The sequence below is a fragment of the Aristolochia californica genome, unplaced genomic scaffold (assembly GCF_029961685.1).
Source record: "Aristolochia californica isolate CCGP_79_NKW_82.1479 unplaced genomic scaffold, dmAriCali1.0.hap1 SCAF_8, whole genome shotgun sequence".
NCBI classification, from domain to species: Eukaryota; Viridiplantae; Streptophyta; class Magnoliopsida; order Piperales; family Aristolochiaceae; genus Aristolochia; species Aristolochia californica.
In genome coordinates, this window is record NW_027182279.1 from 3,249,653 (window position 1) to 3,508,242 (window position 258,590).

At 38.0% G+C, this 258,590-nt stretch overlaps 24 protein-coding genes, 2 long non-coding RNA genes and 1 pseudogene across 44 annotated transcripts in view; 15 read left to right on the forward strand and 12 right to left on the reverse strand.

The window, feature by feature from the left end:
* LOC137938857 (endoplasmic reticulum oxidoreductin-1-like) overlaps nt 1-2,430 on the forward strand; it is a 3,555-nt gene extending 1,125 nt beyond the window's left edge. Inside the window, exons 1-5 of one of the 2 annotated variants that reach the window (XM_068783929.1) lie at nt 1-461; nt 575-706; nt 1,288-1,555; nt 1,668-1,778; nt 1,969-2,430. The exon at nt 1-461 is cut by the window's left edge and continues 1,125 nt beyond it. In XM_068783929.1, coding sequence (XP_068640030.1) covers nt 303-461; nt 575-706; nt 1,288-1,555; nt 1,668-1,778; nt 1,969-2,015 — 717 coding nt within the window. In that variant the 5' untranslated portion in view covers nt 1-302 and the 3' untranslated portion in view covers nt 2,016-2,430. The remainder of the gene's footprint in view (nt 462-574; nt 707-1,287; nt 1,556-1,667; nt 1,779-1,968) is intronic. The other variant, XM_068783930.1, reaches the window with a different exon arrangement.
* A 13,687-nt stretch (nt 2,431-16,117) lies between these two features.
* On the forward strand, nt 16,118-23,356 carry LOC137938625 (protein IQ-DOMAIN 32-like). 2 transcript variants are annotated; one of them, XM_068783593.1, is made up of 6 exons: nt 16,118-16,458; nt 18,735-19,088; nt 19,175-19,348; nt 20,533-20,616; nt 20,715-22,434; nt 22,997-23,356. In XM_068783593.1, exons 1-6 carry the CDS (start codon nt 16,375-16,377, stop codon nt 23,014-23,016), a joined length of 2,436 nt encoding a protein of 811 aa, XP_068639694.1. In that variant the 5' UTR covers nt 16,118-16,374; the 3' UTR covers nt 23,017-23,356. The 2 variants fall into 2 exon arrangements, with proteins under 2 accessions (XP_068639694.1, XP_068639695.1); XM_068783594.1 differs by having other exon boundaries at nt 20,715-22,413.
* Nucleotides 23,357-30,364: 7,008 nt separating this feature from the next.
* On the forward strand, nt 30,365-36,250 carry LOC137938647 (uncharacterized). The gene is made up of 6 exons (XM_068783619.1): nt 30,365-30,490; nt 30,581-30,661; nt 30,755-30,842; nt 32,847-32,935; nt 33,519-33,630; nt 34,832-36,250. The coding sequence occupies exons 1-6, from the start codon at nt 30,452-30,454 to the stop codon at nt 35,029-35,031; spliced, it is 609 nt and encodes a 202-aa protein (XP_068639720.1). The 5' UTR covers nt 30,365-30,451; the 3' UTR covers nt 35,032-36,250.
* A 1,096-nt stretch (nt 36,251-37,346) lies between these two features.
* On the reverse strand, nt 37,347-39,948 carry LOC137938646 (GDP-mannose 4,6 dehydratase 1-like). Of its 2 annotated transcripts, none has more exons than XM_068783617.1 (3): nt 39,776-39,948; nt 39,514-39,701; nt 37,347-39,224 (listed from the first exon to the last, which is right to left on the reverse strand). In XM_068783617.1, the coding sequence occupies exon 3, from the start codon at nt 39,204-39,206 to the stop codon at nt 38,043-38,045; it is 1,164 nt and encodes a 387-aa protein (XP_068639718.1). In that variant the 5' UTR covers nt 39,207-39,224; nt 39,514-39,701; nt 39,776-39,948; the 3' UTR covers nt 37,347-38,042. The 2 variants fall into 2 exon arrangements, with proteins under 2 accessions (XP_068639718.1, XP_068639719.1); XM_068783618.1 differs by having other exon boundaries at nt 37,347-39,262.
* Nucleotides 39,949-40,500: 552 nt separating this feature from the next.
* Nucleotides 40,501-52,474, forward strand: LOC137938899 (zinc finger CCCH domain-containing protein 6-like). 3 transcript variants are annotated; one of them, XM_068783996.1, is made up of 5 exons: nt 40,501-40,594; nt 40,706-40,767; nt 49,851-50,042; nt 50,215-50,339; nt 50,798-52,474. In XM_068783996.1, exons 2-5 carry the CDS (start codon nt 40,708-40,710, stop codon nt 51,852-51,854), a joined length of 1,434 nt encoding a protein of 477 aa, XP_068640097.1. In that variant the 5' UTR covers nt 40,501-40,594; nt 40,706-40,707; the 3' UTR covers nt 51,855-52,474. The 3 variants fall into 3 exon arrangements, with proteins under 3 accessions (XP_068640097.1, XP_068640096.1, XP_068640098.1); XM_068783995.1 differs by having other exon boundaries at nt 40,501-40,767; XM_068783997.1 differs by lacking the exons at nt 40,501-40,594; nt 40,706-40,767 and adding an exon at nt 41,117-41,268.
* Nucleotides 52,475-52,938: 464 nt separating this feature from the next.
* On the reverse strand, nt 52,939-56,909 carry LOC137938808 (peptidyl-prolyl cis-trans isomerase Pin1-like). The gene is made up of 2 exons (XM_068783848.1): nt 56,508-56,909; nt 52,939-53,278 (listed from the first exon to the last, which is right to left on the reverse strand). Exons 1-2 carry the CDS (start codon nt 56,737-56,739, stop codon nt 53,154-53,156), a joined length of 357 nt encoding a protein of 118 aa, XP_068639949.1. The 5' UTR covers nt 56,740-56,909; the 3' UTR covers nt 52,939-53,153.
* Nucleotides 56,910-60,307: 3,398 nt separating this feature from the next.
* On the forward strand, nt 60,308-62,996 carry LOC137939522 (uncharacterized). Its single transcript, XR_011109949.1, has 3 exons — nt 60,308-60,493; nt 60,583-60,648; nt 62,655-62,996. It is a non-coding gene; the product is annotated as an uncharacterized lncRNA (long non-coding RNA).
* Nucleotides 62,997-63,069: 73 nt separating this feature from the next.
* Nucleotides 63,070-67,001, reverse strand: LOC137939263 (peptide methionine sulfoxide reductase A5). The gene is made up of 4 exons (XM_068784497.1): nt 66,664-67,001; nt 64,839-64,951; nt 64,591-64,735; nt 63,070-63,496 (listed from the first exon to the last, which is right to left on the reverse strand). The coding sequence occupies exons 1-4, from the start codon at nt 66,946-66,948 to the stop codon at nt 63,299-63,301; spliced, it is 741 nt and encodes a 246-aa protein (XP_068640598.1). The 5' UTR covers nt 66,949-67,001; the 3' UTR covers nt 63,070-63,298.
* Nucleotides 67,002-67,271: 270 nt separating this feature from the next.
* LOC137939262 (probable methyltransferase At1g29790) lies at nt 67,272-68,948 on the forward strand. Its single transcript, XM_068784495.1, has one exon. It carries the CDS (start codon nt 67,365-67,367, stop codon nt 68,601-68,603), a length of 1,239 nt encoding a protein of 412 aa, XP_068640596.1. The 5' UTR covers nt 67,272-67,364; the 3' UTR covers nt 68,604-68,948.
* A 2,839-nt stretch (nt 68,949-71,787) lies between these two features.
* On the reverse strand, nt 71,788-80,305 carry LOC137939437 (auxin response factor 5-like). Its single transcript, XM_068784703.1, has 14 exons — nt 79,934-80,305; nt 79,701-79,810; nt 79,263-79,361; nt 79,124-79,180; nt 78,717-78,869; nt 77,283-77,367; nt 76,460-76,550; nt 76,080-76,244; nt 75,857-75,979; nt 74,828-74,903; nt 74,609-74,744; nt 72,776-74,139; nt 72,499-72,689; nt 71,788-72,311 (listed from the first exon to the last, which is right to left on the reverse strand). Exons 1-14 carry the CDS (start codon nt 80,031-80,033, stop codon nt 72,185-72,187), a joined length of 2,877 nt encoding a protein of 958 aa, XP_068640804.1. The 5' UTR covers nt 80,034-80,305; the 3' UTR covers nt 71,788-72,184.
* Nucleotides 80,306-83,140: 2,835 nt separating this feature from the next.
* Nucleotides 83,141-83,509, forward strand: LOC137939439 (agamous-like MADS-box protein AGL29). Its single transcript, XM_068784707.1, has one exon. It carries the CDS (start codon nt 83,141-83,143, stop codon nt 83,507-83,509), a length of 369 nt encoding a protein of 122 aa, XP_068640808.1.
* Nucleotides 83,510-83,946: 437 nt separating this feature from the next.
* On the reverse strand, nt 83,947-86,807 carry LOC137939440 (probable ribosome-binding factor A, chloroplastic; annotated as a pseudogene).
* LOC137938901 (uncharacterized) lies at nt 86,730-90,848 on the forward strand. Of its 2 annotated transcripts, none has more exons than XM_068783999.1 (3): nt 86,730-86,851; nt 88,673-89,545; nt 90,487-90,848. In XM_068783999.1, the coding sequence occupies exons 2-3, from the start codon at nt 88,680-88,682 to the stop codon at nt 90,659-90,661; spliced, it is 1,041 nt and encodes a 346-aa protein (XP_068640100.1). In that variant the 5' UTR covers nt 86,730-86,851; nt 88,673-88,679; the 3' UTR covers nt 90,662-90,848. The 2 variants fall into 2 exon arrangements, with proteins under 2 accessions (XP_068640100.1, XP_068640101.1); XM_068784000.1 differs by having other exon boundaries at nt 86,741-86,815.
* Nucleotides 90,849-92,119: 1,271 nt separating this feature from the next.
* On the reverse strand, nt 92,120-93,786 carry LOC137938604 (cytokinin riboside 5'-monophosphate phosphoribohydrolase LOG3-like). 2 transcript variants are annotated; one of them, XM_068783564.1, is made up of 7 exons: nt 93,586-93,786; nt 93,113-93,210; nt 92,974-93,004; nt 92,763-92,862; nt 92,614-92,684; nt 92,374-92,517; nt 92,121-92,299 (listed from the first exon to the last, which is right to left on the reverse strand). In XM_068783564.1, exons 1-7 carry the CDS (start codon nt 93,706-93,708, stop codon nt 92,249-92,251), a joined length of 618 nt encoding a protein of 205 aa, XP_068639665.1. In that variant the 5' UTR covers nt 93,709-93,786; the 3' UTR covers nt 92,121-92,248. The 2 variants fall into 2 exon arrangements, with proteins under 2 accessions (XP_068639664.1, XP_068639665.1); XM_068783563.1 differs by having other exon boundaries at nt 92,120-92,299; nt 92,614-92,862.
* A 2,493-nt stretch (nt 93,787-96,279) lies between these two features.
* Nucleotides 96,280-102,207, reverse strand: LOC137938909 (uncharacterized). 5 transcript variants are annotated; one of them, XM_068784016.1, is made up of 9 exons: nt 102,100-102,207; nt 101,487-101,616; nt 101,307-101,395; nt 99,223-99,247; nt 98,998-99,093; nt 98,825-98,920; nt 98,545-98,648; nt 98,319-98,455; nt 96,280-96,637 (listed from the first exon to the last, which is right to left on the reverse strand). In XM_068784016.1, the coding sequence occupies exons 5-9, from the start codon at nt 99,055-99,057 to the stop codon at nt 96,555-96,557; spliced, it is 480 nt and encodes a 159-aa protein (XP_068640117.1). In that variant the 5' UTR covers nt 99,058-99,093; nt 99,223-99,247; nt 101,307-101,395; nt 101,487-101,616; nt 102,100-102,207; the 3' UTR covers nt 96,280-96,554. The 5 variants fall into 5 exon arrangements, with proteins under 5 accessions (XP_068640117.1, XP_068640116.1, XP_068640119.1 ...); XM_068784015.1 differs by having other exon boundaries at nt 98,998-99,101; nt 99,222-99,247; XM_068784018.1 differs by lacking the exons at nt 101,307-101,395; nt 101,487-101,616.
* Nucleotides 102,208-104,750: 2,543 nt separating this feature from the next.
* On the forward strand, nt 104,751-137,320 carry LOC137939237 (pentatricopeptide repeat-containing protein MRL1, chloroplastic). 2 transcript variants are annotated; one of them, XM_068784468.1, is made up of 18 exons: nt 104,751-105,100; nt 119,616-120,454; nt 120,619-120,682; nt 120,755-120,899; nt 121,006-121,121; nt 121,291-121,419; nt 121,543-121,716; nt 121,801-121,965; nt 123,531-123,671; nt 123,791-123,890; nt 124,040-124,148; nt 124,241-124,332; nt 124,446-124,536; nt 125,663-125,894; nt 126,016-126,108; nt 127,922-127,970; nt 133,752-133,845; nt 136,829-137,320. In XM_068784468.1, exons 1-18 carry the CDS (start codon nt 104,765-104,767, stop codon nt 137,061-137,063), a joined length of 3,204 nt encoding a protein of 1,067 aa, XP_068640569.1. In that variant the 5' UTR covers nt 104,751-104,764; the 3' UTR covers nt 137,064-137,320. The 2 variants fall into 2 exon arrangements, with proteins under 2 accessions (XP_068640569.1, XP_068640570.1); XM_068784469.1 differs by having other exon boundaries at nt 104,831-105,100; nt 119,623-120,454.
* A 2,341-nt stretch (nt 137,321-139,661) lies between these two features.
* On the forward strand, nt 139,662-140,805 carry LOC137938792 (histone H3.3). Its single transcript, XM_068783830.1, has 5 exons — nt 139,662-139,737; nt 139,840-139,949; nt 140,048-140,124; nt 140,216-140,306; nt 140,401-140,805. Exons 2-5 carry the CDS (start codon nt 139,878-139,880, stop codon nt 140,569-140,571), a joined length of 411 nt encoding a protein of 136 aa, XP_068639931.1. The 5' UTR covers nt 139,662-139,737; nt 139,840-139,877; the 3' UTR covers nt 140,572-140,805.
* Nucleotides 140,806-152,596: 11,791 nt separating this feature from the next.
* On the reverse strand, nt 152,597-153,088 carry LOC137939441 (subtilisin inhibitor-like). The gene is made up of 2 exons (XM_068784708.1): nt 152,977-153,088; nt 152,597-152,826 (listed from the first exon to the last, which is right to left on the reverse strand). Exons 1-2 carry the CDS (start codon nt 153,086-153,088, stop codon nt 152,597-152,599), a joined length of 342 nt encoding a protein of 113 aa, XP_068640809.1.
* Nucleotides 153,089-154,345: 1,257 nt separating this feature from the next.
* LOC137939578 (uncharacterized) lies at nt 154,346-155,032 on the reverse strand. Its single transcript, XR_011109964.1, has 2 exons — nt 154,905-155,032; nt 154,346-154,824 (listed from the first exon to the last, which is right to left on the reverse strand). It is a non-coding gene; the product is annotated as an uncharacterized lncRNA (long non-coding RNA).
* An 18,719-nt stretch (nt 155,033-173,751) lies between these two features.
* On the forward strand, nt 173,752-182,459 carry LOC137939477 (uncharacterized). 2 transcript variants are annotated; one of them, XM_068784747.1, is made up of 5 exons: nt 173,752-173,839; nt 179,031-179,152; nt 179,261-179,409; nt 181,922-182,030; nt 182,116-182,459. In XM_068784747.1, the coding sequence occupies exons 2-5, from the start codon at nt 179,034-179,036 to the stop codon at nt 182,237-182,239; spliced, it is 501 nt and encodes a 166-aa protein (XP_068640848.1). In that variant the 5' UTR covers nt 173,752-173,839; nt 179,031-179,033; the 3' UTR covers nt 182,240-182,459. The 2 variants fall into 2 exon arrangements, with proteins under 2 accessions (XP_068640848.1, XP_068640849.1); XM_068784748.1 differs by having other exon boundaries at nt 179,312-179,409.
* LOC137939478 (large ribosomal subunit protein uL6m-like) lies at nt 173,753-181,915 on the forward strand. Of its 4 annotated transcripts, none has more exons than XM_068784750.1 (2): nt 173,753-173,839; nt 181,176-181,788. In XM_068784750.1, exon 2 carries the CDS (start codon nt 181,215-181,217, stop codon nt 181,521-181,523), a length of 309 nt encoding a protein of 102 aa, XP_068640851.1. In that variant the 5' UTR covers nt 173,753-173,839; nt 181,176-181,214; the 3' UTR covers nt 181,524-181,788. The 4 variants fall into 4 exon arrangements, with proteins under 4 accessions (XP_068640851.1, XP_068640850.1, XP_068640853.1 ...); XM_068784749.1 differs by having other exon boundaries at nt 173,755-173,839; nt 181,172-181,786; XM_068784752.1 differs by lacking the exon at nt 173,753-173,839 and adding an exon at nt 179,064-179,376 and having other exon boundaries at nt 181,176-181,915.
* A 9,101-nt stretch (nt 182,460-191,560) lies between the features above and the next one.
* LOC137938708 (ATP sulfurylase 2-like) lies at nt 191,561-196,157 on the forward strand. Its single transcript, XM_068783716.1, has 5 exons — nt 191,561-192,196; nt 193,061-193,466; nt 193,673-193,933; nt 195,263-195,349; nt 195,598-196,157. The coding sequence occupies exons 1-5, from the start codon at nt 191,646-191,648 to the stop codon at nt 195,733-195,735; spliced, it is 1,443 nt and encodes a 480-aa protein (XP_068639817.1). The 5' UTR covers nt 191,561-191,645; the 3' UTR covers nt 195,736-196,157.
* A 771-nt stretch (nt 196,158-196,928) lies between these two features.
* Nucleotides 196,929-197,577, reverse strand: LOC137938162 (auxin-induced protein 15A-like). Its single transcript, XM_068783150.1, has one exon. The coding sequence runs from the start codon at nt 197,574-197,576 to the stop codon at nt 197,268-197,270; it is 309 nt and encodes a 102-aa protein (XP_068639251.1). The 5' UTR covers nt 197,577; the 3' UTR covers nt 196,929-197,267.
* Nucleotides 197,578-199,606: 2,029 nt separating this feature from the next.
* On the reverse strand, nt 199,607-207,934 carry LOC137939021 (pre-rRNA-processing protein ESF2). Of its 3 annotated transcripts, none has more exons than XM_068784181.1 (9): nt 207,783-207,934; nt 207,410-207,449; nt 207,020-207,290; nt 206,794-206,857; nt 206,518-206,585; nt 206,255-206,344; nt 206,042-206,172; nt 200,391-200,543; nt 199,607-199,946 (listed from the first exon to the last, which is right to left on the reverse strand). In XM_068784181.1, exons 3-9 carry the CDS (start codon nt 207,285-207,287, stop codon nt 199,926-199,928), a joined length of 795 nt encoding a protein of 264 aa, XP_068640282.1. In that variant the 5' UTR covers nt 207,288-207,290; nt 207,410-207,449; nt 207,783-207,934; the 3' UTR covers nt 199,607-199,925. The 3 variants fall into 3 exon arrangements, with proteins under 3 accessions (XP_068640282.1, XP_068640284.1, XP_068640283.1); XM_068784183.1 differs by lacking the exon at nt 207,783-207,934 and adding an exon at nt 207,582-207,765; XM_068784182.1 differs by lacking the exon at nt 207,783-207,934 and adding an exon at nt 207,570-207,765.
* A 16,261-nt stretch (nt 207,935-224,195) lies between these two features.
* Nucleotides 224,196-225,419, reverse strand: LOC137939442 (uncharacterized mitochondrial protein AtMg00810-like). Its single transcript, XM_068784709.1, has one exon. It carries the CDS (start codon nt 225,417-225,419, stop codon nt 224,196-224,198), a length of 1,224 nt encoding a protein of 407 aa, XP_068640810.1.
* Nucleotides 225,420-228,950: 3,531 nt separating this feature from the next.
* LOC137939443 (auxin-induced protein 15A-like) lies at nt 228,951-229,289 on the forward strand. The gene has a single exon (XM_068784710.1). The coding sequence runs from the start codon at nt 228,951-228,953 to the stop codon at nt 229,287-229,289; it is 339 nt and encodes a 112-aa protein (XP_068640811.1).
* Nucleotides 229,290-246,967: 17,678 nt separating this feature from the next.
* On the forward strand, nt 246,968-247,610 carry LOC137938150 (auxin-induced protein 15A-like). Its single transcript, XM_068783140.1, has one exon. The coding sequence runs from the start codon at nt 247,008-247,010 to the stop codon at nt 247,308-247,310; it is 303 nt and encodes a 100-aa protein (XP_068639241.1). The 5' UTR covers nt 246,968-247,007; the 3' UTR covers nt 247,311-247,610.
* Nucleotides 247,611-258,590: the final 10,980 nt, after the last annotated feature.

Below are 258,590 nucleotides of genomic sequence, written 5' to 3' on the forward strand. Positions count from 1 at the left end.
TCCATAATTTTCCTGGAATGGTTTGCCGTTTATCCGGTCAACAGACAGCTCCTTAAATTTTCCACCCTCTATCTGAACTATGAAACCGCCATTTCCCTGCAAAGAAGAAAAATCGTCACCTTTGTCGCATCGCTAATTCTCTCCTCCACTTCGAATTTTGTTGTGCGTCGGTCGATAGGATTGTTCTGTTGAGTTCTTTGGCGACCTTAAATTTACAGTTGATCCAAATCCACTAGGTAATACCTATTGGTTCTGTTGTAATCGGTGGATTTAGGGAGTTGTATCAATGTCGGTAACAAAAAATGACGAATCAGGTGAAGCAGAAACCACCGAGGACTAGATGGGGTTGGGCCACGATCGGAGCTCTTATGGTCGTTTGTCTGGCCACCGCCGTTGCCACATCCACAAACACACCTAAGTTCTTGCTCTTTGGCCGAACCAGCAAGCCCTGCGATTGTACCGTAACTCTCGGCCTTTTTTTTGTATTGAGTTGACCGAATTTGTGTGTTTCGAGAATTGAAATCTGCAGCAGATGTTTTCCAATATTGTGAAATTTCTTCCTCAATTTTTGCAGTTCTCGAAAAAGTATACTGAGATTGTTGTAGATTGTCGTTGTGAGTATAAGACTGTCGACAGTCTTGACAAGGAAGTGTTGCACCCTATACTGCAAGAACTGGTTACAACCACCTTTTTTCGGTATTTTAAGGTATGCTACTTGGTTTTCTAATGTGTAACAGCGTCACTTTCTTTGTTCTTTTTGTGCTTAAGAGGAATGTGAAATGATCTATTTTTCATCTATTTGGCCAAAGTTTTTAGGCGGGCTTGCAGCGTAAAAGTTCAGCTTTTGTTCTTTCTATTAGCTACTTAGAATTGTTCTTGTTCACCGTTGGGGTTCTGAAATGTTTTTCAGTTTAACATTGTATCTAAGCTAATTTTTGGTGAATGTGATGGTAAACTTGCTCAGCTGCTACGACACCATGCAAATAATCACCGGGGGACATTTCTATACTACACCATATAACCTAGCGATCTTGAACAACCATCTTGCGTCAAATGAGACCCTTATGGCACAAAACTTCCATCAATATGATCAACATAGTCGTTGATGTTCCTGTGTATTGCCATATTATCCTCTTATTGTATCCAAACTAGTCTAACGGAACACTTTGATGTGGCTATTTTTTCCTGCATATTTTATTGTTTACACTGGTTTGTGGAATGTGGACGTCCTGTTGGCCAGATTCAAGTTAATGATCCTATTGCACTCGGTTTTCTTGAGTTTGCAAGAATTCTGGACAGGTCAAGTTATGGTGTGACTGCAAATTCTGGCCTGATGATGGAATGTGCAATTTACGTGACTGCAGTGTTTGTGAATGCCCAGAAAGTGAATTTCCTGAGCCATTTAAAAAACCCTTCCATGGGCTTCCTGTAGATGATTTGATGTGTCAGGAGGGGAAGCCACAGGCTGCTGTTGATCGAACTATCGATACTAAAGTTTTCAAAGGTTGGGTTGAGATTGACAATCCTTGGACACATGAAGATGAAACAGATAATGGTACGTCTCTATGGTTTTGTCTATGGTTTGTTGTCATGGTCTTTTGCAGAATGGACAATTTGGCAAATACTCTTATTTTTTTATTTTTTAATTTCCTTTTTATTTTTTGCAGCTGACTTAACATATGTAAATCTGCTACTAAACCCTGAACGTTACACTGGCTATTCAGGCCCATCAGCTAGAAGGATATGGAAAGCTATTTACTCTGAAAAATGTCCAAAAGGTGAGGCCCCATACTTGTTTATTTTCCTGGAAAAAATGCCTTGCTGGTTATATATGTAGAAGAATGCCTGTTTGAACTTATATATGAAAAGTGTACCTGTCAGTTGTGTCATATGTTTATTGGTATGGCATGTCGTCTTTTTGCTTTAAAAAAAACGACTATTTTTGAGGAATTAGATGTATTGTTGCAGTGGGTTTGGAGCTTCTCGGGAACACTAGTTCATTGGAGGTGTATTGAAGGTTTAAATGGCGGATTCCAGCTAACTAGTTGCTGCCCTTAGATACTTTGAGGGCTCAGACAGTAAATGGGGCAAATTATAGTGAACTGGTCTCATTCAGTTCTTATGTTCGTTAAGGGCAAATGGAAGACACGTACATTAGAGATGATCCACCTACTTCCATCTCTAAAGACTGGGTGGCAGAAGACAACAAAGTTATGGCTTGGTTAGTTAACAATATGGAACCAAGGTTCAGTGATCATATTTTGAGCTTTGAAATAGCTAAAGAGATGTGGAATACTTTTGTCTTCAATTCTATCCCAGGAGAGTAGTTTATATCGTATATATGAGCTTTATGCCCATTATTTAAATTTGAAGAGGGGTGGTCGGTCAGTGATTGATTACTTTACTGAAATGAGCGGTTTACTTCAGGCAATAAACACTTTTGACCGCTTTACTAGGAATGCAGTGATTGATTACTTTACTGAAATGAGGGGTTTACTTCAGGCAATAAACACTTTTGATCCCTTTACTAGGAATGCTGAAGACATTCACAAGGAGAAAAATTAGATTTAAGTTGTTCAATTCCTTGATGGTTTGGGTTTAGAGTATGATACAATAAGAGCTCAACTACTAGCTTGGCCTATGACATGACTACACTGGAACATGCATTTAACCAAGTCATATGTAAAAAAGGTGTATTGACAAGCAAGAATGAGAAAAATGCACAATCTTCTGGTGCTAGGACTCTCAACCTTCAGTCATCTTATAATAAGGTTGAGAACCAAGGTTGTGGGGGTTATGGTGAAGGACGTGGATGATATTCCTCTACTTGTGGCCGTGGCTATAGTGACCGTGGGGACAGGAAATGCATCCACTGTTGAAGGACCAATCATTTTTCCTATAAATATTGGGAGAAATTTGGGAAGCCAGCTTGGACTAGCTCTACTGCGATTGGTCCCAAATCATCCCCTTATCCAAGTCCCCAAGAAGAAATTCAGCAACTATATTATAAGCTTAAAGATTACAAAAATGCCCTTAGGACTTCTTATGAAAAATGTAAGAGAACTAAAGCAAACTAATTCAAGGTAATGCATTATACTTTTAGTAAAAGGAAAGAAAGAAAATGTGGTCTTATATAATGGAAGGTGTTTATTATTAGAATGTATTTTAATTTATTCATTATTTTATATTTTGTATTTAACTGTTTTACCCTTTTCCCCCTTTTTATTGTATAAAGCATCATTGTAACTCGTAACAATGTTTAATTAAAATATTTTACGATTTCACCTTTCTTTGTCTTCTCCATTGCGCCAGCCCAACGAGCAGAGCAACGACTCTTTCAATCTGAAATTCTAACATGGTATCAGAGCGGCGACCTATTTCCAGCGATTGGTTTCAGCTATCGTCTATTTTGCCCATTTCGGCGGAACACTTTTGGCAACGACTGATTCCGCTCCCTATTTCGGCTGATCTTCCGACAAAGAGGTTAGATTTCATCTTCCTCCCAAATATTTCCTTTTTCGACAGAGTTAGGCTTCTGTTTCTCGGCGAGATAGCGCCGTTGCCGTGGCTTCTGTTTTCTCGACGAGATAGCGCCTTTGCCGTGAAGGTTGGATTTTTGGACTTGGTTGCTGGATTTATTGTCTTGATTCTGTGGTTGGTCGAGAATTGGTGGTCTCTCTGGATTTTGGTAGTGGTGCTCTGGCGCTGTTGCCGTGAGGGCTGATTTATCCTCTGGATTTGTTTGCCTTTGGATTTGGCCGTGAAGGTTCTGGACATTTGGTGTTGGCCGAGAGTTGTGGTGGGCCAAAAGTTTCATTTCTTTGGAGAATCTTCTTGGGGGCTCCATGAAGACTTATTCATCGACGGGCATTTCCGATTCTGGTCTTCGTACCAGTTCAACTCGTTCAAATTTTGACGAACAATCGAACCCCTACTATCTTCACCATTCGGGTAGCCCCGAGCAAGTTCTTGTCTCGCAGCTACTTACCGGTGAAAATTACACCAGTTGGAGCCGTGCAATGTCCCTCGCCTTATCCGTGAAGAACAAAGTGGGATTTATCGATGGTTCCATACCTGAACCTCAGAGTGCTGATCCCAAACTTTATTTAACTGCCACTAACGGTGACCTGCTTCCTGATATAACCCACTATTGGCGGCTTGTTGGAAAACTTCTTTACCTCACTTTATCTCGCCCCGACATTACTTTTGCCGTTCACAAGCTCACTCAATTTGTGGCCCAACCCTGCCTTCCTCATCTCTAGGCAGTACATCACCTGCTTCGTTATCTCAAGACCAGTCCTGGTCAAGGTTTGTTGTTTTCTTCTACTTCTTCCTTACAGGTACGCGCTTACTCTGTTGCTGATTGGGGATCATGTCTTGATTCTCGTCGATCTACTACAGGTTTTTGCATCTTTATTGGTAATTCTTTGGTCTCCTGGAAGGCCAAAAAGCAGACCACCGACTCTCGCTCCTCTGCCGAGGTTGAATATCGAGTTCTTTCTTATACTGCCAGTGAAATTATTTGGTTGCAGCAACTTCTTCAAGATTTTCAAGTCAAAGTTACATCTCCTGCATTGCTCTATTGCGACAATCAAGCTGCGATACATATTGCTTCAAACCCCACATTTCATGAGCGTACAAAACATATTGAGATCGATTGTCATTTTGTTCGTGAACGGGTTACTTCGGGCGTCCTCAAGTTACTTCCCATTCGTTCTCAGTACCAGTTAGCCGACATGTTCACTAAACCTCTTCCTTCGTCTTCTCGATTGTGCCAGCCTGACGAGCAGAGTAACGGCTCTTTCTAATCCGAAATTCTAACATTTATTAATATTCAATTCGTCTACTTTGAGATCTCAAGATGTTTATTAACCTTCTGTATGTCTGATTTGCAATCTGTTTGCTTTCTATACGTTAGATAGACAATTTCTTCTGAAGTAATTACTGCAGATTTTTTTCTCGCTGATGATTTTTTTTCTAGCAGTTCATAGAATAAAGATGTAGGTACCCAAGAAGTCTTGGCCACCCGCTTGCTTTATCTGAGTGCATCTTACATGAAAGTGCGATCTAACAAATGTTTGGTTCTTTCCATAGCGTTGGCTCTTCAATCAACAATGGTGATGTAGCTAATGAGTTGTGGATTGTGAAGGAGCCTATCCTCAAATCTACAATTGGGAAGAGAGGTTTATACTCCACTTACACCCCTCATATGTGAGATTTTTGAACCACATATGATAATGAAAAGGATGACAGAGAGGCTTAAAAGAATAGGAAAACCCAGGATCTAGAGAAATACTTTGTAGATTAAGCAATATTTTGTAAATGATGTTAGATATAAGATACTTCAAATAAGATTAAATTTAATCCAAATAGCAGATTCCTTCAGGTTTGCAGATCCAACCTGTCCTGAACAGCTTCCTGCAGTCATGGAACTGAAGAAAGGGATCTTTCATGACAGAAGTGATGCCATCAGTTCTTTCTTCAACGCCCCCAGAGACCCCATCCGTGATCAAAATACACGAAGTTGTTGTCACATTTAATACCAGAAGATAATCTCTCCCTAGCATTTTTTCGCACCCACACGCCCCCATGCACCATTAAATACCTTCAACCACAATCGCGATTGCTACCCGTTTGTTTTATTTCCCCAAATAATATTTCGATGCTGACTCCCATGCTCTTGCCTTTTCAGTCTGAATCAGAGTGTGGCTCCTTGAATAGCCATGTTTGCAACATGAATATTGAAGCCAATCCACAATGACTGTTTTAATTAAGATGTTTGCAAGTTGACTCTTCGAAGGGAGGTAATGCATACTAATAACTCCAATTCTGAGTTTTTCCTTAATAAAGTAACAACTGATGTTAATGTGTTTGTTTCTCTCATGAAACACTAGTATTTAATGAATAGATACTAGTCATAACATTTTACTAATTACATGTGTTATAGCTTTGTATTCTACTTCAACACTTGATTTTACCACCACACTCTGTTTCTTGTTTCACCAAGTCACTAGATTATGCAAAAAACCAAAAACGGGTCTTCTATCATCAAGAAAGTATACTCGCAAAACTAACAAATAATACTAGTGTTGATACATACCTTTTTGTTGAACGGCTTCTCCAATCACATAAAAAGTAAATAAATTGAATAATACCTTAAATAAGCCCATGGGGTAATGTTCATTATCTTCAAAAGACATTCATCTCCTACAGTACATTGGATACTATCGATCCCTCCAAGATACAACAAACCTAAGTTCTTTTCTATGCTGAGTCTCTTGTTCTGCCTAAGTTCAGTTTGTGGCACTATTTCGATATCTTTGTCATGCTATGTAAAAGTTTATCCTACTTCTAACTTCCTCATTTCTTTCATAAGAAATATACTTTCAAAAAATATAACATAATCGGATTCTTTAATAGTATCTATGAAAATTTTAGGCAAATTTAAATGTACTACTAATAATATCTAGGCATTACTCTTTTCTGCATATCCTATGAAAGTTGCATCATATGTTTTAGGATTTAACTTTGCATCTTACTAAAGTGAATTTTAACTTTAGCAAGACAATCCTAGACTTTAAAATATTTAAGACTAAATCTACTACCCTACCATAATTTATATGGTGTTTTCTAATTATCCTTGTATAGTATACAATTAAGTATTTTACATGATGAAAAAAAAGCTTCTCCCCCAAATTATTGAGAAGACTAGAACCATTTTTTCTTTCAGCAACTCCATAAGACTGAGGAGAATATAACCCTTCCCTACAAATGACCCACCTTAATCATTACAACCTTATTTAACTCAAACACTAATTAAGAATATTTTTCTATACGATTAGCACATTACTACACATTGTGGTGAGTAAGAGTATTCCTTGATGTAAACTTCAACTCTACCTGTCTTTCACTGATTACTTGAGTAACACTGGAATTGCCCATTATCTCAGTTCTCCTTTTGACCTCCAGGTAGGAAGAAAAATAAGAAATATCAAAATAAATTTTTACAATTACTCCTATGTAAATCCACCAATCAGTTGGATTAAATGCCAAATTTATCTCTAAATTAGTTGTAACTAAACTATCATTGGTTCTAACTGAGCTAGTCCCGATTTTCATGTTCGCCCGAGGAGTCATATTATCACCTTGCCTTTTGTTATTACCTTTTCTGTATCTACATTGTATAACAAAGTGACCCAATTTTCTACGGACATAATAAGCCCTTTTCTTCTATTCCTCATGAATTTTTGTTTAGGCTTACCAAAGTGTTTTTTGGGCTTCTTCAATTTGGATTGAAGCAACACTTTAAATAATATAACAAGAGAAGTCTCTCCTATGATTCAAGTCTGACCATGACAATGGACATTTTTATATGAGAGCAAATACTTGAATTCTTTCATCTATTGGAATACTTTTGGTAATGATCAGAGCAACAATATCTGAATCTCATGTACTTGATCGATTACCAATTTTTCATCTACCATCATGTAGGTGAAATACTCTCTTATAAAAAAAACTTCTATTCTGACTCAGGTTCTTGCTCATATTTTGTCTCAAACTTTTTTCATAATTCGGTTGTTATTTCAATATCAAAGCATATGTCATATAAATTGTTGTCAAGAGTACTAAGGATCAATCTACGACATAAATAATAATCCTTTTCATATTTAGCACATGATCTCCCTGGTTCATTGTATTCAGAGTTACTTATGGGAGGTTCATTTACAATCACATAAATCAATTCTAAAGTTGTTAACCAGTATTCCATTCCCTTTTGTCATCTAGCAAAATTCATTCCATCTAAGCATTTGGGCTTTAGTGTTTTGTTTAGTGAGTTCTTGAATTTTTCTATTCTAATATTCCAAAAGCCGATTCTCTTACAAATTTGTTGGAAAAACATACTCACAAAACTTTAAAAAAAACACTGTAAATAATACCTGTACCCATAAGTACCTTTTAGCCAAACTGCTTCTCCAATCACATAAAAGTAAATAAATTAAGAAATACCTTAAATAGGCCCAAGGTCTGTACTCACTGTCTTCAAAAAAAGTTTTGCCTCATACAATGCACTGAATACTGGCGCTCTCCCTTTCTAATATTCAATAGACCTTATGCCCTCTTAGACATACACAATATAAAGATGGGCCCACAAACTCAATAGAACTTTCTTTTTATTGCTCAAACCATATGAAACGAAAGATTTTTCCTCCTTTTCTCTCAAGAACACTTTTTCCTTTCTTTTAGAACACTTTCAAAGCATATATTTTCTTTTCTATCTCTTTCTCACATTCTATAGCTCTATTTATAGAGCTTTTTTTTACCCCATAAAGGAAAACCCCCCCTTGATCTCTGGATTGATCTAATAGTCTAAACCTGTAATCGTTCGATCTAACTGTCTAGATCTGTAATTGCTCGATCAGACGGTCTGATATGACCAATCAAACCTATAACTGCATGATCTGACAATTTAAACCTCTAATCATTGTTTCTAACGATTTAGATCAATAATGTTTGATCTAACTATTCAAATTTGTTGCTATAGACGGTTCATATCTATAGTCACATAACCCGACAGTTCAAAAATGTAATCGTCCATCCAATAATTAGGATCTATACAATTTTTATCCAAAGATTGATTCTCATCCGTCTTACGGTTGGATCTTTTCTAGGAATAAACGTAGTAAAAAACGTAACTAGAGTAGCACAACACTTCGACGAGAGTTTGTAAGTGAAAATAAAATTAGAAATAGGATGGGAAGTGGAAACCTTGTGTTGTACACAAGGTTCTTTACAAATTGTTACAAGTTGAAATTGGATGAGTATTTTAATGGGGTCCAAAGACAATAAGAGTAGAATCACTGACCTTAGAATCAACAGATGAGTTAGATGATTGGTTAGCCAATGGAGAGGGAGGATCCAACAATAGTTAATCTAGAGTATGTGGGAATGATGGGTCCAATGGCTCAACTGTTCAGAGCATACCTACATAAGACTCAAATCGTAGAGGAGTAGATACTATGGAATAGAAAGCATGATCCTCAAAGCAAGTAACATCAGAGAAAACAAAAGTTTTATATAGAAAAGGATGATGATACACTTACCTTTATTTTCCCTCTAAAATAACCTAAAAATATGAACCGAAAGGATTTTGAATCAAGTTTATTTCTTTTCTAAAAAAGATCATGAATAGAATAAATGTATCCAAACACTTGAGCTAGTAGTGGGGAAGGATGACAATTTGAAAAAAAAAAATGAGATGGGTGACTTTGTTGACTAGAGCAGTAGTGGTCATGTGGTTAATAAAATAGTAAATAGAATAAGTAGCATATGGTTAGTAGAACTGAGGAACACTCATGAATAAAAGTAAAGTTCGAGCAACTTCCAGTAAATGTCTGTTTTTCTTCTCGGTAACACTCTTGGAGTTTGATGAACTAAATGTTTCTGGGTGTAAAAAGATTAGAATTGAGAAGAAATATATTCTTTTGCATTATCAAAACAAAAAAAAACTTAATATTTTAAATTGAACCTCAACCATAGTATAAAAAATTTAAATATAAAAAAAAGCTTCATATATATTTTTCATTAAAAATAGCTAAGTTACTTAAGTATAATCATCCAACAAATATAACAAAGTATTTGGATTGAGTAATATAAAAAACTTGTACCGTGTCTCATACATCTAAATGCACTAGAGGAAAAAGGATTGGAATTGACTTTCTCAAAACGAGAGGGAAAACCACTCCTATAATGTTTGCTCAACTCACAAAATTCACATTTAAACATTGTAAGACAGTTAATGGGGGTTGTCCTAACCATTTGTGCCAATATAGAGCTTGTTGTGATGTAGTCAGTACTGAAATTATAACATTATCCAAGAAATAGAAACCCCCCTCTTTCATGGTTGCCACCAATCATCTTAAAAAATGTAATAAGATGGATAAAAAGTTATAAAACAATTGAGCTCTTTTATAATTCGACAATCAAACATAAGACTAAAAGAAAACTGTGGAACAAATAAAATATTAGATATAGGTAATGATGGAGAAAGTGAACAACAACCTATTTGTTGAACCTTAGTTTGATAACTATTAGCAATTGAAACTTCATTTTAATAGGACAAAGAAATAAAGAAGATATATTACAAACTTTCCCACTAAGGTGTTCAAAGGCACTTGAGTCACTAGAACATGAAAAAGAAAATGACAACCTATAGTAGTAATAGTGGTAGGAGTAACCAAGAGATGTAACCAACACTCTTAAGCTTTTGAAAATTTTCATAGTCTTCATATGTAAAAGTTTTGGAGCTTGTTTATAGATAAGATTTAGCTTTCTTGAATCTTGGAACTCAACTACCTAATTCATGTGAGTTAATTTTTCATACAACTTCTAGCATTCGTCTACTAGATGTTTGTTTAATCCATAATAAGTACAAATTCGAGTGGTGGATTGGTCTTTAGGTGAACCTCTAAAGCATGACCTCCGCCTCTACCTTTGCCTCAATAAACGCCTCTACTGTGACCCCTTACTCAAATATTTTATCCTCTACTTTGAGTAATCATGGCTGATGTCTCAAATACTTTTGTCTTCAACTTGAGTAGTTTAGATAGAATCCAGAGCATGGTTGTACAAATATTACCAAACAAAAGTTTTGTGGATGAACTCAGAATCTGTCTTTGCTATATCAAGAAGATATGGATGTAAGTTATCAAGACAAATAGGTCCAACTAATTTTTCTCTTCGTCTTTCCTATATTGTAATGTATGTGGAATATGTCTAGGCTAACTTCAATTTTTGTATGAACTATAAAAATGAGAAAAGAATTCATTAAGATTGTCTCCATGTTTTGTATCGTATATAGGTTGAAAAGCATCATAGAACCTTTGATGATTCTCAAAATTGAAGTAAAACTTAGCATATGTATCACGTATAATTTTGGTACTTTTCAAGTGTATAACATTGTTAGCCAGCCACAAATTCTTTCATACAGATAATTAGGCAATTCATTACAAATGTATCTTTTTTCAGCTATTTCTTGCACCTGATATCTTTCTTATTAGTGGAGGGAGGGGGCTTTGCCAAATGATTAACGAAGTCTTGAAGAATAATAAACCTCTTGATTGATTGAGACCAAGAAGTGTAATTGGAGACACTTTTCAATAGAATTATGGTTATTTTCAAAATTTCAAGTTTTCAAATATCATGGGAAGTAGAGAAACTTTGAAACTTATTTGGGGTTGACATCATAGATCTCAAATAGCAAATAGTCAATTAAAATACGAAAACATTGATTTGTGTGTGCATAATGATAGTAAATAGAGATAGGTTTCTAAGAAGAAACTGAAATTACTTATACGTTCAAAAATAAGAAGGAAATCGACGAGACATCTGAAGGAAGGTGGAAACCAATCTTAACAATTTGAGTATCACATCAGTTTCTACACTCAACAATTTGATTTTCCCATGCAAAATAATTTCAAAAATAACACCTCCAAAATCAACACTAGGAAATAAGGAGAACAACTGAAGCTTCAAGTGTTATATGTATATCCAATTGGAAGCTTGATTTTTTTTCACAACACTTCTCCCCTTCTTTCTAGTTGTATAAGATAAGTTTTGAGATTTAATATTATGTATAGATCTTTAGACAAAAAGTCCAAATTAAACATCCAAATAGAAATGGCAAGGGTGTGGGTTATATGAGATTTCTCCATTCACCCCATGGACAAAGAGGAGGATAAAGTTAACATTAAAACTCAACCTGACCTAAGGTATATACAAAAATATAATTTATTTTACCATTATGCTCCTTTATTTTACTTTAGATAACAATATAAAAAGTCGACAATGAAATAATTAAATTATAGTGACTGCTTATAAGAGAAAGTGTTTGAGAGTGGTATAAGAATAGGTAGAGATGGAGTGAATCGGGTTGGTGGCTAGGAATAAAGTTAGAAATCCCAATAGGTTTTTCATGCAAATAAATTAATGGGGCAAATTTGTGAAGTGATTAGTTTTTTGTTGTTTTCAAGACTCTATCGTCTCTGAACATTAAGGCCATGTGTGATGAAGGAAAGGAGGAAGAAGGAGAGAAGAAAGAAGAAGAAAATAAGAGAAGAAGGAAGAGGAGAGGACAACTAGAGAAGAAAGGAGAGGGAGCAAATAGAAAAGGAGGGGAGAGATGGGGGCTATGATGAATGACCTAACCCTCCCCCTTAAGCTTTATCTATAGTGGTCAAGAATATATCAATTACAAGTATACCCTTCACCCTAACAGGTGTGAATAAGAGGAAAAAATCAAAGGGTTATTAAAATAATACTATTTAAGTTTGACCATATCTTTCAACACTTTTCTCCTAACCTAACTCGTTGCCATTCCTACATTAAAAAATTTATAAACTAACTAAATTCGAATAACCCTAGTTCTTGAAGGAGTTCCAGATTTCCATTGCATCTTATAGAACACTTTAAGAACTTTACATGGAAAGCTGCAGAAAAGGTTTTGTTTCAATTTCTTAACTCTCACCTCCCTTGCTTACCTAAGAAGGTTGGTCCCAAGTGTTTGTACGTTTATATCAACGGTTGGGGTCGGGCTCCTTTCTTTCCTCTTCTCCACCAAAGAGGCAAAGACCCACCATCATAATGTCTTTTGTGGGTCTCACCAACAGGTCTCATGGCCTTGTGTCAGATGAGCAACTTATTCCCCGTTGTGAGACGATTGAACTACTTCTTATCATTATAAGGAAGTTTTAATTAATAATCCATTTAGACTCACCTGAAGTGCTACATAAAACCCTTCAATGGGGTGGCTTATCTTGATCTTATTTTTTCTCCACTATCATAACTAATAACTATTCCAAGCAATTATGCATAAATGCTCTTCAAAAGCTTTACAACATTTGGAGGAGGTCATAAATAAAAAAAAATCAACTAACATTGCATTGAATGGTAGATCATCTTTCTTGTCAAAGCTACCAAGCTGCATGTTAAAGTACAGAATCATTGTTTAATAATGTTAGTTTCTTAGACAACTAACATGATATATGGATGCACCCCAATTACACTCCATTGATGTAGCTAACAATTGTAACAACAATAATTAGAGTATGTTTATGCTAATACGAAATCATAGAAAAGAGTACAAAAAAAAATGTTTAGTCATAATCTTCTAGTGTTAATGTCAATTTCACGGTAAGAGAAATTTTTTGCACTAATTCCTTTTATATCATGATACATTAGAAAGAATAGAAAAATGAATTTTCTATCACTCTAATAACAAAAATAAAAATAAAAATAAAAAAATGAATTGATCCTAATTGGTGTGAATAAGAGTAAAAAATCTAAGGGTTATTATAATAATACCATTTAAGTTTGACCATATCTTCCAACACTTTTCTAACCTAATCCTAACCTAACTCGTTGCCATTCTTATATTCAAAAATTTATAAACTAACTAAATTTGAATAACCCTAGTTCCTGAAGAAGTTCTAGATTTCCATTGCAGCTTGAAGAACACTTTAAGAACTTTACATGGAAAACTACGAAAAAGGTTCTATTTCAAGTTCTTAATTCTCACCTCCCTTGCTTACCCATGAAGGTTGGTTTTGAGTGTTTGTACGTTTATATCAACGGTTGGGACATGGCTCCTGTCTTTCTTCTTCTCCACCAAAGAGGCAAAGTCTCACCATCATAATGTCTTTTGTGGGTCTCACCAACAGGTCTCATGGCCTTTGTGTCAGATGAGCCTTTTATTCCTTGATTGAACTACTTCTTGTCATTATAAGGAAGTTTTAATTAATAATCCATTTAGACCCACCTGAAGTGCTACATAAAACCCTTCAATGGGGTGGCTTATCTTGATCTTATTTTTTCTCCACTATCATAACTAATAACTATTCCAAGCAATTAAGCATAAATGCTCCTCAAAAGCTTTACAACATTTGGAGGTCATAAATAAAAAATAAAATCAGCTAACATTGCATTGAATGGTAGATCATCTTTCTTGTCAAAGCTACCAAAGTGCAAGTTAAAGTACACAAATCATTGTTTAATTGTGTTAGTTTCTTAGACAACTAACATGGTATATCATGGCATCCCAATTACACCCCACTGATGATATAGCTAACAATTGTAACAACAATAATTAGGGTCTGTTTTATGCTGATATGAAACCATAGGAAAAAATGCAAAAAAATAAAAATGAGTTAATGTCAATTTTAAGGTAAGACAAATTTTTTGATCTCATGATACATTAAAAATGATAGAAAATTGAGTTTTCCATCTTTCCAATAATAAATAACAAAAAAATAAATGAACCGACACGACAGATAAAAATGATTGAATATAATTTTTCTAAAAAAAAGAAAATAAATAAATTTTTTATTACTTTAATTTTTTAAAAATAACATGTACAATAATTTTTTATTGTTCTATAAATTCATGCTAGGCTTTGATGATAACAATGAGTGTGAAGTAAATCTTCATTACACCTTAAAAGATTGAAATGATAATGCATACAAAGTTTAGAGGAATAAAGCCAGTTTAATGTTTTGGGGAACATAGTCCCTTAGTCCCCATCTTTGTCAAACACAGGTGGAAAAGGAGACCCAACCCCACTTTAAAAAAACTTTTTTCTCTTGGTTTTTCTTCTTTCTCATTGCCCTCCAAATCATCACCCCAGACATCCCATGTGGACTGGGCCCACATCTGAAAATTGAAAAATACTACCCGACACGTCATCATCATGTCTGATGATCCAATAGAACGTCTAACACGCAATTGTTCTGCATGGTCTGCCAGGAGCCCCGTGGGCCCCTCTCCTTTAGTGGGTTTCATGAGCCATGGGCCTCTTTTCCAAGTCGGGACTTTTCTAATTACGGGAAATTGAAATAAAATAAATAAATGAATTAGTCTTAAGTCTCTTAGGACACGAAATTTAATTTATTTATTGGGCCGAATTAATACGAATTTAAGCGGGCTTGTACGAGACTCTTGAAAATTTGCATGGACCTGGCCCACCTGTTTCAATTGGTATCTCTTTACGTGGGGCCCGTGATGTTTCTCTCCAAAATGGATTCAAGTGGACCCACCACTTCATTAAGTAGCTTCGCCCACGTGCTGCCCCTTTATTACAATATCAATAATGCTAATTGTAAATATTTTCCAGTAATAGCTCACATGCGTTAGGTTATACGCACGTGGAAACACGTGGCGGGTACTTACTTACGTGGAATGTCATATGGTTTGGTGAACTGCCGGATAATGATTTTTTATTATTTTTCTTGTTTTATTCGGCGGAAAAAATTAAGAAATTTAAAAAAATAAAAAATAGGTTGGGCCGTTGGAACGTTATTGTTTTCCCGTAATTGTTTTTTTCACATTAATTTGATTTGATTTAATTAATTATTATTTTTTAACAGGCTGCCCATTTCTTCTAACAGCACATGAAAGGCCCATTTCGTCTCCTCCCTGTGGGCCCCTCCTTTCATCTCTTTCTCATTGTATCGTATCGCGAGTGAGATAATAAAAAATATCGTCGATTCAATGTTCCTAGTTCCAACGTCACAGAGTCCAACTTTGCTTTTAAAGATAGCCGCTTTTTATTATTTGTCTTGGTTGGGCCCACTAAAGTAGGTCCACAAAAGTAACCGTTGCGATCAGTCAGTGGAAGACTAGATCCGCTTGCGGGGAAGATCTAGGGAGTAGGGCCCACGTGTCTCGGGAAAGGGTGGGGGAGACCTAAATGGCAAAGATAAGTCGCTGGCGAGAAGCCTGCTGCCTCTTGTTCGGACCACTTTAGTGTGTTCTTCGGACATCACTCTCAACAAGATTCACGTGCTGTGGTTGAAACTGTCAGACGCATCTCACGGCATCATTTATTATTTTCTCACTTTTTTAAGTTTTTTTATTTTCCTATACTTAATTGTTTCAAAAAATAAAAAATGCCTGCGCCGAGTTATTTAAATAACAAAAACCGTGAGCATCTAAGTGAGACGCATCTCCCTATATTGGCTGGCTAAGTAGATAATATCGCGACACTCGAGCGTGTCGAGTGTCTCGCGAGTAACGGCCAGATAAAGGGATTTGATTCTCTTAGAAAACGAAGAGCAGATCTGACAACCTTTTTCTGCCTCTTTTTCTCCACAAAAGGTGGCTATTCTATTGTATCGTTTCCATCGTATCGAGTATCGATACTCACAGAGGCTCTCGAGATGAAAATGGTCGGATAATGGCGGACGCCAAGCGGCTATTCAGTTAGATTTCAGTGTGGTTTAAGGTCCGCCTCCTGGTTAGTGGTAGCTGCAGTATATCTCACTCTCAGCGGCAATTTTTCGGTGGATTTTTTTTTTTTCTTTTTACTGCGGGGAAGGAGAAGAAATGGTGCGATCGTCGAATGCCTGCTTCAAAATCATCGCCTGCGGTGGCGATTCTGCGGACAAGGATGAACTTGAACGGACAGAGGTAGCTTGTTGTGAGTTGAATAGCAATTTCTGTATCAGATGTTAGTTTGTTTTCTCTCTCTCTCCGGTTACTCTTTCTCATTGATAATTAGCGGCGGAAACCTGTGATTCATATGTTTTACTGCGGTTCTGTTTAGTTTCTAGTCGTGGCGGAGAGTTCTCCTGTTTGTTTGTTTTTGTTATTATTTTCTTAATACTTGTTTGCTCGAATTCGATGATTTGACTGAATTTTTTGTGATAGTTTTTATCTGATCCAGTGCTTGTGTTTTGCTTGATTAGCTGGTACGTAGATGCGAGTCTCATTAAATGGAAGTGCCAATATATAAACGTGATCTAGGCGAAGCATTACGAAGAGGAGCATCTTTCTGCTTAATTTTAAACTGTATGATATTTATGTTAGATACTATCAAGAATACTAGTTTCTTGGAACGAACTCAAGTTATACTCTGTGGTGTAAAAAAAGTAGCTGCTAGCATTTGTGGCGAAATTAGGGAAATAGTTTGATGGTTTCCTGTCATTTTGTCCCTGCAGTGCCTAATGAAGGTTGGTACGTACAACAATTCCCTTCTGGAGCTATTGGATCAAGGGATTTCCAAATTATGGAGGAATGACTACTTTTCAAATATCATCTGGATAAACTGACTTTTCTAAATAAATATGATTACTTCCTAACCGGAAGATGCCTAAAATATCTTGACTTCCGTAGGAAAAATACAAAAAATTGTTGAAGCATTGATAATACAGTTGTTTAAAAAAATACAACTGAAAAACACATTGGAACTTAAAGTATCTTATATTACATAGAAAAATAATTTTTTTACAATTGTTCAGAAAAATACAATTAAAAAATAAAAACTAAAATATTTTATTTTCATAGAAAAAATATTATTTTGTAAATAATTGACAATACGATTGTCTAGTAAAATAGAATACAAAAGAACATTGAAAATTAAAATTTTTTTGAGGCTTTTTTTTTTCTAGTGGGTAAATTGCATTGATAATTCCTCTTCGATGAACTATGTATGTTGTGAGGCAATGTGTGTGTTTGATTGTTTGTATCATATCATTGGGAGATTCAATCCACTGTGCAGTAAGAAGTGTGGACATCAGTTGGTCCAAAAAATGAAGACCGTTATAAAAGAAATAATGACCTTGTTTCTGCATTTGAGTTAGGAATGAAGTACATGTCTTTTGGTCTTCTAAATTTTCAGATTACAATGATAATATCAAAATGAGATTTCATTTCCTTTGTTGAATGCTTGTCTATCGTAGTTAGAAAAATTGGTATAGGCCTTCTTTATGACTGTTGCCAGTGGTTTGCCAGATTCAATTTACTTAAAACTTGCATTTTCAAGAAATAGATGAAATGATCTAATAGTAATGTTTGACCAATCCAGTTTAACCTAGAACTGGCCTATAAGATTCTTAAAAAGAAAAAAAGGAAAGTGGGTTAGTAACTTTACGAAATTTTTGGTGTACATTTGCGTTTTTATTAATTATTCTATTTTTAAAAGTATAAATGAATTTCATGTTATAGGTAATAAACTTCTTACACACTCAGGAGAGTAGTTTTGTGGGAAGGAATTTCCAGGGTTGTCAATGAGTGACTTAAACTTACTGTGCTACAGGGAAGGTTATGGATAAACAAAGGAACTCTTATGGACCGAGTGATAGCAGTTAGTATAGAACTATGAGTGTGAGGAGATCGTTGATGTAGTCAATAATCTATTTATGTGAGCAGTGCCTTTCATATCTTCAAGTATCTTGGTACTAACCAATATGGCTTGTCTCTGCTAGTCAGTAACTAATAGTGGAGCACATTTATGAGGAGATATTCATGAAATTCAGCTAGTGGCTATTATGAGAATGATGATCAACATAATGTATCTTGGAGAGCTGTTCTTAGTGTAAATATTGCTATGAAATAATCATTTATAGCCTATGTGCACGTACAAGCTATCATTGAAGGATGATTAATGAAGAATCTTGAGTAAACTTGGTTTCAGCTTCTATGGATCTATGTGAAACTTTAACAGTAATGATGTTCTATTTGTGGATCAACCACACATATATTGATGTTTCCTTATGCTTTTGAGAAGTTAAATCAAGCCATTAGCAACCAACTAAAATATGAAGGAAAAAAACCAAAATATCATATTTATACTTTTGGTTTAAGTTATAACTTTCACAACCAGAAATTGTATTCTTTTGATTTTACTTTCCATTCATTCTCCCTGGCTAATTAAGTATCAAGCATTTTCATCCACCGTTGTTCAGAGCAAAGGTTCAACAGACAAACGAGGCTGGAGTTTCAGGAAAAGGTCGGCCGGACATCGAGTATTAAGTAACACTGTAATTTCTGAGCTGCCATCAGCTGGCAACAAGGAGAGCCCTGAAGCTGCCACTGCTGACTTCCATGTGCAGTCCAATCCCACTATTCCTGAGAAAAACGCAGTACCGCAGTGGAAAGATGAGGCCCCACCATTTTCATCACAGGCACCGGATCCAAACACATCTGATTGTCTACTTTTGGTTGAGAAAGCCAACAAGATTGAGAATTCCATCAGCATTTATAGCAACATACCAGAGTCCGTTGTTGTTGTAATCCAAACAGCTATCAGGAGCTATCTGGTATTTTCTTCCACCTTTTTAATATTCTTTGATAGAGTTTCCGGGTAAATTTTGACTGAGCTTTTTCTCTTTTCTTATATTGGAAGGCTCAAAGAACTGTATACAAGTTGAAGAATGTGGTTAAACTACAAGCAGCCATACGTGGGCATTTAGTTCGGAAGCATGCTGTGGTGACTCTTCGCTGTGTTCAAGCAATTGTGAAAATGCAAGCTCTTGTACGGGCCCGGCGTGCTCATCAATCTCTTGAAACTAAGCCAGTGGTTAGTAACAAGATCGTGAACTTCCCAGTCCTGAATATGTGTGCTATATGTTTGTTGAAGTGTTACAGAAGTGTCACAGTTCCAATACTAGTATTAATATAGCTTATTTACTCCAGTTATAAGAGTATAACAATTTCTTTCCTGCTTGCATTAAAGAAAAGGCTGAAGTAAATCTGCTTCATGTTAATAGCGAAATTCAAAATATTACTGCCACAAAGTAGAGTATCATAAGGAGAATTCAACATTGCTAGTGTTTCTTCCAAAGCTTAGAAAATTGTGCATGGTAGCAAAAAGGAAATCTAGCCTTGATATACAGTGAAACTGGAGTAGCTCATCCCAGCCTGGTTGATTTTAATTGCATGATCAGAATGTCAGAGTTCAATGGAAAAAACAGTTGACATATTCCTTGTAGAAGACTCTAATGAGGTACTTGATATGAAAAGAAAGTTTATAAAGCAGGTTAGGCACCTTAGGCTATTTTATAAAAATAAGATTCTTCTCAAATCAAGCAAATAAACTTGTAGACTACATATGTGTCACACCAATATCATTTCTTGGCTGAAGATTCACCTTTTGATCTGAATGTGATAATTGTTTTAAAGTGTTATCATAGCACCTGCCTTCCACCAATAAACTTCTTCTTCTTCTTCTTTTCTTTTCCATTAGGTCAAAGTAGATGCAAAGTGTGACACTCTTTGCCAATCTTCAACCTGATCATTCTTTGACGGATGGTAAAGTACAACTTAGGGGACACAGTTTAAATCCAATCTATAAATCCTTGAGGAAAAGGATGAGCGTGTATAGATGGATGTTAGCCTTTTTTATTTTTATTTTGAAAAGTATGCCCAGTTTGGTTTTAATTGTATCCTTTATAATCCTGTATGCTGCTTTGTGTTGGTCCATATAAATTTGGAAAATATCATCTCACTGCTTTGTTCTGATCAGTCTATTGTAAGGTTGTAGGAGTAACTCAAATCCACTGTCAGTCAAGTCATTGTCCATTCAATGTGACCCACCCTCTAATTTGATTTCAGAGAATTTATACATACTTTGTTGAAATAAATTTTAAATTTTGACATGTTGAACCATCTTCTTTGGGACTTATTAATGTAACAAAGGCCTTTAATATTTTCTGGACAATGTACTCCGATTTCAGCAATTGCATCCTTTTCTCTATTTTTCAGGATAAGGAAAATTCTGGCAAAGAAGCACACAGAGCATATCATTCTTCGACTGAGAAATTGATCACAAACGGATTTGCACGTCAGGTATGTTCAGTCGCATCTTGGCCTCCATATTTGGGTTTATGAGGTTTGTCTTTTTCTATAATGGAAACTGATTTTATGTTCCTATTTGGACTGATAAGCTTTTGGAGACAAAACCCAAGACAAAACTGATGCACATCAAATGTGATCCTTCAAAACCCAATTCAGCCTGGCAGTGGTTGGAAAGGTGGATGGCTGCATATTCAGGAAACATCTCTCAGACAGAAAAAACACCCTTCAATCCAGAGAAACTCAAAGAAGGGGAAAATATAGAACCATCTATTTCAGGAGAAAGTGAAGTTCTCCCAGAGTTAGCAGATGTAAAACCTGACAATACAGACACAGAAAAAGCAGTCGAGATTGTAGAGGAACCAAGAGCTAATAGCGCAGATGAATTCAATTTCCAACCCCATCCAACACTTCCATTAGCAAGCTTTGCTACTTCGGCGGAAGACGGTGCTCAGGACCCACTGCGTGATGATGCAGTTCTTATATCAACACAAGATTTTGCTACAAATGACGGAAAGGTTCTTGCAGAGGCCACTGAGTCTTTTTCAAATCAACCTAATATGACTCCACAATTATCTCTTAGATCTGGTATTGATAAGCCAGAGATGGATAAGGAGAGACCAAAACCGGAAGAGGACCGGGAGAAGTCGAAACGTACAATCAAAAGGGCAGCCACTGAACAACTTGAGACTGAAGGAAAGAAATTTGTATCTGGAACAAGAAAGGCAATCAATCCCGCGTTTGCTGCTGTACAATCTAAATTTGAAGAGTTGAGTGCAAATACCTCTTCGACAAGGCCAATCAGTTCTTATCATGATGCAGGAGTGGAACCACGACTAGATTCTCCTCCATCCCAAGCGGAATCTGTCACTTCCGTGGAAAAAGCCAAAGAGTTTAGCTTCACAGAAGTTTCTGTCTTGAATGATTCTAGAGGCCAGACTGCAGCATCTGAATGTGGGACAGAGCTTTCTGTCACTTCCACACTTGATTCACCAGATAGGTCAGAGGTTGAAAGTGCAGTGCCGGTGCCTGAAATAATGGATTCAGATAAAGTCAGCTCGGGTCCAAATGCATCGTATGATCTGAAGCTTGATGTTTTGAATCATGACACTGAGGCTAAGAAACCTTCTCCCATGACTGAAGCCCTTACTTCATCCTATGGAGTTCTACCAAGGAAGATGGATGAAGCTAATGGAGGCTCAGCTGATTTAGTTCCACATGTGGAATCCTCAGTTGAAGAGCAGCAGTCTTTGGAGCCAACTGCATCAGACTTGCAGATTCAATTTGAAAGTATAAGAGATCAGCCAGTGGACAAATCATCACCAGATGGATCTCCACGGAGTCATATAACTGTTCCTGACTCTCAGCAAGGTACTCCTTCGAGTCAGGTATCAGCAAATACTAGAAGAAGCAAATTAGACAATAGCAAAGAAAAAAGGAAGGCTCAGTTACTTGGAACGAGGTCCCCATCAAATATTAATCATGATTCAGGTGCAAGAAGTAGCACAGACAATATGCAAAAGGATTTAAAGAATGGCAAGAGGCGTAATTCACTTGACCACGAAGCTAGGGTTAGTAGTAGTAACAATTCACTTCCCAGCTACATGCAAGCAACACAATCTGCCAAGGCCAAGATTAATAGTCACAATTCTCCCAAGTCGAGTCCAGATGTGCATGACAAGGATACGTACATCAAGAAAAGACATTCCTTACCGGGCTCTAATGAAAAGGAGGGATCACCTCGAATGCAGAGATCTGTGTCACAGGCGCAACAAAATGCCAAGGGAAATGGTACACATTCTCCTCATACTGGTAAATTCTGAAGCTTTATTACCTTGTGCTGTGATATGCTCCAAAATTTAAATGCAATAGGATATTAGTAGAACACATCCTCTGTTTCATCAACCCTATTGGTGGGGAGCCATGTCTCATGGAGATCATATTCCCCAGAGGCCAGTTGCACTGAGATAACTGATATCTTATGCCCTTGAATATCCCAGTATCTTGGGCATCTTTAAATCTAATATATCTTGCCCAAGATTTGAGATATATTTGCTAGATGTGGCAATTCAAATCTTTGCTGGCACTTGCACTAGATGTCGAGTAATCAGTAATCCTCGCAAAAAAAAAAAAATGACTCTGATCTCTAGTCTAAGTTCGTTGAATCATTCATCGTAGCTGCTCATTGCTGTCTTCTACCAATGGCTCAAACATTTCAAGCTTCCAATTGAGCATTAGAGCGATAAACAAATTTTCAAGTAAAGGATCGCCAATTTTATTGAAGTTGAGTGTTTCAAAGACAATAGTGTTGAAGTAGAGATTTTGCTGACCACAAGTCTAATGAGATTACCATCTATTGTTGTGCTTGTTTCAGAGAGAAAATGGCAAAGATGAGTGCATTCAGTTGACGTGCTCACACTCTCAGGGGACATGTTCAACTCCATCTGATGACTGCAGGTAGATGCCAGGTATGCTGATTATCACTGTATGCAGTTTCAAAGGAAGGCAATGAGGGGAGAGATGTTTTATTAATGTAAATTAATATTATGTGAGCATTTCTCTCCGTGAATGTCTGTGTTGTGCGTTTTTTTCTTTTGTTTTTGTCTGTGTGATATTCTATTGTTCTTTATGCGAGCGATGTGTGATGTCTTATGCAATTCTTTGAGATTCCATGAGGCGATGGGAAGAGATGTTGAATAGTGGTTACAATAAACTGGAACTTGTTTACTGCGCATTTGTCTTTCCATTGTCATTTTTAGCATTATGTTACGATTCAGCTATTAACCTATATAACCGATAACGATATCATCCAAAAAAAGGAAGTGACTTCTATAGAACTTATTGAACAAGTTTTGTAACCATAGAGGTAAATTTATCAAACCAAGTTCGTGGAGACTGTCTAACTCATATATTATTTTATTCAATCGATATACTTTCTCCCCTTTTAACCACATAACCAGGTGGTTGGTATACGCAGACGTTTTCAGTGAGTATACCATTCATGAAAGTATTCTTGACATGTAACTGATGTTACTCCCATTGAAAATTGATAGACTGATTTCATCTTGGCAACAGGAGAAAAGGTTTAATCATAATCAACATTGTGAGAATGAATATAACCTTTAGTAACCAATCAAACCTTGTATCTAGCAACAAAACTATTTGGATTATTGATTGCCTTTTTTAAGATGCTAAGTGGAATTGTGGTACATATCCTAAATCTCTTCAACCATGACAGATTTCCACCTTAGATCAGTAAAAGCCTCCTCATAGTAGGTAGGAATGGTGGAAGAAGACATTGCCGACAAAAAAGAGACAAATCAGAGACAAACAATGAGTAAAAACATAATGAGAGATAGGGGTGTGAAGTGGATGAAGGTCTAACAATAATGGAGTATGACTCTTTGAAAAGAGAAATGGGCCTTGCATTGTAAGGTGCTCCATAAACTACTGGAGATGAAGGAGGAGAACAAACATTGGGATAATCCGAAGACTCTACAAGTGACTGATTAACGGGTGTAGAGAGAGGGTCTTTAGAAGGTAGGTCCACGATCTGAAATCATAATCCACCGGAATAAGTGGCTTCAACATCCATGTAGATGATGAGATACTAGGAGGAGAGCTACCAGAAAAATAAGGTTGATGTTCAAAAAAGAAAACATCAACTGAAATAAACGGTTTCTTCCATGACAAAGAATAACACACATAACCTTTTTTATCTTTGGAATACCCAAGAACATGCGCTTAACAGTCTGGGGAAGGAATTCAGCTTGGGGAGGCCCCAAGTGACGAACAAAAGATGTGCACCCAAATACTTTAGGTGCCAATGGGAAAACAACTGAATCAAGAAATAGTTTGGAGAAGGGGGGTGGCACCTGTGAACACACTGGAGGGCATAAAGTTAATCACAAAACAAGCAGTGAGGACTACATAAGGCCAATAAAATTGGGGAACATTCATAGACAACATAATAGTTCAACCAACTTCTACAAGGTGGTGATGCTTTCTTTCGAATACGCCATTCTTTGAGGTGTATAAACATAAGACAATAGATGAATGATCCATTTTTCCTTGCAAAAAAAATGGAAGGTAGAGGAAAAATATTCTTTCGCATTAGAATGAAAGATTTTGACCTTGGTTTTAAAGTGATTTTCCACCATAGCACAAAAGGAGGTGAAAATAGGAAATACCTCAAACTTGTCCTTCATCAAATATAACCATGTAACTCTAGAGTAATCATCCCCACATGTAAAAAAAATACTTAAATTGAAATATATTTGAGACATTAACAGGTCCCCACACATTTGAATGAACTAAAGTAAAAGGACTAGAAGCAATATTGTTTTACTTGGGTTAAAAACCAATATATGGTGTTTCCTAAGCTCACAAAATTCACATGACAATTGTGAAACCGAAGGAAGAGAATGAACTACACTTTTTAAATTTGCTAATGAGGGATTGCCAAGCCTTTTATGCCATTTGGAAGCCTCTTCTTTAGTAATTGTTGCTATTGTTGTCAATGATGCAGGATCCATATAGTAAAAGTCCCCTCTCTCATGGTCACCACTAATTACTTATTTTGTCTAGATATCCTGAAACACACAATGGTATGTAAAACAGGTAATATTTTTTTTGTCTTTTGGTCAATTGACTCATCAACATAAGACTCAATAAAAATTAAGGGACAAAAAAGATAATAGAAAGTGAAAATAATGGTGAAATGGTGGAAGTACTGGTACCCTGAATCCTAGTTTGTAATCCATCTGCAATGGAGACAATGCGATCTAAGATGCTTGATCTCACAAAGGACAAATTTTTAATTTTACGTGTGAGGTACTCAAAGGCTCTGGAATCAATTATCCAAAGTGAATTGCTAGAGCATGAGAGAAAGGAATACATACCAGTAGTAACAATTGTGGTGGTTGTGTTGCTTATAATGGAGTCAATCTTCCTTTAGAGGACTCTGAGGGTGCTTCACTGTTAGTAGATGTAGTAGAAGTTGATGCTTGATTAACCTTGAAGTAAAGTGGTTTGTCATATGGTTTCCAATAATTTTCTACTACATGGTTGTTGAGTCCATAAAAGGTACACTTCCTTTGTTGAACACCACTATTAGAGGTAGAAGTATTCCCATGTCTACCTCTTCTTTTGTCTTGTGTCTTTCCACTTCTTCCTTTACCTCTACCAGAACCATTGTTCGTTCTTCCTTGGGAAAACATAGTTGAGTTTTCCACTTTTTCTGGTTAACTGTTGAACTCCTTAACTAGAATTTGTAGCATGGTTGCATGTTGCATATACATCATTAAAATAAGATTTTATAGCAGAGTTAAGTACCTATGACTTGGCAACATTCAAGTAGGGTGGTAGATTAGCAAGACATACAGTTGAGACCAAGTCTTCCCTCTTCTTTTCTTGTGTGACAACAATAAGTGCATATAGTTGTATAACTTTCCACTCTTGTAGCAACCCTCTAAATGTGGCAAAGTACTTGTGAAGATTGCCTTTACAGTTTGTGTTGCATATCTCCTTAAAAATATCATAAAATCTTTTTTAGGCTGTCAGGGGGTAGAATATAGTTCAAAACATGTCTCCCAGCTGCTTTGGTTGTCTCTAGGTGCACCACATTGTTTGCCACATGTTCATCTATACTATTAATTGACCAGTTAATAACCAATGCGTCTTCTCTCAACTACTTATGGTAAGAGGATTGATCTACATGCATAGGTGGTTGAGTTATATGCTCAACAAGGTATCTAGTAATGAGAAAATGTTTCACACATTGGGACCAAAATAAGTAGTTACTCAAACATTTAAGTGGAATTGTAGTAATCCTCAAGGGGGATCGCCTTTGTTGAAATCAATATATGTAGAGGAAGAGGAAGTATTTGACAATTCAGACATTATGACTTACAAAAGAACTTTTTTTTCTAGAAAACCAGTACCTTTAGGTTAACTTAGGAGGAAAGTGGATACAACTTTATTTAAACTAACAAATAGTTGAAGCTATGGAATGCAAAACTATGTAATGTCAAATGGTTAAATTCAGGAAGTAACAAGCAATGAAATCAATCAATAGATCACACAAACATGACCCCTTTTTCGACCTGTTTTTGCTTTTTGAGATTCTAAATCAGAATTTTAATCACTCAATAACCAATGATGATTAAAAAAGGAAAATGAACTTGATGTTGGTAAGAAAAAAAATAAAAAACAAACTAGAACTGGTGATTGTTTTTCGAAACTGTTCTTCAAATCGTAACTTAGGGTTTTAACAACTTAATTGAGCAACCACTCCTTCAACAAACCATAACTTAAGGTTCAAGAGGGCTTTTAGAATTTCTAAGGAGGAATTTTTGGCATAAAAATTAAATCAAACAAACAAGGAATGAAGGAAACTCATGTGCATGACAAAAAAAATGGTGATTTTGGCTATGCAATATGAAGAAAAAGTAAATTTGGAGGGGGATAATTACAAAAAACTTTGTGCCTATCAAAAAATTGAATTTAATCCCTCATAATGTGAAACATAAGGTAAAACTTATCTGATTAAGGAGAGAACTTGTTGAATTGACTTCAGCCTTTTGCTCCTCTTCAAAACTAGTTGAACCCTTTGTTGCTTGAAGGCTGAATTGAATGTCATTTATACTAAGTTTTCATAACTTGATCAACTTTACTTTAAACCTTAGAATTCCAACTCTGATACCATATTGAATTCTAGGGTTTAATCCATGGATAACTTAGTTTGAGAATAAGAAGAAGAAAAGAAGAAGAAAAGATGATGAAAAGAAGAGAAGATGAGAAGGAGAAGGCAAGAGCACGAGTTAAGGAGAGAAACTTTAGGGGTTAAGAGAGAGCACTTGAATGAGTTCCTCCCCCTCTCTTTCTTTTTTATATAGGTGGGGTATGGATGCCCTAATACATAAGAATAAAAAAAAAACACTTAAAACTAACTACTAATAATAGCTTATGCCACTCACTGTCATAATTACATATAATACCACTCAAACTACTTCAACATTTTGTTACCATCAAAAGTTAGAAGGGAGTCAAACTATGGTCAATACTCAATCCATCAAAATTTCCAATTACAATGTAAACTTGTAGCAATCTCCTTTCCACTTTTATCTTGTCTTTCAAACTTCAACCACACATCCAATTTCAATTTTTTCCCTTGTTGATTAAGCTTTTATCTCTATATGTGAATCCTTTTGTTCTTCACCTATACTAGGATTAAGAGTAGGATTACTAGTAAAAATAGGATTATTGCCACTACAAAGAGTAAGACCATTTAAAGGGGTCGAAGCATCACTAGGAACACAATTACTTAACCCTTCATCCATCCTACTAATTTTGATAATTTAATAAAACCTATAACTACATAATTATATAACTATAAGACCATAATCAGAAAACAACTTATTTAACTGCATATAAATCACAATCCTATGGCTCTCCAATAATAAAGACAATAGCTAGATATAAGAATTAAATTTTTGAATGGCAACTAACATGTTAAGATATTATTACATCACAAAAGAAACAACATGTGACGGATTATCATTGAACCCAAAGCTCCACATCGTAAGCAAACCACATATAATGACCCATTGCACTCCAGTAGTAAAAAAATGTAAATTAATATTTAAAATCATTAAAAAATTTAAAAAAAGAACATATATTTGGGATCACAACAGGGTCAACAATCTTTGAATGTTTTAGGAGCAAACTCTTCAACTCTACTAGAGGCACCTTACAAGAAAATAAACAAGAAGCAATCATAAAAATAAAATTAGTAAACAATTCATTCCCACTCTAATGTGTTTAATGTGATTCTTCATGTAAAATGGCTATATAGTAGACATAACCTTGCTTTGTTTTTCCATCTAATCTTTAACTCTTTTACGAAAATTAAAAATCATATTAAGTAATTGAGTTGATGCACAAAAACCTTTCCAAAAATCTTTCCAAAAATGGTCTTTAAATTGTATACTTCCAAAAAAGTCTAATAGCAAACCTAACCAAAACAACACAAGAAAGAAAAAATTCTCCCAAATATGACGGATAAAATCGAATCTATGTTTTGTTGCAACAATTATGTAAGCCACCGTGTTTGTATCATACATTCAAGTCTTATTCTTTCTTCATTTATTTTAAAAGGGGAAGTAAACACAAATCAATTCAACAAAAGTTATTTTACCTGACGATCAACACGAGAGCCATCAGGGACTTCCAGTCTTTGTTGCCAGTTCCTCAATCTTTCTTCCTAAAAGATAATGAAGAGTACAAAACGTAAATCATTAATTTGTTACCTCACGTTTATTTCATCAAATTTCACTAATTAAAAAAATTTAGAAAATTTTTTTGACAGCAAAATAAAGAGATAACCAAAGATACTTTCTACGTAGAATTGAAGATCTAACTTTGCCTATAAAAGGCTCAAAGATCTAAAAATCAGTTATCATGCCGAATCTGATTGATTGGAATTATAGTGAGGTTTCAACAATGACAAGATTGGAACTACAACAAGATGGATCTTGTTTGATGGTTGTAGAGACGTTGGGGCTATTTGAGGAGATTTTAAGACGTTAGGTTTAGGTAGAGAGAAAAGGAAGGGAGAAAGAAGTTAGGGTTTACCATGAAGTTGACAACAAGGTGGAGTCAATGGCAAGGCAGGGAGGCTGTAAGGTGGAATCGCCAGCAAGATGAAGAGACGACAAGGCAGAGCTAGTGACAAGGTGGAGTAGTATTAAAGAGAGATTATCATAGCTAGGGTTAGGCAAAGAGAATTGAAAAGGGGTGAAATGGGGTCAGATTGGGGTGGATTTTGGGGGGTATTTCATTACTTTCTTATGATATTTTAGATTTGGATATTTACCGGATCTAAAGATATTAATTCTAATATTATATCCAAAGCCTCCTATTTGAGATCCAGATATCCAATAAGCATCTAAAAGATCTAATTTTTTTATTTTATCCAATTTTTTGGTTTTGAAATTAAATCGAATCCAAACAAAAATCTAGATTCATTTACACCCCTAGTATCAACATTGTGTCCTAGAGTTTCATGCTTAAAATATTGTTATGGTGAAAATTGATGCAAGTATGTTAAATGACCATATATAGGTAGTGAGTGCAAGACCATGCACTGACTTGATGTCACATTATTAATACAATTGTGTGTATATAGCACATAGGATGGGGTAACCACTTAATTGGACTTCTTGCCCATGATCATGATCACCTTCTTATCTATTTTCCTTTGATCTTAAAAATTGGAGTAACTTTTATATGAGATACAATAATCTTTTGAATGAAAATGATTACATAAATACTTCATTTGATGCCTCTAACCACTTTAGAGAGATCATATTTCTAAGGAGTTGGGGAGGGTTTTATTCAAAAAGAATCTTATTACAAGGGCAAAATCGTAACTTTGAGAGAAGTCAAGGAAGTCAAAAAATTATTGATTGCAATCAAAATTATGGACATTTTGATTATAATATATGGTTTTATAAATAACTAAATTTAAATTATTTTATTTTTTATAATATATTTTATTTAAAACTCTATGGAAATTGGGCCATGTATTGTGGGATCAAACTCAATTGTTGAGGGATGTCTCAGAGTCATATAAGTTGATGGGTCATTGGGCTTTATATCAGCACATACCAAAGCCCATTGTGGAGTCTATAGATTCGTTTTCTCTTTATCAGCGCATCGAATTCCATACATCAAACGGAGCTTGTGAATGTGCAGTTGGGTTAGAAGTGGGGAAGACCACAAGAAATACTGAAATTCGAGTTACACCATCGAACAAAGCCCGCCAATAATGGGTTCTTCGGAATCTACCCTATCTAGTCACAGACAGGTAGAGAATAATCATCTTAGTTGTCGATCTTCCTTCATGATTTGTAGCGTATTTGATATGTCAAATGTATTCGTCTCTTTGTGTTAACAGCCCGTTGATGAAATCACTACTGTCTCTCGGAGATGTGACAACGTTGATCCCATCCTGGAACGACTCAAATCCCTTAAAATTGTACGTTTTATCTTTTCCTCGTTTTTTAGGTTGAATTTTGTGGAGTTTCTTAGTTTAAGTATCAAATGAGCGTATTTTCCCTGTTAATGACAGGCACCTCCGATTCTCAAATCTCCCCCACCTGATGAGAGTAGTTTGACTGATATCCTTGTTAGGAAACCCTCAACAACTTCGGTTCCAGGTCCGACGTTTTAAATTTTGGTTGTCCTTCATTGGAAGTCAATTATTCTTGTTTAATTGGGAATATTTTAGAATTTGAAAAGGTTGCCTTTGTAAATTTCAGGAAATGATTTTTTTCCTGTTGTTTGGTTTAGTTATGGGAGAATGACGCTGGTAATGAAATTCCAAAGTAATGTCAAATAGGAAAAGTAAAGGAAAAAGCCGAACGTGTAGGCCAACCCTTTTGAGTTTAACAATTTGTATAATTGTAGACGTGAATTAGTGGGTCTGCTTGGTGATAATAAATTTACCATTTAGAACTAGTGCTTGTCTCAAACACAGCACTGGATGACAAGAGATCATGCAACTGATGTCAACATAATTGTCATAAGCTATGGTGATGTTTGTCACCCCAGATGTAATCCTAAGTTCATTGTTTTTTTTTTTTTTTACTTTTGTTTTGTTCTTTCTTCCGAATGGCCATGAGATTTAGTCCAACTGTAACAAGCATATCTAAGATAATACAAACTCAAAAGAAGGAAAAATATAGAGAGGCTAGCAAAAAGAAACAAGATAACAACCTAGTTAAGCTGCCCCTTCCCCTCCACATCCAGATTTTGTTGGTGACACCAATTTTTAGCTAAGATTCTGCTAAAGAATTAGCCACCTGCAACCAATGACTCCAAGAGACTGGTACACAATCAGATAGTTCAACATTGCTTACTTATCATTTATCAACATGTAACATGCCATTTCTCAACATGATTATTCTTTATGTTTTACGCATCTCTGAGGTTAAGGTGCAGTCGAAGTTGTTTGAAAGACTAGAAAATGGCTTATGTATTAATGGAAGTAAGAAATGATAGAACAAAACACGGTAGAGAGATCTATGTTAGTTGGGATGAAACTATGATGATGATGATGATGCTATTGATTTGGGTTTATTTGTTAAAAGGAATATGGGATAGTTACTAGTAGATTTGTTTTCTTTTGGAAACTGTGAACTTTATTCTTGTCGAAGAAGTAATATTTTTTACTCAAGGTAATGTGCCAGCATAAGTTTGGGAGCTATTTCCTCTCGTGTTTCCATTTTTTTCTTCTAATCCTCTATTTTCACACATCCACTTCCCTGGAGTGCTTTCCACCTAAATTAGATGTGGAGGCATCAAATATTTTACTCATCGATATGAATGAAATGTTTCTTTCATTTTATTGTGGCACTCTAGCTCTAAGAAAAACTCATTCTAATCCATAGTATAATCTGCTTAAGTAAATATTTAAACCATTTGCGAATCGAAATGTAAGTAGGTTCTACGTGTGGCTACGTCAAGAAGTTGTTTGAGAGCAAATGGATAGTGCTTGACTATAATGAATTCAACCCTTCTCTTGGGAAGGCCATGCATGTAAATCTAAGGTGTTAGTAATATGCTTATTGTGTACATTTTATTCTGATATGTCATGCCTCCATTTTTTAGGAATCATTCTTGATACAGGAAAATCATAATATGGCAGCTTCTTCTAGAGAAGATATATTAATCGAGATAGTCGGTTCTCAACGAGAATTTAAATTTTTTGTCAGTTTTGGCATGCCGGTTTAATTTTCCTCTGATTGAAACTACTAGAATCATTTTTGCACTTCTACTCTCTTATCAAATACCAGTCTATGTCCTTGCAAGTTTTTTTTTTTCTTTGTGTGAGAAAATCAGCTCAGGGGTATTTTGCTTATTTTACATGATCGGATAATTTATATTATGGCACTATCTTGTTCAGCATGTTTGATTTATTCTATGTACAAATTTTTTATTCATAGGCTGAGTAGAATGGGAGTTATAAAGAAATAAGTGTTTTCTATGTAAGAGGGGTATTTTTGTCTTTTCTGTAGTTTAGACTTAAAACCTAATAAATAGCATTGGGAGTCGTGCACAACCCCCAATGCAGCTCATTCAGACTTTTGCCTCCTTATTTTCTCGTCTTCCTCTCTTTCTCTCTCTAGGTTTTCACACTTTTTATACTTTGATTCTTGTAGGTAATTTGAATCCAAACGTTTTGTTGGAGCTGTTCTCTTTGTATCGTGATTGGCAAGAAGAGAAGGCTGTGACTATTAGCAAAAAGCAGGTAACAAAACCATTGATTCACTTGTCCATTTTCATGAGCTCTAGTGGGGAGATTAATGAAGTTGAGTCACTTTCGTCATGAATGATACTGTTTTCGTGTCTTCACAGTGTGCCTAATGCCAGTAAATTTCTGGCTTCATGGGTTAGGTTATTCATTCCATAGATAACAAGGAATATCCTTGTAGAATGAGGAGGGAATTAAAGGATTATTCAGACTTAACCTCTAGAATCATGTGAATACTGGCTCCCATAGCTGGTGCTTGATGGACTCCTTTGAGAGGATTGTGGTTGTTGCCAAGTCCATCTTTCCTAGTTTTAAGATCAGTTATCGTGTGAACTCTACTGAGCTTACAAAAGCCAAAAATATACTGATTATTGAACTGAAACAACTACTTAGCTTAGAAAAGTACTTTCTTTTTTGCTGATTATTAAATATTCTGAAAATGCTTCATTGAGTGTTTCATAGTCTATACATTATTTTCTTTCTTGAAAAAGAAAAATAGTTTGTACATGGTTTGGGATTCTTGGTAAATGAAGTTTGAAGCTGAAATTATGGTAATCTAGCCTATCATTGGATGATGTAGGAAGAGATAGAGAGCAAAATTGAGGTGGCAGATGCATTGGCTGTGAAGCTTCTTCAGCGTTTTAATTATTCAGTGTCAGCAATGAGGACAACTGCACATCACCTATCAGCAGGTAATTAAGCACCAATTTCTCTTTTTTCATATAACTTCCATTTCTTACTAGGATGATTCTGATTAGTGGTCAGAGTAGTGATTCCTAAGAAGTGAAACACTTGATTATTATGCTTTACACGCTGAACAAAGTTGGTCAAAGAAATAGTTTCTTTTTCTTTTTCCCTCAATCGGTGGTCAAGAAAAAACTATCTACCCTTGTTCGACTGAGTAAGATTTCTTTTCTGGCAGCTTATCTGGCATACCATGTCACCCATTTTTTAGCATCATTTTCCCTTTCCTGTTTCTTTTTTGTCTTTGCAGACGGTAAGAAGAAAGGATTACTTAAAAAGGGCCAAGACAGGCAAATGGCGCTCCTTGGCTGCTTTATAGTTTCTGTTTTGTAGTTTCCTTGGCTTTCATTGTGCTTGTATTTCATACCTTTCCTCAATTTTTTCCTCACAAGGCACCTGTGATTCCCTGATCTTCTGTCCTTTTTCTTTCCCATGCTATTTTCTTTTGCCCTTCATCTCTCCTGTTTCTCTCCACCTTCCACCCTAGACCTCTCTTGTTTCTCCTCTCTCCCTTCTTTCTCTTGCTCTTCATCTCTATGTCTCTTCTCTCACCTTTCATCTTCATTATAGCCATGAATGATCATCTTAGAGTTACTAATCTTAATTTTGTATCCTAATTTAACGTTTCCTTTTATTTCCCTCTACTTATTTTCTTTTTCTTGCCTTATATCCTCTCATGTGACATTGTTTTCTGGAGTATATTTCATTTTCAGTGATGGCTAAAGGTCATGGAAACGAAAAAAGCCAGAGATAAAAGTACAAAAGCTAACACTTAACTTTGATAAGAAACCAAGGATTAAATAGAAATGAAGAAGTGAGTGAAGGGTCATTGATGGTTCTAGGGTTCAAATCTTACTGTGGGAAAATGCATGGAATATGTGTATAATCAACATTCAAAAAGAAAAAAGAGGAGAGAAGAAGGAAAAAAAACAGTGACATAACTGCAGCATAATTCTTGGCTGTTGGCATGTCACAGGTAAAGCTTTTTACAATGTCTGCACAAGTGTAGTTAGCAGTTCTCATCGTTCATTTCCTAGGTTCATTAATCCTTAATCAGTCATTCTTTGAAATTTCTGTTATGATGATATTAGTGAGGAGGTATAGAGACCCACCCCCAATCTTATTTTCTGACATTGTAATACTTTGCAGTTGAGCCATTGCAATTGGAAGTGGGTAAGCTGAAAGGAAGACTGACTGAGGTGATAAGTAACTGTGATGCATTATGCAAAAGGATTTCCACCGAGGGACCGCAAGCACTTCGTTCGTCTGTAAAGCCATTTGCTCTGAGTGACATGGAGCTCCCTGAGCAGGGTTCTTTGCAAAAGATGGCGAAAAATCAATCTGCATGAAGAGGACAGAAATTCTCGATGATCAATATTCATTGGTTTTTGAGGGCGGACTCTTCCCTCCTCTCCCCATAAGAAGGTGCAGATTTTAGTGAAGTGTATCAATTCAGCTTCTGTGTCAAATTCTCGATGAAGACATCCTGATCAGTTCTGTGTGCGTAGGGGGCATATAGCCACGGGGGATTTCTTATTGTGAGGAATTGGGTTGAGTTGAAGTCTCTCAGGTTTTTGGGTATCCTGGTGTCTCTATGTGATCAATTTTCAGAAGAAAAAATATATATTCTTCCTGGCAAGTCACAAATCCTCAGTATGTATTAGATTTTTACTATTTTTAATATTTTTAACTTGAATTATACTAATCCTCCTATGGATCGGAAATTCGACTTTTCCTCGCTATCCGAGTCTGAGGATGAGGAGATTTCGAGGTTGTGAAGTTGGGGCAAGATCTTGCACTCCGCCGGATCGGAGAAGTTCGGTTTCGACTGGAATTGCAGTTTAGCCTTCGACCCGCAGTTTCCGAAGCTTCCACTGCCTCCTTACCGGGATTCGGATCCCAGATTCCTCCTCAATAATCTTGTTTTCATCGAGCAGAAAGTCCGAGATCTTCAAGGAGCTGTGAGATCCATGAGTCCGGAGAGTACTTGCATCACTCGGCAGCAAATGGTGGCGTCGGAGATCACTTCAATTTTTGTCCCCTTCACAGACTGACAAACTGTCGCCCAGACCTCTTTGGTCCGGAGATACAGTAATTATAGATGGCGTCACAGTCGGAGCAAGTTCTCTTTTGAAGAGGAAATACGGGAACTGAAACCAGGAAGACGAAAGACGTGGAGGATACTGGCAAAACCGAGAAACATTGGGGGAAATTTTATCAAGTTCTGGAGCTGGAGGAGGAAATTCTTGCTCCACATACCCATTTCTGTACGCTATGCGGAAAGGGGTTTAAGCGGGACGCAAATCTCCAGTGTTCGCAAGAAGAAATCCCATATTCTTCATTCTGATTTTCCTTCTTAACGCTTGAAACGTGTTCAGCTCTCTGTTATCAACCATGGCACTGGACAAACGAGTTGGTCATTATGCAACAAGCACAGATATTATTGTAGCAAATTTGGATGTTCTTGGAAGCTGTGGGAACTGTGTTTTTAACAGGCATCTTATATGATTCTCTGTTATTTCTTCTAGTAACACATCTGTAAGCAATTTTTCTAACTGGTAGAACATAATCCGTTGATCTGGTAGAATCAAAGAAAATTCTGTTTCTGCAAATTCTACAAATGTCATGTCCTGTACGAGAGCACACAGCAGGAGTTTTCCAAGCCACCTGATGGGGTTTTGCTATGCAAGTTTTCACCACATCTAAATTTTTCTGGAATGGTCGTTTGTCCTTGTTCTGGAGATCTTGGTTCTCCTTCAACACATTCAACTTCCTTTGCTCTGGCAGTTTGAGAGGCTCCCTGATATATTTGCTACTAAGCATTTGAGGATAATCAATTTGACATCATGAACAGAAGTAGTGTTTTCTAGGTTCTAGCATTCACCTCAGATAGAGTATTTAGAGATGAGTACCTCAAAAGTTCAGCGGGGATATTCATTCCTGATTAGATTTAAGACACCTCTTCCTTGAATCAGCTGGATTTAAGACATACACTGTACCAATTTGAGCCGATTTGAGATTAGAAGTCTTCTACTGATGACAGTAGCACTGAAATTATTTTGAAGCTGACAACTACAACTATTGGAATTTCAACTTGAGAGGACAACAGTGTCAAAGAGGTGTAAACGAGAACTACTACACTGGTAAGTTTTCTTCAGCTCTAATCTGCATTTGCCACCAGATATGTCAAAGGAGAATATTGCTCCAGTGAGGTAACAACTGTGAAATAATATCATATCAAATGAAGTATACATGTAGCAATCCTAAGACCATGTTTCAATCATGAAGCATAATGGGATCACACATCTGGCTTGATAGCCACATAAGGGAGTTCTCAATATTCGGTCTTTAGTTCAAGTCTTGCGGGGGGGTTGCATTTGTGTCTTTATTTTGGCACCAGCATTCACAGAAAATGAAATTTCTTAGAAAAAAAGAACTGAAAATAAGGGGCAAGTAATTTCAAGACACTAACACACCAGAGTTCCAATTATTTTCCTGTAAAGGAATGTGTCAGTAAGTAATAACACATCTTCTTAAGGCCTTTTCCCTGAGTTCTTGTGTATCTTCAACTGAAATAAAATCAGTATACTAAACATGTAAAATTGACCAAAATGATGAGAACTTCTTGTTCCAAATGCATAAAGACCTCTGTATAGCTAATATGTTTACCCCAAAATATATATCTCACCAATAATCTAATAAAATGATAGTTAAAATACAACACTAGCTTCAAACCTGGCATCTGCACCAACCAGATGTACAGGCAGAGTTCACTGCGGGATGCAAAGGAGAATAATAGAATATGTTGAAATTTAGAAATCATTTATCCAAGTCCTTTTACCAGTTTGGAAGGTTTTGGTCTTAATGCAGTAGAATTACAATGGATCTGCTGATAAACTCTGGAAGGCTTAGTTTGCCAAATAACTCACATCTCCTCAGTGCAAAATGCCAAAACGATGGGGGAGAAGGAAGACAAAAAGGCTCACAACTATCTGTGACTACAGAAGAGTCTCAAATCAAATAAAATCTAATTTGTTCAAAATGATATGAAAAGACTTCTGACTGGCTTTAAAGAAATGAGATCAAACTCAGAATGAACAAGACAATTTTCCAGTCGACCAAAACAAAAAGCAAGACAATTTTTCCTGCTGCAACTAGGAGGAATGATCTACATTAATTCACTAACTAGAATTGAACATGAATCTTTCAAATCACAAGAACACTGAACCCAACCGAAAATATTGAGCGAAGAGAACAAAAAGATAGAAAGAAAGGAAAATGCAATACCAAAGGATAGATATTAAGACCTATAAAAAGAACATTTTGGACGAATTATCTATTACTTTCTCTACTAAACATCTTATGGCTGCTGCTGTGCATCTATGTACCCTGCATCAACAAGCACCTTCTCCCTCTTTGCCCGCTCAATATCCTGATCCACCATCATCTTTACCAGCTCCTCGAAACCCACCTTTGGCTTCCACTTCAGAACCTTCCTGGCCTTGGTTGAATCCCCTTTCAAATTATCCACTTCAGCTGGCCTAAAATACCTCTTATCAATCACAACGTGGTCCCGCCAATTCAAGCCCACGTTCCCAAATGCCACCTCCAGAAACTCCTGCACGGTATGAGACTCCTCTGTCGCCACCACATAGTCGTCTGGCTTCTCCTGCTGCAACATCAGCCACATGGCCTCCACATAATCTCCGGCAAACCCCCAATCCCTCGACGCATTCAAATTCCCGAGGAACAGCTTACTCTGTAGCCCCACTTTAATTCGCCCCACAGCGCGAGTAATCTTCCGGGTGACGAAATTTTCCCCTCTCCTCGGGCTCTCGTGGTTGAACAGAATGCCATTGCATGCGAAGAGATTGTATGCCTCCCGATAATTGACAGTGTACCAGTGGGCTGCGCACTTGGCTGCTGCGTAGGGCGAACGCGGGTGGAAGGGCGTGGTCTCCGACTGCGGGGGAGGGGTGGCGCCGAACATCTCAGAGGATCCAGCCTGGTAGTAGCGAATGTGGGATCGGCCAGTGGCGGCGATGTGTGAGCGGACGGCCTCGAGGAGGCGGAGGGCACCGGTTGCGACGACATCGGCAGTGAAATCGGGGATCTCGAAGGAAACCGCGACGTGAGATTGAGCGGCAAGGTTGTAGACCTCGTCAGGGAGGATTGAATCGATCCAGCGGCGGAGGGAAGAGGCGTCTGTGAGGTCGGCATAGTGGAGCTTCATGAGCGCCTTGAGGGCATTGTGAGGATCAACATAGATGTGGTCAAGTCGCTGCGTGTTAAAGTTGGAGGACCGCCGGATCAGGCCGTGCACCTCGTAGCCCTTGCCGATAAGGAACTCTGTCAAGTAGGAACCGTCCTGGCCGGTGATGCCGGTGATGAGGGCAATCTTCCTCTTGGGAGTCAGGGAGGTCGGGACTGCAGCTATCGCGGTTGTAGGAGATCCATTTGCCGGGGCCGACCCAGATCTGGAATTCTCCTCATCTGCGTGAAGGTTATTCTCCGACGAGGCCATTCTTTCTCCTCAATCAACCTAAGAGGAAATAAAGCCTCAGATCTAACAGATGACTACTGTAGAAAAAAAAAAAAAGGCAGAGAGAAGGGAGTCAAACAGAATGCGCGTCTAAGACTGGTTTGCAACTGCCATCAATTGCGCACGAAATGTGATCGAAGCGAAACTACTTATAATTGATTTGAATTTTCTCCATCCCTTCTTTTCTTTTCCTCTCTTCTTTGTTTTATTGAATGATGTATGCCTCTGCAAATAAGTAATTTCCTTTTTCAAAAAGAAAATTGACAATGACTCTCAAGGTTCATCTCACCTCCCCCAAAATGATTCTGGTTGCTCGATCTCGCACGCCGCGTCGATTTTTCTGCAAGCAGATGAGTGCTCAACAGCCTCAGGCCCTCAACTAATACCTCCCGAGCACCGACGGCGATCTGAACAAAACTTCAAATATTTTGCCTGCTTTACCCAGAAGCTCCACAGGCGTTTACTGTGCAAACGAGCCTGTAAGGCATTTCGTCAGTCACTTTATACACCTCTTGATGAAATAATTTTCAATTAACAAAGAAATGCCTTACCATCAGATGATTCCACCTAGATGATTGAATAGAATAATTGAAAGATCTCGTCTACGTAACGCAGCATTGTTGGTTGCCGCAGTCGGTTCCTGTCGGTGGAGATCCATTACTTCATGTGTTCATGTGTTCATGTCTGCTGCAGAAAAGGTTAATTGGATGAGAGGTTTCTTTCGTATATTTGTTCCCGAATAATCAAAAGCTGGAACTTCCACGAAGGTAGTCAGTTTTCAGGTTAAATTCGCGTCGGTGAGTCGATTAGAATATATTTTATAAATTATTTATTAATTATTTATTTTAAACTTTAATATATATATACACGATCGATTCGATACGAAAAATCATTTAACTGGGTGCAAAAGAGAAGTCGGTTTTTAAAATAAATATTAATTAACATATATTTAAAATAAAATAATTATTTATTTATTTTTATAAAAATCTAGTAATAATTTCACCACACTTAATTAGATTGAATCATTATGGAAATTGATTTCCAGCCTTGCAGACTGGATTCCACAGTTAACCCACCCAGATGCGCCCCAGCTTCCAACCGGGGCCAGAAGGTCACATATTAGGAAAGTATGGGAGGCCACAGGTGTAGCCGATAAAATTGGGCCCATAGGGGTCCGTCCAGAACTTTTGGTCCAAAGGGGCGTCTGGAACTTCTTGGGTATTAATTTTTTAAGTACCCGAAAAATCAGAAAAATTAAAAGAATGAAAAACGGAGAACAAGAGAAACTCGAGCCGCAAGGAGGACTGCTCAAACCCTAGGGTTTTCAGTTTCTCGCTGGGTTTCTCTTCTCCTTTCACTATCTAACCCTGGTAATCTGTCATTTGAATCTATTCGGGTTTTTAAGCAAGAACGATCGTTGATATTTTTGAGCGTTTTCTGTTTGTTCCCCATTTTGGGACGATCGGACCACACAACTCTAGAGATGGCGAGATCGCAGAAGTCGAAAAGGGTTTCTTGGCCACCAGATGTAAACTTATGTCAGGTAGAATAATATCTTTAGTTTGTTATGAAGTGCCTGGTATTTTTCATATTTTACTTTTCTAATTTGTGCATTCTCGTCTCTCAGTCAAAGAATTTCTACCGTTTTGAATCTATTATATCGGTGCAAGAAGCGGCAATGGTTTTTTGTTGATTGCATTTTACTTTTCTTTTTCTTTTCGCTATTCTTCTGTTCTCGTTTACTGTATTTTCTTCTTTTTTTGTTTCCATCGATGTCGTTTTTTTAATAGAAAAATCGTTGTTCATTGATAACTAAGTTAATTTCTTGAAATATACGTTGTCCTGCACTTTCGCGAAGCTCACTAATATGTTATTGTTCTTCAAAATCCGTTCACTGGGTTTTAGTTTTTGTGTGCATGATATCTAAAGATGTATATCTATACAAAAGAAGTTGAAAACATCATGATTTTGGATTAAGAGGCGCGAATGCTAAATTGACTTCATCTGGCGGGACGCAGATTAACTCAGTTGTTCATCAGCTCAGGTGATATCTCGTCAGTTCCAATTTGGAAACATGTTTCTATTTAAAAATCATATTGTAAAAGATTGAGATGAAAGAGCTGTGACTGAAGATCCGAAACTATAATTGCAAGAATTTGAACAGTTTCCCGGAGGACTATGTAAAGGATAAACCTGGAAGGACACCATTTAAACACAATGGAGTCACGTGAAATTAATTGGTGCAAGAATTATGCTCAAACCATTATTCCTGTGATCTGAACTGTGAAAAATTAAAATAAAACGCTGTTCTATAGTCTTTATATAAAAAAGCTGTCTATATTTAATTAAAAATTTCTGTTGGTAATAATTCAAAATTGATTTGAAGACACCACGAAGGGATAGAAATTTGCCTTTAAAATTATATGTACCAAAAAATGTATAACAGAAAAAGGAAATGCGTAATCTGGATGTGGCTATTGTCTGCTCAAGTTAACAAATTACCTGACTGCTGAATAAATTACTTATTAGGAAATATGTTTGCACAAATTAGTACCATGGCAGTAAGTTTCTTCAAAGTTTATTCAGTAATATAGTTTCTGGCATTATATGATACTATGACTCAAGTTCATTTATACCTTAAATGAACCATCTACAATCAACAACAAAGACCAACATGAGCTAGCTGTATGGAAGCTGTTCCCATTTCTTGGAGGACACCCAATACAGCCAAACAATGTACTTAAAATTATTGGAAATAGGCCACAAAGATAAAAGAAAGAAAAAAGAGTTAATCAAACTTTAACATTCAAAACAAATACTGTGTTGCATACATTTGCAGGATCAGATGGAATACAAGCTTTATGATTAGCTCTTTTCCATTATCTAAAGTTTTTTTTGTTTGTTCATGAATTGTGCAAGATTACATTGTTTCCCATGTCTGAAAATTTCTATCTGTTCAGGTTGAGACAAGAATAGCAAGAGATTCTCTTCCCCCATAATAAAGACAAATGTAAACATTCGCATTGAGTATAATAACACTAGACATATTTTGGGACAATAGTCGTTATAAATTCGTTATTGGGGTGAATTTTTATCTTTAATTAATGTCAGATTGACCATGTAAATTATTTTTTAATAATGTGGCACAGAAAGGCAAATTTAGAAGCTGTTTTTTGGGGCTAGTAATGAGTGTAAATGGTACTGGAGCTGCCCTTAAAAGGGTAAATGAGATAAACAAAAAACAGGGATTGTAGTTTTCAATTAATGCAAAAAAGAGAGGCACAAAAATGAGTGTGCTAAGTGTATAATTAGTCTGGTAACTACTTCAGAAACAGGAAAATAAGATAAAACTGGAAACATGGTTCTAAGCTGGGGAGATAGAGGACATAGGTTGGCAATGGTGTCTTCTCTTTTCAGGCATTGAGGAAAGGGGGAAGCAGACAGAATACTAGTGATGTTTATTGAAATCTGTCAGTTGATATTTTGTGGCTAGACATGTTGTTGCCTTGGTTTGTATATTTTCTGTCTTTGTAGAGCTATTAACACAATAGCTTGAGAAAATGAAGCCTTTTGGTTGAGGAGGGACAATGAAGAAACAATGTCTTTTTTATGTTTATCTTGCTTCAAGAAGTTCACTGTATCTCTACGAATGCTTTCTAAACTTGTTGATAGATAGAAATCGGTTGAAGGCTCCTCAATTGCCCTGATATCAAGTATTGAATATCTTTAACTAAGGTTGTTACTTTTGAGAGCCATTGCTAGACGAAGTTGTGGCTGTATTTCATTTTATTTCAGTAAAAAAGTTTTGAGAGAAGGAATAGTAGACCGTTCTTTGTTATTCGTTCATATTTTTATTTTTTAAACCATATTTTTTGAGTGTCACTTATAAAATGAGGGCTGTTCATTGTTTGCCTTCACTGTGGTCATGAAGGGGCTTCTTTACTCGAATTGGAGCTCTGTTGTCAGATAAAATGTAGGATAGAAGTGCGCCCTTCTCTGTGGATAGAAGTATTATAAAATCAGCCTTGTACCTCTATACACGTGTTTAAATTTGCAGTCAGAAGTTTGATCCACCTCATTTCAAGCTGCATAACCACTCATATTTATTTTGTCTAGAATTTTTTATTTTCATCATCCTGCATTATACCCTAGCTTACAATTCACTAACATAGAGTAAGCAAACATTGTCATAAAGAAAAAAGGCATCCATCAATTAAAATAAAGAATGCCTTTTCAAAGAAAAAAAGCACCCCCATAACAGTTGATAATACGTCCTTAGAATTGGAAGTAGCACACATATACTAAGATGCCTAGGACTCTTTGAGGATGTAAGAAACTGGTGTGGATTGAAAAGAGATCCATCTAGATGAAGCTTTGCAAGTTGGTGCTAACCAGTAAGAAATTTAGAAGAAAATTTTAAGAAAATGGATTTTTTTAATTTTCAAATATTTTGGAGTTGTCTAAGGTTATCTCATCACTGTCTCCATATCTTAATTTGATGTTAATGCGTATGAGGGGAAAAAGCATTGTGCTTCTTTAGTTATTGTCTCCATGTCCAGCTGTGTGTGCCATTCCAAGGGAAAAGAAAATGATGAGTTTCTCACATGTGTGAGGCTAGGAAAATATGCATCTTTCTCTTCTGTGCAGAGTCTTTAAGATTTGTTGTATGAGCAATATAATCTGGCTCTTGCCTTAAGTGTGTAGTAGTTATAAAATCCCAATGTTTGTTTTCTTGAATGTTTATGCCTTCCTTTTTATTAGATTTAGTTGCATTCTTGCATCTGTCTTGTCATTTACAGTAAGAACTAGACATAAACTTTAGACAAAAATTTAGAAAACAATGTTCTGGGGAAGTTCAAGTTGGAAAGTGCTGCTCCTCAAGTTTTTCTTAAGTTTGGGTGTAGCAGATAATGAAACCATGGAGTGGAATCCCATTTTGCGGAAGGATCTTGACCACAGTTAAGAGCTTGTTCTCCTTGCAACCAGGGGGAGCAGCTGCAATGATATCATCAGAAGACCAGCCTAAGCAAACTTGATTTTGGCCCAAAAAAAATGTTGAATTTTTAGTTCATCATCATGATTGCTTTTCTTTTAAAAAGATCATCATGTTAGTTTTATCCCAAAAGAAGGGGTTATTAAAATGAATGATTTTCAGCCATTTCACTTTACTCTTTGTTTCTTTGCTGACTAGTTCCATTAATGTTACTCAGCCTTCCTCTGTTGGTTGTTGGATCACTTGTCAATAACTGCAAGACCCTCCTCTTTGGTGCATTATTGAGCTTTCGTTTCACGTATCCTGTACTAGAGCCACTGAATAGGGTGGGAACAAAGAGTAATCAGGCTTGAACAAGGAGGAAGAAATAGTGGGGCTGGATTGTTTCAGATACTCGTGCAAGCAAGCAGACACGAAACAGAAAAAAAGCAAGGGTTCAGCTAGCTGCCCCTTCCCACTTCTTCTTTCATCCAAATCAAGAGTTACTCTTAGTTTAGTTAATTGCCTTCTACATAGTGTCCTACTTAGCTTAGATACTTAGATTGCTATCAAAGCTTCCTTTTCCCATAAGCAACTAGGAGGGCCAACGTCCACCCTTATTCTCCTTACCCTTAAGCTTATTTTGTTAATAATAATATTACCTTTGACCCCCTTATTACACCCAAATACCCATGACAACTACTGAAGTTAAACAATGAGTCCTATCATTCCACCTAGCCTTGAAGAATCTTATCCTCAAGGTCTGGCTTTGAATGGCTGCTTGCATCAGTCCTTGTTGTCTGAATCAGCCTCTTCTTCATCACCAATATGGAGCTAAATTTTGTTTCAGCAATGACTGGTGATGAATTTATCATTGGAGCGAAAACATAGCTCTAGTGAGTGGTGGGACTCCATCTTTGCTATTGTCAACTGCTTGAAGGAGTGATTGCCAGTGTCAACACTTGCCCCTTTGGCTGTGACAGTCGAATTTGGTTGTGGCTGAGGAGAGAACCCGGTTGCTGGCCTTAAGATTGGCTATGTGCACCTTGGTTTTTTTGCTCTTGCATTCTTGCATGCTTGATGGCCTTTGTGAGTTTGTTGGTGAAACATCCAAACTTCATCTCAAGTCTCCAATTTCAAGCTATTGATAAAAGTGCCTTACTAAAGTCTTCTCAATCCAATGAATCTGATTCTTTAATTGTTACAGTTGGCCTGTTGAGTCTGGACTAATCCTGCTTGGTGCAATTTGGTGAGAGCTGCATTGAAGTCCTGATATATGGTGGGTCCAAAATGAACACACAGAGCCTAAACAAACGTGTCCCAAGTCATGGAAGCCTCAAGGATAGAGTAACACTGGAACCCCAAGATTTAGGGTTTAGGTTGTAGTAAATCAGTTCTTTCTTTCTTATTTGTCAAGTTTTCAAATCTTTGTCTCTCCTGGCTTGGTTCACATTAATCAATTTGTAGGTTAACATGGATGGCTCTTGGAGCTGATAGTTCTCTAGTCATCTTTGATTTTCTCTGTTTTCCTGTTTTTCAACTCCAGACAATATGCAGTTTGTGGTGCAGAATTTTCTGAATTGAAGTCAACCTGTGTATTTTTATTTTTTTAACTATGTGATGGTGGCTGGTGTGTTTAAATATGATTTACAGCAAGATTTGCATCTCCATGGGCTATGACATCCTTTGGTTCTTGCATGTATGGACCGGATGTAGTTGCCTGTGTATCTAGTTGTTTTCTCTGTTGTTGTCTAAAACGATACTTGTACCATGTGTCCTTACCCATTTTTCACATTCTTCCACTCCATGTGTTTCTTTCTCATCATTTGCTTCCGCTTTTGCAACATGTTAGAAGCCCAAAAACCTAGCAATGAAAGCAACGGGGACAGCCAGTCAATAAAGAACGAGGCACACAACTCACAGCATCAAGCCACATTTTTTGCTCATAATGATCCTTTTGGCATGTATCCAAGTAGGGAGCTGCCTTGTAAAGCCTGAGGACCATAGTTCTTGAGGTTGATAGCTGAAAAGACTGCAAGTGCATGTTTTACAACTTCATTCCATTTTGCTTCAAGTGAGAGCCTTGCCACTGAGGATAAGAGATCTCTATTGCTCTTATTGGAGTGCAAAACAACACACAAGCTATAAGCTGTAAACTCCATATAGCACCCCTTGAATCCCTTCCTTTCCATTGCGATTCGTACAGGCAAATCAGCAGCTTCCAATGCTAATTGTGCATGAGTTTCATAGACCTTTAGCTCATTGCATATTGCTGAACAGTCAGGCCTTGACGAATTGATTTTAATTGGTCCCACTTGTAATGGTAGTTCTTGTTGGAAATTGGAATTATGATTTTAATTTGTCAGACCTGAAGAAGTTTTGGAAAAAAGTTTTGGTCATAGTTCAAAGTTCCAACAAGAACTACCTTTGCGTGTATAGCTAGTTAAAGTCAATTCGTCATGATCTAACTTTTCAGTATCTTCTGGGCATTGGGATTCTCCATGGATGGATCTGAAGGTATCGTGATCTGAGAGAGAGGTATCATGTCTGTTCCATTAAACACTACTTAAGGTGCATAGCAATTACACTATTTAGAATTGTGTAGCTGTTGAATGGTGCATGTTGAACTAGCCATTCAGGCCTCTAGATATCAAGGCTTTGTGCGTGGAACAATTCAGAGTAAATTTGACAAAGTATAGGTTGCGCACAGTTTGATGTAATTTGGAGCTTTGGCATTCAACCTTATCCTAGAGAGTAGTTCCAGAACATAATAGAAAGTAAATTTTCCATAATTTTATCTGAGGAATTCATTGAATAGACAGGTTTAAGTGGAGCTTTATTTGGAAATTCTTTGTGTCTCAGTTTATCTGTCTATTGAGTTCTAAATAGTGGAATTAAGCGTTAAACTTCTACTTTCTTCTGTGGTGTTGTCACATTTTTCATCTGAACAAAGTATCTCTATGTATAGCTATGTTTATGTTTCAAACATAGTTCTTAAAAAACTTGAAACTGAAACTGAGTAAGAATCGATCGCTTCTCCAATACAAGAGTGTCAGTCTAGAAATTGATGGAATTGCTGAGAAGCTGTGACAATTGATAATCTATTGATCCCTTTATTTGCATGCCAAATGTTCTTTCCAGTATTCTTTTGATTGGAGTTCAGTACCATAGGAAAGTGTATTACACTGTACGTCCATAGGTATGATGCACTAGAAAGCATTTAAGAATAGCAAAAAAATGTAATGCTGATTGGCTGAAGTTGCTGTATGAGAAGATGTTTGGTAGAATGAGGTGATCGTTTTTGTAGTGTGGCTCAGTAATTAGCTCACCGTTCTGATATTTGGATGAGCAACTCCTGGAATATTCTTGATGATATGAGGTTCTATGGTTCTCTTGGTTCTCACGTTGATCTAGCTGAAAAATAAATACTAGCAGCTTTAAGGAGATTTAATAAGCCCAGATGAACTTGAGATCTGAGTGCCCTTGGTTGGTTGAGTTACCATTTGGAGGTCTTCATGTTTTCTGATTAATGGCTTACAACTCATAATAAATACATGGATAAAGCTGAGAATACCCATTTATGGAAAACACGGTTTATTTTGGATAACAAGTTGGATTCTAGGGGGTAATGGACATCTTTTGGGGTCACATTTTAGGCAATTGCTGCTACTTATTCTACCCAGTTATAGTGTATAGCAGTATTTAACATCATTGAGCAAATCCTTCATTATCCTGTACAGATGTTTTTTATCAAATGTTCCAGCTTTTTATGGCTATTTCTTATTTCCTTTTTTTTTTTTTTTTTTTTTAGTACATGTTGCTATTTCTAGTGGTATGGCTATAGCTAATGGGCAATATTGACAACCTCCCCCCCACCCCACCCAAGTTTCTTTTTTCTCTCTTTGTTTTCTTCCCTTTTCCTTTCTCATGCATTTAGATCCCTATTAGAATTCTGTACTTATTTAAATAACAGTATTTACATATGTTTTGACTGATATGATACTTCTTGCTTTTGTTTGAGAGGTTTTCTGAAATTTGTAATGAAGAATAAATATTGCTGAAAGCTGGGAAAATTGCAATCAAATTAAGCATGATGGATAACTAGCCCTTTTTGAGGGGGCTAATCCCTGGTAGTTTTTCTTTGCGAGGAATGAAAAACGTCCTTTTTTGGTTTCCTTATTATTTATTATGCTTCCATTGAAAATACAAATTATAAATGACTAAAATACCTTTGCTACTAAGTAAACTGATTTGACCTAGTTATCCTTCCTTGGAGTGGTTCCTATCACTATTTCTGTAATTTAGCCTTTTGTATTCCTTTCTTGTTATTATTGCCTCGGTGGAAGATTTTACATACTGGGAGTTACCTATAAAGATAAAAAATAGCTACTTGCACTTAGCCATAAATAAACTGCTTTTAACTAAAGTGCACCTTTTTAAGGGGATGTTTTCTAATGTTTCATTTTTCTTAAGATATTTTTAAAGATTCCATTCCATAAAGGTTGTTTCCCAGAATCATGTAATAATCTCTTTAGATTCCTGCTTTTATTTTTCTTCATTCATGAATACCACAGTTGATAGGGGAAAATTAGGACCTGCCAGAGCAAATCCATTTTTGCTATTTCAATGTGTCTAGTGAGTGAGATTGTTTATGTTTAATATTTCAATTAGCGAGTTTTGGGAATCAGATAATCACCTTATATATTTTAATGCTCTCGATGCCTTGACTGGCTTGTGGCATGACACCTATATAGCCAACTCCTCCATTGCTAATTTTTTTCCAGCCCTATGAAACCAGGCCCATAAACCCCTCTGTTACTGTGCAGGCTGCCATTAACATTGTCAATTGGCAACGGTTGGGATCTAACCTTTCATCTGGGCCTGATGGATGATGGAGCCACTGGTGCTTGTAATCTACTGTTGGTGCACCTGATAAGTGCAGGACTCTTTCCCGTGACCAGTTTTTGTTGGTCGGCTCTTTACATTTGCTAATGGGCTGCTTGAACTTTGGCCCAGTATTGAAGAAACTGCAGATTACCTTGTCATTCATTGCTCCTTAGTGTTTGTGCTGCCATCTTGAGAAAATTTTGAATTCTATCTTATATGTTAACTTCCCTTCTTGACCTGGTTCAGCAATCTGATTAGTGACAGATGCATGCCGATTTCTTTTGTAGACCCCCTTGTCCCTCTTAAGGATGGTACAATCAGGCATTGATGGTTGTTCTGGAGGGAATTTAGGCCCTGCTAGATGGTTGTTCTGGAGGTCTTCCAGCAAAACATTAGAGATTCCCTTCTTCTTGCCATTACAGAGCCTTGCATTTGTGCTTATGTGTTTGTTGTTTTTTCTCTGATATTTTTGTTCTTCTTTCTGTATTTTTCTTGAGGGACCTTATCTCAAACTCTGTTTTTAATCCAATGCATCTTCTCATTGTCAGAAAACAGGAAAGAAACAATGAGAAGAAAAAATCTAGCGCTAGATATGCATTTGGCTGAATACTGAACAAGTTTTCCTTGCTTCTTTTCGGCCCTTTTTGGCCCTTTTTGATTAACTGGATTGATTTGTTTAGTGTTACTAGAACAATCATTCACAAAATTCTGTCAGATTGCTACTGCTGAAACATTACAGCTAAAAGCATACTTTGTTTCTTTTGCAGGTTAGACTTTTTTTGTCAGAGGATGCACCTTCACAATCAGGATCAGGATCTCAAGATCACCTCCAGGCAAAGGCATCATGGATGTTGCATTCCATGGGAGCAGGAACTGAAGAACATAGCCCTCCTGGTTTTGAAGCTCCACAACAGTCCACCCCCAGGATCCCCACAATCAAGTGGAGCTTTCCTCCTAAAGTAAGTTTTTTGTTTATATTTCTTCTTTCTACTAAATTATGAGAAGCTGTAAGCTTTGTGCTTCAGAATATTGAAGTTTTCCTGTGAGAAAGTCATGTTTTAATTGGCATATCTGCCTTAAATTCCTCTGCTCTGCTCAGTTATTTATTCTTTTTTTTTTTTTAATTTATAGCTGCTACTGAATTCTGCTTGGCAAGTAGTTGCTGGAGAGGAAAGTAAAGAAGTTGAGGCACAAAACCAGCGGGAAATGAGAGTTCTGGAAGCAGTTTATCCACGGCCATCTGCTATTCCTCCAAAGTATGCGGAAAATTAGTTTATCTTGTCCTATCTTTATCTGTTGAACCCATTGGAATTGTCATAGACGATGGAGTACATTGATCATCTCATGGATGTACATGTCTCTATTTTGAAATGCTCTCATATATCTCACAGATAAGCAAGTGGCATGTAGTTTCAAATGGACTGCAGTCTGTTCTGTCATTTCTCATTCAACTTCTACATGTGCTGCACATCATAATGTGTCATAAGTGAGCAAGTGACATGGTCATTTAAATAGATAAGTTAGAGCGTTTCCTTTTGTTCCACATCCAACTTCATATTAATTCTCATTGCTGCACTTTAATTGTTGTTTGTCATCTTTTTGACTGTATTATATCATTCTTTTAAGTTATTTTTCTCTGCTATTCTGAATTGAACATCTGAGGCATAGGGTAATTGATCTATGAGTATTCTAAATTTCTTTCTTCTTCATGCAGCCCTTCTGTTTCACCAGATGCTCTCAGTTATCAACTTGATGAAGTTCACACGCCACTTGTTCCGATAACTCCTGTTGAAGATGAAGAGTTAGTGGACCAATCAGATCTGAGCCCATCTATCGGCCTGTTTGAAACCTCAGAATTGCAAAGCTTTTCCAAGAGTTTCCCTGACATGAGTAACTTGCATCCATCAAGGGACTCAAGGAGTGGTATGCCTGAAAAGTCTCATGACACCATTCGGCCGTTGACCTGTAGTCCACTCGATACTGAGAAATCCATTGTTGAAATTTCCTCTGCAGCTGAGCCAGATGTCGTAGCAGCTGCCACTGCAGCCTTCACAGCCATAATGAGAACCAATGAGGCAGGAAGCTTAATTGACCGTGACTTGCTCATCAAAATTCTTAGTAACCCACAACTTATAGATCATTTGGTTAAAGATTATGGAACCCCTGCCACATGTACACAAATGACTACAAACCCCGTCTCAAACCCAGTGACTGCTTCAGTTACCATGCCAGTGCCATCACAGATTGTTCATAGCAACCTGCTAGAATCCAGTGCAGCCTCCACACCTTTGCCAAGCAGTACATTTACTCAACCGGCAGTGTCGGGTCATTTTCACTCCTTGACAAGTACAGTTGCACCTGCTTTACCTATGGACCCTCAATCTGCTGTAACCCCCCTTACTTCAACAAGCACCTTGTCCACAACCCCAGTTGTGAAGGACATAAATTATTATAAGAGCCTGATTCAGCAGCATGGGGAAGAGAGACCAGAAGCGCAGAATCCGACCCTCCCTCAGCGTGGCAAACGACAAAGTTACCATAACCTAGGCTTGAATATGGAAACAATTCAACAACAGAATCCCAAAGCAAGAGATTCAAGAGGTAAAATACAGAAGCCATGCATATATTTTAATACCTCCAAGGGTTGTAGGCATGGAGTAAATTGTGCATACCAACATGACTCGTCTTTTCAGCAGCGTGTGGGTAGTATTCCAGAGGTGCAAAGTGAAAAAAGAATGAAATTGGAGGGAGAGATTGCTGGAAGGAGTTAAGAGAAAAAAGAAAAAAGAAAAAAAGAGCTCTGGAGATTGGTTGGGATGGTTATCGAGGGGTGCAGTGGCTGTCATGGTGTTTCTATGGCAGCAGTTTTTTGAGGCCCTATATCTTCATTTATTTGGTCATCCCATCGCATGATTTTGTTCTGGAAACGTTCCCCAGGAGGAACCTCTGAGAAGTTTAAAAGATGAAAAATAACTTCTTGGATTATAGTCTAATATCTTATCCAAATGGTAAAAAGAGTTAAATTTTACCTGGTAGATTTTCTGATAGCTTGAAATGGTTGGTTCACTCTTGTTTTACAAATTAACTCTCATCCCGTCTATACTCAAGTTGAATGAATCAAAAGCTTGGGGTAATGACGAGCGTCAATGGCTCTGTAAAAGATTTGGTGGGTGAGTGTGTTTGGATGTATCATCTCTGGTTTAAAAGATCCTGAAATGAGTTATTTTATGATACTGAATGTTAAGAGGAAGGAAGCTATTATCCCTTTGATCTTTAGGAGTAAGAGAGGTCCCTCCTCCCCCTCTCTTTAGTAATTTCCCCCAATTAACGTTCAAATAGAAAACTTTTCATTCTTAATGACAATGAAGTGGATTTACAAATTCAGATATGTGTGGAGTCCAACACTATGGAAATGTAGTATTAAATGTTTCAAATTCCTCCATTGTCATGGCAAATGAATCACTTCTATGGCATCTATGTCTAGGGTACATAACCAAGGGTTATTGAGATTTTTTTCTTTTTTTTAAAAGAACTATCTCATATGTGAAAGGTTTCTATTATGATAACATAACCAAATTAAAACTTTATGCATACATTAGAGAGACAATTATGATAAATGAAGACGTTTGTTATGATCCTTATACTTAATGAGGAAGCACTTCCTCATGTGGATTATGATTAGTGGACACTAACAATAGAGGAAGACATACATCCATGTATAAAATTGGAGTCTAGAAACTTGTTGATCCTCCTAAATTAGTCAAACCAATAAATATAAGTGAATAATCACAAGGAAGAGGAGTGTTGAAAGCTCCGAAGCTCGTTTGGTCGCCAAAGGAAGTTTTTACAAGTATATTATTATAACATTCATTTTTTATTTAAATAACTCTGAGCATCGCGGATTTCAGTAATCCACACACAACTGTTCTTACGTGATATATTTCGCTTACATTCTGAGCATCAACTCATAGCTCCGTTAATGATGCAAAATGGAACGAAGAGTAAAAACTACTTTCAAATTAATCCAGGTTTTCTTGAGTGCTGAAGAACCCATAAGCCCAGCTAAATAATCAGCCAGTTCTGACGATAATGTGAACCCCACTATCAGTGTCCACAATGTCGCTGATCTCGCCAACTTTCAGTAAGAAAGCTGCTTCTTCAAAGGGCTTCTGCATCTGACCTCGAGCAAACGGACCTGCAACAATCGTTACAGCCATGAATGATTTACTATAAAGCAAACGAAAAGAAAATAACGACTAGTGTTTCACATGAAGATATAAAAAAGAGAAGCTTTACAACACTAAAAGAAATCCATATTTGGACATCACAAACATTGAAATATGCATTCAGCCATGCTATGTACCACGGAAGCAAGACAGGACATAAAGGGAAATATCTAAATCAACAGATCAACCTGGAGAAGCATGGACCAAAGGTAGCCAGCCCGAGGCTCAGGTCACTAAGCTCAAATATCAGGTGTCTTCCGTACATTCAGGTTAAGGTAGATATGCATCCTAACGAAGGCATTCCTGTTCAACAATTATGTTAATGAGTCTCTTGTTTATCTGCATGCACGCAGCATCTTCTGATTACAATCAGCCTTCAGCAGAAAACAAGAAAAACTAATACTAACTTGTTGGCCTTGGGTCTCGTGGTCTAGAAATGCTCAGTGAGCTCCAAAAAAAAAAAAACAATTAGGCTGACTGTGGACTCGAAAAGAAGAAATTCTGCTGACAGGTACCCGGACTTGGTTCATGTTCTTTGGTTGAAAGTAATCTTTCCTCTGATAATCAGTGCTTCTGTGTTCCAAAGAGAAAACTAGGAGAGGTGCTTGATGCGTGTGGCGTAAAGAAGAACCAGAAAAATTGAACTACTGAATGACATAGATTCTTAATCAAATGGAGCAAAGATCTGTAGGAAGATATTTAACGGCTAGACAAACTTCTAACCATTTAAAATAATACCAATAAGAGCATTTTATAATTTCTCAAGTGAAACCACACAACCTTGTGACATGTGAATCATCATCGGAGAATATAGATATGGTGAAGCTTGGTTCCAGTCATCTAAAGTTACATCACATTACCATCATGGATCCAAAAAGGAGTAAGGAATTGAAGAAAGTCAGAAAATAGGGCTGATGGATCTGCCAACTTGTTTTTGTGAATGAATTTCTTCTGCCAAAACTCCTCCCTGCTTCAAGACATTAAATAGGAATCCATGTAGCACATAGTTCCAGGTGTTGAAAGGGAAGTTCCTTTCCAGAAAATCAGTTGTCTTTGATGAAATTATTGGATTCCTGGTAACCCAAGGGTATATACAGACCAAGCACAATTAAGTTTTCTCTTGCTTGATTTGTGCTATCTCCACCCTGGGACCACTTCTTCTCTTTCAGATGTCATGTTGGTCTCTTTTGAGGAAGTAATATATGTTAAAATGAATAAAATACACTCCAAACTTCACAAAGTAGGTGTCAAACATTTGGGCGCTCAACTCACTGAGCAAAGAACACCAATAACTTAAAGCACCACAAAACCTTGCAAAACCAAGTTCCATAAACCTTTTCAGATGAAATATGCTTACCTACTCACTTATACATGGAAGTAACCAACCAACTTCCATAGGCATTTCCTAAAGCCAAAATGACAGACCAAGCAGCAACCCCCCATTACCAGCAAGACCCAAGTGCAAGCAAACAAAAATCATTCAAGTTAAACACTTGATGTCGCACATGACTCACCTCACTTAAAGCTTTTGTCATGACATAAAACACAGAACAAAGTAAGTTGGCAAGAACGCTTCCTATCTTTATATGGTTGATTTTTTTTTTTTCTGAAAGCTTATCCTCGTAAGTGATTACTCATGACAAACTCATTTTTTTCTGGAATAAATAAATTCATGGAACTTTATAGCGCATCAACACTTTTTAGCCTCTGATGTGTTTCACACAGTTGCATAAATGGAATTAACAGCCCGCGATACTCTTAGGATTAATATTCAATATATCATGCAATTTGTTTTGTTTAATCTTTTATCTTCATTTTAATTCTATTTAAACCCAATAACACCAATCAGAATCAATACATCATCGAATTTTTTTCTTTCACCATTTTCTAGTATTCTTAACTTTTTTTTGTATCCCACTGAAAAGCCAACCACCATCATTAAATCGTAAAATTTTGTTTCCTTTTGTTGTTTTTTCAATATTCTACAATCAACTTATATGTTTTATAACAATGCAATATTCACATTGCTCAGTAAAGCATCATCAATCTGTCATATATCTAGAGCAGCACGTGTAGAATGCACTCAGCATCTATCATTGCCAAAAGAGTTTCTAGAAATGACTAGAACACTAACTAGTAACACATATCAGCAATAATCTGAGCCATTGTTTTTTTCTTTTGACACTGAAATTGAGAATGCTAAACTCGTAATAAGAGAAGTAAGAAAAAATCCCTCCAGCTAAGAAAACCAACCACACATGCTTACGTGCAATTAGAGCAAGCCATTCAGCTGCCCATACACTTAATTCCTATGCAAGGACATAGAACTAAAAACGTTTCCTATCAAATAAAAAGATATGAATCGCACAAATTATCAGCCTATTAGATCCAACTGTATGAGCAACTGAAACATTTGGAAAGATAAATAATCAGCACAGCAATAAGATGCTGAGTTCAAATAATTTAACCGAATTTTTTGGGGTTTGAACACCATTTCTCAACCCCAAGGAAGAGCCTGCGAAGAAGAGTGCCATAGAGGAGCATATTCCTTTCGGCTACGAATGCTGTTCTTTAAAAATGATCCAGAGGCTAAGAAATTGACAGGGTAGACATTAAATTAACATCATAGCTAACATAAAAAAAAAAGGCTAAGACTAGCGTTAATGTGAGTTACAATTCATAAAAGGAGAGAAGGAACAAAATAACAAGCCTCAGGGGTTACATATGTATCCTGATGACTAAACCAAGCCATCGAGTGACTGTACCTAAGCACCAAAAACCTAATTCTCTATGTTACCGTCCCAAGCACCTAGCAGACTTTGGATAATACAACTCCTCAAGTAATTTTAACAAGCATGTAGAACGACCACAGGAAAACGACACAATAAGAAAAGGGTAAGCAGAGGTGATAGACCCAGAACAAACCAAATCAAAATTATCAGCCCCAATATAAAAGCACATCTTCCGCCGACAAGGAAATAACAGTGAGCAACCACTCCATCAACTCCACATAACACAGTTGTTCCCAAGGCCATTTAAGAGAGAAAAATAACAACGCCAAATAAAGGTAAAAAATACGTCTCAACCGGTACCAAGAATCAGAAAGCAACCAGTCGTTCATTGGAGAGAGAAAAAAATGCACGATCAGATATCCTCGTCTCATTCGGAATGCAAATTACAAAAGCAAAAAACACTGACCTAGATCGCCACCGCGCTTGGCGGAGGTGCAGTCGGAGTGGCGAGCCGCCAATTCCCCGAACTTCGCTTTCCCCGAAACGATATCCTCCCGGAGGGCCTTAAGCTGCGCAACAGCTGCATCTCTGGTGGTGTTCTTGATGACGCTGCCGTCAGGATCTTTCCAAGAGGCCGGCCTCCGGGAGCCTTGGTGTTTAATGAGTAGGTGGGAGGCGCGCACCTTCTCCGACGACATCTTCTTCCACTTCTCTCTCCTTAGAACCGACGAGATGGACGACGAATCTTTCTTCCTCTTCCGATCCACGATGGATCCCCCACGCAGCGTTTATCGGCCACACGGCACACCCCCTTTTTTATACTGAAACAGCACTGGTTGGCTTCTGCCAGAGAGCGTAAAGTCTACAGGGTCTCACAGAGGAGACATTATTCTCTTGCTTTTTGTAGAGCGATCTCCCTCCCTTTCTCCGTTCACGAATTTTAACGGTCTCGATTACACGATTGCATGAAATATCGGGTTCCTGCGTCCACTATTTCTTACCGCACAAGGCACATCACACTCGTTTGGTTTTCAGGCTGGAAGTGTTTTTATTTATTTATTTATTTATTTTAATTTTAAATTATAAAATATAATATTTTATATATTATTTTAATTTAAAATTATAAAATATAATATTTTAATTATTATTTTAATTATTTATGAAAAATAATTATTTATTTATATAGAATAACCCATGCTCTATATTGTTTATTTATTTATTTATTTATTTATTTATTTAGGGGTTAGAGGTGGTTCAACCACCTATCTCTTTCGCTCCCTCGATCTCTATTTGCCGTAAGTTTCCTCTTCACAAGAGCATGGCACGACCCCTTCATGAGATCACAATTTATAATAAATCTAAGTTTTCTCTTGTGAAACACCATTTTCTATCATTGAAAGGGTTGGAAACATCACTTATTGGTTGCAATTATTGGCCTGTTTGTGTCTTGTGAGTAACTTGAAACATTATAATGAAGATCCCCCAGACCCCTCAGTCATCATTGGACTTTGAGATCCCATAGATGTGCCCACCATATTTCCTTACAATGTGAACTACATCATTGCCGATTGAGAGGCACGATGATGGGACACGCCATATTATAAGGAATGTTTGGTGAAATGGCGAGGCTTACTTGAGAATGAAGCTACATGGCAAATGGATGTTGATCTATGGCAATTTGAAGTGGAGGTTGCAACTTATTGGCACGGCAACACGACTAGGACATCCTTGTTATGGCTATGGGAGCATGAAACACAATTGGAAGTGCCACATATACGCAGGGGCGCACACAAGCGCTAACTGGTTAGATATTTCCTTCGAAGTTTGACCTATTCAAAAGGGATTGAGATAGGGTTGTTTGAGGCAAATAATGACACATGGGATATTGCTCATTTAAACTCGAATAAAAGAGGTAGAGCAAGTACTCATATGTCGGTCTTTATTCAAATGATCTACTTGTAGAGCCACAAAAGAGGGCATACACATAAAGGAAAGTGTTGAAGAACATGCAAAGAACACCCCATTACTTTGAAGGCTCAAATGATTACTAGCTTTACAAGTCAGGTCATGGAGAGTTTAACCTTCTTGTTGTTTTTTTAAACATATGAAACAATCATAATTTGAGTTGAAGTTGTTGTGATAATGTGACATCGATCTCACAGGGTCCCTTGCATGTTATTTATTGATATATCTTTTCAAATTTCTTATAACGGTTTCATGTCCTTCGTCATATATATATATATTAGAGGCCCGCATCAGGGCATGCGCTCGATCAGTTGGAAGGCCGAAGAAAGAAGGAAGGGAATCGAGGAGTAGTAGAGCTTGAAGGTTGTCTAGCTCAATTACAGAGAGAAGGAAGAGAAGAAAAAACTCGACGTGTTTACACCAAGATTCCCCTTGACTGTTCGTCTTCTTGCGCAATAGTAATAGATGCCTTCTCCCTCTGCTTTCCGCACTTAACAGACCGGTCTTTTGGGTTGTATTGGCTAGGCGTTTGACATAGTATCAAAGCTGGGTCCACATTTCGCGTTCGATTCCTGGCGGAAGAGGTAGGGAACGGTGGGTGTCAGAGTTGGCAGTGGTTTCGTCCACCGTTGGTATTTGGAAAAGTGTTGTACTTTCTGCTACCTAACAGACCGGTCTTTTGGGTTGTATTGGTTAGGCGTTAGACATGGTATCAAAGTTAAAGACCATGTTCCGCATTTGAATCCTATAAGGGGCGACCTAGTTTCCAAACTAGTGTGGGGCGTCATGGATGTCGACCGGGGGGAACGGTGGGTGTCAGAAGTAGCCATTTTTACTACAAATCAAAATAACAATTGGAAAATGCTAGATGATGCAACAGGGCACAGCAAAATAGATCGTCTTCCACGGACTGACAGATTACTCCAGAGCTAAAAGAGACTTATGCAAGGAAGGAGAGTGTCATCTTCATTTTAATTTTCTGTTTCCATACGTTGGTATAAGATAGTAAGGACTTCAGGTTCTAAGGTTCTAATAGGTCACAAAGGAACACCATGGACTAAAAAGGACAATCAAAGTAAAAAAATTATTAAATCGTCTAACAGTGTAACTTTCATGTCCTTCGTCAGATATATATATTAGAGGCCTGCGTCAGGGCATGCGTTCGATCAGTTGAAAGGCGGAAGAAGAAGGGAATCTCAGGAGTAGTAGAGCTTGCAGGCTGTCTGGCTCAATTACAGAGAGAAGGAAGAGAAGAAAAGACTCGACGTTCCCTCCCGCGTCGCCTCGGCCTACGTCGGCTGCTGCAGCCTCCGCCTACTCGCTTCCGTCGCTGCCAAGAACCCGATTCGGCTATCTTTCACCATCAAGCCAAATGCGCCTGCATGCCCGCCCAGACTAATGGTCGTGTTCTTGAATAAAGGAGGCGAAGGGTTTCATCCCGGCGAGTAACCAGATTTGTTGCGACAAGACTTCTGCTGTTCGACGTGTTCGCACCAAGATTCCCCTAGACTGTTCGTCTTCTTGCGCAAAGAGCGGCTGAGGGTTCAGCGGCCGATGTCTTTTCTTTTCTTGTTCAAATCTTTAAAAGCCAGGAATAGATTTTTCATGGTTCTTGAGGAAGACGGTCTGCAAGATCTACTATTTCTGCGGTTTTCTTCACCAGCGTTTTCTCATCGACTAGACTGGAGCAAGATGCTGCATAATGCAAGAATCCATTTCTTTGCAGATAAACTCCTCCCGGATGATCTCCTCAAAGAATCATCTGCACCAGGAGACGACATGGATTTACACAGAGTATGGAGTTAATATTCTTGCGTAAAATACTTGATTAAGAATCATGTTACGTTGGTTTCTTCATCAAAATTGTCATCTCAACGGTTTCTTCATCGAATTCTTTGTTTCTGTATTTGCACCTCCCTTTTGTTAGTTGTTTCTGAAACTGGGTATTTAACATCTTCTTTATGAATACTGTGCAGCACTCTTCTTCCTCTTCTTCCTCTTCTTCCTCTTCTTTCTTCTTCTTGTTCTTGTTCTTGTTGTTCTTCTTCTTCTTCTTCTTCTTCGCAAATTATATTACACATTTTAACACTTCGGAGGTTCAGTGGCTCAACAAGATAGTTTGAAAACTGTACCCTGGTTTTCCATTCGGTGAGTAGACTCGCCGAGTCACCTTTGAAACCTTCCGAGTCGGCTTGGAGGAGTAGAGTTGCCTCATCTATTCCGGATCCGACCAAGAAGATCCGTTTCTAAGCAATACTCGTGAAGTCTCGTTACGCGGGTTTCGAAAGAGGACCGAGAGTACGAACTCTCTTCTACTTCTGGGAGTAGGTTTTAAGCGTCTTCCCCCGCTCCTGTGGCCATCAAGACCTTGGCTCGTCATCGCCCTTAAGCATCTCAGTCCAGATATTTGCAGGGGAAATTGACATAGGAAGAACTCAAATGGCGCCTCCAGCAGGTCCTTACTCCGGCACCAGCAGTCTTGCTCTAGTAAGTATTCCCCTTCTTGCGTTTTCGCCATCTATCCATGGTTATGTGCGACTTATTCGATTCTCATGGGTCTTGCTCTTCATCTGCAGGTGGCGCGCGCTTCGGCTTTCACCGCTGGTCTTGTGTACGGTAGCCTGAAGCTTTCGTACCTGAAGGTGGGTGGATTCCACTCGTTTTCTTCTATTCCCGTGCTCTTCTTTCGTTTTTTTTTTTTTTTTTTTTTGGGTCAGATGATTTCTACACTACAGACTGTTAAGTTTTTGGATCTTTTGTTTAAGTCCGATGCCTTGTTGTGGATTAAGATTCGATCCTCATTTAGGTTTTAGTGTTATTGGGTCACTGGGTTTGGTGTTTCGTTTATGTGGTGAGATATATCTATTGCAGCAGCAGTGGTCAGGTCTGATCCCACTTTAGGTGCTGGGGTTTTGCATCTTGTTCATGGAGACTTGATTTTAATGTGGATGTCGACGACTTTGATGACTACTTTGGAGAGAGTTAGAAGCTGATTTCTATGTGTGACGCACACCTATTTCCAGCCATACTAGGGTTGGTAACACAATTTTCTGAAACCGTTCTCTTTTTCTTAGAAACACCTAATTTTTTCTTCCCAAGTCTTGAATTCACTTTAGGATTTGAAAAGTAGGGAAAGCCGTGGTAAGGTGAGAGTTGGTTGCCATAATTAAGTTTTCTTAAACATTAGTTCTCGTTGTAGTGATAAACTAGATGAGGGCCTTCTTAGCAAAGGCCTTCTGTATCTTTACATTACTGGGGTTCAATCTTGGCGGAAAAAGTGAATCTTTCCAGTATAGGTCAACGAAAGTATGTTCATGGACTATGAGGTGCAGGTTCTTCCAGATTCATTTGTCACTACATTAGGAACTCCGATTCATTTATGTAGAGCAATCTGATCTTTGCCTTGAATTGCAATGCCTTCATAAGTCGCATTGTGATGAGTCCATGACCTTTTCAGATTGCCCTCTATGCAAGCTTAAGCCTTTTGCCACCAGAAAACCTCGCTAATCCTGGCACTGGCCCCTGTTTGCTTATTCTTTTGGTTTTTCTCTCATAACTTTGCTGCATTTGATTCTGATCTTGACACTGTTTGTCTGATTCTTTGACAATTGATATGCCCCTTTATTCACGAGAAATAGGAAATCTTTCCTGCCTCTTATATCTACTGACTCTCTGCCTTAGGGAGGAATTGCTCCCAATATTCAAGTCATTCAAGTCAAAATATTTAGAGAGCATATTCAGCCATCTCAAGCTATGCTTATTGACGGTCGAGGTCCAACGAGATTCAGCTGTTGGTCCTCAACATTATCATAAGCTAAAGTTATTTGTGCATGCTTGTAGTTGGTCTTTTCTTGCTTTGTGAAAAGACAATTCACGGGCGAGCAGATATTATTGCATTCTATTAAAAGAAAAAGTTTAACGAAACACATAAATGTTGTCTATCATTTCATCTACATACAATTGCACCTTCAATACCCTGTAATCAGTATTGACTTCTTTATTTTTCTATCGAATGAGGTACTATACAAGTCTTACATTCCTGTCATGTTTCATGATCTGATGTCTTGTGCCAAGCTCTTCTATAACAGAAGACTGTAGTGGCTTCATTTAAAGGAACCTCTTTGTTTCATGTGATGGTCTTTTGGTCTTCTGTATTGGGGTAGGTCTTGTTTTTGGCTGTTTTCAAGATGCTTTGTGTGACTGAAAGGAAAGGATGAGTTATTTTGCACCTTTGCATGAGAAAGCCCTTCCATTTTGGGAAGGATGAGAAGAACTCTGGTGATATATATGCTCCTATTATTGTTTACATTAAATTTTTCTACCAGTACTCCATGTAAGCAAAAACAATTTTGTTGAAAGTAAAAAATCGATGGTGTGCATACTAATGGTATATTATCGGGAACGTCCGGGGGTGGGGGTGGAGTTGGAAGAAGAGGGAGACAGAACAGGTAACAAGCACTATATCATCCAATTTGTATCTGGTTTTAATGCCCTTCCTGGTAATAAAAGAAAAACCGAAAGAGAGTATAATGATCGTGTTGGTATTCCTATTACACCTTTTAAGATCGTATTTAACTTGATGATTTCACTTTTGTTGATTCATTGACTTGGACTGACATCCGGATGCATGTTTGTTTCTCTTTTGCAGGCAAAGGCAAAGTCACAAAAAAAGGCTGAGGCCAAGGCTCACCATTGAGCTATGAGCTTTGATTTGTTTGATCTTAATTAGGTTTTGCCTAAGAGCAGAAGACTTCTTGATTGCTCTTCTTTCGTTTTTTGTTTTTTTTTGGTTGTCTGCAGGAGACAAACCATGACAGTCAAAAGCTAAAAGAATGGCTTTCAAGTGAATGGCTTTGTACTTAATTTTTTTAATGTCGTTTGTCCAATTAAGGATTTGAATCCTTAGCTTTCAAGTGAAGATTGTCTACCTGAGCAATGTAATAAAATATTGGGAGTCCTCCCTCGATTTCAAATCTCATTTTCATTCTCAGTTTTTCCGTCAGAATGTCCAATTAAGAAATTAAATTAGATTTTGAAACTGAGATCCTCCAGTAACAAAGCAGTGGAAAACATGGACTGGAAGAGATCTTTTCTTCCAAAATGCTGCCCCAGTTCATTGTTCACAAGAACGCATTGAGCCGTTTGATTTCTTTTTTAACACATTTCAAGTTAAAAACATACAGGAAACCAAAATGCGCTGCTGTTACTCTTACATGATGTATATAGAGCGAGTAATTTAACCCCACTTCTTTCCAGAGGAGCGTTTCAAAGAATAGGCCAAATAAAATGCCTTTATATGTCTCTCAATACAGGCCACCCTTTCCTAAAAATTTCACTGATTTTTCCTTCAATATCCTTTTGGATCTTTGATGGACATAGCTCTGCAGTGTAGCTATTCAGCTTTGTTGCTACGCTTGATCTTGTGAGCTCCTCGTCACGCATGTTGCCCAGTAGTTGGAGAAGATTTGGGTTCCGTTTTAGCTCGAACTTCTGCAGCATTTGCAATGCAAGTTCGTTAAAGATTACATAAGGATTAGAAGGTTTTTTCCATCCTCAGGCTCTCAAAGTTTAAACCATTAACCAAATATGAAGTGGACACAATCAAATGTTCATGCAAAGCACTAAAATCTATACTGCTTGACGTAAAAGAAACAGCTATATACATATAGAACCTACCATTGAGTGGCAAGTAGTTGTCATGATTTTTTTAAGGTATTTACAACAATGTAGTGATAGGAGTTTCTCATTAAAATGATGGCTTTAGAGAATCAAAGCACTGAAACCCTCATCAAGTTCAACAGCAAAGAGAAGCAGTAAGAACAACGTTTGTCCAGAAAGCTCTCTTTGAAAGAAAAATGAAAGGTTGACTTCTAAATATGATATGCTCATTAAAGATTTTCATGTAATTGCAGTAATCATTAAACAAATTCAGTCACTAAACAAGGGAAAGTAATATACTAAGAACTCTAGTGGTTAAATAATACTGAAAAATAACACACGTAAAAAGAACAGACTGATTAACCAACAAAGCAGGTGCAAATACTAACATCGAACTTAGATCCACCAAAATAGATGTTTGGATGGCCAGCATATTTTGGCTGAACCCTGTTTTAGAGCATAAACATCTCTTTTAAATAATCCTGGTTTTTCTTTTCTGTATGAGCTTCAGAAATTCTCTTATATGAGAAGCAGATAGACAGAACAGTGTGCAGTGAAAGTTGCTCAATCTTTAAGTTCTTCCTTTTTCAGATTGCTTCTACAATCTCGATCTCTAGTAGCTATCATTGAGGAGCACTGGTGGAGTCATACATATAAGCATTTTCTGTCTAAGATTTGAAAATTTTCAAAGTAGCTAAAACTGCACCCCAATCTAGATTGTAGATAATGACAATTAAAGCTCCATATAAACCTCCGAAGTTCAAACAATACATGCATTGTGTGACCAGCACAGTATCTCAACCTTAAAAGAAATTATTACAACAAGACATGATAATTGCAGATCCATTATCAAATACCATGCAATATCACTTAAGTTGTAAGATCAGTGATTCTCATAATAGGTGTAACCATGTACTATCCCATACCTGATGCTCAGATTCAGCGAGATAAAATGTTCCCAATTGCTGAATTTCTGTAGTCACAAGAGTGCTCCTATCTCTAGTTTGTTCTTTTTCTTTACCAACGGCAGCTAATCTAGTTTCCTCAGTTCCATTAACAAATATTATGGACCTACAGATGATCACAATATTAGAAAACTTAAACAAGAAATTTGAGAAACAATGGTCAAAACAGAATAAAAAGAACTTTTGCTAAAGTTATCAGATGAATATACCTATACTGGTTACCTACATCAGGACCTTGACCAAAAATTTGCCTGGAATCATGACTGGACCAAAAGACATCCAAAAGCTTCCTAAATTGAATCATCCTGGGATCATATTCAACCTGCAGTTGTGTCATGAAACCTAAATGATGCATTCTTGTTCAAGAAAAATCATTATGCTGAAAACAGTATATGAGTAGTTTCCAAAAATTGTTGTTAATTGAGTGATGAGATTGTAATCTGCACTTATTTTCATGAAAACTTTGGGATATTTAAAGCAAGCGGAAGATTTTGAACCTCAATAATACAGCATTCAGTTGTGATCCAATATGATACTGGGGAACTAGCACAACATTCAGTAATTCGAAATGTAAAAGTACCACACACCAGCCACCAAATTGTTTGCACAAAAGAAAATTTTAATTGCAAATGCATATAGTCATTTATGTATTATTGCCATGGACCAAATCCATTTATGCCCATGCTATACTTTAAAAATCCCTCAGTTGTATTCTCATCACATGCATCCTCAATCTTCCCCCTTTCTTTGAAATGCATATGGATGTCGACATTCACTTGTAAAGACTCACTTGGTCATAATTCATTGTAAAGAAACCCATAACTATCTATGCTGATGACATGGAGGCATAAGTTCAACATGCATTAAATTCAGTTATTCAGGTTAGGTTACACAAATATAATAAGGTGACTGCTTTCAGGCATATACTTTAGAAAGTTAAGTGCAATTCTTCTTACAACCAACATTATAGAGCACATACTCTAACTCTAATCTAAATCGAGCACATGTGTGCTAACTTGTAGTGATCGTACAATGGCCTTTACACAATTAAATGTGCTGAATTTTTGGAAAATATGTCAGACATATTGTCAACAATATACATTTCCACATCCATTCATTTGGCGAATGTGGTGGAGCTATGTAGAATGTACACCTTTCCAGATAGACATTCAGCCCAGCTGCCAGAGATTTTTCAAATAAAATATTTAATAGAAAATGAATGAAAATTTCCAAAAGTCATCAAATTCAGTGCTTTTTCCTAGTTCAGCTAGCAAATATGGACTAAAATTATCTAGACTTCACTCCTTTTCAAATCAAGTCATCTCTGCCTTGGAGGGTTTTCTGTTCCTGCACGGGAGTGTTTTACAATGGTAAAAAGTACGCTAAGACTTCTAATGTTCTTTTAATTGTATCGGTTCACCAATTCTCAGGAGTAACTCATTACTCAGTAACACCAAAGAAACATAGCTGAGAAGATACACCAAAATGGGTACCTACAAGATTTCACTACTCTTTTCACTCCACTTAGTTCTATCCCCTTCTAGGAGTATTTTAGTGTTAGGTTCTATGGGAACCGGACGATCATATTTGGTCAAATACCTAGCAACAAACTCCTATGTTCCTTTCATTAAGACCGAACAAGTTCCTGGATGACAAATTGAGGATATCAATATCGATCATATCTAGAATTCAAGAAATTCAAGCTGAGATAAAATTGCCAGTTTGACTTAAAAGTAGCCAACAAATAGAAGCCGAATGGAATTAGATCAACAACACCAAAACACCAGACGAAAGAAATTGGAACTTCTGGTAGTTAAAGACAGATAAGTGAAGGAGAGTTCTTCCCAATTTACAATTATCTGCACCTCTAACTCATAATCATAAGAAGAATCGACTTAAAAAGACTAGCAAACACAGAGAATACAGATCCAAAACTATAGACTCAACAATTTTTTTATCAACAAGCAGTCGAAGAGAATCCAACTTCGGAGGAACAATCAAAGCGGAAGAGATTAGGGAAGAAACGACAATCACCTGAACAGCTTCGGCGTGATCGCCCAAGTTTCGGAACTCAGGATTGACTTTGGTGCCTCCAGCATAACCTACACTCGTCCGCACGACTCCCGGGACGCATCCAAAAAAGGCTTCGGACCTCCAGAAGCTCCCGAGGGCAAAGACGGCAGTCTTCAAAGGCAAGTTGGCCTCATTGACGATCGATTCGGACACCCGTTCAGGCAATCGAATAGCCAGAGCGCTTTCCGCCACGAGAATCCAGAGGGCAAAGCGTAGAAGGCTTACCTTCTTGTTCGAGAACTTCATCGCCGCGACAAGAACCGGTGACAGACGGTTCGCCGGGAAAACTGAATCAGAAGGCGACAGTGATAATTAAATACCTTTCTTTATGACTTGACGAATTGAACAGAATCGAAGTGAAATTTCAAATCTGAGCTGGACGCAAGCGTGATATGTGGGCCATGTGGACCTACAGAGACTGGGCCTGTTCGTAAATCAGTGATTGATCTAGGCCTACAAATGGGCCGGTCAGATGGAGCACTACTTGATCCACATAAAGAAGGATAGGTGGATTGATATTAGTTGATTCTTGTTCCTTCCCGACACTGGATTAACTAACCGACAAGAACTCCACTCACTCTCTTTCAGCTCTCTCTACCTTCTCTCGCCATTTCTGCTCGCGGAATCTTACACTTTGAGCTCTCTGCTCCTCCTTCCCGCAAATGGGTTCAGTTTCTCTGAAGATTGGAGATGGAACGGCTCGATTCAAGCGTGCCTCCGTTTGTTCTTCAGCTCTTAATATCATCATGCTTGTCTCTGTGCTCACCACAAATCTTTTCGCTCTCTACGCCTTCACTTCTCCTCCGCATCGTATACACCAGAGCCCCCACAAGAACATCTCTGTGATCTCGGAACACGTCTCGTTGATTGTAAGAGAAATCGAGTCCTCGCAGAGAAAACTTGTCCTGATGGAAAAGGAGCTCCTTGGCTTCGAAATCGTTGATATTTCGAAACCCAATGTACCCAGCGAGCTGAAGTTGTTTCTTCAGAACAACCCACTTCCACTCGGGAAAGATTCGAAGACTGGGATCACTGAAATGGTGGCGTCGGTTGGGCATTCGTGTACGGGATCTATGGAACTACTCGCCCGGTATATGAATTATAAGCCCGGAGGTCCCTGCCCGGACGATTCATACCTTGCTCAGAAGCTGATGTTACGCGGGTGCGAGCCGTTGCCCCGGCGGAGGTGCCTCACGAAAACGATTCCTAGAGTGGGTCTATCTCGCTTTCCTTTGTCGTTATGGAGACCTGTGAGTGATAAGATACTAAGCTGGAGCAGTTTTGGGTGTAAGAATTTTGCTTGTTACAATGCGAAAAACAGTGGTGTGGACTTTGATTTGGTTGGTAATGGGTTTGAAAAACAGAAGTGGGTGAAGTCCCGGGGAAAGAACGATTTTCTCGTAGATGATGTTTTGGCCATGGGAGGAGATGGGATCAGAATTGGGTTCGATATTGAAGGTGACTCTGGTCATTTTGCTGCTGTTATGGCCAAAAAAAATGTGACAGTTATTACCTCGACCTTGAATCCTAATGCACCTTACAGTGAGTTTATTGCAGCAAGAGGGCTTTTTCCTTTGTTCGTAACTCCCAACCAAAGGTTTCCGTTTTCTGACGGAGTGTTTGATTTGGTCCACACGAGTAAGCTGAGTGATGGTGCTCCAGGGGAGAAGATCGAGTTCCTGATGTTTGATATAGATAGAGTTTTGAGGGTCGGAGGATTATTTTGGCTGGATAATTACTATTGTGTTGATGATGAGAGCAAGAACACACTAACAAGGTTGATTGAGAAGTTTGGGTACAAAAAACTGAGGTGGGTTGTTGGAGAAAAGGTCGATAGCTCCGGATCAGGAAAGTCTCAGGTTTATTTATCAGCAGTGTTGCAGAAGCCAGTTAGGTTGTGATGGAAATTTGTTTTTCCTTCAGATTGAAGATAAACTGATCTTGTTGAAAGGCAAAAGGTCTTGGATAATTTTATCTTTTTCATTACTTGTGCTATTCTTTTGTTTTATTTAGGCATGAAATTGCTGTTCTTCATAAAATAAGTAGAACATCAGAAACTCCTCTCTGACTGTGAATCGGCTGATGGATGAGGTATTCTGTAGGATTTATTGTAGTAATGCTCCATAGAAGTTAGCTGGTGTCTGTTCTTGTATCTGTTGAATCTAAATGGATAAATTGAAGATTAGGGACACACATTTTGTTGAATATCATCACAAACATGGCAACAGTCTCAATGAAGTAAACTACTTCAGCTATCTGTTAAACTTTATTTTTCGCATTTGTAGTTTTGTCATTTTCATCTTTATTAATTGAATATGAACTGAATCTGTTGCCAATGATTCTCCATCAGACAGCATTCCTGTAGCCTTGGAGGAAGGTTGAAAGATGTGTATCTTTCTATATCATATTAGTACTCTCATATTCTAATTAGATTTGCTCTTGAACATCTTTCTTATTCTAAATGAATCTGCAGCTTATTCTGATGGCAACATTTGGATACTTTAGACAGGGAACTGATATCTTCCTCGGTTATATTCTTGGAGTGTGGGAGGTTTGTTAATTTAAGTATATGATACCAAAGAAAACAGAAGTCGAACATGACAGCTACAGTTTAATTAACTGCTAGTCAATGGAATGTGATCCAGCATCAAGGGTAGGCCTGTCAATTAATCCAGGTAATGTCTAATTATCCAAAACAGAGATCTGGTGGAATTTAATCATATATCCGATAAGAGATCTGTCACTGTTCCAGAGTGGAACTGGAATTAAAAGATACAGATCTGGTAAATACCAATCGGAAACTTTAGCTGTTATAGCATTTGGTTAGATTTGTTCATAATTAGTTTTCCTATTCTAAGTGAAACTGCAGGTTGTTCTGATTGCAGTAAACGGATAACTTTAGACAGAGAAATTGTAAGAATTCTAGAATAACATTTTCCTTGATTGGCTTCTTGGAGTGGGGGAGGGGCTGTTAACTGGAAATATTCATGTTTCCTCATGGGACTGTTGCTGCTGCACAATCTCCTCCCCAGCAAAAGCCACAACAAAGACAGTATACGGTTCATTTTGTATTCTCCTTTGGACAAATGCCTTAGAAAAGGCAGCAGATGCATACCTCTATAGACATCACAAGACTACACACACCCTAGTACTCGAACTGACTCAGAAATGAAAACTAGTTTCCAGAGATTTTACTTATTGAGACTGCCCTTAGCAATTCTAAGACTATTTATTCTCTACAACAATAGTATGCCACATGCAACAGTTCAGTTGACACTTTTATCTATTCTGATGAGTTCACTTCATGGAATTCATTAAACATCAATATGCCTCTTTGATGGAGTGTTATAGTTGCCAAGAAGTTGTCTAAAAGTTGCTGCAACATGAATATACAAGTTTTTCTTGTTTGCCTTGAGCTCCTCCCCTGACAAGGAAAATCACAAGCATATAACATAAACTTCTTTTTCAATTAAAATCTTTCACTTTAGAATCCATTTTAACTTCAATGTAAGAGAAGCAACTGCACCCACTCGCAAAAGAATGATTTCATGAGAGCTGTAGCTTATGACATTGAAGGAAATAACCTGCAACACTTTTCTCTACCCATTGTCACATATTGCAGAGATTGATTCAGAGTTCGTTTTTGAATCCAGATGGTATCTATTCTACATGATAAATGCTCCTGAGCTTTTTCTCCTTCTACTAATGAAATTATGCAAGTTGATTTAGTTTCAACAGCCAGTTCACTCATCTTCTCACATGAAACAAACTGGGATGAACAATCTCAACGTTCATTTGTTACAATTTTCATATGAAATGCAACTATGAGGTAGTAACTGCTGCTATTCTTCATCTGAACCATTTTACCTTGAAGTTTAGAGAGCAGCTTTCTTACTTCAAATGAGCTATATGCATCCTCACTGTGAGACACTGCCTTAGCAAAGATTTCCTGTATTTGATGCTGAGAAATATTCACTGTAAATTGTTTATTTAAATCAAGTTCTGTATGATTCACTTTTTGACAGTAATTTGTTGATTGCTTCTTCTTTTTTGGGATATTCATTTTTTATTAGATTCTTCTATTAATATGATACTAAAAAATATTAAAGATCATATTATAATATTAAATTAATATTAATAGTATATTAAACATTTTAATGTTAAATTCATGCCATATATTAGATTATATTATATTATTAGATTACTAGTATAAGAGATTAGTCCTTATGATGTGTCTTATGCAAGGTGAAGTCATCGTTGATGGTAATCTTGTCATAAACCTATTTTCTTTCAAACTCTCATTGAAGGTAGTTTCCACATTCTATTTTTAGGCAAGATGGTGCGGTTATGAAATTTTAATAATTAAAATTAGATACTCAATCGATGGTCCAGATCATCGATTGATCAATGACCAAGATCAAAGGAACCTGATTATCGGTTGATCAATAGTCTAAGTTGTTAGTCAATAGTTAAAATCACAATTTTTGGTCAAAATCGAGATCGATTATTGAGATTAAAACCTAATCAACGATCAAGATGAAGTGGGTTATAATGAGGCTACCACGAAAATCAAATTAGAGCTGAATATCATCAAAGCATCACATAGGCAAAGGAAGTGGCACATGGGTAACATGTAGTGTTGCAAAAGAGTTTTCACTCTAGGAAATCAAATAAAAAAACCAAATTAGATATAGGACCTCACATCACTTAAAATCTTGTAACTTTCTTTCTAAGTGTACCAACGGTCTTTTTCACTTAAGCAATTAGGTATTAATTACAATAATTATAATCAGGTTATATATTGATAGTTTATAATTATAATAAACCTAAGTAGTTAATAATTATGATAAAGCTAAGTTGTTGATAAACAAAGATAGTCAATAAACCTAAGTAATACTTATATATGGGTTCAGGTTTCAAGTTTTTAGGGTTTTAGGGTTTAAGGTTGAGGGTTTAGAATTTAGGGCTTTATTCATCAAATTTAATAAAATATCTTAATTAAATACAAAAGGAGTCATGCACAATCCCCAACGCAGCTCATTCTAAGAGCTTTCTTCCATTCCCCTTTCTCCTCTTCTCATTCACTCTTCGTCTCTCTCTCAATCTTTGATTTTTTTCAGAACCTATTAGCATTGCGAGCTTCGGTGATCAAGAATTAAGCTTATGAAAATTCATGTGATCATTACTTGTAAGGTTTGAAGATACAGGGCTGAACAAGAGAACCCACCAAGACAGTTTTCTTTCTTTTTTGGCTGTTCTCTTGTTCATATTCGTTGCTCATGAAGGTTCGTAAGCAGAAACAATTCACACAAGTGACTGGGAAGCACTTCTTCAATCCTCGTCTGCCCTTGGAATGTACTAAATCTTGATAACAGCAAAGAAAGTTGCATCCAAGTTGAGAGAAGAACCTTTTTGATTTCTGGCTCGCGTGCAAGAAGGAAATCAGCAGCATCAGCTCCTCCTCCTAGAACGCAGTCCCCGGTCAAGGAACGAGCTGTTGTCCACCTTGGATTGTAATGCTAGTAGGAAGCTCCATTCCCTCTTGACTCATCTGCTGAACCTCAGATGGTGATAATATTCTGATGCATCTAACACAACTTACAAATTCCCTGTAATGCAACCAATGAGATAAGCAGCGGGACAGGAGTCAAGATCACCTTCTTTTTACCAACGAAGTAGAAAAACTTGAACTTCCATGCTAAAAAAAAAATTCTTTTTGAATCGTGTCATGCTAAGAAACATGTAGAATATAAGGGGCAGTTGGAGTAGAGAAAGCCAGAGAGAGAGAGCACTTACTCCCAACGATCATCTCCAACAAGCAGGACATCATTTTCATAATCAACATAAACAAGTTTCCATCCTGAGCCTCGGAGATCGTCAAGCTGCCTTTCAAGTCCGAACATGCAAGCTATTGCAGATTTCAGCTCAGCATAATTTCGATACCTTGTCACATCTATAGACCTCCCAACTGATCCTAGCTTTTGGACCTATTCAGTCAACCACAAGTTCTCTAGTTGGGGAGAAAAATGTTTATGACAACTGAAAAGTCTGATGATTAACACTTAACAAATACCTTAGTATAAGTCCGTAGACAAGGAGGTCCTTGCTGCCATGGACCTTGTTGCAGGAAGGTATTCTCGTCAACTTCCACATGGCTTGAAGACGTACCTCCAGAGTTATCTGGAAACTCTTGAAAAGAGAAGGCTTGAGAATCAGCAAGGCTTGCTGAAGTAACCTGAGACTGAACATCTTGACTTGAACTAAAATTCTCAAACAGGCATTCAGATGGGTTTGGAAACCCAATGTCCTTTACTGTTGAAAAATTCTCGAAGCATGTCAGTGAAGAATCATCTTCTATTTGAACGTTACCATAAGCCTCTGTCTGATAGCTGCTCTCTGATAAATGACGAAACCTGGGTGGAAATTTAAGGTATGTCAGCTCGGGAAGACTTGATAGTTCTAGTGCTCCACTAAAAATTGGCATGCATGGAAACTGAAGTGTTTCAGTTGGATTAGCTGTTTCTAGATTAAATATGGAGGAAACATTTGATTCACAGTTGCTGTCAGTAGATGGGGACAAGTGTGGGATATCAAGCTTAGTAAACCCATGCATTGACCTTGGTGATTTCAGAATGCTGGCAAGAGATTGACAACTAGAATGCTGTGATATCCAATCACCATTGTCCAAAAATGGAATTGACTGGAAATTTGAAGACGGAACTAAGGAATTCAGATTACTGTCCTCTGCTGAAGGTATTGGTGGAATTGACTGACTTTGGTTTTGATACAGCTGAGGTGCAATGTCCTGCAGGTTACATGGGCTACTGGTCAATTTGTCTTCACTGCATTTCCCTGATTGATGAACCTGGCTCAAAGAGTTTGTCTGGACAAACATAGACATGATCCTTTGAGAGTGGTCCCAAAATTTCTCTATAGCTGTCACATCTGGTTTCTGATTGTGCTTATCCTCATGAATCAGGTTTTTCTGTTCAGTGAAGCAGTCTTCTGCAAGATGCTCTGGTAGCAGCATTCCTGCTTGTGGCTCTAAATTTGAATTAACAAACTGTGCAGAATCCTGGCAATTGTTGGATATTTGCTTTTGTGATACAATACCTTGCAAAGGGAGCAGATGCTGTAGATGAATAAGAGAGTTGTTCTCTTGCATCAATCCTTGGCCCATCTTTTCCTCCTGTTGTAGCACAAGTTCCTTCTTGAAAGGTGTCGGTGTGGTCAAAGAGAAGCTTCTTAAGAGTTCACTAGTACTAATATGCTGCCTACTAGAAGCATCCATGAGATAACCATTAGGACTAATGCTCTGGGTATTGACGAGCATCTTCATCAGCAAATTTGGAACCAAAGGGTATTGAGTATCACCATTTTCTCTCCCTAAAACCCAAGATGGTCTTTTTATCGCAGTCTCCCAATCACATTCAGTACCTGTCACATAAATGTTAGTAAATAAACAATTACATCTCACAATATTTTCCCTTTGACAGAAAAAAAAGGATGTCAATACAAGTAAAAAGGGATCAACATACAAACAGAAATATATGAAATGTAAAAGATTTTAACTCAGATAAAGTGGTGAGTTCAAAGACACCACAGGTGACTGGGAACAGATAATAAGAGAAACCAAGAAGAGGCTGCAGCCCCTGGCACAATGAAAATTAGTCACACTGAGTTTGAATGAAGAACAGTTCTTGCATTTAACTTCTGGCTGATATAGTAACATTCTTGGTCATTCAGATAATACCTAAATTTTCAAAGAAAACAGAATCCTTGATGCTAAGCTCCATTATATAATCAGTCCTACTGAATTGCAGATATACCAATTGTTCAAGCAGTTCAATCCTTGTCAGTAAAACTAGCTCCATCTTATACTAACAACAATGTCTAAGAGACTTACCAGAAAAACCTGGAGGAAAAGGCCGTTTTAGACCTGAGATGAGAGCAGGACAAATGAAGGGGCTTTCTGGGGTCTCTATTTCCCACAAACTAACCCTACCTTGCCTCTCACTGCATCCAGGTTCATCCCATTCAACCTGTTTAGAAGTTCAATAATTACGTTATGAATATTGAAGCAGAGAAGCTCAGCCCTTATCCCATGCATAGAGAATGAACATACCTGAAGATTTCTCCATCTTGAATTAGGCCATTTTATCAGATCCAAGTCACTAATTCGAACAACCGTACCCATATATCTGATTAAAAGGGAACAGTACTTTAGGTATTCATGTTCAGTGCATATCTTTAATAAAATTTAAAATTTCAAACCATGACAATGTGGGCCTCACTAACAGAATCAAAGTGCACCGTGGTGTCTCTTCTTTCACCCCCCTAATTTTAGCAGGCACAAAGTGTGAAAATCAAACATAAGAAGTCTGAGAATGATCTCTTCTAGAGTGGATACTGAACTTAAAGGAATTCTTATGCACTCATCTCTTATTTTACTCCATATGTATGTACCATGCCAAGACAAAGATTCTTTTTCGATAGCAGTACACAGATCTCATTAACAAAGAAAGGATGTACCAAAATCAGGGTGACAAATAGGTGATATAGATCTCATTAATTTTGTTTGTAATTGGATTTATGTCCCTGGCTCGGCTAATTTTATGGTTAATGCTTTAGAAAAAAGAGGGGATTTCTCTCCAATCTCTCAATGTTAGGGGTTTCCCGGCCTAGCTTGTATTTTTTTGCCTTGGGGCTGTAATATCATTAGCCTTTTCATTTAAAAACAGAAAGGCACTGTGAAAGAAATTTAAAAACTTTAGAAAGGAATTGAGATGGAAAACAAGAGGATTTTTCTTAGCCTGTTTCGTACAAACACGAGACAACATGGTAACTTGTTTTCCACAGATAAAGGTACTTTTTCACTTGAAAAAGTGGTGGGACTTGAACCTGCAACTTCAAGGTTAGGAGTGTCCCTGAGATTTAAATGTGGTATTTAAGGTTCACGACAATAGCTATACACAAGGAGTCTTTTCATAACCTAAAAAAATTAAAAGTAAAAGGTATATAAAGTAAACTGGTCAATACCATGAGTGTATTTCTGAGGATTCGCTGCCTTGGAGTGTAATCGATCATTAAATATCTAATTGTTGTAACTCCAAAGATCTTGACATGGCATGAAGAGGCAATGCAGAAGAGTTACCTGCGTTTACTCGATTCTTCAGTTTCAAACATCATCCCAAATCTCATACCGCTTGCAACTTGGGTCCCCAGTACAGCTTTATGATGTTTTGCTAATGGAATCACAAATTCTGATGGGCATGCTCTACCAAGAGATAAATATATAACATAAATGAAGTTATTGCCAATAATCTTAACAATAAACAAGCTGAGAAATGAAAAGAAAAAAGTTTAAAATTGAATACCTGGGATTGTAGAAAACAGTAAACGGACTCTTGTTAGCTGCCGCATGAGCAGCAGCTGCAAGGACACCCATATGCATGCTGTCTGCAGACAGAACAGACGAAGGCAGTGCTGTTTGCTGACGATTAGCATGCCTCACTCCAAGAAGTAATTGTGACTTTTCATCCCTTTTTTATGCAAATAAAATAAATATTATTAGAAAATAAAGTGTGTTTCATTTACTTATTTGGGCATCCAAGTTTACCAATAATGATATTGTTAAGCAACCGATTATGATATTGTTGAGCAACAGCTTGACCACTAGTATTTAACTCGATGCCAGAGAATTTAATCTACAGGAGTAGAAGATATAAAAGATACCGACCACATGACTTGAAATTACCTGATAAATAGTACAGAATCTCCAGCTCGTAGTCGTTTTGCACCCACAAACAAACTCCAACCAGTTGTCAAGAGGTGTCTTCTTGGCTGTCCTGCATAAAGTACCTGACAAGATTAATAGCAGTAAAAATCGCTTAACAATGCATAATAAAAAGTTAAAACTTGTAACATACACAAGATCTAAACAGCATTACAAGTTCGTTTTCTTTCTAATAGCAAACCAAATTCTTTTTAGAATAATGAAAAGCAAATCAAAGTTTACTTATATATGCAACATGAACCAGTTAAGTGCACCAGATCACAGTAACAAGGATCTGCATTGATATCCACGTTTTATTTTTGAAAAACATTAGCACTAATCTGATGCACAAATCTTTTTGAGAAGAAACAACAAAGATGTGATTTCCACTAATTTGTCTGCAACTAAGCGGTAGAAACAAATTTACAACTTTCTAATCCAGTCAGAAAATCCTATTCCCGACTAATGAGGACTAGCGTGCTCGTATCATGTGACAGAATACACTGAGTTAATTGAGATCTCTTTCATTTGAAATACTTAACTTTTACCGGCACAATTAGAACTAAGAGAAGCATCACAGGCAGCTGATCTTTCAATATTACACAGAACTATCATCAACTTATGAGAAGTTATGCATTTCTTAAGTGATTATGACCCTTATCTTGTTGGCAAATATTCATGGATTTCAAACAATATCAAAAGACTTAACATGTGCAAAAACATTACAAAAACAATAATAATGCATTTTCCATAAACCAAGGCCTATATTACTATATTATGATATAAGAGGAAAAGGAAAACCTACCACGATAAATGTGTCGAAATGTCCATGAGTTACCATGCAAATCTCGGACAACAAGCTCTTGGCTTGGTGGTTGCATTGAATAATCCTGAACCACATGATAATACAGTGAGCTTATATGCATTACGTATTTACACCAGAGGCAGAGCCAAAGATGGGCAAGTAGCCCTAAAATTGATCTCCTCAATAAAAATTTAATATGACAACTTTATTGAGTTTTTGCCCCCTTAAAATTTCTCTCCCCTTAAATAAGGCATGTTATTGCCTCATTTGCACACACCACTGCACCCCAAAAAACAAAAACAAAAAAAAAAAAAATCTCCTGTCTTACACATGACTATATTAGAACTGATGAATCAAACTCCTCTATGCAAGCTCTCTTCCCAAAATAGAACGCAACCCGCTTTTTGAGGAAGTTATAGTTAAAAATGCTCTAGACTCCTATTAGATTGCCTTCATTAATTTCAATTTTAAGACTTGCAAAGCGTGAGAGACATTAATCTAAAAAAATACATGGCAATTTCCCTCCTTTCTTTAAGTCTACTAGGCCTTTTCTCTCTCCATTCATAACTTCTCTCTCAGAGAGTCTGGAAACATCTCCTCATCCTTTTCTCTCTCAAGGTCTCATATCTCAATCCCCTCCTTTTTTCCTATCTCTCTTTTGAATGAAGAGTAAACAGTAGTGATGTTGTCTCTTTTTGTGGAAAGAATCGAAAAAGAGAAATAGTGATAATTTGCTAGACAACAGTTGCATAGGTCTACTTGGCTACTGGCATTCATTTCTATTATAAGGAATGAAATTATTCTATAAATTTAATATTTATAATTTTTTTCTTTTTTTTACTTTGTACTTACATATTTTTATTTGTTTTCAACATTAATAATCATGGATAGCACAGTGCTTACTAATACAAGAAAATTGGCATTCAATATATTTGGAATTCTGACAAACTCATAGTTTTAAATTTATAACTCTAGATTTTATAAACTTTATGAGTTACAAACTCTTGTAATGTTGTTCTCTAATTATCTAAATTAATTTTTTAAATTTCTAAGTTATTTGGGAGAAAAATGTAATTGATGAATCCTATTACTAATTTTTTATATATATTAACTTTTATTTTAAAAGGAATTTCACAAAGAAAAATTATAATAAACATATTTCAATTATTTGTCTCAATACTTTGACAAAAGATTTTTTCCATTTTTTTTTATAACTTTTGATATTTTATGAACAGTGTATAAATGAAGTTACTCTTAAATTTTTTAGTAGTAATTTTTATTAACTTTTTTGTTCTATGATTTACCCTCCTTCCATAACTTTCTGGCTCCACCACTGATTTACAAGATCCTGCCATTTTAAAGAATATGAGTTCTACCAATCTCTCTTTTTTTTTAATGAGTTCTACCAATCTCTTATTCACTTGAGAGCCTCACCAGAGGAGGAAATAACTTCTCTGCTGCCCTGCGAGGTACCGAGAAGCCTCCGTGCGTGCTTGTATCACTTGCAGTTAAAGTCTTGCAGAAGAACTCACTTGGATGCTTACTTTGCTTAAGACCAAAATCCTGAATTGTGAAAACTTCCTTCTCCTGACAAGATCAGCAACTTTAGTCCCACATCTAATCAAGTAACAAATACTGAACTTCATTTCTTAAATGCAAGAGTTTCCAAAAATGAGCATGACCATGTTTTTCAAGTTCTGCTACTGCTAGACCAGTTTAGGGCTTTAGAAGGGGGTGTGGATAGACCCAATGTTGACCAAGCAACTCCAATGCATGAATCGGCCAAATTATAGTTTCATGAAAAATGGCTGTCACACTCAAGGATGAAGTTTGTTACTTACGGGTAAAACCGGCTGGAGGATCATTTGTGCATAGATCTCATCAGTATCCATATCCGCCTGTTAATCCACAAAAGACACAAAAAACAGGGTTAATACCCAAATACTCCTCCTTCAGGAAGTAAGAAAAGTTTATACATACATGAAGTGTAACATTATGAACTTGGCACAGCAACTGAGAAGACAGATTTGGGTAGTTGGGGATATGAACATTTGCTGGTATTCCAGTCGAAAAAGCAACCTGCAGAATCAATTTGTCGTCACCTCTAAGGTCAAATAAATCTCTTTCTAAACTAAATTAACTTCTAAAAATTACTTGTCTTTCTTTCACATATTATTAAATCCTTAGCTCCCTTGACATTGTGAAGGCACAATGTCTATGTAGGACAAGCTAACTTTCCAATCGAAGCTGGTTGTCAAATTGCCTTTGTTCTAAAAGAAGTTGCCTACCGTAGTGCTCCATTTTGATTCAGAACATCTAAAACTCAGACGTCCTTAACACTAATAGATTTGGTAATAGTTCAAATTGAAGAAAGATATTCATGGAAGAAGATATCTTAAACAGAATAGGATCACATACCTGCTCACTATGTCCCTGCGGGAAGTAGTAAGCTAGGCTGCCTACTTGCGGCAATGAAACAAGTGGGCCGGCGCATGCATGCCAAAGCTCGGAATTTATAGTCCCCACTCCTGAAGAAGAGAATATCAAAGGTCATTTTACTTTTGATCTACGAATGGGCTCCACTCTCATTAAAACACTTCGCTTGTACTAAGATCATTGATAACAGGTAATGAACATAAACTATGCTTTACCTGACTGACACTGGAGCTCTCCCAAGAGCTTGATGCCCTCTAGAAGAGTTGCCCCGTTTCTCACCGTGCCCGCTTTAGGATTCACTTGAACAGAAACCATTTTTATGGACTAAATGACAAATCACTCTGCAATCAGCATAGAACACACGTCTTCACCCAAAGGAATCCTCACTCAACTCGATTCTTAACTGCGGCACCTTTACAAATTGAAAACCAATTTCAGTGGCAACAACTTATCTCTTACGTCGCAAAGTGGATTGGATGAACAGCCAATGCTTCTTCTTTCAAAGTTTTGAAGTAAAAAAGACAACTTCTCCGTTGCTTTAATCGGCAAAGGCCTCCAACTTTACAACTAGTTGAGTAGGCAGGTCGATGGCGGAAGAAAAAGAACAGAGCCCATGAGCAAAGAGCTCTCATTACGTGCTCATTATAGCATTGCAAACGCAATATTTCGTCTTGCCCCAAAATCTGCCGTATCAACCAAAAAAGAACACGAAGACGGAAGCAGTAAAGTCTCTGAATTCTACAAAAGAGTAGGAAGCATTAAATACGAACTAAATCATTATTTGGCAATCTCACCTTCTTCAATACTTCACTAGCAAAAAGATCGTCAGGAACACAAACGTCTCACAGCTACTACAAAATGACAAAGGACGGCTAGAAGCCGAAACTCTTGAACTCCCAAAAATAACCTCTACAACTCGGAAGCAGAGACCTCCCACCATGCCGTTGCTCGACGCTCTTTTCAATCAAATATGATATTGAAAGAACAAACAAAAAACAGGTCAGCACTCAGAAGAAGCGTGACCAAATTGCAAATTCTCATCCCCTGCGTCAAGAAACTCCAAAACCACTACAGAGAACGACAAAAACAGCCAAAAACCCAAATTGGAGGAACAAAACCTGCAAAAGGTGACAGAAATCTTATTGGGTGTTTCACAATTGAACAGAAGCAAAAGCGACGGGACAAAGCAAGCAAATTTTTAGTGCTTGGAGAAGGAAACCAACCTCTCGAACGAAGAGTATGGAGAAGCCTCCCGAAAGCAAACAAAGAGGAAGAGTTCAGTTTTCTTCCCGGTCGAAGACCGCAATGTGGTCACTCTCTCTCTCTCTCTTTCACTCTCAGCTTCGGTCCTCTCCTTGTCTTCCTTCTCTTTTGCATTCTCTGTTGCAGCTTTAAAACGGCGGGAAAGCAGAGATGGCGAAGAAAACACGAAAACGAGCCTGGCACCGACATAAAGCTGCTTGTAGAGGGAGAAACAACAGAGAGGAGGGAACGACGGGAATTTTAATTTCAGAAAGGACCATTCTGAAACACACCAAATTGTCCTAACAGTTTTGACCGTTGGATCGGTATAATACTCCCGCGATCTACCCAAACAGATCGCCATGATATTACTTAAATCCGGAGAGGGATTATCCTTTACAGTGGTCCAATTTCTCTGTCACGCCGTTTCAGCTCGGGGCCCGGTTCCAAAGGACATAATTCTTGGTGACTTGCGTGCGTCAGGTGACCGGCAACCGCGGTCCCCGGTTGACACTTGCCATCGGTCGACACGTGTTTGCATGAACAAACGGCTCACCTTTTCTAGATATTATCACGTTTTCTAAATGCAGTTAGTAGTTATTTGAAAGAGAATAATCATGAAAACCAATGATTAGCGCGGATTTAGAGACAGAACCTGGGGCCCACTCTTCCATGAACAAACGGACTCGATCATCCTAAAGTAGATAGATCACATAAGGATGGGACGGCACAGATTGGCCGCCGAGCCGAGCGGCCACGCGAGGGAGAAATAAAAAATTTCCAATTTCATTTCAAGACAAAATTGAAAAAAAGGCAGCAAAAAGGAATCGAAAAGAAAACGAAGAAAGAGAGATGATGAGATGAATCAAATATCTGCAGATTCCAGCAGTTTCAGAAGAAAAGGCAAAAATTTAGAGGAGATGTAGGGATATTGGGGAACAGGAGCTCTATTGCACGATATTCGTAACTACGCTTTGTCTCGATCTTGCTTTTTCGCTTCTTTATTTTGCTTTTCAGGAGGGAGCGAAAAGCTGCGACTAGTTGAATCTCCATGTTTTGCTCGAGACGATGATAGCTCAGGCTTTTGTTGTCCCTCCTACGTTTTCTTCTGCAACATTACAAAAATATCAAGGAATGAGCAGCAGCAGCAGCAGCGGCGGAAAAAAATAATAATAAGAGGATAAGACTGAGGTGGGGATTGATTCTTGAGAAAAAGGTAAGAAGGTGACCTAAATCCTGGATGAAGAAGAGATTTGGTACAGTGGGTTGTGTATTCTTAATGTGAATTAACAGCGATCGGTTCTGAATCATGGCTGCAATAAATTGTGGAGTTAGAATTCGAAATCTGGAGCTACTTAGTTTTTTCTTTGATGAATGGGAAATTTGAAGCCACTTGATAACCTTTTATAATAATAAATAAAATAAATATCATAGAAATAGATATTAAATCCTCCTAAATCATGAAAGTCATACATATATCATAGAATTGAAATAAGAAGAATAAAGATAGTGTACCTTTTGTCTTGAAGAATATAAATAGAACTTGAAGTATACAAGATAACCTTTGATAATTCGTGTACAAGTGATAAGTTTACTCTCGTTCAGCCAGACTGGGTGTACAAATAGTCTTAGCCTCACTTGTAAGACATGGAGGAATTTATAAATTTCTAAAGGGTGTGGCACTTATGACTATTCATAAGGATACATCCCCTTAAGAGAGGTACATCTCCTTATGCCTAAGGCCTAAGGGATGTGTCCAGTCAATGCACCCAATAAATCTACTTCTACAGGGGAATGTGCTGGCTATTATTTCTTGTATTGAACATCTAATGACAAAACATCTAGAAGTGGGCCCTATAATATATTTGAAACCATAATTCCAACACATACAAGGAGCAAAATTTTGATCCGTTCCTAATTTAATTTTGAATTTTTGGAAAAGATAAAATTTTAATTTAGTAGAATTTAATTTAATTATTTTTTTCCTAATTACACCCCGACTCTACCGCTTCAAAAGACGAATCCTAATAAAACTAAAACTCTTCGTTTTATTTGTATTTATTTCTCTTTCCTGCTCAATTTGAAGTCGAGCTCTAAACTTTGAGCAAGAAGTGAGAGTGGTTGTGGCAGCGAGAGAAAAGCGATCAGAGATCGATCGAAGAAGAGCGTGCACAGACGTAATGGGTAAACAAAAGATGGAGATGAAGAAGATAGAAGATCCCAAATCTCTTCAGGCTACCTTCTCGAGGAGGCAAAAGGGTTTATTCAAGAAAGCCTCTGATCTCTCAACTCTTTGCGGGGTCTCGGTCTTCGCCATCGTCTTATCTCCCGGTGGAAAGCCATGCGTGATGAGCAGTGATCAGAACCCTGGTGCATTGATACAAACCTACCTCGGAAAGAAGCAGGACCAGGTGGTGCAGTCGCAAGAAAATTCAAGAAATGCTGATTTCTGCGCACGGTTCGGTATAGATGACAAAGCTGAGTCCAGTAGCCACGACATGGAAGAGCTCAAAGATTCTACCATCTCCAATCCGGAAGAAGAGATATGATCGTCCATGTTAGTGTTCGTTGAAACCGTAATTTTTTTATAGCAGAAAGCCAAAGGTTGTGCATGTTTTTTGTTGTCCTGATCGTCTATGTTTGTGTTTATCGATACTGTGCTTCATTCTCAATTGGATTGGAGACTTAATTGTAGTATTTGTGTTACTGATTCAATATGAAAGAAGGCTAATTCGTTGTCAAATGCCAGAAAGCTCCGTTGAATTAATCTCCTCGCTCCTCGTGAAAACACTAATCGTTGCAACCGATTTTCCTTGGCGAAATGATATTCTTGAATCAAATGGTCTCTTGATCTTCTACGAAAAAAATAATCATAAATGGTTGAATGATGCTGAGATTTACTTGTCATTGTACGTAGAAGAATCAACTAACACTAGAAATACAGGTTGAAGAACACAGCTCCAAACTCTGAGCTTCACTTCTGGTCGGCATAAACAGGCTTAGCTCATTCCTATGTCCAGGCAAAGCTACATTGGAAAACAACCAAGGAAATTCAAGCTTCAATAGAATCCCTGACCCTCATCTGAGTCCTCCTCATCCCAATCCGGGTTTTCTCTAGATGCATTGGAATGGTCGACATTGATGATTCTTTTTCTCATTTTTTATTCTATCCAGTATTGCAATGACCTGCAAAGTTGACAAAACTATTCTCTGATCACTTACAGAACACCAAAAAGCTTAACGAGATGAGGCTTGAGATCATTATGATATGAAACGGTCACTTCAGAATACTGAACTCATGGCTAATATTCACAACTGGAGAGAGAAGAGATAGCCTCCACAGGCTTCTGCAATCATAACATGGTTGGTTTCAGATGTGACAAGAAGAATCCAAATAATTTGATAGCTGTAATGTTGTAGTAGTTTCCAAAAATACAAAAAACAATACAACAAAGCTTGTGGGATTCGCCAAATAAGCTACCATAGGCACTGAAGAAATCACTGCTTTCAAACCTACAGTTGAGATATATTCTAGTTTCATGAATGCACTAAGCCCAAATATAACTAGCTTACGCTAATCGCAGGCATGTCTGGCAGAAAAGAAAGAACTAATCAGAAAAGAATTTTATCCAACATAAGCACATTACTCGATAGAAGGCATTATGTGGCAGAATCCATGGTCAACACTTTAAAATAATAAAAGGATTTCATACCACTAATGACGATGAAGGAGATGGTAATGACCACACGGTAATGATCATGATGATCATGAGAAGAAAATAAGAGAAAAAGGACAAAGGCAATAACTTATAAGAAATTAAAAGAAGATACGAATGTTTACCCTGCTTCCTCTCTCTTGAGCTTCATCATCAATAAAACGAATTTCAGGGGTCAGCCGCAGCTTCATTCGCTTCCCTAGCTCACTAAGAACATACTTTAGCCTTTGACTTCAGCCCTGAAATGGACACCTCCCGACCTCTTTCATCTCCAAACACACACTTCAACTACCTACAAGAAAGGATACAAAATTTTTAACTCGTGGTTGTTTAAAAGGTCAATTTACTAGACTACCATAATAATGGGAGCAACATTATTATTGTGAAGTCTGCCTACACTTCATAGAATATTCTCTTCTCTTCTTTAACCCATTTCCCACTATTATCACAATTCTCATTTAAAACTCTCGTCGTTCTTATAAAGAACAATGGGAAAGGGAGCAAAACATGGAGAACATCAAGCAGAAGGGTCTGAACCACTGCAATGGCCCATACTGATAGTCACATAGGAGTAACGTTCAGTCCCATCCTAAACAAGAGATGCAAAAGCAGAGTAGCCGAGCCTTTTTTTCTTTTCTTCTGGTGGATCATCAAATGTACAGCAGATAACAATGCCGGTCATTTAGAGAAGCGCCAGAAGACCAACATTAACATACATAGGGGCATAAAAGCATACCCAAAAAGGAATGACATGACAAAGGGAGCTGTACCACATAGCCGCCTCATCCTTGATGCACTTGTTATTTATGTTCTGATAGAACCTTGATCTTAAAAAACTTAAAAAGTAATAAAAACTTATGATATTGACCATTTTTTCTTTTGGAGATGAAGATTGTGACCACCCATAAGCATATAAGCTAACAGCAGCTCACATACTTAAAACTTCACCTAATTATCGTTTCAACCATGAGAGACTTTGAATAACTTGACAAGTATGATGCAACCAGCTAGCTCATATTCCTTTAACACTTTAAAGCTTAACTGCACATGCAACTTTAATGTAGAGATCTGACCAAGAGTTGGCATATAATTAGCTCTCAAGAGCGTCTCCAAACTACAAAGACTGTAACCTAAGCAAAATAAAATTCTACCAATAACAAATGAACTTTCTGCTCCTAACTGGCCACTTATTTGATGAAACAGAATGGCTCCCTTTAATAGACACGGCTCATTTTCATCATAGGCAGCCTCAGGGAAGAATGAAACCATCAGTCTTTAACTTAACTAATATAGAACACCGTTAATAAGTTAATCACAAAACATTTCATGACTTCAACGATGAAGACCCTAACGGAAACAAAATCCATTCCGCAAAGCATAAAAGAACTCAACTGCCAAACCACTGCACCTAATCCCCAATTAGAAGTAACCTACTAAACCCAGCAACAATTGCATCAGCAAGTGAAACAATTTAAATGCATCCTCTTATAAATTCTATTCGACAACTGGGTAATATAAGAAGGCCATTATTAAGCAATGGGTTCGAAACCTGGAGATCACCCGAAACCTCTACATCACTGATGGTGGTTAGCGAAGGCAGCCCCTAGGGAAGCTTCAGGGAGAACAGCTATTGCAGAACTTTATCGATGAGAAGCATGTAAGAAAGCTCTCATCTTATTTGCTTCGCCACTATTTTTACTCTTCTTTGACTGGCCATACAAGTAATGGGTCTGGAAAGGGTTAAGAGTTCCAGTCGGGCATCTGGGCATCTGGGTTTCCAGGCGAGATTGTCGAGACTTGTGGTGGGAGGAGATGGAAGAGCTGACGCAAGAGTACTCGTGGTTATTTGACCAGCTATGTTAGGCCTACGTGGGTCCCGCCTTGGCGCCAAAAAGAAACACAAACCTGGAATTGTTGGAAATTATTTTATTTTCAATTTATTAGCAACGAAAATTGGTCCTAAAGCTCTTTTCAATAACCAAAACAAGCTTTAATTAGTATTAAAGAAATCCTAGCCTTGTTATAAATTATAATAATCTAACCGAGTCGGGAAGAAAAAGCAAAAATCCGAACGCAGAGACGAGAAAGACCAACCCACCCAACCGCTCTCTTCAATCCTCCGTTTGCTCATATTCCAAGGTATTTTCTCCCCATCTGTCTCTCGGCAGCTTCTTGGTACCGATCATTTGTTTGATTGTTTCTTTCTTAGCGTTTTTTACACCAATATTTGGCAATTCGTTGTTTTTCTTCCACGCTTTATCATACTGACGTTTGAGGGTTTCTGAGGTCTCTCATGGGCAAAATGAGGACCCGTGATTGGGGTATTTTGACGTTTATGTCTGGGTTTTCTGATGGCGTTTCTCTGTTGAAGGGTATTAGCCTAGTTGTATACCATTTCCTTTCCAAATTTCTGGAGGTTTAATTTGATGGAAGTTTAGGCAGAGAAGAAAATTAAAGCGACTTTTATGTATTCCGTGTGAATTCTTTTTTTGGTTATTGCTGTAATGTGATTTACTTGTTTCGGATGATGATCGATTTTGATTTGACTTTGTTTTACTTCAAACATTCCTTTTGTTATGATTGCATGCTTTATTGCTGCTTTTATGATTTCTCATTAGGGTGGTGAAGTTTGCGCGGATAGATTTTTTAGGCTCACACCCAAGAACTAGAAAGCATTCTTCAACTTTATGAGTGAAGTTTGCAATTTTTTATTTGCAAATGCTCAAATGCTTTTGGATATGGATGCTTGGAATGGGAGAGCTTCTGGGTAGAAAGTGATAACTTTGTTTAGTTAAAGAAATGTGGACTTCTGTGTAAAATTTAATTGTGAGCCTCTCTACACTGTTCTCTGCATTTTCTCTGAGTATCTACTCGTAAAACCTGCAAAGGAGAATCTAGAGACCCTTGGTTATGTTTTGCTTTTAGTTATTGTTATTTTGGGTTCTCTGTACTGCAGGATGTCCTCCTTTCTATATTTATTAAACCTTGTGCAGTTACATTCAAAACATTGTGTTTTTAAAAACATGGAAGACATTAAATTTTTTTCTGGAAGAGTTGCATATAATGTCTATGCTTTTCGAGACTGTTTCTTCCATAGCTATAGAGAACCAGTCTACACTTTTTGACATGTTCTTCATTTACCAAAAGAACATTATAAAATTAGACTTCTAATTATGTTTCTAATGATGAAAACTTGCACATGGCCAACTATTGTGTAATGTAATAGTGTTGACCAGAAGAAAATCATAAAATTAGACTTCTAATTATGTTGCTATGATGAAAACTTGAACAAAATCAACTATTGTATAATGTAATATTTTTACATATTGGGGATCCATAAAATTGGAGTTCAGAAAGAAGTAAACTGTTATTTATTCCTGCAGCTAAGGAGCGTCTTGAATAAATCAGATGGAAATAATTCTTACTTTTCTCTGAATTGAAATAGTGCACTTACTTTTCTAAGGAGTACTGAAGACCACAACCCGTATCAACTTTTCTGGGCTTAAACTCAAGCCACTGAACAATGGATTTTTTCTAAAACTAAAATTGACACAGGCTCTTCATAAATCCATTTATTTGGCCATTACTGTTACATTCTAACCGTGTGTTTGATGTTTTAAACGATTCCATTCTCACTTGTTTCACCCAATCATACTGGTATAAGAGTTCATACTTTAATATCTCTTAATACTTTAAGTTTCCTTTTGTTTCACTTCTCTTGTATGGTGTTATGTCAATCCTCTTTTTCTTTTTTTTTAACAATTTTGTAGCTTAGGGCTCTACATCTTCAAAATGTTGGCAACACAGCCATTATAATTTTGATGTATGATACAAATACAAGTGATCTCCTCCCTTTTTTTTAGCATTTTTAGATATTCTTGAGTAGAAAAAGGCCTAATAATGGGTTCTAGCCTTGTTTACTGATGATTCTTTATCTAGTAAATGACCTCTGTATTTGATACTTTATTGACCTATATGTTTTTTGTGGATGCCTAGGGAGATTATGGGGGATATACTGGAGGATGAGGGAGATTTTTCTCCTCTGAAATCTCAAGTTAGTAAGAGCAACATTATGTGGAAGCAGGAGCTTGAGAGGCACCAATCTCAAGTGGATGCCTTGCAAGAGAAACTTATGGAGGTAAAAGCTTCTATCCAGTGTTCTGAGGTGTATGAGAAGAAGGAACTAGATGTTTTGTGGAGAAGGGTTAACACTAGTGACACTTTACTGACATTTTTGAAGTCCAAGGCAAAAATGATGGCAGTGCCACATTTAGCTCATACATCTTGTGGAATTATACACCAAGAAGGGGTTGGTCTTATTGACAAAAATGGGACACCATTGTCTGACTGGTCAAAAGATATTGATCTTTCTCCGTTTGAAAGTGTTGATGGGGAAACATGGCTAGGAATTAGTAACAAGATTGTATCCTTTGATGAACATGATGAGGCTTACGTTAGTCAAACACTCAAATCTGTACTATTGGTGACAGCAGTAATGGAGGCATTGGTTAAAAGAGTTATCATGGCAGAAGCTGTAGCTTCTGTGGAGAAGGCAAAAGTAAGTTTAGGTCAAGAAGAAATTAAGAAAAAGTCACTCCAGATTGAGTCCATGTCTGCCAAGGTGGAAGAGATGGAAAAATTTGCCTTGGGTACAAACACCATTTTAAATGAGATGCGTCAGAAGGTGGAGGATATGGTGCTGGAAACATCAAGACAGAGACAAAGAGCTGCAGAAAATGAGCAGGAGCTGTGTCGGGTGAAGCAAGACTTTGAGTCGCTAAAAACTTATGTTAGCAGTCTAATAAGTGTGAGAGAGACGCTCAATTCATCAGAGAAGCAGTTTCAGACAATGGAGAGGCTTTTTGAGAGGTAAAATTGACATCATCTTGACACATTTAGTTGTGACACGTATTTCTCCCTTTAATCTCATTAAAATGATTACTCTTCTGGAGACTGGATGATCTTTTATGTGAAACCTGGGGTGGTATCTGGTTCAGTCACACTTGGATGAATTGGCTGAATCTCATTTCCTTTGCTTATTTTGCATCTCTGTCATGGTTCTGACACTTCCATGTTTAGGAATTGATGGATGAAGCATACCACATTGGTGTCTTGGTGCTTCATAATACACAGACAGGCACCATCCTGTTTCATGTTTATGGTTAGAATATGCTAAAAAAAATTCAACTCGATGGACCTTTGTTTATTTCTATGTGCTGTTTCTGGAACAGTGGTGTACGGAGGGTTTCACTTGACTCTCTTGAAAGAGAAAACTGATGTGAAAAAAGTTGAAATTCTCACAGTGGATGATGCTCTTTCCTGTCTGATATTACAATGCTGCAATTTTTCAAAAGAAAAAAAGAAAGAAACAGGGAGGAGAGGCAGCGGCGCGTTTCATTGCTAGAGACCGTATGCTCTATCTTTAGTTGCTTGGGGACGCTATCTTCTGTCTCTGTTCTGTCAGTTTCCCTTCACTCAAAATATTTCTTTTCATCCCTAATGTTGGCAAAGTTCTCACCCTGCTTCGAATTAGAATGATGGTCGTTACATATACTGAAATCTACAACTTACATCGGGAAAGAGCTGTTTTAAGTTCTTTCTCCTTTTGGTTTACTTTATATCTAATATCCCCCTTTTTCAAAAGATCTGCATGTTGGTCTGTGGTTGGCATTATCAAAGACCACAGACACCATAAATATCTGTTGTCTTGTTCTGGAGTTGCATGAAGGTCACACATTTGAAGGTGGAAGCGCTTCATGTTACCAAAGCTTCATTTTTTTGTTTTTTTCATTTTTGTGAGTGGTTGACAGGCTAGTTGCAAAGACTACACATCTGGAAGGGGAGAAGATGCAAAAAGAGGCTGAAGTACAAAAGCTGATGGGGGAGAATGTGAGGCTGAGTGCATTGCTTGACAAGAAAGAGGCACAATTGTTGGCCTTGAACGAGCAATGCAAGTTGATGGCTTTGAACTCTGATGGCATTTAGATGTTATAGATCAGTGTGGGTGTGTTGCTGTAAGAGTAGAAAATGTTTTCTTTGGAATCAACACTTGTTCCACACAATTTTTAGCTGGCTTTACCCCTGATTTCCAGACTACACATCTGGTAGGGGAGAAATGGATCTGACTGTTTCAAGTCTTGTCACGGCATCAATCAATTAATCGTTTTCCACTGCTTGTTTCTGTTCATTCCAAAACCCTTTTTTTTTAAGAGCAGGTACGAGCTAGTCACAGGCAATTTTACATAAACATGTGGATCCTGTGCAGGAAAAAAAAAAATAGTTCGAACTGTACAGAGATCTGGTAACCTATAACAGTTCCTCGGACACTTGGGATGAAAAGTAAAATTAAACGCTAAGCAAGCATAAGTGTTGGATGGAATCATTCTTTTTTTTCATTAAATTATAGAATATGAAATTTCACTTCTCACTGTTCATTTCCGTAGTGGTGTTATGACCTTCTCTAAGTTCAAGATGACTTGAGAAAGGAGAAGAGATGACCGGAGAGAGAGTAGGTGGCGGAGGAAGGCCAACCAACCAAACCATGAGAATCGACCCTTGAAATCCCTTAATAATTCTCCCTACTCAAGTAACGGGCGCAGGGATCGCATGAAGCTGGGCTCATCACAACCACAACTCTTAAACGAAACCCACCAAGGGTCTGTTTGGATGCCCAGGAAAAAATAAGAGAAAAAACAAAAACGAAAGTGGGTTTTCCTGTTGTTGGATGCACAACGAAAATGGAAAAGAAAAGACATGAGACTGGTTTCAGTCTGTGATTCGTCAACGACTTTGACGAAGAAGTAATCGTTACTATCAGCAGTACAAGCAGAAAAGAAAACGAAATAAGAAGTAATCAACGGATTTCGACTCTCCCGGAGTCCAGAAGCGATGCAGGGATAATAGAACGCGACGTGCCATATCAATCCTTCCGTAGTTTCAACTTTCAATCCCGTCCAACACAAAAGATCCCTTTTCTCTCTCGATTTCGTTCAGGTAAGACTCGACGTCCCTTCTTTTCCTTCTCTTTGTTCTCGATGCATTTTCTGCTTTCTGTCGAGAATTTTTTTTGTTGCAGGAAGCAATGTCTAATCTGGTAAACCCTAAAAGTCGTAAAGCAATGAATGGAATGGAAATAATGCACATGACTAAGCCATTACGAGGATCATCCTCTTTATCTATTTCCCTCGTCAGCCTTACCTGTACCGTGGTTACGTCACACCTCCTTTCGATCGGGGAGGAGGTGACCCTTATCCGCAGACACGACACGACCATTCCGCCTTTCTTCTCAACCACCCGTCTAATCAACACGTGTCACGTGTATCTCGGTGCCCACTTCGAACTTTCCCTTTCCCCCAATCCGGCCAAAAGCTGTCCACGTAGGATTTGGCTTCCCACCGATAATAATCGCGAGCCTTCCTCACTCGACAGAGTCAACTCACTCACTCACCGACATTAAAAAAAACAACTTTACTAATTAAATATCTTATTTCTTTGTTTAATCCAAACTATAAATACAATAATGTACATGTTACGTGTTCCATGACGATCAACGGCCTAGATCCGATTCTTCTCCTATTCCCATCTCAGCTCCGGCCCCACTCCGTCGTGTTTCGGCACGTATTCCTACCCAAAACAAAACTAATTAGAGTTCATATACGGAAATATACAGTGTATATGCGAGAATCGCAGGGAGGAACCTCGAGCTTCCGCATGAGTTCGTGGGCGGTCTGGGCGGAGACGATGATGAGACGGGCGGCCGGCTTTATGAAGCCTTCGTCGACGGCTTTGTCGATGAAGGAGAGTAGCGAGTTGTAGTATCCGTCCACGTTCAACAACCCCACCTGCTCTTACATATTAGAAGATTGAAGGAGTGTGATAATTTAGGATTTGGATTCACAGTTGAGCTTCGATGATTGTCAGGGCGGCGGATTATTTACCGGTTTATCGTGAATACCCAGCTGAGCCCAGGTGATCACTTCCAGCAGCTCCTCCAATGTCCCGTACCCGCCTGCGTTGTTGTGCATTTTATTAGAGATGTATAAATACAGAGTGATCAATAATGGAGATGGGATGAGAGGAGGTATACCGGGCAATGCGATGAAAGCGTCTGCTTGGCGAGCCATTTCGGCCTTTCGTTGGTGCATACCGGATACAAGACGTACTTCTCCGACTGTTTCTCCGGTTATCTGCGTTTGGGGTTGGAAATCAGAATGCTCCATAAGAACAGAGAAAAACGTTTTCAGTTGAAGATAAGATAGAGCTTCTTCCATGGAAGAGGACTGAAGAGTTTCTGTTACCTCTCGGGGCATGAGGGTCTTGGGGATGATTCTGCAAACAGAGGCGACAAGAAAGTAGAACTGGTGTCAGATTTAGAGAAGAGTAGAATGGGGAGAAGCTGAATTTTTTTGCAGACCAGAGAGGTTATATTCGTAGTACCCCAAAACGTGGCGACCGCCATTATAAACAGCTTGAGAAACGAGACCCATCAGACCAACACTTCCTCCTCCATAAACAAGATCTATTTTCCTCTCCACCTGTGATTTGTCCAGTGAAAAGATAAACAAATCATCAGTTTCTTTATACCATAACTAAGAAAGAAACTAATTCTTTTTTCTGGTTCTCTCCTCTTCGACACAAGTGAAGAAGAACAACTTCAGCTCATATATAGATGATTAAAACCTCGGAGGGTCTCTCGTATCTCCCTCTCTTTCTTTGATTTGCTGCAAACTGATCAAAATCTGGGTTCTGGCCCAATCAAAAGAAAAAAGAGAGAGAGAGAAAGAGAGAGAGGGGGAAAAGTCAAGACAAAGAACAGAAGCGAGAGATTGTATTGGTCTTTTTCCTCTGTTCCAATGCTCCATAGAAGTAAGAGATACGGAAGCATTAGAAGGGTTACTGGGTTACAGTACCAGTTCTTTGCCGAGCTGAATCGCTGCAAGCTGGTAGCTCGATTTCTTCCCCGGACTGCTGCCGCAGAAAACACAGACCCTTCTGAATCTCGATTTCAGGAACTGCTGGCGATGGTTTTCCATAGAGAGATCTGGCTGTTTTATCTCACTCCTGAACTGGGGATGTCTGTGTTTTTCCAGACTAGGAGAATATCTAGCCAATCACCACATGTGGCGGTGCTGAGGGAATATCCACCTCTGTTCTCGCGATAAATCAGTTTAAGATCATCCAAATTCTCTTTTAATCTGTCAAAATTCTGACCTCTGAACAGTAAAATTCCCTGAGGAAGGAATTCTACTTCATCTTTGTTTTGTCTTCTCAAAACCAATCCTGTGTGATCCAATTTAAGATTTGGATTTTCTCTTTGACTGATACAGGATCATGCTTATTACTGTTTGGATGATTAATATACTCCAATAGAGCCTCACCCCACCCTAATCCCTAAACCCGCGATTATTTAAGTATGGCAATGGCATATAGGTAATTAAAGGCAAAAAAATTAGGATTTCGACGCGGAAAGTAGACGTTAATCATGTGATGCCAGGAGGGGACGTGGGACCCGGTAAACTCCGTGCGGGTCGCTGTCGTGCACGTGTAGGGAGAACGAAAGTGCGACGTGGCGTCAACTTGACCGGTTTGCCGTGACGAAGGCAGGCATGTCTCTGAAGTGGAATTTCGTTACTGCCGTTCCAAGTTCTATCTCGCGAGATTTCGTGCCTTGAAAATATCCATACGTGGTTAATAATATCTCGCGATAATTTTGGAAGGGACTGAAAAGGAATAAAAACAAAAATATAAAAATTTCAAATTACTAAATATTAAAAAGGTCCATCTCTTATAATAATATGTCTCGTGAGTCAAGGTTGGAATTGTCACGGTCATTAAAAGGTAACAACTTATAATTAAAACTAGAATTATTTTCCTTCTAAATTTTACCTTATAATCAGAATAACCCATGTTGACAACAATCAATAACTGAGAAGTCCCCCTTCAATAATAACGTCTCTGTTGAATTTATGAAAAAGTGAAATACTTCATTGACATCAATAACTTGTTGTAATTAGAATACATGAATTTCTATTTATAATAGAGGGAAGGTAATAAAGTCCAATTACAATAAAACAAATATTAATAAAAGACAAATATAACTTAAACTAAAACTCTTCTTGGTCATGACCCTAAGATAAAGATACTTTTGTGAGTCATTATTGATCTTCCAATTGATGTGATAAGGATGTCAACTCTTGGTAATCATTGTCGGTCCTACTTCTTATGGGCTTGGACCCATCTTGTGGGTCTTCCTTAGTCACGTGGCCCATCTTATAATAATCTTACATATGTGAGCTTTCCTTGATCATTTGGGCTTGATCTTATCTTCCAACAGTCTCAATTACGAGACACAATAGCAACACATGAAATGGGCCTGAACACAAATATCATGTACCAAATAATGAAAATCCTTAAAAATGACCCATAAAATAATTCGCAGATAACCGGTCACTAAATAAGGAATTTGTACCAAATAATATGTAGGAACCAAGTAATAAGCTGCCAATACTTCAAGAAAATAATCCAGTAGGAGATAAGGAACCAAGTCAAGTTGAGTCAGGTACCAAAACAATATAGCCGAGTTGCAAAAGAAGTAGGTGTAGAACTCGAGACCCGGACCCGTAAAACAAAGGCAATAAGCAAGTTGGCCGAGTCACATTGACCGGACTGAGATGATGTGAGTTGACTCGGTCATGAATAGAACAGGTAAGTGTCGCTGGGTTGACTCGGGTGGAACTCAACAACCCGAGTGTTGCTTGATTCGGCCAATTTAAATGACCAAGCATCTTCCCTACGCTTCCGAACAGAGCAAGAGTGCGGTCGTCTTCAACCTCCAAAAAACCGAAACAATTCTGGCGCAACGTTGGCTTCCAATAGAGCAACGCAATCCGTAAAACAGACAAATAACTCGAAAACCAGCAAAGTCATCGTCCTCTCGAAGCAGCAACCAAGCTTCCGCAAATTGTGCTCTCGGAATCAATCAGAGCAAAAACAGGAACAGAGCTTCCGAAGAAGGAAAAATCTTTTCCGCATGTAGCTTGCTGGGTAGATTTTTCGTGATTCAAGCTAATCAAGTTTAAACATTTTAAATAATACTTAATCAAGTTTAATCTTTAAGATGGAAAAATACTTAAATTTAAACATTTAAACTATTAAAGTATGTTTATTCAAAATTTAATTATAATAAATAAATAAATATGTGATTATGTATACTATGGATTAAATAGTAGGAGGTGTAGAGTTAAAATAATAATTATTTAAAATAAAATATCACTTTTAAATGTTATGTATAATCGAATAATTGTTTATTTATCATTTTTTATTAAAATAGTTATTTGAAAGGATTAATATCATATTTGCGAGTCTTCTTCTTGTAACCCAATCTGATTTAACAATCACTACGATCAGTTCTAGCGTGAAACTAGGATCATAATATGATTTGTTGGTCTTCCTCTCTCTCTCTCCTTCTCTATCCTCTTCTTTCTTTTTCTCCCCGTTTCTGTTTCAGTTCTATGTTATTTTTCAACAGTTGACAACCTCAAATAAGATTTCTTGTCGACTTCTATAGATATCCAAGCAAGAAGAAAATAAATAAAGAATAGGAAAACAAGAAAATATCCCTGTTGAGATTAATGGCAGCGGTAAGGCTTCATTGCCAAGTCTTGACTAGGAGAGGAGGGAGAACGAAGAGTATGGATATAGGCCTGAGCAGCGAGAAAAAGTCTCACAACCTGAACCTGCAAGTAAAGATTGTTCGTCCAATTGTTACTCAAGAGTGTACTAATCGTTTTCTAGCTTATCTAAGATCTGATAAACAAATGTTTTCTTTGAGATCCTAAGGCTACAGCATGGGGATGATCTTTGCAGGCTCATCTTCCTTCTAAAGCTCTGGCATGCCCTTTCCAGTTTTTGGGTCATATGTTTTCTCCATGACGAGTTCAATTGGAGTATCCTTGGGTCCAACTGCACAACATACAGTCAACATGTTATAAAATCCATATAGTAGAATTCTTCAGTAAAACTTGTCCAATAAAGACAATTAAAGTTTATGCTCTTCTGCAGTATTTTGCACACTGTTAAATAGTAAGTAAATATGAAAAATCTCATGTATCAAGACAACGAAAGAGAATGGGCAAGTTCCCCTCAGAAACATTAAGTTGAGAGCCATTTCGGAATTAGAGGCATTCGGAGTGACAATATTTACAACTTCAGCTGATTTCTTCAATCCATATTTTAGCTTTTTTCTTTCTCAAATATATTAAGAACCAAACATGACTTTGATAGAACTCTGAGATTACTTTTGCCAAATATCAAATAAAGGTATGGGCAAACCAGATGACCAATAGTTGCGGCAGTTCACAGTGGCGAAGACCAAAGACACAAAACAGTAACTAAAAACAGCTGTAGTTATCTAACTTGGAGCTACAGTAAGAAAGTCATGGTAATTGCTTCTAGTGAAAACAAAGAGAACTAGCCTGAGTTGAATTAGGCCCAAATGGACATGTTCAACTCCATGATGGTTTGGTAAGGGATTTGAGGTCCCCCCGGTTTGTACTAGATCAAAATTTTGTAAACCTATTTCAAGCCGCCAGTTAAGGGTTTACACCATGAGCAACCCTTGACCGGAACCAACAACAGTAGGGGTGCAATTGCTCAATCACGCACTACTGCAGAGAGCTGACCAACCATCTTTTAGGAAGAATAGAGCATGCATTACAAGTGTAACACCTGAAACACCTACCTTCCATTTCTTTTACAGCCTCTCTCTATATTATCCTCTTCACATTCACTACCTGCATTTCTTTTCACACCATGTATCCATCTGATCCATCAATAATACCGATGTGGGAAATACTGCCTTGTCAGCTCTAAGAAAATCGTATTTGAATACTGTCACATTCTAATTAATAGAAGTTTAAGGGCTTGGGACTTTGGCTCAATGATCAGATGGGGGTCAACAGGGATTATAGTGTGAAGTCTTGGGTTCAAGTGTCACTATAAGGGGTAATCAACATAAAAAAAAATAGGGGTTAAAGCTAAAATTTAGGTTCAAAACTTGAAAACAATATCTATTGGATTTCAAAGAGAAGTTGATAAAGCAAAAATGAACAAGTACAAAAATTGTTTCCTTTCTGTCAACTAGGGTCAGAAATTTTATTCCAGATCTTACTAAATTTTTGTTGCTAAGTTGTAGTCTTGAAGGATACCAAGTGGCCTATAAGAAGATTATAATTGGTATCTAGACTCTCCTTGATATTGTGATCCAGAATAGATCTAAGTCAATGACACAACTCATTGGCCAAAATCTAATATAAGTACTCCTGCAAATGGTCAGACTTTTAGGGTAAACAATAAAAATGTAAATGAACTAACCTAGCTGTTTAAAAGCATTGCAAGACAAGATCCAAGTCTTATGTACTTTTTCCAAACATCACATCAACCAAAGCTTGTACCCAATGTTCAAGACTTGTAACTCATATTTAAGTGGAAATAAAAATCTGGGTATTGTTCTCTTATGATCAAAATGGCAGAATACAAATTTGACATGTTTACCAGCAAGCAATAAATTTTGAACTCGGATGAAATAAACACAAAAAGACATAAAATTCATGTTTATATGTTGTTGAGTGCGTTAGTAAAATACTTATAGTAGGCCTTGCCGTCTTCCTCATTTTTAAAATCTCTGAGCGAGGAATTATGGATCCTGAAGCTTCCACACCACGTGCAACTCTTACTTTTGTACCATCTTCCAAATACTTTATCCCAATCTTACAGGGTTTCCTACGCAAAACCGAAAAAATAGTGAACAATCACTTTCTCTCTGAAATGCATGCTGTTACATTAAGAAAGAAAAAAAAATGAATGGTTACCCAGTGACAGGATCAAGAACTTGAACATTGGAGACATGAAGCGGAGCTTCCACAGAAAAAATTCCACCTTCATGACCCTGACCTTGTTTGATGTGTTTTTTAACCTGTTACAAGATGAAAGGAAGGTGAGACAGCGAACATATGAGTATGATACTCTCAGTTTGCATCAATATGAATTTGATACTAAAGATGAATTATCCAAATGATAAATTTATTAAAGGATAAATTGCCAAAACAATTGGATTTTTTAAATGTTACAGCTCTCGGTTTACAGTGTCACCAGATTTTTTCCCTCCACAATAACTCGGTTTTGAGTACGAATCACACGCTTTATAACGCCTGTTTCCCCTTTGTCTTTGCCACGAATTATCATGACCTGCGAGAGCAAATTCTATTTTATTTTATACAAAGAGTGAAAAACAGAGGATAGTATGGGTACATTTGTGAATATACATTATCTCCCCTAAGGATCTTCCAGTGTCGAATGAGCTTTTCTGCAGCCTTCCAACCCATCTGGAGTACGTCCTCCACCAAATTTCAACGTGGCAACTCACCAGCCAGCAAAGGTAATTAGGTTTTTTAGTAGTAAAAAATACAAATGGAAGAAGGAAGACAAGAACACTTGCAGCAACAGCACTTTAAGCCCCGCAGATTATTTGATCTGGTTGCTGGTTTTACCTGGTTATGGTTTCTACTGTTGTACCTATAAAACAGCATAAGACAAACATCTTCATCGATTCAAGTAGTAGCCTGTCATATTACAGTGCTTAATAAACAGTATAGAAATAGGTCATTCTACATCCAAAAATATGGAGATGAAAAGGGTAGCAAAATTCAGGAACTTAACAACTTGCTCTTTAAGCAGGAGTAATTTAACAATGTAAATCACCAAGGCACTAAAAGTGAAGAATAATAAGAAAAAGAACAAAGCAGAAAAAGACAATGATCAACCCCCACAAATTAAATCATCAGCTTTAGAAGAGAACTGTACATAAAAATTAAACAAAAATAACTTTATAAAAAACAAACATAAAAATAAAAAATAACTAAAAAAAAGAAATTATAAGTGACTAGTATTGACATTGACAGTGAAAAAAAAAGAACTAATCAACTCATATACAACCAAGTTCAAACATCCCACTAAATCATAATCAAGAAACTAACAAAATGTGGATCCTTGTTCCAGACAATGATTTTTACTTTTATTTTGTTGAAAAATAAGAAAACTTTTATTATGTTTGAGACAACAATGAGAATCAAAATTCCACAAGATGCTCATTTCACCAGTAGGAAAGAGGAAAATTGAAGATATTTAGGTTTCTACGACAGACGCTGAAGTTTCTTCCTTCAGTTTCATCTATAAGAAAATTTTATGTCTTCAAGTATCCATAAGAAGCTATAAACTCCATTATCAATGCCCACTCTTTCCAGTTGAATGGCCAGAGGACAGAACACTGCACACTGTTCACTAGTAGGCCTTTTTAGCAAATAAGCCAAGCTGCCTTAAGTAAATTCCAGCTAAAACAGGCTCTTACGTTTTATCCAACGACAGCCCCTCGCGTCGTCTCGGCGGAAAAACAAATACCCAAGTTAGGGGAGAAAAAAATTTCCCCCCCTGCGCGCGAATACATCTTCCTCGTGGCTCTTGAAGAGACTCAAATTGTTTGAGGTACTCTCCTAATGCTAACTCCACTCAAGTTTTTCAGAAGAACAGATCGGTAACATTTCAGAACTGTTGCTATATGAATCCATGCTCTGAAGAAAAAACGAAAAACGGGCATACGATTAAGTCATCCAAAACCATTTTTCTTAAACTTTTTCTCTGTCTCCATGATCTGGTTTTCTAGTACTTGAATCAGAACGATCTAATTGAGTACAAATGGACAAAACTAGCGTTGCCTTTCAAAGGAATGTTTTTGTGTTTGATTATTGAATAAAGTTTATACTTATGCAGTTTTTATGAATAATTTTACGCATAGTGTATAGATAATTTTATGCAGGGTTAATATACAAAGGTTATGTCGAGGTTATGCCCAATTTTATGTAAAATGTATGCATAATTTTATATACAATTTTTTTTACTTGTATGTTATGCAAAGTTTTACATGTAGGTCGGAGTTCGAACTCGGCTCAAGCTCGAGCTCGAATTCGGTTAAAATTATTGGGCTTGAGCTTGATTACAATTTTAGGTTTGAGGCTAGGCTCGGCTTAAGCTCGAGTTCGAAATATTTAAATCAAGCTCGGCTTGAACATAGGCAGGTTCGGGCTCAGTTCAGCTCGATGCCACCCCTACATGTCATGGCATGCTAGAAGCACTAAGAAAACTATTTATCAATTGTATAAAAAGGAATTGGACATTCAATGTATACCACGAGGACAACATTCAATACAGTTGTATCCATTAACAAATTGGCAACCTATGAGGAGACTTGCCATGGCATGCTAGAAGCACTACGAAAACTGTTATGTGTATCAAAAGAATAGTCCAGAAGTTCAATGTATAAAGTTTCCCATATGAGATGTTCTAAATGATCAACTATGCAAGAGCATCAATAAGAGAGGAAGACATCAAGCAAGCAGGGCTTGCTACCAGCCAAAACTAGTAGAAGGCAGCCAATGTAAATATGCTTCAAGCAAAGAAGATATCTAAAGTTGCTCATTAGGTCACTATAATGTTTTAATTTAGTCACAATTAAGCTGATGCTAGACATATCAAATGAGAATCCAAGAGTTTTACATAAGCTTGTAAAAAGAAATCTAACCCGAGGGAGACACTCAAGCTAAAAGGAGTCCATGAACTTCTAATGGAAGCTGTCTTTTCGCTATTGCCTAGTTCCCTCAAATCAGCACCCTAAAAACGAAACTGTTTATTAGCTCATACTCATACAAACCCGATCTTAAAATTCATAAAAGTTATGTTCTTTCAACTCCAGAACTAATACCTGTCTTCGAGAAATTATCTACTCCCCTAAGCTTTCGCCGAGCTAAGTATCTCTAGAGAAAAAAGAAAGCAAGACTGTCTGCAAGTCCTAAACATAGATCCCGTCCGCGCGGCTACCAAGATTTCATAATCTACTAGCATGTGCAAACAGAATTTCTATTAACGTGCATCATCTATCATTCAAATAATGAGTTTTCAGTATAGTTGCAGAAATATTAACTGGGGAATTAGGATCGGATGGTGCGGATAATGGGAGACGCGTTGTCAGGGCGTGCTTCGTGCACTGTAAAGATAAAAATGGCTTTGGGCTTTAACAATTTTAAGAGTTGGTGTTATTAAAACCGGAAAGTGCCGTGCATCCAATTGAAACGTGAAGACAAAAGAGTTGACGAGAATTAGACAGCTAGTCTAATGATAAGCAGTAAAGGTCGAGGATCTATTATGCTGAATTCAGCGACGAGTATTCTGCCCTTCATCAACCCTTCGGAGATGAGTTGATGAAGATAATGTCACTGAAGAGAGGGAAACCAGGGGCGAAGAGACGGAGACGGGGGGAAGGGAGAGGAGACGGAGGAGAGAGAGGGAAGGGACGAAGGAGGGGGAGAGAGTATTACCTGCAGGAAGAGAGCGTCCGGAGAGAAGACAGTGTCGCGGGTGGCTGTTCGCAGGAAAAATTAGGTCGACCCGATGATTTTCCTGTTGTAATTTTCTGATATCTTCTGATGGCCGGAAAACCTTCCCTGAAAATCTTTAAAAAATGCGGCACACAAATAGAATTTTACTTATAAATTTTTTTCTATTCTTTTCCTAGAAAATGCACTAATAGGGCTTAGTGCCTTTTCCAGGAAAATCAAGAGAAAAGAAATGCATTTCTTGGATTCATTCAATTTTCCAGGAAAGTTTTCAGGTAGATATACATTTCCTAGAAAAGCGGGCATTAATGAATCCAGGAAATACATTTTTACCTAGAAATACTTTAAAAATGCACCAATAGGACCTTAGTGCCTTTTCTAGGAAAAGCAAGAAAAACCTTTCTAGGTAGAAATGTATTTCCCGGATTCATTAGTGCCCCATTTTTCCAAAAAAAATTATTTTTAGTATTTTGGAAGATTTTTTTATAATTTTTATAGGTTTATAGATTTCAAATGGACCATGAAATGTCAATTATTTGACCAAGTTATTTGTATGTATATGTTATTTGAACAAGTTATTTGCTTATTCTATCCAAGTATATATGGTGTATGTATAAGTTATTTTTAGTTTTAACTATATTATTTAATTTTTATATATTTGAAAAAAATTATAAGTTAATAATTTTTAATGGGTTATGTCTAGGATGGTTCAGAAGTAGTGGAACAGGCAGGGATGGGGATGGGGTTCAAGAATAGGGACATGGTTAGTTTCCCAATTTTGTTTCGAGTGTTTTTTAAGTTCTTGTTCAAGTTTAAGTTCAAGTTCTTGACACGACCCATGTCCACCCCTATCTCCAACGGATAAAAAGCGTAGCATGGGGCCATTAGTGCACTTTGAGCGAAAGTAAAAGTGAATTCAAATTCCCTTTCACATACCCAAAATCATTAGTGTGCACCCCAATGAAACGAGTGAAAAGTGACTTACCTGAATAATTCACTTTCACTCGTTCCCAGGTAAAATGAATGAAACTTAAATCTGATCAACCCTCTTATTTCACTTTCACTAGCTCTCTCTTAATGCTCCTCTCTATTTCCCTCTCGACAATCCCTCTCTCTCCATGCTCACTAACTCTTGGTTCTGAACTTCAATGCCTTCCTTTGAACCCTATCCCGCCTCAGCTCGCCTACTGCGCCTACCTCAATGTCATCAACCTCCACAATAATCAACGGGAGTGGTCTTCTATGCTTGGTTGTGAGTTTCACAACGATTTGTATTTGGTTAAGAGTGATAGAGCAAGAGATTACTATAAAATAATGCAAAATTATGCCGCTAAAGTTGAATTATTGAGGACTTATTTTTATCGCATTTGTGGGTTATTTCAGTTCCAGATTGATATTTTTTTATTGAGCCCTTCAATTTGAGTAGAGATCAAAGTAAGCCGAACGAAAATTCATTATGGATCTCATTTCTTCTCTCTAAATGCCTAAGAAAGAGAAAAAAAGTTGTTGTAAAGAGCGATCAAGTGTAGAGAAATTCATCATGGGTTTCGTTTTCTTTTCTATTACTACTGAGACATTGAGCATTTTTTTTCTTATTTTTTGTTATTTTTCTATCAATATATAAGCTATAACCATTTGTTGTGATTCCAAAAGCTTCTAGATCAGTTTATAATTATATTTTATTTTTATTTTTAGTTTTCTGACTAGTATAAACTAATTTAGTTGGATTTTAATGGAATACTAATTTTGTTTTATTAAAAATTAACAATTCAATTAATAAATTTGAATTAACGGATGTTTTTATTAGTGGAATTTTATGGAAATAATCATCTTATTTTTATTTATTTTTAATTATTGTATTAATTTAGACTAAAAATCTATCTTATTTCATTAATAAAAGATCCTATTTATTTAATTTATATTCATGGTTTTTAATATTATATTAAATTACTAAACGAGGAGTGTCAATTAAGATATTGTAAAAGTAAGAATTTGATCAACTATCCAATAAATAATTTTTTTAAGGATTCTATTTTTTAGAATTAATTAATTAAATATTTATTTATTATACTTTATAATTATTATATTAATTTAGACTAAACTAAAATCTAATTTATTTTATTAATAAAAAACCCTATTTATTTATTATATTCATGACTTTTAGTATTATTTTAAATTACTAATTTATGAGTGATAATTTGCATATTATAAAAGTAATAATTTCAGATATATTATTTTTTATTTAAATAAATTAATATTCGATTGCATCGTAACTCGCACCATATTTATTGGACAAACAAATGAACATTCGATCATCCATTAGTAACCAGTAACCACGTACGCCTGCTTTCTTACGTTTTTTTAAAGCAAGGCTGCCCTACCAAAAAATGCACCAAAGTAATCGACCACGTGTAGAGTAGGACCTGGATGAGCCGAACGAATTCACCTGTTCACCAGGGTAGCACACACCCATCACACATCACACTGGTATCTCCGTCGGTCTATTTTCTGGTTGACGTAGTTAATCAAGCACAAAACAACTACCCCACGTCAGCAATTGTCCTCTCGGGGCGTGCGCCTTATCTCTCCGTTTCTTTCACCCTCCACTCACTGCACACTCTGTTCTGCTTCTCTCTCAGCGACCTCCATGGATGTCACCTTGATCTCTGCAAAGCCCCGGGCCTTGATATCTTTTTTGCCTCTCTCTTCCTCCTCTGCTTACACGAAATCCTCGTCTCTCGGAAGAGAGTTTGCTAGCTACGGGTCGAGTGTGGGACTTCTGGCTCTCCGTTCTCAGAGGAGATGCAGGAAATTAAGGCTCCGGAGTCGGTCTTCGAGGTTCTTGGTTCAAGCTTCTCTCGATGGGAGGTCTATTTTCGCTGCCGTTGCGATGGTTGTCGCCAATTTCGCAGCAATTCGGCTGATCTACTTGAGCTATACGAGACGGAAGAAGGTTGCTTCACGTCGGAAGGAAGCTTTGCAGGTGTGCTGATTTTTTTCTTCTTATTATTATTTTATTTTTTTGCGTTTAAAGTAATGTTATGAATTACTGTCGTTATTCATCATGTTAAAATACTGAATGAAATGTCCTTTGACGTCTAGAGTAGGTTCCTTTGAATGTGTTTGTAATTGTTTTGTTTAAATCGTAAACGGAACCAGTGAAAATTTCATGCGCGTCGTAGTATATGGTTGAGAAAATGTAGCTGAAAACGGCTCTCTTTCTCTCTCTCTCTCTCTCTCTCGGTTGGAGGATATGAAAAATGTCATATATGAATCTTTTTCTTATTTCTCGATGGTCTATTCCTTCTCCAAACTGTGGTTGATATCGTCGAATTTCATCTCTATTGATATGGACTTCACTTCTATAAAGCCTTTGGTGTGGTTCGTTAATTTTGATAGCACTTGTAGTCCAAACAAGCTTTGCGTTTAATCCCTTAATTTTCTCCATTTCACCATATATTGCTACCAAAGGGAACTTGTGCTCAAGAGGCAAGAGTGAAATAGATATCAGAATGCTGTAATAGCTCAAGCCTCTTCACGACTTCCTCTGTTTCAGGGAGACAGTAGAAACGGACTGTGTTATACGTACTTGCTGGTGCGTGCACTTCACATGTGTCCTAGGATTCGATATGTCACGTGGCACTTGGTGTCAAGCTGAATGAAGAAAAAAAATAGTTTTTGGAAAAGTACAGACATTCTCACATAATTTATTAGAGATGGGGACAGGTGTGCACAATAACTGTTGAGGATTGAGATCAGTATTGAACTTATTAATATGTGGACTGGGGTTCCTGCTTTCATTTTTGAGATACTTGATCGCATAAACGGAGATGACCTTCTTATGATTATTACTATCTTGCTCTTCAAAAAAGCTCCTGAAAGAACTACTATTTTTTAAATTATACTTTTTAATTAACAAAACTATCTAACAAAAGAGTATTAGTTATGTGGAAGGTATTTTCATAAAAGATATTATTTGAGAGAGAGATGTAGTTACTTAGAAGGAAGCATTTGTTAACATGCTATGGCGTATATTTCAGTTTGTTTAACTTTATAAAAAAAATTCTTCTGTGAGTTCCTTTTTCATCCATGTTCTTTCATTTTTCTTGGTTATTTTCCTTCATGTATCTTGTCCTATCTATAACAAAATCACATATGGAGGGGGGGAGGGCAATGCCACAAAATTACTGAAATAAAGTTGACTGCTCTTACGTTGGAAGGAGAGTTAAAGGGATAATAGTAGTGAAGTTATACTTTGTTAAAATACAAGTTCAGGGCTATTTTGGCTAGTCATTTTGGAATAGGCCTTGGAACCAACTTAACATACTTTAATATTGGTGTAGTTATACTTTAAATATAAAGTATTAGCCTGCATTTTTTTCTATGAAATGCATAAGTATTAGATGACATTACCATTCAAAAATAAAAAAAAAGTGTTAAAATACCAGTTCAGGGGTATTTTGGTCATTTATTAGATTTTCAATATCACATTTTTTTCTTATAGTATAGCTATTAGATAGAGAATGTCTTATTTTATCTCTAGTTAAATTTTCATTCAATTTAGACATGTATTTTAGGAGATATGAAATTTTGAGTATTGAGGGGTATTTTTGTCCTATTGTAAAATTTCACTTAAACCCTGATTATAAAGAAGCAGAAAGGGCCTTTATGGCTCGGATTCCAAAGCTGCCTCTCTTCCAGAATTCCATTCTCTTATATTTTCTCCCCAAATCACCTATTTTTCAAAAAGTATTAGATAGCATTAGAAAATGAGTTTGTGATAGAATTTGTTTATATTGGTTAGATGGGTGTTTGGTGAGTGGATTCTATGATGAAATTCAGGTACAGGTGAAGATTTTAGAGCCATTTCCAAATTTAGCTTTCATGGAAGAAAGCAGAGGCTCATAAAGAAGAAAGAACACATCATTTCAAAAAAAAAAAACAGAAGAAAGAACACGATGGGAGGCCAGCGGTGTGAATGCCACCAGAAACGGGTTTGGTTGAGTACAAAGGGAGGCTGGGGGAGTGATGGCAGAGTCGGACAGCAAAAGCCTTTTCAAGTTGTTGACTTCAAAAGAAATGAAAACATGAGCATGAGAGGTCTAAGTTTCAACTGCTATGGAACATTTTTGCCAGGCCATAGATGTCAAAGAATGGAAATCTCCAGGACTGAGCCGCCAAGGGAACTTTGGGATGTGGAAAGATTACAAGAGCAAATTCCATTGCCATTTAGCCATGTTCAACCTTGAGGTCATGGTTTATACCGAGGATTGGAATGTCAGAGTTCCTGGGAGGGACTCATAACCATAGTAAGCAGTCAATGAGGTCTGAGCTTTGGATGACAAGATTCATCTGCTGGGGGATAGGATAATTGCGTTTGTTGAGACTTGTTACTAGGGTGAGTAAAGATTAAATTAGTACTTGTAAGGGGAGGGATTGAGTTAGTAACGTTGAGAACAATTATAATTGAGGGTTAGGAAGGTGCCGTATTTGTGGGCCCATTATACTGGACTCCTAACTCTATAAATAAGAGAGGCAGCCAGTCTTGAAAGGAGCTGAGAATTTGCATCTCAAAATTAAAATTGTCAACATTCTTTACTGTGGTAGGCTGGTAGCTCTTAGGAGGTTCCCTCAGTCGAAGTTGGTAGTTGCCCAGCACTAATGCAAGACACTTCTCCTGTCCTATTCATTCACGCAAAACCATACCAAACCCTCATCATTTTTGTGCTACCCCTCTCAGCTACCTCATTTAAAGCATTCACCATCTTTCTTAATACTGAACATGTCCAAAGATATGAAGATTCATATCCTTTTTTACTTAACTTCTTATGATATAGGTGTTGGAAATCAGATTGCTGGTTTCTTTCCTTTTCTGTATTAGTTTATGAGTTCAAGTTTTATCCTGAGCATTTTTGTTAGTTGAACTCATTTTTCTTTTAGGAAGTCAAAGTCAAGTAGTTTTATAATTTTTTCTGTTTATGAGCATTATACCACTCCTTATTCTAAAACTTGGACTGGTGGCTCTATTTAAGCAGGTTGATCTGTCATCTTGGAATACTTTTTTTTTTTTTTTTTGATAAAGATGCATTTATATTAACAAGAGAAAAATTACAAAGGAGGATGGAGCAGATCCCTAACAACAAGCGATTGCAGGGTTGCTCCTTGTTTGGTAAGCACATCTGTTGCTGAATTTGCGGATCTCGGAATGTAAGACCAAATACAAGAAAATAGGGAAGCAATTTCTAGAATCTCCCGAAAGATGTCCCAATGGCGCCACGGGGAGGGAATGCACACTCACACCAACCAATGACTACCTTCAAGTCCCCTTCAATGTGAAGGGGACTGCTGCACTTGTATCTGAAAACACGGAGCCCGTTGAGGAGGCCATTTAGCTCAGTTGACGTAGAATCGGAGATGCCTAAAAGGCCAGCATACTAGAAATGCTGATTACCGGAAGGATCCAAAATAACACCTCCGAAGCCAGAAATCCCAATATTACCAAGAGAAGAGCCATCAAAGTTCAACTTAAAGTAATTGGGTTCAAGAGGGGTCCATTCCTACATGACTTGGACCTTTGTCCCAATGTGCATCATTGCGAAGTTTCTCCATTCACGGATAGAGGTGTCCACAAAGGAGGAGAAGGACTTCTTAGTTAGAAGCCAAGAGGAGATATGACCCGCCACTCGGCCCACAACTCTTACTGTTGATTCACTTTTTGCATCGAAACGCCTTCGGTTGCATTCATTCCACAGCCCCCACGGGATGAAACTAGCACAAACGGAGATCATCACTTTTCTAAGACTAGGAAGGGGAGTACCTATGAGAGACTTGCTGAAAGACATTAGATCAGCCGTCATGCAAAATTGTAGCCCCAACATACAAAGAATGGAAGTCCACACATTCCATGAGAAAGTGCATTGTAGTAGAATGTGACTTGTGGTTTCAGCCTCAGTGTTGCAAAAATGGCATAGGGGGTCGATAGAGGGGTGACCTCTTCTTCTAACCATGTATGCCGTGAGAATTTTACTTTCAAGCACTCCACATGAAGAATTTTATCTTTGGAGGTGCACAGAGATGCCATACAAAGTAGACCTTGTTGAAGATACTATCTTACGAGATTGATTCTCAATCAATTAAGGATCATTGAATTGATTCTAAATCAATTAAGGATCATTGCCCTATTTAGGGCCTTCCTTACAGATGAATTTGACCCTCCATTATAGGAGCTAATTACGTCAAATCATTCCTTGTCTGTACAAATCAAATCTTTTGTAAATCTTTGTAATTGGGATATTTCCCTTATAAATTAATGAAAGCATGCACCCCATTAGGGTGGTGAATTTTATAATCTTCTCATGGTATCAGAGCTCCATCCGGATTAACATCCTGTGATCCTCATGGCCTCAAATTCTTCTTCCGACCTCCTTCCCTTCAACACCTTGATTCATATGATCACCATCAAACTCTCTTCCTCAAATTATCTTTTGTGGAAGAGTCAATTTCTTCCCCTTCTTGACAGCCAAGGATTATTAGCTCACGTTGATGGTACCTTTGAGCCCCCACCTCCGTTTGAGCCTCCCTTATCTCAGATGCCAAATCCCAAATTTCAGACATGGAAAACAACAGACCAGCGTCTCCTCAGCCTTCTGCTGTCTTCTCTTTCCGAAGAAGCCATGGTAGAAGCCGTTAGCCTGACCACATCCCATAAGGTGTGGATTGCTTTAGAAAATTCATTCAGCCACCGATCGAAGGCCAATGAAATTCGTCTGAAAGACGACCTCCAGTTGATGAAACGCAGCAACCGTCCGGTCAGCACCTATGTCCGTGCGTTCAAAGCACTGTGCGACCAACTCCATGCCATTTGTCATCCCGTTGATGACACCGACAAGGCTCATTGGTTTCTCCGAGGTCTCGGCCCGGAGTTCTCCGGTTTTTCCTCCGCCCAAATGGCTTAGAACCCCTCCCCTGTTTTTCCGACCTGGTGTCCTGCACCGAAAGTTTTGAAATCTTCCAGAAATCTCTCGAGCCTTCGGCGACACCCCCGGCTGCCTTCACCGCAAATCGACACCACTCCCATCGTTCCGGCGGCTTCTCTCGCCAGAATCGTGGCCGCGGAAGTCCTCACGGCGGTTCTTCCAGCCACGGGCAAAGCCCTGTCTCTAATCACGGCCACGGCCAGGGCACGGGAGGTTTTTCTGGCCACGGCCAACGTCATCCCACCACCAGCCACCGTCGCCGACCACCGCACTGCCAGATCTGTCGCCAGGAAGGGCATTATGCCGATCTTTGTCGGCAGAGGTACTCTCGGAACGATGAACCCCGCTCGGAAGCCTTTCTCGCTGAATCATTTCATTTAGCGTGTTCTATGTCCGAAAATCACTCTTCGGATTGGGTCATCGACACGGGTGCCTCGGCCCACATGACCCTGGCCCACACCTCTCTGGATCAATCTGTCCCCTATACAGGTAAGGATCGTATAATTGTCGGGAATGGTGCGTCTCTCCCCATTACTCCCACCGGTTATTTTTCTCCATCTTCCGATCTTAAATTATTAAATGTTTTGGTTGTTCCCCATCTTACCAAAAATTTGTTATCCATTAGTAAATTAACGCATGATTTTCCGTTATCTGTTACATTTACTGATGATCTTTTTACTATTCAGAATCGCCAAACGGGAAAGGTGGTGGCAACTGGTAAACGTGATGGAGGTCAGTATGTGCTAGAGCGTGGCAATTCTGTATTTCTTTCCGTTCTGCAAAATAAATCTTTGCATGCCTCATATGAATTATGGCATGCTCGTTTAGGACATGTTCATCATTCAGTACTTTCTTTCTTGAATAAAAATGGCCAGCTCCATCTTACTTCTTTATTACCATCTCCGAAATTATGCAATACCTGTCAACTTTCTAAAAGTCATCGTTTACCTTAGTTTCGCAATGAAAAAAAGTCATCTCATGTTTTACATTTAATTCATTGCGATATATGGGGTCCTTCACCTGTTACTTCCAATTTGGGGTTTTTCTACTATGCTTTGTTTATTGATGATTATTCTCGGTTTACTTGGATTTATCCGTTGAAATTGAAGTCTGACTTCTACGACATTTTCTTCAATTTCAAAAATTTGTTGAAAACCAACATTCCGCTCGTATAAAATTTTTTCAAAGCGATGGTGGTGCCGAATTTACTAGTAATCGTTTTCAACACCACCTTCGTACCTCTGGAATTCATCATTAGCTCTCATGTCCATATACCGCTGCTCAAAACGGTTGCGCCGAACGTAAACACCGCCATATTACTGAAACTGGTTTAGCTCTACTCTTCCATTCTCACATGTCCCCTCGCTTCTGGGTTGACGCCTTTAACACTGCTGCCTATATCATCAACCGCTTGCCCACACCACTTCTCGGAGGTAAGTCCCCTTTTGAACTTCTCTATAGTCTTTCTCCCAATTATGCAAATTTTCATCCTTTTGGTTGTCATGTATACTCCTGTTTACGTGATTATATGGCAAATAAATTTTCTCCTCGTAGTCTTCCTTGTCTTTTTCTAGGCTATAGCTCCTCGTACAAGGGTTTTCGTTGTCTTGATCCTATCACCTCTAGGATATATCTTACTCGACATGCCCAGTTTGATGAAACTCATTATCCGTCTTTCATTTCTTCCCAGGCTCAACCCCTATCCTCTCTCCAGTTCTCCAATTTTTTGGAACCTAGTTCATCTTCTTCTGGCATGCGCATATCTCTTCCAGTGTCCCATTCCCCGCATATTACTCAATCCAGTTCCCGTTCGTGTGATATCTATACTGATTCTATGAATGAGTTTTTGCAGGCAACTAATCCCTCTTCAGGACTGCCACTACCGACTGTCGATCCTTCTCTTCCTGGGTCCACTGCCTTGCCTCCTGCTGATTCTATTGCTGCTATTCCCTTGGGATCCCATCCCATGGTCACACGCGCCAAGGCCGACATTTTTAAACCTTGTCACTCGGCTGATATTACTTTCTCTGGATCTGCTGGTCTTCTATCTGCCCTTTTCACATCCACTGAGCCTAAAGGGTTCAAATCTGCTGCCAAGAATCCGGCTTGGCTTGCTGCTATGGATGAAGAAGTTTGAGCTTTGCGGGAAAATCATACTTGGACTTTGGTTCCTCACCCTGCTGCCACCAATATTGTGGGTTCCAAATGGGTCTTTCGTAGCAAATATTTGCCTAATGGGACTGTTGAGAGGTTCAAAGCTCGTCTTGTCACAAAGGGGTTTACTCAAATACCAGGCCTCGACTACACCGACACCTTCAGTCCTGTCATCAAAGCTACGACTATTCGGGTTGTGCTCTCTATTGCTGTTACAAATCGATGGGCTCTTCGCCAATTGGATGTCAAAAATGCCTTCCTCAATGGCCATCTCAATGAACAAGTCTATATGGAACAATTGCCTGGGTATATTAATCCTCGCTTTCCTGATCATATTTGCAAGCTTCATAAAGTTTTCTATGGCCTCAAGCAAGCCCCTCGCGCATGGTTTCAGTGGTTCAGCTCATTTCTTACCCATCTTGGCTTCCTCTGTAGTCGGGTTGATCCTTCGCTCTTCGTCTTTCATCGACACTCTGACAACCTCTATTTGCTATTACATGTCGATGATATTATTATTACGGGCAACAACCCCTCTTTTCTGGATAGCTTTGCCCGCAAGCTACATTCTGAGTTCGCTACAAAAGACTTGGGTTCCCTCAACTATTTCCTTGGTCTTGAAGCTACACCCACCGCTGATGGCCTATTTCTTAGTCAGCTGAAATATGCGCGCGACATCCTTGCCAAGGCCCACTTACTTTACAGTAAGCCTGTGCACACTCCTATGGTGGTTTCTCAACATCTATCCTCTGATGGTCAGTCTTTCTCGGATCATACCCTTTATCGCTCCCTTGTTGGTGCTCTTCAATACTTGACCATCACGCGGTCCGATATTGCTCATGCGGTCAACTCAGTGAGTCAATTTCTACACTCTCCCACGGCTGACCACTTCTTTGCTGTTAAGCGCATTCTTCGATATGTCAAAGGCACTCTCCATTATGGTTTAACCTTCCGTCCGTCTGCTTCGCCTGGATCTTTAGTTGCTTATTCTGATGCTGACTGAGCCGGTTGTCCTAACACTCGTCGCTCTACCTCGGGTTATTCTATTTACCTTGGTGACAACTTAGTCTCCTGGAGTGCCAAGAAACAACCCACAGTTTCTCGTTCCAGCTGTGAGTCTGAATATCGTGCTCTTGCTCTCACGGTCGCCGAACTCCTCTGGCTCACTCATCTTCTTCGCGATCTCCAAGTTCCCATTCCCGAGTGGCCCCTTCTCTTATGCGATAACAAAAACGCTCTTTTCTTGAGCTCCAACCCTGTTGTCCACAAGCGGGCCAAACATGTTGAGCTCGACATCCACTTTTTGCGTGAACTTATTGTTGCTGGAAAGATTCGCACTCAATATGTGCCATCCCACCTACAGGTTGCGGATATCTTCACCAAAAGCGTCTCTCGACCACTATTTCAATTTTTTCGATCCAAACTACACGTCTGTCCTAATCCGACGCTTAGCTTGCGGGGGGCTGTTGAAGATACTATCTTAAGAGATTGATTCTCAATCAATTAAGGATCATTGAATTGATTCTAAATTAATTAAGGATCATTGCCCTGTTTAGGGCCTTCCTTACAGATGAATTTGACCCTCCATTATAGGAGCTAATTACGTCAAATTATTCCTTGTCTGTACAAATCAAATCTTTTGTAAATCTTTGTAATTGGGATATTTCCCCTATAAATTAATGAAAGCATGCACCCCATTAGGGTGGTGAATTTTATAATCTTCTCAGACCTCATGCTCCCTTTGAGTCAAAACCTAGCCATTAATGTATCCGTATGCAGATGATACAAAGAAAATACCTCTTTTGTTCGGCCACCAAATGAGCTTGTCCATCTCTGAAGGTCTAATTCTGACCGAATTTAAAGAATCCATCAAGCGGCTGGCTTCCAAGGCCTCTGTGTCAGAAAGACCCCTTCAGGTATGTAGGCTTTGACCATCCCCTTCAAAAGCATCAACTACTGATATCTCTCCTTGTGCAGAGTGGAGAAAAATATTTTTGAAAGAGTTCTATAGCGGTTCCAGCCCCATCCACAAATCATCCCAAAACTTGAGGGATCTGCCATTTCCAACAAAGAATCTACTGGTTGAGGAAAATTTTGGAAGAAGTATAGTGCTCTCCAAATTGAAGATAGGCATCTCTGATTACCACCTGAAATCTACCGTGGAGAATCACAACCAAGCTTTACAAGTACCATTTCCTTCCAAAGATTGGAGGAAAGCGTATTGAACTTCCATAACCATTTTAGGAGCTGCGCTTGGTTCATTTCCTTAGATTTCCGAACCCCCAGGCCATCCATATTCTTTGGCAAACAGACTTCATCCCATCTGACCAGATGATATTTAAAGGCATTGCTCGATCCCCTCCATAGATTTTTTTTTTTTAGCTTATCCATGGTTTTACATATGGATGTAGGACAAGGCATAAAGGATAGTGCATAGTTTGGGATGCCCGCAATGCAAGACTTGAGGAGGAGGAGCCTTCCAACTTTGCTGAGTAAACGCCCCTTCCAGGTTGCTAGCCGGGATTTGATCTTTTCAACCACTGGATTCCAAAGACTTTTGGATATGCGGCCATTGAATAAGGGTTGGCCGAGATAGGTTGTTGGGAGGCTAGTTGTTGTGTAGCCAAATATACTTGCCACCTCCTCAAGGAGCTCAGGACTGATGTTAAAACCCATGAGAGAGGTTTTCCCCCCATTTAACTTTTTGCCCCGATGCTAATTCGAAAAGACCCAAGACCGCTTTATCCTTCTAGCTCCATCAATATTTCCGATTCCAAATATGATGGTATCATCCGCGTACAAGAGGATGGGAATATTAAAAGCTTGTTGGATACTAGTAGGAGGCAACTATCCAAGATTAACACCCGAGTAAAACATCGAGGAGAGGAATTTAACAACCATGTTGAATAAGAGCAGGGATACTGATCCCTCTGGTCCCTTTGAAATATCCACAGACTGAGCCATTGAGGATGAGAGAGTAAGAGGCCGAACCCACGCAACTTCTGATCCAAAATCTCCATTTTTCGCCAAAACCCATTTTTTCCATAATCTCATCAAGCAGGATCTAGTTTACTCTGTCGAAAGCTTTTTCAAGATCGAGCTTTAGGGTGATTCTTGGGTCCTTGTTACAGCGGAAATGATCAATAAGCTCATGCACTGCCATAATGGAATCTAAGATTTCTCTCCCCTTGAGGAAAGCGCCCTGCCCTTTGTGAATGACGGTTGGGAGAAGAACCTTTAAGCGGTGAGCCAAAATTCTAGCAATGATCTTGGAGGCACTTGTAACAAGACTGATTGGCCGGAAGTCTTCTGGCTTCTCAACACTAGCTTTCTTTGGAACTAAAGTAATAAAAGATGCGCCAATACTGTGAAAGGTGATACCATTTTTGAAGAAGTCGTGGATCATTGCTATGATATCCTCCTTGAGCCGAGACCAAAACCTTTTGAAAAAATCTCCATTGAAGCCATCAGTGCCCGAGCCCCTATCACTTTCCATGCCTAAGACGGCACACTCAATTTCTCTAGTCGAAAAAGGAAGCTCTAATAAAGAGGCAGCTGTTGGAGAGAAATGAGAGAAACTGATGTGTTGAAACTTTGGCCGGTTTGGACATTCCTCCAAATAAAGATCCGAGAAAAACTTAATCAACACATTAGTAATTGAGGTCCGACACGACGTTACCTCATTATTGATGCATAATGAGGTAATTCGGTTGGATCTTTGTTTTGTTGATGCTATGACATGAAAGAATTTTATATTTGCATCTCCCTCTGATAGACCCCAAATTAGTGTTACCTACTCTAGAAGGAGTAAACAAAAGGATAATTAGAGGGTGATTAATGGGTCAGGGGCATTTTGGGATTTTGACAATGTTAAGTGGTTTCGGGAGGGAATTTAGAGAGGAAGCCGAGGGAGAGGAAGGGGCACGTCGTTTAGTCTTCAGAGCGTGGCTCAGGGAGAGTACTGGTTTCTCGAATACCATGGTTATCGACGACTATTTCCGGCGAGTTCTACATCGATTTCGTCAGTGGAGTTTTCGTTTTCTTGCGTTGGTTGGATTCACATAAGGATTCGTATCTCTCAGAGGTATTCTTGTTCGGTTTCGGCGATTTCTGCAACGGAGGAAAGGTTCGTCGTTCCTTCTTTCATTTGTTTTGCTTGAAAAATCTTTATTTCTGTTTTGGGGTACATCACCTCCTTCAGCCATTTAAATCTGACTCTTTGTTTCCAACGGATCTTCTCTGGATGCAGGATGGTATTGAGATTAGAATTAAGAGAAACTTGGGAAGTGAACTCCATAGGAGTTAAATACCTTTGTTTTACTACTAGGAAATCTACGATCTAAGAAAGGAGAGAAGCCTTCTCGACACCCAGAGAGGTACGACGACTTGTGGCCCATTCCTTGATTTTTCCTTTTAAGAATCGTACCTTTAGAGGGAAGGCCCACTCCCTTCTACCCAAGCTTGGATCAGTCCACCATCCATCAATAAGAGCATCATTTTTTTTCTCAACTAACCATGAGTTTTCGAAACGTAAAGGGGAGGGTCCCCATTTCTCGAAAGAGGTGGTCAACATGATAGGCCAATGATTCGACCTCACCTTATTGAGAACACGTCCAGTGACATTCCCGAAGAGTTGCAACCAATCTGGACATGCTAGAAAACGGTCCAATTTTGAGAGCATTGGTTGCTACTGGCCGTTAGACCATGTATAGTTCTTTCCGGAAAGGGATATCTCATCCAGCCCACATCCGCCAATGAAATCCGAGAAACCTCGCATTGAGGCAGATATGTAGGTTGTCGGTGGCTTCTTCTCATTGTATTATCGAGTAGCATTAAAATCACCCGCAAATAGCCAGGGGTGTCTCCATGTCAGATAACGCTCACTAAGCTCTTCCCAGAAGAGGCCGTGTTCCCTATAACTGGTCGGGCCATACACTCCACCCACGCACCATATTCTGCTAGAAGAAAGATCCCGGAGCTGGATACCCAACGAGAAATGACCCTCAAACACATCAAGAGAGTCAAAATTTGCTGAGTCCCAAGCAACAAGGATACCTCCGGATTGACCAATAGCATTAACCGCCACCCACTTTATAGAAGGACTTGACCAGAGCTCCTCGGCAATGACATCTGTTATCTCTTGACATTTTGTCTCTTGGAAGATTACAATGGAGGGTTTAAATTGAGAGAGGAAGCTAGAAATCATGCCACGCTTCCGAACAACACCAATTCCTCTAACATTCCAAGATAACTAAATCATTTGTTACAGAACTCCCGACGTGGTGTCCCCAGGCAGCTAACCCCTATATACAACTCCCATAAGACGTGGCAAATTCATCATGTGTTGCCATGTCTCGTCATCATACCTATGACGTTCAACTTGGAGTTCCACCACTAGACGAGCAGATCTATCATTTAGGGGGGGTGAGTGTTGTCATGTCTCTCAAGGATTTGAGGATTGGCCGAGCTAGAATCACCCCGAGGGATTGCGTTTTCTTGATGCCGTCTTCTTCTTTGGTAAGCAGCTATGACAAGGGGAGGGGGATGCTGAGTTTAGCTATGGTTCAGGATCAGGATTTTTGGACTCCATGTGCGGGTAAAAAGGCGAGGTTGGTGGCGACAACCTTTCTGTTCTCAGATTAGGGGAATCTTGCTCAACAGGGTATGAAGGAGGTTGGAATCACCATGAGCAGTTTTTGGTAGTTGGGGATTCCATGGGAGCTGGCACTCTCGGTTGGGCTCCTTCGAGGCCTTGAGATGAAACATGGATGAGGGGCTTGCCTCGAGATTCGGGTTGACAGATTTTGCCTTCACGAGGCAGTCAAAGCGCTGGAGGCCAGCGTACAATTGCTGCAAATCCCAAGACCTTGGGCCCAATGGAAATGTTTCTTGGGACGAGGGGGAAAAGGGGGAGGTGAATGAACTTTTCTGGAAGAAGGGGATTAGACAAAAGGTTTGTGACAAGATTGGGGCTTTTTTGGAAGTTTGAGAAAGAGGAGGACGTAGGAGAGGGTGGGGTTTCGGGATTCGGAAAAGTAGAGGAGGACGTGAGAGAAGATGGAATATCGGGATTCGGGAAAGCAGCATGTGAAGGAATTTTTGACAGAGGCATGGAGGAGAACATTGTTTTTCTGAAGAAATTTGAAAATTTTGGCCCAATGTGCGAGATGATGCAGCTTAGGAATTCGTGAAAGTCGGGATGGATGTGAAACCTGATAAGGAGCCAACTTTTCCTTTTTGGTGTTCGGGATTTGAATTTGAATGCACAGATGGAGTAGCTTTGTAAACCGGGACCACACCAAAATGGATAGGTCTTGAAAAACTCTCTAGAAAATTCAAATTTGAAATTGAGTTAGAGGCGGAACTCGGTAATGAGGTAGACTCACCTAAACATGAAGGAGTGAACTTTGAGTTGACCCGACTGGGAGGTGTTGTCGAGAACTCGGGAGAGGATCTTCCCCTTCGGGTCTGGCGATGCTCCGTTGATCTCAAAATGCAGATGTCCCCGAATGAGACCTCAATTCATACGAACTTATCTCCGAAGATCAGTTCCAAGAAAAGAGGCTCGGTCCATCGCGAGTTTGGGGTAGCAAACGCCATCGCAACGTTGAGCTTTGTTTTCTTTGACATGTCTTTCGCCCACTGTAACAAGTTTCCGAAAGAACTGAATATGCGGTTTAGCACCTCCTTCGACCAGAGCTCAATCGGCAGGCCTCTGACTGAGAACCATTTTTTGAGAGGACAACACAACGGGGTCTCCTCCCACTTCAACACGGCCATCTCCTCTTCTTGTTCCCATATCCTGGCTTTTAGAGCTGCATCTACCTCTTCCCTTGATTTCGTAAAAACCAACCACTTCTGAGGCAAGTAATCAAGCTGGATCTTGTCGTGGGTCCATGGTGCGAGATTTGCGTTGGTCCAAATGTCAGATTTGGTTACCACGGTGAAAACTTAGTTCAGCGCCATCTTTCTGGCTGAGAAAGTGTCGGAGGGTAAATCGATGGTAGGGTTTTGGGTAGTGGGATGGGGGATTTTCTGGAGGGGTGGGGGGAAGCAGCTTGTTTTAGGTTTTGGACTCGTTTGCTGGCTTGTTTTCTGGTTTTAGACTCGTTTTCTGGCTTGTATACGATTGTTTTGATGTAATTTATCTTGTAACTCACGTGAGGTAAACCATCGTTATGCTAGTTCTTTATCTTTGGGAAATTGTTTACCTAATTTAAATGTTTGGGTGATTACATGAAGACTTGAATTAGCATATTGCCTTCTTTAATTTCATATATCTTCTGGATCATAGCACTTGGCTTATGGAATCTTGTTTTCTGAAGTTCTCTTCATCTGTAGCTTTGCTGCTAATACCTGTCAGTTTTGTAGCTTTCAGGTTTTTCGGAATCTTATGTCCCAGAACATCCTGCATTTCATGAAAGATCTGACAGTGTCATAAAGGAGGAAAAAGTTCACAATGAGATTGAAAGTCTAGAGGACCTTCAGAAAACAATCCCTAAGATAGAGAGCAATTTTCAACAAATCACTGAGGATACCTCTAGGGACAAGCATCATGCCAATGAAAATGGATTTAACTCCTCACAGATTGGAAAATGGGACGCAAACAGAGTGATGGATTCTACTTTTGCCTCTGCAGTACTTCAAGAAGTATGTAGCCATGAAGGACAAAGTTTTTCAGCTGAAAGGTCAGAATTGTTGCTGGGTGATCAACAAGAAGTACAAATGGAGTACGAAGTATCAAGGAGAACTGTTGGGACTGCTTTGAGTAGTTCACTTGTGTCATTCAAGGAAAAACAGGATGAAAGAAAAGATAAGGCAACTGTACACTCCACAGCTGAAGATGCTGAACTTCAAGTCTTGAGATATAGTGGTCTCAGCAAGTTTGTAAGTCAAGATCTTTACACATTTTTTGAACAAACACGATCAGGGGATGGATCTTTATCAGCCTTCGAGGGTAGAAGATCAAAATCAAATAAAGAAGTCTCTTCTCCTTCTATGAATGTTTCTGCGCTTCATCAAAAACATTTTTCCAGCAGTATGAAAGGTTTTGTTGAATCCAGCGGCTTGACCAGAAACAAAAGAAAAGATTACAAGAATCACGATAATACCTCCTCCAGGTTGACTTTTCCAAATGGGACCCATGTCAAAGATAATAGTGAATCACCTCAGTTCTTGAGAACTTACCATCGATTGCTAAGAGATGAAAGGTGATGTTTGTTCATCAAGTTTTAAAACGTCTACATAGTTTCATTCATCTTAATGGGAAACTTGCTAAGAGCTAAGTATTTTGATGACAGTCAATAGGCCATTAGATTTTCTGGTCCTTAAAATTTGAGATTTTGCATCATCAGTTTACTCTTTGGACTTCCAGGTTAGTTGACTGCTTAGAATTATTAGAAAACGTGGAAAAGGAGGGTTTATTGGATATGGATAAGGTACTGAGCTCCCATTCAACTTCATGTTTGTATGTAATTTTATTATCTCAGGTATTATTATTTTATGGCTAGGTCTATCATGCGAGGTTTTTCAATACTTGCAAAAGTAAGAAGGCTGTGAAAGAGGCATTTCGCTTTGCTAAGCTTATTAAGAACCCCACACTGAGTACTTTCAATATGCTCTTATCTGTCTGTGCTATTTCACAAGATTTTGAGGGTAATTTCATTTCTTACACTTTGTCATAGAATTGTTTAGAACTTCTCTTATGCAACTTTTGTAATATGACTATTTCAAACCATTTACTCTGCATGTCTCCGTTTAGGTGCTTTCCAAGTTTTTATGCTTGTCAAGGAAGCCGGCCTGAAGCCTGACTGCAAACTTTACACGACCCTTATATCTACCTGTGCTAAAAGTGGAAAAGTCGATGCAATGTTTGAAGTAAGTTCCAGCATAACTTTTGGATGCATTTTACCTAATGCAGCTGAATGTCCATTATGACTTTTTAAAATAAACTATGAAGTTTATATTTTTTCTTACTTTAATGTTATCTTTCATTTTTTCCTATGAAGTTCCCGTTTCATTGAATGACTCTCTAGTTGTCTTCTAGGTCTTCCATGAAATGGTTAATAGTGGAATTGAACCCAATGTTCATACATATGGGGCATTAATTGATGGTTGTGCAAGAGCTGGACAAGTTGCAAAAGCATTTGGCGCCTATGGGATATTGCGATCAAAGGTATGACTTCAAGCAAGGTATTTTAGAAATTCATTGACTTCAATGGTGGATGGTGAATTCACAAGATTGGTCCAATTTTGAGCACGGAGTCTGCAAACTTAACATTGTTTTATGTTGCAGTAGAATGTGAAGCCAGACCGGGTTATATTTAATGCACTCATCACTGCATGTGGTCAATCTGGGGCAGTAGATCGTGCATTTGATGTGTTAGCAGAGATGAGGGCTGAACCAACACCTATTGATCCTGATCACGTTACTGTGGGTGCTCTGATGAAGACATGCATGCAAGCGGGTGAGGTGAGGCCTAATTTCAGCAGTTGTTTATTTGGGCATCTTATTTCTCAAATGATTGATGATATACTATTTAATCTTTATTTTCAGATTGATCGAGCACGTGAAGTGTATCAATTGATCAAACAGTATAAGATCAAGGGCACACCGGATGTATATACAATTGCTGTTAATATTTGTAGTGAGGAGGGTGATCTAGAGTTTGCGCTTGATGTCTACAATGACATGAAAAGAAATGGTGTGGCTCCTGATGAGGTATTTTTTTTGTACTTTTCTTTCTAAAATTTGAAAAATAAAAACATTTTTTATTTATTGATGTGTTTGCTGTAAGACCCGTTTGAGTTTTAGCCAATGTTATCAGAATGCTTGGACAATTCAATGGATATATTCTTTCTGCTTTTGAAAAGTGAATGGACTAGAATTCTTAATACCTGGGGCATATCTCTGAAAATAAAAAGTTAGAAATTTAAAGAGAACTTAAAATAGATCTTGGCAGGCAAAAAGTACTGCTTTGCCATGTTTCTCAGAGTTCAACCTAGAATGTTGTAGTCAAAAAGTTATTTGTCATCCACTGAAATATTCCATCTCAATTTACCATATAGTACAACTCTCTCGGATTTGCTATCTTATGATCATGTTTAGGTAGCAATTAAATGACACATAGGCACACCCATTCATTTTCTGCATGTTCAAACTAGTAAGAGAGTATAAACTACTCGAAGACGGTTATTAGTTGGTGTTCCAAAGACAGTTTCCCCCCTTGGCGCCCCTGGCCCATCACTGATAGTATTGTTGACATTGTATCTTCTATTCATTGTAATTGAAATCTCATTCCTATATCAGCCAACTCTTTGGCTGATAAGTTGGCAAAATTCGGAATTTTCCTGTAATCTCTCATTGTTTGGGAAAACTTCTCTTCTTTGTAAATTGCTCTTTTGAGCTTTTGTCTTAATGAAAATCAGCATCATTTCAAAAAAAAGAAAAAAGAAAGAAAGTATAAACTAATCTAGTCATAATATAAATAGTTAATAATTATGCTCCTATTAGCTATCATTACTTCTTTGTGTTTCTTTACAATTGTTAAATTGGGTCCAAAGCCCATCCCAAAATGACTTGCCAACTTGGGATACCTCTTTCCCAGCTAATAAACTCAAAATCTTTGTACTCACCAATTCATGAGGGACTATTCCTTAACAACAATAATATTACTGATTATTGGGGCTTGCAGCTAATTGCATGTCATTTATGGTACCATTTACTCCTATCACAATTATGAAAGAGTTGCAGATTGCAATGTATAAAAAGTGAAATTATTGTTGTCTTTTGCATGCTGGGTCATTGAAGATTTACGACCTTTTCCTTCTTCTGAGTGGATTGTTAAGCTAGGGGGAAAAAAGTCGGGAAATATTTGCAATCTCATTATTGCCTCGGGGGATTGATGAAGAGTTAAAAGGTCTTACTATTAGATCCTGTTGCACTATTTGCATGTATCTTTCAGCGAGAAAATCCTTCTATTATCAACAAGTCCCTCCATACTGATTGTGTGTGTTGAGTTTCTCTGACATAGACATAGTGAGTGCTGTAATTTCCGTTAGCTATTTAGGTTTATCTGTTGTTCTGGCCCTCTTGCACTTTGTGATAATATCCCATTTGAGGCATGAATAAAGCACTAAGCACCACAGCAATTTATGAGGTCATATGTGACTTGAATGTTGGCTAGAACCTATTTGGTCCAGTTGAAAATCAATTATATAGTTTTTTATTTCTTATTTTGTACTGTTGACTATGTTACCATTAACAAGGGACATTTTTATGTGCAGATGTTTCTTAGTTCATTAATAGATGTTGCAGGGCATGCTGGGAAAGTTGAAACTGCTTTTGACATTATAAAAGGTGCTAGATTTCAAGGAGTAGAACTTGGAAATATATCATACAGTTCATTGATGGGGGCCTGCAGCAATGTAGATTCCGAACTTCTAGATTTTCTAACGAGTTTCTAAACACCTTTGGCAGATTGCAGCTTTCAATTTGCAGTTTGGCTAGGATATTTAATTAAGTTGATAGTCTCTTTCCTTTTCAGTCTAAAAACTGGCAAAAGGCAGTACAACTCTATCAGGATATGAAGGATATGAAATTACTCCCTACAGTTTCTACAGTGAATGCTTTGATTACTTCTTTGTGTATGTCTCCAACGTTTTAGTTGACATTCCTATATTGTTTCACTTTCATCTAATTAGTGACCTCTGGATTATATGTTTACAGAGTTATATGCTCTTTGTGGACTAGTACCGTGGATAGATTGAAGGTTTGTGTATTGAACATTTTACAGGTGATGCGGATCAATTACAAAGGTCCTTGGAAATCCTGGGCGAAGTTAAACAATTGGGAGTGAGGCCTAATGAAGTCACATACACCATTCTTTTAATGGCATCTGAAAAGTAAATCTAATTGAGATTTTATTCATTATCTAACAAATACATATCCTCTTCGAGGTTCTTGGGCACTAATCTTCATAATTTATGTTTTGAAGGAAGGATGATCTAGAATTAGGATTGAAACTTCTTTCAGAGGCCAAAAAGGATGGCATTACTTCTAACCTTGTCATGTGCAGATGCCTCATTGGTGAGGTCACAAACATTTACTTCTTTTATAATTAGAGATTCTCACTTGGTGGCTTTTTGATATCTTGTTGGCTTTTCATTACTAAACAGTCATGTAATTGGTGTTCTTTGAAGGTTTGTGCGTGCAGAGATTTGAGAAGGCTTATTCTCTTGGCGAGTCAATTTTGTCTTTCAGTTCTGGAAAACTACAGCTTAACAGCAAGTGGTAATCTTTTGGCTGATTTTTTAGCTGTATAATTGTTAAGGAATAGTTCCACATGGATTAATGAGAACAAATATGTTGAGTTTATTAGTTGGGAAAGAGGTTTCCTAAGATGGCTAGTCATTTTTGGAAAGGCCTTGGACCCAACTTCACAATAACATTGCCTGTTTTCAAAAGTTTTTTTTTTTTTTTTATTAAAAAATGATGATATTACTATTGATGATATTTTATTATTTTATTGTGATACAAATACTTATATATAAGAGATGCTTTAAGAAATGGTAGAAAGTATAAACCATTCTATGAGAAGAATATTTTATGAATAGCATTTAAAAACAGCTCTAACTGAACTTTGTTCCTCAGAAATGTGTATACTGACCTCCAATGGAAATACTTTTAGAAGTAGAATTTTAGAAATTTGTGATACTTGAAATGGATTTGCATCCATGCTGTGCCCTTTTCTATTACAATATTGTACACTAAATTGTAATGGATATAATGTTGTGAATAAATTTCATTCTTAAGAAATAATTAATCATATCAAAATTATGTCTTCTTTTTTGGAATGGGATTGTTATCTTATGGAGTCAAAGCCTTTCTTGAAGCTGTGGGATCATCATTGCTGTGCATGTTGTCATAACAGTTCCATTCTTTGGCCAAATTGATTTCTGAGTTAAATCCAACAGTTAGTATGTATGTTTTCTCAATGAAATGGAGAAATTCATACCTCTATCGTATCTACTTTCATTTCTAATTAAAATGTTGTTTTTTTTCTGAAATCATGGGTTCCTCTCTGAAGAACATGAAGTATTATTGACTATAACAACATGAATTTTCACTGAATCATTGGATTTGTATTTTTTGCCTGAACTTGAAGAAGAGTGATAAGGAAAGAGCATGTGTCTTTCAATATAAGGAAAGGATATTACTTTTGTGTGTATAAAGTCCACACATGCATGTTGTAAGAGAATCTCAAAATTTGATTGATGCCCTCGCTCTTTAACTAGCTCCTTCAATTTTTTAATTCACACAATGTATCTCATCAGATTGTTTTGTTCTTCTCATAAGAAATTTCATATACTTTCTTACATAAAAATAGAGATTTTTATTATTTTTTTTCCACTTACAGGACATCATGTGCATTAATGGTTTATCGTGAGACAATTGATGCTGGTGTTATTCCATCAATGGAAGTCTTTTCACAAGTTATCGGATGCCTTCAGCTCCCTCATGATACTTCATTCAGGAGTAGGCTTGTCCAAAATCTTGGGATTAGCAATGAGGCATCAAAGCAGCCCAACATATATTCCTTACATGATGGATTTGGAGAATATGACCCACGCGCTTTTTCGTTGCTTGAGGTCAGCTAGGAAGTATAATTGATGTTGATGGCCCTAATACGTGAAGAATGACATTTAGTGAAAGAAGTATTAAAAATGGACTAGCAGACATTTTACAGTGTGGTTGTCAATCAAATTTCAGGAAGCTGCCTCACTTGGAATTGTTCCACATACGTCCTTCAAAGAAAGTCCGATTGTATTTGATGCAAGGAAGTTGCAGATTCACACTGCCAAGGTTAGATTTATGTGAATCCATGTGGAAGTTTTTTGGATTGTCCATAATGACTTGTATGAAATTGTCTGTCAAATAACATATTAAGATCGCTACTCCAAATGCCTAAAGAATATAAATTTTTATATAATTTTATAATTAATCTAAATACTGGTGTTTTAAAAATATCTAAATACTATTTACTAAAGATTTTAATTTAATAGTGGATTGAGCCTTTTGTTCAGCACAGGGGGTTTCTTACTGTGACGTTATGGGTTCAAGCCTGACAGCGTGTGAGGTCTCTTTGCTGTATTTGTGTGTGCAATATTAAAAATAAAAAAATACATTAACCTAACGAAAATATACTCAAGAGGAATGAGCTGCATTTTAGGATGATGATGCTGGTAGAGTTTACAAGCAAGATCTCCTTTCTTCTCTTATATCTATTGATGAGTTGAGAGAAGTCTTAAGTGCAGGAGAGAATTAGAATGTGCGTATGGATAGAATAAGAGAAAATTTGATGGCTCATATGGTAGCTCATATGGTTTACATAATAATGTTGTACAAACCGAACCAGCCATGGAACTAGTAAGATGGCTGGTTTGGCTGGTTTTGGTTCAAGTAGGTTCAATTCAGTTGAATGTGAACCAAAATGATAATGTTATTAGTTATCCTTTTTATCTTTCAGTTCATTTGGCTCTTACATGCAGTTTTTTAGGCACCCATATCTTTTAACTAATGAGCCTACCCTCTTCCGTGTTGTTCATATACCCCTTCCAAGTCACCTTAGTACTGTAGGAGCTTCATGACAATGTTTTTGAGTTACCCTGGGAGTAGGTTCATGTGTCCTTTCCTTATCGTAAGTTTGATGGGAATGACTTCTGGGAAGTTGAACTATTTAATGAATTATTGAACAATGAACATGTTCTTTAGTGCATTTTTTGGTTAGTTACTTACTTGCCCATGAAATACCGTATTACCCACATGTCATTACAAAAAATCCTGCTGGTACATACTGTTAGAGAACTCTGATAATAGTATATGAAAAGACCATATACCCTTATAAATATGATCTTGTAACTTACGGACCTGTATACAACTCATTCCATGTGGGCCCGCATGACTGGCCTTTACAACACTTACATGTCATCTATATTTTAGTATTGTGTATCAAAAGTTTTGAGAAATGGATATGGATCTAAGTCCATGTGAGTAAGTGTACCAATTCTCTAATTTACACAATACAAGTAAATTTTATGGCTAAATTTTAATTTATATAATTTTCTCTTTTCCCATGTTTTCATGATTGATGTTCATTTTAATTTTCTTTTATTTTTTATGAATTCTAGACAATACAACGAATGTAGTGGCAAAATTGTGAATATAGAGAAATGAGATCTTGTAAATAAGGTCAGTTTTAATGATAGAAAAGGCATCCTTTTCCCATATCAAATCAAGCAATAATTTTAATTAGGTACTCACCAAAAAAACAAAACACTAGTGTACTAATGATGTGAACAGGCACAAACTAATATTTATTCATATTTATTTTTATATATCTTTATATTTTTTTATATGATATTAAATTGAAGATAGTGTTGCATATTCCTTTCATTGATTCATTTCCTTCACATTCTTTGGTGGATTTTATTGCTATTGCAACTAATTTATTGGTTATATGACAGTGAGCCTGTCTTAATTTTTCTCCTTCTCATTTGAATAAATGTATGGCTGGAGACACAGAATTCTCCTTAAAAATATCTTTACGAATTGTATAATTGCACAAATACCATAGCTGCTTTTAAGTAACTTCTTGGTTTACAAATATTTGTGCCAGGTATACCTCCTTACAATTTTGAAAGGCCTTCGACATCGCCTTGCTGCTGGTAACCTTCTTGTAAATCCTGGCTTGTGCTTGTTGAACTAATTCATGCTTTTAATCTAAGCATCAAGAAGCTGTCCAAAGTTGTCAGTGGTTCTAAAAGGTCTATTTTTGATAAATCTGTAATTGTCAAATATGTCAAAAAGAAAATTCTAAGGCAGCTGATGGTATGGCAATATAGTAACTGGACCTTCTCTCTGTATTTGTTCAATGATTCATGCAACTTATCATTTAAAATGATAGCAGTATTCATATTATTACTATTTTTTATTATAATAGGTAATGTAGTAGTCATAGTACTGGGTGATGGTTTTGGCATAGTGTGCAATGATTCAACGTGCTTAAATAATAACAAAACCTCATCAAATAGGTTAAAAATGAGAAAATCTGATAGAACTTTACATGAGTATGACGAGCGAGCAGGAGGAGCACGAGCGGGAGAAGTAGGATAAGCAAGACCATAGAGCAAATTGGGAGCATGGGACTGGGGAGCGTGTGGAAGGAAGACAAAAAAGTGTTCAAGTGGGAAGGGAGTTGAAAGGTCTGAATGAGACACTTAAGAGGAGGAAAAGAGGTTCTCATGAGGATTGTACTGAGGAACATGGCCGAAGAAGGATGAGTGGCGACCCTGGTGTTCAGCCAGGGTCCTCTTCACAATCCTAACCCAGATTGCCCCGCTTGATGAGCTGGAAGAACAAAGACACCTGTCTTCCGCTGAGTTCTCTCTTCGCTCTTCCCTTAACTATAACTATTAGACTCTTTCATGCAGTTGCGTCAGCATGGAGGAGGACCAACCAGGTCTCTTCATTATGCATCAATAATGAAGTGACCTCGAACAGGACCTCAATTACTAACAAGATTATTAGTTTTTTTTTCAGGATTGTACAAGGAGAAGAGACCCATCTGGCCCACCTTCTGGCATATTCAGCTTTTCAGAATCTCCTCTTGCGTCGCCTCGCTTTTGGAACTCCCTTTCTCCTTCTTGGAGATTGAAAATGTGGTCCTTGGCATGCCTACTGACCATGCTCTAAGCCCGGATGGATTCAATGGGGAATTTTGCTATCAATGCTGGCCAACGCTCAAGGATGACATTACTTTCATGGTCCAGAGCTTCCACTAGAATGCCAACACATACTGGGCCATGGGTGTCTCCTTCATTGCTGTGGGGCCCAAGAAAGTTACTGCAGAACATCCTCTGGATTTTAGTCCCATCGGTCTGGTATCTAGCCCCTACAAAATTATTGCTCAGTTGCTTGCTTGACGGCTCGAGGCCTCCCTTCCAACTGTTTTTCATCACGGTCAGAACACCTTTATCAAGAGATACTTGATCCTCGATTCCACCATGATTGTCCATGAGTTGTTGATCATTTTAAGCGATCCAAGCGCCCAAAGGTTGTTATCAAGTTGAACCTGGAGAAGGCATTTGACCGGGTTAACTGGTAGTTGCTTGATGACATCTTTGATCAAATGGGATTTGGCCCAGATGGCTTCAATGGGAATTTTACCGTCAATGCTGGCTAATCCTCAAGGATGACATCAATTCCATGGTCCGGAGCTTCACAAATTGGGCCATGGGTGTCTCCTTCATTGCTCTTCCCCCTCTTCCCCCCCCCCCCCCCCCCCCCCCCCCCCCCAAGAAATGTTACTGCAGAACATCCTCTGAATTTTAGGCCCATCAGTCTGGTATCTAGCCCCTACAAAATTGTTGCTCGGTTGCTTGCTCGACTGCCCAAGGCCACCCTTCCAACTGTTATTCATCGCGGTCAGAGCACCTTTATCAAGGTATACTTGATCCTCGACTCCACCATGACTGTCCATGAGCTTGTCGATCATTTTAAGCGATCAAAGCGCCCAAAGGTTGTTATCAAGTTGGACCTGGAGAAGGTATTTGACGAGGTTAACTGGTAGCTGCTTGATGACATCTTTGATCAGATGAGATTTGGCACTTGTTAGCGATTCTGGATAAAAAGTCGTGTTTCTTCCGCATCCTACTCTATCCTCCTCAATGACACGGTTTGTGGCTACTTTCGAGGTAGTAGAGGAATCCTGCAGGGAGACCCCCTCTCTCCCCTACTGTTTGACCTTATTGCCGAGTATCTTTCCTCACTTGTCTCTTCGGCAAGGTCCTTAGGCTGGCTCTTCTTGGTTGATGAGAAGCAGGAATTCGACATTCCCATTTTTAAATGATCAAATCTCTTCTCTGTCTCTTTTAGATCTTGTCAAGGCAAAAGATTAATTGGCACAAAACCACCATCACTGGATTCCATGTTGACTTGGGGACACTTGCCTCCATCGCTGCTTATTGTGGATGCTCTATGACCAGTCTCCTGACTACCTACGGTGGTCTCTCTCTCTTTGATTGTTGGCTCAACAAAGCTTTATGGGCTCCCTTGATTGAGAAATTGAAACTTCGATTGGCAACTTGGCACGGGAGGCTCCTCTCGAAAGTTGGGCACATCACCTTACTAACTCATATCTCAATAGTTTCCCCACATATTATCTCTCCTTCCTCTCGTGCTCTTTGTCCGTATGCCACCACTTGGACCATATCAAAAAAATATTTCTATGGTGGGGAACAAATGATGGTTTGCCAGCCGAAAGCCCTCGACGGACTTGGTATTCATCTCAGGGCATCCATGAACAAGGCCCTCCTCTTGAAGTGGATTTGGAAGTTCAATACCTACTTTCACTCTATTTGGAGACACATGGTTGCGGCTAGGCTCAAGTGGAGGCTTCCTTGGTGGACCTCGCCACATGCTCTCCCCCATCTGGCAATTTATCTACCTTCTTCTACCCGACTTCGCTACGATCGTTTGATTTTTTGTTGGTATAACTTATTAAGTTTTGGGCTGATTGGTGGTAGGGTCATGGCCCTCTCCAGAGTTCTTTTCCCTCGATTGCTGCTCTGAACTACAATTCTTCCATCTCGGTGGTGGATTCTTGGAAACATGATGACTATTAGAATCTTCGTCTTAGATGATATTGAAACCGCGAATACCTGTTGTCTCTTAGAGGACCTGGGCTCTATTTCCCTCCACCCACAGGTTGTGGACAAGATTATATGGATGCATTCAGCCAATGGGAAGTTCTCGGTGGCATCTAGGGGTGGCATCGAATAGAGCCGAGCTCAAACCTGTCTATGTTCGAGCTGAGCTTGATTTAAATATTTCAAACTCGAGATCGAGCCGAGCCTTGAACCTAAAATTGTAATCGAGCTCGAGCCCAATAATTTTAACCAAGTTTGAGCTTGAGCTCCAACGTACATTTAAAACTTTGCATAAAATATAAGTAAAATAAATTGTATATAAAATTATGCATACATTTTACATAAAATTGGGCATAACCTCTACTTAAAATTGGACATAACCTCTGTATATTAACCCTGCATAAAATTATCTATACACTATGCATAAAATTATTCATAAAAGCTGTATAATTATGCATAAACTTTATTCAATAATCAAACACAAAAACAACGCTAGTTTTGTCCATTTGTACTCAATCAGATCGTTCTGATTCAAGGATTGGAAAACCAGATAATAGAGACAGAGAAAAAGTTTAGGAAAAATGGTTTTGGATGACTTAATCATATGCTCATTTTTGTTTTTTCTTCGGAGCATGGATTCATACAACAACAGTTCTGAATGTTACCAATCCGTTTTTTCTGAAAAACTTGAGTGGAGTTAGCATTAAGAGAGTACCTCAAACAATTTGAGTCTCTTCAAGAGCCATGAGGAAGAGACAACCGGAGTTCAAGAAACAAATTTGTTTTTTTCATGTGCTTGTGATCTTGCATGTGCGAAATTGCACGAGCGAAGGTCGCACGATGTCTTCGCGCGCGCAGGGGGAGAATTATTTCTCCCCTAACTTAGGTCTTTTGTTTTCCACCGAGACGACGCAGGGGGCAGGGGTGTCTATCAACTCTGACGGAAGCAGCGACGAAGGTAGTGGCAACTGATACTACGCGGGGGTAAGGGAGTCTATGACGAAGGCGGTCGGCGAGCAATTGTCGACGGCGTCGGAGGAGGCCACAGCAGCGGACGGGAAAGTCTCGGCGGTGATAAGGATCGTGGACGGCAGATGAGGGAAGGAAGAAATCGAAGTCGAACTCGAAGACAACTCCCGGCTCCCGAGCCCTTTTTAAGTTAACGAGCCGGCTTGTGAGCTTTCGAACCAAACCATGGTTCGGTTGAGCTCGGCTCGTTAACTCAAATGAGCCTTATCTGGATCTCGAACTCGGTTCGAGATCTAGATAAATCGAATCGAACCGGGCCGAGTTTGAACGGCTCGCGAACCAGCTCGAGAGAGTTCGAGATCTAGATAAATCGAATCGAACCGGGCCGAGTTTGAACGGCTCGCGAACCAGCTCGCTCTCGAGCTGGATTTCTTCCCTTGGGCGGCATCTTGCAGGCCTTGCTTGGTACCTCTCAACGCCCTAAAAAATAAGATTCTTCATCGGGAGTGGCATCCACAATAACATCCCGACGGTTGACAATCTCCAAAGGCGTGGTAATGTCGGACCTAACATTTGTTGCCCTCATGTGCTCCTTCACTACAATTTTTCCTGGAAGGTTTGGATCATTTGCTTAACCTTATTGACATCCAGATGTGTCTCCCTTGCGATCTTGCCTCTCTATGTCAACACCATCTTGGCTGCCCTACCCCTTGCATGGGAAAGATTCTCTTGTTTGCTTCCATAGCCAACATCTCTTGGGGTCTCTAGAGAGAAATGATTAACTGCTTGTTCCACTTTAAATTTGCTAACTATCAATGAGGTGGCAACAAACATCATTGGCCATGTCTTCTGTTGGGTTCTGACTAGAAAGGAATTTGGACCGCCTGGATAACCTTCCCATTTGTAATAATTGTTGCCTCATTGCTCAGATGTTGGCCTCTATCCCATCCACCTCCTGGTTACACCAAATTCAATTTTGATGGAAGCTCGTTTGGCAACCGTGAGCCAGTTGGTCTTGGCGGGGTTCTCCACAATTTGGACGACACTATCTTTCTCTCATTCTTGGCTGCCTTGGTACGGCGGATTCAATCACCGCAAAGCTTTTGGCCCTTCGCCAAGGCTTGATATTCTTTCATGATCACCTTTTTGGACTCCTTGTCATTGACGAGGACTCTAAGGTGGTAATCTTGTGGTGTTCCTCCCCTTTCTTGAGCCCCCTGGTGTCATTGGTCTACTTTTCGAGAGATTATGGATGTCTCCTCTATTATTTCATGTACTTGGTCTCATTTACCGTGCTCCGCCAATTCTTTGGCAGACTCTCTTGCTAAGGTTGGGATCCCCCTTAGATCTCTTGTTGTTTTGGGATCCCCCCTTGATTACTTGCAGCTTCTTGGTTTAATAAAAGTTCACCATCTTCAAAAAAAAAAAAAAAAAAAAGAGACAATCTGCCCTAGAAAATACCCCATTTTTTTCCTTTTCCTTTTTTGATATTAAATTACATAGACACCCAAAGTCACCCAATATACTTGAAGGCTCTACGTTCCAAGGGATAATACTCTTTGTAGCATAGTTTGCATAATCTAGTGAAAAATGATGGCAACTTTCTCTTGTTACTAATTAATAATTGGATCGATGTTCTCTTGACCTTAATAACTTAATTGTAGCCATTCAAAAATAAAATAAAAATTCAGTTGTAAGTTCCTATTGCAATACAAAAATTTTCTTCAACTGATCAATATGCCTGAACACTTGATATGGGGAAACTTTTATACGTATTTCTTCTGCATGACTATTTTTTAGTGTTGACATCTGCCCTTTCATTTTGTACAGGTGCCAAATTGCCAAATGTGACTATTTTGCTACGAGTAGAAAAAACTGAAGTAGTCTCTCCCAAAGGAAATAAGATGGTCGCTCTGGCTGGAAGGTGAGAGATTTTTATGATTTGGCAATTATTAGTTGCTGTTGAATCAGTCAGGTAAAAGTCCTCAATTTGGATGGATACATTCAATAATTCAGCCTAACTTGGAAGTGTTTCATTTGATGCCCCTTTACAATTTAATTGAACTTTGGTATATTTGACACCATATATCTGACAAGTTCACTGTTTTAGTCTTGGGAGTATATTAGTTTGATCCAAGACATTTCATTGCAAGACTTTATACTGTCTGTCTTGATCATGACCATGATACCATATTTCTGACAACTAAACTGCTTTATTCTTGCAAGCATCTCCCTTCCTTTTCTTTCTGAAAACCAATATTTTAATATTTTTATTAATAAGAACTTTTTTTCTTTTTCTGAGAAAGGTGAAGTTTTATTCCAAAAATAAGGACTACAAAATCAGGAAGGGGGAGCCCTTACAATGTGGGATTGGAGGGGCCGGTGCTCATTTAGCTAAGAGATCAGCCTCATTGTTTGCTGATTTATTATGTCCATGGGTCCAAATACAACTACAATCTGGAAGCGAGTCCATAATTTCATGAAAGTGCTGCCGATGTCTCCACAGAGGTTTAGCCTTCTTTTCACGCCAAGTGAAGGGTCAATGGAGGAGTTAGATATAGATATCTTCTTATGCCGATCTCCACAGAGTACATAGACTGTTGACAATAGTAGTACCTCTCCATGTAGAGAACCTGATTTTTGGGGTTGTTAAAAACCTCCACATGGCTGCTGCCTCATGGGTCGCGCCACTAGTTAACCACTTATAAGTAGAGCTGACAGTGTTACTTTTCATTGCCAGATGGTGTCCAGATGATGGTATCAGCTTCAATCTGTCTTAAACGAGTATCATCAAGGAGATTATTAGACAGCTGCCTTCTGCAGCTTTCTCCTCATTGAGTCTCCTAGGGATGTGAAGATTCCAGTCAGCTGGTTGTTCAGGGGGGGTTCTGGCTTCAGCAGTTGTCAAATCTGGCCTAGTGTTAGGTTGAGGACACTTGGGTTTGAAGTTTTGATATCTCTATCGCCAATCCACTAGTCCGTCTAGAGTCTAAAAGTAGCTCCCTTCTCGGGTAGAATTTTACTCTGTTCTTGAATTTATTGAGTAGAAGGAATAAGCATCGCCAAATGGGTGAGAGATTGCTTCTGTTACCTCCATTGAGCCACCAGGAACCAGTCTGGAGCTGAGTTTTCTTTCTACCAGATTCCTCCAGGCAATGCCGCTTTGGGTGTTGAACCCCCATAACCATTTCAACAGTAATGCTTGACTTGTCTTTTTTGTGGACTGGATGCCCAAACTGCCAGCAGTATTTGGTAAAACACCAGCCCATGCCAAGTGGTGTTTGAATTCACTCTTATCATTCCTCCATGAAAATATCCTTTTAAGCAATTCAGTTTTGTTGGCAACTCTAGCAGGGCAAGAGGGCAAGAGAGGAGGACAAATAGTAAGTTGCAAGCCAGCCAGACAGGAATTGAGGAGAGTTAGTCACCTGGCTTTGGTGAGGAGTTCCCTTCCAGGTAGATAACCTTGTTTCCATGTTTTCAATCACTGGGGCCCGTAAAGTTTTATTTGGTCTTGTGGATGTTAGAGGCAGACAAAGGTTGGTGGGAGGGAGGTTTTGCATGTGTACATCCAATTTGGCTAGCTAACTCGCAGGCAATGTCATCCCCCATGTCGAATCTCAGTAGGCAGGACTTCCCCAAATTAATCTTCTGCACAGATGTGATTCCAAAGAGACCCAGCTCCGCCTTGAGCCTTGCTGCCTGATTTAACATGCGATCACAAAATACGATTGTATTGTTTGCAAATTGGATTATGGGAATATCCAATTCATCATCTTCTGCAGTTGGGCTGAGTCATCCTATTCTTCTTGCAGAGTACATCATAGTGTTTAAGTAATCTCCAATGATGTTGAATTGGAATGGTGACAAGGATCTCCCTGACGTAGTCCTCTTCTTCCTTTGAAATATTCACACGTTGTCCCATTGAGGAGAGAGTAAGAGGTGGAAGACAGGCAGCTCATGTTCCATTTTTGCCATGTGATACCAAAACCCATTTTTGGTTGGAGGTCGTCCAGCAGCTTCCAATGCACTCAATTAAAGGCCTTTTCCAGGTCAACTTTCAGTGCAAAGCTTGGAGAACCCCTACGTTTCAGACAATCAATCTTTTTATGACCCCATCACTTTTAGTAACTAATCTCAGCCCAATTGGTTCAAGTATAATGGTTTCCTCTCATCTTTAATTTTTGCCACTTTTTTTTTTGTTGGGGGGCGGTGGGGGGTTGGTCAGTATCTCCTTATAGGCCTGTATCTTCTTCTCAAGATTTTTAAAATGAGAAATATTGCTGAAGCCAACGCAGATCCAACTTTAGCTACCATTTCTTTGTGTTTTTGAGTTCAGAGATTAGCATGTAGGGAAATTAGGTTCTCTAATCAGTTGAATGATAAGTTTCCCAAACCATAATTACATAACCGTCAATATATGTAACCTATATGCTGAGTCATGTTGACCAAACTCATGCAAAGAACTCCCAAGAAGAGTCCCTACTTTTGCTGTTACTTTAATGTGTCCAGGTGACAACATGAGAACCTTTCAGCATGGTACATCAACATATGCCAAATTTGTACCAGGAATGTTGTAGGGGATATCTTAATTTTCTATTACCCTTTCGTAATAATATCTCCACTCCATCCTATGATATGGACTCTCATAAATCCTAACATATTCCTATGAATCATGTTCATAACACAGTCTATACTGTTGTGCTCATATTCCATTTACTTGAATTCCAAGCCATGAGGCCAGCACTTTGCTTAATAAATGCCTAGAAGTATAAAGATGTGCTGAACGAGTAGGGAATTGTTTAGTTGTTAGTTTGCTTTGAAAATTCTGTCCAACACTACAGCTTTTTAGTCTATATAACTTATGTTATGCATGCACTAAACCCTGAGGCAATGGATGACAACAGGGTCGGCCGCGCAATAAGTGCAATGTTGAGGAGATTGGGATTGCCTTATCAAGGGAAAGCGTCACTAGGAAAAATAAGAATTAGTGGACTTGCCCTTAGACGGTGGTTTCAGCCGAAGCTCTCTTCTTCTTTCAGTGGCAAACCAGCACAGACCAACTTTTCGCAACCAAACTTGGCCAGGAGAATTGCAGATCAGCAACGCAACATTCGGAATAGGAACTTGACCATCGAATGAGGGACGCAACTATTTATTCCAGCTTAATATTATCTGTATTAATTGGTTGGACGACCACAACCAATTTTGTACATACAGTTGACGGGAAATTTCCTTTCAAAAACTCTCCAATTTCCCAGATTGGTGAATTTGGCTTTCGTCGTGAGTGGCAACAGGAATAAAAACAAGACTAGTAATTCTGAACTAGAAAGGCTTCACTTTGAAATCTTGTTTAAATATTACTCATGAGTTTACATTGTAATATCAAATCACATATCAACCTGGTTTTTATGCGTGCCCCTAGATTTGAAAAACCAATCCAAGTTTTATTTGAGCTTTAATTCTAAAATTAAGTCATTCAAGATAACTGAGCTATTTGTACACTGTATAGGCAAATAGGATTGCTTGATTGAAAGGCTATTTTATTGGATAAATTAGGTTAGACTTTAAGTAGGCAAACACCGTCCCTCTTCTCAACCAGATAGAGATAAGCCTTTGTGGATCTAAGTTGTGTTGCTTAGTTGACTATTGTATTCCTTGAGGGTATAATTTGTTAAGCCTTTCGAGAATATCGAGAAGATTAATGTTTTAATATGAGGTTTGTATAGAGAAAATTTTCAATTATGGCCTAGAAAAGAGAAGAAAATGGAGAAAGGAGTAAAACAAAAGCCACATCTCCTCTCATACTCTTTTCTTTTATTCAAGCATTCCAGGTTGGAAATGGAAGCTACACATTGACATGTACAACCACATGAGTTTATAAGAAAGACAACCTTGTTCACTAGTGTTTAATATTACTTAAACTTCTCACACCTTGTTTGTTGCTATTAGGTCTAGGCTTATGTCACTTAGCATGCACAAAGCTAGGTTAGTGGGTATGTGGGTCATGACCCACTTTACATATGTTTTGAATTATTGTCCCCTCTCTTACATGAAATGTTTATCTATTTTAAGAATCTTGCCCCCTCCCACATAACCAAGTATGGAAATATCTAAAACTAGAATAGAAAGAGTTGGACACAATAAAATAGGATTTAGGCTAGAAAGAAGAGTTGACAATTGAACAATTTTGGATATTTTATCAAATAAGCTTAATTTTCTATTTTTTTTTTATGAAAAATAGTAGATCCCATAGAATAGATTTTACTTCTTGTCCCATTTCAAACTAGTAAACCTAGAACTTAGTATTCCTCACAAGATGTTAATTTAATTTAAATAAGAAAAGTAGCATGACTAATGTTGTTACAATGTTTATATGAATCTAGTAGATAGACACATGACTATATTTTCTAATATACTCCCCTATATCAAACTATATCAATTACAATGGCCGGGGTAAAATCCTATACATATTGATGATACTCTCAACCTTGGCTCATCAACCACGAAAATTCTAGTTATGCCTTTGTATTCTAGTGAGTTGCTGCAATTTTTTTTTTTGTGGGTCTAGGCTAAAGTACTAATTAGCTACTTAAAAATCTCTTTGTGGGTCTAAACAAAAAACTTAGTTTAATTATTGTTATACATCTATGTTTAGTCAACATGAATCGAAAGATGAAGTTTATCCAAATTATTTAGGCCATTCAAAGAAGTTGTTAGTGGTGCATTAACACCAACTTCATCTGAAAGACATAGATTATCGGGATGAAGTCTCCCTAGGCTTAAACTGTGGAATCAGAAATCCACCCATCTTTGAGAGTCATCCAATTGAAGCCGTCGAGACACCTACATTTTTTTTCTTCTACCTCTCTCTTCTCGCTCTCGTCTTCGCATTCTCTTCTCCCTTCTCCCTTCTCGACTTCTTTGTCTTCACACTCCCTTCTTCATCTTCGTACTCCCTTCTCCTTTCTCGTCTCTCTTCTCCTTCTCGATCTCACTCTCCCTTTTCCCTCTTGTTGCTTTCTTTTCCCCTAAAAATTCTCCTGATTTCCTTCGATTTCCCCCATTTCAGTTTTTATTTTCTCCATTTTGGCATCAATTTATTTGATTCTACTTCGATTTCCCTTGATTTTCCCATTGGGCTTCAGGTTTTCCCCAAATTTCTGAAGGTAACCCAATTAAATGCATTAATCTCATGCCTCTAGGGTTTTGAGTTCCCTGACACCCAATTAGTTGCTACTGAAAAGGTTATGACACTGCAAGGAAGATTCTCTTCCTTAGGAAAACCCCTCCTTCGAGCTCTTCTTCTAAAACGTGTGGGGTTTGAAAAAGCCTACAAAGCCCACATATGAGGGGAGGAACATAGCCATGTTGATATTGAATGTCAGAAAATTTTGGTTAGTTGTTCAAGAATTCCACCTTTATAATTTGATTTGATGACAGTCTCTTGTTTTGGTTATAAACTGTTTTCTAATGCACTTGAACTCGTCTCCGTTAACACCCAATTTGAAGTTGAAATTGAATTAGATCATTTAAGTGAATTTGAATTTGAAGTTGAAGTTGAAGTTGAAGTTGAATTAGTTGTAAACAAATTATCCTTGGTCAGCGATCCGTCTTCCTCCTTTGTAGCCAATGAGAGCATCTCACACGGATCTTGTGCTTTATTTGGAAATTAGATAATTCGTTTCGGACTCCATCCGTTACACTTCTCCGCCACGCCAACCGCCTCAACACCGGCTATTAAAAGCCGCTTGACAGCCCCCACCCTTCCTAGGATTTCTTCTGCCCGGCTTTGCGCTCCTCTCACCTTCAAAAGGTAAAGAAAACGAAACCCTAGTTTTCTCTCTCTTCATCTAGGCGTCGTGCGCTCGTCGATTCTGTTCATTTGTGTATTGATTTTGGGTATTTGGGTGTGTAGCTTCTTCTTGTTGTTCTTGATTTTTGATCTGAGAAGTCATGGCTCGTACGAAGCAGACCGCTCGTAAGTCAACTGGAGGCAAGGCTCCAAGGAAGCAGCTCGCCACTAAGGTAATCATTGTCTTCTGGCTTATAGGTAGATTAAATTGATGTTCCCTTCATGTGGGCATTGATCTTGGGAGCTTAAATTGAATTTCGTAATTTTGCAGGCTGCTAGGAAGTCGGCTCCGACCACCGGAGGTGTCAAGAAGCCTCACCGTTATCGCCCTGGAACAGTTGCTCTTCGGTACGCAAATCAGGGATTTTATTTATGTTTCAATCTTCACATTAATAATCTTCGCCCTTCTAATGTTTTTTCCCCTTTTTTTGCGTAACAGTGAAATTCGCAAGTACCAAAAGAGTACTGAGCTTCTCATTCGCAAACTTCCCTTCCAACGTCTTGTTCGTGAAATTGCACAGGATTTCAAGGTTTGTTTTCCCTTTTTTTAGATTTCCGTTCTACAACAGGTTTCCCCTTTTTCTGAAGAGTCTTAACGTTGTTTATTTGGTGACGTTTACGCAGACTGATTTGAGGTTCCAGAGCCATGCGGTGCTGGCCCTTCAAGAAGCCGCAGAAGCCTACCTCGTGGGGCTCTTCGAGGACACCAACTTATGCGCCATTCACGCGAAGCGAGTTACCATTATGCCCAAGGATATTCAACTCGCTAGGCGAATTCGTGGCGAGCGTGCTTAGTGCTCATATTTTCTGATAGATTTTTTGTTTCTTCGTCTGTCGGGGGGGTTGGTCTTGTATATACTGACCGGTAAGGAAACTTGTAGAATGGATTGTCAGCAGAAATTTTCGTGGAAGTATTAATGACATTTTAATGATCTTTAAAGGATATTTGATTTTCTGTTTGATGATTTGGGTCTGTGGACATGTAATTCGCTTTCCGAGTGAAGTTTTTTCAAGAGTTTAATTTTGATAGATTGAGTTTTATTAGAGGCTGTGTTGACGAGCAGAATGGCCCCTCCCTCTTGGGCAAATTTCAATATTTTCTCTCCCACAAGAAAGAAAACAGTCTCAATGGAATGAAATATCAAATGCCAATGCCCGACTAACACAGGAAGACAGTAACTTCAGTCCGATGAGATTGGCAGAGATATTAGAGATTGACGACAGACTGTATACAAAGTAACCGAACAGCTGCTGGAAGTGATCAACGACAAAGCTATCCAGTAATGGCAGAGCAGAGATTAATCCAGCTTCCTTCCAGGTGGGTGCAGATCAATGCTCTCCATCTTCTAAGGGAATTGTACTTCTGGCAAAGTCTTAGGCACCTCCCCACAATCTTCTGGAAAGTTATGCTCTTGAATCATCTCACCACCATCGGCTCCTGAAAACATCCGATGCAACTGCTAGATCTCCTTTGATTGAATCAGTTACCCATTCTTTGATATGGGATGAGGACACATTAGAGGCCACTATCTTATCAAAACTTGAATCCTCTTCTCTGTCACTTCCCAAAGGCAGAGGAGATAGAACAAGAATGGTTTCTATTTTGTGCATATGTTTACTTTCAGTTGCAGGATTGGATCACGAGAGGTCTGACATCGTCTCAAGGCAAATGGTATTCAACGGGAAGGCCACTGGATCCATTGCTACTGGATAAGTGTGCTTCTTGGGGGCATGAGGAGCATGTTAGCAAGGCTAAATGTAGGCAGCAGAGATCAGAGAGGAAACTTCTTTTGATTTTTTGATTTTGTGAATGCTGCCTCAACGGAGATGGTAGCCTCTGTCACACATGAAAGACCATGGGTGGTTACACCTCGCAAGAGGCTTCTACCTGGTGTGCCAGTTTATGAGGGGGCCTGGGCCCGTGTTAAAGAATGGTCTTCAGACGAGGGAACAATTGCTAAGGGAAACGGACCATAGTCTGATAGTGGAGAGAGTGGTGGCAATTACCAGCAGGAGAGAGATATAATTAACCAATAAACCAAAGTAGCAATACCAGCAAAAGAAAAAAAGATGGGTTTTTGGAATCCTGAAAATCACTGCTTTAATACAAAAAACAGAGAGACATGTTGGAGAGAAAACTATAATATTATAATTATACCCGTAAAATTTAAACTAATTATATCATTGTCATCTTTATGAAATGATTTTTTATTTACCATCATGCTATTACTCTTATACGTGTGAGTCTTCCTTGGTCTGTGGAATTGAACTCATCTTTTAACACACGTCTTTTGGACATGGGAGCTTGTGTCCATCTTCTAACATATTTATCTTGGACGTGTGAGCCTTCCTTAGTTATGTGGGCATGAGCCCATCTTCCAACAAATTTTATGTCAATTTGATTTATATTTAAGGAGATATTCGCATTGGAGTTGGCAAAAGTCATGCTATAGAATGAAGAAAATAAAGAGTTCATAAAAGATTCAAAAACGAAGTTTTTTTTATGTCAAATTAGGTACCAATTTAAAGTTCTTTGAGTTTAGTTTATTGAGAAAAAACCATTTCTCACTCTAAACTGTATTTTTTCAGATATCGATATCATAAGTACCAAATGTTAGTTCTACTGAAAATCTCTCATTTTCCTCTTTCTCTCCTATTATCTCTCTATGTATTGACGTGAATTGAATTTTCTTTTCTCCTAAATTCGAGTTTCTTAGCCAAATTTCACTTCTAATCAAATAGTTTTGGTCGGAATTAATCACTCTATGATGTTTTCAATCAAGGTATGCAATATCTTGCTTCGTTGCTTTCAAGGTTTGTGTTTTTGTTATTTGGTTGCATATCTCCAGCAAAGTTAACTCCAAAAAATGTGGTCACCTAGAAAAAATTTATACTTTAAGTTCTACTATTATAGTTTCCCCTAGTTTTTTTTTTAAAGAGGTCACTTTGGAAGTGAGTGTAGCATAGTCGCCTCATTTCAATTCAAGTTGTTTTCCTATAGTATTTCTTTGTTTACCTTCATATGTTTTCATCACTTTAGAGCAATGCATAGATTCACTATAGGAGTATGCCCAACATCCAACTTGTTGAATTTTGGACCCATGATTAGAACCTCAAACAAGGTGGTGAGAGAGAAAGATAAACAAAATGAGAGCGTAGAAGAAGAGGAGAAAAAAAAGAGAGCAAGAGAGAAGCTCGACTGAAGGGAGAGAGAGAGAGAGAGAGCTTAGGGATGAACTGAGAGAAGTGGAGAGAGACTTGATGATCTACCCCAAGCCAATGGCCTCTATTTATAGTTTTTGAGAGGATATTATAATGTCTATAATGCCCTTAAGGCTACAAGTTTTACATAAGAGAAGATACAAATAGACATATTCTTCTTGACTAATGACATTCCTGTGTTATCTTTATGAGATGACTTCTTATTTACCATCATGCCACCTCTCTTGGACGTGTGGGCTTTCTTCTTGGTCGTGTGGGTTTGAGCCTATCTTCTAACACAACTTGAGTCAAGTCTTTAATTATTTCCTAAGAGGTGATTTGTGTTTGAGCTACCCTTAAAAAGTGAGTAGTCTCTTTGTTAAACCCTAAAGTTGGGGAGTTTTTCTGCCTTAAAAATTGAGCAGAGTGTGTTTCAGACAATGATCATTTTGACTAGTGTATGGAGCTTTGTCGTATGGCTAGGAGTGATTTTATTCTCCCATGTTGTGTTTTGTCCAAGCTGAGTCTCTATGTCCTTTTTATCCCCAGTTTGAGGGGGGGAAGTTGAAGAAGAAGTACAAGAAAGAGGAGTTGTATTCCACATATTGTGGTAATTTTTAGGTGACCAAAATATTCAAGAAAGGGGGACTACAAAAGATAATTTTTTTGAATGCAAGAATAATTTTCAGGACAATAAAATTGAAAATAAAAAATCTTTTTCATTGCAAGCTAAAGTTTTAAACTCCAGTTTGAGGGGGAGTGTTGAAGAGCAAGTAGGGAAGAGACCTACATGACTCTCACTATAAGAGGTCTTTTAGAGCCAAAATTATTATGGTGGAGACTTATAGGAGTCTCATAAGAAGATGCCTCACAAAAGAGTTTAAGTTAAAGGTGCTTTAGTTGTGTTAATCTTTTATTTATGTTCAATTATTTAATTGTTCTAGAACTTATCTTTTAGTGCTTAACTTTGGGTGTAATTGGGACAACAATAGTTTAATTATAATTGGATTCTACTAGTTTCCTCTATTATGAATAGAGGTTCATGTACTCAAAGTACAACAAGTTAGTGAAATATTTTTCTTTTTTAAAAATTCAATATTATGTCCATTAATTACCTAGGAGTGAAAAAGAGACAAGAAACATAAAATAATTACAACAACGACACCCAAACTTACCTATATCTTCTAACAATCACAAACAATTTTCATCCTACTCTTATCCATTTTCTCCATTGCACCAAAATATAAAAACTCTCAAATCAGTCATCAATAACATCCAACTATATTAGAGAATACATTACTTTAACACACTTGAGTCTAGATGGGAGAGGTCCCATACTACGTTAACACACTTAAGTCTAGATGTTGAAATTCCATTAGCATCTCCCTACACCTGTCATGTTATACTGACACAATTAGTTGATGTTCATGCACCACACTCTATCACCAGAGCCCAGCGAATACTAGTCAAAGAAGTGCATACTATTATTCTCAAGGGATTTTTGGAGATGCATACAAATGCCTCGACAAGTGTCACAAAATACAATATTAAAAATAGTAAACATTTTTGCGAGTCCCAAATTGTCCTACAGAATAATTCAAGAGTTGCACTAAATTTATTGGAGATAATAGAAATCCCAAATTTTGACAAACACTAACATAAACCTTGCAATCTCTTGAACATGCAGTTATATTTCAATCTAGCAGTGTAAATACAAGGTATTAGATACTTGTGACAAGGCCATGTGATTGGTCCGGTCCAGAGATTGCCTGGAGATTAGAGAGGAGCAATAGCAAGCATTATTGTGAAGTAGGTCTCTGAAAGAATAAATTGATTGGGTTTATTTCACCGGTATCGCCCATTGTTGCAGCTCTTGCTCTATCTTATTTGAAAATCCAGTTCAGATTCTACAATAAAATTGCTCTATCTTTCGTTTTCCACCCATTTCAGTTCAAACAGGTATTATTTACTGGTTAACATTGGCTTCATGCCTAAAACCAAATTTTGCTTTGATATATATGGACAGAGAAGATCGTTGTCTCTGTTCCAATTTCCATGAAATGCTTAGGAGTAATAGTCTCAAATTTTCTTATTTGAGATCACTTGATGGAAGCGTTCAAAATGAAGCTTTCACTCGAACAGATAACACTCCGTAAAACAAGTCCTTCATGATCTGGTAGAGTAGCTTCCGACATGATCAAACACTTCTTGTAGATGTGTTTATTTAGTGGAACGAGGGAGGAGCAGATACAGTTGCAGACTGTCTACTTTGTACTAAAACGCTAGCTACATTCATGGTTTATACTGCCGCCGAATCCCCTTGAACCGATGACTGGAACACGGGAGACAGCTCCATGATAATCCACGAAAACTCGAACCCTGTGGGGATCGTAATCGGGAGTGATATGATCACTGGGGTGAATTACCACTACATGAGTCCATGGCACGTCCACTTGGATGATTCCGCAAGCATTATCAGCAGGGAGACCCACCACAGTTTGACGACGGTCTTCTCGTTCACCACCTCCGCTCCACTTGAAAATTGAAATTAACCCTAGTTAACAAATGCTTCGACAGAGTCGCAGGACAGCAAGAAAACTTAAGGAATTGAATGACTAACTTTGCTGCTTTGCTGGTTGCTCCATTGGTCCCTCCTTCCGGCCTCCCTCCGCTATGGCGACGGTGAGGGAGACGAAGATGACTAACGAGGGAAGGAGCAAGTGCTGGAAAATCTTCATTTTCTTCAACTAGTTCTTTCTCTCTTTTGTTGCATTTTGGTGACGGGCTGTTCAGGACGCTTCCCCTTTATATACATTCCTTTTGTGGATCATATCTTATATGTTTCAGAAAAGAACAAAGTAAAGCGGTTGGGCTTGTTTCCGAAGGGATCATACTTCCGACCGCCACAAAACGAATTTAAAGGAGGAGCTCGGTGGGAGTGAGAGGATTACAGCCAATAAGGTTCATGGCAGAGAGCCAAGAGGGCAAGGCGGGTCTCTTCGAAGCTTGGACCATTACTAGCTAGATGGAGATAAGGTTCACCGATGGTGATTAGTGTTTAGCGCATCCAAGGGGTTTTATTGAGATCACTAAACCATTTAATGCGTATGTGTTGATAGAAATAAAGATAAACACAGTGATAGACATAAAGATAAACATAGTGATAGATATAAAGAAAACGATAGAGATAAAGATAACTAGTGATTGATTTAGAGACATACTCAAATTGTAGAGTAGTTTACACCTGATTAATGATAATCACGGCAGTATTATTCTTCATTCCTATATTCTACATGTATAATGACTAGTGACTAAACATGATCACTACTGTAGAAATCCCTATGAGCACTCTGAACAGGACGTGTTGATAGGAAGGAATTACACCAATTTTTTGGTTGTTGATTAGCTTGGGATGGTTGAGAGGCTTGAAAAATTAATTTTCTTCTCATGAGGATTTTTGGATTAAACTCACTTACAGTTGCACTGCTATGAAGACCATTTGATTGGGTGTATTTTTTGAGTAGATAACCTAGTTTATAGGCCTGATTTATCGTTAATTATTGGTTTTTATTATTCATTTATTCAAAGTGATGGAATTACAACCTTCTATGAGTAGTTTTGATCATACCTTCTTAGAACATTCCTTTGACGTGGGGATCCTAAATTTGATGCTCTGATACTATGTTGAATTTAGGACCCCTTTACTAATATCTTAAGCAAGGTGAGAGAGGAAAATATAAAAGGAAAGGGAGAGAGAAGAGATAAGAGAAAAAAAGGAAGAAAGAGTTTAGGAAGAGAAAAACTCTTCACGATAGAGAAGTGGAGAACTACTTCACTTTGATGATTTATTTCCGAGTACAAGCACCTCTATTTATAGTAGAGGAAAGTAGTAGAGTCCAAGTACAATTAAACTACCTTCTCCTAGTTACATTCAAATTATAACTCTTAAAGATAAGTCTATCATAATAAAATAACTCAACATAATTAGAAGACTAACACAACTCAAACTAAACCTCTTCAATTAGAACGTGACCATAGGATAAAGATGCAACTCGTGGTCATCTTTGTGGGTCCCACTTGATTTTCCAGCTCATGTGATAAGGATACCAACTCGTGTGATGACTCCTCTTGGCATCTCACGCCCTCATGGTGGGTCCCACCAGCTTCTGTAACCATGCTGGATCCCTCATTGTAACATTTTTCTTAAAAGTGCAAGGAAGAGTTGAAAGAGAGAGGCTAAAAGGGTTGGAATAAAAGACAAGAGAAGAAGAGAGAAGTAAAGTAAATGAAGAGAGTGAGATAGAGAGAGAGAGCTAGAAGGAAAAGAGAGAAGAGGAGAGGAGAAGAAAAAGAGAGGAGCTAGGGAACAAATTTGAGAAGGGCAAGAGAGACAAGAGAAATTTTTGAAAAGGCTTGAGTGATGTTTCTTCAACCAAAACTCCTATTTATACTTTTCCAATATATTATTTGGAAAATATTTAATCAATTGGGGTTCTCTAAATATATAGTTTAATTAAAGATCCTAGGAGATTCAGAGATCACATCAATCTTGGAGAGATTCTTAGAATTTAAAAAATTACATTAATTAAAGAAAAACTATTTCTATTCTAACAAGATTCCATCTTTTTCAGGAGAGGCAAGTTTTAACTCCTCCTTTGATCAGCCCATTTATACCTCTATGCTCTTGAGCTCCTCTTTTCTAGGAGGTGGCTCAACTTTTTAGTTTTTTTGGTAGTGCCACTTTTTATTTTCCCCCTTTTCTACTTCTCTTATACTTCTCTTCATCTTTGGAGGCAATTTTGGCTTTGTATCATTTGACTCCTTTGAGTATCAACCTTGTTTTCAAGGTTGAAAGCCTGAGAATCGTAGAAAAAATTCATCTTGATGTGTCCAAAATGGCTCACCCTTGATTTTATAGAAAACAAAATCAAATTGTCACTTTTACCTTTAAGGTGGTGCCCCTTACACTTTTTAAAATTAAATACCCCAAATTACAATTTGAACCCCTCATCTAACTTGGTAAATGCTGGTTTTTATTTAGTTTGGGCTTTATCATTCCACCCTTCTTACAAGATCAACCTTGCTCCCAAATTGGCAGAGAAGTTAAGGTGGTTTGGGAAGAAAATAAGGGGGAGGAGTTTGTTTCTCCTAAGATGTAGGGCTATGAAATTTATATTTCCTTTGTATGGGTGTAGCCTCGATGGTACTCTAGAATAAGGTGAAACACATGGAAACCGATGAAAAACTAAACTTTAGGGTTTTTAGGTAATGGGGAAGTGAAAGGGAAGTCGAATGAACTCAGGAAGTAAGAAGAGAGTTTCAATATGACTCAAAAAATATAGCTCAGAATACTAAATTGCTTGTTTATCCATAAAGTAGACTCGAAATATCTTTAATTTAATATTTTTGGATATATAAAGCTTTTACCTTGATATTTTTTCTAGTTGTTTGATTTGCTTTGTTCTACAGTAGGACCCTAGTAGACTCCGATGAGGATATCTCTTTAGTGAGAGGCCAAATTGACTTGAAATGTGTTTTTGCAAAAAAAAAACAAATAGACTTGAATAGCTTTCATTAAATCATAACAGAGCCACATAAAATAAGTTTGTTGTGAAGAAGATAATACGATAAATTGTTAGATCTACAATCTAGCCAAATTGATCTTCAATTAAGTTAATAGTTGATAGTAAGAAGGTCAGAAAGAAGGACTGCTCTAATACCAATTAATAAGAATTTCTCTTGTTAATGGCTCTTACTTTTTTTAAAAGTTCAAGAATTTTTTTTAAGAAAGAGGTTAAGAGGGATGGAATAAAAGAGAAGTGAAAAAGAGAAACTAGAAGAAGAGAGGGAGATAGAGAGGGAGAGAGTTACAAGGAAAAGAGAGAAGAAGAGAAGAAAAAAAGAGGAGAGATGGTAGGGCACAAATATGAGAGGGGGAAGATAAGCAGAAGAGATTTGAGGAGACTTCAGTAATTTTTCCTTCAGCCAACACCCCTATTTATACTCTTTCATGATTTAGGTAACTCCTCGATCAATTAGTATTCCCTAATTATATAAATTTAGGAGAGATCCTAGGAGATTGAGAGATTACATCAACCTAGGAGAGATTCTAGGAATTTAAAAGGTTACATCAATCAAAGAAACACTTTTTGTTCTAACAACTACCCCCCCCCCCCCGCACACACACACTCCCACGCACACACCACCCCCTACAATGAACTGGTAACTTAAATTAATCAAGGTTCATGTGAATAAGGTATTATGCTTAATTGATTAACTTTAAGTAAAATAATCATATTATAAATTTAATTCTTGTGTAAGTTTTAATACAAGTATAAAAGGCAAAAAATAAAATTAAAAAAATTGGATGGTAGGGTTCAATTGTCGATTAATATAAAGCAAATTCATCTAATGAATGTAACTCGTAAATTTATTTTCTGTTTTATATTTTTATTTAATATATCATAATTATCAAAATGGTCATTACATAAATTTAGGTTGCTTAATTTAGTACAATCAAAATAAATAAGCCCATATTTAAATTTCATCAGAGAGGCCCTTACATTTTAAAATTTCTTTATGATATTGAAAAATCTCTCTCGTTGGAATTAAAATCACTGATTTTAAATTTTGCTGAGAAAAAGCTCAAGTTTTTAATCTATTTTTAAAAATATTACTGAACTTTTCTTGGGAATTTTAATTTCACCAAGTAAAACCCCACTTTTCGTATAAATTTTAAAATAGTATGAAACTTTTCTCGATGAATTTAAATAAATGAGAATTTTACATTCCTCAAAATTTTTAATTTTCATCAACAAAAGCTGCCTTTTTATTTAATATTTTAAAAAACATAAGTTTCCTTATAAAAAATCAAAATCGCTGATATATTTATAAATTTCATAACAATTTTAAATTTCGTCGTGAAAAAGTGGTTCATGCTATTAAGCAAAAAAAAATTATGTTGGAAATTTTTTTTTGCCAGGAAACATAGCTTTTGTCAATAAAATTTATTTTTTAAAAAAATATAACTTTTCTGGGCGAAACTATTTTTGCAAAAAAATATCAAATTTATTTTAGTCAAAGTAATTTATTCCACAACTAGCCACAATTTGTGAAATGCTTTGTCCATTTATAGACTTTCCATTCCTCCCCAACCGCTTACAAGGTTGAAGAACCACCTAATACAACGTAATGACCATTCGTCAACTGAATTACTTATCATTATTATTGAAATTCTAGAAAAGTTAAAAACTTCATTGATTTGATATAATTTGAGTGCATGAGCTTCTATCTATAATAGAAGAAACAACTAGAATCCAATTACAATTAAACTACCCTTATCCCAGTTTTACCTAAAGTTAAACACTAAAAGATGAGTCCTAGAGCAATTGAACATAAATAGAAGATTGACATAACTAAAACACGTTTAACTGAGACTCTTTTGTGAAACCTCCATCAACTGCCCCCCCCCCTCACCTATAAGACTTCAGCTTGTAATAAAAAGATTTTTTGGTCTTCAATTGTCATTGGCTAAATTTTTTTCATAGATGTTAAATCTTCATAATTTGTTCTCCCTCTTTCTTGCATATTTTGGTCAAGTAAAAATTACTACAACATGTGGAATAAAATACCTTTTTCTTGTATTTCTTCTTCTACTTCTCCCCCTCAAGCTTAGGATAGAAAGGACATAAAGACCCAGCTTAGACAAAACACAATGTGGGATAAGAAAATCAATCCTCTTGGGTGAAGAATACAAGAATTGACTCAAGCTAGATGTTGGCAACAGTCCTATACTTTTTTAAGTTGTAGGTCTAGGCATTGTTCTAAAGTGATGAAAACACAAGAAGATAAACTAAAGAGATACTAAAGGAAAATAACTTTAACCGAAAGGAGGTATCTATGCAACACTCATACTTCCAAATGAATTTTAGAATGTGACTTTTTCTTTTCTTAAAAAAATGGGCGAAACTATAACAATAGAACTTGATAAATTTTATCAAGATAACTTTTTTGGGTGACCACTCTTTTTCGGAGTTGACGATGCATAAGACACATATCAAATTAAAGAAAATACAAAACTGGAAAACATCATCGAAGTAGGAAGTTTTTGCATAACTTGAATGAACACATCATAGAGTGATTAATTTTGAACAAAACTCTCAGATTATAAAATAAAATTGGGTAAAAAACTAGGATTCGAAAAGGAAACTCAATCCATGCCAATGCATGGAGAGATAATTAGAGAGAAAATAGGGAAAATGAGAGATTTTTGGTAGAACTGACATTTAGTACTTCTGATATTAATATCTCCCAAAATATCGATTAAAATTATAAAATATTTATTTATTAAGAAACTAGACTCAAAGAGCTTTAATGTGATACTTCATTTCACATAAAAAAACTTATTTCTTAAATATGTTATGACCTCTTTGTTTTTCTTTTCCCGTAGTTTGATGGTTGCTGACTCCAAAGTGAATATCTCCTTACATATGGATCAAATTGACATAAATTTTTCTCCTTTTGAAACTAAATTTTGATAGCTTTCATTCAAGTTTACTATTTTATTATAAAATATATTTATTTTTAGAGAAAGAATCTGATAGATTTCATACACAGCAATCTGGCCGAACCGAGTACTCTTTCTTCTTTAACCCGCATGACCGTTGATTCTTCCAATGTTGATATCTCCATCTAAACAACTGAGATTACATGACCATTAAAGATTTAGAAGTTTAGATCTTACTAGGATGTTGAATTTTTGGAAAAGAGAAAAATTTCAATGACTTGATGTAATTTGAGTATATGAACCTCTATTATAAAACAAATATAATCCAATTACAATTAAACTACCTTTATCTCAGTTACACCCAAAGTTAAACACTAAAAGATAAGCCCTAGAACAATTGAACATCTAAATATATATATATATAAGACTAAAATAACTACAATACATGTAACTGAGACTCTTCTGTGAGACTCTTGTAAGACTTTATTATATTAATTCTAACTTTGTGAGACTTCTTATTGTAAGAATCATGTAAGACTCTTCTATATTTGTTCTTCAAAAACTATGACATGAAACAAACTGAAGATGTCATATGAGAGTTTGAAGATGAGTTTTCGGTTCGTTTTCCAGCTTTCAAACCTTGAGGACAAGGTTCTTGGAGGAGGGCTAGTGTGTTGCATGTTTGTAGGTTATTTTTATGTAAGAGGGGTGTAATGGTCACGAGGGTGTAAATTGACAGAAGGGTGATTAGTGCTAATGTTAGAAGGTCAAAGTGGAGTAGGAGGAACCAAGTAGCTGGCATTAGTTTTCTTGCAAACTACTTAAACTGGTTTCCCACTTTAACTAGGAAACTACCACTTGAATGTAATCTTTTTTGGTAGTGGAAACGTGGGGTTGGGGACAATTCAGAATTCCGAACCCACTTATTCTCTTTGGCTTATTTCTCTCTTCCCCTCATCTGGTGTATACATCTATGACAAAAGGCTAAAACCACACAGAGCTGTTTATTACATAAGGTTACTTGAGTATTTCTTACTGAACATGGTAGCAGTTTATAAATATATGCCTTACAGAACTCCACTTGAAATAACACTACTGCTCTGGCGAAACTACTCAACCGACCATTGGAGCTTGGATGACGATCCGAGCGTCATCCACAAAGATCCGAACGCGACAATGGTTGTAGTCCATGGTCACAAAAGCTCGTGGCGGGACAATCACAATGCGAACCCACGGCAAATCTGCTCGAATCTTTTCTGCAGCTTTCTCCGCGGGGAGACCCACCAGTTCTGGCCATTTCTTCCTGACGTTATCCTTCTGGGCCTGCCGTGGACAAGGTTGCCCTGACGAACAAATATTAGCTTGTTAGCAAGATGTAAGATAGTGTAACCGAAAAAATCAATGCAGAAAGGTGATAATTATCATATCCACAGTGCTTAGACACAGCAGTACGATATGAGAAGTGTAGAAATGCATCAACGTAGTTGTCTTACTTGGCTCGGTGGTGGCTCCTCCGCCGTTATCCAGTGCCTGAACCACGGCAAGGATGAGAAAGAAGAGTAGGGCAGAGAAGAACATGCGCTGAGGAAGTGCAAAAACCTTCATCTTTGTTGCTCTGGTTATTTCTCCGATTTGATCAGTTAATTTTCTTGTAGCAGAAGTCGACCCGGTGAAATTCTTATATAGGATCCACTTTTTTGTCTCCGGGTACTATACTACAAACCGCGGAAGTGAGTCGCTCAGAGACACGTTGCGACACCTGTGAATAGAAACATGCAAGTCTTCAATATGAACTGAAGCTCGTGATCTAAGAAACTGGAAATGGACATGGGAATGAGACGATAAAGATCAAGGCAGTCGGCTAAGGTTTTGACTGGGTGAGGCAAATGCATGCATGAGAAGAAGTTGGTGAGGGGCTGACCCATGACAGCTGATGAACTCATGGTGGTGCAACCTGTTTAACACTTGATAGACAGAGTTGACTTCGCAACCAGGAAGGTTCTTTTTGTTTCTGTCTCCTTCAGAAGTGGACAACTACTTAGTCGCAATCGAGAAGCTCACCCTTGTGATATTAAGTTGAAAAATTGGTTTTTTTTTATATATATATTTTTTTAAATTGGGTAGAATAATAAAATTCCCTAAATTAAATAATATCTTATAGCGATAATGTAATGTATTAATTACATTTAAAATATTCTTTAAATAATTAATAATCAAATTTTGTATTTTTTATTATATTAAATTGAAGGTAATGAAATGAAATGTGTAAGATTTTTAAAACAAAAAATTAATATTTTTAAAATATAATTATAAAATTACTTAAATCAATAATAAAAAAAAATGAGAGAAAAAACGTTAGCTGAAGTGGAGGGTTTACGTGGTGCGTGATGACATGTCATCGTATATGGATAATGATGGCTATTCGACGTCGTGTTAGGTTACATTTCGTTAGACTCTTTTGGTGTTAATATAGCATGATGATGTGGATAAGCCATTAAAACTTACATGTCTCCTTTGATTGTATGCATGTGTAGTTGACCAGTCAAAGTTAGGTATTTTTATATTAAATTTAAATTTGGTTATTTTTGCTATTATTTATTAAAAAAATTGGATAGTATTTCATTAGTGATTTTCATGTTACATCCTTTCGTTTTTAAAATGATTGATTGAGACATGCTGAAAGAGAAAAGTTAGAGCTAAACAACGAATTTTGGTACTATGCCAATGGATCAAAGATCAGATCCCCTGAAAAAAGAGAAATCCAGACTAAATTTGAAACGACTCACTCTTGTTCATTGGAGAATAAGGCTAGATCCCGTTTCCCTGAGAATGAGCTCTTTCAGAGACTTGCATTTGTAAGGATTAACGAACACCACGGATTCTTATTACAGCTTGCGGCACAGAGAAAGGGTTCCATAGCCCTGACATTAAATCCATTCACAACCGATGGCTCTTATTCTAAAGGCTAGTAAATGTTTGCCGGTTTTGCCGCGCTGCTTACAGCTGAAGAGATAACGTCAACCGATAGCCGGAGGAGGCATCCAGACAGTGTCGCCGGAGCCATCCACGATGACGTCAACCGATAGCCGGTGGAGGCATGCAGACAGTGTCACCGGAGCCATCCACGAAAATCCGGACTAGGGATATCTGGAAGTCCATGGTAACGTAACTCCCTTCTGGGACCAACACAAAGTTTGGTTCGAAGGGTAGGTCCCCTCGAATGATCTCTTCAGCCTTCTCCACTTTAAGCCCCACCACTTCAGGCCACGACCTTTTGCGGATTTTGTATGAACTGTAGACACTCCCTCCTGTTCCCACGTCCACGCTATGCTCAGAACCCTCTGCAGCAAGACAACCAAAAACCAGAGTTAAGAGGGAGGTCCATGCACGGAAGACTAGAGGAAGAAAAAGCAATACTTGCCTTGGTTTACTTCCGCCATGACATTGAAGACAAAAAGGGCCATCGCGCAGAAGAAGAAGCCTCGACAGACTGCAGGAGACATTTGCATTTTCTTACGGGTAACGGTGACTCCAGCTCTGCCCGTAGGTAGTCCGTTCCTCTAATGGCAACCAAGTGAGAAGATCGCTCCTTATATATAAGTGGATGCTGCCATTTCAGGGTGGCGTCCGAGGAGCGGAGAAACCGATGTATGACAACGTGCTTTCCATTCTGAGCCTTTGGTGGGATGTATATCTCGTTGGTGGACGGAATTGTAACCGTTAGCAGGAAGACGCAAGGTCCTTCTTCTAGTGTCAGAATCCAACCTGGAAGACGGAATTGTAACCGTTACCAGGACGACGCAGGATCATTTGTTATTAAAACTTGGCCTGGACTGGCTTCTTTAATGACTGAGTTGTTAAAAGAAGACTGCACTTCGAAAAACCAGACGGTTGTATACATCAAGTAGCATGTTCTTTGATGGGTTAGCTATATCCTTTTCTCTTTCTTAATCATGGCATAGAAGTATCCAAAGGCATTTCTGAATTTAAATTTTCAATAGTATAGCCATGATTTTCCATTATAAGAATGCCTTTTTTCTTTCAAATGATCCTATTATCTCTTTGGATGCTGTCAAAAGCCTATAGTAGGACGCAGAAATACATTTGACATGAAACGCTTGAAAATTTCTTATTTTTATGTTGCTAAGTTTCAACTACTTCTAAGGGATATTGTTCCTCTCAACTCCTAATCAAATACCTGAAGGAGAAAATCTAGATCTTATAAGACAGATGAGAATAACATTTTTAAATAGGTGAATTATATGGGTTTAGGTTTATATATTTGCCTTTTCAATCGTAGGATGTTCTGTCCTTGATGAACCAGAGGTTCCGGGTCAATAGGGAATTTTACTAAATTATTCAATTTTAACAAATATTAACAAAAATAACTAAGTTCAAAACTTAATATAAAAAATATCCAACTTTGACCGATCAATTGCATGTATACAGTCCAACTCGAGACATGGGCTTTGACCGCTTACGTGTTGGCACGTCATCATGCCACATCAGTAAACGAAGAAATAATGCTACATCACGAGCCATGTCATCATCCACCTGTATGACATGTCATCATGACACATCATCACCACACCAGTTCATAAGAGTAGACTTTTAAAACATGAAAATGTTTTTCTCTTCTAGCATGTTCTAAATGATTTTTATCAAGATCCTAAACATGTTTAAATGCAAGTTATGACCTAAAACTCTGATTTCATATATGTAGTTAAGGAAAAGGGTGTTTAGAATTCTCTCTTACAAAGTGACTGAGTTTAGTCATTTTTTTATCACACTTGAACTCCAATTTTCTCGTTATCTTCTTCCTTGTGGGTGCTTCTTGAAGAGACATTCTTCAATTGTGCTTGAGGTTTTGAGATTTGGCTTGAAGCTTTAGACCTTGAGATGCTTTTACTCTTGAAGGTGAAATATATTAAATACTTGGATTTTTAAGTTTTTAGTTTAATTAAGTTTTATTATCATCAAAATCAATGTGGGAGTCCACCTGTTTTAATGATGACAAAACCTAACTTGGAAAAATAAAAACTTACACTTCCCTAAGGGTCGGAGTTAGCTCAAAGGCCATATTATAAAGTTTTCAATGCTTTACAAAAATAGTGTGTACACAATATAATAGTTAATGCATACAAGAATATCATCAAAACATGTACACATGGAGTAAAAAAGATGGGTGGATCCTAGGTCAACTAAGCTGGAGGTGGGAATCGGCTGAGAAATGTCTTGAGGTGGCACTTGATCCTCTGTTGTCTTGCCTTCAACTCATCCAATGTGGATAGGATAGCTACCTAGGTAGCCCTGACATCATCCAAGTATCCTCTAATGCTGATACCCGATTGGTGGATGATGAACCACCTTATTCCGTTCCTCTCCTCTTCATGAACTCATATTGATCTGCATGAGGCTCTAGACTTAACTCATCTCTGGAAGTTGAATGCTAAGGAGTTGATTCCTTCGGTATCTTCTCCTTTTGCATCCACTAACCTCGCCACTTGGTGAAGCCAAAATTTCCAACTTTGATCTCTCCAATGGACATATTTTTAGTCATGTCCATGGATACCTCATCCGAGGGTCTACTCCACTATGTAGGAGGATGGTTGTGATCTCCTGAGCAAATAATAAATTATCCACCCTCGAATTAACAACAATATCGGCCATCCTACTAGCCATGAAGTATCCATAATCCAATGGAACTTTTTGGAAGATCATCATCAACAAAAAAATGCCGGCCATTGTGAGCCGTGAGAAGGTGCCCTTCCTTTGATTCAACACGTGAATCACAAACTCCATCGCGACACTTTGAGGCATGGTGAGGTCCCGTTTCTTGACCTCATAGGAACTCTCAGCTGTCTGTCCAAAAACTAAGAATATAGCATCTTGAATATTTTGTGGGAGGTCCTCGTGGAGATCCATCGGATAATTCTCTTTGACATATCTCATCATGCCCATGATAGCGGATCTAAGGAGGTCATTCAGAGCAGGTGTCTGAATAGAAATAGGTGTTTTCTTCACATTGGAAGAAATCCTAAGGCTATGAGGCCCAAGCTCCTCAATTTTCAAGATTGTGTAAAACAACTTCACGAGAAGGGGATACATTGGCTCTTCTCTCTCCAATAAGCCTTTGTAGGGTTGGAAGTGCTCTACAAATCCTTCAATTTTCCTCTCACAAAAAGGAATGTCAACTTTCATCAGCTCAACGACACTTTTAGGAGCAAAGGTCAAGAAATACCTTTCACTTTGCGGTATTGTATGGGAGTATTCCCTCCAATTTGTCATTTCCTCCCAAGTATCATTCTCCTTTCTTGGAGTCTTCTTCCTAGAAATGGCATTCGTCCCAACCATTTTTGCTCGGTTTGGTTTTGAGAGAGTGTGAAAATGAGGGTTTTAGCATTGGATTTGACGAGAAACCTCTCAAAATCGAAGGTGGAATGAAGGTTTGGAGTCACTGGAGCTCTAGAAATTCCTTGGAAAGGGTTTTGGAATGATTTAAAATGAAGAGATGGGTTAAAATTAGATTTTGACTCTTCATCTTCTCTATTCGCCCAATGAATGATCGATCATTCTTTTTTGATTGATTGATCAATCGCTTAAGTTGATCGATCAACCAATAGGCGTTGATCTATCAATGACCTGTGCAAAGTGACTGAAGTGTAATCTTTTGATTTCCACTTCACTCTATTTGCAATAAAATGAAGGGATGTGTTCATTAAGCTCAATTTTTTCAGCCTAAATGAATCAAGATGGGTTGCTTATGCCTAATTATCATCAAAGCTTAGAGAAATTATCAAACCCTAATGGCTTTATAAAGATATCCACTAATTAGTGAGGACCAATTCCATCTTAATAACTTTGGTTTAAACCAACTCTCTGATAAAGTAATGTTTAATTTATCTGTGTTTTGATTAAGAGTGGGGAACCGAGTTCTTACTTAGACTTATGGAGCTCAAGTTGTCTCAATGGCCTGAAATTTAATTTTGCTCTAAGTCGTAGTAATCTAGTTGTTGTTTCATCCAAAGAAATTGAGCACAACACTTTCAAATGCTTTGTATTCAGTTTCGGTAGTGGATAGTGTAACTAAATATTGTTTCTTGGAAAACCAAGAGCAAACATATTTCCATGTAATTGGTAACTACCACTTGTACTCTTTCTATCAATTTTGCAACTAGTAAAATTAGTATATGAGTAAATGACTAGATCAATGGTTAAAGAGTTTGAGTACCAAAAACCTAACTTGGGTGTCCCAAGTAGGTAATAGAAAATTCTTTTCACTACTACTAAATGAGATTCTCTAGGATCGGATTGAAATCTATGTTGAATTTCTTGAAAAGAAAAAACTTCACTGACTTGATATAATTTGAGTACATGAACATCTATTTATAATAGAGGAAAGTAGTAGAATCCAACTATAATTAAACTACCCTTTGTCCCAATTACACCCAAAGTATAACACTTAATGATAAGTCCTAGCATAATTAAACAACTAAATATAAATAGAAGACTAAAATAACTATAATATCTTTAACTGAGACTCTTATGTGAGACACCACCATAAGAATTCTAGCTCTGTAAAGTTGTGAGAATCATGTAAGACTTTTCCATACCAGCTCTTCAACATTCCCCCTCAAACTGGAGTTTATAACTTCATCTTGCAATGAAAAAAACTTTTGGTATTCAATCTTCTTTTGCCAAAAAAAATTCTTCATAGATGCAAATTTCTTCATCTTTTGTGCTCCCCTTTTCTTGAATATTTGGTCACACAAAAATTACTACAACATGTGGAATAAAATACTTTTTTCTTGTACTTCTTATTCTACTTCTCCCTCTCAAACTGGAAGGTATCTATGTAATCCCAGCTTGAACCAAAAACATAACTGTATTTATTATCTCTTCCATCAAGGTGTCCAGAGGATAAGAACTCAATTGAACATAGACTCTCAAAAAATAAGATGGATGATGTATGTATAAAAGATGTTGAAACAAACCTCAGAAGATTTCAAACAAAAGTAATGATAATAATTATTAAAAAGGATAACGCCTATCACTCAAAGGTCGATGATAAAAAACCAGTTAAGGGTACTCAGAAAAAAGTCTCAATGGATTTAAAACTCCCATAAGTATATAAAAAGAGAAACCAACCGAAGCAATGCACAAGAGGTTGGCCCAAAGGGGTATGTGAGAGTAAAAAAAGGATGGTTGGAGAAAGGTAACCGATAAAAAAGGGCATGTTGGGAATGTTATGAAGGAAAAATAACCACCTCGATAATAAGAAGGAGACTGTAACGATAAAAAAATAACTTAATAAACTTGACCAAGTATGACCTCAAGATAATTTCATGAAGGTGAGCAAAATTTTTCAAAGTTGACGATGCAGAAGATATACAACCAAGTAACAAAAACACAAAACTTGAAAACAACATTGACTATGGAAACTCTAATAATTGCATAACTTAACTTAAAAGTTTCTATTTCCAAATTGATCAGTCTTTATGAGAAAAAGTTTCTAATCAAATACTCAACGATCCCTATCTGGAATACTTTCTAGATTTTGTAGAATCAAAATAGAAACTCTCCAATGATACACTTTCCTGAATTAACTGTACTTTCTTATATTAGAGTTTCAAAAGATAAGAGATTTCTAGAATCAAAGAGGCTTCAAAAAAAAGATAAGGTTGAAGTCAGACCAAAACTCTGATTAGAAGACAAATTTGGCTAAAAAACTCAGATTTTAGGAGAAAAAGAACTTCAATTCACGTCAATGTCTGGAGAGATAATAGGAGTGAAAATACAAAAAAGAAAGAGAAATTTTGCGTCAAAACTGACCTTTGGCACTTTTGATATAAATATCCCCCAAAATATAATTCAGAATCATAAACAATTTGTTGCTCAAGAAACTAGATTCAAAGAGATTTAATTTGATACATAAATTGACACAAAAAATCAATTTGAATATTTTATGACCTCTTGATTCTCTTTGTTTTGCAGTTTGACACTTGTCGATTCTGATGCGAACATCTCCATAAATATAGATCAGATTGACAAAAAAAATTCTCCTTTTGAAACTAGACTTCAATAAATTTCATCAAAGTACAACTTCTATACTTCTTTTTGTTGAATTTAGGACCCCTTTACTGAAATGTCGAGCAAGGTGAGAGGGGGGAGAAAGAAAAAGAAAGAGAGAGAGTTCTCTCATGTAGAGAGGAGAGAAGAGAAAAAAAGGAAGAAAAGTTTAGGGTAGAGAGGAAGACTTCACGAGATGAGAAGTGGAGAACTACTTGACTTTCTCTTTATAATTCGAGTACAAACACCTCTATTTATAGTAGAGAAAAGTAGTAGAATTCAAATACAATTAGATTACCATTCTCCTAATTACACCCAAACTATAACTCTTAAAGATAAGTCTATCATAATTAAATAACTCAACATAATTAGAAGACTAACATAACTCAAACTAAACCTCTTCTATGAGGCACATGATTATATGATAAAGATGCTAGCTCGTGGTTATCATGGTGGGTCCCACTTGATCTTCCAACTCATGTGATAAGGATATTAATTCGTGGTTATCATTGCGCTTGATCTTCAAATCTTTCAACTCATGCCAGCTCGTGTGATGACCCATCATGCCATCTCAGGTTCTCATAGTGGTCCCACCAGCTCGTGCAACCATGGTGGGTCCCACTTTCTATCACTTTTGAGATAAAGAATCTAACAAATTTTAGACTTTGTAATCTGGCCGAACCGAGTACTCTTTCTTCTTTGACCAACATAACGAGTGACTCTTCCAAGATCTATATTTCCATCTAGAAAACTTAGATTGAGAATTGATTCAATAGGTAAGAAAATTAACTTAGATATATTTATTTTGTTATGTAATTCTTCATATAAAGTCTTGTTCTTGATGGAATAAAATGGCTCAAAACCTGAAGTTTTCTATTGCATTTTGAATATTTCTTGTAGTCAGACCTTTGCTGCTTCAAATATCGAATTCCCTTTGTAGAAAAATCTGATTTAAAAAATTCTTTTTGCATTAGAAAGTAAACTCGAAAATATTTCCATCATATATATATATATATATATATTTAATTTGAAATATGAAAAACTCATTATGAAGGTGTGAATGACAATAAAACAAAAAATATTGGGACTGGAAAGAGAAGAAAATATAAAATACAAACTTAAACTACTAGAGATGATAGATCATAAAAGGATCACATTATCTCTATCGGTTGACCAAGTCAATTCATAGAACCTGCTCCGATACCATGTTAAATTTATGGAAAAGAGAAAAACCTCACTAACTCGTTGTAATCTGAGTACTTGAGCCCCTATGTATAATAGAGGAAAGTAGTAGAGTCCAATTACAATTAAACTACCCTTGTGCCAATTACACCCAAAGTCTAGCACTTAAAGATAAGTCCTAGCATAATTAAATAATTGAACATAAATAAAAGACTAACATAACTAAAACACTTTTAACTAAGACTCTTTTCTGATACCTCCTCTTGTGAGAGTCCTGTAAGACTCCACCAAAAGAATTTTGGCTCTATAAGATTTATTGTTGTGAGAGTTATGTGAGACTCTTCCATACGTGCTCTTCAACAATCTAGCACACAGGCATACCGAGAATATTATATCTGGTCTACTAGCTAAAAAATATAGTTGGGATCATGTCATGCTTCTATAGAGTTTTTGATGTACGGGCCCTACTTGAGTTGTTCAAGTCAAGTTTCAAGCACTAACTCATGGGTGTGTTAACTGACTTAAAATTTTTTATGTTTAATATGTTATGAAGTCCCTTAATGTATTTGGAATGATTTATAAATGTGCCATTTTCGGTTTGTGTTACTTGGAGTCTAAGGAAGAATATGAATTCACCCATTAAACTCATTTCAATCTCATTCTTCTTTACACTAGTATATTCTTGACATTGAGAGGGGTTTGTAGAACCAAATAAGATATCATACACATAAATTTGAATGATAATCAAATCTTGATCATGGTTCGTAGTAAATAGTGTCTTAGCGACGTAAATAGTGTCTTAGCGACATAAATTTAAAAATGCACTTTTTACATCTATTTGGTACAATTTGAATTTCATGTGACAAACATAGGCTAGGAGGATTCAAATTGCCTCTAGTCTTGCCATGAGCGCATAAGTTTCTTCGAAATCTATACCTTCTTCTTTATTATATCCTCTAGAAACTAACCTAACTTTGTTTCTTACTACTTGATTTGCTTCATTTGCTTTGTTCCTAAAGACCCATGTTGTTCCTATGACTTGTTGATTTTTAGGTCTAGTTACAAGAGTCTAAACTTTTTCTTTGAAATTGGTTCAACTCTTCTTGCATTACCATAATCCAAAAATCATCTTTTTAGGCATCGACAAAGCTTTTGTGGTCTATTTGATAAACGAAGGGAATATTTGCTATAGTCTCATGAGTTACTCTTCTAGTTGAAATCTTGCCTTGAGGTTCACCAATAGTTTATTCTAGGGGATGATTAGTCATGAACTTATAGTTCTTTGGCTCCATGGGTGGTTCTTCTTGGTTATTCGGGTCAATTGGGTTCTCTTCAAGATTTTGGTCTTGAGGTTGAGATCCCGAGGATAAATCGAAGGGGTTTCCCTCTTCGTCATTGAAAATTGGAGTTGGAGTTGGATTTGGTGAATTAGATTCGTCAAACTCAACATGAACCCACTCCTCTACTCCCATAAACTTCTTGTTATAAACTCTATAAGTGCTACTATGAGTAGAATAACCCAAGAAAATTCATATATAAGCTCTAGAGTCAAATTTTCCTAATTTTTCGTTTGGTTCTTTCAATATGAATTCTTTACATCTAAATGTTCTAAAATAAGTAATATTGGGAAGGGTGCCAGTATACAAATCATATGAAGTTTTGTTGAGAAATGGTCTTATACTAACTCGGTTAATGATATAACATGCGGTTTTTACAGGTTCGGCCCAAAACCTATGTGGCATGTTGTATGCATGAAGCATAACTTTAACCATTTCAATTAAGGTTCATTTTCTTCTTTCAACAACACTATTTTGTTGAGGAGTTTGAGAAGCTAATAATGTATAGTTTATACCATGCTTTGTACAATATTCCTCAAAGGGTGAAATTTCAAATTCTCCTCCATGGTCACTCCTAATTTAGACAATGCTATAGCCTTGCTCTTTTTGAATTTTTTCACATAACTTAGTGAAGGCTGGAAAAACATCGTCCTTGTGGGCTAGTAAATCTACCCATGTCAACCTTGAATAGTCATATACCATCACTAGGGTGAAATGCTTCCCATTTAGGTGTAAGGTTCAGATAGGTCCAACTAAGTCCATGTGAATTAGTTGAAGAGGACGAGAGGTTGAAACTGCATTCTTAGCATTGAATGAAGTTTTGTGTTCCTTTCCAAGTTGGCAAGCATCACAAGGTTTCTCTCTTATAAATTTTTTATCTTGGAGTCCTCTCACCAGGTTCTTTTTCACTAGTTTGTTCAAGGAATTTATTCCCGTATGTCCTAATCTCTTATGCCATAACCAAGATTCATCAATTTTTGCACAGGCGCTAGTTGAGGGTATATTGACTATGTTAGCTACATAGAGATTCCTATTTTTGTGTCCCTCTAGAACTAGTTTATCTTTTTAATTCTTTACTAAGCATTTGTCCTTTTCTAAAGAAACGTTGTTTCCTTTATCACAAAATTGACTAATGCTAAGTAAATCAAGCATCGAGCCTTCTAAGTAATATACATCGGATATGAAAGAGGTTGAGGTACCGATTTTACCAATTCTTTTTATGGTACCTTTGCTATTGTCTCCAAAAGTTACATGACCTCAATCTTTGGGATTGAGTTCAACAAACTTCTTCTAATCACTGGTCATGTGCCTCGAGCAAACGCTATCCAAAATCCAAAGATTTTTTTGTGTCTTGGCTCAGAGACATACCTACACCACAAGAGATTTAACCCGTAGAGACTCATTCAAGGTTGGTTCCCTTTGGGGTGACATTTTAGGTGCTAGGTGATTTTAGCTTCCAGATTTTTTTGCCCTAGTTCTTTTGGGTTACCACAACCTTTTCAGTTGATTTGGGTACCAAAGTTTGTTTGATGTCATTTTCATTCATTAGTTTGCAAATGTGGGCATAGTGACCCAATTCATTGCAATAGTGGCATCTAATGTGAGGAATGGGAGAAAAAAAATTATTTTGCTTTGTTTTGTTCTTTCCAACTTTCCACTTGGATGTGGATTTGAGAGACATGATTTTGACTTGTTGTTCTAAGTCTAACCTCTTCCTCTCAAATGCAACTCAATCACATGATAACTTGTCTATCAATCCACTTTGCCTTGAGGTATTTGTTATATGGCTTTCATTTGCCTCCTTCAAGACAATTAGTTATTCCTTGAGCTTTGTAATCTCATGTAATTGAGCATTGCATTTTTCTTTATACTTATTTAGACTATGAATGGATTTTCCAAAAGTAATTCAAGTTCATGTTTATAGTCTGTGTCACTTACCTCTTTGAAAGTTGTAGACTCATTATCAATGTCTTCAAAAGTTATGAGTCCAACGTCGCTTTCTTCTTCTTTCAAGTGGCTAGACTATTCTTCCATTGCATCCCAAGCTGAGATCAATACTTTTTTGTGCCAAAGTTGATATTTTGGCACTTTGATCACTGCCGATCATGTTCACTCCCTCCCTCCATGGAGACAAGTTCTTTGGCAAATCTCTCAGCATGATGTCCTTCTATAGGACTCCCTACTCTTCAACCAGGATGGATTGACCCTCAAGCCATTATTCGTCACCTACCAAAGAAACAAGAAGATTGGACTCTCCACCCTTAAAACCCTTATTAAATTAGAGGGCTGAAAGCATAGCCACTGTCTCCTTTACATAGTCTCCTACACTGAGAATTACACAAGTCCATCCTCATCCATAATCCCTATCATTCCCATATAGGGCATTACAAAGGCTTTGCTTTTACAAAGGAAATACACCCCAAAGATTACATTAAAATCATCCAAAGGAGCTACGACAAAATTTAGGAAGCCTACCCACTTCCCAATGACGACATGCACATGCTTGGTCACCCCAAGCAAGACTTTGGCTTCAGAATTGATAGGATTTATTTGACTATCTATCACTTCCCACCTGAAGTACAATCATCTTGCTTCCTCCTCTGAGATGAAGTTGCGGGTTAATCCCGAATCAAATAGAGTTTTTGTCTAGCCATCATTTAGTAACACATCAAGAAAAATCAATTTAGGCCTTACCGATATCTCCACCATTGCTTGGATTGAGTTGAGTAACGTCAACAAACCAACTCGGCTTTCTTCAATGTGATTATCATCACTTGTTAGCATCCACTTTGATAGTATTTAGTTCCTTCTTCTTCTTTGGACAATCTTTCGCCTAGAGATCTCCCTCAAAAAGAAAAAAAAGTATTCGATTTTTTTAAATTACCTTTTTCTGTGTAGTTTTTCTTCTTTTCTCTATTTTTATGGTTCCATTCATCTTTCTTAAAAGTTTGTTTTTACTAAGACTTGTTCTTATGGTTTTCATTGTTTCTGTTTCTATCTGTGGATATGACAACATTTTGTGTGCTTTTCTATCAAAATCCATCAGCTTCTTTGCGATGGCTAAAGAGATTGCAAGCATCTTCACTTCTCTATGCCTCAACTCTTGTTCAACCCATTGATGAAGTCTAGTAAGAGAAGAGAACAACTGATCCTCATTGGTCATGTTAGAAATGTTTAAAGTTAAAGAAGTAAATGATTGAATGTACTTTCTAATCATCATTTTTTGCTTCAATGCATTCAATTACTTCCGTTCTAGGTAATCAACATCTTCGGGAAAGAAATGGCACTTAAACTCAGGCCTAAAATCCTCCCAAGTGTCAACTGAGTTTTTCTCATTCTCGACATCACCAATTCTCCTTCTCCACCACAAGATGACATAATCAATGAGAAACATAGATGCGGTATTAACCTTTACTTCCTCATTCATGAGATTTGAAGCTTTGATGTATTGTTCAACTTTCCATAAGAAGTTCTCGATCACTTTTGAAGCCTGTGCGCCGCCGTATAGTTTAGGCTTTGGAATCTTGATCTTCATTTGTAGAAACCCTTACCCCATTCAGACTGGTTCACTCAAGAATTGTCATTCTCCTCCATATCTCTTCCCAATTTGTTTGCATCTCATCAAGATCATTGCGAGTGTCTGCCTTAAAACTTCAACGGTGGTATGTACATCTTCCTCTAGCCCTTGAATCGCTTCAAGGCTACGTTCTCAAATGTCTACCACTTATTGAATCTTTTCCTCCCACCTCAAGAATTGGCACTCTACCTTCGCGAGCCTCGATTCAAAAGAAGTTAAACTAGATTCAGTTTATGAGATTTTCTTCTTACCTTTATTTGGTTGTTCTTCCAATGTATGTTATGAGGAAACCATGGTTGAATTGCTTTTGCTCTAATACTAGTCCATAAACCCCTTATCTCTTATCCAAACTCTAACCCATGATAAATTGCCACCTAAGCAAGTAAAAATCCCAAAATTATTCAATTCAATCAAGGCAGTATCATGTGTGTGTGTGTGTGGCGGGGGGGGGGGGGGGGGTTGGGACTGGGGGTGAATTGGAAATTACAACTTTAAATCACACACCACAACAATTGACACAAGATATTTACGTGTAGCTCAATTATACGATTTATAAGATAATCTCCCCAAGCGATTGGTTAGATTCTAGCTCTAGTTAGGCCATTTCTATCTATATTCAAACAAGTTCTAGATGAACCTTTTTAAAAAAAAAAAATACAAAAGAAATGATACAACTTACACCCACAATCAATTGGAGAAAAACCTTCTCCTTAAGGTATCCAAACTTCCAGCCTTTTGTACCACAATGTAGAATATTTGAGTTTGTCTAATGCGTATGCAATGGAGAGGATTTGATGGAAATTACAACTTTAAAATTCTTTAAGGCGTGGAAAGTAAAATCATGCAAATTAAAACATAAAACATTTACACACCACAACAATTGACACAAGATGTTTTGCTATCGATGTTCCCATTGGTATTCACCACCCAAGAACCCGTGCTAGGAAAATTCCACTAATCAAGCTTTATTCACTGGAATTTACATCAAATAGATTCCTGCTCTCTATAAGCTACGTGTAGCTCAATTATACGATTTACAAGATAATCTCTCCAAGAGATTGGTTAAATTCTAGCTCTAGTTAGGCCATTTCTATATAGATTCAAACAAGTTCTAGATGAACCTTTTTCAAAACAACATACAAAAGAAATGATACAACTAGGGGTGGCTTCGAACCTTATCCTTAAGATATCCAATCTTCCAGCTAGGGGGGGCTTCGAACCGAGCCCGCTCGCGAGCGGCTCGAGTTCGGCTTGGTGCCGGCTTGGTTCAATTCGTTATCTATCAAGCTCGAGCCAAGCTCAAGCTCTAAAATCGAGCCGTTTACCTTAACGAGCCGAGCTCGATGGAAGCCAAGTTCGGTTCGTCGACTCGCGAGCCGGCTCGAGGTGAGTCGGGATCATGAGCGAGAGCCGGGGGGGGGGGGGGGGGGGGGGGTGATTTTCCTCCCCTCGTCCCCGCTGAGCCCCTCCCGTCAGCTGTTGTCGCCGCCTCTACTGCCGTCGACAGCTATTCGCCGGCCGCCTCTGTGGCCATCCATTCGATTTCTTCCTCTCCTCGCCGTCGCCTCTGTTTCCATCACTGCCATTTTCCTCACTGCCGCTTTCGTCGCCGCCGCCTCCATCACAGCCGTCATCCCCGACGGACAGGTCCTCCCTGGTGCTGTAATCTCCTTCCCTTCTCATCGTCTCGGTGGAAAACCAGAACCAGGGGAGAAATTAGGGAAGAAATAATCTCCCCCCTCCCTTGCGCGAAAATGATTTCGCACATGCGAGATCATAAAGTAAAAAAAAAAAAATTCCTTAAAATCTCCTTCCTCATAGCTTTCGAAAAAATTAAAAATACATTTTATAGAAATAAGTTTCTATGAACTATTAGTGTCTCATTTTTTAAAATATTTTTCTAATTAAAAAATCTTATTTAAAATCATATAATTTTCTAACTAAGATTTTCCTACCAAGATGGCGTAGAAAAGTGTATAAATTTTTTTTGAATAAATATTTATGCTGTAATACTTTTAGCATGAAGCAATTTTCATTGCAATTTTGTGTTTGACATTTTATTTGATTAAAAATTTATCGATAAGTATAATAATATATTAGATTGATTATTAATTTTTATTTATTTCCCTAGAAGATGCAATAAAAGGTCCATTTAACTTTCTAAGAAAATTTTAAAATATTTTTTGTAATTTTATAATAAGTCACTAAAAGTAATAGGATTTTTATTTTAAAGTTTTTTTTGGGAATATGTATCATAGGAAAAATATTTCTAGTTTGTCCTAGAATATGAATTTTCATCTAGGGGCACTAAGGAGGCCATAGTAAATTTATGGCCAGATTCAAAAATTACAAAACAAGCTAAATAACAATTGTGAGTAAAAAAGATTAATATTGGTGCATTTTAATCCATTATTGAAATTCAATCCTGAACTTCCCCTATAATTCTTTTTTTTTAAATGTATGCATAATTTTATATATAATTTATTTGAAACCTCCCCTACGTGCGAGATCATAAACAAGGAAAAAAAAAAACTCTTTGTCCCTTCCTCATGACTCTTGAAGAAATTGAAAATATATTTTGGTAGAAAATATTTTTCTAATTATAAATTCTTGTTAAAAAATCGTATAATTTTCTAAGTAAGATTTTCTTGCCAAGATGGGCAAGAAAACCATATAGAATTTTTTTGAATAATTATTTGACAATTGATGATATAATACTTTTAGCATGAGGCAATTTTCATAGCAATTTTATGTTTGACATTTTATTTGATTAAAAATTTATCGATAAGTATAATAATATATTAGATTAATTATTAATTTTTATTTATTTCCTTAGAAAAGGCAATAAGAGGTCCATTTTACTTTCCTAAGAAAAATTTAAAATATTCCTTGTAATTTTCTAGTAAATCTCTAATAGTAATAGGATTTTATTTAAAGGATTTATAGTTTTATTTGGGTGATTGTAAATTGATAGTGATATTTCATTTAATTTTGTTGTGTTTGATTATTGTATGGAGTTTATTCATAATGTTATCCAATGTATGGAGTGTTTAGACTATTTTATGGAGTGTATGGAGTGTATAGATAATTTTATGGAGTGTATGGAGTGTATAGATAATTTTATGGAGTGTTTATGCAGGTATTATGTATATAGATTATGCCCAATTTTAAGTAGAGGTCATACTGAATTTTATATAAGTATTATATACATTGATTATGCTCAATTTTAAGTAGAGGTCATACCCAATCTTATATATGTATTATATATATAGGTTATGCCTAATTTTATGTAGAGGTCATGCCCAATTTTATGTAAAATATATGTATAATTTTATTTATATTTTTTAAAAAATTTTAAATGTATGTTGAAGCTTGAGCTCGGCTCGAACTCGGTTAAAATTTTTGGGCTCGAGCTTGATAACAATTTTAGGCTCGAGACGAGGTTCGGCTCGAAGCTCGGCTCAAAATATTTAAATCAAACTCGGCTCGAATATAAGCAGGTTCGGGCTCGGCTTGGCTCAATGCCACCCCTACTTCCAGCCTTTTGTACCACAATGTAGAATATTTGAGTTTGTCTAATGCGTATGCAATGGAGAGGATTTGAGAAAAGATGAAAGATTTTTCCAGAGTTTGGCTCACTCTTTTCTTAGAAAGCCCTTCGGGATAATTTTCAAAGGATTGAGAATAAAAACTTGTGGATATACCTACAAATGCTCATTTTTTTTCAATAGAAGGTTTAATGGGGTATTTATAAGTTCCACAAACTAAACTAGTCGTGTTTTGTCCATTTACAAAAAGTTGAGTTTACTTTGATTGATCAATTGAGTGCAACAACTTTTTTTTGTTAGAATGTGTCTTATTGATCAATTGTATAATCGATTAATATATTCTCAATGGGTTTGACATTTTAAGTTGGTAGATCTATGTACACGGTATGATCTATCAATCAAAATTTTTTATGGCAGTGCATTGCAAGTATGGTCGGTTAACAACTTTCCTATGATCGATCAAGCTTTATGCCTTTGACTGACAAAGTTTTGTATGATTGATCAATCTCATTGGTTGATCAATCAATCAACAAGAATTTGTTTTGCTAGATAATATTGATTGATCAATCCAAATGAGTTGATCGATCATGCTTTATAACACATATTGGACTTATTTTGGATTGATTGATCATGCTTTATATTTTTGGTCTATACACTTCTAGTTAATCTATCATTGGTAGATGTTGATCGTTCATTCCAGTGCCAGTTCATCTAATATTCTTTTAAAACATATGAATAAATGTTCCTAAGTGATTCTAACATGTATGAAATGTGTAAATGAGTTTGTGAAATCATGTTTGAATGGAAAATATATCCTAAAGCTCAAAGTTTGCATTGTATATCAAATTTTGGAAGGAGTGGACAATTCTCTTTACATAGACTGAGTTTTTGACATTTCTTTGTGAATCCTAAACTTTAGTATTCAATTTTTCTTCATCTTCTAAGGGTGCATCTTCAAGAACTCTTGACTTTTCATGAAATGTGTGGTCTTTGAGAAGATTGTACCGATTCAATGCTTTAGACTTTGAAATTGATGTATCTTGAAGGAAAAAAATATATGAAATACTAAATTTACATTTGTCATACATGCCTAAAATCCCTCAAACCCCCCATCCAAATCCATTTGGATAGGTCCTAAACTCAAAATTTGAAATTTGAATCGAACAACCAGCCTGCTACAACCAACCGTTGGTGGACTTTTTGCTGCCCATGCACGCATGCGGCCCCTGGGTGGACTTTTTAGTGACTTGGGGGTGCCATACCTCTTTGAGAACACCATTTTGGCATTGTAGCCAATGCTCTCCATTTTGGCAATCCAAAATTTACACTCGAGGAGGAGAAGGAACACACGGTTTTACATTTTCAAAAGGATTTTATTAGGTGAGGTTGGTCGGGATTTTAAAAAACCTGATGTAAACCTACCCCATGCGCTGCGCCGGCTCGACTGCTTAGGTTATGCGAAACAGTGGCCGTGGCTTCTTCGACCTCCGTCACTTTTAGACTTCACTCTTCTGTCTTCCGGTCGGACAACCTTTCCGTTGCTCAGCCCCCCGCCGTTCATTGCTGCCGACGGAATAGACGAACCTGTAAGCTCATCTAATCATCTTCTCCCCGTTCTCTTCTTCCTCTTTCGTCTATTTTTCTCTCTTTTTGCCTCTGATCTTCCCTGACGCCGTGGAGTGCGACACTCGACGCAAGCAGAGTCTGGCCGGAGAAAGGGGAGGAAGAGTTCCTTCCCTTCGCTCCTTCTTCTCTGTTTAATTTTTAGAAACCCTCGCTTGACCTTTATCTCTTTACATTTATTGCTTTGTTTTTTGCTGAATTCGTCTTTTCTACTGAAAGAAAAACTGAAATCATCTCTCTATCTGTGTTTCTTTTCCTTCTTCTGATCCTTTTTTTTATTGATGCGGTAATTTTTTTTTACTTTTTTATTGTTAAATGCTTGATTTTCAATTATGTGTTTAAGCTTGTTTGTAAGTACTGCCTCGTTTACCGTGCTTAGTTATTCTTGTTTAGTCATTAGTGTCTGTTAGTAGTGTTTATTAGTTTTCTCTTTTAACTTTCTCAAAATTATGATTTGCTGTGGAGGTTGAGAAATTTTACGTTCTCTGCTTTTCCTTCCCTCTTTTTTGCTGGTGAAGTAGTTTTGTAAATTAATGGTGGGATATTTGGCAGGCTACAGACAAGAGGAGAACCAAGATTTTCTCAAAAAACAGTTTGGACTGTTAATTATTACCTTCGGGTATCTTATAAATTTAAGCTGTTGTCGAGAAAATGTTTCTCATGCAGTCAAACTGTTTGCCTCTACAAACATTGCTTTTCTTTTGTGTCTTAAGTGTGCATTAAATTTTTTGTGGTAACAGTCGATTGAGTTACTTACTGTATGGGAAGGTTGCAAAACTTCATTTTCATTTGCTTAGATATGTTTTCTATGAAGTCTAAGCATTTCACAACATAATTCTGTCATCTTTTATTTATTTTTTGCATTTTAAACTTTGAGTGAAGAGCTTTAATTTGGGTTTTGGTGCATGCTAAGTGATCAAATAGAGAGTGTCATAGTAAACTAAGGAAACCCAAATTTAGCTAATTATTTTGCAACGGACAAGGAACTTGGGTAATTGCTGACTGGGTCTTAAGGTGCAGAGTAATTATTTGTTTTTTCTTTACCTAGCTCAAATTCTTTTTTTTATTGAAATGTTTGTTATTATTATTATTTTTTCCTTCACATGTTTCTCTACCTTCATCTATCTTCTGTACTTTTGTTTGTTAATATCGTTGTTCGAAGATGCAATTTCTATTTACTTAGGTTTCTGTTCAAGTAGTTTCTCATAGAATCTTGTTTTAGAGGGTGTAAGTGGAGCAGGAACGTTGTTGTCCTTTTTTTATTATTTATCTTATAAATAGGAGAGAAAGAGCAAATCTAACACTCACTCCCTGCTAACTATTTTTAATTCAATGTGTCTGCATTCTCTCTTCTCCCGCGTTCTCTCTTCTCTCTCTCACGTCTTCAATCTTTGCTTCTTGAATGTTCATGAATTTTCATATGGTATCAGAGCAGTGGGTCCTGACATGTAGGAAGAAAGAAGATAGATGGACAAACTCTGATATTGTGCATTTCTGAGGCCTGACCCTCTCTGTTTCTATTTTTTAGTTGTTTTGCTCTGTTATCAGGCAAATGTCCCTGAGAGGGGATTGAAAATGACCTATATATGGATGTGTGCTGGTCAAGTGCTTATAGATGCTTCATTTTAGAAAAAAAAGTGCTTATTGATGGATTTATTTCAAGTCATTGGCAGTGTGATGCTTGTAATAATTAAAGTGGAAGGTTAACAGCTAAGATAAAAAAATCAATATTATATATAAGGCAAAGTTTTTTTTTTAATTCTAATAGTCTACTTTTATATGAATTTTACTTCTTTTTAAGATGTAATGTTCTACTAAGGATAATCATTTAAGCTATTTCGATTTTTTGTTATTCTTTTAATAATCCCTGCTTGGTCTCTTTCTCTCTGTTCAGATTTGAAACTTAAAGCAGTAGGAGATTAAAAAAGGGGGAGCTTTCTTATGCATCACCAAAATCCAAAAACGAAGACATAACATCACTTCTCCAAACTAGATTGAGTCTCATTGCTTCCAAATTCTGGTATGATATCCTAGCTCTATCATGTAGTTGTATATGGATGCACGTCGGCAAGTTCCTGCTAGATATGATATAGTTGAAATGGTTTCACAAATTATGGGATAGGTGACTCTTAGAAGAGTTATTCTTATGTCAGTTTTATGGTGATTTATTTGCAGCATTTGGATGATTTATTATAGTTTTATAGGAATGTTATCATCTTCAGTCCATATTGTATCTATAAAAGATTAAATTATTGGGTTATTTATGTCTATTAAGGTGCAACATCTAAATCAGGGATGTTATGGACTCCCTCTTCCTTTAATTAGTATGTAACATTAATTGGTGGACATCAATGATGCCTGCTTCGTTTAACTTGCTATTAGGCACAGGAACATCTAATCCATATAGTTATCAGGAGGTTGTAAATTACCATTTTATACATGGATCAGTAATTTGGTTCACTGATGTCCAATAAAATGGTCAAATTGGATCAGAATTTATAGGTTCATCAAATGTAGCATGGCAAAGAACTCGACCAACCCACTAATTATGCTTTTGAGAATTTCTTTCTCAAGTACTTTCCCAAGATATTTGATAAGTAAGGTCTAAATAAAGTCCCCATTGATTTTGGTCATATTAAAGTAATGAGGCAACTTGATATTATTATGTATCTTAGAATATAATAACCATGTCAAAAGACATCAACACATCTATCCCTGTATCTAATAATTATGTGTTATTTAGAATGAAACATATTGATAGAACTTAGTTATCTGCCAGTTAATAATATAAGGATATCAACCTTTATGGAGTGCATTGATGTTAACTATGATGTTAACACATGTAAAGCTGTATCATGCAATAACTAAACTTTGCCTAATGAGTTCTTCATCAGTTGGCCTAAGGTTAACACATAATAACTAATGTTCGAGAGGGCTTGGGGACAGCTTTTAATGAGGCCATAGACCATGAGATCATTTAGGGAAAGCCTAATGGGGAGGGGGTGTGGCTTCCCTTCCTTACCTCCTTTTCTGACCTGGGTGAAACCTGGTTAGGTAGATTTTGGTAATGTCTTGATAGAGCAACATATATATTATTTGTTTGTTATCTGGGATAACTACTTAGAACTAGTTTATAATCAGCCTATACCTGAATCCCTCTGATCTATCCCCCATTGGGTTTGCACCTGATGATTTCATGTGACCAGTGATGGTCATGTGTTAAACATGTTATATTGAAGTATTCCTGCCCTTGGGCCCTATGTCAAACTTATAAACCCATATCTGACCCAAAGGTTGGGTCAGATAAATGGGTCAGGTTTGAATTTGGTTATTGGGTGGGTCAAATTTTGCTGAGAATGGGACAAGTTTGTTCACAAGGACAGAGCATTAGTTTCCATGAGTTGGGTCTGATTTGCTTGCTCGGTTCAGTTGCTTCTCACTTTCTTGACATGCTGCATATGTGAGTCACTCTTGCTTGGCGTGGGATTCAATCTGCATCCTGAATAGAATCTGTAGCATTCATACATAAGATCTACCTTTCTCATCTATAATATGCCTTGCTCCTCGTCTTGATCTGTTCTCAACCTTTATTGTCCTATAATAATCCTGTTACACTAACCATTTGCTGATGAGATTGTAGCCTATAACTTTGATGATCTATAATCCCTAAGATACCAAGGACTTACAATTTAGTAGCCATCATGCAACAACAGAAATGTCAATGCCACATAACCAAAACTCAACAACAGCCAATTATTCAAGAAGCAAATAACAAAAATGACCCATGCAGAAACAGCATCACATAGGACAGAAAATATAAGACATGTCAATGACCATGCAGCAGAAACTTTGGATGTTACTTTAGTTTGCTAACCAACAAGAAACTACTAGAAATTAAAGAATGAACATCAACTCTGGCTGAAAGAAGAAAAAGGAAACTGAGAACATCAAAGCTATCAAAGGCCAGTACTGAAGAAAACCAAAGCAATAGAATAACCAGCTACAAAGAATAAAGAAAAAAAATCAAACTTAAAATCGTGCTTTCGGCTTGTAATAGGCTTCCAGCATGACCTTTTCTTCTTCTAATGTTGATTTATATCTTTAGAAAAATTGGATTGGGAAACAGTTTGTGGGGTTAGAAAATAGACTTAGAGATCTTTTCTTTGACATATAATTTCTATATAAATGTTCTTTATGGCACAAACTCCTGCAAATTGAAGCTTTTTGTTACTGCTGCCTAACCTTTGCTGTTTCAAATGTTGATTTCTCTTTGTAGAAAATTCTGATTTCCAAAACTCTTTTTGCATTGGAAACTAGACTTAAAACCTTTCCATCAATATATGATTTGCAATATGGAAAGTGTAGTATGATAATGTGAACTCTATGGAAAAATGGGTGCAGGAACATGAACTCAAGAGAAAAAGTTCTTCTTCTTCTTCTCTTCTTCTCTTCAATTGGTTGTTTCAAGTGCAGTTCTAGGCCTTGGATTATGCTAAAACTTGACTTTGAAAAAATATTTGATAGGATTTGCTGGCGCTACCTGGATTTCTAGCTATTGGGCATGAGATTTGGAAACAAATGGAGGCACTGGCTTCAGAGTTGTATCTCATCTGTATTTTATTTAGTTATCCTTAATGGAAATGCCTATGGGTACTTTAAAGGGTCTAGAGGACTTCAACAAGGAGATCTCATCTCATTGCTGTTATTTAATATTGTTGTTGACATCCTCACTTGCCTCTTCCACCTGATGAAGGATCTTGATTGGATTAAACCTCTCTTTGAGGATGAGAGACTTGATAATCCAATTCTGCATTTTGCGGATGGTATTATGGAAGAAGTGCTTCATATTAAAGCTCTCCTCAACATTTTTTTATTTCTGAACAGCAAATTAATTGGAGCAAGATTACCTTATATGACTTTAATTTACCTCAGGCTAGCCTTGATGAGATGGCCACTAGATTGTGGTGTTGTGTTGGCTCTCTTCCAGGAATCTAGTTGGCCTACCTCTCTTCATAGGAAGAATGGAGAGAACATTGTGGAATTCTGTCCTTGAGAAGCTCCAACTTTGTGTACCCTCATGGAAGATGCATCTAATTTGCATAGCTGGCGGTTGACTCTCATCCGATCTTGTTTGATGGTACCCATACCTCTTACCTTACTCGGGTAGCTTGGCTAAAGGCATCGGAAAATTCATTAGGAACTTCCTTTGGAAGGGATGGTCTAATGGATTCAAGCACCATATGATAAAATGGATGGATGTCTACAAATGTAAGGTGGAGAGAGGTTTGGGTATTTGGCATGTAAGGGACACTAATATTTCTCTCCTCACAAAATAATGTTGGCGTTTGAATATTTCTTCCTCTCTGGCACGAATTCCATTTGTTACTAGGAACATGGGAGAGACAAATGCTTGCTGGTGGCTCGGTGATGGATCACCAAACAGACTTTCCTTGGTCTGGAGATGTATCTTTCACAACCATCTCTTTACTTCCCATAGTAGTCTCTTGCTCGGTATTAGAAATTGTGTGAGTTTTTGGTCCGATCTGTGGTTCAACAACTCTCTCCTGAAGGTCTCCTACCTTTGTCTTTTCTACCTTGCTCAAAACGAGGATGCACTTCTATCCAATATTAGTGGCAAAGGGGGACTCAAAGAAGTAAATTGGAGCTCCATATTCTACTGTGATTTTAATGATGTTGAGGCTTTTAAGATATGAAACTTGGTTAAGGACGTGACAATGGTGAACTCAAGCATGACCAACTTGATAAGATGATATGGTGCCTTTGAGCAGATGGATCTTTCACTGGGCCTTCCTATTATTATTTGCTAATTGTAGGATCCTTGTTGAGTGGGGAAAAGTTTCACATTGAGAAATGTCAAAAAAGGGTAATAAGGTTCAGTAATAGGCCTCCTAAGTGGTTAATCATTTTGGGATGGAACTGAGCTCAACTCAACAATGGTGTTAGAGCAAGATGTGTACATGGGCTAAGGCCCAGTTTGTGCTCTCTAGGTTGTTTGTTATTTATGTGCGAGTGGGCTCCATGAGGTGGGAGTTGGGTATTATTTGCTACACTGGGACTTTGTCCCCATGTCTTAGACCTATTATGTGTAAGTGTTAGATGTGAGGGGGTGTATTGAGTGGGAAAAAGTCCCACATTGAGAAATTTTTAGAAAAAATAATAGGTTATAAGGTTAAGAAATAGACCTTCTATGTTGTTAGTCATTTTCGGATGGAACATGTTCTATCCTACGGATTTTAAAGTAAACTAACATAGATTTGGTAGCAGAAACAGTAAGTACAAACATTGATTTTAAAGTAAGAGTTCTATATACTTAGCTATTTTTTAGAGAGGTCGAGAGATTGGGTTCTTGTTCACTGAAAGTGACTCCCAAGGGTGTTTCATAGGCCTTGACACATTAAGAGTTAATAAATGTTATTGGGTTAAGGTTGAGTAATAGGCTTCCTAAGTGGCTAGTCATTTTAGATGGAACTATGCTCAACCCAATAGAGGTATCAAAGAAGGATGTTTGCTTGGGCCCAGGCCTAGTTTGTGCATGGTTGTGAGTTTCTGCTTTGTTGTGAGTTTGCGCTCGTCTCAGGTTTGTTTTGAGCTTGGACATGAGGAGGAGTATTTAGTGAGAATAGTTCTTCATTGATAAGAGTTATGAAGTGTTATTGGTTAAAGAGATTTTGCACTAGGCCTCTTAAGTAGTTAATCATTTTGGATGAAATTGGGCTCAATCAAACGTTAATATGAGAGCAGGATACTTGCATGGGCCAAGGCCCAGTTTGTGCTCCGTTGGGAGTTTGTGTTACTTTGGGTGTTTGTGCTTTGTTAAGAGTTTTTACCCATGTCTTAGGCTGGTTATATGTAAGTTTAGATGTGAGAGATAGTGTAGAGTGAAAAAAGTCCCACATTGATAAATATTAAGAAATGTTATTAGCTTATAAGTTTGAGCAATAGGCTTCCTAAGTGGCTAGTCATTTTGGGATCGAACCAGTCTCAATCCACCATGATAATTTTATGGACACTATTAGATGCTCCCTCACTAGATATAAGGCACAAAATTGACTTATAAAGCCAAACACTAACATTCTAAAATAGAGCATTAGGTTTTGAAAGGGGCTTTTTGTATTTTGTAAAATCGGCTGAAACATTCAAGAAAAATCTCAACTAAATGTTTGGAAATTTTGTTTGAGTTTCATTGGCAGCTAATGAGGCAAAAGATTGAATCAACTCATTTTCTTGAGGGGCAAGTTTGGAGCTCTCGGGATGCAGCTGAAGCCTACTCTGGACAATATCAAGCTCATCTCCAGCACACAAGCCCCTTTATGTAAGAGGGGAACTTTATCCTGCACCTTATAGCAATAGGTGCTTCTTGTTTACATCTCTAGTAGCTTCAGAGCTCAGCTTTCATTGACTTCTCTATCAACTGGGTCAGCTGTGGCAGCATTGCAAACTCTTTGATCTTACCTGCTCCCTCTATTGATAGATCCAAGGGCCAAAAAGCCATCATTTTAATGACTCATAGGGCTTCCATCAGATCAAACAGGAAAAGTAAGCAAAACCAGGATTGGACTGATCAATTTGGTAGGTCATTTACAGATTTTGATGTCCTACAGTGACTAGATCATGTCTTGGAATCTTTCCTTGCAATTTGTTGGACTGCATTTGTTCAAATATGCTTGAATGTTCAATAGTCACATGTCGTTGCATCTCTTCTGTTCGAATCTTCAACTTGTTTGAACTGTCATACAAGCTCTAACTCTATTTTCTGCATGCCTTTGTTCAAACATTGTTTTCTTTTGGACATCTTATTTTTTGGCAGGAATTCTCTGCCGATTCAAAATATTTGAATAGTGGTTTTGTTCAAACATCGGCCATTCTAGGAAGCTTATTGTTTCTCTCCTTTGTTCGGACACTGACCTTATGCAAACAATCTTCTTTTCTGGAAGCTTTCTGTTATTCTACTATATTTGAACAACACACTTGTTCGAATGATGTTCTTACCAAAAGAATTTTTGCTTTCACCGCATTCAAACATTATTCTCATTTGAATAGCTGTTTTTTAGTAAACATTTGTGAGTGCACTTTGTTCAAAAAGTCCCATTTGTTTGGATAATATTCTTCCCTTTTCCTTTTTCTGCTGTCTGAGCTTTATTGAATAGCCTCTGTATTTTAAAATTAATGCTACTTGTGTTTTTTCTTTTTGTGTGTTTTTGCTGGATTTAAAAATCTTTCAACGCACATGATTTGTTTGAAATGTTTGTTATAATCAAAACAACTTGGGTTTGGGATCTTGAGATCACCATGAGTGCCAAAATGCATAGTGTGAAATCACAGAAATACTGCTGATGTTGTATTTTTTAAGATACTTGGGGACCAAATATCAATGGTCTAATATTTTAAACCATTGAGACTATTAGAATCCTCCATTTCCACCATCTTCCCCTCTCCTTATTTAAATAGAGACATAACAAGAGACATCATTTTAGAGTGCATTGAGATTAACAACGACGTTCACACATGCAATTATGGGTAAATCATTTCAAACATTGGTAATGATTTTTTACGGGAACATAATAATCAATTACTCCTCCACATTAATTATAATATTGGCTACCAATCTAATGTTGTCCTTCATCAAATATTTTGTATTAAAATTGTTGAATCTGTGGCAAAGAGAAAAGTTTCATTGACTTGATTAACCAGAGTACATGAACCCCTATTTATAATATAGGAAAGTAGTAGAGGCCAATTACAATTGAACTACCATTGTTCCAATTACACCCAAACTCTAACATTTAAAGATAAGTCAATAACTCAACATAAATAGAAGACTAATATAACTAAAATACCTTTAAACTGAAACTCTTCTGTGAGACCTGCTTGCATAATAATTTTGGCTTTGTAAGACTTTTTATTGTGAGAGTCATGTAAGGCTTCCATATTTGCTCTTCAACAAAAATAAGTGTGGTGTGGCCCTCCTCCCCCCTCTCTTTCAATGCATTGGAGTAAAAGCAAATGAAGAAAGAGAAAAAAAAATCTAAACGCTTACTGGAGTTGTTCTTCTTCTCGATTTTCAAGTATGGAATGGCGTATACTTTTTTGGATTTTGGAACAAGCTTTAGTCTGAACCTTTCTTATCTAGAATTTCTGCATAGTTTTGTCAATGTTGTCACACAGATATTTCATCATCCTAGAAGTCTCAACATTTGTAGCTAGAATGTTAAATACATAAAACATACTCAAGTGTTTACCTACTTTGAAAGTAGATTTTATTATTCATGTCGTAATTTAATGATTTTTCTTGCACTTTGTGATCAACTTACTCTGTTTTTTCACTTTCTAGTCAGACATTTGTTTGCTGCAAAGAAGTTGGACTGCTAATTAAAATGGAAGCAAAATTCTTTCGGTTTCTTAAGGTTGTTGGAGTGGGTTTTAAAGCAAGAGCAGAAGCTGAAGGGCGTTTACTTTATTTGAAGGTGGGCTTCACCCATGAGATTGAGTTGACACTCCCACCAGCAGTTCGAGTCTTCTGCTTTAAACCAAACATTATTTGCTGCACTGGTTTAGATAAGCGGAGGGTTCATCAGTTTGCTGCTGCAGTTCGTGATTGTAAACCTCCTGATGTTTACAAGGGCAAGGGCATATTATACATGGATGAAGTTGTTAAGAAGAAACAAGGAAAGAAGTCCAAATGAAAGAGGAAATCTCGTACCTATATTTACTTGAATATTTAACTAAGCAGCATAGCCATGCTAGTTGTGGTTAAAACAAAAATATTTTGTTTCTTCTAGACTGTAGTAGTGAAGCTAGAATTTTGATATGAAACTGGTAAATAAGAGAGTTTAACCCTGCCACTGAGTTCGCATACAAACTAGATATCTTTTAGTTAAATCTTATCTAGGTGCCATGGCCTTGTTCTGTGTGTTTTACTTCTGCATAATGAGCCAAAATCGAGATAGGTGTTATACTATTTTGCCAAGTCGGATAGATGCCTTAATTATCACTGTTGCTGCAACAGTCAACATTGTTTAGACTTTTTTTTTTTTTTTTTTGCAAATATTCTGGTTAATAGGCTCTACATTTATACTTTTAGGTCGAGGTTTTTTATTACACTATCAGATGGCCAGGTTGAGGAATGCAATTGTTGCATCAGGCTTAGTTGCCTTTGCTGCTGCAAGCTTGTCATTTCCTTTTTTGCTAGTGTAAGTAGAGAACTCTCATACATTTGGTGCCTCTGGTGTTGCCAAATTACATTTTCAGGTACTGATTTTGATGATTTTGCTGAAGGACGTCAAAGACTAAACCTGTTATCGATCCAACAAAGCCCTTGCCTCCTCAAGCAACTTTCCGGGGCCCTTATATCAACACAGGATCACGAGACATTGGACCGGATCATGGCAAGAGTAGGTAGCTGTGATTCCTCTTTTGGTTAAATGCAGATGTCCAAATTACATTTGAACCTCTTTTTAGGTTTGTTTAATAGGATCTAATTTATTAGTATCTAGAAGCAACAATAAACCTCATCATTGCATTTGAAGTCCCAATAAATAGGGGGCCCTAGAGTGATATCTTCTCATTGGAATGAGATTATGTCAAATTAGTCCAATCTTTGTTCTTGTAGGCATGGATATTTGATCACCAAAATTAAAACCTTGATCTACAATTTGGTTAACGATATCGATCAACAAGATTGAAATAACTAGATCACTAGTTGACTTGAGGTCAAAGTTCTTGATGGTCAAAGAATAGAAGTTTGGTTAAATAATCTATCAATTGTTAAAATCAGAATTTGGTCAAAATAAAAACCGATTTTCAAAGATCGATCAATGGACAAGACAAAGTCAATTACATCGGGCTATTACCACTATCAAATTAAAGAAAGATTCAATTTAGTTGCCACTTCAAGTGTCATACCTACTTGAATTTTAAGCTTAAACATAAAGTGTCTCATTGTAGTGGTGCTAGATGATTATTCTAGGTTGAGATGGGTTGATTTCTTGGTACATAAGGATTTTTTTTCCAGCCTTTGTAACATTATGTAAAAAAGTTCAAAAAGAGCAAAAGGTTATAGCATCATCAAGGAATATTGAACAAACATGGTATAAGCCATACTTTTTTAGCTCAAATTCCTTAACAAAATGGTGTTGTTAAGAAAAGGAATAGAACCTTAATTGTGATGGCAAGGGTTATGTGACATGCATACAATTTGACACTTAGACTTTGGGCCAAAGCCATAAATACCACTTGTTATATCATAAACTGAGTAAGCTTAAGGCCCCTTCTCAACAAAACTCCTTATGAGTTATATAACACAAAAAACCCCCTCTTTCCAACACAACCTATTTTTGAACTTTTTGAGTACAAAGTGGGCACTCTTTCAAATTAGGGAGGTTTGACTCTAAGGTGGATGTAAGAATTTTTTTGGGTTATTCATCTCACAAGGCATATAGAGTTTATAATAAGACATCTAGGAGAGTTGAGGAGTGATGCATGTTGAGTTTGACGAATCTGATTCACTAAATCCAACCCCAATTCCATTTTTTTATGACAAAGAGGGAAACTCTGATTTATCCACAAGATCTCAATATCAAAATCTTGAAGAGAGCCTGAATGACCCGAATAACCAAGAAAAACCACCTATGTAGCCAAAATATTATATGTTCATGTCTAATTACTCCCTAGAACAAATCATTGGTGACCTCAAAACAAAATTGCAATTAGAAGAACAACCCATGAAACTATGCCAAATGGTACCTTCATTTCTCAAATAGAGCCCAAAAACTTTGCCGAAGTTGAAAAAGATTATTTATGGATCACGACAATGCAAGAAAAATGAAACAAATTTGAAAGAAACAAACTTTGGACCCTAGTGCCTAGACCCCAAAATCAGTAAGTCACAAGAACTAAATGAATCTTTAGGAACAAAGTTAGGTTAGTTGCCAAAGGTTATAACCAAGAAGAATGAATTGATTTCAAAGAAAATATGCACCCGGGGCAAGACTTGAGGCAATTAGAATCTTATTAGCCTATGCTTGTTACTTGAAATTCAAATTGTACCAATTGGGTGGGTTAGTCAACAAACTAGAAATTTGATATTCATCTTCATCTTCATCTCATGCATCTACATGATCTTCATCTTTGAAATGGGTGTTAGTGTGGACAAGTTCATGTTCGAAGATGGTGTTAGTGTGGTGTGTTCATCTTCATCTTTATCTTCGAAATTTAAAATCATTGATTTTATTAATTATAAAAATGAGTTAATTAAACCAAATGTTTGAGTTAACAATATTTTAATTACCACTATTAAATCACTAATACAATAGAGTAAATAAAAAATAAATATGATTAATAAATAAAAAAGTATTATATTAATAACATAAGATAGATTTTTTACATGGTATTAATTACTAATATATTTTTACAAAATTAAAAGTAATTAATTAATCAAATGCATTCTTTTATTGGGATTCTATTATAGACATACAAAATTCTATAATAAATACTTTTAGATTATAGGATTCTAGGGTTTGTTTAATTATGTGGATTTTTTAAGGAATTGAGGTTAATATAATATAATTAAAATTATTATATTAAATTTTAATTTTATATAGATCATGAATCCCATTTACAATAATAAATGAACAATCATGTCAAAATTTAAAATTTGACATTATTTTAATCATTTATATAATAGAATATATTAATATTATACTATCCAAAATGATAACTTTAATTAAATTAGATGGTTAAAATATATTTTTGAAACATTAGTTTTATTATGTTAAAATAATTATTCTAAAAACTTTCAATGATCTTTTCACCCTCCACCAAAAAGAAAATGGAAAGGATGAGAGGGGGCATGCTTACAATTTTTGTCAAAGGGAGATGGCAAATCTTTTGTTGGCAAAAATCAACAAAGTAGTTTCTCTTCCTTTGTATTCCATTGAAAAGCATGAGGGGAGATAGACTGAAAGTTTTTCTCGCCTTAGAATTTATTTTGATTATCTATGAACTAAATTGAATACACCCAAGAGTAAAGAAATTAGAATGACTCTGTATATGATAATGGTTTCTAAGTCCAGTTAACCTGCAACTAGGTGAAGGGGTCGGGGTGGAGAGGAAAATTTGATTTTAAGCCACAAGCTATGTCTAACCTTTGCAAATATAATGTTATTCTTTTGTATCAGTCAACACCAATCTATTCTGTTCAAAAACTTGTATTGTCAATGACAAAATCTTGTGCTAAGTACATATACAGACAGATGCTCATACGCATATATAAAAATATATATCAATAAAAAAATTGCCCCTCCCAGTTAATAGTATCATTAGTCACCATTTTTCAAGTTATACAATGAGAGAGAACAAATGTTGCAAAAGAAACTACAAAGGAGGTTTCTAATGGACTCCAAACTGAACCAGTACTGAACTGTTGAGAAATGAGTTTGCAAAATGAGATCACTGCCCAGCAGATAAAACATTTGTATCGCGGATTATTTCCATTGTAGGAAGTATAATTGCAACCACAAGATTTTGCTCAAGTCCACCTCCTTCATCTATGATCAACCTCAGACCCTCAATGTGAAGTTTTCCATGATGTCCACTCACTATTATGGTTGGTGTCTCAGCCAACTCCTAAAAAATAGAGAAAATTCATAGTGGAAAGGGTTATTGTTTTCTTTTCGAGGGAAACACAAGCTTGTTAATAGGAGGAATTTGTAATGAGATATGCCAGATGACTGTGCAAGCACCTTGACTGAAATAAGATCATTCTTCCGCAAAGCAATTCTGCTTGGCACACAAATAGCCAGCAATGTTGAAGTTAATGATGACCTCTTACTCACCAAATCAGCGATTGTAAAATGACAGGGGCTCCTCTGTCAACTCTTTCAGAGATCTGAGATGGTTGAGAAGTGTAGAGGCTTTTTAAACAGTTATTGGCAGTTTATAATCATCAGGCACTACTCAGTTTCAAAACAGTTACAAGCTTTAAAATAAAATTAGAGTACACTATCAGAATTTGCACTCTTTTCTTTTCATTGACCTTTCATATTCCAATATGCCATAGTGACATTGTTTGTCCAGCAGAATTCTAAAATTAATCCCTCCGACAAGATGGAAGAAGTGGACGTCTCTAATTGTCTACAATAACATCATCCAAACTGCCTTTACTTCTACTGTTGGTGTATGTGCCCCTCCCAACAGTTATGATACCAACAAAAGCATTTTTCAACTTAAGTCGAGATTAAACACTAACCTCTCAACATTTAGACAACATGAAGTTGACAACCAACTACCCTCCAAGAATAGGCTTGGCATTGAAAATAAATTTAAATCAAATAAAACACTAATTTAATAAAAACAAAAGTAGGGCTTAGGCATACCTTCTGAAATTTGGGGAAAACCGAAGCCGAAGGGTGAAATCGATGCCGAATGGGGAAATTGATGCCAAATCGAAGTAGAAATTAAGCAATCAATGCCCAAATGTCCAAAATCGAAAAGAAAATTGAAATGGAAATGGGAAAATCGAATGAAATCGAAATGTATTTTCGGGGGAAAGGAGAATAGCCAGAGAGAGGGAGAAGACATAGAAGAAAGGGAGGTCGGGAGGGATAAGAGAGAGAGAAGCGAGAGAGAGTGAGTCCGAGAGAAAAGAGGGAGTCACAGAGACAAGAGAGGGGGTGCGAGGCCGAGAGAAGACCGAGAGATGAGGCCGGAGACGAGAGGGAGCTAAGACGGTGGTCGGAGAGACGAGATCGATTTTATGGCAGCAGTGATGTCGGGGGCGTAGGGAGACGAGAGAGGGAGTGCAGGAGAGAGGAAGAAAAAACGAGAAATGACGACGCGCGAGAGGGGGGGGGGGGGGGGGGGGGGTGCGAGGAGAGAGAGGGGAAAAAACCAGCGTCGCGCGTCCTTCAACTCAAAGAAGATCAAACAAGGCCTTCTTTGAGATGAAAGAAATTAAACTGTGGAGATGAAGAACCCTTCATCCCCTACATCCAGATGAAGCTTCATTTGCGCTCCACTAACGACTTCAAGTGTTGAAGGGTGTTATGTGGTTGAAGATCATCTCGTCCTTCAAGTTGACTAACCCCAACCCCCCGCCCCCCCCCCAAGGGATGTCAAGGGCGTATTCTTAAATGGGTACATTCAAGAGGAAGTATACATTGAATAATCCATAGGATTTGAAGATATGAACAAACTTGACCATGTATACAAATTACATAAAGCAATATATGGGTTAAAGCAAGCGCCTAGAGTAATTTATGAAAGATTAAGCGAATTCTCAGAGAAAAAACGATTATAAAAGAGGACATGTGGATAAGATACTATTTACCAAGAACCATGATCAAAATTTTATTACCGTTCAAATCTATGTGGATGATATCATCTTTGGTTCTACAAACCCTTCTTAATGTCAAGAATTTTCTAGTGTAATAAAGAATGTATTTGAGATGTGTTTAATGGGTGAGCTCACGTTTCTTTCTTGTACTTCAAGTTATGCAAATCGAAAATGGAACTTTCAAAATCAGTCCAAATACACTAAAAGATTGTTAAAGAATAGTCACTCATGGATCAATTAGTAGAATGATTTTGGGTTTATTAATTGAGAATGAGGCTTCCTAACTTGTCAGGTTATTTTGGGTTGGGTTGGACCCCACTTTATCATGGTTTCAGAGTATGTGCTTATATGTGAGCCTCTATCTAAATTGTCCATGTGTGGGAGTCACAAAGAGAGCTACATGTGAAGGGATGTGTTAAAATCTTGGGTTTATTAGTTAGGAAAGATCTTGGGTTTCCTAACGTAGATTAGGAAACCCTAAAATATAATTTTGAAAAACTATGATGCAAGCTGTACAAACCTTGCATGAGTAGAAAAATTATGAAACCCAACCACATAAGTACACATAGTTTTGTCAAGCTTACAAGCATAAAAGCTTCTACAAGCCTCATTGCTAAGACCCATTTAGCTGAAATACAAATAATACAAAAGGTTTGACAAATACAGATTTGAAGCACAAAAGGAAATGCTTATCAATATTCCATCAAAGAATACATGTGGCCTAAGAGTTTTGGAGCTTTTGGATACACATATAAGGCACTTGGATTCCAAAAAATATACAAGTCGAGGTTTTAGTTGAGAAGTCGAAGTTGTAGGATATTGGAGCCTAAAACCCTTTAGTGTCCCAGGTTGGAAATTTATATCCCAGAAAAAAGTTATAAATATTTTTCCTAGGATACACATTTCCAAGAAACCTTAAGATAAAATCTCGTCGCTGTCTTACTAGGAAATAACATAGAAAATTTTAGAAAAATTTAAGGAATTAAATGGACCTGTTAGTGCCGTTCCCAAGGAAATAAATAGAAATTAATAATTAATCCCATACATTAATATACTTATTCGATAAATTTTCAGTAAAATAAAATGTCAAATACAAAATTGCCATAAAAATACCTCGTGTTGAAAGTATTACAACATCCATTATTAAATACGTATTCAAAAAATAATCGTATGGTTTTCTATTCCATTTTGGCTAGAAAATCTTACTTGGAAAATTATATGATTTTTGTAGTAAGAATTTTCAACTAGAAAAATGTTTCCAAGAAACAAGAGGTGCTAATGGTCCCTGAAAATGTATTTGTACAAGATATGCCTTTTTAGCGTTTCTTGGAAAATGCACTAACAAAAAGGGTATTTATAAAGCTTGAATTATAAAATAGCCAATTAGTGCAAGGAATTGGCATTTGAGCGAACACACCCATTTGTCTTTAAAAACTCGAATTTGCTTGGATTGGGGAGGAACTGGTTTGCTAAATGAATCAACTCTTGAAGCCTAAAGCAACTAGACTACCTGATTTCTACTTTTAGGTATCCTCTCTTTCTCTTTATATTTTAGGAATAAGATATCCTAAACCCTAAACCCTAACCCTAAACCCTAAAAACCCTAAGCCCCAAAAACCCTAATTCCAGAAAGTACACCCTAATAAACCAGTAACCATAAACCCTAACCCTAAAAATACCATTAACCATAACCCAAATACCATAAACTATTAACCCAAAACCCTAACGCTAAATACCATAAACCCTAACCCTAAATCCCAAAATTATACAACAATTAAACAATCAATACAAATATTGCACACAAAAATAAAATAAAATAAAATACAACAGTAAATAAAACTAAAAAAATTAGGGTTGAATCTTCAAAAATTTGGGAAAAACCAAAGCCCAATGGGGGAATCAAACCTGAATGGGGAAAATTGAAGGAAATCAAGAGGATTTTTAGGGAAAAAGAGAGGTAGAGGCTAGAGGGGACGAAGGTCAGAGATGATGTAGAGGGGAGGAAGGTCGGAGGGGGAGAGGTAGTGCTACTGCGGGCCGAGAGCAAAAGGGAGATGAGAGAGGAAAACGAAGAATCGAGAGCGAGAGTGAGAGCGAGAGGGAAATGGAAGTCTGAGAGCAAGTGCAAGAGGCTGAAGGGAGACGGTGTCGAGATCAAATGCGAGAGGGAGAAGGAGAGGGTGCCGAATGAGAGGTTCCAAGAGCGAGCGTGGGGAGAAAATTTTGCGACCTAATGAGTTCAAGTATATGAACCAGGATTTCAGTGGGAATCCTGATTCACCCAATCTACTCAGGAAGTGAATGATCGGTGTAATCAGTTCTACTTTCACTTTAACCCGAAGGAGGTGATGTGGTTCAATTAGTAGGTGTAAATAATGATGAAGATAGCGATGGTTTTGTGGATGAAGGTAGCCGATCAACAAACATTCGAAGGTAGAGTGCATTAGAATCCACAAGAGCCGCACAAGACCGAGATGCCATAGCAACTCGCATGAGGAATGATAATTGATAGTTATATTTATTGTTTTTGAACATATATCTTGTCGTTCATGTGTGCTAAACTAGTAACTTGATGATTTTAATATTAAAGGCATGAACTCGTTGTTATCTTCCAAGGCATTAACGTTTGCTTTTATGCTACAAATTGTGGACTATTACGAGTATCTCGATTTATTATTTTTCATCTTCCCAAATAATGAAAGAAACTACAAGCATTTTTCTTTGAAATAAGTTCAAAACTTTATGAATACTCTTTTACCCTTTTGTCATTATCATCAAACCTGAAAAATTAATAATCAACTTTGGTGGGATCGTGTTATCTCAGAGGAAGTTGACCATGGGATGATGGGATGTAAACCAGTGGATACTCCTATAGATGCTAACAAAAACTTATGTGCAAACTTTGGTGAAAATATTGATATAGGTAAATATTAGAGACTTGTCGAAAACCTTATTTACCTTATAGTATCGAGACTAAATATATTATATGCAATAAATGTGGTTAGTCAGTATATGCATAAACCACAATTTACCCATCGACAAACTTTGGAGAGGATACTGGGGTATTTAAATGGAGGTTCGGGGACAGGACTTCTTTATAAAAAACATGGTCACTTCAACATTGAAAATTTTGCGGATATAGATTAGGCTAAATTATTTGATGACAAGTAGTCTACTTCTGGGTAGAGTACCTTAGTTAAAGGTAACTTGGTTACATGGAGAAACAAAAAGTAGAATGTTGTTGTTAGATCTAGTGCATAAGCAAAATTATAGGGTTATGATCCATGCAGTCAATGAACTTCTATGGATCAAATCATTTCTTACTAAATTAGGGTTCTATAAAGAAGCCTCTATATTGTGACAACCAAGCAACTATTTATATTGTTTCAAATCCTGTCTTTCACAAGAGAATAAAACATATATATTGTCATTTTATATAGGAGAAAATTTAAGCCAATATCTTATTTCTCAGACATGTTTCGTCTCAAGGACAGGTGGCAAACAGACTCACAAAACCAGTCGCATCCAAGATTCAAACTACTATATGCAACAAACTTGATATCTATGATATTTTCTCTCCCCTAGCTTAAATAGGAGTGTAGGAAGTTAAATATCGAAGTATAGTAGTATGATGTAATTTACCTTTGATTTTTATCCTTTTCTATCCCTTCTTAGGGTAAAAGAAAATATTGTAATTATTATTTCTCTCATTAATATAAATACATTGAAGGAAAAGATTAGGACGTCGATTAACCTAATCCTCCTTCCTTCGTTCTCTCTCAAACTCTCTCTCAACTTCTATTTCTCTCTCTCACTCTTCTTCTTTTGTTCCTCTCTCTCTTGTGGTAATTATCTACTATAAATCCAACAAATAACAATATTCAATTAAGGAATCTCGTTCAGCTAATTCAAGAAAAGAAACTACATTCTCGTCATCTTCAACTTCTGGCTTCCAAAAATGTTTAGTAGATATAATCATGGATCAGGACCATAAGTGTTTCGTGATATAAAGCAAGCTTAATTCATCATCCAGAGTTTACATCGCCATCGCCATCGCCATCGGGTTTTCGCTCCCAGTCTGCGAAAGCGTCATTGAAGGTGCCGTTCCGGTCTTCCCACGGAGGAAATAATTGACGTTGAAACTAGATGGTTGAGCTTCTTCCTCCATCAGGAATCGGCGTCTCCGTCGCTGCCGAACCATCAGTCCAATCCAAGAAATCGTTGGGGTAATGGCAGAGCTGTTCGGATAATTAATGAAATAACCTCCTCCACGAGATGACAAACATGGACCATTAAACATGTGGACTGCGGTCAATTCAACATTCCGGAATTTCCCAATTCCAACCGCATATACTTCTAAATAAAATTTTCTTTCCCAACATTCCCGGCACTGTCGGACCACTTGCCTCCTTCTTACACACTCTCTCAACTACTGTGGCGCCCTTCCCTCTCCCTCTCCTTTCTGTTCGGCTCGATGGCTCTACCTGCCAGATCCCATCTAATAAGCCTCAACCTCAATCTCAACGTCCGCACTTCCAGAACCCGGAAACCCCCCTCTATCCCAATCTACCATTCCAACCCCCTCTCCATCTCTCTCTTCTCTGTCATTCCGATGTCTTCTTCCTCCTCCAAAACAAGCGCCGCCGCCGGTGGTTTCTTGGTTAAGAGTTCTCTCATTGACCCTGATGGCGGTTCCCTCGTTGAACTGGTGGTACCCGCCGCGGAGAGGGACAGCAGGAGATTAGAGGCTTCTAAGCTGCCCACGGCCAAACTCTCCGCCATTGATCTGCAATGGGTGCATGTCATCAGCGAAGGGTGGGCTAGCCCCTTGAGAGGGTTCATGCGGGAGCACGAGTATTTGCAGAGTCTGCATTTTAATTCCTTCAGGTTGGATGATGGCTCCGTTGTTAATATGTCGTTGCCCATTGTGTTGGACATTGATGATCAGGAGAAGGAAGCTATCGGGTCGTCCCCTGATGTCGCATTGGTTGGTCCCAATGGAGAACTTGTTGGCGTGCTCCGAAGGTGGGTTTTGTGCACTTTTGTTCTTTATTCGTTTCTGCCTGGTTATTCAATGCTCCCAGGTGTTGATTCTAAAGGCTTTCATGGCAGTTAGTTAAGGGTGTCAAGTTAGTCACTCACGACTACCACTTGTAGCATCAAATTTTTGAATACCATAAAATTTTTGAATACAGGAAAAATTCTTTTACGTGATCCTCCCCTTGATTGTTTATTTATTTGTTTTTTCTGTTTGCACATTCTTTCCAGTATTATTTTTCCTGGAAACTGCGGTTTTTCGTTTGTTGTTGCCTGCTTTAAAATTTTTTAAGTGGCATTTTATTTTTTCTTTCGGCTGTCGTTTAGTTGCCGTTTGAGAATTTCGATTTGATAGCTTCTGGTGTTCGATCAATATACCGAAATCAATTTCTTCAGCTTATTCTTCTCCTTCTGTGTGATTAGACACTTTCGCTTGCCTCTTTATCCACTATTCTTGGATGGAGTGAAAGGAATGAAGCCACTGAACGTCTGTAAGCAGCAGTCTGATAGATAATGAAGGATATCTTCTAGATTGATCTTTTCGACTGCAAAAATTTCAGCCTTGATGTCTTTTAATGGAATTCAAGAACCCTCTCTTGCACATTGTTTTTTCTGTAGTTGGTCATCCATTAAGGCATTGGTCAAAATTTCTAGCTGCTAGGCCATTTGAATATGAAAACTTTCTTCTTCTTCTTCTTCTTTTTCTGAATTACTTATAATTTGGTTTGCTGGCTTCTTTTTGGTTTGTCCAAGTCTTTTATTCTGCTTGGTGGGGTGCCTAAATCCTGCAACAGTGTGCGTCCTCTCCTAGTGAGCTTTTCTATAAGTACAAACTATCTCCTGTTGTTGCAGAGTTGAAATATATAAACACAACAAAGAGGAAAGAATTGCAAGAACATGGGGAACAACTGCACCTGGACTACCTTATGTTGAGGAGGTAATAACTCCTGCTGGAGATTGGCTGATTGGTGGAGACCTAGAAGTGTTTGAACCAATCAAATATAATGATGGTCTTGACCACTACAGGCTTTCCCCAAAAGAACTTCGCAAGGAGTTTGACCGGCGCCAAGCAGATGCAGTATTTGCATTCCAATTAAGGAACCCTGTGCATAATGGCCATGCACTTTTAATGAATGATACACGCAGGCGACTTCTTGAAATGGGTTTTAAGAATCCAATTCTACTGCTCCATCCTCTAGGTGGTTTTACGAAAGCGGATGATGTACCCTTGGATGTTCGTATGGAACAGCATAGCAAGGTTTGTTTAACAAACTTTTGTTTCTCAACTCTTAGTTTTACTTCTTAATTCTTATGTTGGTATATCCTGTTTAAGCTTGCGTCTTTTCATTGGAAGAAATGACCAGAATGAATGCAGTGATCTTTAGTTTAGCACTATAAGTGTGACTTTCATTGCCTCTATGGACTACCTATCTGACCCTCATTGTGGATATCTTTCTTCTTCAGGTTTTGGAAGATGGAGTGCTTGACCCAGAGACCACTATTGTGTCTATATTTCCATCACCAATGCATTATGCAGGTCCCACAGAAGTACAATGGCATGCAAAGGCAAGGATAAATGCAGGGGCAAACTTCTATATTGTGGGCCGTGATCCTGCTGGAATGGGTCATCCTACAGAGAAGAGGGACTTATATGACCCTGATCATGGGAAGAAGGTCTTAAGCATGGCTCCTGGATTAGAAAAACTTAATATTTTACCTTTCAGAGTAAGCACATCTAACCTCCAAAACTTGAACATATTATCTTTTGCATTCTTTGCTTTGAGTGCTTCTTTTAACATTCATGCAGCGATTTGTTGACAAGATATTTATGTCCAGCCTTTGTAGCTGCGAATGGCTAACCTTTTCTGATTATCTCTTTTAGGTCAATAAGCCCTTTATGGTGATTATATGCCGTGAATCTTGTAAACTGAAAATCCATAGCTTCTTGGCCCCGTGAAATCTGCTTTGACTACCTCTTATATGAATTACCTCTTGATTACTCGAGTTCTTGGGATAATTAGATCCAGAATGTTCAAAAGTTGGATATTTAACATATTTGTTCAGAAGAAATGTGCTGATGCTGAAGAAATTAAGAAAATACACAAATCTTGAGTGAGTTACATTGTGTGAACATCCTCAAAAGTAGCTACATTTTTTTGAAATATTCAGAAACGGATCTATGTTTGCAAAAGGATCCTTGGTGTTCCTGAGACTGAGCTGTTAGGAGCATTGTTACCTAGAAATTTAGGGTATACAACCATGTTTAATTCAGTGATTCATACAGGTTATGTTCACATTTAGTTCACTGTTTTTGCATAATTGTAACTTCTTCCAAACCAAGTCTCTTATGAACTCATACCTTCTCTTTCAAAACATGAAAGTACGCCTTCGGTTTGCTCCTGTCCTTTTTCTACTGTCTACATTGAACTGTTACTTTCCTGATATGCCATATATAATATTACTGTTTCTTATGGTCAATGTTAATGCCCATGTACATTAGAAAGGTTCACTTAAAGTATTATCTTCAATTGGTTTTGAACCTGTCCAAAATAAGATACCTGAATTATCAGTAGGATATATGATTTTTAGAACCCTTAGGGATTATAGGAAGCAGTGTGTCTGCAACTTCTGCAGGATCTTTGGTTCAGTGACTTTTATGTTATTCTTAACCAGAATGGACTTATAGCTGTCTGTGTAGCAAGCATTATGAGACTTTGGGTCATCTGCAGAAGTTAAAGCAGAGATGGAGAATTTTTATTTTTATTGATTTTTTGGTTTTAAGATTGTCATCCTAGGACAACAAATAAAGGCATATGCTTGAGAGAATCTTATATTTTTTGTCTATTTCATGGATCAAGTTTTGAGTGCAAGTCAATAAAAGTGACTATTAATGTGATAGCACCACAAGAATTCTGCTGCTTTTGCTGCCGGCTATCTGTTATTTGGAACAGAAAATTGTCTAATGCCTAAATATTTTTTTTTCTTTTAAGCCAAAGAATAATACCCTTCGTATCTCTTTCACTACTAATTATTGGTTTCTGTTACTCATGACAGGTAGCAGCATATGATACGTTGGAAAAAAAGATGGCCTTCTTTGATACTTCACGGGTTAAAGATTTTCTTTTCATCTCTGGGACAAAGGTAAGAATGCATTCAGTAGTAAACAGTAAAAAGAATGTTCCAGTTGAATGTCCATAGTTCTTTCCTCTTTCTTGTCTTTTTTCTCCTCTGGATTTATGAATGAGTAGGATTGGATTATTTGGAATTAGGGAAAGCTCTTTTAATGCCCACTGATCAATCAAGTTTTATGAACGATGGATGTAAACCATGTACATGGTAGATCTTTTTTGCCCTTGTAATGACTGGAGGACTTATGTTGTATGTGTCAGATGAGGGCCTATGCCAGAAGCGGAGAGAACCCTCCTGATGGTTTTATGTGCCCTGGCGGATGGAAGGCTCTTGTCAACTATTACAAGAGCTTGCAAGCAGAGGAGACAAGTCCATCTCCCACTCCTGTTTCCACTTAAGATTGTCAAATACTACTCAACTGAGGTGCCAGTAATTCTCAAGGTGCTCAACTTGCTGCATTCTTGGGATGCTAATATTTTTTTTTGGACTTCTGCACTAAAATACCGATGAAATTGAGCAAGCACTCAGCTATCCTTTTCTCCGGCGATCTGGACGCCGAGATGATTGTGTTCATTGCTTTATTTATTTATCCGGTTAATAACGAAATCAGAGAATAGGTTGTTGGTGCAAGAGAAAGTAGATCGGGACCGAATGAACTACTTCTGTAACTTTCATCTGTTGACAATTTTGGGAGAAATCTGTTGTTGTTTTTTCAAGTTGCTGAGGTTATCCTGGTTGTTTACTGAACTCCAAGTGACTATTATTTGTTCTTCACTATTGCTCTCTTACTAATCATAATACCATGATTGCATTTGGTTAAGACTTAGTTGGGGTTGCCAAAATTTGAACCACATTCAGATGTTTGCATGAGTAACATGGAATGAATTAGAGCAGATTTGAGATAAAAACTAGGCCCTTGACACGAAATAGCAGAAAAAAAAGTCTCCTACTGCAATCTCCTGTGAGTATGCTCTATGATGCAGCCAAAAATATCATTTTTTAAACGTCAATAAAACCTGTGTTGCCAAGAACTCTTCTCTTCTTTTCTTTTTTCCCCTACTTCAGGTTCCATTTAAAAGAGCTCCTCTTGGAGACGCTTGCCGATTTGCTTATTGAAAACCCTTTCACTGTAAAGAAGAAGGGAGATGCTCTGTTGTGAAAGAGCAGAGCGGAGAAACGTTATTATTAGCTACGAGATAGACTGACGACATTTGCACTTTGAGACGGACAGCAATTGGACTGGAGTAGGGAGCTCTTAGTTGCAAACAGATACCTGTGAGTAGCTTCGATTCGTTCAACGTGGTGGATAGAGAGGATGCAGCTGGAGGAGCTGCAACTTCAAGACCCGAAACGCTGGAGACCAAAGTCTGTAATTTCCTAAAATGGTTAATTCAAAAGCATGAACAAGCAGGCATTGGTAATTCCGCAGGCTTTCAACCTTTCCGACGAGAGGTAAAAAACAAAACAGGCCGGAAAATCTGCCAGAATTCGTTTCCATCTTGTCCCATTATTTATTTTTCTCTACTGGGTTCGGAAGAGGCAGAGCGGGTTCTCTTCTCACATTTTTGTTAAAACGGGTGCAGGTGTTTGTAACTGATTTGGGTTTCGCCGGCGACTCGCGTCGGAGTGTACGAGTTGGAGGTAGGTTATTCTAGTAAAAAGGAACGCCGTCACAGGACGAAAACTGAGCTGAAAAGGCAAAAAAAAATTTTTAAAAAAAGGAGGTGAACGAGAAATCCATTAAATCAATTTGATGTTTGTATGGAGATTGTTTGATACTGTATCAATCTCCTCTTTACAAAAGAAAACTAAGTCAGAAGAAAGTCACTAAACAAAATTCTGGAGCTTGAATGATCCTCTCTATGCCGGCACAAATCGGGTTTCTCTTCCTCGCCGGCTGTCATTGTTTCAGTGTTGATGCGGGGTCTTCTCATGAGCTATGATTCAAATGAGAGGTGAGAGCTAGAAAGGCGTCTTCGTTGCACGGAATGGTGAGGCCGCCCATTCGATGATCAAAACCGAACTCTTCTTCTGCTTTTCTGAGCAAGTTCTGGAAGGAAGGGTGCTTCAACAGTGAAACTGGAACCACGAATCGCTTCTGGGTTTCACCAACATAGACGGCAAAATGGCCCTTAGGCACGGCTGCTGCTTCTGCTGCTGCATTGGAGGATCTGTCTCGTGTTAGGGACCTTTTCAGCATCTGCTTGGCTTGAACCACGCTCAACAAACGGATACCCATGATTCTGTTACTTCTGAGCTCAACTATTGAAGCTTTGAAATGTGTCAAGTGGAGAGTGCAAAGTGTTGGAGACGAAGGAATAGGGTTTCTGGTATTTATACAGATGGGGAGAGATGTCAATCCAATCAGTAGAGTGAGAGATGAGAGAAAGGGAAGCACGGGGCCTGTGTCAGAGACATCACACAAAGAGAATAATGCATGGGTTTATCTCTATGTGGCCTTCCAGCCTGTTGTCACGAGCTCTGATCTTCCCTGGAAATCATCTCCTACCAGTGGAAACTATTAAACAAATGCATCGGAATTTCCACTGCAGTCTGTCAGCCCACAGTTCTTATGAGGAAAACTAGAGGCTTCTTTCATTTGTTAAGATGTATCTTTAACCCTGAGCAGTCTCTCACCATGAATCTCTTCCTCTCTCTCAGTCATTTCTGTATCTTTAACCCAGAGCAGTCTCTCACCATGAATCTCTTCCTCTCTCTCAGTCATTCTCTGTATCTTTAACCAACAGCAGTCTCTCACCATGAATCTCTTCCTCTCTCCGTCATTCTCTGTCATGACACAAGCATCTGTTGTAATCTCATTGAATCTTATCTACTGGAAGGGTGATAGTGAGGAGGGGTCCATGTGAGTCTGGGGCAATTCTCCAAACACAGCAAAGGCACTGCTAGTACAAACAAGTACCAACCATGTGCTACTGATGTTATGTTGATCACCACAAGACAGGAAGATGATAAGAGAGCTGGATCCCACTTTATGACAAGGAAGACTTGTATATATTTTTATTCTTCCAGTTTTCTCAAGAAAGGGGAAGCATCAAGTATTGTTCAAAGTTTAAACATCATAGGAACAACAACTGGGACCCAAGTGCTGTCAAGTGGAAGGAGATTGGCAAATATTTATGTATCACTTGGAATGACACCAACAAGCAAATTATTGATAATCCTACAAAATCTCTCATGCTCTTACAACAAGTGCAATTCTTTTTTAAGGCAATTTTAGTTCGTTTAGAGTAGGGCTATAAACCACTGTTACTTGACCACATCAGTTCTTGCTTGACAAATTTTACTTAAACCCATGCTATGTTTCAGGTGGGATGTTAGAGTTACAGTGTGTTGGAGAAGAAACGTGATTTTTTATTCTGCTTAAGCTGCGTTGGAAACGAACAAGAGTTATTTTATGACTTTGGGATATCTTTTCTAACGCTCATGTGATGGATTTAATTCAATCATCTCAGTTGCTTTACTATGTTGAGTTAACTTACAAGGTTTTGATCTTTGTCCTGTCTCTTTTGCATGGAGCAGGTAACAGTGAGACCCACCTCAGCAACAACTCTTTTGTAATCTGCTCCATATATATATCATCTTCTCCCGCAACAAGAAATCAGGTTGGTGCAACGGATTCTGTTCTCCCCTTTTTATGTAAAAGAATTTCTTTCCACATTCAATCCATTGAAGAAGATAGAGAGAAGGAGATTGGCAAACGACATAAGAGACCCACCTTAATCCTTCCAAAACCACTGAATCTGTTTACGGAAAACCCTTGTTGAACGATTCATGAACATAAATGGGGGAAAGTCCACATGACCAGTTGGTTCTTCTCTTTTTCATGCATTAATCTCTCCCTTTTTCGTCCCATACATAAAAGAAGTTGGTTCTTTTTCTTTCCAGGTCTTTCGTTACTGTTCATCGTCAGAAAAATATAGCTGGAATAATGGGTGTTCGGTTGCCAGGCAAGAGACGAGCCAAGCTGGTCATGCCAGAGAATCCGAAAAGGTTTTACTGTTCATGGTGGGAAACCCAGAAGCTGTTTGTGGTTCCAGTCTCGTTTCTGAAGCACCCTTTTTCTCCCTCCCTTGTGTTTGTGAAGATTCTGGAGTTTGAGTGGTACTATTAGTAGTTTGACTAGAATTACCAGAGGTTTCAATACCATTAATAATGACCTGATTACCTTCTCTTTGTACTAGTATTTTCTTCTTAACAGTTTAGGTAATAAACAGTATTTAAAACTCAACCGGAGAAACCCAAATAATGAGGCAGAAACTCTTGCAGGTAAATAGCAAGAATACCTGTGACATAAGATTATTCGAACTCCGAAACAGCCACGATCTGTGGTGTCCAAAAGAGAATGCATTGTTTATCTAATTGAACAAAGCTTTAGAATCTATTTCAAAATAAAAAAATTGAAATCCTGTGGCAGCTTCACTGCGGTTTTGTAATGGACTTTTTACAGAATGCACATTTGAACTCGTGTAGCAGCTCCACTGATTTTGTTCCACATATTGTGAATGGACATCAAAATTCCACAAGACTCAGGCACGTCGTCAGTTCCCAATGCATTTGGTGGGCTTGATCACGATGAAACACCAAAAACCTAAAAAAGGTCACTTTAGGTAAAAACAGTTGAAACTAGAAACATAGTCGAGCACCTCTAGACACAGTTATAATACATACAGGGAAAATCAAGAAAATGGAATTTTATCTTAACATCTCCTTCTGTCTATTACTATAGATTGGTTATGACACTTCCTTCAATGTGGGATCATCTGAACTAGTAGGACCTGTTCAATATACTCCACATTGAGATGGTGGTTCACAAACCAATGATGTAGAGCCAAAAGTAAAAAATAGAGCTATTTTTTGGGAAACTTCACCCTTTACGAAGTCCAGGCTCACAGTTCACTTCCAGATAGAGAAAGATGAAGTGTATCTGAATTTAGTGGTTTTCTTGGATATCATTCAGTTCAAGGGGGTGTGTATAAGAGCTATTTTAGAGCTTTTGTGTATAAAATCCTATTTATAAGTGGAAAATACTTACCCCAACCAAAAGGCCTTTTGAAAGCTTTGGTTTGTTTTCATTCATGTGATCCACAACTGACAATGTTTGTTGAAATTTGCGAATGATTTTGGGTTTCTCTGTGACCATTGCAATATTAGCATTTAATTCTGTACTCTCTCGAGTCTTCTGCTTCTGCGGTAGTGTTAAAAAATAAATGGTAAGAAATGAATGAATACATATTCATGTTTGCAACGTTAAATGAATCTAAGACATTAATTTCCAAATGTCAAACATGTCAGAATCATCACAGGCATTACCAGTCCATCAGCAAAAAAGATAACAAATTGCAGTAAAATTGGTTTTAGAAAAAGTACAAACTTTTTTTTTTTTTTTTATAAAAGTACTACAAGCTAGCAAAATCATTATCAGAAAGCATAGATCTAAACTCCTTCATTAGAGAAGATAAATTGAAAGACCTGGTTTAGTGAAGTGTTTAAGAATGGGAAAACAATAAAAGAAACTAGAAGATTCACTCTTCCACAGAAAACATATGCTATCAAAATTCTTTTCATGTGCATAATCTATCATATTGGTTATTGTACATAGCTCCACATGTTGGCAATCTTTACAAGCAAAAATGGGCACAGTAGTAAGCCAGAAGAGAAAACCTTTGGATGCAAAATATGTAGAGTTGCAACTGCACGTGTAATTAGTGACATTTTAACCTATTACCGGTTTATTACATAGGACATTTCACAGTAAATCTGCACTTATTTTCTTAGACTTTGTGAATTGGGTGTTTAGCATAATGGCCACATGCAAAGATTTCTAATATGAGGTCTTCTTCAAGTCAACAATGTAGAGAATGTGTAGGCATACAACTGTAGTCAACAGTTTATAACACTTTCAGTGCATCAGAACTGCTGTCACGAGGCATTGGTTGCTCTCTTGTTTTTAGTTTTTAGTCAGACATTCATCGTGTTTGTGACGTTGGACGTCAGGATGCAGCGAGCCCACCACTTGAGACAATTTGAATTTAAACCCGCACAGAAATGATGGGAGTGACATGGAGCTGGCCACCAACCCACTGCTGAATGCTCCAAAAGATGACCATGTCCCAGATCAACCCCCGACAGAACTGCCACATAAAAAACCCGCCCCCTGATGCTTCTACATCACTTGCCAGTCCACTTCCTGTCCAGCCTTCTGATACTGCCATGTGACCAGACCCAATTCTACCTCAAAGCAAACTACTCACATCCCCCTCAGGCCCCACTGCACCCAAACCAAAACTCCCGAGCCATTGTCCTCTCTCCTGCAAAACCCAAATCCCTACCGTGAAATACTGCCCCTGATGGATGTCCCAAACCATGACTCCACCATCCCGGCTTCCTCTTCTTCTCCTACCACTGAAATTAACCTGATCATGCTCCAATCTTCACCATCTAACCAAGCCTCAAATCCCCCCTACCATCTGTATTTAAACTGTCCCTATCCAGGCTATCCCAAATTGGTGAACAAGAGGCAGATCCCAGAAGACAAAGATGACCCAGCCGAAGCAACAGATGGAGGATGATGGACAGATACGTTCTTTGCAAAAATCTATTTGAACTCCTCATCACCACATCTAGCAGGATCCTGTCCTCAGATCAGTAACTCCAGCGACAAAATGTCAAGATTGCTTTAACAGCAACTACCAGCCAGGGAGATCACACATCAAACGGTGCATCGAAAAACATACTGGAAGATATCCCCCTTCCTACCCATATGGCAAGGTATGGTGATGCTTCTATGTGGCAAAGAATTCAGGAGTTGGCGGACATGTTCCACTATGACTTACGAGAATATAGCTACACAGTTTTTCTTGTGCAGCATCACAAGGGCACCTCAGTAAGAAGAATAACAGCAGGTCATCAATGAAGATTTTCTCCTGGAGTGTCGGAGGAGCTGGAACAGCAAACACCCTTATTGGAGACCTATCAAAGGCCGGTGTCCATATTGCTGTTCTACAAGAAACCGAGATCTCTTCAATGTCTGAGAGCGTCATCAGGCCATCTGGTATGATAACAATTTCTGATGATTGGCAGTTGACGCATACAGATCTTCAGGGGGCATCCCTATCATCTGGGATGCTTCTACGATCCAATTACTGGGATCTCGCTGTGGTATTTTTATATATCTTGCAATTTGAAAGATCTTATCACCGTGCATTGCCCGTCCCTGGTTAGCAACCATGGGCTTAGTAGAAGTTCACAGCAGAACTCCTGTAATAAAATCTCTTAGCTCCTGGATGATACGAATAACATGCCCATCCTTCTTACTGGAGACTTCAACGTCATTAGATTCATGGATGAGAAATCCCCAAGATGTCCCCGCATAACTACATCTATGAGGAAATTCGCTGACCTCATTGAAGCTTACAACCTCGAAGAAGTTGCTCTCTTGGGACGCAGATTCACCTGAACTAATGGTCAGTCCCCCCTATATCCTTTCCAAATTGGACAGGTTTCTGGCCAACCAAGAAAGCAAACAAGCACACAATGACAGCTCTGGATGCACTCTCCCAAGGGCCACCTCAGATCACTGTTCCATCCTTTTAGACACCAAGATGAGCTATAGGAGCTGCTCCTTTCCGATTTGAAAATGTGTGGCTCCTCAAAGATGGCTTCTTAAGCTGGTTGAAGAATGGCGGTCCAGCATTGATGGGATGGAAGAGCAAATCAGCAATGTTGTCTAAAGCTGAAGCTCCTAAGAGCCCAGTTAAAGTCCTGACCCAAGCTGAAATTGCAGCTTTCTCTCGAAACTTAATGCCCTTCTCAACCAAGTAAGCAATCTGGCTCTCCTTGAGGAAAGTATACCACTATCCCCTACCGATTCCAATTCTCCTTTTGAATTGTTAACCATGAGCATGCCGTCTAGGAACAAAGGGCATACTTCCTCTTCAAGATTGTTAACCATGAGCATGCCATCTAGAAATAAAAGGCACGCTTCAAATGACTGAAGGAGGGGGACCGGGAAATTTTAAATTCTTTCATGCTATTGCTTCTTCCCATAGAAGAGCGAACTATACTAACACCCTAGTAACTAATGGGGACTTAACACTGGATCGTTCTTCCTTATATAATGACATTTCCAGTTTCTTTTCAGGGCTGTCCTCTGAAGAGGAGATCAGCAGGTCATTCACAAACCACCTCCAATTCCTAGGCCTTAGCAAGCAACAAACACAAATACTGGAAGTCCCCATTCTCGCCCAAAGAGTTCGAAGATGTTGTCCTTCATCTGCCACTTGACAAAATTACAGGCCCGGATGGGTATAATCTTGAGTTTTAGAAGTTCTGTTCGCACTTCATAAAGGAGGATATCCAAGCAATCTTTTAGGATTTTTTTCCAAATTGAAATTGCAAGTAGGGCCAGGTCAGCCAATTTTCATTAACCTGATACCCAAGGAGGAGCAAGTAGAGACACCTATGGACTTTCAACCAATCAGCCTTGTTTCAAGTATCTTACAAGGTGACTGCGAAAGTTCTCACTGATAGACTCAAGAAGGTTCTGCCAGCAATTATAAGACCCAACCAGTCCACCTTTGTAAAAGGACGACAAACTCTGGATGCAGCAATGACAGTCCACGAATCATCCACTCACTCAAAAGAAGCTGGCTCCCCAGAGTGATCTTAAAGTTGGACCTCAAAAGGCATTGGACCGTATGTCAGAAATACCTGGACCAAATAATGGAAACTACGGACATAGGTCAAAGGTAGAGATTGTGGATCAAAAGGTGTGATTCTTTGGCTTTCTTCTAGCCTCTAATCAATGGCACAACATGCGGCATTTTCAATAGCTCCAGGGATCTTTGTCAAGGAGATCCCCTCTCCCTGCTGCTATTCAACCTGATAGATGAGTCCCTTCTCAGTTTCTTTCTCTGCCCAGCAAGTTGGATGGCTGGTGCCAGCCTCCCTAGTTGAAGCAATCAACATGCCCACTATCCAATTAATGGATGATACTGTTTTTGTTTGTGAGAGAAGCATCATGCAAGTGCAAAATCTCAAAGTGAAGCTAACTCTCAATGAGTTGCATCCACTCAGAAATAAAACTAGTCAAAAGCATCCATATTTGGATTCAACATTGTGAATTATGATCTGGAAGAAATGACATCAACCTTCAGCTGCAAGGTGGAGACCCTCCCCTCCTACTTCAGTGTCCTCCCCCTTACCTCATCTTGGGTTGGCAAGAAATTGTAGGACTTTGTAATTGACAGAATGGAGAGGCGCTTTACCCCCAAAACAGTAAATTCCTGTTAAAAGGAGGTAGGCTCACTCTATTGAAATCAACCCCCTCTGGCCTTCCCAACTATTTCCTCTCTTTCTTATCCTGTCCTGGCAGCATGGCCAACAAAATTGAAGAAATTGAGAGGCACTTCTTATGAAAGGGCTGAAGAAGGAACTCTGGCTTCAACCCCTGAGAAGGGAAATGTCTGTAAACCGAAAGCCCATGGTAGACTGGCGTTAGAATGATCTAGTTGATGAACAAAGCCATGCTGTGCAAGTGTTGTGAAATTCTATACTATGGGAAATGGCCTTTGGATGAAGGTCATTGTGTATGGGAACAGTGGATGCTGGGAGCCATCCGTCTCCTCTCTTCACAGGGCCTCGCCCATGTTGAAAGCCATCTGTAAGCTCAAGGCTGAGTTTCAAAGAGGAATCAGATTTAAAGTTGGGAAGGGGAACAAAGTTAGATTTCATAAGGACACTCGGAAGATCTTGCCCTCGTGGCTGCATTCCTTCTCTTGCTGGTGTGCCAGGGATCTGGACTGCTTTCTCTTGGAAGCATGCACCCGCACCATATCTGATATCTCTTGGACTTAGAATTTCAGAAGAGACCTAACAAATGCTGGAATGGAACAACCAGGATGAGGACTCCCCCATATGGAGCTTGGAGTCAAAAGGGAAGTTCTCAGTGGCATCATGTTCAAACACCTTAGTGATCAGCATCGACAACCCTTATTGCTGCTGCAAACCTGGAAGATGCAGACGGCCCCAAAAGTGGTTTTTTTCACGAGGAGTGCCCTCCAAGGGAAAATCTCCACTTATGACAACCTGGCCAGAAGAGGAGTGGTCCAAACAGGATTTGATCAATGCAAAATGTGTAATGGGAACCAAGAATCGATTGACCACCTTTTGGTGCATTGCCCCGATCACTTTGGATCTTTGGAATTTCACCGGGGGCCTTTTCAATCTAGCCACATGCTCTCCTGCAGGCTCTGGTCTCTTACATAAAATTGCCTCCATTTGTAATATTCTTGATATCTCTTGCTCCCATGTGTGAAGGTCAGCCAATGGCTTAGCCGATAAATATGCTAAAGAAGGGGTCAATCTCCAACTTCTAGCTGTCAACCCCCCACCCCCACCCCCCTGCTTGCTATTTGTTTTTAGCTTTGCTTAATAAAACCTTCAATCTTTCAATAAAAAAAGAAAACTATTGTGTTTCCTTCACGACTTCCCATTTTACAGTTTTCCTTAACAATTCCTAGATTATGACAACTTTAACTAAGTCACTGCTGCCCAGACCACTCCAGGTTCCTAATGAAAAAAAATATATCCCAGAATTTTTTTATTTTTTTTTGACACAAGCATTGTCTAAACTAAAACTAAGGCAAAAGAAATACGGGATAATGAAAAAAGATGAAGCCTAACCTTCTGCAAACGTTCTTGAATTGCCTCCTGAGCACGAGACTTTTCCTCCCTTGAGATGTAGAAATCCCGCTCCTTCTTGGCTAAAGATAACTCCAGAGTCAACTTCTGTTTCCGAATGGCTTCCTTGTTAGCTGCATTAGCAAATAATATATGAATGACTGACCATTTTAACAACATTTTAACTTTGGCATTTCAAAATTAATAATCAATTACCAATTTCTTCTGTAAGATCATCCCACTTGAATTTACTCAGGTACTTGATGTTCCACAGATCATAATAGAATGATGATCTTTTCTTCCCACCTAATCATAACATAAGCAGCTATTAGGGGGAAAGAACCAATAGACTACTACCAACTTTAACTTGAACTCGGCATACATGACCGATTTTGAAATAATATGGGAAATGCATAGAAGCTTCACATAGCAAATGAGAATGCTTCTGCAATGTGCTACATAGAGTTAGAAAGACATGCCTATTTGTTCTCCATTTAACATATTTGCAACTCTCTTGGCCATACTTTTCTTAGCAAATTCAACCCATCTGAAAAAGTTTGACATTGCCGCAAGAAATAAAAATGAGTGGAAAGAAAATTGAGGATCCATACAATTCAAAAGGCCAATAAAGATCAACAAAGAAAGGTTGCAATCTTCATTTTATTTTATCTACAACTTTTCTTTTTGGCAAATAGAAATAGAAAAAATACTAAAAAAGCTTAACACGAGCTTCTATGGTTAACTTATATACTGACCCTTCAGAAAATTCTTGACCACGAAATCCACCGGCTCGTTTCCGTTGAAAGCGAGCTGTAGGATCTGCAATCAAGATCAAATTTTGATTATCACTCAGAGACAACTCCAAAGTAGCATATACATTTTTCTTTTGTGGATAAAATTTAAGGGCCTCGATGGTTTACAAACTGGATACCAATATAAATCTAGTGAACAATGAAATTTGAGAAAAAAAAGTCTCATTACCCTCAGGAGTCAAATAGATTCTCTGTATTTCTCCAAACTGGGATAGAATCTGACGAAGTTTCAAGGGATTCATGTGAGGAGGGACCCGACTCAAATAGCAAACACCACGTTTGTCAGTAGCACCAGCTTCTTTGTCTGAATGTCTTTTTCTCTTCCTTTTCCCCTTTTTACTCTTTTCACCATCAACAACCCCCGCAAAAGACGCTTGTTCCCCATTGGGAGTTTCATCTATATTATGCCCTTGTTCTTCCTCGACATCACTCATCATAGCCTAATCGAGATATGTCAAGCATAATGACGAGCAGTTATACTCTTAAAAACGAGCGGAATCGCTGTATACAATACGACAATCATCTAAGAAAGACTAGAACTGCCAAAGTGAAAACTTACCGACCGCTGACCCGAACGCCGATGGTTGATGGCACTTAACCTGAAAAGAAAAGAGCTGAGAGAGTAGTCCAAATAACTAAAAAAAGTAGCCTAAAGGAGCAGCTAGCCCTAAGAAGAGACAGCCAAAGTAGGGGGAGGGAGTGATATCTTTGGTAATTACAAGCAACCATGCCTGTCCGCAGGACGCCCCAGCCCATTGAAATGGCAGAGAGCGTAACAAAGGGGCTTCTCTCTTTCTCTTTCCCTACACAGCAGAGAGGTCTGCTGTTTGGGAGGGAGACACTGGAAGGAAGGGGAGGTTCCACCTCCCAAACTTCGGGCTCCTCTCCTACCTCCCCTTCACCTCTTAAAAGGAAAATAAAAAACAACCTACCTCTTTTTTGCTGGTTCTCCAGAATAAGTCGACAACCGGAGACAGAAACTGCAACGAAAAGCCTCCCCAGAGTTCTCTCTCACAAACGCCTCGCAAGGATTTCCCTATCTGTGCTTGAGGTAACCCAGGCCCTTTTTCTTTAATCATATGAAATTATCATCAACTTGTTATTTTAGGTAAATGTCACTCATAAACAAATAAAAGCAAAAAAGAGTGAGGAAAGGGCAGTTTAGGTCCGGTTGAACCCGGTTAAATAGGCTGATGATGTAGTGCGAGTTTTATACACAAATATGAGCCATGAGGTCATAAAATCCAAAATGGTCAAAACCTGGTATTAACATTTATCAATCCAATTGATGACTTGGTTAGTCCAACCCCATCAATTAAGTCATTGGCTGGGACATTTTTTCACTACTGCCCTTCCCTCTCCTTTGGCATGGTAAGGGACTAGGAAGGAGCACATTTTCTCTTATTTTAGTTCATGTGGACTTTCAAAATGTTTATCTCTTTTATTCCAAAGGAGAACCATCTCTCTTTGTAAAGAGTGAATCGAAACCAAAAAATGAACATAGTCGATTTTTGTGGGTAGGGAGACTTCCTTAATCCATGATATAGAAACTCTTAAATAATAAATTCATTGTTCTAGGGTTCTATATTTTTCTAGAGTACACTTTTACATTTTATAACAATGCCCTTTGAGTGGGGGATATGGGCTAGGTTAGCTCAGGTGGCTTCTCAAAAGGAGGGTGAATTGAGGCTTATAAATTAAAATTTTACTTAAGGCGCGAAAATAGAAAGCTTACAAACATACAAATTAAAAAGTAAAACATTCATACACCACAAAGATAACACAAAATGTTTTGTTATCTATTTTCCCATTTGGTATTCACCATCCAAAAACCCGTGTTTGGAAAATTCCACTAATTTAGCTCTATTAGTTGAATTTACATAAAAAAGATTTTGGCTCTCATTAAACCGCGTGTAGCTCAAATACACATTTTAATAAACAATCTCTCTAAGAGATTAACTGGATTATAGCTCTAGTTAGGCCCTTTCTATCTAAATTTCAATAGGTTCTAGATGAACCTTTCTCAAAAGAAAATTACAAAATAAAGGATAAGACTTACACCCTTTATTACTTGGAGAGTATCTTCTCCTTGAGAGATCCAAACCTCCAGCTTTGTAGCATAATGGAAATGAAGGGGCTTGTCTAATGTAGATGCAAATGAGAGGATTTGATAAAAGAGTATGGGATTTTCTAGAGTGTAGGCTCACTTTTTCTCACCAAAACACTTTAGAAGGATTTTCAAAGAATTGATAGTACAGGTTTGAGAATATGCTAATAAATACTCATTATCTTCTCAATGGAAGGTTTGGTAAGGTATTTATAAGTTTTCTAAGCTAAACTAGTTGTTTTTTGCCCATTTGCAAAAGTCAGTGTTTACATTGATCGATGACTATAAAGTGATTGATTGATGACTATAAAGTGATTGATTGATCAATCAATCAAGTGTAACGACTATTTTTCTATCAGAATGTATCTTATTGATCGATGGTATGATGGATCAATATCTTCACATTGGGTTTGATATTTTAAGTTGATTGATCAATGCTAAGGTATGATCTATCAATTAGAATTCCTTCTGGTAATGCATTGCAAGTATGATCGATCAGTGAACTTCCCATGATCAATCATTCTTTATGTTCCTGATTGACAAAGTTCAGTATGATCGATCAGTCTTATAGGTTGATCGATCGATCAACATGAAATTTCTTTGCCTAGACAGTATTGATCGATCAGTCCAAATAGGTAGATCGATTATGCTTTATAGCATGATTTGGCCATATTTTGAATGATCGAACAATTGACTTAGGTTGATCAATCATGCTTTATAATTTTTCCATGTGCACATTTGGATGATCAATCATTGAGAGATATTTATTGATCATTCCAGTTCCAGTTCAACTAATATACTTTGAAAGCATGAAAATGAATGATCTTAAGTGCTTCTAAGATGTTTTAAATGTGTATATGATGGTTTTAAAACATGTTTGAATGCATGTTATATCCTAAAGCTCCAAGTTTGCATTGTACCTCAAATTTGAAGAAGTTGGACGACTCTCTTTTACATGGACTAAGTTTTGACATATCTCAGTAAGACCTAAACTCTAGTCTTTAATTTGTCTTAATCTTTCAAGGGTGCTTCTTCAAGATTTCTTGACTTTCCACGATGCCTAAGATCTCTAAGATGTTTGATTTGTTTTGATGTTTTAGACCTTGAAAGACATGTCTCTTGAAGGAAAAGGTATTTGAAATACTAGATTTATAATTTTCAGCTCTACTAAATTTTGTTATCATCAAAATAAAAAGGGGAGTCAACATATGGTCAATAGACTACTTATTGTAAGGTTTGATTTCATCACATAATGAAACAAGTATATAATCTTCTCAACATAAACGCATGGGGAAGAAGTCCAATAGGATACTTTACTATAAAGACGATTGTTGACCTTGGTTGACCTCCATTTATTTTTTGATGATAACAAAACTTAACCATGTTTTTCCTAATATTTTCAATCAAGCATTTCATATGCAATTCATTCAAGAAACACAAAGATCAAGGTCTACACAAAGAATCTGCAAAACTCAATGCAAGACTTTAAGCTCAAGCATGTATCAAGTCATCTTGAAGAAGCACCCACAAGCGAAGAAATGAAGATACAGACTAGGGAAAATCTTAGAGATGGTTGGGATTGGTAGAAAGAGTTAGAGAGGGATTAGGTTGCTTAGAAGAGAAGATACGAAAATTTTAGGGGACAAGGAGAGAGAGATGAATTAGGCATGGGAGAGCGAGAGATGAAATTGGAAAGCATGGGACTCGAGTGTGCTAGGAAGGAGTGGGTGGAATGAGATCTCCTATAGGGGCATGTGGCTTGTACAGGGAGTGTTGGATGGGAAGAAGGATTCTAGAGAGAAGAGAGTTAGACCCCTCAATAGACTAGATCATTTGGGGTGAGAGGAGTGGACAAGTGGGGGGTTTCCTATTAGAACTAGGACTCTGTTGAATGAAGGGACATGGGGATTGGGTAGCTAGGTTTTTATTACAAGTGTTAGTCAAACAAGGATTTGGGTAGATGGTTTGGCTATTAGATGTGGAATGTAGTTAACATGGGAGGTGGTAGATAAGATGGAAGGTAGAACCAAAGAAACTACCTTGGTTAGAGTGAACTTCCTCTCGGTAGATGACAACTCGTGACCTTGTCACTGAGCTGGTTAGGCTTTAGTACTCCTTGGGAAACATTAGGGAGGAGGTGATAGAAGAGAAAATGGTTTGTGAAGCTTTAGAGTTGTGATGGATAAAATCCCTTGAGTAGAGGGATAGTCACCTAAGTGACCAATCGTCATTGGTCAAACACCTCAAGAGGTAGAAGTCATGTATTGAAATTGGTTGAACATGGCCTACAGACTTTTAGGCATTTATACTTTGGGTGCCTTAGGGGTTATGATTCTCTAACTAATGAGATTGCATTCTTACTCCTACTCCAACTAGGACTCCTAAACTGACTTTGACTCGAACTTCTCGAATTTGCTCAGGGGATACTCCTCTTCTTCTACAAGTCTCGTCATTGCTTGTTTTGGAGGGATTCTTCACTCTTGTGCTCGACTAGACTTCTACCTAGACTAGACTCTATGTTAGCACTTAACCCGACTAATTTGGCCTAGGTAGGGGCACTTTGACTCATTCTTTCAACCTATCCCTTCAACATGGCCTCGTCTTGTACACAATTGGGGCTTGTAGTTAGTGGAAGAAAAAAAAGAAGTTTTTTTCCTTTTTGCCTAGTAGAAGTTAAAATTAGTGACAATAACTATACAAGAAGTAGAAACAATAATATCTAAGGAGGTAGAGGTGGTCCAATAGATGGAGTTATGGGACAATGAGAAGTAGAGAGGAAAGGAGGAAATGAGATAAACCAAAAAAAATATTACAAAACATCACCTCAAAGACAACACCACCTTTGTGAAGAACGACATGACATCTACTAGTTGAGTAAGTAAACTCAAAGACCCATGACGTGTTCTGATACCATTTGAGATTTTACACAACAAAATAATTTTTAAAAGTTTAGAGTGCACTCCCCCTTTTATTACTTAAACATTATTCTAAGTTACATCCATGTCCTTGCAACTAGTAAACCCTGGTAATCTACTTTTTACAAGAAAATATTTTCCTAGAAAATAAAGAAAAGGGATTTTTACCAAAATAACCAATTTCAAAAACATATTTTGAGAAACGACGACACTATGAACTTTTTTGAAAATACCCAATTTTGACCAGTCCACTGTACACGTGTACAATCAAAGGTGACACGTAAATTTTGACTGATTACATGTCACCATGTCATCAGTATATTGTGGTAGATGAACACATCAACTGCCACATCATTATTCCAACACATCATCTGCCAGGTGAGATGCCATATCATTATCTATTAACCATCTTTTTTGCCATGTCATCTCGCGCCACGTAAACCCTCACTTTTTATTTTTTTCTTTCGATCTCTCTTCCTTGATCTTTCTCCTCTCCTCTCCTCTTGCCCCCTCTCCTTCTCGACCGCCACCACTCCCTCTTCCTCAATCATTCTCCTCTCCTCTCCTCTTGCCCCCTCTCCTCTCACCCGTCACCGCTCCCTCTTCCTTGATCTTTCTCCTCTCCTCTCCTCTCGCCCGCTGCCACTAGGCCTTGGCCTCGCCCTCGACGCCCCCCCCCACTTTAGCCGTTAAAGTTGACATATATTGATTCCATTTTCCATGCGGGAATAGTCTTTTTAGTGTTGACTCTAACTTCTTTGAGAATCAAAGAACTTTTCAATTTTTATTTTATTACATGGATAGTGCACCAAATTGAACCATCATATTCCCAGAATTGGTCCACAATCTCACTTGCTCTCGATATCTTATCTTCTTGAGGTGATCTAATTGCAGATCTCAGTCACCAATCCTCCTATTTCAAACTTTAATCTGCTTGTCCAGTTTTTCCACCTTATTTCGGTCTTCGATGATAGGCATTGTTTAAATCAAATTGCAAGGCTCATTAATGTAATTTATAAGGGATCAAATTTGTTGCTTAGAAACTTTTGGTTTTGATTTGAAGGCAGTGAAATTTTAAAATTTCTGAAAACAGAGAATCAAATCCGTATGAATGAATCCCAGGTGCTCTCATTTTTCAAACTCACTTTTCTTTTTTAACGTTCTTCTTCTTCTCGACAATCATGGAGAAAGATTAGAGAATAACTTGTGATTCTGTATCTGTCTCTAGTGCAAACATTCCCCCGCCAGCGTATCCACAAGTACACGACATCTTCAGTGAAGAAGAAGCTCATAAACAATTGCATAATCTTTCTGTTTTGGTCCCTAGCCATGGATCTAGTAACTCGGCGAGATATTGATGAATCCAGCACGTACACAGGTTTAAACTCTGTAAAGAACCAAGAATTTCGTCTCCAACCACTCTAAGTTGGAAACAGAATTCCCTTTCTCTCACAAATGGGTTCAGACACTATTCACGCAGAGGTAAACCACTATTCTCGTAGGTAATTTAATAATAGAACTCCAACCTTATGAACTTAGGAAAAATCAATCTCAATTTACCTTTTTAACTTAGGTAAATCGTCTCCTCTATTTTGCCGTGAAGGACTCTGTTCCGCCGTGAAGGGACCTTGTTTCACCGTGAAGGGAGAAGAGTTCTTCTTCCTGGACAAGGTTTGATCCTCTTCTTTCTTCTTCCGTCCTCGGTTCCGTGAATGAAGCAAGGCCTCTTGCAGTCATGATGAAGTAGCAATTCCTCCGTCCTCGCCTTGGCTGACGAAGGGGTTCACGCAACCCTTCTTCCTCCTTAGTTCCGTGAAACACAAGGTCTCTCTCCACCCCGTCAGGTAGAGATTCCCTCTTCTCTTCCCTTCTCAACCTCCCAAACCACTCACAAAAGCACCAACGCCGAAGGGAAGGTTCACGCCCAAAATCCCAGAAGAGGGAGCTCGAGGAGAACCTAGATTAACCTAATGTACTCTAGTTTATGCTAAATTCGAACTTAGCTTTATTTCTCCATCCTTACCCCTTAAATAGGGTAATTAACATCAACATAGGTTAGGGTTATAAAACTCAATTCTACCCCTACCTTTAAGTCTTATTACAAATTAATAAAATTCAAAATTAAAAGCAACATAAATAATAAAAGTAAAGTAGATGACTCAGTCTTATTGAGTCCATAACATCTGCGCCCCCCCCCCCCCCCCCCCCCCTTGGAGATCGAGCTTGTCCTCAAGCTCGAAAGCTGGGTAGACCTGGTGGAAGTTGTTAAGCCGCTCCCATTCTGCATAGTTGTGGCCGATTGCTGCCCAGTAATGACATGCAGGGAGATGTCCGATGGTTCTTCCTCAATCATATCCTCTGTCACCTCGATATCTTCATCTTCAACCTTATCGATCAAAAACAATCTTTTGCACTTATGCCCAACCCGATATGGTTCATCACAGTTGTAACACAGATTCTTAGCCCGCCGTTCCGCCATCTCAGCACTTGTCAATTTTTTTATATAAGGAGGTGTAGGATGACTAGATCTCGGATCCCCTATCAAAGTAATACCCGGGTTGTTTCTCAGAGGAATATGCTCCCCTGACCATGGAGGTCATTTGTGTTGTGCCTGCTGTCACAGTTCTAAAGCACAAGCTATATTCATAGCACTGGATAAGTCAACAGGTGTATAGAGCTTCACCTCAAGCTTTAAGGCCTCAGTCAGTCCTGCTGTAAACAGCGCAACTTGCTGATCCACTTGTACCATACTGCTAGCTCGTGTTAATTTTTCCTGGAACAATTTTTGATATTGCTCCAAGGCCCCAGTTTGGCGTAGTAAAACCAAATCTCCCAAAGGGTTATTGTAAGCCGGAGGACCAAAACGGAGAGAACACAGTCGCTTAAATTCATCCCAATCTACCACCTTGCTATCAACCTCAACTAGTTGGTACCAAAGTTGTGCTTCCCCTAGTAAGTGGAAAACAGCTACGTTGACTCGGTCATAGGTTGGGACTCGCTGATGGCTAAAATTTTTTTCGCATCGATACAACCATATCAAAGGGTCTTCTGACCCATTATAAGTAGGGAATTCCATTTCAGTATACCTCGGAACAGTGCCTCCCCCCTGGTAGAAGTGTCCCCCCAGATTGAGTATTCCTTGCTATCCCGAGAAACTCATGCGCCTCGGAAATTCATCTCCCCCTCTGTTATACGAATGGTCCCCTTCTCTCTGATCTGGAATGAGAGGTACAGTGCCTCCCCCCTGGTTGAGGTATCCCCCCGAAATGAAGGGTCCTTGCTGACCCGAGAAACTCGTGTGTTTAGTAAACTCATTTCCCCCTTTGATCTACGAATGGTCTCTCGGAATTGGGTTTATGCCAGTGCTCAGACCAGTCTCCATGTTATCCATCCTTCCTTTCAAGGTTTCCAAACTGAGAGTGAACTTCTCCTCCAATGCAGCAAATTTCTTGCCAGTAGTTAGACTATTCTCCATGCTATCCATCCTTCCCTTCAAGGTCTCCATATCGATATCAATTTTTGAGAACCTCTCTAGGACAGTGTCAAATTTTCTTTCAAGCAATTCAAAGTATTCATTGGTGCTTCTCTCTGCCAGGTTACCCTGCTCTGATACCAAGTTGTTATGGTCCCTAGCCATGGATCTAGAAACTCGGCGAGATACTGATGAATCCAGCACATACACGGGTTTAAACTCTGTAAAGAACCAAAAATTTCATCTCCAACCACTCTAAGTTGGAAACAAAATTCCTTTTCTCTCACAAATGGGTTCAGACACTATTCACGCAGAGGTAAACCACTATTCACGCAGGTAATTTAATAATAGAACTCCAACCTTATGAACTTAGGAAAAATCAATCTCAATTTACCATTTTTAACTTAGGCAAATCGTCTCCTCTGTTTTGCCGTGAAGGACTCTGTTCCGCCGTGAAGGGACCCTGTTTCACCGTGAAGGGAGAAGAGTTCTTCTTCCTGGACAAGGTTCGTTCTTCTTCCTGGACAAGGTTCGATCCTCTTCCTTCTTCTTCCATCCTCGGTTCCGTGAATGAAGCAAGGCCTCTTGCAGTCACGATGAAGCAGCAATTCCTCCGCCCTCGCCTTGGTTGAAGAAGGGGTTCACTCAACCCTTCTTCCTCCTTAGTTTCGTGAAACACAAGGTCTCTCTCCACCCCGTCAGGTAGAGATTCCCTCTTCTCTTCGCTTCTCAACCTCCCAAACCACTCATAAAAGCACCAACACTGAAGGGAAGGTTCATGCCCAAAATCCCAGAAGAGGGAGCTCGAGGAGAACCTAGATTAACCTAATGTACTCTAGTTTATGCTAAATCCGAACTTAGCTTTATTTCTCCATCCTTACCTCTTAAATAGGGTAATTAACATCAACATAGGTTAGGGTTATAAAACTCAATTCTACCCCTACCTTTAAGTCTTATTACAAATCAATAAAATTCAAAATTAAAAGCAACATAAATAATAAAATTAAAGTAGATGACTCAGTCTTATTGAGTCCATAACACTTTCCAACTCTGACTTCCCAATCGAAATGCTGGGAAAGTTCTGGTAAAATCCGAAAGTAATGGATTTGCTGCCACTAATTAATTAAATCGATAATATGTTAGTAAATTTTTAATTAATTAGTATACTTATTTTATTTTTTATTTTTTAAAATATAAAGTAATAAAAAGTGTAATGATAACTTTTATTTTTAATTAATAAATATTTTAATCTATAAATGGTGTTAAATAAGTAAGAGTTATTTTTAATTATTTTTTATATTTTTTAATAAATTATTAATTTATATATAAGGTAATAAAAAGTGTATTCATAAATTTGATTTTTAAAATAAAAAAATTATTCAAATATTTTTATTTAATAACGTGGCATCTTACCTGGTAGATGACGTGTTGGAATACTGACATGGCAGTCGGTGAGTTCATATACCACAATGTACTAATGATATGGCAACACGTAATCAGTCAAAGCAAACATGTCACCTTTGACTATACACATGTACAGTGGATCGGTCAAAATTGGGTATTTTTTAAAATAAGTTCATGGCGTCATCGTTTCTCAAAATATGTTTTTGAAATTGGTTATTTTGGTAAAAAGCCCTAAAGAAAACCTAATTACTCAAGATAAAAACTTCTAAAAATTCACAGGAGAGTGAATGGGTTCCATTCAAGAGATCCATCACAACTTCCTCTTTTAAATGTTCTACAATTTTTGGTTTAGTAAATCTCAGCTAATTATGTCCCACTAATTTGGGATGCATTGGATGTTACACATAAAGTAGATTACAATTTGTTGATTCATTCTTCCAACACTTTATGGTTGGCTAGAAAGGAGGGATTTTAGCATCCATGGTTTTCTAGAGAATAAGTGAGGCTTCACTTGAAGATCAGAGGAAAGATAGACATGGTTTTTTCTTTGAATCATTGGAAAGAAGTTTTCATATTTTGATTAGCTCGAATCTCCTCTTTTACCTTTTTTGTGATTTTGGAAATTCCTTTTGATTTTCATGACAACAATAGTTAAAACACTTCTAGTGATGGAATTCACAGATTTCAGTATACTTCATAGTTTCAAACTTATGGAAAATGTGAATGATGTTACTTTGGTTAACCGAAACAGTCGCTTCTTCAAGCTATAAGTGTTGGCAAAGGATACATGGGAGTCGAGGACAACATTTTGGAAGGAACTTGTGGTGGAGCCTTGTGTACTAATGTGCTTGAATTAGAGAAAATATACTAGTACCTAATGGAATTCTATGTACAAAAGATTTTTGAATTTATGGAGAAAGGGAAGCTTAAGATGCTTCCTTGTGGCAGGGCCCTTCTCTTGCAAATAGGAGGAAGAAGGATAGAATTTAAAAAAAAAAAAATGTAGTCTTTGAAGTGAGAGAATCATTGGTCCCCTAAAGAGGATCCATTCACATGCCCCTCTCTTGCCAACAAAAGGAAAGAGGTTAATTTTTTCAAACAAAAAAAACGTAGAACCTTTGAAACATGAGGTTATGATTGGTCTCCTAAAGAGGATATCTATGCACATGTCCTTTGTCACCAATAGAAAGGAGGAGGTTAGTTTTTTTGCTGAAATAAAATTCCATAGCCTCTAAAGCATGAGATTATGTTTGGTCCCCTAAAGAGAATCCATTCACATGGGGTGAACATGTTCCACTCAAGAGATCCATCATAGTTTTATGTGCCAAGAGAGGGGAATAGAGAAAGTTGCATGGTTAGTGAGCAAGAGAACAATTCTCTTTCTATCAATTGTTCACTATTTTTTCCCCCTCTAAAAAAATATTTTTTTTTATGTTGAAGAGTAGAAATAAAAGTCGCCGTACTTAAACAATTGGGACTTCAAGAATTCTTATTGAGCAATAATGCCACTTACACTATAAATTTACGATCTTATTACAATTAAAAATCTAATGACCCATTCTAAACCAATTCTTACACTAATTTCCCCATAATGTTCCTTCATTTAAAATGAATAGGTTTTTCTAAACATAATTTAGAAAAGTGTATAGCTTTGTTAAAAACAGCAATTTTTTTTTCTAGTGAAGTCTAATCAAAGTTAGTTGTTACACATGTCTATCTTATTCTTATAGTTGAATTGCAACATTTAAGTATCCTCACAGTTTCTATTTCATTTTTTTACATTCACTCAAGAAAAAGAACATATTCAAACTCCAAAAAAATTGTGGTCTCCCTAAAACACACTTTCACTTCATCTTCCCTAGGTGATCAAACCAACTTAAACTTCATGTTTGATCATTAAAAAACTTCTAGGGTGGCAAAATTTGAGCTAACTGAACGACTTGAGAATTGTTTATATAGAAAGGAAACATCATTTCATGTATGTAAGAAGCAAAACATAAGCTCCTTTCAATCTCGTAACTGTGCTTAATTGAAAAGACATGACAGGTTTGTGGAAGTTGTACAGCATTTTGGGCTTCCATGTTCACTAACAAGTAAACAACTTCAGCCAGAAGTAATTTCCTTCACTACAGTGTTTCTGTTTGTTTACTAGAGAGACAATTCAAGTCTACACTATAACCAACCATCTTTTCCCTTCTCTCTCGACTCTGGCCATGTAATATGACTCTTTTCTTCTGCACTCATGCTAGGTTGCAGGACGAAGCTGAATATCTGAGAGTTTTTCTGCCTCTGTTGCAGGTTCTGACAGTAATTTTCTTTACCATTCGGCACTCTCGGAGTTACAAGGAGGATGAAACCAGGATAGTGCTGGAGCTGGCATCTGGCTTCATGAGTTTAGAACGTGGAGACATTTCCTCGAGCACACCACTGAAATGACAAAACAACGTTGCCAGTGTCCCTTGCTCCAGTGCTGCTGCTGCTTGATGAGCAAACATCTACGGACAAAGATAAAAGATGATTTAAGTTCATATTCTTGGCTTCAAAACTTCAAAAATACTGCATCCACGTCTGAGTACGAGAGCAAGTCAGGTCATTTATTCATGTGGGACTTATATGAATAGACGTCCTTCCTTTATTGAGACACAGCTCATTAAAACCCTAAGTATTCCTTTGTCCTATTTCGTCTTGGATATTTGTGATCAACTTCATGAAATTTCTTCCTAGTTTTCCCCATGTTTTCTTGTCTCACACAAAAAATTCATACAAAGTTTTGGGATGTGTTTGGAATATATAAAGTGAAGAAAAAAGAAGATAAAATTCAAAAATCCTTCTCTCCTCGTTTCTTTTCTGTGGTTTCTGGTAAAGAAGAATCAATTTATGGCCCAAAAGCTTAAAATTTGAGCTGCGGAAGAAGATGCACGATAGAGCATTTATATTTCGTTTTACTGGTTTCATATCTTTGATCCCTTAAGCTATTTTATAGAGCTTTAACAAGCTTTCACAGCTTGAAAGATAAAGGAGAGCTCTGAGAATACTTGAATGGTTTTAGAAATGGCTAGTGAAGGGGATGAGAATGCAGAGATTACATTCAATGAAATAGCCTAATTACACTTCGCAATCATACAAACGAGAAGTGAGTACAGAAAAAGTCTCTTCATCACCAGGGATAACAAGGCCACCATTTTGATAGCCAAAACCAAACTCTTCTTCAGTCATACTGAGTAGCCTTCTGAACACAGGATGCTTCAAGAAGGTTATTGGGACGACAAACCGTTTCTTGCTCTCCCCAACATAGACAGCAAAGTGACCTCTCGGTGCACTCAATCGATCTTTGGAAGCTGACCATCGGACGATCTGCTTGGCATGAACAATCCCTGGCAAATGTATGCCACCCATGACGGCAGCTCTGTATTGGAAATGGGAGAAGAACGATAGCTTCTTCTTCAAGAAATGAGCTTAAAGAATCCAAACATATCTGAATCCAGGTAGCTGCTTCAGTATATATAGGATGCTGTAATGACTGTGTCAAAACTCAACAATAACAGAAGTGACTTGTAAAAGGGATCTATGAATGGGGACCTGTGTGACAGTTGTATGTGCAATCTGCTACTGATAGGGTTTTGTTGGTGTCAATCTCATCCAACCCACAGAATATAGTTTGCTTTTTTAGCTGTTTTTTACTCTACCTTTTGTGCGACAGGATGAGTATCTTCCGTGGAAAAGAAAAGAAAAGAAAATAAGAATTTAATTATTATTATTCGTAAAAATAGTTAGTAAAAAGTAAAATTTGATCATTATCTCATTTTCGCTAACTATTTTTTGGAATAATAACAGTTAAATTCTCATTTTCTTTTCTAGCGTTTCCAAACAGATCCTAAAGAAACATATTTTTCTTGCCCACAAAAAAATAGAACATTCTCATTGGTTCTTTATATGATTGGTCTTCATAACTAGCGGCGGAACCGGAAGTTTTTGTAATGGGGAGGTAGATTATACTGAGGGGGAAAGGGTATGGAAACTTTTATAAGGGAGAGAAGGACAAACTTGAAGAAAGATGTAACAGAGACTTGTCACTTTAATGGAGCCACTGAAAGCCGCCTGCTTTGTTTGTTTGATTGATACACACTTCTGCCGTTCCAACCTTTCCACTCTTTGTTTTTGTATGTTTCCTAAGAACTATTGTGATGCTTGAAGTCATTTGTTTGTTTCCATGCAAAAGGAGATCCATAGTGTTTCTTTCTGATGATCAAAGTCGAAAATAAGAATGCAGCTGAGGCTGAGAACCAGAAAACATTTTGATAGGCGAGCAATGTTGCTTGATGAAAATGGTCGCCTAAGTATTTGGGATATATTCCGAAAGAGAAAGAGGGAAGCTTTGTATGGTAAGATAGCCAGGCCATGGAGTATGGACTGGTTCTGTATGGATTGGGCATATTAATCTGATTGATTAATGGGTCTCTGAGTTCCTTAGACATGTTTAGAAACACAACAGTAACCCAGTATTAACTACTTTTTAGCTTGATGATCTTGCAACCGTTGAGTGGAAGACATGACCAGATGTTCAGGCAACAATTCATGATGCTTGCTTTCACTTTTGCACAGGCATCTTGACGAACTAAGTAGGATGGGGTGGATAGCACACATGAGATGTTTCTCATTGTTGGAGCACCGAACCCTGGGCTGACTCTTCGCCTGTTGCCTGCAGGCTTGCCGCCGCCGTTTCTCCCCTCACTAGAAATAGCCACCTTCGCTGCCTACCGTCTCATTGACTGAACCTTTCTTCTTCCTTCACTGTTCCCATCGTCGATTTTCCACAGAAATCCCTCCACCCTGCTGCCGCCATCGCCACCATTATCACATCGTTGTCATTGTTCCATCTCGCCAATGCCATCTCCGCCGTTTCATCTCACCAACTCCAACCCAAAACCCATCTTCTTCCTTCACTGTTCCTGTCGCCGATTTCCCGCAGAAATCCCTCCACCCTGCCGTTGCCTACCACCATCATCACTGTCGTCGTTGTCAACCTTTGCCCGTTGTTCCGTCTCGCCAGTGCCATCACTGTTGTTCCATCTCACCAGCGCCATCACCACCCTTCTCCATGAGAATTTTCGTAGAACGAGATCACTTGTCGCCAGATCTTCACCTCCGTCCTCGCCGTCGCCGTCGCCGTCCATCTTCACCGCTTGCTTCCTACCTCCGCCATCAGATTTGTCGGCAACCATGGGATACCTAAGTTGAGGGGGAAAATTATTTTTCCCCCTCGACGTCCTATCCAGTATAGTGTGCGACAAATATTTGTTTTAAAAAAAATCCTCATTGCAGAACCTTTTCTTACTATCTAGACAATGCAATTCCTTCTGTTTCAACCGCTATCTGTGTCGTTGCTCTTCCCTGGATGATGTGATTCTTCCCGCCCCAGCCGCTTCCAATGTCGTTGCTTTTCCACAACTTTTCACCAGACGATGCGATTCTGTCTGCCTCACTGTTAGGAATTAGACACCCTTATTTCAAACTAAAGAGAGTAATAATAATAAACGCGGAAGAAAAGAAAAACAAGCACAAAAATAAACAAGATTTATACAGGTTTGCCTCAAGGTGAGACTACATCCCGACTTTCGCCACTGTAGTAATCCACTACAAAGATGAAATAGTTTACAAGAGAAATCGCACACACTTAAAGGTGTTTTCTCTAACCTTTCTCGGGCTACAAGTCTAGTTCCTTCTTAGTGATGATAAAACCCTAATAGTGGTGCCCCTCAATTATAAAGAGAAAATTAGGGCAAGCGCGATACAAGAGTAAAATTCTCAAACCGTCCTTAATGAAACAACAGTTAATATATCGTGCACCGGGCAGGGGCTCCGCCCCCACAACCCCTGCAGGGGGACTTCCCGCCCCCCTTCCAACCTCCACGATGACCTTATCACGAAAGTCGATTCGCATACCAACTCAGTGCAGGGCATTGATTAGGCTCCACAACTTAACACCAGTAGCTACCAGTGCCACTGATCTTCCACCAGATGATACAATTTTGTCCGCCCGAGCCACTGTTTTTCCACTTCTCTTCACTGGACGATGCGATTTCATCTGCCCTTGCCACTACTAGTGTTGTTGCTCTTCCACCTCTCTTCATCGGACAATGCAATTCCGGCTGCTTTAGTGTCGTTGCTCTTCCACTTCTCTTCATCGGATGATGCAATTTCGTCTGCCCTAGTGTAGTTGCTCTTCCACATCTCTTCATTGGACGATGCAATTCCGTCCACCCCAGCCGCTATCAGTAACACTGATATTCCACCAGACGATGCAATTCCGTCCACCCCTGCCGCTATCAGTAGCACTGATATTCCACCGGATGATGTGTTTTTGTTCGCCCCAACTGCTACTCTCACCAAACCACTTCCAAGAATACTCTTCCTCTTTTTGAATATCAAAATTGGACTCTCTTCTCAGAACTCCATCTTGCGGGTGTATAATAGAGATAAGGATAAATATCAAAATACAAATACTAAATAGATTCAAACTCAAACTCTGAAGAGTTGTAATCATTTACAATCTCTATTGTAATTCTATAAATAGTGTATGCCTAATCAATGATAATCACAACAAATATTATTCTCCATTCCTAAATTCAATACCCATAGACAAAAGCTGGCCATTGCTTTCAGTCTCACTACAAACCAACAATCACCAATTCAGATAGGTATTGAATTTTCCAATGTTATAAAAAAAATATAAATCAATTAATATTTGTAAAACTATTATTTCTCTTAACTAGAGGGAGGGAGGGAGGCAAGGAGGTAACTTTAGATCGACAAAGCAGAAATGATATCATTTGACAGGATATATAGTCTTAGTGTCAATGTATCTTCCTCTTGGTGAAGCTAGGACAGTATTTAAGAGAGAAGGGAGAACCAGAAAAAAATCTCTCCCCCTTTCTCTATTTTCTTTTTACTCGGAATTTCATTTCTTGAAGGACATAAAGTATTATAATTTGGAAAAAAATCGTTGTGATTATTCTGACCAATCACCATGGAAGGAATAATTCATTCAAGAACATTAGTGAGCCAAACTCTGTCACTAACCCAAAGCTACTAGTTAGGATCGATCCACTCTTAACCAAGCAGAAAAAGTTATCGAGCCTAACTCCGACACTGACCCAAAGCTACTGGTCAGGTTCCTCTCTGAAGAAAAAGAGGGAAGACACAGACACTCTGTTCGGAATGCATCTCAATCCCCATAGCAGGACCAAACAAGCTCTCGTTAGGTAGTAGAAATTGTAAATAATTCACCACACTGTCTGGGGTGAGATTTCTCATTAATTTATTTCAATTACAAAGATATACACTTGATTACAATTGATATGATTTGTACAGGAAAGGAATGATTGAAGCTTAATTGGCTCCTGAAAGGAAGGCCCTAAACGGGCAATGATCCTGAATTGATTCTCAATCAATTAGCCTTAATTGATTGAGAATCAGTATCTTCAATAGTATCTTCAACAGCCCCCCGCAAGCTAAGCGTCGGGTTAGGACAGACGTGAAGCTTGAAGCGAAAAAACTGAAAGAGAGGTCGAGAGACGCTTTTGGTGAAGATATCCGCAATCTGTAAGTGAGAAGGCACATATTGAGTGTGAATCTTTCCGGCAACGACAAGTTCTCGCAAAAAATGAATGTCTAACTCTACATGTTTGGCCCGCTTGTGGACATCAGGGTTGGAGCTTAAGAAAAGAGCGTTTTTGTTATCGCATAAGAGAAGTGGCCGCTCGGGAATAGAAACTTGGAGATCTCGAAGAAGATGGGTGAGCCAAATAAGTTCGGCGGCCGTGAGTGCAAGAGCACGATATTCAGACTCACAACTGGAACGAGAAACTGTAGGTTGCTTCTTGGCACTCCAGGAGACTAAATTGTCACCAAGGTAAATAGAGTAGCCCGAGGTGGAGCGACGAGTGTTAGGACATCCGACCCAGTCAGCATCAGAATACGCAACTAAAGATCCCGGCGAAGCAGATGGACGAAAGGACAAACCATAATGGAGAGTGCCTTTGACATACCGAAGAATGCGCTTAACCACAAGGAAGTGATCAACAGTGGGAGAGTGCAGAAACTGACTTACGGAGTTGACAGCATGAGCAAGATCGGGAAGCGTGATGGTCAAATATTGAAGAGCACCAACCAGGGATCGGTAAAGAGTAGGATCTAAAAATAATGGACCATCAGAAGATAGATGCTGAGAAACCACCATAGGAGTGTGCACAGGCTTGCTGTCAAGTAGTTGAGCACGGGCAAGGATGTTGCGAGCATATTTCAATTGACTAAGAAAGAGTCCATCAGCGGTTGGTGTAGCTTCAAGACCAAGAAAATAGCTGAGGGAGCCCAAGTCCTTTGTGGCAAACTCTGAGTTAAGCTTGCTGGAAAAGCTATCAAGAAGAGAAAGATTGTTGCTCGTAATAATGATATCATCTACATATAAGAGCAAATAAAGAGTATCAGAGTGCCGATGAAAGACGAAGAGTGAAGGGTCAGCCCGACTGGTGTGGAAACCAAGATGCGTGAGAAAGGAGTTGAACCGCTGAAACCATGCTCGAGGGGCTTGCTTGAGGCCATAGAGAGCTTTCTGAAGTTTGCAAACATGATCAGGAAAGCGAGGATCAATATACCCTGGCGGTTGTTCCATATACACTTGTTCATTGAGATGACCATTTAGGACGGAGAGACCATCGATTAGTGACAGCAATGGAGAGCACAACTCGAATAGTTGTAGCCTTGATGACAGGACTGAAGGTGTCGGTATAGTCGAGACCTGGTACTTGGGTAAATCCTCTGGCAACGAGACGAGCTTTGAACCGCTCAATAGAACCATCAGGCAAATATTTGGTCTGAAAGACCCATTTAGATCCCACAATATTGGTATGAGCGGGGCGAGGTACCAAGACCCAGGTACGGTTATTCTGTAGAGCTTGAATTTCTTCATCCATAGCGGTAAACCAGGCAAGATTCTTGGCTGTGGATTTGAACCCTTTGGGCGTAGTAGATGTCAAGAGAGCACAAAGAAGACCAGAAGAGCCAGAGTAAGCAAGATCAGCTGAGTGACGAGGTTTGAAAATACCAGCCTTGGCACGTGTGAGCATAGGATGAGACCTCATTTGGATTGCGGCAACAGGAGGAGTGAATCTAGGTGGACCAGAATCTGTGGGCGAACCTTTAAGAGAACCAGTGGCCTGCAAGGACTTATCCAGAGGATCAGTACAAATAACACAGGGACGGGAGCCAGATGGAGTAATGTGCGGGGAAGGAGGCGACTGAGGAGATGGGGACAGGACTGGAGGAGATTGAGCAGGTTCAAGAAAGTTGGAAATTTGGAGAGAGGAGAGGGGTTGAGCTTGAGAAGCGGCCATGGAGGGAAAAAAAGTCTCATCGAATTGAGTGTGTCTGGTGATATAAATTCTTGAAGTAAGGGGATCAAGACAACGAAAACCTTTATAAGATGCGCAATACCCCATAAAGATACACGGAAGGCTGCGTGGGGAAAGTTTATTTGGCATGTAATCACGCAAACAAGGATAAACCCGACAACCAAAGGGATGAAAATGCGCATAATTTGGAAAATGACCATAGAGAAGTTCAAAGGGGGACTTAATTCTGAGAAGCGGTGTGGGCAAGCGGTTGATAATGTAGGCAGCAGTGCTAAAGGCATCAACCCAAAAACGAGGAGAAATATGGGAATGGAAAAGTAGAGCCAAACCAGTTTCAGTTATATGGCGATGTTTCCGTTCAGCACGACCGTTTTGAGCAGGAGTATATGGACAAGATAGTTGGTGATGGATATCAGATTGACGAAGGTGGTTTTTAAAGCGATTGCTTGTAAATTCTGCACCACCATCACTCTGGAAAATTTTGATATGAGCAGAATGTTGATTTTCCACAAATTTTTGAAATTGAAGAAAAATGGCATAGAAATCAGATTTCAATTTCAATGGATAAAGCCAAGTAAATCGAGAGTAACCATCAACAAATAAAACATAGTAAACAAACCCCAAAGTGGAATGTACAGGAGACGGACCCCATATATCACAGTGAATTAATTCTAAGACATGAGACGACCTTTTTTCATTACGAGAAAAAGGTAAGCGATGACTTTTGGAAAGTTGGCATGTGTCACATAATTTAGGGGATGGTAATAAAGAAGTAAAAGAAACTTGGCCTTGTTTATTTAATAAGGAAAGAACAGAATGATGCACATGACCTAGACATGTATGCCATAATTCATAAGAGGCATGAAGAGTTTTGTTTTTCAAAATAGAAAGAAATGCAGAATTTCCACGCTCTAGCACATACAAGCCTCCATCACGTCCACCGGATGCCACCACCGTTCCCGTTTGGCGATTCTGAACAGTAAAAAGGTTATTAGTAAAGGTAACTGATAAAGGAAAATCAGCTGTTAATTTACTGATAGACAAGAGATTTTTGGTAAGATGGGGAACAACTAAGACATTTAGCAGTTTTAGATTTGGTGAAGGAGAAATATGACCTGTATGGGTAATAGGTAGGGACGCACCATTCCCGACAATTACACAATCCTTACCCGTGTATGAGAAAGACTGATCCAGTGCTGACTGGGCAGGAGTCATGTGGGCGGAGGTGCCTGTGTCAACAAACTAGTCGGACACATTGGTTTGGTCGGACAGAGAAAGGGCCGAAAAATTTTCGGCGACGTGAGCGGAAGGCTCCTGCTACGCATATCTCTGGCGACAGCGATCGGCGTAATGGCCGTCTTGTCGGCAAATCTGACACTGTGGTGGTCAACGACGGTGGTTCTGGTCGGAACGTTGCTGTCCGTGAGCAGAATCGAAGGTTTTGCCATGGCTGGAGAAGATGCGCGAGCCTTGACCGGAGTTACGGCCATCACGGTGTCCTCGGCCTCGATTCGGGCAAGAGGAGTGGCCGAAACGGGAGGAGGAAGCCTGGTTGGCGGTGAATGCGGCGGTGGGGGCGACGGGAAGCTCCATCGATTTCTGAAAAATTTCGAAACTCTCTGCTTTCGAAACCAAATCGGGAAAACAGGGCAAAGGAGTTTGAGCCATCTGCGCAGTGGAGAAACTCGAAAATTCAGAGCCTAATCCGCGAAGGAACCAGTGCACCTTGTCGGTGCCGTCGACAAGGCGCCCAATGGCGTGAAGCTGATCGCATAATGCTTTGAAAGCACGAGCGTAGGCAGAGACCGAACGGTTTCCACGCTTCATCAGTTGGAGATCGTCCTTGAGACGAATCTCACGGGCTTTGGAGCGATGACTGAAGGAATTTTCGAGGGCAATCCATACCTCACGGGCGGTGGTCAGGCCAACGGCTTCTGCCATGGCCTCCTCGAACAGAGACGATAGCAAAAGGCTGAGAAGGTGTTGGTTTGTCGCCGTCCATGCCGGAAATTTTGGATTTGGCATCTGAGAGGTGGGAGGTTCAAACGAAGGTGGTGGTACAAGAGTGCCGTCCACATGGCCCAACAAACCTTGGCTGTCAAGGAGGGGAAGAAATTAACTCTTCCAGAGGAGGTAATTTGACGATGAAAGCTTGATGGTGATCATATGAATCAAGGTATTGAAGGGGAGAAGATCGAAAGAAAAATTTGACGCCATTGAGGATCAAGGGATGTTAATCCTAGTAGAGCTCTGATACCATGTAAATAATTCACCACACTGTCTGGGGTGAGATTTCTCATTAATTTATAACAATTACAAAGATATACACTTGATTACAATTGATATGATTTGTACAGGAAAGGAATGATTGGAGCTTAATTGGCTCCTGAAAGGAAGGCCCTAAACGGGCAATGATCCTGAATTGATTCTCAATCAATTAGCCTCAATTGATTGAGAATCAGTATCTTCAATAGTATCTTCAATAGAAATGAGATCTGTTTAAACGTTAAATGAGAAGATAGTGGAAGCAGTCTCCCAACCAATATATATCATGTTCCTGTACATGCAGAGAAAAGAGATGACTTGAGAGCAGGAAGCTGTTCCAATCATGGCGTTTATGCGTAAGCAAAAGCTTAGCTAATTGTGGACAAAAATCTCTAAGACACCGTCCAAAGTGTGCATGGACTCCATATATACCATTCATACTTGTATTCAAATCCCAATAAGCCTTCGCAGAAAGTGGGTACCTCATCCTAACTCTGTTCATTTATAGTGACTTGCTCAATGAAACAATGGCTGTGTTTCACGGCAAGAAGATCTGTAACCAGTCTCTTACAAGAATTCGATCAGACGTCAAGAAGATTTGTAAGCAGTTTCTTACAAGAATTCGATCAGCTCTGGCTTCGGATGATGGAAAGGGTCACTTTGCCGCCTATGTTGGAGAGTTCCAGAAGCGTTTTGTGGTACCACTCTCCTTCTTGAACAACGCAGCCTTTCAGTGCTTACTGAGGAAGGCCGAAGAGGAGCTTGGGTTCGATCACCGACTGGGTGGTCTTGTGATTCCTTGCAGGGAAGATGTCTTTGTCGATCTTGCTTCTCAGTTAGAGAGCAGGTTATTAAAAAGAAACTGATATGCAGAAGTGTTTAGGCTGGGTTGGCTTCTTATTAGATAGGGGTGGGTGCAGTGTAACTTCAGGTCGGGTTTTATCCAACTCTCTCTCCACTCACTTAATGGGTTTATGTAGGGATGGTTTTTTTTTTGTGGATAAGGGTTTTTTTATGTACAATAATTGAAATAAGAAAGAAATTTTGAGAACTTTACTTAGAGAGAGAAGATTTTTAAGTACTGTACTAAATTTTGGTTATACATTTTAGTTTAAAAAATGAAACTAAAAGTCATGCATCCTATCTCTATTAGCCCCGGTGACATCTCAAGATGCGAAGGATTGAGAATAAAAATTAAAAATTAAGTTTGAGAAACTAAATAAAAATGCACACAACTACAAGGTGGCCAAGAATTTTTATTTTTGATGGTTCTGTGTGCAGAGTTGTAATGGAATGTATGTAAATTAGATTAACATAATTGTAAGAAACTAATAGTTTCTATCAATCCGTGATTCTGTTCCTTGATTTTAGGAACTGAATTGGACCTAAATCAGCATGTAATGTCTTATAAATAGCCTCCTAAAAGGAAAAGAATACATAGTTAAAAAACATTATTTGAAACAATTCTCTATCTCGGTTTCACTTCTCTATGTCTCAGTTTAACATGGTATCAGAGTGAAAAAATTCTCTTCTCCTTCCCGTCGCCGAAAATCAGAGCTAAGTGCTCCCATAGTCACTGACATCGCCGAAGGGGTAGCCAGAAAAAAAATTGTTGCTGAAGGAAACCTACGAACTCTATTTTTTGTGCGATTCAACAGGGCGACGGTCCTGTAGCCAAAATCTCGTCATCGACGATCGCCAACAACTGCACTGTCGGCCCTGCTATCGTTGCCGATCACTGTTGTCGCCGAAGGAAGCCGACGAAATCTATTTTTTTCTGCGACTACTGACGGTCCCGTAGCCGAAATCTCGTCGTCGATGATCGCACCACCGGCCCCGTTATCACTGCCGACCACCGCCATCGCCGAAGGAAGCCAACGCTTCGTTGCCATCGCCGAAAGAGAAAGGTGAAAATTTTATTATTATTTTTTAACTTAGGAACTACTGTTCTTTTATTTCTTTGCCGAATCGACCCAAACCGGTGGGTCAACTCAATGGACCTGAACCGGACCAGAATCGAACTGGACTAAACTGGATTAGACCAGACCGAACCGAACCAAACTGAACTGAATCGGACCAGATCAGACCAAACCGGACCAAATTTTCAGATCGAACGAAGTTGTGATTAGGATTATTTGGGATAATCCAGTGACAGAAATTGATGGCCACCACTACAGGCGCATCATCCGAACTTATCCCATCACCACAAATTATCGTCCACCAAGACAATTCTGCATTTCCAACTGGAATCATCCTCGATGAGACCAATTATTCATTATGGTCTCAGGTCATGGAGATGCGAATTGGCGCTCGCAACAAAGCTGGATATCTCATCGGCAAAACGAGAAAACTAGCATCTGGAGATCCCAATCTTGGAGCATGGATTACTGAAAATCAAAGAGTAAAAAGTTGGCTTATTGACTCCATGAGTCCATTGCTAATGCAGCGATTTTTTCGCCTCTCCACTACCAAGGAGATATGGGAAGCAGTATAAAAAACGTTCTATGATAGATCAGATGAAACCTATATATTTGAGCTAAACCATAGATCTTTTTCTACTGAACAAAATGGTAGACCATTATCCATGTACTACAGTGAATTGGTTGTTCCAAGAGATTGATCATAGAACTACATCTCAGGAAGAAACAGTTGAAGGGCTAATCCAGTTGCACTCTGTAATGGCTAGGCTTCGAGTTCATATTTTTCTCAGTGGGCTTGACTCTGAGTTTGATCAAGTATGTGGAGAAATCTTACAAAGAGACACCAAACTTGATTTGGAGAGTACATATGCATATGTCAGACGAGAATATCAACAAAAACAGACAATGGGGAGCTATCGTCCAATCTCAGAGAACTCCGCTATGTTGGTCAACCAAAATCGATAAGGATCATCAAGCAGTCGGAACATTCAATCCTCTAGAAAAGGTAACAACCGCGTATGCACTCACTGCGGAGAAAAATAACATTTGCAACTACATTGTTATGAGATTATTGGCTATCTGAAGTGGTAGGATTTCTCCAAAAAACCCCGTAAAAAGATTGATGGGAAAGCTATGGTGACATCCACGGAAGACAATCAACAGCTACCTATGGCAAATGTTGCCCATCCAAGTATTCTCGGTAAAGCATCAGTATTCTCAATAAATTCTAAAAATAGAACTTGATACAGTGCATCTGATCACATGACAAGGGGTCCCAGTCAGTTACAATCTATCCTACCTTCTCCACAATCTGTTATATTATCTAATAATCTTACATTAGAAACTGTCCTTGTGGTTCCATCTCTTGAATATAATCTTTTGTCTGTTAGCCAAATTACTTCAACTCTTTCTTGTATTATAACCTCTTGGCCCTCATTTTGTGTCTTTCAGGACATTATAACCTGGAAGATTCTTGGTGGTGTTAGATGGGGCAAACTCTACTATTTGGAGTTGACAGAGAATGGGGGATAAAAAATCAGTTGAACAAATCAAGCTAGCAGTGATGATAATGCTCAAACAACTATATGGTTATGGCACCGACAATTAGGCCATCTTTCCTTTGGTTATCTTAAGAAATTACAACTACAACTTGTTTTAGGTTTGAATGATTTAGGTTTTCATTTTGACACCTGTGAACTGGTTAAGAGCTACCGTATCTCTTATTTACTGAGTTTGAATAAAAGTTTCGAACCTTTTGAAGTTATTCATTTCTATGTTTGGGGTCCAGCCAAGGTTCCCTCTATTTCTAGAGTTTTTTACTTTATGACATTTTTTTATGAATGCACTAGAATGACTTGGGTATCTCTCTGCTTATAAAAAAGAGTAATTTGTGTCTAGCATTTTAGAAATTCCACACAATGATACATACTCATACCAAAAGCAGATTTGTGTTTTGCTATCTGACAATGGTACTGAGTTTGTCAATGCTTCTCTCGAGAATTTTCTGACCAATCATGGAATTCGTCATCAGACCTCTTGCACCTATACTCCCCAACAAAATGGATTGGCAGAAAGGAAGAATAGACAACTTTTGGAAGTAGTATGTGTCTCTCTCTTTGGCGTGAACATGCCTCAGTTTTATTAGCGCGAAGCTGTCAAATCTGCTGCCTACCTCATCAATCGAACACCTTCTTGAGTAATAGATTTTCAAACTCCTCAATGCAAGTTGCAATCCCTGATTTCAATTCTCCATCTTCCAAATTCTTAACCCCGGATTTTAGGGTGTACCACATATGTTCATATCCCCAAAATCTTGTGAAATAAACTGGATCTATGTGCCAAACAATGTGTAAATTTTGTTGACTACTCTGAATTTCAAAAAGGATATCGATGTTATGATCCACACACCCAAAAGCTCCATGTGACTCTAGATGTCTCCTTCCATGAATCGGTACCTTATTATTCAGGGGGAGTCCCTTGGAAATCTCTTTAGGGGGAGAGTTCAAGTGAAGAGAATGTTCAATAAGAAAATAGCGGAGGTGCTGAGTTTATTGAGTTAGAAGTGGTGAATGAATTTTTCAAGTGTCATGATGTGCAACAAGATTGTGATTCAATAATTTCTCCTGAAGAACCCTCAGAGTTGCCTCCGTCTGCACCAACAACTGAAGGATCAACCCAGAATGTTCCTCCTCAGGTAAATACGAATCATGTGTTTGATGAGTCTGATAAAACATGTCTTCCTACAGAAAATATACCCCCTAGATATCCACAAAGATCTAATAGGGGAGTTCCAAAAAAACAGTATGAACCTGCTCTTGAAGCCAAGACCGAGTACTCAATCAACAACTATGTGTCCTCCCATAGGTAGACTAAATCGTATGCATTTACTGTTGATCAATTATTCAGGGTTTCTATTCCTAGTAATGTGCAAGATGCATTAGCTGATCCAAAATGGAAAAAGGCGATGAACAAAGAGATGGAGGCTCTACAAAAGAATGCCACTTGGGAACTTGTTCCCCAACCTAAAGGAGTAAAGACAATTAGATGTTGATGGGTGTTCACATTGAAACTCAAACCGGATGGAAATATTGACAGATTTAAAACTCGGCAAGTTGCAAAGGGATATACGCAAAAGTATGGGATAGACTATCAGGATATTTTTGCACCATTAGATAAGATCAATGCAATTCACATTCTTATATCTATAGCAGCAAATCGAGACTGACCTCTGCAACAATTTGATGTTAAAAATGCCTTCCTCAATGGAGACTTAGAAGAAGAAGTCTACATGGAGCTACCACCTGGAGTTAAAAGTGGTTCTTTGTGTTAAGGTGAAGTCTGTGAATTGAAGAAGTCATTGTACGGGCTGAAACAGTCACCTAGAGCATGGTTTGGGAGATTCTCGGCTACAATGAAGGAGTTTGGCTATAAGCAAAGTAACTCAAATCATACTTTGTTTATAAAACACAAAGAAGGAAAAGTAACAACTTTAATTGTATATGTTGATGATATGGTCGTGATAGGAGATGACCCATGTCAAATGCAAGTTTTACAGGAGTATTCAGCCACTAAATTCGAAATGAAGGATCTCAGACAACTTCAATATTTTTTTGGAATTGAGGTTGCAAGATCGAAACATGGAGTTTTCCTTTCATAGAAGAAACATGTGTTGGATCTTCTAGCCAAAATTGGAATGCTTGATTGTAAACCAATAGAGACGCCCATGAAAGTGAATCATAAACTCGGAATTCTTCCAGATCAAATCCCAGCAGACAAAGGGTGTTATCAACAATTAGTTGGAAGATTAATCTACCTATCACACAGAAGGCCCGATGTAGCATATGCAGTGAGCATTGTGAATCAGTTCATGCATGCACCAAGTGAAGAACATATGGAAGCAGTCTATCGGATCTTGAGATACTTAAAGAGTGCTCCAGGAAAAGGTTTGTTATTCTAAAAAAATGGTATATCTAATATTGAAGGATATACAGATTCTAATTGGGCAGGTGATCAGACAACCAGAAGATCCACGTCGAGTTACTTTACTTTTGTGGAAGGGAATCGTGTCACTTGGAAAAGCAAAAAAACATAAGGTAGTAACAAGATCAAGTGCTAAAGCTGAGTTTTGATGCATGACTCATGGTGTATGCGAGTTATTATGGATATGGAATATATTGAGGGACTTAGGGATTGAATACGCCAAACCTATGAATCTCCATTATGATTCGCAATTGCAACAAATCCGGTTCAACATGATCGCACTAAACATATTGAAGTTGATCATCATTTCATCAAGGAGAACCTCGATGCAAAGATTATACAATTCCTTTTTATTCAATTTGAGAGTCAACTGGCTGATATACTCACGAAGGCAGTATCAAGGAAGGCATTTCGTGGTACAATTGACAAGTTAGGCATGACCGATATCTATGCATTAACTTGAGGGGAGTGTGTGCAGAGCTGTAATGGAATGTATGTAAATTAGATTAGCATAATTGTAGGAAAATAATTGTTTCCAGCAATATGTGATTATGTTCCTTGATTTTAGGATCTAAATTGGACCTAAAATCAACATGTAATGTCTTATAAATAGCCTCCTAAAAGGAGAAGAATACATCGTCAAAAAACATTCTTTGAAACAATTCTTTGTGTCTTAGTTTCACTTCTCTATGTCTCGGCTTCACTTCTTTGTGTCTCGGTTTAACAAGTTCTGTAGTAGTAAACTCTACCCAAGAACCCTTGCTTAGAAAAATTCACTAGTACACTCTATTAGCCAAAATTTCCCAACTATATTTAAGGCCAAGTGTAATACCCAATTACACTTTCCAATCTCTCCCAAAGAGATTCTCATACAACTAAATTCTGGATCTAGGAGGCAACTCCCTTCTAGAATTAAAGGTTAAAAAAAACCTCTTCGAGAAAGTGAAAATACAAAAGAGAAATGAAAAACTTATACCTTCTTTGAAGACATAGCTACTCCCAGAGTGTTTTCAATAATTCAGCACACTAGGCACAAATAAGAGTGTCCTTGGTGCTTTGGAAGAACTAAGAGTGCCAAGAACGCAAGGGATTTGACAAAATTTGACAGAAATCAGAATTTTATCTTTCAAGATGGTAGAATCAGAAATATGTACTTGAAAATATTACTTGAGAGCACTCAATGAATGCTTAGGGACAAATTTGAGTCCATATTTATAAGTTTCTAGATGAAACTAGCCCATTAAGACACTTATACAAAAAATTACACGGAAGGGTTGATCAATCATACCTTTTCATTGATCAATCAATCACCCTCCAATTGCTATATTTTGGAGGTCCTGTTTCTTTATGATTAATTATAGCATCAATCAAAGTGTTTGGTAATTTTTTATAGCAAAATGATCGATCATGTTGCTATGGGTTGATCAATCATGCATACATAAGTTGATGAATCATGTTTTATAACTTCTACCAACAACACTCTATAAGATTAATCATGTTCACGGGGGGTTGATTGATCATGCTTTCTAAGGTTGCCTGTCAGTATATTGCATGATCGATCATGCCTACAAAGGTTTATCAATCATATCTATAGAGGTTGATTCATCATGTTTTATGTTAAAGTTTTGCTTCTTTTTCTATAATCAATCATACTATTTTGTAAAGTATTCTACTAAGTTATAAGCATGACTAAGGCCAAGACTAAATGAATTAAAGGTTCCAAAACATTTAGTGTGGGTTAGTCCCCCAAATAGATTTTTGAAGTTCAAGTTCATGTCCAACATGAAGATCATGTCAATCATGTACGTGAAGATCATCTTCGCACTTGGTGTTAGTATTGACGACTTCATGTGCACTGGAAAATAATTTCCAGTGTTAGTGCCCCAACATAGAAAAACATAAAAAACAAGAGAATCCTTAAACCTTTACAGTACACTTAATTACAACATAATCCTTAAACCCCAAATTAGGTAAAACAACCATTATTACTACACGAATAAGTTATTTAATGTATAATTAAATATATTAATATATTTATTAAATGAATTAGATATTTTATTATGCATTAATATGGTATTTACATGAGCCAATGAAATACGCACATGATTAATTACAAATGATAAATAAATAACGTTATAAATAACAAAAACGAAAGTAATATGTTGAGTTATTAATTTATTAATAACATATGATATACTTTAACCTAAAAATGAATAATTTAAAAGAAAAAATTGATCTAATCATAACTTTAACACACTATATATTTGTACATAATATATTTTATGTATTATTAATTAATAATATATTATCACAAAATTTAAAACCATTGGTTTAATTAACTATAGCAATCGGATAATCATGCCAAAATAATTTATCAAATATTTATTTTAAAAATATTTTAATTTTGACTATTAAATAAATATTTTAATATAGTAATTATAAAATAAATATATTAAATAAAAATAATTATTTTATAAATAAATTTTATAAATTAATGATTTTTATGATGATAGTTTAATTTTTCCTAACTTAGGAAAAATTAAACCATCGTCGTCTTCCTCAGCGGCGAGCTAGCGGGCAACGGCGACGGCGGCGGGCAACGTCGACAAAAGCGGCGCTCCGACGATACACTGAGAAGGAGAAGAGAAGGAGGCCGAGAAGCTCTGCAACAAATGCTCGACCTCCCGTGCTCTGTGACTGTGGTCGAGAGGGAGAGGAGAGGGAGGATGACTGTTAAACCGAAGTCGATGGCTGAAATTAAAGCCGAATGGGAAAATCGATGCCGAATCAAAGTAGAAATTAAGAAATAGAAGCCCAAATGTCAAAATCGAGGGGGAGGTTCAGAGGGAGAGCGAGTCCGAGATGGAGAGAAGGACGCCGAAAGGACGTTCGCCGTGAGATGGACGACGTAGAGAGGGAGACCGGAGAGGGACGGTGGAGACGAGAGAGGGAGCAAAGAACGAGAGAGGGCTGCGAGAATGAAATGGCAGAGAAGGTGTGCGGCATAGAGAGCCCCACGATAGTGTCATGTACATGATTCTCAAAATCGGGCGGAATGCACTTTCCGCTGTTTACTCTTGGGACATGAACTCCCGAGTCATGGATGATTATGTACATGACATGAAGTTATGCGCATGAAGATTATGTCCTGAGTCATGTTGACTAACCCTCCCTTAAATGAACTTTGAGAACATGATTTTGGAAAGAGTTTGCATGTCCTATACTCATACTTAAACTTTGGAATTTTGATGGGTATCTTCTTTACAAAGTTAGAGTTCTTGAAATTTTCTATTTCACACTTAGATTTTATGCTTTCAATTCTTCTTTCTTCTCCAAGGGTTTTTTTTCAATATGATTTGATTCTTCATTTTGGTTTGAGGTCTTGTATTGGATTTGCCACTTCCTCCTCATAGACCTTTTAATTGAATCACTTAAAAGAAATGCATATGAAATTCTATAAATTACAAATATCAGCTTCTTTACCTTAATTTTTTATTAATAGGGGACATCAGTCAACCTAAGTCAATAATCTCTAAGAGAAAACTTATGAATTATTACTCGGTCACCACCATTCACATGGCATACAAATCCGACTTCTGGGAGACTTGTTAATTCTGACTGAAATGCAACAATTGCTTGACAAAATTACAAGTGTATGTCACTTACAGTTGTTGGCAATGGCTTCTTATGTGAGAAATATCAAGAGCAAATTATGGCACGTTAAACTTTATTCTCAATTGTGGATCTTATTTTTCTTTGTCAGCATTAGCTATCAGCTTTCATATCATTCTCGTAGCTTCTGCTATTAGCCGTCTCTTGAGAAAGTGATTTTCTCCATTCAAGGTCGAACAAGGATCAAAATTGATGCTAAATTAGCTTTTAGTATTGTCTATAAGCTCACATGAATTTCTAATTATCCGCATGAAATTCATTGAATAAAATGTAAAATGAAGCCCGAAATCATACCTCCCTCCATACGATCAGATTTCGTAGAAAACACTACCCTTCTCTGCGTCTATTTTTCACTTCCGCTCTTTGATCACTCTCAGTGACGGTGTAAACTGAAGGGTTGAGTGAGTGAATGAGATTGGGGGCCAAACACTGTATTTATAAGTCAAGCTTCCATCAAGCTTTCTCGGCTTCCTGTAACTGCCAATTTATCGGCTTCTTACAACTGCCGATGAGTGGGACATGGGTTATAATTTCCGTAACGGAAGTTGTTCCAAGTTCTCCATGAGAGAAGTTGGACCAACCACTGCTTCCGAAACGGAAAGGAAGCAGCAGGTAACATTGTCTGGCTGAGAATGACTTCTCTCGATCTCACAGTATCTACAACGATGATGCTTTGAATGACTTGGGTTCTTGTAGGAGAATATGCAGGGTCCCGATGTCTAGATTTCTAACACCCAACAACAGTAGTACCGCATCAGTCGCCTTCAGATTCCAGTTTGAATTCAATTGTGAATAAAGAGAGAGAAAGAGATGCTCCCGTCTTCTTCCCATTAAACGTGTCTCCCCAAAGGAGAAAGAAATGAAGATTTCCGAACACCCGCTTCGGCTATTGGCACGCGGTAGATGAGCTCTTGATGGCTGAAGACTTGGCGACTCAATGACGAGAGCGATTAAACCATGACTTGGACTGTTCGAGGGTCCTCAGTCTCAAAAGGGCGAGCATCGTCAGAGACGAAATGACTAGAGATTAAGGAGTAGTCCATGTCATGGTAGCTGCTGTGCAGATGCCCAGGTCTCTGAATGCATGCAAATTTATAACCTTCCTTTCCCTCTTCGAACCATACACAGAAAGGTCAGCCTTATCATTCCCTCTCTCTACCTATATATACGCACACAATTCAATCGATCTTCACTCTTTTCTCTCTTTGTCTTGACTCATCTGTTGCTCCTTTAGGAGAAGTAAATGGGTAAACGGCTGCATGCACTAACTCATGCAAAGCACATCTTTAGAGAGTCTTTCACCAGGAATGAATCGGCTCCAGCTTCAGATGTTCCCAAGGGGCATTTTTCTGTTTACGTTGGTAAGAAGAAGAAGCGGGTTGCCGTTCCTATTTCGTTCTTGAAGAATCCCACCTTCCAGGGCTTGTTGAGGGAAGCGGAAGAGGAGTTTGGCTTCGATCATCAACTGGGCGGTTTGATAATTCCCTGCGAAGATGTATTCGTTGCTCTCGGTTCTCATCTGTGTTGCAATTCTTTAGTCCAAATAAGATGATCTGTAGCTGTCCTCATGTTGTAATTTTTAGTGTTTCACTCCAGGTCAAGTGAACTATTCATCTTAAAATAGCTTTGGTGGAAGAAGAATCTATTGGTGAATGAATTATGTTTTCTCCCACTACCCTTTTGGGTCGGCAAATATAATTCTCCACACCTAGAAAGAGAAAATGGGAAGATCAGATTGAAAGATCGAACCCCACCACGAACCTGTTGAACCGAAGACCCACCCAAGCAAACAGCATTATGAGGAATCAGGGAATGTCCTGATGTTCTGAAAGTATAATGCGCTTCAAGAGGCGAACAACGAAGATGGACAAGGGTAGTACCAAATCAAGCTTGAAGAGCGACTTCATAATGTTATTCTAAAGATCTTCATTGAGATCATGTTAATGATAACAAACACTCAAGTTACTAATGATGTGAATTAAGTATGTCATGCAACTCAAAAAAACCCTTCAAAAATAATTTCTGATAGCATATCCATTTGAGTGGCGAAAGAATGTCTAAATAACACATTGATCAAAAGGGGGCAAACAACTCATGCTAAAAAAATACACCACCTAAATGGTTTAGCAACACCATTTGACTAAACAAGAAAACTACATAAGCAGCCACAATAGAAGAAATAAAAAGAGTAAAATAGGCAAGAGAAATTGACCACATAGTAAGAAGTCAACCATTTCATTTACAAATAGAAGAATTGAAATGCCAAGGTTTAAAGGAGTCAAACTCATACATGGAAGTCGAGCACCTCAATAGGAGAGATGAAGCCATGAAGCAAAAAAACAAAAAGGAATGTAGCATATGTTGAAAAAGGAGCAAAAGAATCAAATCTATAATGAGGAGTCAACCTCTAGCAAAAGGATTCCACCCCATATGGCAAGGAGTCGAATCCTACTTACAAAAAGTTTTAAAATTGAAAACGTAGTTGAATCCATCAGCAGGAGTCAACCCTAACATAAGAATTTGACCCCATAAGGTAGAAAGGAGTAGAACCCTACTAATAGAAAGTCTTAAAATTAAAAAAGGAGTCAAATCCATCATGAGAAGTCGACTACATAGCATATGATTCCACTCCATTATGCAGAAATTCAAATATGCAATATTTCAAACCTAGTTTCAGGAGCTATAGGTCTCCAAATTTAGTAAATAAAATAACATTGTGTTCAAAATAAAAAATATGGTTTAATGAATTTTTGTTCAATTTTTTTTACCTAATTTTAACTCATATTTGCAAGATGAAAAAAAATATCATTTTCTAGCTTTAACAACGAGTTTGTTGAATGATGGAGAGCTTTCTATTTAAGCCAAACTAGCCCAAAACAAATTCTTCTCTTGGCCAAAGATTTTTCGAAGCCTCTTAAACCTTCACAACAATTTGATAAGATGTTTCCCTTTCCCAAGCTCTAAAGGAAGTCGAAATTGATTAGTTTTCTCTATTGAGCTAAGTATTCTAACACTAGTACATTAAAATCTTCATTGAATACTTAGATATTTGTTTGTTAAAGATGTGCCTAGTGATTTTGAAATCATATTTGATAGTCATTGTGTTTTAAGTGGTTGTGTGATTGACTTCCAATTGAAATAAAACTTGCTTCATCTTTTACTTTTAAATCATTTCATACATGCAAGTATTCTAATTTGGTGGAGCATTTGAAAGTAATTTTATAAAACACTAAAATTTGAGGATAAATATTTCAAATTCAAGTACTTATAAGTTAAAACATTGAGCTAGATTGATTATACTTGGTTGAGTATACTAAACTAGAGTCGTAGCACTTTGAAGTCATTCATTGAAGTTTATATCACTATTTGTGGGCTATACATTGAAATCAAATATTACATTGAGTTATTTTATGTGTATTCCCCAATTTGAAAAACCAATCCTAGATTTACATTGAGCTAGTATTTTCAAATCAAATCATTAGGGATTATCTTGAGGGTTAGTTTAAGTTGTCGATTACATTGTTAGGTCCTTGGGATTGGTTGCACCTATTTGTTTGAGTTAGATTACTAAATTAGCCAAAAATTAAATTACATTGGGCTACATCGTAAGCAAGTAATTATTGTAAATTGGTTCAAGCTTTGAGTGACCAAAACTTTTTTCATCCCAAGAAATGAGAGAGAAGTTGTTGTGTTTGAGAGATAGAGGTTGGCAAATTGGATTTGCTGTTATGGGAGCACAAGACCTTGTATAAAAAAACGATGCTGAAAATCCTTTTGTGGGGCTAGGTTATCTTGAGGGTTAGTTTAAGTTGTCGATTACATTGTTAGGTCCTTGGGATTGGTTGCACCTATTTGTTCGAGTTAGATTACTAAATTAGCCAAAAATTAAATTACATTGGGCTACATCGTAAGCAAGTAATTATTGTAAATTGGTTCAAGCTTTGAGTGACCAAAACTTTTTTCATCCCAAAAAATGAGAGAGAAGTTGTTGTGTTTGAGAGATAGAGGTTGGCAAATTGGATTTGCTGTTATGGGAGCACAAGACCTTGTATAAAAAAACGATGCTGAAAATCCTTTTGTGGGGCTAGGTTGGTGTGTCTAGTGAGCTATTTAAAATCATGTGTTGGTCGAGGCTGGTGTGCCTAGTGAGTTGCTGAAAATCCCTATGTGTGTCTAGGCTAGTGTAGCTTAATGAGCTACCGAAAAATCCCTTTGTGGGTCCAGGCTAGTATGCATAATTAGTTATTGTAATCTAAGTGAGAGCGTGCTATTATAAATTTGTTATTGTGTTCAACTAAGTGATGTAAATCCCAGTGTGGGTAGCATTAAAATTGTCATTTGTTGCAATTCACATTAGATGTTGTAAGACAACCTAAACTTAGTAAAACCTCAAACTACTAAAAACATCTTATGGGAAGACTAGCAATATGTAGAAGGATTATAAACCACCTAAAAATTTTGTGTACTTGTATGCAATTGTTTTCACTTATACTTTGATTATTGTGCAACATAAAGTATATGATTGGTCTTACACTTTTATTAATTGAAAGGATCAAACACATAGACAAGGATTAAACCAAAAAAAGTTAAAATTATAAGCAAAAGTTAACAAACATTTTCACTCCCCCCTCGACTAGAGTGGTGTTAGAGGCAAAAGTGTCCACATGAGGCATGTCATTGGATTTAAGAGAATTTAAAATAGTGCTAGGTCTATATCAGGAATGGTTAGCCCAATTCACTTCAATCGAACCTCATCTATTCTCTATAAGCATGTAGTATAAAGAGGTAAGAGGATAGGAAAATATCGGTCCTTGGGTCCACTTCTCTAAATTCAATAATTGAACCATATGCAAACCATGGTGTTACCAATTACAGAGTGAACTCCCTATTGTGTCGGATCTACTTGGATTTGAGTTTTAAGAGTAAATAATAATGTCATTTTAAGTTATGACTTAAATCTCTAGTTCAAGTACTGTTGGTTTTTTGTGGTTGATCAATTACTTATACTCCAAACCGATCATTTGATTGGAATGACAAATATTTAAGAGAGAAAAACAAAAAGATTCCTTTTGGCAAGAACTTCCATTTTTTGTGATGGATTTTCTAATTACAAAATTGCCCCTACATTGGTTTCACTCCTCCAAGTTACATTAAAAAGGAACAAAGTTGAAAACGATTTGCAAAATTTATGTTTGAAATAGGCCACAAGTGAATGTTTCTTGTGTTGTTCTACTTGACAAAACAATATTTTGCATACTAAATTTTTTACCTTTTTAAAAAATTTAAAATAATAAAAATAATCTTATATGTAAAAACAATAATTTTTTTCTATAATCCTTATTTATTTATTGAATTATTAATTTTACAGTTGTGCCACTACTAAATGTAAAAAATACCCTTATACATATTTGAAAGATTGTATTTGATCCAAATAGTTAATACTATTATAATTTGATGAAGATAAAGAATATATTAAGTTAGCTCAAGGCAAAAATTGCTTGTACAGATGCAAAATAAAGATTAATATAAATTTATAATTAAATAAGCTATATTTTTTTGAATATATCGATGACATAGTATATATTTGACGCATTAGATGTGATGTATCGTAATGCAATTAAGTGTACCTAAAATTAATAGAGGAAAAGAAGGTTGGACTCAAGATCAATTAACCTAGAGGTAGCACCTAATTGTTTTCCTCCTTTAACAATTCTCTCTATTCACAAGATTCCCACTTAATTTATTGTATTTACAATAATAAATCTCCATTTTATCATGAAAATAATAAAAATAAAAACACCTAAATTAATTTCATCACGTATGCATCAGATAAGAAAAAAATGTACAATAAGAAGAAATTAAGTTTATATCATTCTATTTAAACTTAACAATTAAATTTAAAATTGGTCCATCCAACTTAGATGGATTTAGATCCACACATTTTTTTCTCAATTTAACATAAGTTGTATATTCAAGTATGAAATGATAAAAAAAAATGTCTTTAAATAGAGAAAAAAAAATTAAGTTAGTATGGAATTGAGACAAATGTGAACATATAAAATTTTAGTTTATCAGATATTATTATGAAAGGATAGAATGCTCATTATTATTATAATTTAATACATATAATTATAACCTAATGCTACATAAATTCATTTTTTATGTTTGTTTCAACTGTAGTGACACATACAAGAATATTAACTAAGATGAATGATTCCTCAACTTCAAAATTTTCAAATAAGAAATATTTATGAAGTTATTTGATTTTCTATAATAGTACAAGAGGGTCAGGATCAGGTTTCTTACTGCATGACAAGTTTAAAGTCAAGTTTTGGAATGGAAAATAATAATTTTATAAAATATATTTTTTAAATCCATATTATCTTATTTGAATTGGCCTTTAAAAACAAAAAACAATAAAATTTTCTTTTTTCTTGTTAAGTGAACAAATATTTTTTAGAATACATTATATAATTAGTAAATTCTGAGAGTCAAATTTGGGGTGAGGATGCCAAAACCCATTTTTGTTCCATATATACACCGAGTTTTTTTTCCCTGCCCCATCTCTGCTCTATAGAGTAAGGGAAAAATCCCATCCTAACAAAATCAGGTCGAATCCAAGTGCCAACCCTAGTAACTCTTTTTTTCTCTCCACATCTACTAATAAGAAACATATTCTCACCAATTGAGTTCATAACCCATATGGAAGAATCCTTTGTAGACAACTATATGGTTCATCATTTCCTTCTCTAATGAGTATGGCAAAATACACTTAGATAAGTCACATTTCCGTGGTTCAGATTTAGGCTTCTATTGATGCAAAAAGTCTCATTTAACTCCAGGAGACTTCAAATAGAAGTAAGAAGTATGTTTCATGGGTCTGATTGGGAGGATGGAGCTTGATAGAGAAGACTACGCGGTTTCTTTAATGACTCTAACCAAAGGTTGTTGATCATCATAAATAAATATTTTCTTATGCAATCAAAAGAAAGCACTCTGGTCAAACTTGGGGTTGCTGAAGGAGAAAATGAAAGGGCATGTGCCAATGACTAGCATGATGGTTGCAACTGATCTTATTTGGGGGGATACATGCCCTAGAAGGGGGACATGTAGACAAAGAATTTATTATCTCAATAGTGTGTTTTCCATGAAAGACCTTGACTTTTAAAAAATTTTAAGCATTCAAGTAATTTATACAAAAATTTGTGGCCCTTTCTCATTGCAAATACATATTTGATTTGTCGAAAGGACTCTACAATAATATCTAGTGATACATTTATTTATAGTCTTATAAAAAAAGTAGCCCATTGTTCAGACTTACCACAAAGACTGTCGGTCATGGCCTCCACTTGAGCAAAATTTAGCTTGGCTTAAAAGATTAAGTGACTAAGTATTTACTTGTCTAAACTTACATAGTTCATTGTTATAATTTTAGCATCTCTCCATTAGATTGATGTTTCCTTCGTGCAATAGATACATTGAAATCGATTCTCACTTTGTATATATGACTTGGTTCCAAGAAGTAGCCCGTTGTTCAGATTTACTACAAAGACTATCGGTCATGGCTTCCACTTGAGCAAAATTTAGCCTGGCTTAAAAGATATAAGTTTTTACTTGTCTAAACTTCCATAGTTCATTGTTATAATTTCAGCGCATTGAAATCGATTGTCACTTTGTATATAAAGAACACATATGTTAGCTACTGACACATCCATATAACCAACACAACCAATATTTTTACTAAACCACTACCTAGGGCAAGGTATTCTATTTGTCTCCCAACTAAGTTTGCAGTGACACATTGAAGATAATGCTAGTTTGCATAACACTCACCTAAGAATACCTAAGTTAAAGAATAAAGAATGATCATGTATTGCAACAACATCATATTGAAGTTCATGGAAGGACTAATGAAATATAGGTGATCAAGAGAAAGATACTTATAAGTAGTCAACCATTAAATATTCTTTTGACTTGGGAGTGTGAGCTAATATACTTTGATAACCGTTCGAGTCATTGCAAAAAATGATCTTTGATCGATTTTCTCATTGAATTTTTTTCCCTTTTGGCTAATTTTCTAGTAGTTGTGCTTTCTTGATTTATTTTTGACAACAATTTCAACTGGAGCAATAGAAAACTAATTTTCGTATCCTTCGACATTTAGTGAGACAAAAGGAACTGGAGCAAAAAAATTCTTATCCTCTCAAACCAATGTGAATGGTAAACAAAATATGAGGAGCACAAAATATGAAGGATTTTGGGTCAAGTTTCATTATAAGCTTGACTTGAGCACACCAAAGACATTATTATTGTTAGTTTTCTAGCTTTCAAAAGAAAGAAAATAAGTCAAAAGAAAAAAAAAATAGTAACCTTAGAAGTCACACAACCACAACAATTTGGGTGGGTACATGCATTTGAGTAGTGGATTAAAGCTCTTCACCTGTCTTTGCAAAAGAAGGTGAACCCCACAGTACACACCAGTCCTCCCTGTCCTATAATTTCTTGGAAAAAGGCCTAGGTTCTCCAGGAAACATCCACGCAGATTAGCATTAAATGGGTCTGTCTTTGAGCTTTCCACTGCCATCTCTCTTTCATAAATTTAAAGGAGAAAGAAAGAGAGCGTCAGAATACCCCACCATGACTGTAATCCCAAGTCTTTACAAACACAGCACGGCTCGTCTTCTTCAATCTCTTATCTTTAAACGCGTCAAAAATGGAGCCCACGCTTGAGCAAATGTGTGACAGCGAGGACAAACAAGAGTGATGAAGGAGAGAAAAATATTTGACATCATGGAGACCTGTCGATAACAGAACCATGTGATCCCACATGAACCGTGCATGGTAAGTTCGAAGTATCTCCGTTAAGAGTAGAATCTGCCTGAAAGGTTATCGTTCGTTTCACATCTATAAATATTTTCAAGCTTTGATTGGTTGCCAAGCGGCTTCTCTTGTTTCCCAAACTTCTACTACTTCACAGAGTTTTCAATCTCCTTTCCAGAGGCTTTTATCTTCATGATGGGTTTCCGGTTGCCGCGAGTGATTCATGCCAAGCAGATGTTGAGGCAATCCCTTACGAGGAATCGATCGGCTCCGGCTGCAGACGTCCCAAGAGGCCATTTTGCAGTCTATGTTGGGGAGACCCAGAAGCGTTTTGTGGTGCCCTTATCCTTCTTGAAGAAGCCCTTCTTCCAGTGCTTACTGGAGAAAGCCGAGGAAGAGTTTGGTTTTGATCATCCAATGGGTGGTCTCACTATTCCATGTAATGAAGATGTCTTCATGGCTCTTGCTTCTGACCTCGGTAGTTGTGGCTCATGAGACGAAAGAAACAAGGGGATTTACAACGAAGACGATCACCAGTTCTCTTTTTTCTCAGAAAAAACGAATCTGCTGAAGCAGACGAAGCACGCAGGCGAATCAGTTTGTGCTGTTTCAGAGGCAGGCACTTTTGGGTTTCCGCAAAGCTCATCAAATCTCACACTAAGAGACTAACAGTGTAGTTTTCATTGAGAGATTATTGCTGATCTTATGACAAATTTTGTTCATTCTTTTAAAGGAGCTGAAAATATGTAAAATTCTTCTGAACCTCTGTTCAATAGAGTGCTTACCTCCACAAGTTTTCTGCATCTTCTTTTATTTCCTGTGAGGATGGTAACTGGTAAGGAGGGTAAAGGGACACCCATTGCCTCTTCTAAATATAGTGGAATAAGCTTTACCATTTCCTAATTACAATCCTAATTCCGGTTATCAAATAAAATATCTTATCCATATAAGCATTCAGGTAAGATTACCTATTTACTAGTATATTTTTATAGGATGTGAGTAAACTAAAACAGGTTATACCGTCATTTTATTCCAAATCAATTCATGATCAAACAATGTATTTCCATAGATATTGTTATAGGTAGAATCTAGGGGTCATATGAGGCAATGCCAAAACAAACTCAATAGAAATTTAAAATGATTTAAATATTATTTTTAATTTCTTTAGTTTAAAAATTAAAAAAAATTAAATCTTTGAAGGGCCCTACAAAGAAGTCGTTTTATTTTTCTAAAGCAAAGGAGGTGATACATAGTATTGAATAAGAGAAAGAATTAGGAGGAGTTGCCTCCTGCTCTCTTGTTGGAGAGAGGTTCTATCGTCCTATCTTCCTCCCGCGCATGAGTGCAAAAGAAGCCTCTGTTCTTTTTCTACACAAAGGGAGTTGCCTCCACCCTACTATATTTTAAAGAAAGGAGAGGGTAACCTTTTATCTCCCTCCATTCGCTTCAACAAATAGGGTGTTATGCACGCAATAACATTATTATTTTAGTTGTTTTATTTAATTTACTTTATTTTATTTCAGTTTTAGGCCATAAGGGTATTTTTGGAATTATTTATTAATAGGGATATTTTTGGAATATTTTATTCATAGGGATATTTATGTAATATTTTATTAAACCCTAACAGGGTGAACCCTATTTAAGGGGTAAGAGTAATGAGAAAAGGAAACATTGAAGTATTAAGAATTAGGTTTAATCTAGCGTAAAAAGGCTTAGAGTTCTCCTCAACGAGGTCTAGGGTATCAAGCTTCCCTTTGGCCTGATCTTCGTTTTCGTCTTCCCCATGTCTTCCTACTACCCCTATGGTAATGCTTGGAAGACCCGTAACCCGTGGCAGATTGCAGATCCTCCCAAAGAATCCTTGTGTCAGATCTGGGACCGTAACAACTGGTATCAGAGCGGGAACACAATGAATTATTCTATATCTCAAGAAGGAGCACAAGCTCGCATGGAGAAGGTATACAATTCCGCGGACAAACTATGCAAAGAATTTGGAGAAGCACGAGCATTATATGAAATTTTCATGGAATGCTGGACAAGGGAGCCACGCGCTGCCACAAAACAGGTCACGCGACCTGAATTCGCCGAGCACAACAGCCGCACAGAAGACGCAGAAGCTCTCTCGGACGAACAGAAGACTGTCTCGAGAAAGCTCTCCAAAAATCCAAAATCCGACGGTAGATACACCGGAATTTCAAAAACGGAAGAGGCTCACCCTTTCCCAATGGACGTCGTGCGTATCTTCACACCGAAGCTGCAGCGGGGAGGTGATTTCCTAACAGAGGAAATCCCAAAATCGTCGGCACCGGAGGATTTTGGGATGACCGAAAATCTGAAATCGGAAAGGAATAGAAAATTCCGTCGGCGCCGTAGGTGAAATTTCCGACGGAATTTCCGTTGGGCTCTGTTCCGGGGGGCTGAGAAACAGAGGTTCTCTGTCTCGGCAATGCTCCCAGCGGCGAAGCCCCAACGGGCTTCTCGTCGCCACCGGCGAAGCAGGATAGTTCGTCGGCGCCGTAAGCAACTTTTCCGCAAGGGATCTCGATTCCGGGAGGCTGAGCAACGACGATCCACAAGTTTCCGAGACCCCTCTCTCGGAAACTATCCAGGCGGCGAAGCCCCGACGGGCTGCGATTCGCCACCAGAACATTAGGCGATTCCGTCGGTGTCGGGAGAGAGGAAGGAGACGCTCGTTGCCGGACTTCGTCGGTGCCATGAGGAACGGAACCGCCGGCCGCAGAGTTCGGGAGCCGAAGGAAGAAGACGACTCCCGATTAAATTTTCCTAACTTAGGAAAATTTAATCGGCCCGGTCCGCTGAGTCGCACGCCGGACCGGGTTCCTGAACCGAGTCAACCCCGGTTAACTCGGACCGGGCCAAAAAAATAAATAAATAAATAATTGGTGTCCAGAAGAGGGGTCGTGCGCCGGACCGGGTTCCTGAACCGAGTCAACCCAGGTTAACTCGGACCAGGCCAAAAAAAAAAAAATGGCGTCTTGAAGGGGGTCATAGCTATCGCGGATGCTACTTCGGCACTGGTGGAGAGTCGGCATACCGACACTACTTCCGAGCTTGAGGACAAGCTCGTCTTCCAAGGGGGTGTAATGTTATGCATGCAATAACGTTATTATTTTAATTATTTTATTTAATTTACTTTATTTTATTTCAGTTTTAGGCCATAAGGGTATTTTTGGAATTATTTATTAATAGGGATATTTTTGGAATATTTTATTCATAGGGATATTTCTGTAATATTTTATTAAACCCTAACAGGGTGAACCCTATTTAAGGGGTAAGAGTAATGAGAAAAGGAAACATTGAAGTATTAAGAATTAGGTTTAATCTAGCGTAAAGAGGCTTAGAGTTCTCCTCAACGAGGTCTAGGGTATCAAGCTTCCCTTTGGCTTGATCTTCGTTTTCGTCTTCCCCATGTCTTCCTACCACCCCTATGGTAATGCTTGGAAGACCTGTAACCCATGGCAGATTGCAGATCCTCCCAAAGAATCCTTGTGTCAGATCCGGGACCGTAACATAGGGTTGAAGAGAGGGAAGGAGGGAGGAAGTTTCCTCATTGCTAGGAAGGAGGCTAATAATGTGCCCTAATTTTCTAATTACTAATATTTTTGTTAAAATACAACAATGGCCATCTTACCCACAATTTTAACAATTTTATTCTTTGTATTAAAAATACAACACAAGGATAATTATATTTGAAATTATGACATCATTAGATGCTACAATATTATTTTATTTGGTTAAATGTATGTTTTTATACCATTTTACAGTCAAGCTCTTAAAGTGTTGTTTATGTTTTTTTAAACTATTTAATGATTTTAATAACTTATATCTATATTTTTCTTCACTTGTTCAAAAATTAATAGGTAAAAGAATACAAATTTATCCTTTTTAAATTAGATAGGTAGAGTACTTAAAGTAGGGTAATTAAGATGAGAAAAGGAATAACTCATAGAGGAGGGAGGGGGAGGGTGTGTGTTATGAACTCAATAGCGACATGTAACTCAGCGGCACCGTGGGTGAGTCACTGGGTACTGAATTTTTTAATTACATTTATGTTTTTATGCTATTTCCGTTTAAATATGCCTCATGGGAATTTTTATAATTTTTGCCCTAAACTCATGTTGGCGTGAAATATTTGTAAGGCAAAGCTGGAAATGAAACGTCAAGACTCATTTTACCTCCAAACAAGATTTGATGTCTCCTTCTAGAGCTCAGGGTCGGAATTCCCCTTTAGCTCTAGTTATCCCCCCTAATTCTCCCCTATTGTTGTTAAATCACCTAGTTTTCTACAGGATCTAAGCATTGACAGTAGCCGAAGTTTCTCTGGTTTTAGCTGTTGTTGTTCGTGGTGTTTCACGGCAGAACCCATGCACTGGGAAGACGAAGCAACACCTCGGGAAGTTGTTGTTGAGGTGGTCGGAGAGAAACAAGTAGGTGGCTTCCTACATCAAGGCAAAAGCTTAGTTCGTGTGTTGAGGAGGCCCCTAAGCACGACGACAGCAGAGAAGTGTTGTCGGATTTCCACCAGAACAGCAGGGCTCTGTTCAAACGTTGAGCCATTGGTGGTCCCTTGCTGTCCAGCCACCGATCACGACCACAGTGGAGTTCCAGTCCCCCAGTGACGACAGGGAGGTAGCAATCTGATCAAGCCAACCTCCAACGAGTTGCATTTTCCATATCGATGAGCTACAATGATAAAATAAAATTCACATTTCGTTAAGAAACAACAACAAGCTGTTGTCCCAACCTACCCAGATATGTGGGTCCACTCCCTCATAGATACTACTACTATCCAGACCAGTCCAGATCTATGGGCCCACTCCCTCACAACACTGGATCCATCCATCCCTCGTTGTGTTACACAATCCATGACTCGGGACCCTAACATCTTGGTATCAGAGCAGGGTAACATGGGGGAACCATCCCAAAGTGAAGAACTAAGAAACATTGCCAAAGAACTGAGGACAGAAAATGAAGCTCGAATGGCAGAGATGATGGAACATATCAAAAGCAGAGTTTCGGAGATTGTGGCTTGATTAAACCGACCCCTAGATAATACACGAAGGATGGAAGAACACTCTTACAGCAGAGGGGGCGAACAACATTCTGGGCACAATGGTCTACTGGCACAAAGCGGAGGGTCAGTACCCAGGTACACAAAAATTGATTTTCCCACCTACACCGGGTCAGTTGACCCCTTAATATGGCTACACCGATGTGAAAATTTGATTCCCACCAAGGCACATCTGACATGGACAAATGTAAGCTTAGCTGCCTTCCACTTGCTGGATGATGCTCAACTTTGGTTCCATCAAGTGGAATTGGACCGCCTGGTCGAGGATTGGGAAGAATTTAAAGAGCCATGGACCGAGGAAGAAGAACCAACCATAGATGCTCTAGAGGAAGGCGAACCAGAATTTTTTTTTACATGCCATTACTAGACAGAAGTTGGCCAAAACCATGCAAGTGCGAACCAAAGTATCTAACCAGGAACTAGTAGGATTAGTGGACTCGGGTAGCACACATAACTTCCTCAGCGTGACAACGGCGAAACGCCTCCGACTGGGAATCCAATGTCACCCAATTGCTACAATTTCAATTGCAAATGGAGAGAAGGTTCCAAGCTATGGGGTCAGCAAGTAGGTACAATTTTTCATTGGTAACACTCACTTTACCACTACATTTTTTATCATCCCTCTCGCCGGATTTAATATGGTCCTCGGGGTTAAATGGCTGCAAACATTAGGCCCCATTTTGTGGGACTTCTCAGTGTTAACGACGAACTTTGTAGCGGAAAACAAATCAGTGTTGTTAAAGGGCAATCATACTATAGTCGAGTCCCATGTCCACCTATTACACGAGCAGCAACCACCAGCCATCAATATTGACCAGTTACTTGCGGAGTTCACCAACGTGTTTGGGGACTCGTTCGGGCTTCCCCCATTGCGGCATTGTAACCATCGTATTTGTTTAAAAGTCGGCTTAGATGCAGTGGTGGTTAGACCATATAGATACCCACACCTTCAGAAAGATGAAATCGAACGGCAATGCCAGACCATGCTAGAACAGAGCCTTATCCGCAACAGTTGTTCCCCGTTTTCTTCACCAATTATCCTAGTTAAGAAACATGATGGCACATGACGGTTATGTGTGGACTACAAGGAGATCAATGCCAAGACCATCAAAGACAAGTTTCCCATTCCAATGGTGGACGAGCTCTTGGACGAATTACATGGATCAACCATTTTTACCAAGCTAGATTTGAGATCGGGATATCACCAAATCAGAATGCACCCACCAGATATCAAGAAAACCGCATTTTGTACTCACCATGACCACTTCGAATTTGTGGTGATGCCTTTCGGGTTATCCAATGCACCGTCCACCTTTCAAGGTTTGATGAATGAGGTATTCCGTGATTATCTTCGCAAATTTGTGTTGGTTTTCTTTGATGATATTCTCACTTACGGCAAATCAAGAGCACAACATTTTCAAGACTTACGACGTGTCTTCCAACTCCTCTGAGCACATCACTTATTCGTCAAACGCTCCAAATGCTCTTTTTGGGAGGCCTACGTAGCCGATCTTGGCCACATCATTTCAGCAACGGGTGTTACAGTGGACCCAGAAAAAATCACAGCAATCACCAAATGGCCGCAACTGCACAACATTTCAGCCCTACGGGGATTTTTGGGGCTCACAGCCTACTATCAGATATTTATACAGGATTATGGTCCACTGGCCAGTCCATTGACCAATCTCCACAAGTGCAACGCCTTCGTCTAAGGGGAGGCAACAACAGAATCTTTCAGGGCACTCAAGTAGGCTTTAGCTTCTACTCCAATCCTGCAACTACCGAACTTTGAGGTCCTATTTGTGGTGGACTGTGATGCTACAGGGGGCGGTATTGGGCCAGTCCTACAGCAAGCACAACACCCTATCGCATATTTTAGCCGACAGCTAGCAACACATCACCAGAAATTCCCAGCTTAGGAGTGCGAGTTGATTGGGTTGCCCAAGGCAGTTCAACACTGGAGGCCCTACTGCCCAAGGCAGTTCAACACTGGAGACCCTACTTATGGGGACGCACTTTCCTCATCCGCACAGACCACTACAGCCTGAAATTTTTGCTTGCACAGTGCATCTCAACATTGCCACAGCAACACTGGATCAACAAATTATTGGGATTTGACTTCACAATGGAACACAAGTCAAGCAAATTGAACAAGGTGGCTGATGCATTATCCCGACATCTGGAGGAACCACCATAAATCTATGCGATTAGCCAATCCATATCTCTCTTGCTCGCTTCCACTAAAGAGGACTAGAGGACTAACCCCGCTCTTCGGGAGCTATCTCAGAAGTTCACTGCGGGAACCATGGACTCCAGGTGGGCCATTCGGGACGACATTGTTATGTATATCGATCATATATATGTACCACACTCCTCCCCCTTGGATATCGTCATTTTGTCTACCTACCATGATAACACGCATGAGGGAGTTAAAAAGACACTGCATCAGATCAGGGCCTATTTTTACTGGCAAGGCATGAAGTCCGCAATTGCAGAGTACGTTGCCTCATGCCATACATGTCAACACAACAAGGTTGAACACTTATCATCCACGGACGTCCATCAACTACTCGCCCTTCCATCACAAGTTTGAGTTGATTTTTCCATGGACTTCATTGATGGCTTTACCAAGGCAGCTGGCAAATCCGTTCTCTTGGTAGTGGTTGAAAGATTCTCAAAGTATGCTCACTTTATCCCACTAGCTCATCCGTATATGGCTTCCTAAGTCGCTCAAGTGTTTTTTTGACCAGATTGTTCGTCTGCACGGCATTCCAGAATCCATTGTGAGCAACTGTGATGCGATCTTCATCAGCCACTTTTGGAGAGAGCTCTTCCGATTATGCGATACCAAACTGAACTTTTCTTCTTTTTATCACCCGCAATCAGATGGGCAGACGGAGGTTGTTAACCGCATGGTGGAAATGTACTTACGGTGCTTCGTGGAAGACCGCCCTCACCGGTGGCTAGAATGGCTCCCCTGGGCCGAATATTGCTATAACACCTCGTTCCACACAGCCTTGCAAACCACGCCCTTCAAGGTCCTCTACGACAGGGATTCGCCCCGGTTGCTGTCCTATATGGCCGGTTCCACCTGAGTTGATTCCCTGGACCAGGCACTGCTAGACCGTGATCAGATATTTCAAGCAGCCACCCAACGTCTCCAACACACGCAGATCAAAATGAAAGCTTACTATGACAAGGGCCACCGAGATGTGACGTAGAACCCTAGTGAGTATGTGTGGCTTCTCTTACAACCACACCGTCAACATTCTCTTGTCGGGCCCCGAAACAAGCTCTCTCCCAAATTCTTTGGGCCCTTTCCAGTTCTTCAGCGCATTGGCCAAGTGGCGTACCAGCTGCATCTTCCTCCCGACACTCAACTCCACTACGTCTTTCATGTTTCCCTCCTCAAACCCTTCAAGGGATCCTCACCACCACCAGTCAAGGAGGGGCGTGTTATTTTCTCTCCTGCCACAACCTTGCAAGTGCGTCAACTTCAAATAAAGTGGGAGGTTCTCATCTAGTGAACTAACACCGATTTAGCAGTAGCCACATGGGAAGATGTGGAGACTTTTCGCCAAGTCTATCCTACCTTCGAGCTTGAGGACAAACTCTTTCTCCTGGGGGAGAGTGATGTTATGAACTCGATAGCGAGCCGTGTAACTCAGCGGCACCGTGGGTGAGTCACTGGGTACTAAATCTTTTAATTACATTTCTATTTTTATGCTATTTCTGTTTAAATATGCCTTAGGGGCATTTTTGTAATTTTTACCCTAAAATCATGTTGGCGTGAAATATTTGTAAGGCAGATCTGGAAATGAAACGTCAAGACTCATTTTACCTCCAAATAGGATATGAGGTCTCCTTCTAGAGCTCAGGGACAGAGTTCCCCTAGAGTTTTAGTTATCCCCCCTAATCCTCCCCTATTGTTGTTACATCACTCAGTTTTCTGCAGATCTAAGCACTGAACAACAGCTGAAGCTTCTCTGGTTTTAGCTGTTGTTGTTCGTGGTGTTTCACGGAAAAACCCAGGCACTAGGAAGACGAAGCAAGACCTCGGGAAGTTGTTGTTGAGGTGGTCGGAGAGAAGCAAGTAGGTAGCTGCCAACAGTAGGGCAGAAGTGTAGTTCGTGTGTTGAGGAGGTCTCTGAGCACGACGACAGTAGAGAGGTGTAGTAAAATTTCCGCCAGAATAGTAGGGCTTTGATCAGACGTTGAGCCATCGGTGGTCCCTTGCTGTCCAGCCACCGAGCACGACCACGGTGGAGTTCCAGTCCCCTCGTGATGGGAGGGAAGTAGTAATTCGATCTGGCCAACCTCCAGCGAGTTGCATCTTCCATATCGACGAGCTAAGATGATAAAAATAAAAGGGAATTTTACCAAAATACTAGTTTGAAAAAACTTATTAATGAAAACAACGACGATCTCAACTTATTTGCAAAACTACGGAATTTTGACCGGTCCACTGTACATGTGGACAGTCAAAGGCAACACGTAAGCTTTGACCGCTTACCTGTTGACACCTTATCAGTGCAGTATGGTAGTTGAACACATGGGCTGCCATGTCATTATTTTTACCTTCATCTGACATGTCATTATCAATTTCCCTCTTTGCCCCGTCATTTCTCGCCACGTAAGCTCACTCCACGTAAACCCTCCGTTATATTTCTTTCGTTCTAATGTTTGTTCCTCGATCTTTCTCCACTCTTCTCCTCTCGCCCTCGCTCCTGTTGCCGCCTCTCCCCTGTTGTCGCCGCTTGGCCAAGATAGCTCCCTTGCTGCCTCCGCTCGGCCTCGGCCGCTCCCCTGCTACCGCCGCTCGGCCTCACCCTCGACGCCCCCCTCTCAACCGCTCTCTCTTCATCTCAACCTCATCTCTCGTTCTTCTTCTCCGTTCCCCTCTGTTCATCCTCTCGCCACCCCTCTCTTAATACCCTATCATTTCACTCTCTCGCTGCCCCCTCTCTTAATACCCTATCATTTCATTCTCTCGCCGCCCCTTCTCTCGAAACTGAAGTCCCTACTCACCCTCCAAACCCAAATTTGAATTTCAGAAGCCGATTTTGGAGGGTGATTTTTTAGCGTTTTTGTTAATTGAATCTAATTATTGTATTTAATTATAATGTTGATTTGAATTTAGGTGTTTAATTACTGTATTGATTTTTTTGTGATTTACTGTTTAATTTATGATTTTATGTTAATGAAATTTCTGCCAAATTAAAATTATTGTAAAGTTTTGTAAGATTTTTAATTAAATAATATATATTTTTAATAATTTATTATTTTTAAAATAAGGTGATAAAAAGTATACAAATAAATTATATTTTTAAAATCTAAAACAACTTTTTGTATATTTTTTTAATTTATAAATATTTTAAATGGATAGTATATGGGTAAGACTTAAGAGTAAATTTTTTTATTTATAAATATTTTAAATGGATAATAAATAAATATTTTAAATCCATAGTAAATGGGTAAGAGTTAGATTATTTCTATTTATAAATATTTTAAATTTCTAAATATTATTATTTTGTAAATAAGGTGATAAAAAGTATACAAATAAATTGTATTTTTAAACTCTAAAATAAATTTTTGTATATTTTTTTAAAATTTTAAATATTTTAAATCAATAATATAAGGGTAAGACTTAAGAGTAAGATTTTTTAAATTTATAAATATTTTAAATCCATAATAAATGGGTAAGAGTTAGATTTTTTCTATTTATAAATATTTAAAATTTGTAAATATTATTATTTTGTAAATAAGGTGATAAAAGGTATACAAATAAATTGTATTTTTTAATTTATAAATATTTTAAATGTAATTAATTTACTTATTTTATTTTATTTTTTAAAATATGAAGAAATGAAAAGTGTAACGTTAATTTTTTTAATTAATAAATATTTTAATTGATATTAAATGGTTTTAAATAAGTAAAAGTTAATTTTTTAATTATTTATTAATTTTTTTAATAATTTATTATTTTAGATATAAGGTAATAAAAAGTGTATTTGATTTTTTTAAAATTTATTCAAAATTTTATCATGTAATGACGTGGCAGAATACGTGTCAACTATACTGACATGGCAGACAATGTGTTAATCTACAGTATCGCACTGATGACGTAGCAACACGTAAGCAGTCAAAGCTTACGTGTCGCCTTTGACTGTCCACATGTACAGTGGACGGATCAAAGTTCGGTAGTTTTGCAAATAAGTTAAGGTCATCGTTGTTTTCATAAATAAGTTTTTTTAAATTGGTATTTTGGTAAAAAACCCAAAATAAAACTCACATTTCATTAAGCAACAGTAGCAAGCTATTGTCCTGACCTGCCCAGATCAGTGGGCCCACTCCCTCATAGATACCGATACTGCTATTGACCAGACCAGTCCAGATATGTGGGCCAGACCAGTCCTGATCTGTGGGCCCACTCCCTCACAGCATTGGATCCATCCATTCCTCTCCGTGTTACGCGATTCATGACTCAGGACCCTAATAGTGTTCAAAATTAATAACATAAAAATAAAGTAAAATTATTGTCTTCTTAATCCTTAAATACCATATTTCAAGATACAAACCAAAGTCTTGCATATCACATTTCCAGATTGAATGTTGGGTCATTTGGTCCGATGAATTCTTTGAGCTAGTCAATCACTAAATCAGCTTCGAGCCTAAAATTGGAG

What these genes read in the sequence shown, in the direction of transcription:
- LOC137938899 (XM_068783995.1), top strand. Translation starts at nt 40,708, where the DNA reads ATGGCGAGATCGCAGAAGTCGAAAAGGGTTTCTTGGCCACCAGATGTA. An exon ending in CAGATGTAAACTTATGTCAG is followed by an intron (nt 40,768 to 49,850) that starts GTAGAATAATAT and finishes TTTCTTTTGCAG; the next exon opens with GTTAGACTTTTTTTGTCAGA. An exon ending in CCATCTGCTATTCCTCCAAA is followed by an intron (nt 50,340 to 50,797) that starts GTATGCGGAAAA and finishes TTCTTCATGCAG; the next exon opens with CCCTTCTGTTTCACCAGATG.
- LOC137939021 (XM_068784181.1), bottom strand. Translation starts at nt 207,287, where the DNA reads ATGATGAGTGATGTCGAGGAAGAACAAGGGCATAATATAGATGAAACT. An exon ending in TGATCTTACAGAAGAAATTG is followed by an intron (nt 206,173 to 206,254) that starts GTAATTGATTAT and finishes TTGCTAATGCAG; the next exon opens with CTAACAAGGAAGCCATTCGG. An exon ending in CAAAAGGCCTTTTGGTTGGG is followed by an intron (nt 199,947 to 200,390) that starts GTAAGTATTTTC and finishes GACCTTTTTTAG; the next exon opens with GTTTTTGGTGTTTCATCGTG.
- LOC137939477 (XM_068784747.1), top strand. Translation starts at nt 179,034, where the DNA reads ATGAGGCAAAAGATTGAATCAACTCATTTTCTTGAGGGGCAAGTTTGG. An exon ending in CAGCACACAAGCCCCTTTAT is followed by an intron (nt 179,153 to 179,260) that starts GTAAGAGGGGAA and finishes CAACTGGGTCAG; the next exon opens with CTGTGGCAGCATTGCAAACT. An exon ending in TCATTTCCTTTTTTGCTAGT is followed by an intron (nt 182,031 to 182,115) that starts GTAAGTAGAGAA and finishes ATTTTGCTGAAG; the next exon opens with GACGTCAAAGACTAAACCTG.
- LOC137939439 (XM_068784707.1), top strand. Translation starts at nt 83,141, where the DNA reads ATGGGTAAACAAAAGATGGAGATGAAGAAGATAGAAGATCCCAAATCT.
- LOC137938901 (XM_068783999.1), top strand. Translation starts at nt 88,680, where the DNA reads ATGGGGGATATACTGGAGGATGAGGGAGATTTTTCTCCTCTGAAATCT. An exon ending in ATGGAGAGGCTTTTTGAGAG is followed by an intron (nt 89,546 to 90,486) that starts GTAAAATTGACA and finishes AGTGGTTGACAG; the next exon opens with GCTAGTTGCAAAGACTACAC.
- LOC137939263 (XM_068784497.1), bottom strand. Translation starts at nt 66,948, where the DNA reads ATGAAGTTCTCGAACAAGAAGGTAAGCCTTCTACGCTTTGCCCTCTGG. An exon ending in ATCACGCCGAAGCTGTTCAG is followed by an intron (nt 64,952 to 66,663) that starts GTGATTGTCGTT and finishes ACACAACTGCAG; the next exon opens with GTTGAATATGATCCCAGGAT. An exon ending in GATGTAGGTAACCAGTATAG is followed by an intron (nt 64,736 to 64,838) that starts GTATATTCATCT and finishes GATCATCTGTAG; the next exon opens with GTCCATAATATTTGTTAATG.
- LOC137938792 (XM_068783830.1), top strand. Translation starts at nt 139,878, where the DNA reads ATGGCTCGTACGAAGCAGACCGCTCGTAAGTCAACTGGAGGCAAGGCT. An exon ending in GGAAGCAGCTCGCCACTAAG is followed by an intron (nt 139,950 to 140,047) that starts GTAATCATTGTC and finishes GTAATTTTGCAG; the next exon opens with GCTGCTAGGAAGTCGGCTCC. An exon ending in CCTGGAACAGTTGCTCTTCG is followed by an intron (nt 140,125 to 140,215) that starts GTACGCAAATCA and finishes TTTGCGTAACAG; the next exon opens with TGAAATTCGCAAGTACCAAA.
- LOC137938162 (XM_068783150.1), bottom strand. Translation starts at nt 197,576, where the DNA reads ATGGGTATCCGTTTGTTGAGCGTGGTTCAAGCCAAGCAGATGCTGAAA.
- LOC137939437 (XM_068784703.1), bottom strand. Translation starts at nt 80,033, where the DNA reads ATGGTTTCTGTTCAAGTGAATCCTAAAGCGGGCACGGTGAGAAACGGG. An exon ending in TCCTCCAGCCGGTTTTACCC is followed by an intron (nt 78,870 to 79,123) that starts GTAAGTAACAAA and finishes TGATCTTGTCAG; the next exon opens with GAGAAGGAAGTTTTCACAAT. An exon ending in GAAGAATCGAGTAAACGCAG is followed by an intron (nt 74,904 to 75,856) that starts GTAACTCTTCTG and finishes CCTTTTAATCAG; the next exon opens with ATATATGGGTACGGTTGTTC.
- LOC137938625 (XM_068783593.1), top strand. Translation starts at nt 16,375, where the DNA reads ATGGTGCGATCGTCGAATGCCTGCTTCAAAATCATCGCCTGCGGTGGC. An exon ending in CAGCTATCAGGAGCTATCTG is followed by an intron (nt 19,089 to 19,174) that starts GTATTTTCTTCC and finishes TTATATTGGAAG; the next exon opens with GCTCAAAGAACTGTATACAA. An exon ending in TACACATTCTCCTCATACTG is followed by an intron (nt 22,435 to 22,996) that starts GTAAATTCTGAA and finishes TGCTTGTTTCAG; the next exon opens with AGAGAAAATGGCAAAGATGA.
- LOC137938808 (XM_068783848.1), bottom strand. Translation starts at nt 56,739, where the DNA reads ATGTCGTCGGAGAAGGTGCGCGCCTCCCACCTACTCATTAAACACCAA. An exon ending in CAAGCGCGGTGGCGATCTAG is followed by an intron (nt 53,279 to 56,507) that starts GTCAGTGTTTTT and finishes CGATTGTTGCAG; the next exon opens with GTCCGTTTGCTCGAGGTCAG.
- LOC137938150 (XM_068783140.1), top strand. Translation starts at nt 247,008, where the DNA reads ATGATGGGTTTCCGGTTGCCGCGAGTGATTCATGCCAAGCAGATGTTG.
- LOC137939262 (XM_068784495.1), top strand. Translation starts at nt 67,365, where the DNA reads ATGGGTTCAGTTTCTCTGAAGATTGGAGATGGAACGGCTCGATTCAAG.
- LOC137939443 (XM_068784710.1), top strand. Translation starts at nt 228,951, where the DNA reads ATGGCTGTGTTTCACGGCAAGAAGATCTGTAACCAGTCTCTTACAAGA.
- LOC137938604 (XM_068783563.1), bottom strand. Translation starts at nt 93,708, where the DNA reads ATGGAAAACCATCGCCAGCAGTTCCTGAAATCGAGATTCAGAAGGGTC. An exon ending in TTCAGCTCGGCAAAGAACTG is followed by an intron (nt 93,211 to 93,585) that starts GTACTGTAACCC and finishes GACAAATCACAG; the next exon opens with GTGGAGAGGAAAATAGATCT. An exon ending in AACTCATGCGGAAGCTCGAG is followed by an intron (nt 92,300 to 92,373) that starts GTTCCTCCCTGC and finishes TGTTTTGGGTAG; the next exon opens with GAATACGTGCCGAAACACGA.
- LOC137939478 (XM_068784750.1), top strand. Translation starts at nt 181,215, where the DNA reads ATGGAAGCAAAATTCTTTCGGTTTCTTAAGGTTGTTGGAGTGGGTTTT.
- LOC137939442 (XM_068784709.1), bottom strand. Translation starts at nt 225,419, where the DNA reads ATGGAACAACCGCCAGGGTATATTGATCCTCGCTTTCCTGATCATGTT.
- LOC137939441 (XM_068784708.1), bottom strand. Translation starts at nt 153,088, where the DNA reads ATGAAGGTTTTTGCACTTCCTCAGCGCATGTTCTTCTCTGCCCTACTC. An exon ending in AGGAGCCACCACCGAGCCAA is followed by an intron (nt 152,827 to 152,976) that starts GTAAGACAACTA and finishes TTTGTTCGTCAG; the next exon opens with GGCAACCTTGTCCACGGCAG.
- LOC137938708 (XM_068783716.1), top strand. Translation starts at nt 191,646, where the DNA reads ATGGCTCTACCTGCCAGATCCCATCTAATAAGCCTCAACCTCAATCTC. An exon ending in GTATGGAACAGCATAGCAAG is followed by an intron (nt 193,467 to 193,672) that starts GTTTGTTTAACA and finishes TTTCTTCTTCAG; the next exon opens with GTTTTGGAAGATGGAGTGCT. An exon ending in TTAATATTTTACCTTTCAGA is followed by an intron (nt 193,934 to 195,262) that starts GTAAGCACATCT and finishes TACTCATGACAG; the next exon opens with GTAGCAGCATATGATACGTT.
- LOC137938909 (XM_068784018.1), bottom strand. Translation starts at nt 99,057, where the DNA reads ATGGGTTGGAAGGCTGCAGAAAAGCTCATTCGACACTGGAAGATCCTT. An exon ending in GTTCTTGATCCTGTCACTGG is followed by an intron (nt 98,456 to 98,544) that starts GTAACCATTCAT and finishes GGTTTTGCGTAG; the next exon opens with GAAACCCTGTAAGATTGGGA. An exon ending in GACGGCAAGGCCTACTATAA is followed by an intron (nt 96,638 to 98,318) that starts GTATTTTACTAA and finishes TATGTTGTGCAG; the next exon opens with TTGGACCCAAGGATACTCCA.
- LOC137939237 (XM_068784468.1), top strand. Translation starts at nt 104,765, where the DNA reads ATGGATGTCACCTTGATCTCTGCAAAGCCCCGGGCCTTGATATCTTTT. An exon ending in CTACAGCTTAACAGCAAGTG is followed by an intron (nt 124,537 to 125,662) that starts GTAATCTTTTGG and finishes TTCCACTTACAG; the next exon opens with GACATCATGTGCATTAATGG. An exon ending in TCGACATCGCCTTGCTGCTG is followed by an intron (nt 127,971 to 133,751) that starts GTAACCTTCTTG and finishes CATTTTGTACAG; the next exon opens with GTGCCAAATTGCCAAATGTG.
- LOC137938646 (XM_068783617.1), bottom strand. Translation starts at nt 39,206, where the DNA reads ATGGCCTCGTCGGAGAATAACCTTCACGCAGATGAGGAGAATTCCAGA.
- LOC137938647 (XM_068783619.1), top strand. Translation starts at nt 30,452, where the DNA reads ATGGGTTCTTCGGAATCTACCCTATCTAGTCACAGACAG. An exon ending in CCCTATCTAGTCACAGACAG is followed by an intron (nt 30,491 to 30,580) that starts GTAGAGAATAAT and finishes TTGTGTTAACAG; the next exon opens with CCCGTTGATGAAATCACTAC. An exon ending in CTCAACAACTTCGGTTCCAG is followed by an intron (nt 30,843 to 32,846) that starts GTCCGACGTTTT and finishes TGATTCTTGTAG; the next exon opens with GTAATTTGAATCCAAACGTT.